The sequence below is a fragment of the Muscardinus avellanarius genome (assembly GCF_963383645.1).
Source record: "Muscardinus avellanarius genome assembly, chromosome: 7".
In the NCBI taxonomy this organism is placed as follows: domain Eukaryota; kingdom Metazoa; phylum Chordata; class Mammalia; order Rodentia; family Gliridae; genus Muscardinus; species Muscardinus avellanarius.
The window spans coordinates 9,923,546-10,185,819 of record NC_137793.1 but is presented as its reverse complement, the minus strand read 5'-3'; the positions used below and the strand labels follow the sequence as shown (position 1 = coordinate 10,185,819).

The 262,274-nt window shown below is 45.4% G+C and overlaps 4 protein-coding genes across 7 annotated transcripts; 2 read left to right on the top strand and 2 right to left on the bottom strand.

The window, feature by feature from the left end:
- Positions 1-38,262: 38,262 nt before the first annotated feature.
- Positions 38,263-152,862, bottom strand: CYFIP2 (cytoplasmic FMR1 interacting protein 2; the record flags this gene model as incomplete). 3 transcript variants are annotated; one of them, XM_080698483.1, is made up of 31 exons in its annotated part: positions 38,263-38,430; positions 41,362-41,509; positions 43,019-43,257; positions 48,907-49,001; positions 49,463-49,535; positions 69,017-69,147; positions 70,159-70,249; positions 71,534-71,677; positions 88,833-88,920; positions 90,654-90,853; positions 95,542-95,661; positions 98,203-98,311; positions 101,783-101,859; positions 103,207-103,303; positions 104,178-104,334; positions 105,332-105,485; positions 106,469-106,543; positions 108,611-108,758; positions 109,952-110,118; positions 121,158-121,283; positions 121,986-122,105; positions 126,801-126,918; positions 128,462-128,553; positions 130,239-130,343; positions 133,261-133,389; positions 134,733-134,829; positions 137,006-137,187; positions 141,073-141,174; positions 143,330-143,407; positions 150,824-150,913; positions 152,737-152,853. In XM_080698483.1, 31 exons carry the CDS (start codon positions 152,851-152,853, stop codon positions 38,263-38,265), a joined length of 3,837 nt encoding a protein of 1,278 aa, XP_080554609.1. The 3 variants fall into 3 exon arrangements, with proteins under 3 accessions (XP_080554609.1, XP_080554611.1, XP_080554610.1); XM_080698485.1 differs by lacking the exon at positions 106,469-106,543 and having other exon boundaries at positions 152,737-152,862; XM_080698484.1 differs by lacking the exons at positions 106,469-106,543; positions 143,330-143,407.
- On the top strand, positions 85,685-86,353 carry FNDC9 (fibronectin type III domain containing 9; the record flags this gene model as incomplete). Its single annotated transcript, XM_080699008.1, has 1 exon — positions 85,685-86,353. The coding sequence occupies one exon, from the start codon at positions 85,685-85,687 to the stop codon at positions 86,351-86,353; it is 669 nt and encodes a 222-aa protein (XP_080555134.1).
- Positions 152,863-188,663: 35,801 nt separating the features above from the next.
- On the bottom strand, positions 188,664-243,455 carry ITK (IL2 inducible T cell kinase; the record flags this gene model as incomplete). 2 transcript variants are annotated; one of them, XM_080698889.1, is made up of 17 exons in its annotated part: positions 188,664-188,735; positions 194,017-194,174; positions 199,366-199,484; positions 199,570-199,634; positions 200,790-201,006; positions 201,743-201,914; positions 204,137-204,211; positions 204,555-204,688; positions 206,746-206,828; positions 207,950-208,004; positions 211,769-211,834; positions 216,440-216,591; positions 219,517-219,557; positions 222,610-222,738; positions 224,046-224,127; positions 225,990-226,094; positions 243,318-243,455. In XM_080698889.1, the coding sequence occupies 17 exons, from the start codon at positions 243,453-243,455 to the stop codon at positions 188,664-188,666; spliced, it is 1,863 nt and encodes a 620-aa protein (XP_080555015.1). The 2 variants fall into 2 exon arrangements, with proteins under 2 accessions (XP_080555015.1, XP_080555016.1); XM_080698890.1 differs by having other exon boundaries at positions 225,990-226,091.
- A 15,185-nt stretch (positions 243,456-258,640) lies between these two features.
- GARIN3 (golgi associated RAB2 interactor family member 3) lies at positions 258,641-262,039 on the top strand (the record flags this gene model as incomplete). Its single annotated transcript, XM_080698623.1, has 2 exons — positions 258,641-259,270; positions 260,888-262,039. 2 exons carry the CDS (start codon positions 258,641-258,643, stop codon positions 262,037-262,039), a joined length of 1,782 nt encoding a protein of 593 aa, XP_080554749.1.
- Between the last annotated feature and the right edge of the window lie 235 nt (positions 262,040-262,274).

Sequence of the window (262,274 nt, the reverse complement as noted above, 5' to 3'; positions counted from 1 at the left end):
ATGAACCTGGGTTCAATCCCCAGTACAAACAAAAGCAAAAACCAGAAACCAAAAACCAAAAAAACATAGTGCTCACTATAGACCAGGCAGAGTCCAAAGTGCTGGAAAGCTCCACTTTCTTTGATGGTCTTGAGAGCCATAGAAGGTACAAACCTTTATGTTTCCCAGAAAGAACACCAAGGCAGGGGATGGTCCAGCACCTTGCCCCGGGTCCCATCTGGGACATCGAAGCGCCGGAATCAAGCACATGCTGTCTGTGGCCACACCAATCGGCCTGGCGTCGTCAACTGAATAAACTGTTGCTTCTGGACTGCTAAGAGAGCAGGGGTCGCTCTGGACGGTTTGGTCACTGGCTTCCTAGAAGAGGTAGCTCTTCTTAAATAATAATAAAAAGGGTACTAGGGATTGAACCCAGGGACATTCTCCCTCCAAGCTACCCTTTACTGCCCTGTTTTTGTGCCACTGGGGATTGAACCCAGAGGCATTCTACCTATGAACTACAACTCCAGCCCTATTTTTTATTTTTTAGAAACAGGTTCTCACTAAGTTGCAGAGAGCCTCACTAAGTAGCTGAGGCTGGCCATGAACCTGCGATCCTCCTGTCTCAATCTCCCAAGTACTGAGATTACAAGTCTGCGCTACCACACCTGGTACCCCTTCCTTTTTTTAAATAAACAGGGGTTTGCCAAGTTGCTGAGGTTGGCTAATGAGGTAGCTTCTGAAAACAGGCATCTATCAATTCTTCCATGGGAGAGCTGCAGCCCTCAAGCCCTCGCCCTCAACTGCTGTGGCCCCTAGCTGTGCCACAACTCCAGCAGGTCACATCTTCTAACTTTCTGGATTACTTGCAATAACTTTCCGAAGGATCAATTTCCTTATCTGTCAAACGACACAGTCCCTTTCCATGTGTGTGAACTGTCATGGGTCTGGGGTAGGACGGTAGCTGCAGTCCGGTCCACTAGGCATCAAGTGCACCAGGCCAGCCCCTCGCTTTGGTGGCATCTGGACCAGAGTTCAATCAGAGGTAAACAGTGTGAATCGGAGCACAGAGAAGCCAGGAACTGGACCTAGTGGGAAATGCTCCTTCATTATGGAAAAACACAGAAACACAGGTGTCGTGCTAACTGAAAAGGAGGATTTGAGCAGAGAATGTACCTTTCCTCTTACTTAAGCATTTCAATAGCACAGATCCTCCTTGTGCTTGAAACACCGTCCACTCTGATGCCACGGTTCAGCCCTCAAACTGCCACTGCATTCAAATTTGATTGCTTTTGTTCCAAGGGCTTAGGACAAGGGATGTAGCATGGTCTTCTCTGGCTCAGTCATTTTATTTTTTTCCAGCTTCATGAGGTATTGAAAAAGAATTTTAAGTATACATTAGTGCACTGTAATCTCACGTCATCATGAAGTTCAGAGTGATTGGGATGTACATGCACACAGCACTTGGTGAGATATGACTGATGAATGAAAATTATGCAGTGAATTTAGATGTTTTGACATATGCATACATCCTGAAATGACCATCATAATCATACTAACTAATATGTCCACCAGCTCACGTCGTTACTTGTGTATGTGTGTGGAGGAGGGGGTGTTTGCATGGTGAGAATACAGGCTTTAGTGGCCTGTTTAAAAAAAACATTTAAAATTACGTTAGAGCTGCGCCTAGATCCTAAGAGACAGATGAGCATATGTGTTCTTTAATACATTTATTTTTCTATGTGTTTATGATATAAGATGCCACCCAGCCAGGAGTCCTCTTGTCTAGGGTCAAGGGCCAGTCCCAAGTTCATCCTGTGTTTTGAGACCGGGCTTTTCAGACTCAGGTGAATTTGGGGTTGTAGGACAGTGGTGTGGTATGGAGGGGGGCTGGGACTCAGTGCAGGGCTGTCCACACCCTCTCTGGTCCTTGGGCTCCCCATCTGCTCCAGGAGGGGGCTGGGCCTCCCTGGGCTGGCATTGGGGCCACTAACCAGCCGACACAAGGGCCCCATTGACCCACATACTGCTCGGCTGCTGTCTGGACAAAGCCCTTTTCTCTCCAGCCACAATGACCCTGTCAGGCAGGTATTAGGGCTCTCAGCATTGTCTCCCCAGAAAAGAACAATAGAGATCTCTGTCTGTCCCAGGCCCAGGCCCCCTGAGGAGGGTGGAGGGCTTTGGAAGGATCTGACCAGCCAGGGACAGATGGGCTCTGTCCTTAGCACACCAAGGATTGGTGAACGAGCCATAAGTCTTTTGGCCAGCTACTTAGGAACAAGCATTTACCAAAACCCAAGTTAAAAAAAAAAAAAAAAAAAAAAAAACTTGACTTTCCTAAGCACACATCTAAATGTATGTCAAAGAGCTGCTCTGTCCAATAAGGTAGCTGCTGATCACTTCACAAAGGCTAAAGCCAAAGGCGATGCACCGTAAGTATAAAACATCAGGCCCTGATGACACCGTGGACCACCTTTTCCTTCGGTGCCAGGGTGTGTCCTGCGCATTATAGAACGTTCAGCAGCATCTCTGGTCTCCATCCTCTAGATGCCTGGATCATACCCACATCCTCACTGCTACAGTGGGACAGCAAGCCTGTACCGGTGTGAGATGTAGCTGCGGGTTCTTGTTCTTAGCTATTTTAGAATAGAATAGCCTGAACTCTTCTGCTGTAAGCTTCAGCAATTTCATTATTACAAAGGCAGAAAGATAGGACAGATATTAAAGCACTGCATTAAAGGAATAAATGCAGTAGAATAACTTGAAAATAAGTTACTAAAGTTTCTGGATATAGAACAGTTTTTATGAAGAATTTTATCTTGAATCTTTGATTAACCAATCATCTTCCTGACTCTACTAGATCCGCTCCTTGTCTGGGGGGCAAGCCTTTTGATGTGGGGATTCCTTCCTGTGGGCCTGCCCTGTCTCAGGTACAGAACCCAAGCCTTTTGTTATGCCCCCAAATGTGTTAATTATCAGAGTCAAGGATCTCATGGTATCTAACATCTTTGAGGAAGACCTCTCATCCTCCCTCATCCTTGGGGAATTTTGGCTTGTGTGCTAGAAGTTATGTATTATGTAAAACTTGTCTTTAGAATGCAAAGGTCCTGGGCTACCTCTACTGGGTTCTCTTTCCTAATCACCCTTGGTGCTGGGAACTCTGCAGGGTTCCTTCTCTGCCTGAGTGCCTGTGCGACACCCAAGCTCTGAATGCTTTCTGTATTTTAAAACTAATGCCAAAGCATTTGAAACCAATACATTTTGAAATTAGTACCAAAGATGTTTCCCAACGCCTGCACACTCACCCTCTGCCTCCTGTTTCCACAAACGGAAATACCCCCTGAAATAATTGCCCAAATCACCCTGGGTGGAGAACCACCCAGATTTCTCTTTTTTAAAAACTGTTATTCATGCATTAAAGTCTCACATCATCATGTAGTTCTCAGTGATAGTTGTTAGGTGGAAAATAGAGTTAGGGGGTTTAGGAGGGAGGTAAAAACACCAACCGGGGTATCAGAGACTGCTGTTGTATTAGGCCCCAACCCCAGTACCCTCCGGAGAGTCAGCCAGCCGGGGGAAAGGGACCGACAGGCCACGTGTCTGGAGAGTTGTGCATAGTCCTGACCGGCCGGCTGAGTCACGTGGTGGATCAGAGGCACTGATGTTTTATAGGCATGCCGATTCTAGCGACATCTGTAGTCTCCGGATGTTTGGAGTCTCAAGGCACCTGGAGTCTCGCGATATCTCTGCTTCTGGCTTCTGGGGTTCCTCTGCGAGATCACGTGGGGGAGGGACCCAACTTGTCAATAGTGAGATGCAGGCACTTGGCGGGTTCTCCCTCAGCTCAGCCCCTGCTCTTCCTTCCCCATGCGGGATACTGATATCGCACTGATATATTCATATATATATATATATATATATATATATATATATATAATGTTGATGGAATTGTTTCCTTCCTCACTCCTCCCTGGCCCCACCCCTTCCCCTAGACCACCTCCACTGGGGTCTCTCCTCCATCACCTCAAGTCCCTCTGTATTCCCATGAATACAGAGTATTCATGTATTTCCAGTATGGTAGAGTCAGAGAACACTGGAGAAGGTATAAAAAACACAAAGAAAATTCATGTCATTTATAGAGGACTTGCTGTATGTCATATTTATGCTCAGGTAATCTTTGCACCAACTGTGGGAAGCAGATTCTGTTTTTCCCTCCCTTTTCCACATCAGGAAATAAAATTTCAGTGAGGACCCTCAGCCTCTCAGTTAAGCAAAAGCCAAGAATCAAACCCAGATATTCCTCAGGCCTCTACATAGAGCCGTAGAATCCCAGGTCTTGATGAAACTTGTGAAGGTCACTTATTCTGCCTGCATTCTGCCCTGGGTAAGAGGACCAGGCAAGAAATAGTTTGCAGTCCTTTCCTGCTCTGTAGAACTGGTCTTCTGGGCAGGGCGGGGCAGGACAGATGGTGTCACTTCCTTCAGGCAGACGGAAAATCATGGGAAAGAATCTAGGCCATTGGTATGCTGAGGCTTCCCACACTTTATCCAGGTGTGCCCCAGAATGGCTGCTCATAAAGAGCTTTATTGTCATGAGAAACGATGCTTGGTACGAATACCCGTGTGCTAGGTCTAGCTCTCCAAAGAGCACCCTGTCCAGCGATGGGGCCTATGTGCAACCAGTGTTAATAATGATCAGTGAACAGTGCTCTCTGACTAAGTTCTTCCTCTGTGAGCTTTCCAGACTTTAGCTCATGGGGCCATTACAGACTGGGTACCATCTGAAGTACCACTTTACAGAAGAAAGAACCAAGGAGGCTCAGAGGGTTTGTGAAGCGACTTTCCCAATGCCCTGCAAGGTGGTAGGAACAGATCTTCAAGCTGGGATTGTGCATGTATAGAAAAGTTCTCAACCAAGGCCCTGGTGTGCTGAGGCCAGATCTATTTCCCAGACCCTTTCTGGTCCTCCTTTCTAGAGAACAGCTGGGAAGACTTCAGGGAGTTCCTGTATGGCCTTCTTAGCAGCCCTCCTTGAGCGTTCTGTAAGGACTCACCTATCCCAACACCTCTGTTTGCAAAGTGGAAAAGTGAAGTGCACGGCAAAATCTTGCCCAACGTCACTTGGCTGCTTTGTGACACAATCAACACTTAACTCAAAGTCACCCCACCCAGTACTCTGACCTCCCTTCGCTGGATAAAAAGGGACTGAACCGAGGCCAAATCAAAAGCACTAATAAGGGAGGGAATGGGGTGGTGATTGGGTAAGGGCAAATTGGGTGATGTGTGCATGTATGTCTCCACCATCTTTTATCCCATCAAGATGTATGACTAAAATGCACCAATAAACATTTTTTTAAAAAAAAGCATTAATAGCCGGGCGTGGTGGCGCACGCTTGTAATCCCCGCGCTTGGGAGGCGGAGACAGGAGGATCACGCAGGTTCGAAGCCAGCCGTGCGCTGGCTTAGGAGACCCTGTTTCCAAAATGAAAATGTAAAAATAGGTCTGGGAGTGTAGCCCCGAGGTAGAAGGGCTTCCAGGAACCCCAGTACCACCACCAAAAAAAAAAAAAAGCATTAATAATTTTTTTGACAACATTTTTATTTTGCAGTACTGGGGATGGAACCCAGGGGCATTCTACTTCCAAGCTATACTCTCAGCCACATATATATGTGTGTGTGTGCCAGTATTGGGAAGAGGGGTCAAAACGTATTAATGTACCAGTATTGGGAAATATTTTCAATTTTCAAAATATATCTGAAAATAACTTCAGTAGAAAAAAGCCAGCAACTTCAAGGAAAGGGCTGCAGATTTCCAGGCACCAAGGGTAATTAGCGAGAGAATAGAAGAAGCCCAAAAACCCAGGGTCTTTTTACATTTCTAAAAGAAGCAAACATCCTCAAGGATGTGGGGGAATGTCCTAAGCCTCCAAGAGATCCCAGACTCCTGATAAGCAACTAACACATTTTGGAGTGTAACAAAAGGCGTGGGGTCTGTGCTGGAGACAGGGCAGGTCTACAGGGAGGAATCTCCACATCAAAAGACCTGTGGGGGGGGGGATCTGGTCTAGTTAGAAGATTATTGATATAAAATACTCTGTATCCATACATCTTCAGTGACTTCCTTTCAAGTCATCTCACTATGTCACTCTGTGACTTGGTGCTTTAAATCTATATTCTATCTTTCCATCTCTGTAATAATAAAGTGGCTTAAGCTTGCAGAGTTCAGACTAGAGTTTTCTATACCTAGTTCAGAACAAGAACCCGCAGCTACATCTCTCTCTCACTGTAACTGGAACAGTTTCAGGAGCCCAATAGGGTCTCGAGAAAAGTTCCAGCACCACCTTAACAGTTGAACTGTAACATATATATATATATATATATCTTTTTTTTTTTTTTTTTTAGGTACCAGGGATGAAACCCAGGGGCATTCTACCTCTGAGCTATACCCCAGCCCTATTTTTTGTCTTTATTTATTTATTTATTTATTTACTTACTTACTTACTTACTTATTTAGTGGTACTGGGGTTCCTGGAAACCCTTCTACCTTCGGGCTACACTCCCAGACCTATTTTTTATAATTATTTAAAATTTGGAAACAGGGTCTCTTAAGCCAGCGAGGCTGCTTCCAACCTGCGCGATCCTCCTATCTCTGCCTCCCAAGTGCAGGGATTACAGGACTATCTGCCTATGGGAGGGAGAGTTTCAAATGACTTCAGAGGGCAAAGCTCACTCTGAGGCATGTCCAAGGATGTGTAGCACTGGTTGGCCTTGACGTGATATGCAGAAAGTCAAATGCATTTGATGACAGATAAGCACTTCAGATCTTATCAAAAACCATCTACAGCAAAAATAACAAGACTGATAGAAACCATTGTTGCCTGACTACTGGGTTGCAGGTTTTTAAAATGCGCATTTCCTCTAATCTTTACAGCAAAGTCACATTAGGATACCCTCATGGTGTGTGAATGTCATGATATTACCAGGATTTTATAGCTGGTGACGAAGGCTGATGTCAAATGGCTTGGTCTAAATCACACGGATCTTAAGTAGCTAAACTGGGGCTTGAGCAGGTTCTCAAAGCACCTGCCGTGTTTTCTCTGAGTCATGGGAAAGCTCTGGGCAGGGGATCCAGAGAGATCGCCATGAAGATCTTTCCCTGGGCCTGTGTGGACCTGTAACACTTGGCCTGTGAGAACATAGTGCAGGAATAGAGTGGACTCCTAGTGTGGCCAGAGGGAAGACTAACTCCAAAGTGAGAGGTCAGCCTGAAAAGAGCAACCCTCTGACCTCAGGAAGACAATTTCCTGCAAATAAGTTTATATTATTATTGTTGTTGTTGTTGTTGTTAGGTGTTGGAGATTGAACCCAGGGGCATTCTACCTCCTGAGTTACACCCCAGTCCCATTTTATTTTATTATTTTTAAATTTTGAAACAGGATCTCCCTAGGTTGCTGAAGCTGGCCTTGAACCTGTGATCCTCCTGTCTCAGCCTCCCAAGCACTGGGATTACAAATGTGCGCCACCACGCCCAGCACAAATAAGCTTTCTGAATGAGTGTTTCCCAATCTGTGTTCCAGGCGACACCACTCCACATTATCCTGCGTTCAGTAAAGCTGGACAGGAAATGCTACCTTCTCAGTGTTGATCTTTGCCATGCTCAAAATGTACATTCACATACTAAAGGCACCGAGACATCCTACTGTCAAGAATTCTGCCTTCATTTTGCTTAACCCAGATTGTTCCAAACCTGACTGGTCATGGAATCTACCCCTAAGGTGCACACACACACACACACACACACACACACACACACCAGCACCACATAACATCTTCAAACAGTCTGATCTCCAGAGCACACGAGGGAGGGAAGCTGATTACTGTCCACCTGTCCAAGTCGGGCCGATGGCCTACAGGGGTCGTCCTGCGCCACCCCGTGACCCAGTGGTGGACCCTTTTGTAAATGAAGTCTTCTTCTCAAGTTCACTGCTGAGATGCAAGGGAGAGTAGTGGTTAAAAGCAGGAGTCAGCCAGGTGTGGTGGCAGAGACAGGAGGATCGCGCAGGTTCGAAGCCAGCCGCACGCGCTGGCTTAGGAGACCCTGTTTCCAAATAAAAATATAAAAATAGATCTGGGAGTGTAGCCCGGAGGTAGAAGTGTTTCCAGGAACCCCAGTACCACCAAACAAATAAACAAACCAAACAAACAAAAAGCAGGAGTCAGGCAGCCTGAGCTTATACTCTGCCTTTACCGTTCTCCAGCCTTCTCTGTCCTGGAGCCGTTTTTCTAGCCTCCCCCGGGCTCTATTTCCTCATCAGGTCCATGGGGATAAAAAGGTACAGATCTGAGAAGGCTAATTTGAGGATTCAGAGAGTTAATAGTGAGTTAATAAGGGAAGTGTTTAGAATAGCACCTGGGGTGAGGTTAAGAAGTTATATAATTACCACTGTGTCTGTGTCTGGTGGGGCTTAACATAAAATGGAGTTAGTTCACTTGCGTGTCCTTGGCTCCAGAGGTTCTGCGGCTTTCTTTTCTTTCTTGTTTTTTCCCCTCAGAGACCAAGGCTGAGATTTATTAAGGAAAAGTGAGGATACATCAAGGCTACACCCTCAGCCCTATTTTTTATTCTTTATTTTGAAACAGGGTCTCACTGAGTTGCAGAGGGCCTCAGTAAATGAGTCTGGCCACAAACTGCGATCCTCCTGTCCCAGCCTCCCAAATGCTGGGATTACAGGCATGTGCCACCACGCTTTGCTTCTGAGGCCTGATTCTGAGAGAGCCTGCAGACAGTCAGGGCCTTGCTGGAGGGAGGCTGAGGCTCTGGGAAGACCTGTCCTCCAGCCACAGCCTCCGGGGAGGCTTTCTGGATCCTGGTGTCTACACTTCCCTCGTTTTCATGTCACTTGTCTAAGCTCAGAGGAATACTGGCTGGAATTGTCAATCTGGGAGGTGAGACAGGTCTGGGAGGAGAATCTGGGGTTGCACAGCATTGGATGAGATGCACTGGCTTTAAGCCCCACGGTCTCGGCATTGAACCTAGGTGGGGACACCTGCTACTTCAATGATTTTGTCTGTAAAAATTTTCCTTTGTCTGTAACAGGGGAATAATAAGTACTCACCAAGCTTGCTGTACTGTGCAAAGTTATAATAACCAATGTTTCATATAAGCATTTGCTCACCAAATGCCAGGCCCTGCTCTGGCAACTGGGATGGCTAATGTCAGTCATTAGGGCTGGCTGATGTCAGAACAGAAGGTCTCCACACTCACAGAACCGCCATTCTAGAAAGGGTAGATATATCACAAATAAGCAAAGAAATTTTTTAAAAATCACAGTGTAATAGTGGACAAAAATTAAAGTACCTGGGCACAGTGGTGCATGCCTATTATCCCAGTACTTGGGAAGCTGAGGCAGGAGGATCACAGGTTAGAAGGCAGCCTCAGCAATTTAGTGAGACCCTCAGAGAGTCCAGTAACTCAAGAAGAACCTGTTTCCAAAAAAAAAAAATCTTAAAAAGGGCTGGGGGTGAGTCAGGCAGCCTGGCTCACCTCTATAGCCCCAGAGGTTGAGACAGGAGGATGGCAGGTTCCAGGCCAGCCTCAGCAACTTAGACCCTCAAACACCTAGACCCTGTTTCAAAAAAAAAAAAAAATAGGGGAGGGGATGTAGATCAGAGGTAAAATTCTCTGGGTTTAATCTACAGTGTCAAAAATAAAATAAATAAAAAGGAACAGAGTAAGTGATGGATGCTGTGGAAAGGTCTCACTGAGGGAGCATGTTTGAAACCTGAGAACAGGTAGGAGGGGGTTGGATTTCAGTTTCCCAATTCCAGGGCCCTGAAGCGCCCACGGCCTGAGATGCACCTTCCCCGTGTCGGAGGTCCAGGCATCTGGTCCTTCCTCCGTGGGCAGGTCCACAGTGGCAAAGGGCGCCAGCCTCCTGGCCTGGCTGCTCATTAACTCTGCCAAGACCGGCACACTAGAAATTCCGGTTTGCAAGCCGGGGAGCTGAATGAGAAGATCCCAAAGGAATCCAGAGTGTGGGTTAAGGTTTCTCCCCGGTTTACCAGATGAGCGGTCGATCGAGTAAGTGTCCCCCTTACCACTAGGGACTTGGGCCAACAAGGTGAGTGGCAGCGCCCTACTAAACCAGGGATGGAAGAGGGACAAAGCCCCACAAGGACGTAGGCACGGCCTCCCGCCTCGGGATTGGCTGCTGATCAAGGCGCTGGGCCAATAAAATGCCATGCCTTTTATAGGGGGTGGGGTGAGCTAAAGAACAAGGAGATAATTACCAGAATTTGCTCCCCCCCAAAGAATGTAGTTGTTTGTTTTGTGACCGGCCCAGTAGATGTTTGTGTCTTATCTTTTGTAATCCATTCCCAGAAAGCCTGCTCTGTACCATTACTCAAACCTCGGGGAACCAGAAGCTAGAAGTCCTCATTTTAGGGAAGGGCTTCACAGGTAATTTTTTTTTTTTTTTTGTACTGGGGTTCCTGGAAGCCCTTCTACCTCTGGGCTACACTCCCGGACCTATTTTTACATTTTTATTTGGAAACAGGGTCTCCTAAGCCAGTGCGTGCACGGCTGGCTTCGAACCTGCACCATCCTCCTGTCTCAGCCTCCCAAGCGCAGGGATTACAAGCGTGCGCCACCACGCCCGGCTTTTTTTTTTTTTTTTAACATTTTGGGTGTGTTAGGTTCTGGACCCTCCCCATATTGGACAGGGGCGGGGCTGACCCGCCTATCCTGCGAGACCCAGGATGTTCCCACGGAAAGCCACTCCCCTTTGATAAAAAGGGGAACACGGCGAGCTCGAGACACAGAAGCCTGTGGGACGGAGAGATTTCTACATCCGTGGAAGGCTCTCTTCCACGCCCCTCCCACCCCCACCCCGCACCCGCGACACGGGGGTGGGGGAGGGAGCTGCCCGGGACTAATGGGCCGATCTAATAAAGACTTATGCCGCCTGCATGGCCGATCTCGCGTGTCTGTGGAACTCACGCAACCATACACCTGGTGCCGAACGAAACCCGACGTACCTATTTTGGCCTTTGGATCTATGCGCTCCAAACTTCTGCGCTAAATCGCCTCCACTGGCACTCCCCAACCCCACTAAGACCTTCTTGTTATTTACTGACGAAAGGCAAGGGATAGCTACAGGAGTGCTCATGCAACCTCTGGGACCAATTCAGGTGCCAGTGGCCTATCTGTCCAAACAACTGGACCCCACCACCCGGGGCTGGCCACCCTGCCTCAGGGCTCTGGCAGCAGCAGCCGCACTCACAAAAGAGGCTCTTAAAATCTGCCTTCAGATGCCCCTGCAGGTCTTTTCCCCACATAGGCTCCAGGATTTGCTCTCTCCACGAGCACTCCCTCTTTTGTCACCATCCCGTATTCAGGAATTTTATTTGCTGTTTATGGAAAACCCAAGTGTTAAACTATCTCATTCCCCAGCCCTTAACCCGGCCACTCTGTTACCAGTGAGCCAGGGTCAGGGCCCTGATTCGGGTTCATTCAGCGATGTTCACTCATGTGTTGATGTAATTGAAGCTCTAGCCAAACCTCGGGCGGACCTTCAGGACACCCCCCTTCTTAATCCAGATGTCACTTATTTCGTTGATGGCAGCTCTGTTCCTGACGCCAGAGGTAAGAGGAGAGCAGCCTATGCAGTGGTCACTCTAACTCAAACAGTTGAAGCTGCCAGATTACCAGACGGTACTACCTCACAAAAGGCTGAGCTGATTGCCCTAACTCGAGCCTTACAGCTGGCAAAAAACAAGCGGGCAAACATTTACACCGATTCTAAATATGCCTCTCTAATAGCACATTGTCATGCCTCAATCTGGAGAGAGAGAGGGTTTCTCTCCACCAAGGGATCACCCATTATCAATGCTACCCTAATTAAAAAGCTTCTAGACTCCCTTTCTTTACCATCCGAGCTGGCCATCATTCACTGTAGGGGCCATCGGACGGAGTCTTCCTTAGTGGCAAAAGGAAACAATAAAGCTGATTATACAGCGCGACAGCTGACACAGCAGGCTCAGCCAAGCCCACCAGCACCTATACTGTTTCTAACACTCCCTACAATGGTGCCTAATTACAGCCCGGCTGAACGGGAACACCTGACAAAACTTGGGGCATCCAGCACAAAAGATGGCTGGCTCATGGTACAGGATAAAATTGCTCTGCCTAAGGCCCAGGCTGAAGAGATCATCAGCTTAATACATAACTCTCTTCACGTGGGACCCATGGCACTAAAGCATTTTCTGAGCCCCTTGTTCTATTCTCCTCTCCTACTACAGCTAATTGGTAAAGTCAGTGCCTCCTGCTCCACTTGCGCTGCTGTATCCACTCAGGGAGGCCTTCGCCCCTCCTTCCCCACCCACCAAATGAGGGGACACCTGCCAGGACAGGACTGGCAAATTGACTTCACACATATGCCTCCCCATAAAAAACTTAAATATCTTCTGACCATGGTTGACACCCTAACAGGTTGGGTGGAGGCTTTTCCTTCAAAGGATGAGACAGCCAGCACGGTGGCCAATGTTCTTTGCTCAGATATCATTCCTCGTTTTGGCCTCCCTAACTCCTTACAATCTGATAACGGTCCAGCTTTTGTTTCTAAAGTCATTCAGCAGGTGACACAAGCTCTGGGCATTGCGTGGAATCTCCATATTCCATACCGACCACAGTCTTCAGGAAAGGTAGAAAGGATGAATGGAATTCTTAAAAATCATTTAACGAAACTCTCTCTGGAACTACGGGTTTCATGGCCGGAGCTCCTGCCACTAGCTCTGGCCCGGGTGAGGGCCACCCCCCGAGGCCCCACCTTTATGAGCCCATTTGAATTGCTATACGGCCGCCCTTTCTTGCTTAATCACACTCTTCCTGCGGACCCCCCTCCTTTGTCTTCCTATCTCCCTTATTTGTCTCTCCTCAGGTACCTTCTTAGGGAACATGCTGACCGATACCTTCCCCAACCGGGGACTGACGAAACAGCTCCACATCATATAGCTAAGGCCCTCAAGCTGGGGGATCAGGTCCTTCTCAAGTCACTCCAGCCAAAACAACTTCAACCACGGTGGACGGGGCCCTTCACAGTAATCCTCACCACACCCACCGCAGCCAAACTGCTGGGGGACCCCAACTGGCACCATCTTACTCGGCTAAAAAGGGCCCCACTGCAACAGTCCCAGGACGAATTTTCTTGCACAGTATTAGGACCTACTAAGCTTCGTTTTTCTCGACATAACTCACTTTGAAGTTTATATTTTAGCAGGTCCACTCGTTTACATGTTATGGTGCTCTCCCTCTTCGAATGCTAAACTGCCATAAGTATTAAACTTTGAAAGTCGGGTACTGATGCTCCTGACGCAGTAGCAGATGTTCGTTTGACCAGACAGACCTATACCCACTCAGGGAGTTGCTGCTATTTGTAACTCTGGTCAAATAGAAACTGCTGGAGGGGCGGAAGATATTCTCCTCAGGGAAATGCTGCTATTTAATTTAATAGATCTAGCGACAATCTACCTCATATTTAAAGGGCTCCTAGGATCTGCTCTCACAATTTTTCTTTCTTTCCTTAATAGCACCTTGCCTGTTAAGTCTCCTCAAAGTAAACCAGTCACCGAGCTCTCCAGGGTAACCTCCAGCTCTCGCTGTGGCCACGCCCGCCTACCCCTGCCCTTCCAGGGGATTGGATCCTGACTCCCGGCCTGGGGCCCCTGACTCCGCCCCCTCTGTCAGCAGGAAGTAGCTCGATAGAGTCGTCACCCCTATGACCAAAAAGGCCGGGATGTTAGGTTCTGGACCCTCCCCATATTGGACAGGGGCGGGGCTGACCCGCCTATCCTGCGAGACCCAGGATGTTCCCACGGAAAGCCACTCCCCTTTGATAAAAAGGGGAACACGGCGAGCTCGAGACACAGAAGCCTGTGGGACGGAGAGATTTCTACATCCGTGGAAGGCTCTCTTCCACGCCCCTCCCACCCCCACCCCGCACCCGCGACACACGCAACCATACAGGGTGGTCTCAAATTCCTTTAAGCACTTGGGAGGCTGAGACAGGAGGATCGCGCAGGTTCGAAGCCAGCCTCAGCAATTTAGTGAGTCTCTCAGCAACTTAGTGAGACCCTGTTTCCAAATAAAGTATAAAATAGGTCTGGGAGTATAACCCAGAGGTAGAAAAGCCCTTGGGTTCCATCCCCAGTACCACATAAAATAAAAAAATTAAAAAAAATTAAATGCAGAGACTCAAATTCCTTTAAGAATCTGGCAAGAAGGTCCAACACTTGCACCAGAAGGATATACACACCACTTGGTCCCGAATCTGGGGAAATGCAGGCGATGAGTCTTGCTTTTTTGGCCAAAGAGAAAATATTATATTTATATAAGATATTATATTTTGGACCGGGAATATCTCAAAATTGTGAGTGTGTGTGCATGAGAGAAAGAGAGGAGAGAGAGAGAGAGAGAGAGAGAGAGAGAGAGGAGAGAGGAGAGAGGAGAGAGAGAGAGAGAGAGAGAAGAGAGAGAGGGAGAGAGAGAGAGAGGGGAGAGGGGAGAGGGGAGAGGGGAGAGGAGAGAGGAGAGAGGAGAGAAGAGAGAAGAGAGAAGAGAGAAGAGAGAAGAGAGAAGAGAGGGAAAGAGGCTGGGGATTGAACCCAGGACATTCTACCTCTGATTTATACACCCAGCCCTATTTTATTTTTTATTTGGAAATAGGGCCTCACTTAAGTTGCTTGCTTTGGCCTCGTTAAGTTGCTGAGGCTGGCTGCAAACCTGCAATCTTCCTGTCTCAACCTCGGGAGTACTGAGATTGCAGGTGCCTGCCACCACACTCAGCTCCTATATTTTTTACTGTACATTCTTATGGAGGAAGAATTCATATACAATAGTAAACATGTTAGGTATGAAGATTAATGGATTTTTAAAATAGATATATACACTCTTGTAACTACCATTTCCAGTCATTAGAATGGCCCAAAGAAATTTTTTTTTGGGGGGGTGGTACTGCGATTCCTGGAAACCCTTCTACCTCCATGCTACACTCCCAGACTTTTTTTTTTTTAATATTTTTTATTTGTAAACAGGATCTCTTAAGGCAGTGAGGCTGGCTCTGAACCAGCGCAATCCTCCTGTCTCGCCTCTGAAGAGTGGGGATTACAGGCATGCGCCACCATGCCTGGCGGCCCAAAGAAATTTTGACAAGATTTTTTGGGGGGCCTTCACAACACTTGCTTCTGACAGAGACATATAAATATTCTCAACATTTCAGGGCATGATAGCCCACACTTGTAAACCTGTGCTTGGAAGGCTGAGACAGGAGGATCGCACAGGTTCGAAGTCAGCCTCAGCTACTTAGTGACGCTCTCAGAAACTTAGTGAGATCCTGTTTTCAAGTAAAGTATAAAATAGGTCTGGGAGTATAGCCCGGAGGTAGAAAGCCCCTGGGTTCCACCCCCAGTACCACAAAACAAAACTCTCAACATTACCACCATCTCATATCCACAAGGTTTTTATAACTTATTCTCTATAGTAGCTATTTACTGATATAACTGTCTCTCAGACCACCCTAGGCCTCCGTGGAAACTCAGCCTTGTATTTTTAATCCTGGTCCCCGTCTTCCCCATTCTGATAACACAAGACGTTCAAGATGTGCTCGTTAGTGGGGCACAGAGACAGTGGTTACAGTACTGTAATCCCAGTACTTGGGAGGCTGAGACAGGAGAATCTCAGGTTCAAGGTCAGCCACAGCAAATTGACAAGACCTTGTTCAGGAATTCTGGAAAACATGCTGTGTGGGAAAGATGTTCGGGAGAGAACCGAGATGGCAGTGGCAGCAGCGGCTGCAGTGGTGACAAGTATTTATTTGGAGGAGCAGACAGATCCAGTCCAATCTACCTTGAACTTTTGAGGAAATCTCCCCAAAAGCGGTCTGCTCCTGCCACACATGTTTGGGAATTCTGGACAACATGCTAAGTGGCAAAAGGGTTTGGGGTGTATCAGAGGGAGCCCCATATAGCTGGGATGGGCTGCCATGCTGCGTTTTTTGGCAGACATCAGCTCTCATGGCCACCGCGCTCCTCTGTGCAGAGCGGGAGGCCAGGGTGCATGCGGAACAGCAGAGCCTGCTCTCCAAAGTGAAGCTGTGGACCTCTGCCTTTGGAGGGGAGACAAAATTCATTGCCACTAGGTATTTGGGGTCCCACTTTTTGCAAAAGACATCTATGCATTTCTCATATAAAAAAAAATGGAAGAATACTGGGTATGGTGGCGCATACTTTTAATACCCATGCTTGGGATATGGAGACAGGAGGATCGCGCAGGTTCGAAGCCAGCCTTGCTGGCTTAAGAGACCCTGTTTCCAAATAAAAATATAAAAAATAGGTTTCTGGTAGTGTAGCCCAGAGGTAGAAGGGTTTTCAGGAACCCCAGTACCACCAAAAAAAAATAAAAGGAAGAAAAAAGGGAACATCTGTAGACGACCTGTTCACAGTGACAGAGACCAGAGCCTGCTGCACAACAAGGCTGGTGCTGGGGCCTCTGAGGCCAGAATAGGAGCCTGCCAGGAGGTGAGGCTGGTGCTGGGGCCAGTGAGGCCGGTTCCAGTGCTGGGGCCAGAAAGGCTGGGATAGGAACATGCCTTAAGGCAAGGCCTATGCTAGGGCCAGCAAGGTCAGGATCAGAGCCTGTCTTGAGGCAAGGCCAGTTCTAGGGCTAGCAAGGCCGAGATAGGAGCCTGCCTTAAGGCCAGTGGTGGGGCCAGCGAGGCAGGGATCAGAACCTGCCATGAGGCAAGGTCGATGCTGGGGCCAGCGAGGCCAGGATCAGAGCCTGCTGTGAGGCAAGGCCAGTGCTGGGGCCTCCGAGGCCAGGATCTGAGCCTGCCGAGGGGTGAGGCTGGTGCTGGGGTCAGAGAGGCTGGGATCGGAGCATGCTGTGAGGCAAGGCCTCCCAAATGCTGGGATTACAAGCATGTGCCACCATGCTCCCCTCAATGTATGGATATTTCTAACTTGTGTTTCTGCAGCTTTTTAGCAGAAGAGGTTGTTTTCAGGCATAAGGATTGAAAATGTTGCTGTAATGGATATCCCTGAACATAGCTTTTTGTATGCATCTATAGTCACACTTGTAGGACAAATGCTAGAAATGGAATCACTAGGTGAAAGGCTATTTATTTATTTATTTTGGTGGTACTGGGGTTCCTGGAAACCCTTCTACCTCCGGGCTACATTCCCAGACCTATTTTTTATTTTTATTTGGAAACAGGGTCTCTTAAGCCAGCGAGGCTGGCTTCGAACCTGCGCGATCCTCCTGTTTCCACCTCCTAAGCGCAGGGTTTACAAGGGTGCACCACCATGCCCGGCTGAAAGGCTATGTATTTAAAATATAGACCCCAGCCAGGCGTGGTGGCAAACATTTGTAGTCCCAGCACTTGGGAGTCTGAGACAGGAGGATTGTAGGTTCAAGGCCAGCCTCAGCTACTTAGTAAGGCCCTCTGCAACTTAGCGAGATCCTGTTTTCATATAAAATATAAAATAGGTCTAGGAATGTAGCCTAGAGGTAGAAAGGCCCTGGGTTCCATTCCTAGTAGCACACACACACACACACACGAAATGTAGACCCCAGCTGGGCATGGTGGCACATGCCTATAATCCTAGTACTTGAGAGGCTGAGAAAGGAGAATTGAGGGTTCAAGTCCAACCTCAGAAACTTAGAGAAACTTTGAAACTTTACCTGTTTCAAAATAAAAAATAAAAAGGGTGGGGGCATAGTGGGGAGGTAGAATGCCTTTGGGTTTTATCCCTACTACCCGAACAAAACAGCTAAATAAATAAATAAAAAGGGATGGAGGTACAGCCTAGTGGTTCAATCCTCAGTAGCATAAAAAAGAACAAATGAATGAATAAGTAAAATGTGGGTCTCTGTGTTAGAGTGGATATTAGCCTTCCCTCACCCCATGCCTGTATCTTAATTTCTAGAATCTGGGAAAGCCGGACATGGTGGCGCACGCTTGTAACCCCAGCATTCGGGAGGCCGAGACCAGAGGATCGCGGTTCGCGGACAGCCTCAGCTACTTGGTGAGGCCCTCTGCAAATCAGTGAGGCCTGGTTTCAAAATAAAGAATAAAAAATAGGGCTGGGCTGTAACTCGGAGATCAAATACCCCTGGGTTCCAACCCGAGACCCGCAAAAAAAAAAAAAAAAAAAAAAAGAATCTGGGAAAATGTTATTCAACATAGTTAAAAAAACAACTTTGTAGGTGTGATTGAGTTAAGTATCTTGAAATTGGGAGAGTAAGTTAAATTTTCCAAGTAGCCCCAATGTAATCACACTGGTCTGTATAAGAGGAAGGCAGGAGAGTTTGTTGCAGGATCTGGCCATGCAAAGACAGAAGTGGAGACAGCAATGAAATGGCGGCAGGCTGGTAGCTCTAGAAGCAAGAAAGAAGAAGGAATTGCTCTGGAGCCTCTACAGGAAGCCAGCCTTGCTGACACCTTGACTTCTGCCCAGTGACCACACCAAGACACTTGGATCTTTTGATGTCCACAAGAGTAAGGTAATACGCTGGTGCTGCTGTAAGCTACTATTTGTTAAAGCGGCATCAGGAGACTGGTACAAAGCTTCACCCTCTCATTTTCAAGAGAGTGGGAGAGTTCCTGCTCTCCAGCCTTCCTATACACCAAATAATAGACTCTTTAAACATTCCCAGTTTAGAAGGAAGCTTTTAATCTGCTTAAATCCTTTCGAGACTTTGAGACTGTCTCTGAACCACTCTCTAACGAAGAAGTGTGCTTACTATTTTGGAATTCACAGACGTCGGGGGCTTGTCCTTGGACCCCCAAAGGCAAGATCTTTCCTTTGAGGACCTGGTTCCCCTTCCCTGGCTGTCTCTCCCAGAGCAGGCTGAGGTCACATACATCACTCAGCTCTGGAGCCCTGGACTGTCAGGGCAGGAAGACCTTATCAAGAATTTGGGGTACTGGGCCCATTTGAGAGATGGAGCTGGGTGTGGTGGCCCATGCTTGGAATCCCAGTACTTGGGAGGCTGAGGCAGGAGGATCACATCTCATGGCCAGCCTCAACTACTTAGTGAGGCCCTCCACACATAGACCTGTTTCAAAATAAAGAATAAAAACTAGGGCTGGGATTGTTGTTCAAAGGTAGAATGCCCCTGGATTCAATACCCTTGCCCCCCCCCACACACACAAAATATAGAGAAAAAGAGGCTCAAAGTAGAAAATCAAGGACCAGACTCAAGTGTCACAGCTCCCAACACTGTGGACTTCTTTTTCCCATGCATCTTCTGCAAGAGGGGTCTGGAAAAGCTTTTGGGCAGGGCTGAGCTGGTTCCAGAGACACTTATTCACATGTGAGTTCAGTTTTTTATATCACTTTATTTTAGGCAATACAGCCCTCCGGTGGGCTCATCTCCTTTTTTGGGGAAGGGTCCACATAGGAGGCCCATCCAGGGACTCCTGGCCTCAGGCTTTGGGTCCCAAGAATGAATTTCTAGGTTCTAGGGAGCTAAGGAGCCTGTCAAAGCCAGGAGCTACAGAGTACACCTGTAATCCCAGTACTTGGGATGCTGAGACCAGAGGATTACAGGTTCTAGGCGAGCCTCAGAAATTTAGTGAGACCCTTAGCAACTCCGTGAGCCCCTGTTCCAAAATAGAAAATAAAGCCGGATGTTGTGGCGCACGCTTGTAATCCCAGCATTCGGGAAGCGGAGACTGGAGGATCACGGTGCATGTACAGCCTCAGCTACTTAGTGAGGCCCTTCGCAACTCAGTGAGACTCTGTTTCAAAAAAAAAAAAAAAATCCAAATACTAAACAATAGGGCTGAGGGGTGTAGCTCGGAGGTACAACGCCGCCCCTGTGTTCCATCCCCTGTACCACAAAAAAGAAAAGAAAACTGGGCATGGTGGTGCACCGAGACAGGAGGATGGCAGGTTTGAGGACAGCCTCATTAAGTAGTGAGATTCTCCTTAACTTAGTAAGACCCTATTTCATAAGAATAAAAATAAAACAGGGCCAAGGGTGTAGCTTGGACATAGAGTACACCTGAGTTCAATCCCTCGTACCACAATAAATAAATAAATAAATAAACAAACAAACAAATAAATAAATACGTCTGGCAGTGTATCTGGAAGTTGGAATGCCCCTGGGTTCCATTCCCAGTACCAGAAATTAATAGAAATGTCGCAGGTGGGGAGAAATGTGCGTGGTGTGTGTGTGGGGAGAAGTAATCCCCCCCACCCCCCCCACCACCACACAAACAGACAAACAGAAAAACCGTGGATTCTTGTCCTAAGCTAAGAATAAGTATTCATTGCTTGGACTGTTGCTGAAGATTTAAAGGAGTTTATTAGAAAGATAGAAATACAGAAAATAGAAATACAGCCCCATGCCAAGATGGCATGAGGGGATGACTCGAATGAGTACACCAAAGGGCTTACACGTGGACCGGACTTTTTATACCCATGACCTCCATCTTGTTTGCGTGGCTCTGACGTGAACGCCCTGTAAGGTACCTCCCCTAGCAAGGTGTGGTGAGGTGTCTCCTTTCTTGGAGCACAAGGTCAAACCCTGCCCCCTCCTCCCCAGATCCTGTAGATCTGTCTTTAGAAAGAGGAAGCCCTAGCTCCCCTCTATTGACTTGTTAAGTACTTTGAGCTAGGTTGATTTACACTGGAATAGCTGCCTGATGTTAGGCCGAAACCAAGTCCTTTCTTTCTCCATGTCTGCCTACATTTTAACACACCTATTTTGAAATATACCAATTATTTTCTTTTGAAATATATTAATAATCAGAGCTTTCCCAAAACTTCCTAGGCCATTCCTCATACTGGCACAAGAAATAAAGAGCCTGTCAAGGAGGGGCTGGGAAAGGGCCTCTTTCCTCTGTTTTCAGATACGCCCCTTGAAGAACTGAAAGGGACCTGGGGTGCCGTTGCTTAACCCCTGCTGGGTTTGGAGCTCAGGTCCTCACGTATAAAATGTGCCTGGCATTCGCACCACGGGGACAGGTAAATGAGAACGTGTGTAGCCAGCAATAGGTGAATGCCGGGCTTACTCATGGGCTTGGCTTCTTGCCAGGAACTCTTTTCAGAAAAGCTCCAGCGGGGGGGGGGGGGGGGGGGGGGGGGGGGGCTCTGTGACTTCCCCCTCCCATCATCCTGAAACTCCAGAAGGCAGAAATCCCTGGGTTTTGTTCTGGCTAATGAAGATGGAGTTGTGGGGGTGGGCTGCATATTTCTTGCTCAGATAGCGCCTGGCAGCATACTTTCCCAGGGACCTCTCCCCCTCCCCTTTTCCTGTTCTGCAGAAATGGTGGGCTAACCAGACTGGAAGCATCTGGGAGCCAGCAGGGAAGCAGCCCAGAAGGGGGCCCTGGCCAGAAAATCAGAGTAAATCAAACCATATGGGGAGTGGGGACTGGCTCTGGGAGCTGGTAACCCTCCTCCTTACACGGAGGAAAGTAACTATGTCTTTGTCTCTTTCCCACCCAGGGCTTTATTCGCTTTAGTGGCAATGACTCAGACACGCAGAGCCCACACCGCCCCCTCCCAACGTTAGCAGGGCCTGGGGCAAAAGTACCAGACGCCTTTACATCTAAGTATTTAAACCCTGTATCACTCTTAGGAACTGTGATAAAACATGCTCCCTCTCTCTAACCTGACAAAAGATGCCTTGATCACAGCAAATGAAGACTGTAAAATCTTGGGTTTCATATGATTGGAATCTAGCAAAAATCCAAAGGTAATTGAATTTAATTATGATTCCTCCAATCCATATCCCAGCCCTATTTTATTTTATTTTTTAGAAACAGAGTGTCATTAAGTTGCAAAGGGCCTCACTAAGTTGCTGAGGTTGACCATCAACCTGTGATCCTCTTGTCTCAGCCCTCCAAATCCTGGGATTATAGGCATGTGCCACCATGCCTGGCTAAATTAGATTTTTATTGAATTTTAGCTCTCTATATATTCTGGATATTAATCTCTTATCAGATATATGATTTGCAAATATTTTACTTTCTTTCATCCATTAACAAATCCAACATCATTAAGACTTGCCCTTATGTTATGTTATTTATTTATTTATTTATTTATTTATTTATTTATTTATTTATTGTGATACTGGGGATGGAACCCTTCTACCTCCAGGCTACACTCCCGGACCTATTTTATATTTTCTTTGGAAACAGGGTCTCTTAAGCCAGTGAGGCTGGCTTCGAACCTGCGCGATCCTCCTGTCTCTGCCTCCCAAGCACAGGGATTACAAGTGTGCGCCACCACGCCCGGCTACCCTTATGTTTTATTAAAATTTTAATAATTTTACCCTTATGTTTTATTAAAATTTTAATAATTTTAGCTCTTAAATTTTGATATTTGATCAGGAAGGGTTTGTTGTTGTTTTATTATTATTGGTTGATATATGGTATTAGGTAAGGTTCCAGCCTTGTTCTATTGCATGTGGCTATCCAATTTCCCCAGCATAATTTTTTGAGGTATATTCCCAGTACTTTTTTTTTTTTTTAATTTTGTGACAGGGTCTCACTAAGTTGACAAGGCTCAAATTTGTGATCCTCCTGCCTCAAGCTCCCAAGTTGCTGGATATACAGGGATGCATCACTGTGCCTGGATCTCTAGTCTATTTTATTTTATTTTATTTTATTTTACTTTGGGTGGTACTGGGGTTCCTAGAAACCCTTCTGCCTCTGGGCTACACTCCCAGACCTATTATATATATATATTTTAAATTTGGAAACAGGGTCTCTTAAGCCAGCGGGACTAGCTTTGAACTTGTGCAATCCTCCTGTCTCCGCCTCCCAAGCGCGGGGATTACAAGCGTGTGCTGCCACGCTTGGCTTTAGTCTATTTTATTGATTTGTGTGTTCAGTTTCTTATGAGTACCATCTGTATTGATTACTGTAGCTTTGTAGTAAGTTTTGCAATTGGGAAACATGAATCCTCCAATTTTTTTTTTCTCTTTTAAGATGGTTTTGATCAGGAGGAGCCTTTTGAAAATCCACATGAGTTTGAGTTGTGGATCTATTTAGATATACTTTTCTATTTCTTTAGAAAACAATATGACACATTAATTGATTTGTATATATTGAACCAGCCTAATATGCCAGGAATAAATCACACTTAATCATAATGTATAATCTTTTATGTGGTATTGAATTTGATTTGGCAATATTTTATTGAAAAATTTTGTATCACTGCCTACAGAGATATATTGGTTCATATTTTTTTCTTATGGTTTCTTGATATGGCTTGGGTATCAAAGTAATGCTGGCTTTATAAAATATGTTAAGGAGTCTTCTTTCCAGATCTGCTCTTTTTTGTGTGTATATGGTACTGAGGATTAAACTCAGGGGCATTCTACCTCCTAGGTATACCCTCAGCCCTGTTTTATTTCTTATTTTGAAACAGGCTCTCACTAAGTTGCGAGGACTTCACTAAGTAGCTGAAGCTAGCATCCAGCCTGCGATCCTCCTGTCTCAGCCTCCCAAATACTAGGATTATAAGTGTGCAACACCACATCTGGCCTTTTTAAAGGAGTTTAAGAAGTAATAGTATTAATTATTCTTTGAAAATTTGATAGAATTTATTGGTAGGGCCATATGGTTCTGGATGTCATTTTGGAAGTTTTGAGTTACTATTTCAATCCTGTTATTGGTCTGTTTGTTCAGGCTTTCAAGTTCTTCTTGATAAAATCTTGATATGTTGTATCTTTCTAGAAATTTATCCATTTCCTCTAAATTATTCCATGTGATAACATATAATTGTTGGAAATAGTCCGTTATTCGGTTTTCAGGTATCTGCTATGATGTCTCTTTGTTGTGATTTTATGTTCACATAGTCTCCTTAATCAAACTAAGAGTACATGAGTGGTTTTTTTTTTATTAATTTTTGCCTGGTGTGGTGGCGCACGCTTATACATGCTTGGGAGGCGGAGACAGGAGGATCGCGCTGGTTCAAAGCCAGCCTCGCTAGCATAAGAGACCCTGTTTCCAAAAATATATATAAAATAGGTCTGCGAGTGTAGCCCGGAGGTAGAAGGGTTTCCAGGAACCCCAGTACCACCACCAAAAAAAAAAAAAAAAAAAAAAAAATTAATTAATTCTTAGTTTTTTTTCTTCCTTCATATATTTCTACTCTTTATTTGATTTATTCAATTCTGGTTTATTATTTCCTTCTGCTAACTTTGGGTCTAGTCTATTCTTTTGTTTCTAATTAAGGCATAATTTTATGCTATTTGAGACCTTTCTCTTTAAATTTGATTATTTATTGTTATGAACTTTCCTTTTGGAACTGCATTCTGCTGCCTCCCGTAGGTTTTAGTATATTCTTTCCATTTTCATTTTCCCCAGTGTATTTCTTAATTTCCCTTTTGATTTCTTCTTTGACATATTGGTTGTATAGAGGCATGTTGAGTTTCTACATATTTGTGAAGTTTTTATTTTATTTTATTTTTACTTTAAAAATAAGTTTATTAAAACTAACGAATATAAAATCTGACATGTTTTCAAACATTTTTTCAAAAAGAAGTAAAACCCTCCCCTCTTCCCTTCCCCAAGTTTTTCTAATTGTTCCTAATAATTTCTAGTCTTATAAAAATTCTGGTTGAAATACTTAGCATAATTTAAATTTTTCTTAAAATTGGTAAGACTTGTTTTTGTGGCCTATTATATGTTCTATCCTGGAGAATATTTCACACTGGAAAAGAAGTTTGTTTTAGGAAAAACAGTACTGCTGTTGGATTAAAAGTATATATAACTATATAACTATAACTATATATATATATATATATATATATATATAGTTATATAGTTATATAGTTATATATCCAAAAGTAAGTATATACACACATGCACACACACACACACACACACACACACACACACACACACACAGGACTATATATCTATATATCTTAGGTCTGCTTTGTCTAAAGTGCAGTTCAATCCCATATTTCCCTTTTTTTTTTTTTTGGTGGTACTGGGGGTGGAACCCAGAGGCTTTCTCCCTCCGGGCTATCCTCCCAGACCTTTTTTATATTTTATTTGGAAACAGGGTCTCACTAAGTTGCTGAGAGCCTCACTAAGTAGCTGAAGCTGGCTTCGAACCTACGCGATCCTCCTGTCTCAGCCTCCCAAGCGCAGGGATTACAATCGTGCGCCACCACGCCCGGCCCATATTTCCTTATTAATTTTTTGTTGGATTGATCTGTTGCTGACAGTTGGGTATTGAAGTCTCTTATACTATTGTTTGTTATCTAGATATTCTTTTATGACCCTTAATATTTTCTCTGTTTATATAAAATATGAAATATTTTCATTTATGTCCTTTTGCAGAATCAAGCCTTTAATCAATTAGAAAATGACCTTTTTTGACTAATTGCATTTTTTTTACTTGAAATCTATTTTATCTGATGTAAGTGGAGCTACCCCTGTTTCCTTTGATCACCATTTGGAATAACTTCTTCTATCTCTTCACTCTTAGCCCATCCTGAAGGTTAAAGTGGGTGTCTGGAAGGCAGCATGCAGTTAGATTTTATTTTTAATCTATTCAGCTATTCTTTAGATTGTAGGCTTTAATCCACTTATTTATATTCAAAGTAATTGTTGATAGGTAAGGCCTTATTATTGGCATTTGCCAAATTATTTTCTGATTGTTTGACTCATTTTTCTTCCTCTTTATTATTTATTTTTGTGATTTTTTGATTTTTTTCCCATGGTGCTAACTTTTGATTTCTTTCTCTTTACCACTGTGTATCTACTATCATTTTTCATCAAAAATAGGGAATGCTTCACAAATTTGCATGTCGTTCTTACATAGGGGCCATGCTAATCTTCTTTGCTCTGTGTGTGTGTGTGTTTTTTTTAGTGTATGTGTTACTGAAGCAAGCACCATTTAAAATTTTTTTGCTTTATGGTTACAATGAGGCTTACATAAACATAGTTATAATAGCCTATTTTGCAATGATAACAACTTAACTTCAGTCGCATACAAAAAAAAAAAATGCCAGAGACTTTTACCCTCTCCCTACAATTAATGTTTTCTGATGTTGAAGTTTACATTTTTTTTATTTTATACTTCTTATCAACTTACTATAGCTATTATTGTTGGATATTTTGACTTCTAACCTTTATATTAGACATATATGTGTTCCAGTTAGCATTCTTGCAGCTGTACCCTAAAAGACTGACCACATAACTTAAAGGAAAGAAGATTAATTTTCATATGGTTTTGGGCTCAGTCCATGTGAGGCTGGGGACCACAAATCTCAGGGTATGGTGGCAGAGAGTGGAGAGAGGGAGAGAATATGGGCTGCGTTCCTCACATCGTGGGGAGTGGAAGAGAGAGAGAGAGAGAGAGAGAGAGAGAGACCTACCACAGTGGGAGGAAGAACCATTTATATAATCCCCAAGATGGCACACCCGGGGACTTGCCTCTAGCCACACCCTATTAGCCCAGGAGGACCACCCACATAAATTCATACAGTGGATTTATCCACTTCTGAGATTACAACCCTCCTGACTCAATTACATCAGCTCCAAACATTAATAAGTTAGCTTTTTAGGGGACATTTTATATCTTAACTATAACAATATGTGATTTACAGAGCACTATAACAGTATTAGAAGAGTCTGGATATGACTTTATGCTTGCCTTTACTAGTGAATTTTATACTTTTTTATGTTCGTAATAAACTTCCTTTATTTCTACTTGAACAACTCCCTTAAGAATCTATTATGAGATAGATCCAGTAGTGATGAGTTACTTGTCTGGGAGAGACTTTATTTCTTTGAGAAAGCTACTGGTAATCAGATGGGAATTCCTTTATGTGTGATTTGATTCTTGTCTCTTGCTGCTTTTCAAATTCTCTTTGACTTTGCTATTTGACAGTTTAATTATACTGTGCCTTGGAGAGGACTTCCATGGGTTGTGTCTGTTTGGGGAGTCTGTGAGCTTTATGCAGGCAGATGTCCATGCCTCCTTTAAGACTTGGGAAGTCTGCAGCAAGTACTTTGCTAAATAATTTTTCTGTCCTTGTGCTTGTCTCTTTTCCTGATGGAACTACCAAAATGTGTGTCTACTCACTTAATGATGTCCCATAACTACTATAGGCTGTCCTTATTCTTCTTTATTATTTTTCTCCCTCTTACAAGAGCATTTCAAAGACGTTCTTCAACATTAAGAATCTTTTCAAGTTTAGAGATTTTTTTTCTGCTTGTTCTAGTCTGCCGATGAAAGTATATTTTTATTTCCATTTTAAACCCCAAGATTTGTTTATTTAAGGTGTATTTATTTGATTTTTAATTCGATTTAAAAATTTTTATTAACACATGAATAATTTCAAACATCCTGCCTTTAAGCCATGACTCTTTCTTTAGCTTGATAGAGTCTGCTAATGAATCTTTCAGTGGTATTTTCATTTTAGTCATTGTATTCTTCATCTCTGTGTCTTATTTCTTCTGAAAAATTATTTCTATTTATCTATTCAACTTCTCATTTCTCATTCTTATTTTCTCAATTTAATATATTTAATTTTATGTTTGATTTAAAATTTAATTCAACTTTTTTTTTTGGTAGTACTGGGGGTGGAACCCAGGGGCTTTATACTTCTGGGCTATACTCCTAGACCTATTTTATATTTTATTTGGAAACAGGGTCTCACTGAGTTGCTGAGAGCCTCACTAGGTAGCTGAGGCTGGCTTCGAACCTGTGCGATCCTCCTGTCTCAGTCTCCTAAGCGTGGGGATTACAGGCGTGTGCTACCATGCCTGATCTAAATTTAATTCAACTTTTAATTTTGCATATTCTTATAGTTTATTTCCTTCCTTCCTTTCCTTCCTTCCTTCTTTTGTGTGGTATTGTCAATTGAACTCAGGTACATTCTACCTCTGAGCTATACCTCCAACCCATTTATTTATTTATTATTTAATTTTTTTTTGACAGTACTGGGGACTGAGCCCAGGGGCATTCTACCTCTCCGCTACACCCCAGCCCTATATTTTATTATTTTATTTTGAAACAGGGTTTCACTAAGTTGTGGAGGGCCTCCATAAGTAGCTGAGGCTGGCTGCGAACCTGCGATCCTCCTGTCTCAGCCTTTCAAGTACTGGGATTACAAGCATGCGCCGCCACACCTGGCTTTCTTATTTTAACAGGGTTTCACCAAGTTGCTGAGGCTGGCCTCAAACCAGCAGTCTTCCTGTCTTGGCCTCCTAGTTACTGAGATGACAGGTGAATGCCATCATGCACAGCTTTCATTGATTTTCTTTAAAAGTTTTTCTGAATTCTCTGTCATTTCATAGGTCTTCTTTTCTTTAGACTGATTACTTGGAGTTTTGCGAGCTTCTTTTGAGAGTGTTGAGCCTTCTGTGTGTAACCCTGTGTTCTTGTGTTTGTGCCTGCATATCTGAGGGGGCAGCTCTGTTTCCTAGCTTTTGCAAGTATTATAGATGTTGACTCTTTAGCCTCTGTTTTGGGAACATCCAACTGGTATTGGCAGTGGGTAGGCCACCCTTGATTTCAAGATCTTCATCTCACTGGGCTACGCTCTGAGTTCGATTGTGACAGCTGGTTGGCCTCTGCTATCCATTGACAGCGCTGTCTGTGCCCTTCCGTCAGGCAGAGCTTCTTTTTGGGTATTGAAATCTATTCGGGTAAGTCTGGTTCACGGAGTCTATCCTTTGGCCACGTGCTGCTGTTGAATCCAGTAGTTAGACAGGGTTACAGAAGGGGCTCCAAGGTTCAGTGGAATGGCAAATCAGGATGGACAGACCAGATTCTATGCCCAGTAGAAATGCACACTTGAGGTTTGTCTCCTTGGATACTTGGGATAGGCTTTGAAACTGGGCTGAATTCTTTTTAAACTCCCAGATGTGGCAGATCTAGCCCCTGTTCTTGGCTTAAATGTACTGCAGTGGCAATCTCCCTCTGTGATGGGATTTGAGGCCATATAGAATGCTGTTAAATTCCTATGATGCGACTGGGCTGGTCTTAGCGTGTGACTATCTAGGGATTAACACCAGGTGGAACTTCTCTCCACCTCTGGGAGTGACGGGCTCAGCTCTGTGGGTGCACTTTGTGGTTAGCCTGTTGAGGTTGGGTGCCACTGTTGATAGGTGCACAGATCCACACCTTTCCATTTCTGTGATGAAATACCTGGGAAAATCAATGTGAGAAAGGAAGTATTATTTTGGTTCATGGTTTCAGTTTATGGTCAGATGACTCTATTGCTTTGGGCGTATGGTGAGGCAGGACATCATGGCAGAAAATGTGTGGGTGGGGCAAAGCTGTACCATCATGGTGGCTAGGAAGCAGAGAGAGAGGAGGAACTGATTGCAGTGTCTTCTCCAAAAGAACACCCAATGACCTTTTTTCCACTAGCACACCTCTAAAGGTTCTACCCTGTCCTAATAGCCTGTCCTAAAGGTTTGGTGACCAAACCTTTAGCATATGGTCCTTGGGGTACATTTAAGATTCAAACCATCACAGTCCACTCCTGGCCCCCAAAGGATTATCTCCATTTCCCACGTTACTCGAGAGTTTTAATTGTTCCAGCTTTGTTCCAAAATTCAAGTCCAAAGTCTTTCCTGACACTTTGGGCAAAATAATCTGTAAGACTATTTATTTATTTATTTACTTATGTATTTATTTGGTGGTACTGGGGTTCCTGGAAACCCTTCTACCTCCGGGCTACAGTCCTAGACCTATTTTATATTTTAATTTGGAAACAGGGTCTCTTAAGCCAGCAAGGCTGGCTTCGAACCAGCGCGATCCTCCTGTCTCTGCCTCCCAAGAGTGGGGATTACAAGCATGCGCCACCACGCCCAGCTGTAAGACTCTATTTAAAAAAATTAAAAATTAAATGTTTTGGCATCACTAACTTCCCGTGGTCTCTATTTAGCTTTGTTCCACCATGCGATCACCAGCATGGCACTCTGCCTCATCATGGGTCCCAAATCAGTGGACACAGCTGACCGTGGACTAAAAACTCTGAAATCATGAGATAAACACAAACATTTTATGTTTATAAATCTTTTATCTTGGCTATTTTGTAATAGCAACGGAAAGCTAACTAGCATATAAAACCGTCAAGATACATAGTCCGGTGTCTCTGGGCTTCACCTCTTTGTTTTGCTTACGCGTGACTCTAGGGTGGGCTAGCTGTGTCTTCCCCTCACATTTTTTTCTCTTGAGGTGAGACCAAAGTGGGTTTCCTGGGTTGTATCATGAAATGTGAGGGAAGCTGGAGGTTTGTCTCTGGTTCTTTTTCCCCCACTATAGAGACCATGGTTCCTCTCTGTGAGACATGTGCCAAATAGGAAGAGTGGGAGGCGTGACAAGTCAAAGTAAGACAATTTCTTTTACCCTTTTGTGGAGATTTTATTCTACCCATGTGGGCCACACAGGTGGTTTGGGATTATTCCCAGTTTGGGGGTTTTTAACTAACACATTCTTAGCTATAAAGAGTTTTTTCTTTCACACACACACACACACACACACACACATCATTTGAATTTTCTGTGGTGAATAGTAAAAGCTGGGACATCATCTTTATCTGCCATCTGAGAACATCTTCCAGGCCTTTTTTCATTTTTCTTCTGGTCTCTAGACCTGATACTTTCAATTGTTCTGTCTTTAAGTTCACTTCTGCCTGCTCAAATCTTCCTGTGAGTGTCCACTATGGGTTGTGTGTGGTTTGATCCTGAAGGTTCCTGTGTTAGAGGCTGGGTCCTCAGTGTGGCAGTGGGGCCCAGAGGGGGGTCCTTAGGTCACTGGAGGACCTGTCCTTGGAAGAGATTTATGTAGGTCCCATGGGACCCTTGGGTTCTCCGAAGGGTGAGTTGTTATAAAAGCCTGAGACAATTCCTGAATTATTCTCTGAATCCTCATTTAGCGGTGTGATCTCCCTCTCTCATGGCTTCTTGTTTGGTGGTGTGATCTACATCTCCTACACACAAGCTTCTGCCACCGTGGTGACATCCCTCCATGAGGTCCTCACCTCATTCTTGCTGAGCTTATGCCAGTGCTGTGCCCTTGAAACTCCAGAACTGTGAGCTAAGTAAAACTCTTTTCTTTATAATGTTAGCCTGCCTCTGGCCTTTAATTATAGTTGATGAAAAATGGATTAATATCATTCCTCTAGTGAATTTATCATTTGTCATCATATTTTTCAGCTGTAGAATTTTTTAGCTTTTTAATCTTTGTAGATATTTCCATTTTATTCACATGTCATTTCTTTTTACTTCATCCCTGTCTTCTTTTAGTCCTTTAAATATCTTTTTTTTTTTTAAGCCGGGCATGGTGGAACACACTTGTAATCCCCGTGCTTGGGAGGCAGAGACAGGAGGATCGTGCAGCTTCGAAGCCAGCCTCACTGGCTTTAAGAGACCCTGTTTCCAAATAAAATATAAAAAAATAGGCCTGGGAGTGTAGCCCGGAGGTAGAAGGGTTCCATCCCCAGTACCACCAAATATATATATATATTCTTTTAAAATTTTTCTTAATATTTTTCTGGTACTGGGGATTCAACCCAGAGACATTCTATCTCCAAATTGTGCCTCCAGTCCAACTTTATTTCTTATTTGGAAACAGGGTCCCACTAGGTTGCTGAGATCCTCCCTAAGGTGTCAAGGCTGGCTTTGAAGCCATGATCCTCCTGTTTCAGCCTCCCAAATACCGGGATTATAAGCATACTCCACCATGCCCAGCTTTTTAAGTATCTTTAAAATACATGTAATCAGAGGGTATGGGGTGGGGGAGGATGGAACCTCTTTAAAACTCAGGAGGTACATAAACAAATGTATCAGAGATAATCACCAATCAAGCATGGGATCGAGAGAGGGAATGGGACGGGTATTGAATGAGGGCTAATTGGATGATGTGTGCTTGTATATCCTCTCAAGTCTTGTATTCCAATGTGATGTATGATTACAATGCACCAATAAAAATATTTAAAAACCCCTAAAATACATGTTTAAAAATCTTTGTCTAAGTCAGGCATGGTGGCACATGTCTGTAATCCTAGTACTTGGGAGGCTGAGACAGGAAGATTGCAGGTTCAATGGCAGCCTCAGCAGTGTAGCAAGCCTCTCAGCAACCTAGTGAGACCCTATCTCAAACAAAAGATAAAATGGGCTGGGGATGTAACTCAGAGGTACAACAACCCTAGGTTCAATCCCCAGGACCACCATATACGCACACACACACACACACACACACACACACACACACACACACAATAGCAAATAGTATTTGAGATGTTCTCTTAAATTAGGGAATCAACATTGCCTATTATAATTGCACATGTCAACAGTATGTTGTACAAGGCAAAAAATAAAAAATAAAAAGAGAGCATGTAGGGCTAAGTAGGCTGGTTGTTAGAGAAGCCCAGAGTTCCATAAAAGCATGAAATTAATTTCAATTTACTGTATAATCTTTCTGATGGGAATTATAAGCCTTCAAGAGGCTTCAGAGTTCCAAAACAATGAACTTAGACAGATTCTGATGGTGCGATTGTTGTCTAGAGGGAGAGATGGATTCCTGGTATTACCGACCCTGCCTTCTTCTTGCAGTCCTCTTTCTTCCTAATCTTATAGTCTTGAGGTATAAAACCTCACAAGTAGTGAGGTTCAAGACGTCATTCACAGAGAAATGGCATCTAGTCTTCAAACAGTCCAGGCCCCCCAGAGAGACCACCTTTCCTAATCTATCCCTCTTTCCCAGTATTATGGACTGAATAATGTCCCTCTCCCAACAAATCCATATGCTAAAGTCATAATCCTGAGTGCCTAAGATTGTGACTGTATTTGGATATTGAGTAATTAGGGTAAAATAAGGTCCTTGTGTTGGGCTTGATCCCAGATGGATGGTGTCCTTTGAAGAGAAGATGATTAAGTTCCATGGAGTGACCGTGAGAATGCTCTGGATGCTGAATCCTGTAAAGGATATTAGAAGACACAAGTAGAAGATGACCATCTACTAGCCAAGAAGAGAGGCTTTTTGAAACCATTTCTGCTGACACTTTGATCTTGCACATTTAGCCTTCAAAAATATAAATTTTGGTTGTTTAAGCCGTATAGAATGTGGCCTATTATGACATTCCGAACCAACAAATGTACTCAGATATTCTCTTTTCCCCCATCATCAAAATGAGAGAAGATTTCCCATCTCAAATTCAATACTTTGCTAAATCTGTTTCCTTTTCCTCTTCCTTTTTTTTTTTTTTTTTTTTTTTTTTTGCAGGTCTGGGGATGGAATGCAGGGGCATTTGACCTCCGAGCTACACCCCCTGCTCTATTTATTCTTTATTTTGAGACAGGGTCTCACTAAGTTGCCGAGGACCTCACTAAGTAGCTGAGGCTGTCTGCGAACCGCGATCCTCCAGTCTCAGCCTCTCAAATGCTGGGATTACAAGCGTGCCCACCACGCCCGGCTTAAATCTCTGCCTCTTTCCTAATTATTGCCTAGTATCATGATTCCCTATGTGTTAATGGTCCTTCTTCTGTAGGAGTTTTTTTAAAGTGAATTTTAACATGATTTTTAAAAGAGTATACCAGAAATAGGTGATTGGTATTACAAAGAATGATGTTTCCATGTTGTGGCCATTATTGTGGTTTGGATCTTAAATGGTACCCAAAGCCTATATACTACAGGCCTGGTAGCCAGCCTGTGGCATCATGGAGAAGCAGAACATATAGTAGTGGGGTCTAGCAGAAGGAAGTTAGGCCACTGGAAGTGTGCCCTCGAGGGATATACACGTGTCCCTGAGAAGAAGTCTGCGTGGTAATAAAGGCTCGCGACCCAGCTTGGTGATAATGACAGGTGGTAAAAGCTGTTAAGAGATGTGGCCTAGTGGGAGGTATTTAGGTCACTAAATTCCTTAAAAGGAATTCCTTAAAAGGAATTGTAGGACTTCAGCCTCCTTTTCATTCTTTTGCTTTGAATCATGAGATGAGCCGGTTTCTTTATTTTTTTTCTTTTTTCTTTTTTCTTTTTTCTTTTTTATCTTACCAGATATTCTGCCATGGTCCAAAACAATCATAGACTGAAAACTCTAAAACTGTGAGCCAGAGTAAACCTTGTCTCTTTACAGGATGATTATCTTAGGTATTTGTTCTAGTGACTGGAAATGAAAATAATATAGAATTCCCTTTTCACAAAGCATGTCTCCAGATTAGTAATGTTCCAATATACTAGCCCAAATATATGACAATATTACATATCATTAATATAAAACAATGACAATGTTTGGAACTGAGAAAGATCTTGGATGTGTGAAATAAGCCACTTAAAGTATACCAGTGGGAAATCATCCCGAATCAGAGTATCAGAGATGGAAAAGACCTGAGGTTATCTTGTCCAACTTAACAGATGAGGAAACCAAGTGTTCTGAGAGCTTGAGAGCTGGTCTGGGTCATAGCAGGGAGGGGACCACCAACGGCCGTAGTGGTCATCTCAGTGTGTGGCCTTGGGGAAGGCTAGTGTCGTGTGACATGTGAGGCTTCAGCCAAACCTACCAGCCTAGGTTACCACTCAGAAAAATCCATTATGATTTATCTACTGATAAGATTACCACCCCCATGACTCAGTTATATTAACTCTGAACACCAATAAATGAGCTCTTCAGGGACATTCTATATCTGTAACACATGGTGTTCATGTACATTAGGTTCCATCAAATATTAGTTTCCCCCTTATTTCTCTTAAAAGTAGGAGTGTACAGCATATAGTTAACCTTCAGGAAAAGAAATTATTTCCTGTATCTCACCCAGTGCAATTTTTTTTTTTTTTTTGTGTGTGTGTGGTCCTGAAGATTGAACCCAGAGGCATTCTACCTCTAAGCTACACTACCAGCCCTATTTTTTTTTTTTTTTTGGTGGTACTGGGGTTCCTGGAAGCCCTTCTACCTCCGGGCTACACTCCCAGACCTATTTTTACATTTTTTATATTTGGAAACAGGGTCTCCTAAGCCAGCGCGCGCGGCTGGCTTCGAACCTGCGCGATCCTCCTGTCTCTGCCTCCCAAGTGCGGGAATTACAAGCGTGCGCCACCACATCTGGCTACCAGCCCTATTTTTTAATTCTTTATTTTGAAACAGGTCTCACTAAATTGTAGAGGCTTGGGCATCCTTTCTGCTATCCTTCCTGTTTCTACCTCCCATGCACTGGGACTGTAAGCGTGGGTCATCACGCCTGGCCCCCTTGCAATTTTTAAAGATCTAATTCCCCACTGAGAAAGCAAAATAAGCCATCAGTTTAGGGTGTAATGAACTGCTATATTTTAATTTTACCCCCGTCTCTTGTAGGCTGTTTCTTTAGTTGTTAGTTTTAATATTGTGTCCACAGATCAATAGAGATTGGAATGTGATCAGTAATCAAAACCAAGATGCTGGTTTTACTAGGATGGAAGCAGTTTTAATGGAGATGAAAACGCTTATCAACTCAACACAGGTAACCCCAAAATACAAAGCAAAATATCATCTTCAGCTGCATAGCAAATATGACTTAAGAATTCAACATCATTATTTGTTCACACGCGTAAATATAAGTCACCATAAATAAATGTAAATTCATTGTACAAAAATCCCCAACAACTCTTAATACAAATATGGTACATCTGACAATTTCTGAAACAGAATTTTTTAAAACTTTTTAAAATCTAAGATTTTTTTCCTTTGATTTTTAAACACATAAAAAATCAAAAGGGGGACCAGTAAGAGTATTAGGGAGGAAGGGGTGTTAAATTTGTCCAGTGCTCATAAATAAGTACTGCTGGCGAGCTGAGAAATGACATCTCTCTTGAAAGTGAAGACCTCAATTTACTGGGATAAAAAGACCTCAGTTTACTGGGATGAGGATAATGTGACACTTCTCAGAGAGGAAAGGTCATGAATTCATAACCAGGGTTATGAATGCAGGGTAGGAGGGATGAGTTGTTGAAATAACACTCCCATTAAACAGGTGGTCCAGATCTCTACAAAGCCATGGTCAAGGTTTTAGAACTCTAGAACTTAAAAGCTAGTCGTCTCTCTGAGCGATCCAACTCCTGTTACCACACAGGACTGATGGTGTAGACGTTTTATGTGGGCTTTAAATGTGTGCCCTAGTAAGTAGTTCTACCATGTGGTAGACCCCTCTTTACTGCCTCTGGTATTAATCCATAGTCATCAAGAAGAAACAGCAAGACATTGGAATGGAACAGTCACCAGCTTCCACTTCAAACCTTCTTCCTAAACTACAAATATATTGTTTCATTGCTCAGAGGTAGCTTGGAGCCCAAGGTCAACAGAATGATTCTTCTACAGCAAAACTTTCCAAACAGAATAATTCAGATAGTCTATGAAGAATGCCAATAGTCTAGGGAATTTCTTAGCCCTACTCCCAGAGATTCAGAATTAGTAGGTTTGAGACAGGGTCCAGGAATTTATACTAAAAAAATGTTCATCTCGCCAGGTGACCTTCAACCAAACTGGGCTCATTCCTACTCGAGGGCCTGAGTGTAGCACATGGAGCTCTTTGTCCTTTCCCAGTGGTTAAAAATGGGCCCGCGGGTTAATCTCTCTCCCTCCCTTTCTTCCTTCCTTTTTCTTAGGCTTGAGCCCAGGGGCATTCTACCACCTCTGAGCTAAATGTAACACAGCCCTATTTTTTTATTTTAAGACAAGGTCTAAGTTGCTGAGGCTGGCCTTGAACCTATGATCCTCCTGTCTCAGCCTCCTAGGTACTGGGATTATGGGCATGCATCACTAAACCTAGCTGACCATCTGGCTAACATTAACCATTTCCATTAATCCTCCACAGAGGACAGTATCATTACAGTTTTCTTCAATTTCTCCCTTATTTTCCTTCCTGGGTTGGGGGAGAGGTATCAAATGTCCTACTTCATACATATGTTCTCTGGAGTTCAGGGTAACAGGCCTCCTTTGAAGATGATACACGCTGTAATGAGACATTTGTATACCAAGGATCTGCTCTTTAAAGACCTCTCCACACTTGTGGAGAGATTCTGCAGGGAAATTTTGGTTCCACGTGTCATATGGAAGAATCTAGACTCTGATATCTAACTTTGAGAGTATTATAACAACAAGAAGTTGAAAGCAAAAAAAAAAAAAAAAAAAAAATGTTCCAAGAATCTTTCAGCGGGAGGATGATGGAAGTTCTGACTCTAAAATAAGACTTCTCTCTGGGGGTATATCTTGGGATTTAAAACTTATTGACAAGTCCTATTTTTATTCCTTATCTCCCTGTCGTTAGGATGGTTTTGGCCTCTGCTGCAATAACCCCTTAATATTTTCTCTCTTTTGGGTGTTTCCTTGATGAGAGAGGTTCTGTGGTGAGAAATGGTCACTGGCTAATGCTGTGGGTAGGACCCTGGCTGACCTGTTCGGTGTTGTAGCCCCAGTGTCCAGCACCGGGTGTGGCCCAGTGCTAAGCACTCGCTGAAGGAGTAAAGAAGCCACCTGGAGATGAGGAGAAGGCTCACAGCTTTCTGTTTGGGGTTGTAGAATTCCTGGCTGTGTTCACAGAGACTGTGTCAACGCAGCAGACCTGACCATCTTCCTAACCCAGTTCTACCCAGTAGGATACAACTTTGAAAGCCTTTTTGACTTCTGTGCAGATTGGCTTGGAGAGGGAAAGATAGATGGGACTTGGGCAGCCTATGAAAGGCCAGAACCATCATCTTCCATTGCTATCCCATTCCAGGATCATCTTCCGGGTCAACAGGCTTAGGCACCTAGTTGGAACTCAAGGCTGGGGGAATCCAGGAGGAGATGCCACCAGGGCGGCTGGAGGGAGACAGCCAGGGAGACAAAGATGCTGGGAAGCTGAGGCGCAACCATCAGGCCAGACTAACACCTCCAGTATGGCCACGTTCTCTTCTTATTTCTAAACTTCAGTCCTGAGGGCACTAAAGGGCACCATCTTGGGAAGCAACCACAGATGAGGTGGGTGGTAAGATGAGAAAATTAGGATCTCTAGAAAACAGTTGAAGGGGCGGAAAAAAGCACACACTGCCCTGTTTGTTTGTTTGTTTGTTTGTTTTTTCATTTACACTATGGGAAAACCACCATGGAGATGTCATGAGAGAGCATGCAGAGCCCCGTCCTGGAGAGTGGTACAGGCAGGGTGGGGAGGTTCTGATTTGCTTCCGGCCCCTCCCTCATACTGTCCAGGTGGTCCCTGTTGTTGGCTGACTGTGGCTTTCTCTCCTGCTTCTCCTCCTGGTCCCAGTGAGGATCTGCAGGACTTCTGCCTAGCAGGTGGTGGCCAGGGACTGGTGGATCGGAGGCTGGAAGCAGCGCACGTGTTCCACGGTGGAACTGTCTGTCTCCACGGACTTCATGTACTTGTTCAGAATGGCAAAAACCTCGTTGTTCAAGATCTGGTACTTCCGGATCCGGTCAGCCATTTTCTTCAGCGGCTGCGGACAAGGACGTTCAGGTTAGGGTGAGAGAAAAGGGGATGGAAATAAAGGGGAAGAAAGAGAAGAATTTAGTAGGCTGGGTTCTAGGTTCTCAAATCTTCAATAATCATGTTTCAAAGCCTTCTATGGGTTCCCAAATAAGGCTTATTAAATGCCTTTGCAAGTTTCAAGACTTCCTGCAAAGCTGTCATAGTCAAAACAGTATGGTACAGACATAAAGATAGCCACACAGACCAATGGATAGTAGAAAGTCTGGAAATACACTCTTGCATGTATGATCAAATGACTTTCTACAAGGGTGCCAAGAGTCTATTCAATGAGAGGGAAGGACAGTGTTTTCAATAAACGGTACTGGAAAAACTGGATGTCTACATACAGAGTAACGCTGAAACCTTATTTTATACCATATACAAAAATTACCTCGAAACAGATGAAGAACTTAAAACTAAGACTTAAGATTATTATATAGTTCTGACAAGAAACACACAGGGGTAAGTCTTCATGACTTTAGATTTGACAATGATTTTCTTGGACATGACACTAAAAGTACTAAAAGTACAGGCAATGAAAGAAAAAAAAATGAATACTGGAAAGTTCTATGCATCAAATGACACTACCAACAGAGTGAAAGAAAATGAAAGCTCATGGAATAGGAAAAATATTTGAAAATTGTCTTATAAGAGGTTAATATTTAGAATATATAAAGAATTACAACCCAACAAAAATAACCCAATTCAAAAAGGGACAAAGGGATTACAAGCGGAGACAGGAGGATCACGCAGATTTGAAGCCAGCCTCGCTGGCTTAAGAGACCCTGTTTCCAAATAAAAATATAAAATACGTCTGGGAGTGTAGCCCGGAGGTAGAAGGGTTTCCAGGAACCCCCAGTACCACCAAAAAAAGGGACAAAGGACTTGAATAGACATTTCTCAAAATGGATACTTGAATGAACGTCTGTTAAAATGGAAAGATGCTCAACATTACAATCATTAAGGAAATGCAAATATAAACTACAATGATAAAGTACTTCATGCTTATTAGGGTAGCTATTCTCCCCCCCAAAAAAAAAATTCACATAATTTAGTGCTGATGAGGATGTGGAGAAACTGAAACTCTTGTGTGCTGCTGGCAGAAATATAAAATGGAAGAGCCATTCGGAAAGAGTATGGTACTTCCTTAAGCAATTAAATGTAATTACTGTATGAGGCAGAAATGTTGCTTCTTGGTATTGTACTCAAGATAACTGAACGGAGGGATCTGAGCAGGTCTTTGTAACCCATGTTCATAGACACGTTACTCACAGCAGCCAAAAGGTGATGCAACCCGAATGTCCATCAACGCAGTTTGGTTTTGGAAAAACAACGTGGTATCAAATATGCTACAACATGGATGAATCTTGAGGGATTATACTAAGTGAAAAAAGCCAGTCACAAAAAGACTGAATCTGTATGTATGACTCCACTTATATAAATAAGGTACTTGGAGTAGTCAGATTCACAGAGAAAAAAAGCAGAAAGGTGGTTTCCAGGGCCTGGGGACTTACTTTATTTTATTTTTTTGTGTGTGAAGCTGGGGATTGAACCCAGGGGCATCTTACCTCTGAGCTACACTTCCAGTCCAATTTTTTTTTTTTAATTCTTCATTTTGAAACAGGGTCTCACCAAGTTTCAGAGGGCCTTACTAAGTAGCTGAGGCTGGCCACAAACCCTGGTCCTCCTGTCTCAGCCTCCCAAGTACTGGGATTACAAATGTGTGCCACCACACCCGGCTCTGGGATTTACTTTTTAAAAAAATTTTAATTTTTTTTGGTGGTACTGGGGTTCCTGGAAACCCTTCTACCTCCAGGCTACACTCCCTGACATCTATATTTTATATATTTATTTGGAAACAGGATCTTGAACTTGAATGATCCTCCTGTCTCTGCCTCCCAAGCGCGGGGATTACAAACGTGCGCCACCACGCCCGGCGCTGGGATTTATTTTTTAATGAATAGCTTCATTTGGGGCAACTGAAAGGTTATGAGGATGGTGCTGATAGCTGTGCAACATTGTGGGGTCACTTATACCATTGAATTGTACCCTTAAAATGGTTATGAAGGTTTATGTTTATTTTACCACAGTTTGGGAGGGGGAGATCTGGGAACTGAACCTAGGGGCATTCTCCCTCTCAGTTACACTCCAGTTCTTTTCTTTTTCTTTTTCCAATACTAGGGATTGAACTCAGGGGCACTCTACCTCTGAGCTATACCCCCAGACCTTTAAAAAGGTTTTCATTTTGAAACAGGGTCTCACTAAGTTGCTGAGGCTGGCCTTGAGCCTCCAATCCCTCTGTCTCGGCTCCCAGCGTGGCCCACCACTCGTAGTTTACCATGACTTTTACAACGCCCTTCCCACAGTGGCTCTGGCCCCCTTCTCATCTGGTTCCTGGTCCCCACCTTTTGTTCCAGATATCCACCTGTGTGCCCCTTTGCCTCTCCTCTGTCTAGTCATCCTTCTGTCTAGAACATTCTCCCAGGCTTTACACTCCACTCTGCCTGCCATTCTGGGCTTGGCCCATGTGTCACCTCTTAAGAAGCCTTCGCACTCTCGCCCCATCCCCTCAGCCCAGTGTAGCGGGCTGTCCCCTCAGCAGACCCACTTACCCCTCTCCATCCAGTGCCAGTGCAACCCTATCACCTGTGCGGATGGGGAGCTGGCACCCGCACAGCCCCCCTTGGGCAGGGGAGAGGCAGTTCAGGTCAGGAGCCCAGCCCTGCCCTTTCGGGAGACCTGATTCATCCCAGTAGGTTGAAGCAGGGGCCTCACAACCTCCTCCATGCAGTGCCTGTGTGTACCTGCGGTGTGGGGCGTGGGTCCCCATGCACAGCCCTCCTTTTCTCCGACAGAGCCCACAGTCCGGCGGCCCCACCGCCCAGCCCGAGCCCCTTACCACGTTCTTAATGATCTCGTCTTTCCCATCCTGCCTTTGCACTTTGAGCAGGTGGTAACAGAAGTCAAACAGGTCAAAGCGCCGCTGCTGGCCCAGCAGGACGATGATGGAGCAGCCAGCCCAGCTCAAGCCGTCCCCGAAGCACTGCCTGGACAGGGAGAGGAAGAGGCCGAGTGAGAGGCGTGTGGGGACCTTCACCATGAGCACCCGGCTTTGGGCCAAAGTTTTTCTTTTTGGTTATTTTGTTTGGGTACTGGGGATTGAACCCAGGGGGCATTCTAACTCTGAACTACAGCCTCAATCCTTTTGTTAATTTTTTTCCCTTTTTAAACAGGGTTTCTCCAGAGTCTTGCTAATTGCTGAGGCTGGCCTTGAACCTATGCGTCTCCTGTCTTGGCCTCCCAACTACTGGGATTAAAAGCATGCACTGCTGTGTCCAGCTGAGCCAAGATTCTTGATCTATAAAATGTGTGTGGTGGAAACCACGAGGATTAATTTATTTCTCCAGGGACTGTGGTTATGGGATCAACACTTTTAATCATGAAGAGGTGCTGTTCCTTTTGAGATAACAGAAATTAGCTTTGAAGATGAGATGAATTTGAGAGAGGAAACCCAACTGGCCCTCCAGATTTAAGAGATTTAAGTGTCTGGTTATTGGAGACAAGTAAAGGGAGACTATCTTGGTACCAAGAGGTACAGGGCCATTTCAAATGAAGAGACCCACTGGCCAAAGTGTGTGAAGTGGGCAGGCACGATGCGTGGTAGGCAGGAGCCGGAATCCCATTGGCTCTGATGAAGCCCTGGCCGCATGGCCCAGCTCTCGAGAGCCCTGGACAATGTCGGGGGCTGTGGGCTCAGCTCTTTGCTGGTTTTCTCTCCCCAAGCAGCAGCTCAGTCCCCTGGGGGAGGCCCTCACAGGTCCCCATGCACACTGTCTTCATCGCTCCTGGATCCAGAAAAGCAGACCCGGTCACCTTCTCCACCTCTCCATCCTCAATGTGTAGCTAAGAACAGGAAGAACTGGGCTGGGTTTTGTCTTCTCAGAAGACAAGAGTGTTACCAGGAAAGGGCTGAGGAGAGACTTGTGGGGGTGAGGTGGGCAGTGACGGTCTGATTTAATTCGGGCTGCATTGTTGGGGATGGAACCCAGGGCCTCCCACGTGCTGGGTAAGTGCTTTACCACTGAACCACACCCCCGGCCCAACAGTGAGGTTCTTCATGCCAACCCCCACCGCTGGGCTCCCTCCTGCCTATTTACAGTCACACTCCATTTCTGCTTCTAGACAGTCGTCGCCTTTCCTGGGACGTCCCCTTCTTCCATCCATAGAGCTGAATCCCAGGCGCCATGGGCTCAGTTCTAGCCTTGTGAATGAAAGTCTAAGGACCCATCACCTGGCCTCTGTCACCCAACCTGCTCGTGCTGCAAAGCACCTCGTGTGATACACCTTATGTCTTGTTTCTTATCTCCTCCTTGGCCCAACTCCACAAGGCCACAGCTGTATCCACAGCCGGCACCTCGCACAGTGACCCCCACGCTCCGTGTGGCGGTGGTTGGCCAATTTGGCTTTCCACCTCACCCTGGCTGCACTGCAGCAGCCCGGTGCCTCCGGGGGAGGCGAGGTTGGTGGGTGGCCCGGCCGTCGCTGCAAGCACTCACTCAGCCGTGAACTCATTGGTCCCCACGGGGATGCAGTAGACGAACTGCATGGCACTCCAGAGCCGGTGGAACTCCACGCACTCATCCACGTGCATGACGCCGTTGGTGGGCGGCGGGCCCCGCCAGATGGGGTCCTGCAGGTAGCTCCGGATGCGGGTCAGGATGACCTCGAACATGGACAGGCCGCAGCACAGCCGCTCCTTGGTCAGCAGGTCGCCCTCCCGGGCGATGGCGATTTGCTGGAAAGGGAAGGTTAGGTGAACCTTCTGCCTGCATGAAACATCCTTTCTGTTATCTCCCACCAGAGATTCCCAAACGCTGGAGCTAGTAGCACCTGGAATTCATGGACCGGGACTGATGTTTTGCAGAGCAGAGCACCAGCTGTATACACCCGAGCGTAACCACAGAAAAGTCTCTGGCGATTTTTGCCGGTGGTCAGAACAACCCAGGCATCATCTTGAATGGAACAATTTAAAAAAATGATCATCGATCCATCCACATAATGAAATGCTAGGCGTGTGCCGGACAGTCTGAGGTGATTGTGTCCGTGCTACCAGGTCATGTTCTAAGCACTCCGTCTGCACTGACTCCTATTCAATTCCCTGAGGTTGATACATTTTTATCCCCATTTTGCACATGAAGGCTGAGAGAGGAAACAGAGGCTCAGGCAAGCGGCCAGCAAGGGGCGAAGCTGGTGTCTGGTTCCTAGCAGTCCAGATGTATAGGTTAAATTGTAAAGTGAATAGAACGGGTTGTAGAAAGTGACGTACAGTATGCACCTATTTTAAGAAGTCAGCACGCAATCCCACAGAGAGGCAAAAGTTTATGTGGGGGGGTGTTTGTACGCAGCGACGTTTTAGAAAAGATTAAAATCAGTTGAGGAAGCAGATGGGCTCGGAGAAACGGGCGAGATTTGTACTTTTTCCTGTAAATACTTCTGTACGGTGGGATATAAAAAAGCAGCAATATGTTAAATTAAAAAAATTGCCACTGACTTCACGGAATTATTTCTTCTACTTAGAAGTTCTTCCTTGACAATCGCAAATGATGTGTGTTAATAATTAAAGCTGGCTTCTCTGAGTCTGTTACTGCTACAGCCATCTGGCGGCTGGACAGACTGGGCAAGACACGCCGATGTATGCATTATGAGTAAAAATATCTAGGGCAAAGGTGCTGGAAGCCATGTGCAAAGCACACTATTAACAGCTAAGGTCGAAGCGAGGTCTTCTATTCTGGGAACCAAGCTGAAGGGAGTTGGTTTTGGAGACCGAGGGACCCCCAGGGATTCAGGGGCTCAGCTCCTGTTGGGAGATTTCCCACACAGCCCATTCTGCAAATGGCTGGGACATATTTTTCTCACCTTTCCTTGAAAAGCACCCTCCCTGGAGGCTCCAAAAGAGGTCAGGCTCCCCAGGAATCCATGGAAGGAAATAAATCAGGAAGCACAATGCGCGAGCTTACCGCCAACGTGGGCCACCAGTGTGGTTGTCATGACAACCACTGACAGATGGATCTTTTTTCTTTTTCTGGTACTAGAGATTGAACCCAGGGGCATTCTACCTCCCAAACTATATACCAAGCCTTTTTATTTTTATTTTTTATATTTTACTTGAAACAGGGTCTTTCTAAGTTGCTGAGAGTCTTCCTAAGATGCTGAGGCGGGCTTCAAACCTGTGGTCCTCCTGTCTCAGCCTCCTGAGTAGCTGGAATTATAGGTTGGCACCACTACGCCCAGCCATATCTGTAAAGTGCAAAGTGCAATAAGCCTGGGGAGAAGACGAGTTGGAGAAGGTTCTGCCAATGTGCATCTTAAACACAAAAGGCAAGGGGCCCTGATGTGGGGTGACTTGATTCGATTTCATAGGCAGAGGGGAGACCTCTCAAGGTGACACAGTTAGCTAGAAGAATCTCCCTCTTAAGAAACAATAACAACCTTGAACCCTGTGCTTTATTCTGTTCTTATTTTCTTTATTGGTTCTTACTCTGCTCTTGTGGTTCCCCCAAAAGGTTCCCCACATAAGAGAGGGGGGTGAGGGGGAACAAGATGGGGGAGGCAAGTACAGGAGAGATGTCAGTAAATAAAGGACCCAAACTTGTTCTCAAGCCATGCATATTCTCTCTAGTAAATTAATACACAGCTTGGGCTCACTAACTAATCTACCGTGTGTTGGGTTAGTCTGAATCAGTTCTCAGGGCTGACAAACCCGGCAGGGGGGTTAGAAAACAAAACTGGCAACTGAATTTGTCAAGCTCCAGCCAGACTTTTGTTTCTTCCAAAGGAATGGTTCCCTCACCATTCATTCTGTGGACTTCAAACATAATACATAGTCACAGGGTAAAATCTGGGACAAAAATTAAAAGGCATAAGAAAGAAAATAAAAGTTCCCTAGCAACCCCATTGCCCAGAGATGAGCTCCTTAAAATTTTTGGTGTATGGTTTGTGTCTACACAGGTATATGGATGTGTGTATTGACAAAATTTGCATCGTATTAGTATTGCTGGCTAGTGGCAGATGAGTCCCAAGAAGAGCTGGACATCTGCCTGTGTCTAGCCTGCTCCTCGTATCCTCATCAAAGCTCTACTATCCTTCAGAAGAGTTCTTCAAATTGAGAGTAAAAATGTATACCACATTTTTTGAATTTGCATTTCACTGATTATTGGTAATTTCTGATACTTTTTCTGTATATATATATATATATATATATATATATATATATATATGCTATATTACTATTGGTGATAATTGCTATTGGTATTTCTGATACCTTTTCTGTGTTAGTACACACACACACACACACACACACACACACACACACACACACACTATTGTGCTGGGGCAGAACACAGGGTGCTCTGCCACTAACCTACATCCCTAGTTCTTTTTATTCTTTAAGACATGTCTCCCTAAGTTGCTCAGGCTGGTCTTGAACTTGTAATCCTCCTGTCTCAGCCTCCTAAGTAGCTGAGATTTCAGGCATGCACCACCATGATATAATATACACAAAATACGTATAATAAGCCGGGCGTGGTGGTGCACGCTTGTAATCCTAGCATTTGGGAGGCTGAGACCATGTCCATGTGCCACCATGTCCAGCTGGTATATTGTTTTCTTTTTGCATTGAAAAAGTGTTTTATAAATTGTTTGCTACAAATATCCCAATTTATGGCTTGGTGCTATAACCAAGGAAGAATATTTAACATTGTTTCTATCCATTTCTTTTCTTTTCTACATAGTGTGTGTGTGGGGCTCTCTCTCTGAAATAAACTTCTGCATGAAGTACTCTGATTATATTTAATACCCTTGATTAAGGGTATCTCAACATTCTGCTTTATATTTTGGGGGGATTCCTATATTATTTGTTTATTATAAATAATCAAGAAAGGCAACTCAATGAAGAAGGTAAAATAGTGATTATCCCATTTCATGAATGGGCATATTGAGACTGAGAAATTAAGTGGTTTCTACCAGATCATGCCAAGACTCTAGGGTAGAGCTTGGCCAACACCCACTGTCTTTTGCTTCCTGAGTGTTCTTCCTACAAACGGAGCTGGCCAGCAAACTGGGTCACCTCGCCGTGTCTCAGAATCCAATGAGAAAGATGCAACGCAGCTCAAACTTCTCTGCTTTAATAATGCCCCACGTTCCCCTCCGGCACTGACCCAGATGCTATTTGAGACTGAGCAGAGGAGAAACCCCAGCTAGCTTGCAAGTTAATATTTTATTAACATTTCTTTGTTCTATGGGATTGTTGAGGGTTTTGTCTGTTTTTGCTTAGGTTTTTAGCAACACATATCCCTTGGCCTATTAGTGGGATTCTCTGAGGTATTTGCACACAGCAGGCACTGGTCATATCTGTCGACCCTTCCTGTACCCTAACGGCTCCCCCTCCTCGTCTCTGGTAATTCCTATTCTACTTTCAGGACAACTTCTTCTTAGTTTTAGAACATTCCTTGAGAAACGAGAGACATAAAGCTGACATTTCCTCTCTCACAGAACGTCCAGACTTTTGTTTGCTAAATATGCAAGCATTTGACAAATTGCGAGTTCCTATCAGTCTTGAGAAAATGGTGCTCACCAGAACAGGGAAGGAATTTTCAGTCCCCTAAGTGGAAACACATGCCAAGCCTTGGGCTCCAGGAAGCTGGATTCTTGTCGGATGATGATACCAGTAGTTGGGCAGACATATTTACATGTGGCTGGCTTGGGGGATTTCTCCCTAAAAGGAAATCATTCTGAGGATCCCCTCTGTCCAACTTCTGGAAGCCAAAAAAGAGAACGTGCGGGCTCCAGAGCATCTGCGCTCTCCCTGCAGTGTGTCAGAGACCCGACACTGCTTAGCCTTGTAGCCACTGCTTCAGTAGAAGCTCAGCGGCTTCCCTGGTGTGACATTCGTGCAGACGAGGATCTGCAAGGTGCTCCAAATACCTGCTACATTCACAGAGAGGCCACCTTCTGCCTCCTCGAGGACAGGGGTCACATGGGTCTTCTGACCCTGGTGTCAACCCCAGAGAAGAATGTGAGCTCCGGTGTGGACTTAACTCCGAAATCCTCTCGGCAAAACAAACCAGCCTGGTCGTGCTGCGCCCTGGTGTCCCGTTCCTCCTCACCCTAACTTCTTCCCCTGGCTGGCTCCCCAAGGGCAAAGCTTGCTTAAGTCAATTTGAAGAGAAAGAGCGCATGCCTCTGTTGCCCCCTACCTCCCTCCTCCGGCCCTGCAGAGTCTGCGAACGCTATGAAGGCAAGAGGTTTGTCTCATTCACCTCCCTGTTCACAACTGGTGTGGGTTTTTAAAAATGTATTTCAATCACAGAATTAACAAAGAAGCCCATTCAGCTTTTGAAAATATCAGCTCGTTAGAGATGGAGCTGAAGTCACCTTTGGGTCCTCTCCTCAGCGCGCCCACCCAATCTGTCTCCTTATCTCCCTCAGAGGGTTGCCATGACGAAGAACTAAGTACGTATCCTGCAGGATATTTTTTGGAAAAGTTTTACTTAAATGGCTTTGAGGAGTGCCTTTTGTTTGTTTTGGTATTGGGGATTAAATCCAGAGTCTTTCAATCTCTCAGCTCTACCCCTTGCCTTTTTTTATTTATTTAACTTCTAAACTGGTCTCATTATGTGGCTGATGATTCTTGCTAAGTTGCTGAGGCTGGGAGTATCAGCCTCCTGTCTCAGCCTCTCAAGTCCAGGGATTATAAGGATGTGCCACCAGGCCTGGCTGGTGTGTGCCTTGTTTTTAAAAAAAAACAAAGCATCACACTGTGTGAACTCTAGCACAACTTGCTTTATGCACCCAACGATGTGTTCTTTGTGATCTATTCGTATAGATAGACACATTTAGATCCAATTTTTCCTCTTCATTATCTATTAACTAAAAGTGGAATATACAAATATGTGGCATGTAGACGACTCTAGCATCTTTTATGTAATCACTGCTTTATGGATGGACATTTTAGATGGTTTCTAGTTTTCAGTTTAGCAAGCAAAGTTACCATAAGCATCTCCTGTTCCTGGGGGCGTTTCTCTAGCAAAAAAAAAAAAAAAAAAAAACAGAAATAAACTGTGGGCACCCAGAGTGTGCGAAGTGGTCATTTGTCATTTTGACAGATGGCGTGGAGTGATTCTTGCTGCCTACCAGGGTGTCACGAGTCCTTGTTTAAAGTAGCTGGCTACATTCCTTCTTGACGGGACACATGATCTGGGGTATAGATGAAAGAACACAGAGCTAAGTGTCGGGTAAATCTCACTCCAGACCGAGTGGTCAGGAGAGTACTGGACACTCTCCTCCCTTCCCTGGGCCTCAGTTTCCCTATCTGTAAAATGAGGAGGTTGGGCCAAATGCGCTAATGTTCCTCTTGGTCCTTGGGGGCTGTGACACCAGGTCATACCTGAGGGGTCCCCAGCCGCTCTATCAGGGGGACCAGGTGCAGCGGGGCGTACTTGGCTTCCAGGCGCTTCATCCGGACTTCCAGGCGTTCCCCCTCTGCAGAAAGAGCAGGAGGGCAAAAAAGGAGACTCAGCGTACCCTAGGCAGCCAGGGCAGGGGAAACTCTCAGAGACTGGGATGATTTATCTATCTGTGTTCCCAGACTTTAAACAAACTAGTGGAACTTTCTTCTTGGCTCTGGAAACTGTGATCAGGACTCACTACAAGGAAACAATTTCGGTGAGCTCTGTCTGATCATGGAACCATCTACCTTGTGAAGTGGTGAGTTTCCTGTCACTTGAGGAATTTTAAGCCAGGCTAGATAGCAGCAACATACCAGGGATAATAGAAGGATCGAGGAACAATCCCTGGGGTGGCTAATTCCACGATTCTGCCACTATTCCATAGGTGCCGAAACTTTAGGCTTTTCCCTTGCTGACATCAGACCTGGGTTCACTGGGGTCGAGAAGCAACACACAGTTCTAATACAAGCCTGTTACACGGCTACTGCGTCTTACCTTTGATGTACACTCTGGGCAAGATGTTTTGGAAGGGTGCCGCGTGCAGCAAATCACAGACTTCCTCCTGAGACTGCAGACGTGGAGGGAAAAAAACAGAAAACAATTTTCATTTTAAACCAGGAACATTTTTCATTCCTAAAAACTCAAGCACCAGAGCCAGCCAGAAGCGGGTTTGAATCCCGACTCTTCTATTTGCAAGCGGTAGGACCTTGCAAAATCACCCAGTTCCTCTGAGTCTATTTATCTGCAAAGTGAGGCTGAAGACAGTAATAATTTCAAAGGGTCGCTGTGAGGATCAAATGAGAAAATGCATAGGCTTGGAGCACGCTACCAGGCACAAAATGAGAGCGTGGTACATTTTCCTCTATCGCCTTATGTGGAATTAGTTGAAGAGTTAGGACGAATGATAGGGGGATCAGAGATGATGAACCCCGGACTTTGTGTTTGGTTGTAAGGCCTGTAGGATCGAGAAAAGTGGCCCAGCTGATCCTCCAGTATTAATCCAGGGAGACTCTGTAAGGGGCTCTGTCTGACTTGGTTATTTTTCTACATACCAGATATAGCAAGGGAGAAAAAACTAGAACCCAAGACAGACAGTTTTTTTCTAGGGACTCGTGCATAAAAGTAAGCTTACAAGTCAACATACACCACAGTGGTTGAAGGAAGAAGTATGATTAGGGCAAAAGAGAAGATATAACAGGCTTATAGTTCTGGGACTGGCTCGTGGTGACTGGACTTTAGAAAAAAAGGGAGGGAAGGATTGTGAAGAGGCCCCTCTCCACTGGGGTGCCCTTCCTCTTCTTTCAGTGGTGGGCATGTGGATTAGGTGAGGTCCAGGTTCCGTTTCAAGTCTGATGTTCTGGGATTCTAAGTAGTTGAAATAGTCAGGACTCTAAGTACCCTTGGCTTCTACCCCGGGCATGGATGGAACCCTCATATCCTGGGACCCTGCAGGACCAGCTGTTCAAGAGGGGACCCCAACCCCTAAACTCCTTTTTGAAAATTGCAGATCAGTCTTTGAAGATAGGAGAGAGAGAGAGAGAGAGAGAGAGAGAGAGAGAGAGAGAGAGAAGACCCTTTAAATTCACTGACCTAATTGTTTGCAGTTTTTAGTCTCTTCATCAGAGGGGAAACTTAACCTCTTTTCTTTATTAGGCTGTTTCTCTCTTGACCAGTAAGGACCACACAACCCGAAAACTTGGCTTGTTGATGACACATACTGTTCTCCCATATTCATATGTTGAATTGAAATGGTTGACTTTGGAATGATGAAACAGACTTGCACTGCTGGACTGAACTCCATTTAGTTGTGGTGTATTATCCTTTATATTTTATTTTATTTTTGGGGCACTGGGGATTGAACCTAGAAGCATTCTACCTCCAAGTTATACCTGCAGCCCTATTTTATTTTTATTTTGAAACAAGGATTTGTTAAGTTGATGAGAGTCTCACTATTTGCTGAGGCTGTCCTCGAACCTGTGATCCTCCTGTCTCAACCTCCAAAGTACTGGGGTTACAGTCATGTGCCACCACACCTGGCTAGTATTATCCTTTTTTTGTCAAATGCTTACTTTTATTTCCTAATATTTTGTTATGAATAATTCCTCCATATTCATGGAGATTCTGATTTGTAGTTTTCTTTTAAAATATCTTTGGTTTGGGTATTAAGGTAATACCCAAGTTAGGAAGAGTTTATCTTCTGTTTTTCTGGGGAAGATTGTGTGGAATTTGTTTCTTAAATGTTTGATGGAATTCATAAGTGAAACTATATGCATCCAGAGTTTTCCTTAGATTTTTTTAATAATTAAGAATAATATTTAATAGATACAGGGCAATTCAGATTGATTTGTTTTTCTTGAGTAAATTTTGAGGATTTGGGTCCCTGAGGGACTTGGCTCCATGAATTTATGGGCATAGAGTTGTTTGTTGTACATCTTTATTGTCTTTCTGATGTCTGTTGTGTCTGTAGCAATGCCTCGCTCAAAGTATGGCATCTTCATCTGCTCATCTTCCCACGCCTAAACCCACGCTCTTCTTCTTCTTCACCTCTTAGTTAGCCTATGACCTATTGGTCCTCAGATCTCTTGATTCTTTCCTCACTAATCACCACAACATCATGAGCTCCTTGAAGCTAGAGATGACATCTCTAGTTTTGTTTCATTCCCAGTAATAACTTATTATTACATGCATAGCACATACTAGTTTCTCAATAATTACTAAATGAATATTTCTTGCCCTGTAGATATTTCTTGGGTGAACAACTAATTTATTTTTCCACATGACAACCTTCCAAGTATGAGAACGCTATCACATCTACCCATACATTCATCTAACAACTACTTATTAAGCACCAGGTACTATTCTAGGCTTTGCAGATATGATGTTCAACAAGTTAGACCAGATCTCTGCCCTCACGGAATTTAAATATTAGTTGATGAAGATATACATAAGCAAACAAATGAGGAGATTTCAAGTAGTGATGTAAAAAAATAGGGTAATAGGCTATAGAGAAACTGGGAGTGAGGAGTAGGTTAGGAAAAATCTTTAGGAGGGAGTGACATCTGAATAAAAAATGGCAGTAAGGGCCCTCCTGTTCAAAGGCCCCGGGGCAGGGAATAAGCTGAAATAGAGCGATGATGTGAATCATAGGTAGTACACAGTATGAGGCCCTAATAGGGAGCAACCAAATCATGTGGAGCCTTGTAGGCCTAGAATCAAGTTTGGATTTTATTTTAAATATAATGGGGAGCTACTAAAATTTAAGTTGTGGTAAGAAAAGGTCTAGTACACCTAGCCCCACTGCCAAGTTTTCCTATCTCTCTCCCTTCCAAAATTTTTGGCTGCTCCTAGAAATGTCTTCTGACGAGAGGGTCGCCAGCTGCATGAACTACCGACTTTCTTTCTGTTCATGGGGCCATGTGATCTCTGGAGCACTCTGGAAGATAGCTAGGAGAGTGTGACTCCTCGACAACAAGAGCAAGGCTTTTGCATTTTACTGACGAGCTGCTGCTTCACATTTCTTCTTGGGAGGCAAGAGAGGTGCATTTACCTGCTTTGAGCGCCCTAAGCTTTTAAACTATCTGCCCAGAGGCTCTTGGGGGGTGTCCCTCTGGCATGCTTCCTCTAGGTTCTACACTTTGCGATACTATTAGTTCATGAAGGTGAGGAAGGAGAGAAGGCTATGGTTTCCTAGGAGAGCATCTGTCTGGAAGGTCCCAGAGAGCTCTGTGGTCATTTGCATAACGAGGTGGCCACGCACTCTGCTACACTTTGTTCAGCATTCATGAGCTGAGACTAAAAACCCAGAGGCCTGGGTGAAGGATATAAAATGCTTCCACGGTGGGAACCTTGATAAAGGCTGGTCTCTAACCTTATGCTACAGGATCCCCATGGAAGCATCCACTCTGCCCGAGAACCCCCCAGGCCACCGACGGGTGCCTTACCTCTTGTGTTCTCCCTACCCCCACTGAGCTGTGGTCCGGCCAACACAGCTTCTTGTTATTTGAACCTGAACAGGCATCTGTGCACCCATCACAGAAGCTTTGCTTTCTTTCTTGAATGTCCTGATTCCTCTCTCCCCCCAACTCCTTTGCTTAGTAAATTGCCTTCTTTCATATCTCAATTAAAATACTTTTTCAAGAACAGTTCTCTGACCTCCTCAATACCTCCCTGCCTATGTGGGTTCCTTTGTTAAATGTCCTTAGAGAATCAAATTAGTTTTTGCTTTAGCATTTGAGCCCAGTCTATATTATACACTTGTACAAGTGACTATCTGACTGATGTCTACCTTCCTCCACTGGCATTTAACCTCTGTAATAGTAGGAACCACGCCCACTCTTTACCATATTTTATTCCCCAAGGTGAACACTATGACTCGAAGACAGTAAATGCCCAATGATCACGTGGGCAAAAAGTTGTCTCAGCATGAAGTTTGAGAATTCAAACTTTGAACAGAATCGTTCATATCCTTGATCTTCCCATAGAGGCCTGGCTGTTTCTCCTTATTACAGTGGAAATTATTCTATCTTCAACTTTACTGACCACTTTGTAGGAGGTTTATTTACTTACTCATCTACTTACTTATTGGTCCTGGGAATTGAACCCAGGGGGATTCAATTCTGAGATATACCCTCAGCTATTTTTATTTTATTTTATTTAAATTTTGAAACAGGGTCTTACTAAGTTATTATGGCTTGGCCTCAAACCTGTAATCCTCCTATCTCAGCCTCCCGAGTATTGCAATCACAGTTGTGCGCCACCATGCCACGCTTGAGATAGTTTTAGCAAATGCTCCACATCATGGGATTTTCACGGGCTTTAAACTCTCTGTCCTACTCCCCTCCCCTTCCTGTTTCTCTGCTCGTATGTATTTACTACACTTTCTATAGTTTTGAAGCTATATTACTTCAAAAACTTAGTTTGAGCGAAGGAAAGCCCCCAAAGCAATGTATTCTTCCTAATTTTAAAATAAGATGCTTATTTGGAGTCCTGCTGCTGAAATCAGAGAAGGAAATGAAATCCTCACATGCCACCTGGTCCACCAGGACCGATATTTGCATAGGCTTAAGGCAAGTACCTGTTTGTATTTGGTGTTTTTGGCTACACGTAAGTACACATCATAGATGCCAAATAAAATATAAATGTTATTTAAAAACACAGCTATGATATGAAAGTGTAGCTGACGGGAGGTGGAAGCTTCAGCCATGTTAATTTCTTCAGTCTTTTGGTCTTTCATGGAAAGGAGCCAGATACTAAATAGCATTAATAGAAGAAGTAGTTGAGGTGTAATTTCATTATCTAGGATTAGGGGAAATAAGAGAAGCAATAAGTACTATAATCAAATACTGAGAGGAAGAGAGAGGAGAGAGATAAATGAGCTGAACATCTCATCTTTCCAACTAGGGAGTCAATAAGTATCACCTTTAGTTTCTAATCAGGAAATAGAGGTTGTCCTGTATTGTGTGTTGTGGAGATAATGAGAAGAATCGGGAAGAGATAGAACACGACAGGCTTCCCTGGGGATGGCGGTGTGGGTGGGGAGAGGTGCAGGGAAGCCAGGAAGCTCATCTGTATTCTCCGATGGGTTAACATGTGCAATTGAGAACAATTTAAAAGGAACAAAAATGAAGAGGTTGGATGAGATGGTCTCCAACTGTCCTCCCACAGAGAGTCTGTAACTATATAATTGCTTTGTTCTTCAGGGAAGCAGAAGCAATGAGTACTTTAACTATGTTCCAGGTGCTTGATACCCACCACCTGCTTTTCCTTTTAGAACATTCCTGGGAGGTAGTGCTTACTGTTCCATCCAGCAGACAGGGAACTGGGGTGCTGGGCGATGTGATGTCTCCTGACCACATTCACATGGGTATTACATAACAGCAAAGCTGACAGACCTGGGGCCATCTGGCTTCAACCCGGTGTCTTCCCATGGCAGTCCACGCTGCCAAACTTTGGGAAGTGCTGTGGTCTTAATGTCATCAAGTGAAACTCATGTTGAAACTCAATCCCCAAAGTTGTGGGCTCGGGGCGTAGCTCAGCAGTGCAGCACTTTTCTAGCATGTATGAAGCCCTGGGTTCAATCCCCAATGTTACCAAACACCAAAACAAAAGCCAAAGGTCATATGTTCATGGTATTTGGAGGTAGGACCTTGGGGAGTTGACTGGTTCTTGATGTGCTGGTGAAGAGATTCATCCACTCATGGTTTAGTGGAATAATGGATTATCTGCAGAATGAGTCTGTTATAAAAGCCAGTTTGGCTGTCTCCTTCCTTCTCTTAGGTGCTGGGATTGAACCCAGGGTTTGGCACATCCTAGACAGGTGCTCTGCCACTTAGCTACACCCCTAGTCTGGCTTTGTCTCTTAATCAAGTCCCTTGCTATGTGATGCCCTGTGCCACATCAATACTCTGCAGAATCCCCACCAACAAGAAGACCCTCACTGTAAGTGGCCCTCTGTCCTCAGACGTCACAGCCTCCAGAACTGTAAGAAATGAATTATTTTTTTAATAATCTGCCTAGGTTCAAGGATTCAGTTATAGCAACAGAAAGCACAGTAAGGAAGTTTGAAATAGTTCTCCTCTCATACATACACTTTATGGAAAAAATGCAAAATGATCAGAAATAGAAATGGGAGAAAATCACTTAAACTTTTACCACCTGAGACAGTTTTTAAATGTGCTCATATCTGATATTATTGTATCATTTGTTGGTTTATTGTTTTTTGGTCACAGCAACTAACATTCTTTAAACTTAGAAAACAATAACAAAAACAGTGACCTAGCTGGGCATGGTGGCAACAGGCCTATAATCCCAGTATCTGGGAGACTGAGACAGGAGGATTGCAGGTTCAAGACCAGCCTCAGCAACTTAGTGAGGTTCTCAACAACCTAGTGAAACCTTGTTTCAAAACAAAAAATAAAAGGGGTTGGGGTGTAGCTCAGCGGTAGAATATACCTGGGTTCCATGAGATGTGGATTGCTACCTTGGTTCTCTAGCCAAAGCACAGACTGTCCAATCTGCAGACAGAACAGTGACCCATACCTCCTGCAAACACTAACTGAGAGAATATTCCTGGGGAGACCACTCTGTCTGTGACCTGCATGCATTCTATCTGCTAGGAGAGGCCAGCGAGAAGAATGTGGACAACCCAGTGATTTGGTCTGGAGATCAAAGAGGTAGCAACATCTGAATGCTTTCATTCTAACCAGGAGAGAGCCTGAGCAGAAACTACGTCACTCATTCACACAACAACTAGCAGGTCCCCACTAATCTCAAGGTTCTCTGCAAAGTGGCAGATACAGGATGGGATGCGAGGCCGACGTGATCCTTGGTCTGCAAAGCTGAGGATTCCGAGGAGAACAAATACACGGATAAGAGTTAAAGCTGGGTGGGCCTGAGCATTATGGACACTAGTTCAGGCTCTGGGGAGGGTGACAGGGAAAGCTTCCTGGAGAAGGGACTGCTGAGCAGAGGCACTCATCAGAGGTGTTAGACAGGTGGGTGGGAACAGCACCTGCAAAGGCAGGAAGCAAAGAGAGCAGGGCGGGCCGGGGCTGAGGGCTACGGCCATCTGCTGCTTGCACTGTCTGGGAAGGGAAGTGAGACCAGAGAAGAGAAGCAGGCAGGAGGCGGAGCAGAAAGGATCTTGCAAGCCCCAGTAGGCATTGGACATTTCCCTGGTCCAACGTTGGGCAATCAGAAAAGCAGTGTGATCAGATCCTCCCCTTCTGGCTAGAAGGGAGATAAAGGAGTAGGAAAGGGAAAGGGATTGGAACAGTCTAAGCAAGGGAGTTGGGATTGGTAGTAGGGGCCAAGAAAAGAGAAAGGAACAGGTGCGGTAGACCAGATGTCTGGACATGAATGTGCCAGGTGGGATGATGCCCACAATGATGAATTCTGTTCACAGTCAGAAGATGTGGTGCATTTTTAGGAAGCAGGGAGCAGATATCAGATTCAGGCAAGGTGAACTTGCAATGTCTGTGGACACCCCAGGAAACATAGCCAAAAGGCAACTGGCTATGGGGTCTGAGGCCCCTGTGGAGTTGGGGGGTGTAAATCTGGACTTGGGAATCGTGAGTACAAGGGAGGAAACTGACCCCAGAGGCAAGGAAATCCACATAAGCACGTGGGTGTGTGCAGGGAGTGCTTCTCAGGGAGAACAGCTCCTTCCAGGAATTCACCTCCCTTGACTCTATGAGAGCAGAGAAAGAGAGGTGCAAGTGGCTGAGAGATGGAAGGGAGACAGACATGCTCTGGGTCCCTGTGTCTATTAGCACACAACCTGAACAGTGGAGAGAGGCCACCTCTGGAGCCAGACGAAGGGAGGAATGTCACTCATGTCAGACTATTTTCAGGTCATCAGATAGCTATCAATCTTGCTCTGCGATCTGCCAGCCCAAATCACAGACACAAGCAGGACAAGGTCCCCAGAACCCCAGAAGCCTGGGTGCTGCAGGAAACACCAGGTAGGACTCCGCGGTGACTGGATATTAATGAAGCATACATCCTAGGGAGAAAGAGAGTCCGGGACAGCTGTGTCTGGAAGATAAAATGGAGTCGATTTGGTGCAGCAGCAGATGTCGTCAACCCAAGGGCTCTGGGGATGGGGAGGAGGAGAACAAACTCTAAGTTCCTTCCAGAGGTGGACATCTGACCAAGTGTGTGCAGAATAAAAGAAGTTGGGGTGGGGAGGGAGGATGAAGAAATGATGGCCGGGAGATCGACCTCAGTACTTGGGAAGCTGAAATTGAAGCTTTGCAGGTTTGAGGGCAGCCTCCAAAGTTGAATGAGATTCTCAGCAGCCTAGCAAGACCCTGTTTCAAAAGAAGAAATAAAAAAGGACTGGAGGTGTAGCTCAGAGGCAGAATTTCCCTGGGTCCAATCCCTAGTAACATACACACACACACAAACACACCACCACCACCACCACCACCACCCCACTCCACCCCCCAAGTTAGGCACTTAGCCCCAGCAGTTTTTAGGCACAGAAACTAAAACTCAGGGGACATGGTAACTTTCCTAGAGTCTCCTAGCTACCAAGTATGGAGCCAAGACTCAAATCAGCATTTCTGATTTGAGTCTTAGCTCCATAGGTAGACTCCAAACATAGGCTCTTTCTCTCTCTCTCTCTCTCTCTCTCTCTCTCTCTCTCTCTCTCTCTCTCTCTCTCTCTCTCTCTTCCTTCCTTCCTTTCCTTTCCCTTTCTTTTCTTTTCTTTCTTTTCTTTCTGAGTCTGGGGATGGAACCCAGGGGCATTCTACCTCCAAGCTACATCCCAGCCCTATTTTTATTCTTTATTTTGAAATAGGTTCTCACTGAGTTGCAAAGGGCCTTGCTAAGTAGCTGAGGTTGTCTGCAAACTGCGATCCTCCTGCCTCAGCCTCCTGACTGCTGGGATACCAGTGTGCACTACCACACCTGGCTCCAAAAGTGGGCTCTTTATAGCAGAGGATGTGAAGGGACTGAAATCATGCTGCGATAGACTCCTGGAGCATACCCTCTCCTTTGGCCTCTTGAGGCAGTCTTGGTTTTATTCTGTGTAACGGTCTCAACTTTAATGATGCCAGTTCTTTAGTTGTAAGGTACTACATGCATATTTCTTTGGATATAAGCAGAGCATAAGTAAATACATAATACCTCTTATGAAATAAAGAAATGGGTGATAAGCTGGGGGTTTGGCCTCCCAGCATTCTCCTGTTGACCAAGGCCTGATCTCCTCTGCAAGTGTCCTTTTGGGCCTACAGGAAAATCCTATCTTTTTTTTCTTTTTTGTTTCTTCTTTTTGGTAGTGGGGATTGAACCTAAAGGCTTTCTACCTACAAGCTACATTCCAGCCCTTTTCATGTTTTTATTTTAAATCAAGGTCTTGCTAAGTTCCTAAGGGTCTCACTAAACTGCTAAGGCTGGTCTTGAACCTGTGATCCTTCCCATCTCAACCTCCCAGGGTTTCAGGTATGCATCGCTATGTCCAGCTTTGTCTTTTCTAGACCAATCTTATCCTGTTGGGTTTTAGAGCCCTGGATGGGACAGAAGTCTTTATCAAAGGAACGAAGGTATGAGGATTCTGTGTCTCTACCAAATCAAAGTTGGAAATGTTAATTTAAAAACTCCAAATGAGCCGGGTGTGGTGGCGCATGCTTGTCATCCCCGCGCTTGGGAAGCAGAGACAGGAGGATCGCGCAGGTTCGAAGCCAGCCGCGCGCGCTGGCTTAGGAGACCCTGTTTCCAAATAAAAATGTAAAAATAGGTCTGGGAGTGTAGCCCGGAGGTAGAAGGGCTTCCAGGAACCCCAGTACCACCAAAAAAAAAAAAAAAAAAAAAAAAAAAACTTCAATTGAGCCAGGTACAGTGGCGCATGCTTGCGATCCCAGCATTTGGGAGCTGAGACAGGAGGATCGCGGTTCGTGGACAGCCTCAGCTACTTAGGCCCTTTAGCAACTCAGCGAGACCCTGTTTCAAAATAAAGAATAAAAAACTGGGCTGGGGGTGTAGCTCAGAGGTAGAATGCCCCTGGGTTCCACCCCCAGTACAGCAAAAAATTAAAAAAAGAAATAAAACCCTTCAAGTGGCCTGTTGGAACCTGCTCAGTGGGCAGCGTCTGCAGCACCTGATTCTCTCTGTCATTAATACAGAAGAGCCAACCTGCAGGTGCTGGGAGTGGAGGCTGAATAGGAAACGTACGCAGGGGACAGCCAAAGGCCCAGAGAGTGAGCTGTGTTTATCTACATCACTGGGATATGATATTGGCATACTTGTGCACTGGAAATAAAACCTGGCTCTGACACTTAATTGGAACAAAGACCTACAATTCTTCCACCATGTTGCCGTGATAAAGAACTGGCTGGCACGTGTGCTGTGGCAGTGTGCTGTGCTTAACCATATTGGCCTGTGTGTCCGGCCAAGTGAAGGCAAGTCATCTCGGATACCAACTCCAGTGCCTAAAATGTTCGGACAACAGGGCAGTTTTCAGGGGTCTCAGATCACTGCTGCTCTCACCGAGAGATGAGGATACCATCATTATTTATTTGTTTCTGGTGCTGGGGATGGAGCCCGGGTCTTCTTGCGTGGTAGGCTCTACCACTGAGCTACACCCCAGCCCGTCGTGAAGCCCCCTCCTCAGGGTCTGTGCTTGGTTTTGTGGGGAGGGGAGAGTTCATTTTCAGCCAACAGAGATAACAAAAGAGCATCGCGCAGGGCTGCAGTGTGTGGCTACTCAACGGCGTATTTCCTCAGGCATCATACCCTCGTGGGTGCCAAACACACTGTAGGCATCAGAGTCACTGCTTAGAATGGTGGCTTTTTCTTTCTCGTTTCCCTTTTTCTTCAGAGGATCTAGTTTGTTCTTTGAAAACAACTTATTAGGATGCCGCTTCCAAAGAAAGCAATGGATCTAGAGACAGGATTCTTTTCATGATTTTCCTGGCGGCGCCATATTCAGTGACAGTAGTCCTGAGGTCAGCTCAGGCGTCACCCCCCGCGAGAGGTGGCGGTTGCTGTGGGAGGAGAGGATTCTCACGCCGCGTCAGGCTCTGCGCATCGGCCACCCATGGCCGTCCCGAGTCAGGTAAGGGCGGTGGTGATAGGTGCAGGTTTGCTTCATTTCCAGGAACCATCACCACCAACCATAAGATTATGGTTACTTTATTTGTGTTACCTGACAGGCCAAATTCTTTTGGAATTGCGTATTCAGTTCTTAATTCTGTCTCTAGGCAAAGGTGGCTCTCCAAAAAACTAAGTTAGCAGATATATCTTAAAAAAATAGCTACTCTAGCTCCTTTCGTTTTTGTTGTTTGAGTCTTTTTGGTCACCTTGGGAAAATGAGAAAATACAGGTGGTGGCACACACCTGTCATCGCAGTACTTGGGAGGCTGAGACACGAGGATGGCAGGTTCAAGGCCAACTTTAGCAACTTAGTGAAAAAAATGATTAGCCGGGCATGGTAGTAATCCCAGCATTGGAGAGGCTGAGACAGGAGGACCGTGGTTTAAGGACAGCCTCAGATACTTAGTGAAGCCATTGACAACTAAGTGAGACCCTGTTTCAAAATAAAGAATAAAAATTAGGGCTGGGGATGTAGCTTGGAGGTAGAATGAACCTGAGTTCTATTTCTGGTACTGAAAAAAAAAAAAAGACTAAAATAAAGAGCTGAGGGTATAGCATGGAGGTAAAACTGCCCCTAGCTTCAATTCCCCAAACAAAACAACAACAACAAAACAGGTACACTTTTTTGTTGTGGTGGTGGGTACTGAACCCAGGGGTGCTCTACCTCCAGGTTATATACCTTTTTTGTTTTGAGACAGGGTCTCGCTAAGTTGTTGAGAATCTCACTACATTGCTGAAGCTGTCTTCAAACCTGTGATCCTCCTGTCTCAGCCTCCCAAGTACTGGGATTACAGGCCTGCACCGCCATACCTGGCTGGCAAATTATTTTAAAAGGAAAAAAAAAAATCTGTAATTTTGTCACGCAGGCATCAATACTGATAACCTTTTAGAAGTCATACTGCCAGTTTCTTCTATATACATAATATTAAAGTACATATTTTAAAGTAAGAATCTATAATCTCTTTTTATTATGTAACACATACTATCGACATCTGACCATATGCAATATGCAGCTTCTATTTTAAGTCCAGGGCAGTAGAGTCTGACTTGCCCTGACACGGACCTACAGCACACCTCAGTTTCTTTACGTGTGTGTGTGTGTGTGTGTGTGTGTGTGTGTGTGTGTGTGTCTTCGTTAGGTACTGGGGATCGAACCCACAGGTATTCTACCTCTGAGTCATACCGCCAGCACTTCTTTATTTTTTGTCTTATGAAACGGGGTCCTGCTAGTTTGTTGAGAGTCTTGCTGTACTGTTGAGACTATCCTTGAACTTGAGATCCTCCTGTCTCAGCTTCCCAAGTACGGGAATTACAGGTGTGTGCCAACATGCCCAGCTCTATCATTGGCTTCTATTTGTCTTTTGCTTTCCTCTAAAAGCCCCTGAAGCAGGAGGCGAGCCTTCCTGCCAAGGCCGATGGGGAGAGGGTGGCTGGCCTGGTGTTGTCTTAGGGCCATGAACAAAGTTCCTGTGGCCTCTTTCTAATTGGGACCAGCCAGCTTCCCTGGCTTCCTTTATCTTTTCCCGGGATCCTAAGCTGATATTTCCTGGTGGTAAATCAAACAAATGGTCCGTGCAAAAGTTAGGGCTGAGCTCAGTGCTAGCAGACACCTTTGGAGATTTTAAAAAGGAGGTCAGAAGCTGCTTTGGGGCATACGTGACCAAGAATAAATCTTACCAACCAGCAGAAGCAGCGGGAAGAAACGAGAACCCTCGTCACTTTTCTTCCTCCTTATTCTCGTGACTGCTAGCTCAGTGACCCCTTTTCTCCTTAACTCCTTGAACTCCTGATGTTTTCTTCCCTCCCCCTTCCACTTTGCATTCTGAAAACTTCTCAGTCCATAGAATACTTGAGAGGACAAGGAATATTCTCATACGCTCCACTTACCGGTACCATAACATGGCTGTAACTCTAATTTCCGGAATCATTTCAAAGTACATGGAAGACACAGTCACTTAAGCCCTAAATACAGATCCTACAAACAAGGACATCTGTCTGCACGGCCTCAGTACTGAAATCACCTAAGTAAAAACAAAAACCTCTTGATATCATATAGTATGTAAACAACACCAAAATATCTTCAGTTTTTCCTAGATGTTTCTTTTATTTTTTTTGAACCAGGATTCAACCATAATAAAATTTTTAAAGTGTGATATAATATGCGGGCGCTACAAAAACTCCAAACCTCAAATCACATCCTCATTCGTAACCTTCCCTCTGCAGAAGTTGCTCTTGGTGAGCTCAGGAGGGAAAGTGCAACTCAGCACCATTGAGTCACCGAGAGTCACGCTAATCCTTATTTTTCTCATGATATGACAAGCACAGAAACAGGAAGAGAGGAAAATGAAGAAAACTGGAAAACCAGAGGCCGAGGCCCCCGCAGGATCCTGCTCTGCTTCTCTGGTGAGAGGGGGCTGGGGCCGGGCGAGCAGGGGCCTCTGCTCCGAACATTCCCTTATATGGATGCACGTACGAGCAGAGCCGTTTCCTGCACAGAGATGTCAAACCCCAAGGAGCCAGGGCACGGCACGCGCAACAGGCAAGAAATCAGGCTCCCCACTCCCACACGACCCTCCTTGGTCTGGGAGGCGCCAGGGGCGCTTCCAGCGATTCCTTTAAGGCTCAAGTTGCAGGGGAAAGCTCCTCTGAGATGTGCCCCATCCTTTCCTGCTCCAGGAGGCCTCCATGTATTTCTCTGCAGCCTCCGCTAAGTAATTCCATAATGGAATCTTACCCTGGGCTGTGTGGGCTGTGTGTATTCTTTTCTTAACAACCTGGGCCTCTTGAGAATAATGCTATACTACTGTGCCTCACTACCACCCGCTCCCTTCTGCACTGAACTGTCAAGGAGATAATAGTGTTATTCTTATTTTCTTTGGTACTGAGGATTGAACCCAGGGGTATTGTACCTCTGAGCTACACCCCCCAGCCTTCTTTTTCTTTTTTTGTTTTTTTTAAATAGGGCCTAAGTTGCAGAAAGCCTCACTGAGTTGCTGGGGCTGGACAAGAACCTGCGATCCTCCTGTCTCAGCCTTTCAAGTACTGGTATTAAAAGTGTGTGCTACCATGCCTGGCTGATGATGGTGTTATTAGTTCTGGATCAGAATCATTTCTGATTAACTGGGAAAGATCTACAACCACGAAACTGTCATCCAGAAAGCGACTTTCCTTTTGCCCCAAGTGTATGCCAATGCCTTCCAAAGTCAGTATTTCCCAACGTGAGATTTAGGGGCACAAATGAACAGCACTTAATAATAATGATCTGTTCTTTCCTTTTGAGTTGCCTAAGAATCCTCCTGACAACCTTAAAGAGAAAATCTTTATTCCGAACAAGTCATATGTTAATGCCTTTTTTTTTTTTTTTGCAGGTCTGGGGATGGGACCCAGGGGCAGTCAACCTCTGAGCTACACCCCGTGCCCTATTTTTTAGTCTTTATTTTGAAACACTGTCTCACTGAGTTGCAGAGGGCCTCACTAAGTAGCTGAGGCTGTCCGCGAACCGCTATCCTCCAGTCTCAGCCTCCTGAATGCTGGGATGACAAGCGTGTGCCACCATGCCAGGCTCACTAAAGTCAATTTAAATAATAATCTAGAATGTAAAGTTAAAAGTGACAGTCCCTATCTTCTACCCTACTCCTGTTTTATCTTACAGAAGTAATCACTCTTCTAAGCTGGGTGAATATAATTTTTATGACTAACTTAACTACTAATTTTATGTCAGATAAGCTAATATTTATATTAGAACATGAAAACATCTGAAAAAAATCCACTGGAAAGCAAACAGTGATGTTAGTGCAACCATGTGTTTTTTTTTTTTGTTTTGTTTTCTTTTTTTCTGCTTCTCTGGGTTTCCTGTCAAGGGATTTATTTCAGTTGTATAATAAGGAAAGAAAAATGAGAGAAAAGAGACTATAAAGTAGAAGCAGGAGCCAGAGGGGCCAGATGTGGGGCTGGCCCTCTTCCACCACAAGACTGTCCCAGCAAAGCTCAGCGCCACATCCTTTTGTACCCGAGTAAGTCACTGATCGTTGGACTCAGTGTGAATTGCTTGTCCTAACTCCTGCACTAGCCATGCCCTGGGTAAAGTCAGCACCTTCCTGGGGCCTCGGGTTTTCCATCTGCCAAGTGTACAGCTGCATTAAGTAAGTGGTTCTCAACACAGGGAAATTTGTCTTCCAAAGGAACATCAGGCCCTGTCTGGAGCCATGGTTGTCATATCTCAGGGGATACTACTGCCATCTAGTGGTACACTTTAAAAATGGCACTCAACCTACAAAATATACCACCATCCTGTTCAACAAAAGATTGACCCTCTGGCTTCAGGGTCCACAGTGCCAAGGATGAGAAACCTGCCCTCCTGCATCTAGAACCTTCCTTAGTTCTGACCAGCATCTGAATAAGTAAGTTTGGGATTAGATTCTCTTCACCTTCCAAAATGACTGACAGGTGTCCTGGGTCCATTTCACTACAAGGAGAGAAGAAATGACAGACAGGCAGAGAACTCTACAAGTCCTGGGGGACAGCAGCCTCCTTCCCAGGGATCCAGGTCGGCTATCCCTCATGGGTCTGAACAGGGCCCTCTCCTGGGACGGGTGGGTGTAACAGTGAGCTGATGTCTACAAGACCACGCAGAAATCTGAACAAAAACTTGCTGATTCCTATTTCTCTAAAGCCACCTTGGGATTTCCTAGAGGAAGTACTGGATGTTTATACAATTCCTTTTAAAAACAAGAGTCAAGCCAGGCATAGTGGTGCACACTTGTAATCCCAGCATTCAGGAGGCTGAGACAGGAGGATTACTGGTTTGCAGACAGCCTCAGATACTTAGTGAGGCCCTTTGAAACTCAGTGAGACCATGTTTTAAAATAAAGAATAAAAAATAGGGTTCGGGGTGTAGCTCAGAGGTAGAATGCCCCTGGGTTCCATCCCCAGTACCGCAAAACAAAACAAAACCACCATGAGTCATATAAACACATACTTAACAAATACTGATTTGTTTCAGATTAGACCCAGCAACCATGAAGAGCCCACAATGACCAGACCATTTATGGGTACTTGATAAACACTCAGCATAGCACTAACCCTACCAGGGAGGGAGGAGGGCTTTTCAATATGAAGATAAGTGAAATTGAACTTCTGCCTTCCATGAAGCTTATATAAACATCAATTCCAGGTGAAAAAGACTTAAAGGTCTGTTCAATTTTAAAAGGCTAGCCTAAAGCTTTTAGAAGATAACATGTTTTCATTATTTTAGGGAAGATTTTTTTTTTAAGCAAGTCACAGGAGTACTAACTATAAAAAGAAGGAAAGATAAATATCCTAACCCCTGAAAACTACAGTTCACCAAAAGATAAATATAGTGGCAATATATGTCCATAATATATAATACCAATAAAACAACAAAAACAATTAAAAAGTAGGCATAAATGTCAAATAGCACTTGACAAAAGAGGGCATTCAAATGGCCAACAACACAGAGAAAAGGACTCAGCATCTTTGGAAAGTCAAAACCATAACTGAGCTATCAAGACACATCCATTAGAAGGGCAATGATTAAGAAGACAGACGAATTCAATTGTTCATGAGGATGTAAAGGAATTAAAACTCTCACACACTGCAGAATGGGAAGGTAAACTGATAAAATTCACTTTTAAATTAGCTTGGCAGCACCCAGTACGGCTACATTAAGTTTGCCCAATAAAAATGAGAAAATATAGCCATCAGACGATGGAGAGAACTCTGTGAATCTATTACAAAAAAAGCAGACAACACAGTAGAAAAAAACGAGCAAAAGATTTTTTCACTTAATTTTTGGCATTTTCCCATATCCTTTTAAATTTTCTAACCAATACACACTACTAATGTTTTTTAAGTTAATTTTTAAGATCTACGTGAATCCGTATGTCCTAAGAGATGTTTCCTTGTAAGATGGCATTTCAGATAAGGCTACAGTCCTTGTTGACATCTTTTCTGACGATTAGAGAAAATGATGGACTATTTGGTGTACTTTATTTCCAACATTTTTCTCAGCGTGTGTTATGTTGTGGGTGTTAATTTTATGGCCATGACGTTGCAGTGTCTTCTCTAGAAACTTGCTCTTAACATTCTGTGGCTCACCATCTCTCATATCGACCTGTAAAAACCTCCTCTCACACCTTATTCTTTTTAGCTGTTTCAGAATCTTCAAGAAGAATTGATGTTTCATGGTTTGTATAGCTTTTCCTTCATGGACTATCATTAGGCATTTTTTTAAACTATGAGTTCTCCTCTTTACTTGGAACCTTGCTAAATTTACAAATATCTCACTTCCATGTTTATTTAATTCCGGCTTTCTAAATTAAAATGTTCCAAAGTTCATGCCCGATTTTAACCTCATAAAGCAGTCTTAGCTTGAAGATTTTCTCGGCTTCAAAGTAGAAAAAGGAGTGCACAACTCTGGTCAGCCCTGATTGCTGCTCTGGGTGTCCCCACCCCACCCAGCCATCAAGGACAATGGAAACCAGTGCCTGAAACCTGTGCTTTGGTTCTTTATTTCTGCATTGGGGCATCAAGTGGATTGCTTCTCTCTCTGGTCTCCACTTCCGTGCTTAGGAAAAGAGGGGTCTTACAGTTCAGGAAGTCTTTGACCCTGTGCATCTTGTTACCCTCGATGATATACGTAAATGACCACCCAGAGGAGACACGGGTTTCGTTTCTGTGTCCAAACTGATGCTGTGACCCGGCCCCTCAGAAAAGGAGGCAATAGCAGGAGGCCAGCCCTCCCCACCTCCACCGCCTGGTACCCAGAGGCCTTGAGCGCTTTTTCCTTCTTATCCCTATGACATCTGAAGGCTATGTTGCTATGGCAACCCAGGCCCACTGAACTGTGTTAACCTGTTATCCTAAAAGAGGAGCCATTAGTCCTCTCCAGAGTCTATTTAAAAGGACAATAGAGGAGCCATTATTCGTCACAGAAGAAGAGCGACAGTCCTCATTTTAGAGTCTCTGAGGGTCAGAGAGAGCAGCTGGTCCAAGACCCTTGATTTGTCATGAGGATGCTGAGAGGGAGTGGGCTGTGTTGCCCATCCTCTTGGGCTCTTGTTGCGAGTTGTGAAGCTCTATGATGGCTTCCTTCTCATCTCTCTACATTTGTAGACCCAGACAAACCCTTCTCTTTCCTCCTGTCTCCGCTCCATGTTCCCTGGGCTGTGAATAGCCTGTCCCCTCGGGCTGTCCAGGCTGGTTTTTCCCCAGCAGCCAGCAGAGCCTTTGGAAAAGTCGGATGCCCTTTCTGGCTCTCCTGCTCCCTGCGGTGGAACCACAAGACCTGGCCCCAGGGACCGGCCGCTGCCACCTCTCTGGCCTTTGTCCTCTCTGCCGGCTCACTTGGGTCCTTTCTGTTCCTTCTAGACACAAGCTCTGCGCTGTCAAGAAACAGCACCTACCTGTGCCATGCAGTGACCCCACTGCCCTGTCTGTCCCTGGTGTCTGCAGTCTTTGCTGCTCTCCGGAACAGCATTGAGGACGCTCTGATTCTTATTCATGGCCCTTCTCCACATCCTAGGACTGCACCTGGCAGCGGGCTGGCTCTGGGGACCTTCTGCTGAATGAGCAGAGGGAGGAGGGATGCCGAGAGCTTCCTGGGCGTCCCGGCGTGGTGTATTCCTGGCACCCTCCTTCCCCATTCCCTCCCGTGCTCAAGGCTGAGGGCTGGGCCCAGCACACATGGAGAACAGAGAGCATCCAGGTCAGGAAGAATGTAGAGAACAGAACCTCTGAACAAATCCCATTCACAGAATGGGCCAGCAAAGGCGGACCCATGGCCCCGTGGGAAGAAAGGGGGTTGTGAGGTCCCCAGGCCCTTTCTGTACAAAGGACCACTACCAGTGATTTAGCTTTTACTGCACACACTTTACAAACATCCTTTCTTTAGCCTTTGAGCCCCCTTGCAGGGTAAAACTATTATGTCTTATAAAAACAAACAAGCACAAAACCCTTCCCTCTGCCTGGAAAAGCTTCCCAGGCCAACCCCTGCTTGTTCTCCAGGCTGTTGCTTCAGGGAAGTTCCCCTCAGCCCCCTAACTACTTCACGTTCCATTTTCTGTTTGCATGGACCCTGTATTGTTGTCACAACACTCTGTAAATGTGAAATATTATTTCTATGTCAATGCGCACAGGACGCGAGGCAGGAACCGGCCGGGCCGCTACCTCCCTTAGCACAGCCCTGGCCTGTGGTAGCCGAGGAATAATTATCTGTTGACTGAGTGCGTGGATAATTAAGGTGTGGCAGACTGCACTGAGCTCCAGGTACAGCTGGTGAGTGACAGCCCTCACCCCCCGGAAGCCGAGTCTGTGACTCCGCTCCACACTGTCAAGGCTGTCTGGTGCAAAATGGACAGGCACACAGCCGTGCCGCGCCCCAGTGTCTGGCTGCGGTAGAGCCGCAGCAATTGCTGTGCGCTCAGGACTTACCAGCGCCTGCTCTATGAGGAGGCAGAAGAGGATGGCGTTGCCCACCTCCCGCAGGCTCTGGAACACATCTGTCTTGAGTTCTGCGTACTCAATGATGTCCTTCAGCTGGTGGTGGAAGAACTCCAGGATCCCTGGAAACAGAGGAGGTGTCACTGGGAAGTGGAGACCCTTTGGTCAGGCTTGCAGGAAACATCAACCGAGCAGTAACCCCAGGTGTCACTCTCTGTTAGCAAAGGGCCAACACGCCTGTCCCAGGGGGGAATTCTTACCGGGCTCAATGTTAGAAAAAGTTTGAGACACTAGTGCAAATTATTTGGAACCAACATAGACACATAGACAAATGGAGCATCATCCCTAGTCCATCTATCCTTCCAAAAAAAAAAAAAAAAAAGATGCCTGAATTCTTAATAAGTATAGGGATATAGGGATCAACATTTGTTTTTAGAGGTTAAAATACTGTGCTAGGGCTGTGCTCTGCATTATCTAATTTCTTAGTCATAACACTGCCATAAGCCAAGCACTATTACTCACTTTCCAATGGGGTCAGAGGATAACTGACATGCCTGTAGTCATACGGCCAATCAGTAGGGCCCCTGGGACTGGACACCAGAGCTCTGGGCCTCATTCCCTTTCTACTGTGAATTGCATTCAAGGACCTAGCAAATGGTATGTTGACTTTGGGGAAACACACACACACACACACACACACACACACACACACACACCAAAAGACATCAGGCACCAAACTCATAGTCTCCATCTTTTCCCAGGCCCCATATTGAGAGGCAAAAATTCCTCTCTCCTGACCCACCTTAGCAGGTCACTGGCACCACTGGCCGGGGCACTGGCCTCCTTTGAATGCTCTCCCAGGAACGCTGGGCTCCCGAAGCCCTGCACAAGTAGACCCAGCTGCTCATGGTTCGGACGCGCATGCACACGTGTATCCTTCCCTTCCACTGATGGAAGGAAATGGCCGTTGCTCGTGGGGACTTAAAGGGTTTGAGGCTGCCTAGCTGATGGCAGGGCCGGGGCCCAGAGCCAGTGCTCTGCAAGCTCACTGGCAGGTTGAAGACGTGAACAGCCCAAGATCAGGGTCCCCCATTCCTCCACGTGGGGGTCTGCGTTGTTTTCTTGCTACCAACCTGGGGAGCCGTACTCGTGCCGGGGCAGGCGACATATCTTGGGCATCACCTCTATCAGCGTCTTCACGTACTGGAGAATGGTCCCTTGGAGCTATAAAGAAGAACACAGGTGAGCGAGAGAGGCCACCGCGCTGCCTGTGCCCTTCTGGCCCCAATGCCAGGCTTCTGGGGAGAGGGTGTGGCATCTGTAAGACCCTTTAAGGTGAGGGGGCCCCATTGTCTTTCCTAAGACAGAAAGGGGAGCTCTCTCTTTACTCTCACGGATTTGCAGACGTCAAGGAAGGCACTTATCTAGGTATGGGGTCCTTTCTGGGATTGAAGAAGCTTATGAGATCCAGACCAAGAGCAGGAATGAAGTGTGGGCAGGGGATTGTGGCTATTAAGACCCTTTATCTAATTTAAGCATGGAAAATCCACGGCACGTTCTTCCCTCCTGCGTCCAAGGCAGACAGCTTCAATCAATTACCTCATTTTCCTGTTTGACTCTATTTAGTTTCACAATCCTTAAAAAGCCCTGGTTTCAGATAGCTCTTGCCAAGGAATTGGAAGTTAGCAGGTGGATCCAGCTTGCTTTTCCTGACATGATTTTACATTACTTATTTTTATCTCGTAAATTTGTATTCTTAGGACTATCTTCATTATACATTTTGGCCTGTTGTTAGGTCATTAAATGGAGGGTCAGATACAGAATGGTGGTAAAGGACTATGGAATTTCCTGGAAGTCAGTGCAGTAAAAGTGCTCAACTTGATGAAAAAAAAAACAGCCCAAATACTGCTAAGACCATACACAAAATTATCAATACCAATCTCAATAACAAATACAGGAGGGGGAGGGGTGGGGTGGGATCATGAGGGGGGGACACCAAGTGCTTTGTGCATGTATGTTTCTATCACTCTAAACCATCTATCACTGTGATGTATGATGACAGTGCACCAATAAAAGTATATATATATATAAAATCCCAAAGGACAAAGTGCAGTAATCGATTAGTGATGTCTGTCACAGACATGGGCATGGACAGTGGTAGTCTGTGTGCCATGGATTTGCCGTGCTTAAAGTAGATAGTACAGCCCAGCTGGGCAGGATGAGCAGTCATTAGCTAAAGGTCTGAATTAGCATAGGAGAGTTGAATCATCACAAACAAGGTGCAAATTCAGGGTTAAAAATAGGAAGGCAAGGCCACAGGGACACAAATATGATGGAACTACAGATGGGATCCAACAAGGAATACGTGTTGGGGATGCCCTGGTGACTCCTACGGGTAGAGATGAAGTGCCAGGACATGCTTTTACAGGACAGGTAAAAAGAGAAAGCAAATCTGGTTAATGCCTGTCCCACCCGGGCACACCCCAGGCTGCAGCGAGGTCTCCTTACCAAGCTCTTGACGATTTTCAGCAGTTCCTCCATGACCACCGCGATGCCCTGGTAACCCAGGAGTCTGCAGATGGTCTTGAAGTGAGGGGGGCCCACGAAGTTCCTGTAGGAGCTGTAGATGTGGCTGTAGGCGATGTTGAGGGGCTGGAAGACAAGGGTGGAGCAGAGTGAACAACTCAGGACTGGGCAGGTCTGGCTGATGGGAACCTGACGTCCTCGGGCTCTCTCTGAAGATCCCATGGACATGTTTGCAAGATGTTGGCCATGGAGACTGACCCCAGTCTCCACTGGTCTGTGACCAGTGGGTAAAGCGAAGGTTGCTAGACAGAGTGGCTGTTGCCTCGAAGGAGAAAGAGCTTCCAGGGAAATGTCCCTTTTATAGAGACTTCAGCCACCTACGACTGTCCACACACAAACCAGACCTTCCCCAACTGTGTTGCAGGGCAGGGATGCAATGGCTGCATTTCTTTCTCTAGAGGAGTTTTTGGTACCAGAAATGGGCTGGAAGAATCATATGAAAACCAAGTAGCAATTCAACATCATCTCCTACTGTGGGTGGTTTTGATCCGTAATGTCTCGAGGTCCTGGGAATGAGCATGTCCACGACTTCTGGGTGCCTGGGAAACTCACTCAGGCCTCCTGAGTCTCAAGTTTCTTATGCTCTGAAATGTCAGCACTTGTATTAAATTAGTGGCTTCACAACTTTTAGAGTAGCAGTCCAATGGTAGGATTCCATGGAAGCTCACTGTGAAACAGGCCAAGGGGAAGGCTCTGGATGTGGGCCTAGAGCTTTGGCCACTGCCTGGCTATCACCACCATCCCGCAGACCCCACGAGACACCCCTAACTTAATTAGAGGGATCTCTTTAAGATCTTCTCCGTCTAAAGATGTCTATCCAAAAGATGGGGCCCCTCATTGGGCTCATTTGATTGGTAAGGCTCTAAAAATTATTGTTTACTCTAGTAATGTTTTTAAATACTAAATAGGGAGCATGGCCTCACACCAGGCTTTGGGAGGCCTTCTGTGTGCATTTTTACTTAATCTACACACACACACACACACACAAATGTGAACACACACAAAAAAGTATAATACACATTGGTGAAACACTCTTAGCCCCATTTCACAGATAGAGAAACTGAGACTCATGGCCAGTCACTTGTTTTAAAGTCATACAGTTCAGAGATAACTAAGCCTTGACCTGCACCAGATATGGCTGATTCCAAAGTCTGTGCTCTTCTCTCTATAATGGTATACTTTGCAAGCTGAATTCTTCTATAAACCATACTGTTTTTTTTAGATAAAGTTTCATCTTGAAACTCAGTTTTGAGTATTGTTTTCCTACCTGGAATTATAAAAACCATTTGCATGGCCATGCAAATATGGGAAGACTACATCTGATATTCTATTGGCTAAAATTCTATTGACTGCCCCTTTAGAAACTCTGTATGAATGAATCAGAAGATATGATGATGCTTTTGGAGGACTGCAAGGTTCTCAACTCCCTTTGGAACCACTGAGGGAAGATATTTTTCCCCTCTGAGGAAATATTTAATTGTGTTCAGTCTGTGTTGAGTTTGGAATGTTTTGCTATATGTGAATTATTCTAAACTCTACAAAAAAAGGTCACTGCCATTCTAGTCCCCTTTAATAATAAAGATGCTCAAAGGACACAATTTGAGTTCCCACTAATAATTATGATTCGTAATGAATCAGAGCATCAACACCCTCACCACACTGAGTAATGGTGCGTGTGGAAAGCGCATGCCTCCCAACTACACACTTGGAATGGGAGAAGAAGCCGTGTCCTTTACTCAGCGATGTGGGGCTGTCAAGGTAAACTCTTCCTGAACGTATCTTATGCAGTTTCTAAATCTCTTGGCCAGCAGTGGCTTATGTAGAGAAGGGCATATAACTGATTATAAGTCTGATAATGTTCACTGAAATTGATGTTCAGAAAATTCTGGAACGGAAGTGTCTGAATTGTCTCATATGTCTGAGACAGCCCTAGGCCAGGCCAGGTAATTTTCCATGTGTGTAACGGGTCTATTTTAGTGTTTTTGTAACAGGGCACCCTATCAAACAGAGCTGGGGCTAGGGTGAGGTATGTAGGGCTAATATCAAATACACCTTGTGAGTGGAGACCAACTAGAAGGCACATGGAAGAACCTTCTAGAATGATGGAAAAGCTGTATATCTCGTTGCTGGGTTGTTGACTCCAAAGAGGTACGTATTTGTTGGACTTGTAAAACTCTTATGTTCACTTATGATCTATGCATGGACGGACCTTATGTTAGTGCCCCTCCCAAATTCACACTCTGAAATTCTAACCTTCAGTGGGATGGCATTACAAGGCGGGGTCTTTGGGAAATGCGTTGATTTCCCAAATCTGAGGCCACAAATGGGATTTGTGGCCTCAGAAGGACAGGAGAGCTCATTCCCCCTCTCTGCCACATGCGGATGTAATAACAAGATGGCCAGATCTGAGGCAGCTTGGTCTTCTCAATCTCTACAACTGTGAGAAATAAATGTTTGCTGTTTATGTAACTCCATCTATGGTGTTCTTGTTCTAGCAGCCTGGACGGATACAGTTCACTATATATGGTCACACCCCAGTATAAAAGTAAGTTGAAAAGTCCCATCTGCTCTGTCGTAGCCTAACGTGCTTCCTAGCATTTGTTTCCAAAGACTGAAATTCGGAGCCATGCTTTGAATTCCCTCCTGAGGAGGGCAGTCGGCCAAGCCCCATAGCGCCAGGTTTGTTTGTGGCCATGGGGACATCTGATGGAGGGCTCGTGGACCGCCCTAACGGCCTACTCAGTTCCAGGCACCCCTCTGGGCTTCTCATGTGAACCCAGAAAGCACATTCTCCTTCTTTCCCTTTTCTAATGGCCTATGAAAGGAATTTCTGAGTAGCAGGGAGCTTTCAAATGAATATATCGGGTGGGAATAAAAGATAATTGGTGCCGGGCATGGTGGCACACGCTTGTAATCCCCGCGCTTGGGAGGCAGAGACAGGAGGATCGTGCTGGTTCGGAGCCAGCCTCGCTGGCTTAAGAGACCCTGTTTCCACATAATAAAGTAAAAAATAGAAATAGGTCTGGGAGTGTAGCTCGTGGGAGTGTATCCCGGAGGTAGAAGGGCTTCCAGGAACCCCAGTACCACCAAAAAAAAAAAAAAAAAAGATAACTGGCTAATATATATATATATATATATATATATATATATATATTTTTTTTTTTTTTTTTTTTTTTTTTTTTTTTTGTCTGATTCTCCAACTTCTTGCTTTACTTTCTGGTCCAGAGGATGGACCCTAGGGTAGGCACCACCATAGCTGAGCTCAAATCTGAGGTCCCTAACTTACGAGTTGGATGCTCTTGGGCCAATTACTGAAACTCTTGAAGGCTCAGTTTCCCCCAAGAAGATGATAATACCAAACCCATGAGGGCTGTTTGGTACATAAAGCAGTAATCTTGGTGCTCAGCACAGTGGAAGCACTCATGGATATAACAGTCCTTGATATTATTTTACTTGGTACCTGGGTAAGCAAAAGACTGAGAAAATATAGCTTCCTGCTCAAACTCCCCCCACCAGCAGCCTTGGCTACAGTTATGAGTCTCTGAACATGGAGAGAGGTGTAGTTTTAAATGTCTTGGCCAGCAGTGGTTTATGTAGAGAAGGGCATATAACTGATTATAAGTTTGATAATGTTCACTAAAACTGATGTCCAGCAAATTCTGGAAGTGTCTGAATTGAGAGGAGGGCATGTCTAGAGTGTGATTTTAAACGATATGGTGTGCATCCCACAAGGGGATAAGACTGTAGTCAGAGCTCAATATTTCTTATTATTCAGAATTTTATAAAAGTGAGAGTCATCCAACAGCCAGCTGTGCAAGGCAGAGTCCCCACCCTGGGGTGGGGTTTGGAGATTACTCTGTCTGCCACTCCCTTCTGAAGCCCGAGCTCCACTGTGCTCCTCCTGGACCCCCATTTTTTTTTTTTCCTCTAGCAGTCTCCTACTCTCTCGCTCACCTGAGGACTTCTAGAACCAAGTTTCCTTAGAACTTCCTGAAAAGTACAAACCAATGTGTGTTCAGATATATAGAAACTTCTCAACAGGCCTTCCCAGGTGTAAGCAGAGGAATAAAAAAAATTGGAATTGTTTTATCAGGCAAGGGTTTAAATAAATACCCTCCCCATCCCATCCCCACTTGGTACACTTGGTAGGCCTCTGGCGGAAGTTGCTACATCGGTGTTGTATGCTGGTGTAGACAGGACGCTTAGGCCTTGGTTGATGGCCCAAGCTGTATCTCATGTAGGCCAAACCAGCATGAAACTGTGTGGAATTCAAATCCTCCTTTCAAGTGAACAAGCCTTTCCACCCTCCTCTCCCCCAGACACACCGGGTGCATGCAGGAGAAAGCACACACGCATGCTGGAAGGCCATGCTCACACACCCCCGGAGGGCACCCGTCTGACCTGCTGGCTCAACAGGAGGCTGGGCCCTATTGAGAAAATGTGGGAATAGGGGAGCCTGGGCGTTTTCTGCTGAGGTTTTGCAAAGAAAAACAGGAATGCAACGTGACTAGAGGCACTGGATGCTGGCTACTCAGCTCACACAGTAAGCCAATTCTGTTACTGACTCAGGTCACAACTGTTCAGCACAATGGGAACCCAATTCTCTATCCTAACTATTGAGGATAGCTTGCTTAAAATCAAGCGGATTCAATGAGCCGGGCATGGGGGCACATGCTTGTAATCCCAGTATTTGGGAGGCTGAGACAGGAGGATCGTGGTTCGAGGACAGCCTCAGCTACGTAGTGAGGCCCTTTGCAACTCAGTGAGACCCTGTTTCGAATAAAGAATAAAAAATAGGGCTGGGGGTGCAGCTCAGAGGTAGAATGCCCCTGGGTTCCATCTCCAGTACCATAAATAAATAAATAAATAAATAAATAAATAAAATTCAAATCCATACCATACGAAACAGGTAACTTTATGAGGTTTCTATGAAATAAGTGATCCTGATACAGGAATTAGAACCATGTTACTACTGTGTGATACAGGGTTATATTTTCTAAAAGAGCAGAGGAAAAAGGAATAGTGAGTTTATCTGGTGGATCATAGGCACTGTAACATTATCTATAGAAAGATTTAAAATTCCGGTAAAAATATACATAACATTCCGACCGTTCCCATGGGTGATATCTGGACTTTGCATCATACAGCTTCCATCTCTCACCAGATGGTAAACGTGGCCAGCCATTCCAAACAATGAGGCCCATTTATTTGGCAAGCTGAATTTATAAGCAATTTGCATCTCTGCTCTCTGGAATCACTATTGCTGTTTTCAGTGATCCCAAGAGGAATTAAAACTGTTCCTAATTTCCTGTTTTTGCTACAATTTCGCTAATGAATGTTTTCGGCCCACAAAACAAACACAGCCCTCTTCTCTAATTCAGGTTGGAGAGCAGCGGCTTGGTGCTCTAAATTGCTGCAGGTATGTGTGGGGGTAAAGAAGAGCGTAGGAACTCCATCCACGCCTGGAGGACGGTCCAAAGAACTGGTCCATCCTGTTCCGGGTTCCAGTCCATTGCTAGAGCTTGGGGAAAACTTCTCAAGCATCCCCCTGTCCCTTCTCCACATTTGGGGAGCTGTAGGTCTGGATTTCCAACATCTGGGTTCCTTTATGGGATTCTTGGCTCACAGGCTAAAAGACCCAAGGGAGTGGTGGTAGCAATCTCAGGAAATAATGTTCCTTTCTTTCTTGAGCCATGAGCAAAGTTGCTTTGGAAAAGGAAAGAGGAAGCTAGGTACTGCGCCTTCCAGGTCCGAGCAGTCAGCTCCACTCTGGAATGTTCAGATGCTAAAATTTTTGGAGGAAATTGATGTCCTTGCTTCACTTCATAATCTGCATCCACACGGTCGCACACAGGCACATGATGTTTCTTTGGGAGTGTTTCACACGTTCTTTCAAGACGCCCCCCACCCTCTGCCGGGTAGATTCATGTGGCTGCTGTAACCAATTACTACACGCCTGGTAGCTCGAAGTAACAGGAACGTGTTATATCACATTTCTGGAAGATGTAAATCGCAAATCAGTATCCCTGGGTCCACATCAAGGGTTAACGGGTCAAATTCCTTCCAGAGCCTGCAGGGGAGAATCTATTATTTGTCTTATCCAGCTCCTGGTGGCCACCGACATTCAGCCATTCCCAGTTTCTCCTGCCTCACTCCCATCTTCAGATCTCTCTGCAGAAAGTTCATGCGACTGTCCCCTCTTACCTGCCCTTCTCTCTCAAATGACACTCTGATGGTGTTTAGAGATCACACTCCAAGTCCCAGGCTCCTTCCCGTCCCAAGATCCTTCACTTCATCACATCTGAAAAGACCTTTTCCCAAAGAATGTTGTACTTAAAGCTTTTCACAATTAGCATCTGTTCAGTGTGGGGACCTATACCTGGTCTCTACAGCTGGTCAGGCAGTGTCATCTTCCCGGTTAGCGAAGGAGGAATCCAAAGTCTAAGGGCAATGAGCTGGACACAAAAGCTTTCTGGAGTTGCCAGAAAACCAAAGCTTTCTGGACCGAAGGGGAAGCAACGTCAGCATCCGGAAAAGTGCCCCGTGCGCTGCGCCTTGCTCACTGCAGCAAAGCAGAGTCCGGGCTCCCAGGGACTTGACTTACAAGCCACACGTCGCAAGAACAGGACGAATTTCTCTGAGGTCAAATGATGGCTCAGACAGGAGCACTGTTCAGCTAGTGACAGCCATGCTAAACTCAAGATCACAACAAACGTCACCATCAGTGTCTAAAAACCAAACATTTATTGGGAAAGGATTAAAATGATTGAAACCTCAGCAAAGCTAGAATGGAAGGATAGGAGGGGAAGAAGGCTGAGGTCGATTAATAAAGGGCTACATCCGAATTTGTGTAAAAATATAAATATAGCATGGTTAACCTGGACACTCATTGTTGGGAGTGGGGAAGGGGAAGAGGGGGAGGGCAGCAAGCATAGTTTGAATGTATGCCATTTTCTATATGTTCCATATAAAAATAAAAAAAATTAAAAAATTAAAATATATTTAATAAAATAATTTGGATTACAAAAAAAAACCGAACAAATAATTTATGCCACAATTTCTGTCATTTGGAAGGTAGCTTTGTGAAGGTGTGTCCTTAATTCTTTCTTTACTTAAAAAATTTTTACTTAAATTTTATGAGGTTTTTGAGGTTGAATCCTTGTTTTATGTATTTGTTTTGAGATACCAGGGATAGAATCCAGGGGCATTCTACCTCCAAGCTATACCCCAAGCCCTGTATTTTTATCCTATATTTTGAAACAGGGTCTCACTAAGTTGCAGAGGGGCTAAGTAGCGGAGGCTGGCTGTGAACCTGTGATTCTCCTGTCTCAGCCTCCCAAGTACTAGGATTACAAGCGTGCGCCACCACACCTGGCTTCCTTGTTTTAGTAAAAAAAAAAAAAAAAAATTCACATCATCCCTACATGACAGAGCTCCTGGGCAGGTAGGTGAACTTGGACTTCAGAGCACAGGGTGTCCAGAGCTACTTCTCTAAATGAGCTGATGATGTTTCTCTGCCTTTTATAGCCACATGAAGGCGGCTGGATTTCCCCCTCTGGATCTCTGAGTTCTTCGTCTGTTCCTATCATCCTGGGATCACTTTGCTGCAAAGCCCAGGCTCTGCCTCTCAAGAGACAATAACCCTAAGGCAGAGGGCGGGCTCTGGACTTTAGCCAGCCTGGCCCAGAGAGGCAGCCAGGAGCTCAGGCTTAAAATGACTGGCCCGGGAGGCAATCGGCGCTCTGCCTCAGCCTGGCTCTGTGACCCTGGCCAAGTCAGCTGCTCTGGCGTCGGGTTCTCCTTTGCATGGTGGTGATAAGCGCCTACGTCGAAGAGCCGTCATGTGAGTACAAGAGAATCCATGGAAAGCGCATCAAAATGTTCCCAGTGGATATTTCCGAGTTGTCTGATAAAGAGATTTACTGCCGTCTTTGAACTCTTCTCCGTATTTATTTGTGTAAAATGAGCATATTTATTTATTTATTTATTTATTTGTGTGTGTGTGTGTGTGTGTGTGTGTGTGTGTGTGTGTGTGTGTGGTACTGGGGTTCCTGGAAGCCCTTCTACCTCCGGGCTACACTCCCAGACCTATTTTTACATTTTTATTTGGAAACAGGGTCTCCTAAGCCAGCGTGCGCGGCTGGCTTCGAACCTGCGCGATCCTCCTGTTTCTGCCTCCCAAGCGCGGGGATGACAAGCATGCGCCACGACGCCCGGCTGAGCACATATATTTAAAAACAGAACAAATAAAGGTGATGCAAGGGAAGTAAGGAGGCACAATGTTGAGCGCCAACCTGGATGCGGCTCTGCCCAGCCACTCGGGAAATGGCCTGTCTCACTAGCACGGTCCTAACAACAGCAGCTACCGCAGTCCCCAGGCCCAGCACTTTACAGTTTCGTCTCACTGTTACGGTAACAGTGGTTTCCATTTTACAGGCGAGCAGACGGAGGCACAAGAAAGCCAGGGTCTTGGTCCACGGATTTGCATCTGGCCCCGGGGTTTCCAGGGCCGCTGTCCTAGCCTCTCTTTTTCCCCCGTGTGCCAGTTCATCGTCATGTCACCCTCTCACTGCCACCTGCAGGAAGGGGGCAGGGACCCTGCTCCATGTTGGCTTCCTCTGGGAATCATTTGCTACTGATATGGCCCAGCCAGGGACCACCTGGCCCGGCAGTGGAAGCACCTCAGCATGGGTGTAACGGGGAAGCGTTGGCCCCAGGGCAAAGAAAGACTGGGGAACCTGTCTCAGCGCTGACGGCTCAGGGGAGCAGGCGGAGGCCTGGACCTGAAGTCAGGCACCCTGCTTCCAGCTCTGCCACCATCATCCGTGTGGCCCGAAGAATTCCTTGCTTCTCTTGATGTTGTGAATCTAGAGGACTGCTGGGCCCTGCAGTCTCTGAGCCTCTTAGTTCCTCTCATCAGAAGCTTGTGGTTAAAAAATATCATCCAGGTGCATTTAAAAATAAATTCCCACTTTCTGTGGGAGAAGGGCGGAGTTCCACCTCGTCGCTCCTCAGGCCCTTGAACTCTGGTATTTTTATTTGCTGCAAAATAACCTTTTCTAAAGGCACCTGCAGACGGCCGCCCTGGCCCTTCTGCGGAGCGGATGCTTTTGTGCTCAGCAGGGCCTCACCATCAGCCTTTGGGAAGAGACACGCTGGATGTGTTGAGCGGATTTAAAGCCATCCCCTGGGAAGACTGAATGCCACCAAATGCCACCAAAAGGCCACAGAGCGACAGTGGCGTCAAGAGCACTGGACATCCTGAGACCCCATGTCTCCCAGGGTCCCAGCACCAGGACACCCGGGCAGCCCTTCCTGTGACGGTCATGGACGCCACACACTAGGGGATCTCCATGGGTCGACTTGGATACTTTGACTGAAAACTGAGCAGGCTATTTTAAAGTATACTTTTTAATTGACATCTATCTATAATTTCATTTTTAGTTGACACATACTAATTGTACATCTTTAGATGGTAAACAGTGTGTCATTTCAAGATATTCATATAATGTGTAAAGACTAGATCAGGGTAATGGGAGTATGTCTCCTCGGATACATATCACCTCTTTGTGTTGGGGACATTCCAAATCCTCTCTACTAGCTACTTTGAAATACTCAACTGGTGTCAACCTCATGTATACTCTTATGCTGCAGAGCTTTAGAAGTTACTCATCTTGTCCAACTGCACCCCTGTACCTGTGACCCATCCCCTCTCCATCCTCCCTCCCCATACCCTTTCAGCCTCTAGCAACACTATTCTAGTCTCTTCTTCATTGAGATAAACCTACCTACCTTTCTTTCTTTCTTTCTTTCTTTCTTTCTTTCTTTCTTTCTTTCTTTCTTTCTTTCTTTCTTTCTTTCTTGTGGTACTGGGGATAGAACGCAGGGGCATTCTACCTCCAAGCTACACTCCTAGCCTATTTTTTTATTCTTTATTTTGAAACAGAGTCTTGCTGAGTTGCAAAGGACCTCACTAAGTAGTAGCTGAGGCTGTCTGTGACTAGTGATCCTCCTGTCTCAGCCCCTCGAATGCTGGGATTACAAATGTGTGCCACCACGCCCGGCTTGAGATCAACTTTTTAACTTCTACATATATGGAAATGGGTATTCTCTCTCTCTCTCTCTCTCTCTCTCTCTCTCTCTCTCTCTCTCTCTCTCTCTTTCTCTCTCTTCTCTCTCTCTGTCTCTCTTCTCTCTCTCTCTTTCTCTCTCTCTCTCTCTCTCTCTCTCTCTCTCTCTCTCTCTCTCTCTCTCTCTCTCGTGTGCCTCTCCGCTGCATATTATAATCAGGTACAGAAATAAAATATTGACTTAAACATATTTTTGTACTGGGTGCGGTGGTGCACATTTGTAATCCCAGCATTCGAGAGGCTGAGAAAAGAGGTCTGTGGGTTTGAGGCCAGCTTCAGCAACTTAACAAGACAACTTCGTGAGACACTGTCTCATAATAAAAAGGACTGCAGATGTAGCTTGGAGGTAGAAAGTCTCTGGTTTCAATCCCCCGAACCAAACCAAACCAAAACACAACAAACATGTTTTGTGCAAAACTGCTCAGGTCTAAATCTGTCTGAGCTCCTCTCCGACCTGTTTCAGACATGCTCTGTGGCCTCCTGCACGGAATGTTGACATTATCCTCCAGTGAAGTTGAGGGGAACAGGAAGGGGTGGACTCCCAGAGGCAGATACACCTTTGTTGGGGGGAGGAGCCTTGGGGCGAGCGCAGTTCAGGAACGGTCGTGGGTCCACTTGACCGATGGGTAGCAATTGCTCAGGGTGTCAGGCTTGAGAACTAGGAGGCCATTTCTGAGCTAATTAGAAGTGCAGGATTAGATTCTTAGGGTTGCTGTAACCAATTAGCACAGGCGTGGTAGACAAAAATCACAGAACTTTTGTCTCTCACCGTTCCGGGGACTGGAAGGCAGACATCAAGGGAGAGCAGGGCCGCGCTCCCCAAGGTCTCTGGTGGATTCCATCACTACCTCTCCCAGCTTCTGGTGCTTCGACGCTCTGACAGCACCGCTCCAACCTCTGTGCCAGTCTTCTCGTGGATTTCTCCCTTTGTTTTCTCTTTGTAAATCTTCTTTGGTCATTCCAGGCTGATTTCATCTTGAGATCCTTAACTGACTCCATTTACAAGGACTCTACTTATAAGTAAGATCATGGGGCGAGTTTCCAGGTGAATATGCTCTTTTGAGGGGAGACCGTTCACTCAGGACAAGTGCCACACTGGCTGGGCGAGCCTGCCACGGGTTCAGGTCTGGGCAGGGCCAGTTCTCACATCTTCTCTCCGCCATCCTACTCTGGCCTAAGACCATAGCCTCAAAGATGGCGGAACTGGGATTCAGACAACGAAAGGGTCTTGACCCAAACTCTAACCTGAGGACCATGTAACTAGGGGCCATGTCACAGGAGACGGGAATAAAGGATGGACGGAATATCAGTACTGTGTCTGGGGAAGGGGGAAAGATGGGTGGGCACCACGTGCTGTGTGCGTGTACACCACTGTCAACATCATTTATGTTAAGATGTGAGGCTATAATACATTAATAGAAGCAGATTAAAAAGGGATGGACAAAATATCAAAGTCAGGTAGGAGTGGAGTTGGGGGTGATGGTGCGGGAAAGGATGGGGATAAATAGACTGTGAGCTGTAGAATAACAAAAAAGGGTAGTTTTTATTGTTTTATTGTGTTTTTTTTTTTTTTTGCATTTGCAACTATTGTCCAAAGAAAGTCTAAGTGGTGTAAGAAAATGATCACTAGCCAATTAGAGAGAAAATGGAGGAGCACTGGGAAAATTAGTGCCGTTCTGGGGATCCGTCTGCTGGGGTTTTGTTTCCCTTTTTTTTTTTTTTTGGCCACAGGAATGAGAGCTCATCTCACTGGGCAAAAGCCTTTTCAGACTGGTCCCTGAAAGCATCGTGCGTAGAAGCCTGCTGGTTACCATGGTGAAAGATGCTGCTCTGAAGAAATGAATAATGTGAGCGCTGGGGGCGACAGTGGGATTACTCAGTGGCCAGAGAGACATCAAGGAGAGCCCAGCGCGGAGGAGGGAGAAGCACTATTCTATCAGCTCTGGTCCATTCTGCTCCGGAGAGTAGCTCTCTAACCAGACACACTGCCAAGGATCAGGTAAGAGACAGAGCTGGCTTGTCTGGGAAATAGAAATGGCTTTCCCTTTTACAACACTGTTTGGAGGAGGGCCCAGGTGATGGTAGTCCAATAGATAAAAACAGGGAGAATTCAGAGAGAGAGAGAGCAGAGGAAGGAAAATAAATAAGCAAGACAGATTTGATTCTAAAAGCTGAAGAGGCTGGTAGCATCCTGACAGAAGGTGTTTAAAAATGTCTGCTGGAAGCCGGGCTGTAAAACCAGCCAGCGGCAGAGGCCAGGGGAAGGGAAGAGAAGATGTGTGCGTGACAGCAACAGGATTCCTGATTACTATGGATGGAAGGGTTTTAGAGTCGCTGCCTATGTAACCCGGGGGATGAATGCAGCTCTATTCATTGTGATTGAAGTGTGTCTGTAGGATGTGTAGGGTGCTGGGGTGGGCAGGGTGCGTATGTCCGAGGAGATTAGGGAGGGTGTACAGAGATACTCTCTGCTGGAAGGATCTGAGCACAACTATCTCCTCATATTCACTTCTCATTTACAGGGAAGAAATTCCCAAGCCAAATCAAAAGATCCTATCTCCCTTCCTGAGCGCCGCAGTTCACTGCTATCTTTAGAGAAGGATAACACAGGTTGAGAAATTACTCAGGGTTGTTTATCTTTCTGCTGCTCCACTCCACTCCGTAGGATCAGAGGCACAAAGACAGGAGGTGGGGGTGGGGGAGGCAGAGCAGAGAGAAAGGCAGGTTGCCATAGGAAATGGTTTGCCTTAGTATCTGAATTGGTTGAAAGTCTGATTGATGGATTTTGACCCTGGCATTACAATCTCGACCGAAACCTGTTTCCTGTGGGAGAGGAGGGATAGAGGACAGCGGTGTTTACTGCAGCGGACACAGGTGCACCACAGCTGTGTTGAGATTCTTCACCAGAGGAAATTGAGTGGAGGGGAATGGCATCTCTCCAGTAGAATTAAAGAGAAACCCCAAACCGTGAAGACAGATCCCGCTTACCAAAGTGGAAAGGCTGGCAATCTGAAAAGGGTCCATTTGATGTGTTTGAAACAACAACGATTAGGTCTTAGTACAGATACCTCATTTTGCAAAAAAAAAAAACAAAAACAAAAACAAAAACAAAAAACAAAAACAAAAAAACCATTCTGTTACTGAACCCAGCAGCCCTGCATTTGTAAAAACAGCAGGGAAGCAGCTTTGAGCCCTCTTTATATTAGCTGAGTGACCTTGGGTTGCTCTGACGATGTGATGAAATTGAAAGCAATTTCCTATTGCATGGGAAGTATCTAACGTGACCTGGACGTAGCAATGGTCCATTTGTTGGCCCTGCTTGACCATCAGTGCCATCCACGGCCCCACAAATACACATTATCTTGAATAATCTTGACGGAGGAAATAAATTTCCTGGCACTTTTTGTTTTGAATGAAAAAAAAAAAAAACCACAGGCAGAAACTTTAAGGTGAAATCAGCCGTCAGCAGATGACAATTCTCCACTTGTCATGTAATAACTAGGAGTCTGAGAAAGCACGGGGCAGAGAGGTCTAGACCACTGAGCTCGCAGCGCTGGCACGGAGCAGTCAGAAAGGGAACTATTAGGTGGAACAGTCGTCTGCGAGGAGGTCAGAGAGCCGGATGCCTAAGGCAGGTCCCCAAAGTGCTACTGGTATCTCTGCTTATTGCTTCTTCTTTTCTCTCTTTTCGCCATGAGAGCAGTGCTGTGCCTGCAGGAGGCTGGCCAGGGTGGGGTGTGGCTGGTTTTCTTTTTTTCAGGCCAGAGGCCGCCAGCTTTGGCCCAGGATGGGCCTGGTTTACACTTTGGCCTTCCCACTCCATCACTGGCTTCGCTAAGTCACGTAACCTCTGGGCCTCCATTTTCTTGTCCGTGCTTATGAAAATCACCTATCTAAGGAGGGGGATGTCACTGTCCGCTTTGATTCCGGTTCCAGAATCGAGATGAACATCGAGGTTGGGAACGTTTCCTATACGGGCGCCATCATCTCCTGGTCGTCCTCGGAGCCCTGCCTGGAGGACTATTACCATGTTATGTACAGGCCCAACTGGAACAGCATCTTTTCTGGCTATCTTCGCTACAGCTTCCACCACGAGGAGAAGGTGCCTCGGACCATCAGCTCCCTGGTGCTGGAGCACCTCGCCCCGTCCACCCTCTACTTCCTCTGCATCAGCTGTAAGAAGACTGTCTTCCCCTACAGGCACTACTGCACCATGTTCCACACCTTGGATAAGAGTCCGCTGGCTGCCGGGAGCTCCCTGGTGGACCCGCAGCTCTCCCTCTGGGTGCTGATGGCCATCCTGCTGGCCTGCTTCACGGCTGTCTTGGCCTTCATCTGTCTCCAGTTCTGGTGCATCCGTTGCCACGAGCCTCGGTGGTCATACAGAGCCGGGCACATGGAGGAAGCCAACGGGCTGGTGAGATGGCCAGACGAGGCCCCCGCCCTCGGGCAGAGGGAGGAAGACCTGCAGGGGCTCCCCCTGGTAGAACTGCCACGCAAGAACTCCGGAGCTGACCTGGATGGTCCCGGGGGGGCCCGGGTCGCCCACGCTGCAGCCTTACCCGGGGAGGGAGGGGACCAACCCGCCATATTGCCTCCCTTCAGGGAGTGAGAGCGGCGAGGAGATGGCACCCATCATGTAGCCTAGAGCCCTCTTCACAGTAGATTGTTTGTAAAAATGTATCTATAAACTCCCCATTTCTCCCCCTCCAAGGTCAGTGGGTTGGACGAATGGTCAATGAGGAAGCTTCCCAAGCGGGAAAACATACATTCCCTGGTGTGTGAGGAGCCAGCACAGTATTTCCTAAACAGGTTCCATCCCCAGTTAGGAACCAAACGCATTATACTGATAGTAAATGAAACATCTAGGAAGTAAACATTTGCATCATATTATTATATTAATATTAAATGAAACATTTAGAGAGTAGACATTTGCATGGCTTCAATAAAACACAATACTTAAAGGAAGTGTCTTGGTTGCGCACGGGCTCCTTGAGCTACGCCTTCGGTCACACGCCATTCGGCCAAGAGTGAGAAGCCTACCCGGGGGTGTCTTCTAGCTCTGAGCAAGCGCACACCGCTTCACACCCTATCCGTTTTCATTTATGTTTTAAACCATGAACTGTCATCATTATCATCATCATCTGCAGTACTGAGGATTGAATCCAGGGGTGTTATATCACTGAGCTGTATCTCTAGATCTTAGTTATCTATTTGTTTATTTATTTTTGTTTAAATTATTTAATTATTTATTATTATTTAATTAATTAATTATTTATTTATTATTATTTGTTTGTTTAAATTTTTTTTTTTGCAGTACTGGGGATGGAACCCAGGGGCATTCTGCCTCTGAGAAATACCCCCAACCTTATTTTTTTTATTCTTTTTTTTTTTTTTTGAAACAGGGTCTCACTGAGTTGCAAAGGGCCTCACTAAGTAGCTGAGGCTGTCCATGAACCGCGATCTTCCTGTCTCACCCTCCCAATGCTGGGATTACAAGCATGTGCCACCATGCCAAGCCCTTTTTTATTTTTCTTATTTTGAGACAAAGTCTTGCTAAGTTGCCCAGGCTAACCTCCAACTTGTGATCCTTCTGCTTCAACCTCCTGTGTAGCTGAGATTATAAGCATGGACCACTGTGCCCAGCGTGTGTGTGTGTGTGTGTGTGTGTGTGTTTGAGGAATGAACCCAGGGGCATCTATCGCCAAGCTACACCCCCAGCCCTATTTTATTTTTTTATTTTGAAACAGGATCCCACTAAGTTGCTGAAGGCCTTGCTAAGTCGCTGAGGCTGACTTTGAACCTGCGATCCTCCTGTCCCAACCTCCCAAGTACTAGAATGACAGGAGTGTACCACCACAGTCAGCTTCAGCTGTTTACGATTACTAAAACGTTTGTTCTTTACACTGACTCATTTTATATTAAACTCCTTTGAGAAGGTAGCCTTAGATCACTCCATAAATGAGAAACCAGCACTCCCTTGAGAAGGGAAGAGATACAAATAAAGACGATGAGAACAGAATAATAGTAAATTTGACTTCGCTACCGCTGCCTGCTCATGACCCTGAACTTAAGACCTGGTCTCTTGTGTTTGATAAAAAAGTGGCTCAGCCGGTGTTGGAGAGCTATGACAGACACCTTAGCAGTGACACAAGTCTTTCCCCTTGATGTATCTAAGGATTGAGAGAGAACTGAAAGGGGAGGATTTTACTGTGTGAGTCAGTGTTGGCCAAAGTCACAGTGGTGAGCCACCCCAAATGCCGTGTATTAGCTTCCCTCGGTTTGAGAAAATTGCCTTGAATAGATCTAGGGAGAAAAACTGCTCCATTCCCACACAGTCCTACGAGCTCCCCTGCACCACGAGAGGCAAGGCCCAAGGAGGGGGGACGCGCCCTGGCCCCCACGCTCCCGGAGCCCATGCCCCCACCTACTCCAGAACCCTCTCTCCCACTGTTGGATTCAGCATGCCAGTTTTTTGTCTAGGTCCAGCTGCGTTTACTTTTTAAATAGGGCATCCCTGGTGGTCATTTTTACTCCACAAGACAGAAAAACATTGGCCTCTTTTTTTGGCGGGTGACACATTTTTTTCCCTCTGGGTGGCTTTCTTTAAGGGAAGACAGGACTGACAACTAGAACAGGACACCATGTAAAAGGGGGTGGTGCATCAGGATGTGCAACGTGTGGACAGACGGGGCAGTGAGATGGGCGAAGACCTGCCTCTCGGCTCTAGCTCCGGCCAGCCGCTGTTGTCCCCCACACTCCATCTGCCCACTTCTTCCCATCTGCAAAGCCCCGGAGCACAAAATCCCAGAATCACCCGACAGTATTACAGTGAATGAGCTGAGAGGCATGGGGCGCCAAGGAGAGAAGCCCGGAGCTGCCCTCCCTGCCACCCCTCACAGAACCGGCCCAGCCCCAAGCTCTGCGTCCTCCCCAGCCCTGCTCGCCGTGCATGAATAAAGATGAACATAAACACTCGCAGTGGTTTCTGCCTGATCTCGCTGTGGCCCCTTGACCTGTAGGCCCCTGGATTTTCTATCTGCTTTTTCTAACTCACCTATTCATGGGTAGGGCAGGGCAGGACCACTTACCTTGGACCCATAGAGGTAGTAAGGCTGGACATTGGCGGGTTTATCGCGCTGAGGCTCTTGGGTGAAAGGAATGGCGGTTCGGACAAAACTAGAATGAAAGAGACAGGGAAGGGGTCAACAGGGTCCTGGCCATGGCCTTCATGAGATACAAGACAGCGGGAGCCTCCTTGATCCCGTGAAGGTTCACACTGGCACGACCGCACAGGTTCTGGGTGGCTGTTTACAAAGGTACAAACTCCCTGGGCAGCCTCTCATTCAACATTTACTCCCTTCTTCTCTATCCTTTCTGTAAAAGGGAGAACTTGCAGGCCTGAATCCCAGGCTCCATTCAGGCTTGTTGCTGCTTGGGGGGTAGTGAGTAAGAAGTCAGAGTGGGCTGGGCCTGCAATGGCCTTCTCTGGGCTCCCTCCAACTCCATTTTGGTGTCAAGAGGTGGGATCAGCAAACTCTTTCTACAGAGTAGAATTTGAAGTCATGCAAGCCAGATGGCCTAAGCTGCCAGTTCACAGCTCTGCTGCCGAGCAAGCACCTGCAGACAACAGCAGACGAGTGAGCTCCGTGGGGTCCCATCCCACCCATGGACACCCAGCAATTCTCATGTGCCACTGAGTATTATTATTCTTCGGATTTTTCCTCCTGAGCATCCTCAGATGTCAATACCATTCTCAGCTTATGGGCTGTACAACAGCAAGTAGAAACTAGATGCATCTGTGTCCTGGGCCGACATTTGCTGCTCAAGTGCACCCCAAATCCTAAACCTTCATAGAACTGGAAGTCTGTCTCAGTCAGTATAGTAAACTCAGGCGTGTTTGTGGATTCTTGCCACATTTCCATTCATTCAACACAAATTCATCTAACACAACCCTGAGCCAGGCCCCAGGGTACCGAGAGGACCTGCAGGTGTGCATCTTTGCACATCTTTTGGTACTTGTTTTGTGCGTGGACACGGGGTTAACTGTTCCACCTGCTCTGTGGGGATGCCGGTGCCAGGTGTTGTCTGTCCCAGTGCCCGGTCTAGGGCTGTGTGTGACTTGTGAAAAGCAAGGACCACGGTCATGAATGTACGTGCTCTGCATGTGAATGTATCTTGCACGCACACGTCCAGACATGCGGCTGGCCTTACGAATGCCCAGTGTGATCACAGCAGAACCCTTCCTCAAACTCTTCCAGGTACACAAATGCAGGACCTTAATCTGGCCTACGGAGTCATCAAGGTATATTCCTTCTTGCTCCCTCCTACATCCTCCTGCATCGGGCTTTATTTATTTTATTTTATTTTTTTGGTGGTATGGGTGAATGGATCAGGGCATTCTACCTCTGAGGTATATCCCCACCCCTATTTAACTTTATATTCGGAAACAGTCTTAGTTCCTAAGGGCCTAAGTTGCCGAGGCTGGCCGTGAACCTCTGATCCTCCTGTCTCAACTTCGCAAGGACTGGGATGATTGTTTTATCTTTCAGAGCACCATCTTCTACTCCACTTGGGGAACCAGGCCACCTTCTCAACTCCTCGGTTACTTTGCCTGGAATCCTCCTCCACTGCTCCATGCTAGCCCATACATCCTCTGCATCATGACTACAGCATTACTTCCCCAGGGTACACACTGCCGCTGCCCTGGGCCGTGTTGCTCCAAGGCCCTTAGTCCCTGCCGCAGGACATCTACAGTGATTGGATAACGTGCGCATGCTCATCCGGGACATCTTCTCCCCCAGCATGCAACCCAAGAGGGGCTGTGAGAGACACATTTCTGGGCCCAACTAGCACAGGTTAGTGGGCGAGCACCGGGACCCCCGCCCCGCTTGGCACAGGGCCTCCCTTACCGGTTGGTGGACCCATTGTAGCAGTAGTTGGGGAGGAAGTCAAAGTTCAGCTCCCAGAAGACGTGCAGGGTGATGCGGCCGTAGGGGGCCGACACGTTGTGATTGGCTTCCCGGAACATGGCGTCGAAGCTGTCCAGCGTCATGTGCTTACAGAGCAGCCGGTGCGTGAGCCGATTGATTTCCAGCAGCCACTCCAGTTCCTGCCAGGGAGACAACCGGGTGAGTGCCACATCACGGACCCAGCTCCCGCGTGAGGTCCAGGGACCCTGGGGCTGCAGGAGAGGACGGTCCCTTCTGAGGAGGGGGCAGAATTGCCAAACCACACTGCGACAAGTGTTTTTAGTCAGCTTTTTCAACACCATGATAAAAAAAAAAAAAAATCAACCAACAAGAATAGCTTAAAAGAAGGAAAGGTTGTTCAGGCTGAAGGTGACCTTGGGCAGGTAGGAAATACTGGGCTTGGGAGCTCAGGTACAGCTCGGCCTGGGAGGTCACACCCAGGGCTCCAGCATGCCACCAGTGCTCTGCTTCTGGCCCAGCTAAGGGCACGAGTGGTCATGTCCGCCACTTGGCGCCCTCTGAGCCAGCCTGAGGTGCCGGCGCTGGCGTTTTAATCTGGATTCTTCTGGATGTGAGACATTGGCTCCACATTTCAAATACACCACGCGGCCCATGCAAAACTCAGCCAGCAGGTGCCCATTTTCAACTTCAGCATCAGACCTTGCCAGTGTGCTCAGCTGTATAAAACCAGAGCGACCAGCCCCCCAAGTCTATGCAACTTCTCTTGGCTGAGAACCCAGCCGCTTCTCCAACTCGGGCTGGAGTTTGGACGGTGGAGGGAAGGGCACATTCCTCCATTCGTTACTGGTCCTGACCCAGGAGAGTGCCCCTGAGGACCCTGTTCCAGCCATTCCCAGGCCACCAGCGGTGTTCTGGGGGAGCTGCAGCCTCACCTGATAAACAAGGGTTTTGACTGCTTGTTCCGACTTCGTTCCCAGTGAAGAGAACATTCAGTGCCTCTTGACGGGTCGGAACAGGTCATGGACACACACACACACACACACACACACACACACACACACCCAAACTCCCACTCGAGAGGGTCAGAAGAGGTTATGGATGGACACGGGGACACACACACACACACACACACACACACACACACACACACACTCCCACCACTTGGAAAAAGTCACTGCCAAAAACTTGGTATAAACAAAGAAAAACTATTTTCCAAAATACAGGTGGCCCAACAAATGATTTTCTAGTAAAACATGCTGTGGCATCTTGGCATAAACAAAGAAAAACTACTTCTCAAAATACAGGTGACCAAATAAATGACTTTCTTGCAAAACATGTCCTATTATATAGTTTCTTGACGTGACTCAAGTAGAGGACTGGGGTGAGTCCTGCTACAGAGTCCTGCTGAAAACTCCCTGTTCAAGGATCGGATTATAGTGATGCTTTTCTTCCTCTTTTCCTCTCTCTTTTTAATTTTTATGTGGATCATATTGGAAATGGCATACATTCAGACAGTGCTTGATGCCCGCCCCACTTTCCCCTTTCCCTCCCTCTCAACAATGAGTTTTCAGGTTGACCATGCCTTATTTATTTATTTATTTATTTATTTATTTATTTTGACAGTAGTGGGATGGAACTCAGGGCCCTCCTACATTGGGCTATACCTCCAGACCTATTTTATTTTAAATTTAGAAACAGGGTCTCACTAAGTCACTGCAGTTGTCTTCAAACCTGTGATCCTCTTGTCTCAGTGTCTCAGCCTCTTAAGGACTAGGGTTAAAAGCGTGCACCGCCGGGCGTGGTGGCGCACGCTTGTAATCCCCGCGCTTGGGAGGCTGAGACAGGAGGATCGCCAGGTTCAAAGCCAGCCGCGCGCGCTGGCTTAGGAGACCCTGTTTCTAAAATAAAAATATAAAAATAGGTCTGGGAGTGTAGCCCAGAGGTAGAAGGGCTTCCAGGAACCCCAGTACCACCAAAAAAAAAAAAAAAAGAAAAAAAAGCGTGCACCCCATGCCCAGCTTTTACTTTTCTTTATTTCTCTTTATTTCTCTCTCTCTCTTTCTTTCTTTCTTTCTTTCTTTCTTTCTTTCTTTCTTTCTTCCTTTCTTTTTCTATTTTTGCAGTACTTGAGAGTGAACCCAGGGCCATTCTACCTCCAAGCTACACCCCCAGCCCTATTTTTTATTCTTTATTTTGAAACAGGGTCTCACTAAGTTGTGTAGGGCCTCACTAAGTAGCTGAGGCTGCTATGAGCCTGTGATCCTCCTTGTCTCAGCCTCCCAGGTACTGGGATTACAAGCGTGTGCCACTTCTCTTTTTAATAAGCTACTACTTATTGTTTACTAAACACTAGAAAATATGCCAAATTCTTTCCAGATCTCCTTAATAACCCGAGGTGAATTCTAATATTTTCTCCACTTTTGAGATGAGGAAATGGGTTTGGAGAAGATAGAAAACTTGCCCAATATCACTGGCTAGTAGGTGGCCAGGCCAGGCCTGGCACACTTGGCCTGTCTGCCTCAGGGGTTCTAGTTCTTAGTTTGTTTTTACCACTATGTTCCCTTAAACAAACAAACAAACAAACAAACAAACAAACCAACCCTATAAACTCGTTTAGACTTTGAAATTGTAAAATATCATAACCTGTATATCCTCAACATTCCTATCTTGCCAAACTATCATACCATTATCCAACACAGGAAACTAACTTTGATAGAATATTACTAAGGGAATGACTGGCTTTACTCAGGTATCACCTGTTTTTCCACTAAGACCCTTTTGCCATTCTGGGACTCAATCCCAGATTCCACGTGGCATGTAGTTGTCATTCATATCTAATTTCTACATTTCCCAGACTTTTTCTTTGCCTTTCATGATCTGTCATTTTTGAAAAAAAATGTCATTCACTTGATTTTTTTTTTTAAAGAACACGATGCTTGATTTAGGTTTATCTGATATTTTCCTAATGAGACAGACATCATACACTGTGCCAAGGGCACATGACATCAACAATGACCCTACCTCAGGACTGGCGATGTTGACCTTGATGCATGCATGGTTAGGTGGTGCCTATCAGATTTCTCCACTGCAGAGTTACTCTGCTCCCCTTTGTGGTTCATAAATATCTTGGGGGAGATAGTTTTGAGAGTATGTAATATCTTACTTTTCCTCAAAGTTCTTTTTTGGTTTCTGAGTTGAGTAATTTTTCAACTACAAAGAGATATGTGGCCGGGCGTGGTGGTGCACGATTGTAATCCCCGCGCTTGGGAGGCAGAGACAGGAGGATTGCGCAGGTTCGAAGCCAGCCGTTCTGGCTTAAGAGACCCTGTTTCCAAATAAAAACAATATAAAATAGGTCTGGGAGTGTAGCCCTAAGGTAAAAGGGCTTCCAGGAACCCCAGTACCATAAAAAAAGAGATATGTGTATGTGCGTGTGTATAAAATGTACCATTTTTATAGTACAGCCTGTGGCATTAAGACCATTCACAATACTGTGCAGTCACCATCACTGTCCACCTCTGAAAAGATATCTTGCCCTAATAAAACTCTCTATCTGCTAGACACTAACCCCCCCTTTTCCTGGCAACCACCCCGCTACCTTTCTCTATAGATTTTTCTCCTCTAGGAATATCACTAAGAGGAATTACACAATATTCTTCTCAGTTTCTTCCTGCTGATCTTAGCATCGGTGGGTCTTACCACAACAGTTATGACTCTGGTATTTTAATAGTGACAAATTTAATTTCCTGCATTCCTTCGACTCACCTGCTTTTGCCTTATTAGGGTCTTCCTTTGGTTCGCCTAAAAAGTAGTTGTGGGAAACTGTTCCAAGTCTAAAATATATGGGCTCAAGGATTTAGAGCTTTTTGCTTGCTTTGGCAGAAGATTGCCTTTCTTCAGAGAATTGAAGAGAGTGACCTCCACGCCCCGTTCATTATCTAAGCTGTTTCCTTCTGTGTCACTACATCTTTTGATTGCTGTGATTAAGAGCTAAAGTCCGCCCCAAGGAGGGAGCCGAAGACCTCTGTGCTGCCCTTGCAAAACTGCCAGATAATAATGTATCTTCTAAAGCATTTCTAACACAATGCTCCACGCTCCCCTAACAAGAGACAGTCCATGACCCAGTCTTAACTCTGAGCCTGCAATAAAAGGAAGAGCTGAGTTTCACTTGGGGAGTTGGCTCTCTTGCCTCGTGCCCTCTCACCTCTTCAAGACCAGGAATAAAGTCGCCAGGGCATTTTTTCAACACGTCCTCCAGCGCTCTGTTGGTGCAGAGCCCGGCAAATAGTGGATCAAGACAGAGAATTCCTGGAGAGACTGAACAGGGAGCAGTTCAAAGACCCCTTAGGAGAAGGGGTCAGGCCTGGTCCATGCTTGGGCATCAAGAATGACCTCAGAGTCTACAGGGCACAGTGGAAAATGAATACTTGGGAGCTCACATTAAAGAATTGTGAAGAATTTCAAGATGGTGACAGAGAGCCATAAACCTACCACAGAGCCATGCTGGTGTTAACTGCTCACCCATGAAGCTGACCTCATGGTGCCGACTCCTCCAGCCTCTTAGATTGCTAAGCACATGCTCAGCTCTGCCTCTCCCAAGGACAGCTAGCTGTGCCTGAGGGTTGGCCATCTCTAGCAAGCTTGCGGAGCTCCCTCTCCACTCCCCATCCCTCTTCCCTAGTCAAACAGGAGGGTGAGAATATTTTCACTCTGTTAAGTCCGTCTCTCCCTCCCCTGCTCTGTTCAGATGGGAAGAGACCCACCACTTCTCCTGAACTTGCCCAGAATCAGGAACAACAATCCCCAGCAAGCAAGAATTCTAGTCTGAAGCATCCAAGAGTAGAAAGCTTCCCGGCCCAGCTCTTACCACGATGGAGGTCAGATCCTCGCTCTCAAAGCGGCTGATGGCTTGGTCCAAGGATTTATACATGGCAGCAGAAATGCGCTGCGTGATCAGTCTGTTCAAGTCGATGGATCTACCCAAGAGCTGGTGGCGGGGAGAAAGAGAGAGCTTCTTTAGATGGAGCAGAAGATGGTGGGACTAGAGAATGGGATGCTGAGTGAGATCAGCCAGTCTTAGGAAGTCATGGGTCATATGTTTTCTTTCATGTGTGGAAGCGAGAGAGAAAAGAGGAAACAAGAGGAACTTCAGGTGAGTAAGGAGGGAGACCAGTAGGAGAGAGGGAGGGGAGCGGGGAGGGAAAGAGGGGAACCACTGAAGGAAACAATTCAATCAATGCTATGTACATGTCTGAAGGTCGGGCAGCGGGAAACACAGCCAGCGCCGTGTGCGTGTGCTTTACAGCGCCGCGAACCTCTCCACGATGAATAACCACAATGGACCAAAAAAGTGTATTCAAGAGCACACAGACACCTGACAACTAAACGCAAAGCGTGAGGGGCAGATGGGATTAAAATTATAAAAACCATTACTGGGACAAATGGGGGCTGCTGTTTGTAGAAAACAGCATTGTTAAATTTCCTGAGCCAGGTATGGTGGCTTATGCCTATAATTCTTGTGTGTGGGAGGCTGAGGCAGGAGGATCACAGGTTCGAGGACAGCCTTAGCAAGGTGGCAAGACTCTTACTAGGTAGCAGCCTCGTGAGACCCTGTTTCCAAAAGCAAAAATAAAAAGGTCTGGGGGTGTAGCTTGGAGGTAGAATACCCCTGGGCTCAAGGCCTCGTACTCCCCCACGTGCACACACAAATGAATTTCCTAAGCATGGGACTTTAATTTTCATTTTCTAACAGAGCATCCTTGTTCTTAGGAAATACAGGCTGAGCCATGCAGGGGTGAAAGTTGTACCTGTGACTTACTCTCAAATGGTTAGGAAAAAAGTATATATGTTAACACACATATGTATTCACACTCACTATATATGTGCGAAATATATGTATGAGATGGGGAAAGAGGTCCAAATATGGTCAAATATTAGTCATCATAAATGTTATTATATTATTTTTTGGCTTTCCCTGTACTCTCGATTATATATATATATATTGTATTATGTCTCCCCCCCCCTCTATATTTTTTCAGTTGAGGCAAAACAGGATCCATGCAGCCTGTAGAAAGAGCTCTGAGCAGGCCCCAGCTGCCTGGTAATACCTCTTCTGACATCCTAAATTTAGCCCCGAGGTTCTCCCCGCATCTTCCCTGTGCTCAGTTCACGTCACCAGGGAACAGCGGCCGCCTCAGCAAGGGTCTGTTTTGCTCCTCCATGCGAGTGAACTTAAAAGCCAGAGGATGCGGGGCTGATTAAAGGGTGGAAAATATAACTTAAGATAATTTCCACTGGGATGCACATGGACATTATTAAGATGCCGTGGAGATAACGATAAACATTTACTAAGTACCTGCTGTGTGCTCTGTACTTTGCTAGGTGCCAAGTGATTATTCTTAACTATTATTTCTTTCTCTTTCCCTCTTAGGATACATTTTCTGCCTACTGACTAGGGCCCCATAGAACATCTGATGTGCACGTAAAACCCCAGTATTTAACATCGTGTGGCTGCATTGTTTGTGATGGCAATGATCTTCTGAGTGGCTGAAGCAGAGGTCTCCGCGAGCCCTTGAGTCAACCATGGTGAAAAGGGCTTTTTTCTGTTAGGATTTTTCATTTCCTTTGGATTTCTCCAAAGACGAGGATGTCAGGGCTTCCCAGGTAAACATTATTTTTTTAATATTTTCTTGGTCCCCGCTTTGTCCTTTTTGAAGGACCAGAGACCATAAAACAAATATACAGAGATAGAGCATCAAGGCCATTTCGCCAGCAGTTTGGCCAACAGCGAGGGAAGGGAGAGGTCAAATGCAACTGGGGTGTGCGTATGGCGTCTGTCTGGCTCTATTAACAGTCTTTTTCTTTTCCTTTTTTCTTTTGTAGTAGGGATTAAACCCAGGGGCCTCGATCTCTGAGCTATATCTCCAACCCTTTTTATTTTTTATTGTGAAACAGGGTCTTGCTAAGTTGCTAAGAACCTCACTAAGTTGCTAAGGCTGACTTTGAACCTGAGACCCTCCTGATTAAGATGCTATGATTACGGGCCATCACCACCATGCCGGGTTTATGTTGAAAGTTTTAAAGGAGGATATTATGTCTTAGCTCCTGTGCTATTTCGCCTACATCTGAGGCCAAATGTTAACAGAACCACTCCATATAAACAAACCATAAATTCTACCCTGGTTTAACATGAGATCCTTCACTTACCCAGTATCAGGCCCTGTTCAGGGATGGAGCCATCTCTGCACAGCCTTGCTAAGGAAAGAGGGAGGCTGAGCCTATCATGGCAGGACAAAGGCTGTGGTGGCCGCTACGTGCCAGAAATGAGCTAGAGGCGATTGAAGATGCTTCCAGCTTGCATCAAAGGAGTTCTTGTTTTTAAGATGCCGAGGCTGTGTTCCATCTCTGCTCAGAACTCCACACCAGGCTACTCCCAGGGCAGGCAGCACCGAGTCCTGATTTCTGACCTCCACACTCCATGACTCTCTCTTCTGCCCACTCCCGCCTCCCCCAGCTTTCATTCACCTACCTGGACATGTCTCTGCTTCAACAGCGTCTCATAGCGGTTGGACGGCGGGTACGGAATGATGACTCCATAGTTCTTGCACTCAGCTCTAAAACGTTTATCTAGCAGGACACTGGAAAGGACGGGAGTTAAACAGGGCTGGTAAGCATGGCGGTGAGGGGTTCCCCATAGCTCGGCTACACCCACTTCAGATCTACCACGGAATGCCATCTTACGTATCTGAATATAGTGTTTACTTTTCACCAGACAATACACACACGTACACACACACACACACACACACACACACTCACTTTTATTCTCACAATAACCGTATGACTTAGGTGTACAATTGTCATCTTCAACATTAAGGTACAGATTACAGAATAATGAGTGCCTTGAAAACCATAAAGTGGGATTCTCTGGGGCTAGGAGGTCAGGGGAAGTCTCTACAGAGGTTTTGTGGGACAGAGACGTGAATGATGAAAATGGTAGGCTTTGGAGAAGATGATCAGGGACACAAAAAGCTTGGTTTGTTTGATAAAAGGGAAGATGGCGAGTATGGACAGAGGGTAGAGTATGCTGTAAAGTCTAGTACAAAAATAACTATCATGTTAGCCTGGGGGCTGGATCCCATGGGGCCATATGAGGCCCAGGGGAGGGGTGAGATGTACTCTAGACATAACTGGAAGCCATTTAGAGGTTTTAAGTAGAAAGAGACATAATCTAAATTGGCATCCAACATCGTAGCCACCAGCCACGCATGCTTATTGAATATTTGAAGGAAGCTGGTCCAAATACAATGTGCTATAAAATACACAGGATATTTTGAAGGCAAAGGAACAAATGAAGAAGGAAATCTGCTGGGTGTGGCACACGCTTGTAATCCCCGCTCTTGGGAGGCGGAGACAGGAGGATAGTGCAGGTTCGAAGCCAGCCGCACTGGTTTAAGGGACCCTGTTTCCAAATTAAAAAAAAAAAAAGGAAATCTTTCTCTTTAATAATTTTTATACTGATTGCACTGTTATAGTATTTCGGAGTTAGATCAAATATATGATCTAAGTTAATTTTACCTGTTTCTTTTTCCTTTCTAAAACATGGCTACTGGACAACTGGAAATGACATAATATGGACTCCATTTGTAGCTCTCTTTTTTTGTTTGTTTAGGATGTCTTTCCATCCTGTGCTTTCTCTGAATTTCCCATTACTATTATTTATTTATTTATTTATTTATTTATTTATTTATTTATTTATTTATTGCAGTACTGGGGATGGGACCCAGGGGCATTGTACCTCCAAGCTATACCTCCAGCCCTTTTTTTAGTCTTTTTTTTTTTTTTTTTTTTTTTTTGAAACAGAGCCTCACTGAGTTGTGAATAGCCTCAAAGAGTAGCTGAGGCTATCCACCATCCTCCGGTCTCAGCCTCCAAATGTCAGGATTACAAGTGTGTGCCACCCGCCCTTTTAAAAAGTCCAATTGCCAATTTGATAGGGAAGGATGTTTACTAAGGGTCTTATTTCAGACGAGAATATTTTATAAATGAAATGTACAAAGGTCCAGGGTTTAAAAGCTCAAGTTTATTTCTGTAGACATTGGGTCAACATGTTCAGATCTGCAGACATTGGGTCAAAATGTTCAGAATTAGGTCTGTCCCGGCAGCCCAGGTCAGGGTCAGACCCGCAATGTTTCCAATCTGTTCACACTTCAGGGAAGACTTGGTGACAGGGAGTGTCTATGCTTTCTTGAATCCTAAGGATACACTTCCTACGCTCGCCTTAGGCTCAGAGTTGCCCACTTTCTATACAGCACACGGCAGCTTGCATGGGCCGTACATCTGCTCCCGTTTGAAATATATCAGAGCAATTCTGGCTTTCAGAGGCACAAGTGGAGCTAATACTTTTCACAGAAAGAAAAATAAGCGTGGAAAGGGGCTCTCCTTGGAATTACTGCCCTTATGTTTGCATTTCTAATAAGACTAGAAATACATAGGAAATGTGAGTTTGGAGGATATTTTTGGACGATTACAGGGTTTCTTTTCTTTTTTGTTTCTTTTGTTTTCTCTTTCTTTTTTTGTGTTTGTGGTACTGGAGCATAAACTCAGGTCCCTGAGCTATACCCCTGGCCCTATTTTATTTTGAAACAGGGTCTCACTAAGTTGCTGAGGCTGGCCACAAACCTGAGATCCTCCTGTCTCAGTCTCCCAAGTACTAGGACTACAAGCCTGAGCCGCCATGCCCAATTACGCCACAGGTTCTTAAAACCCAGGAATTCATAGGACTTTAAGCCAGAATAAGCTGGCGATATCAGTGAACCTGTAAAGCTTGGTGCGTCTCTGGCTTGGGCTTCTTCCCAGGCTTCCTCTCTGCTTTATTCACACCCAATCTTGCTACACCTATACTGTTTAATTATTATTATGATTTTTTGGTTTTAGAGATTGAACCCAGGGACATTCTACCTCTGAGCTCCACCCCCCCAGCCCGATTTTTTCTTCTTTATTTTGAAACAGGATCTCACTAAGCTGCGGAGGGCCTCACTAAGTAGCTAAGGCCAACCACTGACCCGAAATCTTCCTGTCTCAGCCTCCCAAGTACTGATATTACAAGGGTACGCCACCACCACGCCCAGCTTTTATACTTTTAAAAAAGTCAACTTTTAAAACTAAAAAGCAAATTGAGTTACTTGTTCTGTGGAGGGGGGGTATTAAGGATTGGACTCTTGGTCATTCTACTTCCAAGTACACTCCCAGCCACATATATATATATATATATATATATATATATATATATATATATATATATTTGTGTGTGTGTGTGTGTATTTGTTGTTTTGTTTTTGTTTTGAAACAGGGTCTCTCTAAGTTGCTGAGAGTCTTATTATGTTGCTGATGCTGGCTTTGAACCTGTGACCCTCCTGTCTCTGCCTCCCAAGTACTAGAATTATAGGCATGCACCACAATGTCAGGCTTCACTTGTTCTTTTGAAACCATTCTGTGGCTTTCCAAAAGTCTTCCCAAGATAAATGCCTACGAAGCCAGCAGGACCTGGCGCTACCAGTTGTCCAGCATCTCCAGGCAGCCTGCCCTCTCTCCTGGCTGTGACTACGACTAACTTGAAGAACTCACAGTGAACCTCTCACCACCCCATCCAGGCAGATGTTATGTTTATACTCCAGCTACAGGAGGCTCTGCACCATAAGTTCCTCTTGCCTGCTGGTTCCTGTCCCATTCTTCACCTGGTTTTACTAACTCCTCAGTGTTGCTTCCCTACGATGGCTTTCGAGTTCCTCTCCCGAGGGACTCGATCAGGCTCAACCACCATAAATCAATTCTCGGGTCCTGTGAGGTCTCCCTTCACAGACTGCACGCACCTCCCCGGTCACCGTGCGTTCGTCAGCGTTTATCCACATCTGCACTCCTGCTGGACTGCAGGTTCCAGGCGGTTATCTCATATCTGCCTGTTTTCCAATGTATTCTAGCACCCGGCCCAGGCCCATAATTCCCTAGGAGCTAAAGTAGGCAGGAGCTTTTGCACCAGAAAACCCTGCCTTCCGGGTGCTGGTCTTAGTGAAGACGGCTGCTCCTCAGTCACTCTGGGGCCTTCCTACCTGCCAGCCATTGCTTTGTAGTAGGCAAAGATCTGGTCTGCTAGCTTGTAGACGAACTGGTCAAAACACAGGTTCACCTGGAGAAGAGGAAGCAGATGTCAGTGCTGTCTGTCTAGCTTTATCGCAAAAACCGATGTAACTAAAGGGGCAGCTGGGGGGATTGCACAAACTGTGTCCTAGAACAAGATACTACGAGGGGAACGGAGAGCATGGGATCAAGAAGTGGGGGGACTTAGGTCTTTGTTGTCCAGGTTTCAGTGAGTCCACGGATAAGAAAGGTAAAGCTCAAAAGGGCTGCAGAGGAACCGACCTTCGCATTGTGCTTGTCCCCGGCCATTACCCTGCAGCTGCTCCTGAGCACGCAGTGCAAAGGCCTGCGGTGTGTCCCGTCTTACTCGGAGCAGTGGGTTAACCTGCAAACCCCACCCCTGCCATCTCTTCGGATAGGCTTCCTGGACTGTCTATCTAATTTTTATCTGGCCTTGCAAAATTGATTATGGAGACATCATTAGAAATGTAACAGCCCCTTTCTTCAGACTTTAACTGTCTGGTTTTTCATGCACAAAGTCTTGGCAGCCCAGAGTTACATCACTTCTGTGTTGGACTGTGTGGCTCAGGGAGGGGAGATAGGTTCACACCAGACACAGAGAACCACAACCTCGACCACCTCCTCCTCCTCCTCCTCCTTCTCCTCCTCCTCCTCCTCCTCCTCCTCCTCCTCCTCCTCCTCCTCCAGCAAAGGCCAGAGGAGGAAATGGCCCAAGGCGCAACCAGAGACGGAGCCCAGGCAGTCAGGGTATGAGGGTATCAAAGGAGCCAGATTGTATTTAGTAGGTTAATCTTTGATTCTTCCTAAGTTCTTAGCTCTGTAAGGTGAACTCTTTATCCAAATACTTTCAAATCTTTTATGTCCAACCCTCATATAATGCAGAACTTGTGTTCTACATGCACGGTGCTGTGTACAGCACTATTTTCTCTGCCCTGGACTCTGGGCTTCACAATTCACACTAGACCCTCGTGCAGGGAAGAGATCTAAGGTGTGGGTGTTCACTCGGATCCCATGCTCCCCTTCAAGAACCAGCTCAGAGCAGCCTGGCCCAGATGGCCCGAGCACCTGCCAGGGCCACACAGCCCTTGCCCTGGGTCCATCCCCTGGGAGTGCACCCCATCCCAGGGTTGGCCAAGGGCCACTGTTTGCAGGCAGACGAGGTGGGTAGCTCGTACCCATCACACAGCCCCTCATGGGCAGAGCAGTTTGGGGATGAGGAGAAAGGGGACAGGCTGAGAGCTGGGGTCTGGATCTGTACAGTCGCACTTGATTAAGAAGATCCCCTGAGTTCCCCTGCTTGGTGCCAACAGCTAAAGCTCTGAAAAGTCCCGTATCTCCGGGCAGGACCACAGAAGAAAAGAAGCGTCACACTTGCCTCGGCCTCGATTTCGTCGTACAGAAACTGCTTCTTAAACTTGGTCAACGCGTAGTAGGCGCTGTCGTTGTACAAGTCCAGAGGGTAGAGGACGTACCTGCAGAGGGGCACAAAGGCCTGTGGCTCACTCTCTCAGCTCTCAGTTAAGGAAGGGAGATTTTACTCACCGGGGAAACACCCGGGCTGGGTGCAAAGATGAGCGGTTCAGAGTTAGGAAGGCCACCTCTCCACCCTCCATGCCTCCGTGAGGGAAGAACTTACTCTACTGTCTGCCCGCAGACTTGAAAAATTCAGATGCTGATTAAACCACAGCCAGAAACGAACCTAGCCCAGGGTCAATAGAAATGGGGTAGCAGGCTGGGCAAGTACTTGGGAGCCTGAGACGGGAGGATTGAAGGTTCAAGAGCAGACGCAGCCACTTAGGGAGACTCTCGGCAACACAGAGAGACCCTATCTCCTGAGTTTAATCCACAATACTACAGAGGAAGAGGAGACGGAGGAGGAAGAGGAGGAACAGGAGGAAAAAGAGAAGAAGGAGAGGAGGGGGAGAAGGGGGAAGAGGAGGGGGGAGGAGGAAGGTGAGGAAGAAGAAGTGGAGGAGGAGAAGAAGAGGAGAAAGAGAAGAAGAAGAAAGAGGGGAGAAGGATGAGGACAAAAAGGAGGATAAAGATGAGGAAGAAGAGGAGGAAGGGGAAGAGGAGGGGGAAAAAGAAACAGGTGGCAGTTAAGAATATTGATTTCCTGATCTCCAGAAATTATCATTTTCCAAGCACAGCCACTGTGAGACCGACAAGCGTGGGGAGAGCTGCCGGGCTGGGCAAACGACGTCGTGTGGCCTGTCCTTAGCCGGAGCTGCCCCAGGGAGGCACCCTGCTTCATCACCGGTCCACGTGGCCCTTTCTTCTATAAAGGATGGCGCTACCTGGCAAGCCTCCCTCACCCCAGGAACCTTGTCAGCCCGGGGGTCTTACTCCATCATGGAAGGCTCTTTAGTTTCCAGGATATGGTCTGTTAGAATCCAGGGCATGGACATCTCGATGGGGAACTGGATTCGCCGGCCCATGGTTAACTCCAGGAAGAATTCTCGGAACCAGAGCTGGGAGAGGTCACAGCACTGCTGCAAAGCTTCTGGAAGTGAAGGAAGAGAGTCGGGTTACGCCAGTGCATCCACGCACCTCCGCGCTGGCTTTTAGTAGCTTCTGCTGCTCTTCTGGTCCTGGGGCTAGATGAACAGGTGTGTCATCAATAGCCCTTTGGAGAGCCTGCCAGCTTGGGCTGTGAGGTGACCTCAGCATCTACTGGGAAATGGCATTTTCAATGCTTCATGGATAGGGCTGGTTCCAGAGGGTTCCATCAACCTCCTACAGAGCCGTCCTGAAAGCACATGCTCAAAATGTAAAAAGTGTTCTTGTTACAGAAGCGCAGTTCTAAGAGCAGTCCCCAGGTGCCCACCTCCACTGCGGTCCCTTGACCTTCAGCTCTGGACCACTTACTCTTCAGAGGCCTTGAGAGCCCAGCCTGGGCCACTGCTAGTGGAGAGGCTGGGCTGTTTGTTAGGACCACTCTGCCACAGCAACAGACACATCCAGGTTCTCCTGTGGCTCGAAGGCTGCTCTTCTGCCTGCCTGCCCTGTTTTTCCATGCAGCCTAATACAAGTCCCACTAAGAGCAGAGGAAGAGTGGAGAGTCCCACTAACAGGGCCAAGATGCAGCCTGGGAACCTCCTCTCTTTGGAGAAGGGCATTAGCAGTGAGGTTCTGGTGCTGCTCAGCAGCCTGGTTTAGAGAGGTGGGGTTGGAGGGCCCAGCACGCACGCGCACGCGCACTTGACTAGGTACCCGCTGTCATATTTTTATGCAGCTGCTTTTGAGCAAAGCACTCTCTTTCAGGAACTTTATGACAAATTACCCACAAATATCTACCAGACAAATTTCACTAAGTCAGAACAGCTGCCCCGAGTCTGGCCTCTCTTCTCTCCCCAAGTCAATCCAAGAAAGCGCACACACGGCCCCTCCACTCTCTTGTAGCAAAATAGGCCCGCTGGATCCACGGTCTTTGCAAATTCTCACGAGTCGCCCTGGGAGGTGGGAGCCCCCAGCCCGCGGGCGCAGGCCCGGTGGCTCACCGCTGATGTTAAGCAGGTGCGTGAAGAAGAAGGACTGTTTGTGGAAGTCCTCGATGGCGAGGACGATGGGCCCATCCAGGCTGCTTCGCAGGGTCTTCTTGGAGCCGCTCTTGTCTGCGATGAGCGATTCAAGCATGGTACGCACCATGTACAGCTTGAAAATGAAAGGACAAGCAAAGGTCAGGGGCTGGCCCTCGCCCGGGGCCAGCGTGCTTTTTTGTGTGCAGGTAGGTATGTATTTTCTACTCTGAAGAATTGTTTTAGGAAGCACCCGTTTGGGTGGAGAAGTGAATTTGTAACTAACTTTATCTTTTCGTGGTCCTGAGATGGAACCCCGGGTCTCATACATGCCAGGCCTGAGCTGTTCCCCCAGCCCTTGTGGAAACATCCGGAAGGGAGACTGGTCAGCCTGGGAGGGAACTTCTTCCCAGGTTCCCACACCATCAGGGTGTCCTGACATCCCCAGGAGTTCAAGGCCCAGGGAGAGAGAGGGTCCTGCTGGCCCTGCACAGCCAAGGGCTAGGGCATCAGAGGAGAACCTCATTCCACATCCCTCTAGAGTCACTCCTGCATTCCCAGATGGCACCGTGGGCGGAGCACTGGACTGGGAGTCAAAACACCCAGGTTCAAGGCCAAGGTATTGCTGCTGACTTGCTGTGTGACCTTCAGCAACACAATCTCCACTCTGGGCTTCAGTTGTGTTACTGAACAGAGGGGGCACAGCCAGTGCCTTTCAGCTCTAACATTCAGAGGCATAGAGGAATCAGGCTAAGATCAGAAGGCATCTCCCCCCAAACCACCTTTAATTTCTGATCCTCTGTGTTCTAAAGTCGTGAGCAGGTGATGGTGCCCCCTGGTGGCCTGGGCTGCAATGGCACCGCCGGCCAAAAATCCTGGGTGGACCGCGGTTGACATTGGTACTTACACAGGAGGCTACTAGACAGTTAACTCCTGCTTACAGAGGGCCCTACGTGCAAAGGGCGCAAGGCAGTAGGGTTGTTCTCTCTGCTAATCTAGATCTTCCCACATGTGCCTTTGAATCTGAGGGCTGGAGGGGGCCTGGAGGAGCCAGGCTAGTCCGTTCCCGCTGCCTCCTGGAGAAGGGTACCCAACCAACCCAGCCAGGCGCTGGAGTACCAGGGATCGGCAGCCTCTTCGGCCCTGTGTACCACCAGTGGGGTGAAACAATGCCCTCGGGGACCACTGGCAGGCCTATGATATAGATAGGAGAGAAGGAAGAGGGAACGGGAGGGTAGGAGAGACAGGGAGGAGGGAGAGAGAGAAAGAGAAAGAGAGAGAAAAGCGAGAGGTATTGTATACGGTGGGAAAGCCGCCCGACTGCTGGGGCCTCCTCGGAGCCGGTCCAACCTCCCAACAACCACTATCTTCTCGACCTGCCCCATGGATCTTTCCCGCCAGGCACCTGGCACTGACAGTTTCTAACGTCACAGAAACGCATGGCAAGCTACCTGCCACAGGATGCTCAACCCCGGCCGCCGGCTCTGCAGCCGGCCCACCGCTGCCACCTGGTCCCTACGATTTCGGAAGCGCTGTCCTAAGGATGGTCTTTGGAGTCTCAAACACAGGATTCATCTAGCCCCAGCCGCTGCGGAGGCCACGATGCGTCTAACTATGAGAGTGCTGCTTTGATCCTTAAGAGGGTCGACTCCGTCCCCACCAGCATTAATAAGAGACCACTTAGCACAGAAGATGGTCTACAGCCCAGCTAGTGAGATGCCCATGGCCACTGTGTCCCAAAAGCCCTGGCCAGGCCCTGTGGTGGCCGTCAGGAGACCTGGGTTCTTGTCCCGCTCCACCTGAGACTCACTCGGCGACTTGGACAAGTCACTGCCCCTTTCTGGACCTCAGTGTCCCTCTCTGTGATGCAGAAAAATGCTCGCCTGAAGCTAGCATTTCTCCCACGACTCCTCAGCACTCTCTGGCTGTCCAGGGGCCTATGTCCAGTATGTGGTGGTCACCTGTGGGTGACCTGCCCGTCTCATATCATGCCTACAATACATCCCCTCTTTTCTCTTTCTCTACCTGCAGCTTCTCTCTCCTGTTTATCTGATGTCCTACTAATCTCTTTTCTTCCCCACCCAGGTTGGAGGACTCAGAAGCACCTGAAAAGTCTGCTCAGAAAAGCCAAGGTGCTGTCTGGAAAGGTCTCTGATCCTTGATTTACAGGAGCTGTCTGTAGAAGATGTCTGGGGACATCGCACAACCCGCAGGTAAGAACAGTGTTCACTGCCCCCAGGGCTCTGAAGCCAAGGGACTACAGGGGCCGCAGAGAATCCTCATCCCCCCTCGCCCCCCCAGCCCCAGTCCCACCGGACATGGACACACACACAGGGAGCGGGGGCAGGAGGGGCCTCGGGCGCCCGGCTCAGAGCAGAGCCAGGCTCAGAGGTCAGGGGAAGTGGAGCCCAGCTGGGGATGCTGTGTGTCAGACTCTCAGAACCGCACTGAGACCCATCTGGCTTTTCTTGGAACTGCAAAACCCAGACCAGGAACTGCTTCTTCTAACGTAGGTAAGAATTGAACCCTGAGGCCCATATTATTGATGTTATGTTTCTCTCCTTGATTTTCTGACAGCTCTGGAAAAGCCACGGGCAATGTCCTCTCGTGCAGGAGCTCCAGCTGGTTACTCTGAGTATTTCTGATATTTCTGAGTATCTCCCTAGGAATCAACAGGGCTTTCCATAGTTGTGTTGGGGATGGGGATAAGAAAAAGTGGTGTCCTTTCAGCAACACAATCTCATCCCTAGTTTTCAGGTTACAGAGCTCAGAGAAGTCAAGGTGCTCGCCCAAGGTCACACAGCATGTTGGAGCAGGACCTGTGCCTTTCCACGTGGGATGCTACTGCAGGGAAAGGTGCTAGGTGCATTCAAAAAGGACAGACAGAGGCACACAGAACCCACTTTGAACTCCTCCTGCCCTTCGGAATCTGAACTTCATAGGGCCAGGAGACAGCCAGACTAGGAAGATATGCTGCCACCCCTACTGGTCAGGTTAGACAACTGAGGCACAGAGAGATTGCGTAACACACCCAAGGTCACACAGGTATCTGGGACTAGACTCCAGGTCTCCTGAATTTTAGACTAGTGGTCCTCCTTCCGAGAGCAAACGAAGATGTCAGAATATGACCAGAGCAGCTGCCCCACCCTTCCCTCCTGACCGAGGAGCCCCAGTCCCACTGCCCCGTGGCCCAGCCATGAGGGCTCTCCAAGGCCCAGCCGGCCAGAGCGAAGGGAGCTGGCCCATGCTGTGGCCGCTTACCTGTGTGCTGGAGGGCCCCACGGCACGCCGGGGCACCTTGATGTCAAATCCGCCCTTGGGGTCCTTCTCCCCCCTCAGGCAGGGGTCGTTGGGGGGCTCCCGGCCTCCCTCCCAGTCACAGATGGTCTTCCGAATTGCCTGCAGGACGCTGGGGAGAAGAGCCAAGACTCAGGCTGACTCACGCCACCAGAAGGAAGTACCAGGTGCCTGTAGTTTTAGGGCATGTGGGGTCCTACAACTTCCTGGGTTAGAGTTACCGGGGTGCTACGGAGTACTCTTTCCTGAGCCCCACTTACAAGATGTGAGTTGAAGAGATTTTCGGTACAGTCAGAGCCAGGTGTGGTGGCACATGCCTGTAATCCTAGTACTTGGGAGGCTGAGCCAAGAGGATACAGGTTGTGGGCCAGCCTCAGCCAACTTAACAAGACTCTGTTACAAAATAATAAGTAAAATAGGGTTAAGGGTGTAGCTCACAGGTAAAATGCCCCTGGATTCAATCCCTAGAACCTAAAAAAAAAAGGTCAAAAATCTGCTTTTTTCTGGTACTGGAGATTGGACCCAGGAGCATTCTACTTCCAAGCTAGACCCCTGAGCCCTATTTTTTATTCTTCATTTTGAAACAGGGTCTCACTGATTGTGAAGGGCCTAAGTAGCTGAGGCTATCTGTGAACAGATATTCTTCTGTCTCAGGAACCCGAATTCTGGGATTAAAAGCATGTATCGCTATGCCTGTTATTATTTTTCATTTTGAAAAAAGAGTCTTGCCAAGTTGCCGAGGCTGGCCTTGAATGTGTGATCCGATCCTCCTGTCTCAGCCTCCCAAGTGAGGCTTCAGGTGTGTGCCACCATGCCCAACAGGAACCTGTATTTTGGTAAGTATCCCATGTGCTTCTGAGACCCCCTGGAGGCCAGAGTGTGCCGTTGTAGGCACGTGCAGTGGACAGGACTCAGGGGAGGCTGGATGCTTATTTTTCTCACTGGAGTTTTTGAGAAGTCCCACCAGTCCAATTAAGCCTGTGTCCACTTCGCGCTTTTATAACAACCGGCACCTGTGGCCCGCTTACTCCCTGCTGCGGTGTGCGTATGTCTACATCATCTCACTTTCCGGCCACAGGCAATAGCCGTGGAGCAGGTACCATTATCCCCATCTTACAAACGTGGGACACTGAGGCTTGGAGAGGTCATTTGACTTGGTTCACACAGCTGGACAGCGGTGGGTCTGGCTCAGAGAGAGAGGCTTAATTCACCTTAGAACTTGCTGGAAGGGTCTGCAGGTCCAGAGCTGGCCTGGAACTCCCCCCACCCGTGCCTAGGAGCCCACGCAGGGTGGCGCGGACCCACCTGATGAGGACATTCTTCTTCTTGCGTACCGCCTGCCGCAGGGGCTCACGCAGCGTCACCTGGGCGAAGTCCTGCAGGGCCGCGTAGATGGTGTTCCGGATGGCTTGGTTGAAGACGCTCTCCATCCTGCCCATGAGCACCTGAAGGCCCTTGATCATGGCGATCACCTGGCCAGGCACAGGGGAAGGGTCAGGCCTACCACCCTCAGCACAGGGCAGGAAGGGAGGGTGAGGCACCCAGAGGCCAAGGCCGTGGCCGCCCAGAGCACCACTTCACCACTACGTAGGAAATGTGTGCTACCATGCACACAGGAAAACACCCTGCTTCCTCAGGCAAGACCTGCTCTCACCGGCTGGTGGGAATGTCAATTAGTTCGGCTGGTATGGAAAACAGTATGGTAGGGAGGTTCCTCAGAAAGCTAGAAAAGGAACTATCACAGGATCCAGCTATCCCACTTCCAGGTACGTGTCCAAAGGACGGGAAATCAGTAAGTTGAAGAAACGTCTGCATTCTCGTTTACTGCAACCTCAGCCACAAAAGCCAGGATGGGGACTCAAGTGTGGTGTCTGTTGAGGGATGAGTGGATCAAAGCAATGTGGGACATGTACAAAATGGAACATTATTCAGTGGTGAAACATGAAAGAAACACTGTCATTTGCAACAATATAGGTGAAACTGGGGAACATTAGGTAAAGTAAATCAAGTCAGGCACAGAAAGACAAGTAGTGCTTGTTCTCCCTTGTATGAGAAAGCAAAAAGGTTGATCTCAAGGAAGTAGAGGAGACAGCAGTGGTTATCGGAGCAGGAGAATGGGTGAGGTAGAGGGTAACGGAGAGAGGATAGTTAATGGGTACAGGGTGTCATTCAGCAGGAGGAACAATTTCTAATGTTCTATGACACAGTAGGATATCTGATATTGTGGTTAGGTATAGAACATCCCCTGAAGAGCTCATGTATTAAAGTTCAGAGCTGATATAACTAAGTTATGAGGGCTGTAATCTCATCAATGGATGAATCCATTGTAATGGACTTGCTAGGTGGTAACCTGGACAGGTAAGGTATGGCTGGAGAAGGTGGCTCCCTAGCAGTGTGGCCTCGGGGATTATATATAGTTTCTTTTTCCTTTGCTTGTTCTCTAGCTTCCACCCTTCATCATGTGAGAGCAGCGCCCCCTCTCTCTCTCTCTCTCTCTCTCTCTCTCTCTCTCTCTCTCTCTCTCCCTCCCTCCCTCCCTCTGCTTCCTGCCTTCATGCCTGAGATCCACAGATCCCAAACCTCACATGGACTTAACCTGAAATCTCCAAAACCTGTGAGCAAATAAATCTCCCTTCCTCTGAGTTGTGTGGTCAGTTGTTTTGGACTACAGCAGGGAGAATGTTGACCAAGACTACTGTGGTTGACATAAACTAACTACATATTTCAAAGTAGCTATTGGAGCTGGGCAGAGTGGCACATACTTATAATCCCAGTACTTGGGAGGCTGAAATCAAGAGAACCACATGTTCATGGCAAGCCTCAGCAACTTAAGGCGTTCTGAAATTCAGTGAGATCCTATTTCAAAAGACAAAATAAGGAGCTGGGCATGGTGGTATCCACTGGTAATCCCAGGATATGGGAGGCTAAGATAGAAGGATTGCAATTTCAAAGCCAACCTCAGGAACCTAGTGACTCTCTTTTAAACTAAAAATAAAATAGGGCAAGAGATGTAGCTTCAGAGTCAGAAAACCCCTAGGTTCAATCCCCAGTACCACAAACAAAAGTAAGTAAGTAAATGAATAATAAATAAATAAATAAATAAATAAATAAAAAAAAACAGGGCTGTAGTTGTAGTTTGGAGGTAGAATGCCCCTGAGTTCCATCCTCAGTGTCTGTTTGTCTTTCTGTCTGTCTGTCTCTCTCTCTCACACACACACATACACACACACACACACACACACACACACACACACGAGAGGATTTTGAATGTTCCCATCACAAAGAAACATGGGAGGTGACAGATATGCCAATTACCCAGATCTGACTTTACACACTGTATACTTGCATTAAAATGCCATGCCGTACCCCACAAATATGTACAATAACTATGCATCATCACTGATTAAAAATTTAAAAAATAGATTCTAAGCAAGAAGGAGGGAGACTTGCTACAAAACAAAGCTCATATCGGCTGTGAGCGTCGTGATGCAGTCCGCTCTCATTCTGATGTGAGATCCTCATTGTGCTGCTGGCTAGTGAGTGGGGTGGCTGGTGGGAGGACCATGTCTTGAGTAGCATTCTGGCTTTTGGAGACCCCTCCACACCCTCTGCACCCACAGACCAGCCCAAATGGGGCTTTTATCCCTCATGACATATTCTAAAGAAGTTTTACAAACTTTGCTCTGGAAATAAGTTGGTAATTGCTGCTGGAGTTCATGAAACCAGAGTTCCTTCTGGAGCAGCCCTGGGAGTCTCCACCCTCTGCTAACCTCCTTGTGGCCTCTGCTGCCCATATCTGTCTGGCAGGAGGAAGTGAGGCTGGCCTAGTCTTGGTCCTAGCTCTTGGGACTGACTGCCCACAGGTGTGGGCCTTTTCTTCAGTCCTGCTTCTTACTGTAGTGATCAACCCTCCCCACACCCGGGAAGGGTGAGGTGTATAGATGTAGCTGCTCCGTCTGTTACCCAGGGGAGAAGGAGGAAGACTAGTACTCTTGGGTGGGAACCTCATTCCCAAGTTCCCAGCTTTACCAGAACATCCTGATCCTGTGACCCAAGCAGCCTCAATGGGTTCAGAATATAGGAGGGAAACACATGCCAATTCAACCTTCACACAATCACTACACTTAGGTTAGAGTTAGATATAAAAAGTCCCCTGAAGAGCTCATGCATCAATGCTCAGAGCTGATGTACTTAGGCCATGAGGATTATAATCTCATCAGTTGATAAACTCATTGTAATGGATTTACTAGGTGATAGCCTAGGCAGGTGGGATGGGGCTGAAGAAGGTGGGTTCATAGGGATGTGGCCTCAGGAACTATACTTTCCTCTTTGAATCCTCTTGCCTGTTTGTGCTTGCGCTCTCGCTCGCTCTCTCTCTCTCTCTCTCTCTCTCTCTCTCTCTCTCTCCCTGCCCTGCCCCCTCTCTCCCTCCCTTCCTCCTCTCTCTCCCCCCACCTCCACAATGTGAGAGCAGAGTGTATGTTCTGCTATGCTGAAACCTAAATCTCCAAGGACACTGAGCTGATAAATTTTCCTTCCTCTAAGTTGCGTGGTCATTCTTTTTGGATTATAGTTGTGAGAATGTTGGCTGAGACAATTTATCAGGCCCAAAATGACGTGCCTGATCTGTTTGTCAGGCTGAAACACAGCAGGAGCGAAACCTGGCTGTGCATACTCAGGACCAGTACTGAGCCTGGGGTGAGCAGAAAGAATTTTGGTTGAAAAGTAATTTTCAATAATGTGATCCTTCCAATAAGATTGAAATCATATATCCAAACAGAATTATACCCAAGCACTTGAAGCAATTTTATCCCTGTTGGTCAAAAGCTAGACCAATGAGCTTAGACCTCAGACATCCCTCTTTCTTTAAAACTTTAGCGATGATGATAAAGATGAAAAAGAATATTCAAAATAATCTGAACCCTGTGAGAGTGGGGCTTAGGAGGTAAGAGTTTCAAATATGTTTTTTCTGGAAGAGAGGCAATAAGGACTTCTAGATCATAATAGGGTCCTGAGTCCCAGCTAGAGATGTTATTAGAAAACACTGAGACAAAGAAATAATTTAAAAAATGAAGGCATTTCAGGATAACACTAAACTAAGGGTGTGCAGGGCTTGGGGGACCCTAGGGAAAGATCCTTGAAACTTTGGGCTGGGTAAAGGTTTCTCAGTTAGAATGCAAAAATCACAAACTGCAAACTGATAAAATTGATAAATTGGACTCTTAAATCTAAATTAAAAACCATTGCTCTTCAAAAGGCATCCTTTTAAAAACAAAAGGGCAAAGTCACTAATTAGTAAAGAAAATACTTGCAACAAAGTATTATGTCTACAATAAGAAAATTTCATGATTCAGTTAACAGGAAGACAGAAACCCAATTTTTAAAAAAATGGGCAAAAAAATTTTAACACTTTATTAGGGAAAACATATGGCTAATAAGCGTGTGAAAAGATGCTTAACACCAGTTGTTGTCACGGAAACAAAATTGAAAATTGCATGAAATTCATACAATTAGAATTGCTAAATTTAGTAAGTTGAACAAGCAGGGACCATGTGGGTTTAGAGAGCAGCAGGAATCACACAGATAGTTTGTGGAATGAAAACGATACAGCCACACAGAGCCACTATTTGGAAGTTTTATTTTTTGTGTGTAGTGCTAGAGATTGAACCTGGGGGCATACTATATCTGAGCTATATCCCTATCCCTGTCTTATTTTATATTTTAAAACAAGGCCTTGCTAAGTTGCTAAGTTGCGGTACTGGGGATGGAACCCAGGGGCATTCTACCTCCAAGCTACACCCCAGCACTATTTCTTATTCTTTATTTTGAAACCAGGTCTCACTGAGTTGCAAAGGGCCTCACTAAGTAGCTGAGGCTGTCTGCGAACCGCGATCCTCCTGTCTCAGCCTCCTGAATGCTGGGATTAAAGCGCGTGCCACCACACCCGGCTGGCAGTTTCTTAAAACAATAAACACAAGCTGCGTGCAGTAGTGCATGCCTGTGATCCTATCTATTCTGGAGACTGAGACAGGAGGATAGTAGGTTCAAGGCCAGTACATAGTAACTTAACAAGACCCTGTCTCAAAATAAAAAGGGCTGGCCGGGCGTGGTGGCGGATGCTTGTAATCCCCGCGCTTGGGAGGCAGAGACAGGAGGATCGCGCAGGTTCAAAGCCAGCTGCAAGCGCTGGCTTAGGAGACCCTGTTTCTAAATAAAAATATAAAATAGGTCTGGGAGTGTAGCCCGAAGGTAGAAGGGCTTCCAGGAACCCCAGTACCACCAATAAATAAATAAATAAATACAATAAATTTTTAAAAAGGGCTGGAAATATAGCTCAGTGGTAGAGTGTCTTAGGTTCCATCTTAAAAAAAATGCCTACAATGTGACCATTCCAATAAACTTAAAAAATGATACTGAAACAGAATTATAATGAAATATTTGAAGTTATTTTATTCATATTGGTCAGAAGCTAGAAATGGCCCCTACATTTAACAAGAAATGAATAAACATATTGTGGTTTATCCACACAATGAAAAAATACACAGCAAAAAAGGAATAGATAAGGCCACACGTTGTGGTGCACGCTTGTAATCCCCGCGCTTAGGAAGCAGAGACAGGAGGATCGCACGGGTTCGAAGCCAGCCTCGCTGGCTTAAGAGAACCTGTTTCCAAATAAAAATATAAAATAGGTCTGGGAGTGTAGCCCGGAGGTAGAAGGGTTTCCAGGAACCCCAGTATCACAAAAAAAAAAAGGAGGGATAAAATAATGTGGATGAGCCTTGAAGTTACTGTGCAGAGAGAAGAATTCCATACTGTAAAGATTTATACTCACACAGAATTCAAAATAAATATACAAATATATGGTGATAAAAAACAGATAAGTGATTCCTGGGGCCAGGGATAGAAGGAAAGAGGAATTACAAAGTGGCATAAGAAATCTTTAAGGAAAAAATGGGAATGTTCTGTATCTTGATCATCTTTGGAATTTCAAAAATGTACACAGCTTTCAATTTATATGCTTTAAATGGGTGCGCTTTATGGAATATGAATTACATTTCAATACAGCTAATTACAAAAAATATAATATCCTCATGGAAATATCAGATTCGTAACAAACAACCAGAGTACTATAAAAAGGAACATGTAAAGAATAAGATGGAGCGTCCACACATTAAAAAAGATGATGACCTCAACTGAAAATACTAACAGCTGAATCACATAAAGCAGATCCCAAACAAGTATATAATCAGAAAGAAAATTAGAAACTAAACCCTGAGTGCCCTGTATATGACATGTAATGAATGCAGAGTAAGAGAAGCAAAAACTAGGAAGGAGGAAATTGTCAAAATACAACGAAATTTCTCAGTCCCACTCGACATATTTTTTACATTGAAATGGCCTATGATTGTTCAAAAAAAAATGCAAAAGGCTCTCACCAAGATACCTGAGAGTGGAGTTTCAGGAACACAAAGGCAAAGAGATAATCATATGTGATTTTACAGAGGATGAAAGAAAATGAAGCGGAGGACTCACATTTTCTGATTTCAAAATTTCAAAAAATAGCATTGTACTAGCATAGAACAATGGAAGAGAACTGAAAGTCCTGAAATAAAAATAAACTCACTGTTATGGTCAACTGATTTTTTATGAGGGTACCAAGATAATGCAACAGAAAAGGAGATTCTTTTTAACAAATGGTGTTGGGACAACTAGATGCCCATATGCAAAAGAATGAAGTAGGAGCCCTACCTCACTCCATACAACAGATTAACTTAAAATGAATCAAAGAGCTGAATGTAAATATAAAAGTATAAAACAATTCTTAGAAAGAAACTCAGGAATAAATCTTTGTGACCCTGGATTAGGCAATGATGTCTTTGTTAAAATACCAAGCACTCAAGTGCAAAAGAAAAAACAAATAGGACCTCTGGACTTCATCAAAATTCAAAACCTTTGTGCCTCTAGGGATAGCGTTTATATAGCAAAAAGACAACCTATGGGACGGGAGAAAATTTAGCAAATGATTTATCTTATAGCCAGAACATATAGAAACTCTTACAACTCAACTATTAAAAGATGACCCCATGAAAACTTGGGCAAAAGGATTTGAATAGATATGTCTCCAAGGAAGATATGTAGAAGACCATGAAAAAGTCTCCATTCTACTTATTAGGAATCCATCGATCAAAATCACAGTGAGATACCACGCTACACCCACTAGGATGGCTAAAATAGAACCATTTAACAAGTGATGGCAACACTTTGAAGAGAGTGCAGCCCACGGGCATGGCTAATAGAACTGCAAAACAATGCGGCTTCTTTGGAAAGCTATTCGGCAGTCCGTCCCTCGAAATTTTATACATGGCGCCACTATAGGGCCCATCAACTCCACCCCTAGGTGGAGACCCAGAGGAAATGAATATATATGTTCACACAAAAACTTGCAGATGCATGTTCATATCATTATTACTCATAATAATCCAAAGGCTGAAACAACCCAAATGTTTACTAATTAATGAACATAAAAACAAATGTGGTATCACAAATTGCAATGGAATATTATTCATCTGTAATGAAGTGGGATGCTGAGACATCCTATAGCATAAAGAAACTTTGAAAACAGTAGGCAAGGTCAAAGAAGGAAGTCACAAAGGATCAAAGTTTATGATCTCATTTATACAGAATCTCTAAGAATAGGAAAATCCACAGAGACAGAAAGCAGATTAGTATTTGTCAGGGGAGGAGAGAATGGGAATTAACTGCTAATGGGTATATGTTTCTTTTGGGGGTGACAAATGTTTTAAAATTGGATGGTGGTAAGAATTGTACAACTCTGAGAACAGACTGAAAATTATTAAATCCTGTACATTAAGAGAATGAATTTTATGATATGTGAATTATATCTCAATATCACTATTACTTAAAAATTCAATGGAGGAGATAAAACAGGGAATCAAGGAGAATAGAATTCAAGTTTTTTTTAATAGTAACCCCTAGTAAGCTTAGATGACAATAAGGTAGTACTTTTGAAAATTTAGAAAAAATATTTATAATTTAGAATCTCTATCTAGTCAAGTATATGTGAGACTAGAAAACAAACATTTTCAGACATTCGTGTTCTCAAAAATTCATTCTCCCATAACCCTTTTTATAAAATCTACTGGTGGGTACACTTCAGCAATATGAAGACAGAGACAGACATGAGATACACCAGAGGAGAGAGAGAGAAAGAGAACGCCCAAGATAATGAGGAATTATCTCAGGTCAGTGGCCAGACAGAAGGTCTAGTTACAAACCTCTACAAACTGGCAAAGAGAGGGCTTCTGTAGGAATGGTTTCAAGGGAAAAAAAGCTGGTAAAATTCATAAGTTAATGACTGATTCACTTATTTGTATAAGGACTTTTGCATTGTGTTGGTAATGTTTCGGGTTGCCTGTCGAGGAGGTTCATTGAAAACAAAACATGCAACACTATTAACTCAGGGAAAAACAAAAGTCATAATGAAAAAATGTGTTCCTGTTAGACAATGTGACTCGTCAATAAACAATTGTTACATGGTCATAATAGTATAAAGTAGCTACTGATTTGACTAAATCGTATGAAATCACTACAATGGGAAGGTGGGCAAGTGGGTGTCCAGAGGGGCGAGCAGTGGAGTTGACAGGTCTAAATGCACATGGCCCAAAGAGGAAGTCAACAGAAAACATTATAAATTGAAAAATCAAGAGTCTCATAGGCCAATTATCTAGATGTGTGGAGAGAAATATCCCCCCCCCCCAAAAAAATTAGCTTAAGTTGCAAATTGGGTCCTTTTTGGAATTTTATGGTGGAGTGGGATTCTGTAGCTACTTTTGTTGTTGTTACTGTTGTTGATGTTAAATGCCATACAGGACCATTTTTCTTTAGAAAAGTTTTAACGCAATCTACTAAAATGATAAATGAAAATGATAAGTCACCTGAATGCACAGCAAGTCAAGGACTAGAAGAAAATACAGCAAAATGTCTATGGTGGTTGTGTTTGAGGCTGTGGGCAGATGAGGGAAGGTCCGGGGTTGAAGGGGCACTCCTAAATCACTTGCAACATACACACGTTCCTTTTACTACAGAAAGGGATGCGTGAGCCCTTTACACAGTTGCAGTCCGCTCAGACTCTAAGTCCCACTTTACGGAGGCTCGAGGATGTCTTGTCTCCACTAGCGACAACTGAGAAACTTTCTTCTACGTTGACTATTAGTGATGGAAAAGGCATGAGGTCAAGGGGCCTCTCTGGACACTGTCAGGTGTGATCCCAATATTTCTGCTGAGTGAAATTACGCCGCTGAGCCTCAATCCTTTCAAACACAGTGTGGGGAACATGCTAAAAATGTCTAAGCCCTTCCATGTGCATGACCCTGCAAACTTTCAGAGTGCGTCTGCAAGCATCAGCTTACTCGGCAATGACTGTCTGACTCTCAAAAGTGAGCCTGGGAAAGGAGAGGGTCGAGATTATTAGCTTCATTTCACAAACAGGGAAGCTGCGCCCCAGAGAGACGAAGGGGCCGGAGCCGAGGATCCTGAGCTCTGACTGGTAGGTCAGACTCTTGTCGGCTTCAAATGCTCGTGACAAGGGAGCTGGAGCGGTCACTCACCACCCAGTGTGAATGAGTTTTCCTCCCTACAGAAATATCACTGTGTAATTAAACACAGGAAAAAGGCTTCCAAAGGACGGGAGGATCTGGGTTTGCGGCCAGCCTCAGCTACTTCGTGAGGCCCTTTGCAATTCAGCGAGACCCTGTTTCAAAACAAGGAATGGAAAACAGGGCTGGGGGTGTAGCTCTGAGGACCCCCTGAGTTCCATCCCCAGTACCCCCCCCCCCACACACACACAATAGCAGATATAAATATATTCTTCAGTTTTGAGCAAATATACAAAAGTATGTTAACTCTGGTACAAATGCTATTCTTGACCTATCATTTTAGTTTTTTTGCACTGCTAGGGAGTGAATCCAGGGCTTTGCACATGCTATGTAAGCACTCTACCACTGAGCTACATACTCCTCACAGCCCGGTGTTTTTTGTTTTTTTTTTTTTTCTTTTGGTTTTTTGGGAGTCAGGGAACACTTGGGTTTGAACCCAGGGGTTTTCTACCACTGAGCTACAATCCCAGCCCTTTAATTTTTTTTTTTTTAAACAGGCTCTAGCCAGGTGTGGTGGCGCACGCTTGTAATCCCTGCGCTTGGGAGGCTGAGACAGGAGGATCACATGGGTTCGAAGCCAGCCTCAGCTACTTAGTGAGGCTCTCAGCAACTTAGTGAGACCCTGTTTCAAAATAAAAAAAAATATAAAAAAGGTCTGGGAGTATAGCCCGGAGGTAGAAAGCATCTGGGTTCCACCCCCGGTACCACCAAAAAAACAACAACAACAATAAACCCCCCCCCAAAAAAAAAACAACTAAAAACAGGCTCTAAGTGGTCGCACACTGTCCTAACCTGTAACCCTGAAATTCTCCTGTCTCAGTTTCCCAAGTACTAGGATTACAGGTGTACACTACCATTCCCAGCTATTTTTTCTTTTCTTTTCTTTTCTTTTAACTTAACAATATATTGTACATAGATTTCTCGGTAGGAAAGCTAGTTGCTGTATAGTATTCAACAATCTAACGATATTTTAATTTATTTAACTGGCCCCAGAGTAAGAGGCATTGAAGTTGTTTCACATCATTTAATATTTTAAAAAACATAATTATAAGTATCTGTGTACATATGTCTTTGTGTAATTGGCTTATTCCCCTGGGATAGATTCCCAGAAGAACAACTTCTAAGGCCAAAGGTACAAGCATTAAAAATGTGAATGCAAGCCGGGCATGGTGGGCACGCTTGTAATCCCCGCACTTGGGAGGCAGAGACAGGGGGATCGTGCTAGTTCGAAGCCAGCTGCGCTGGCTTAAGAGACCCTGTTTCCAAATAAAAAAAAATATTTAAAAAATAGGTCTGGGAGTGTATACTGGAGGTAGCAGGGCTTCCAGGAACCCCAGTACCACCAAAAAAAAAATGTGATCAAGCTGCCCTTGCAGAAAGCCGTTAAATGTACATGGCTGCCCCAAATATCAGCGCACATCTGATTTCCACACTTTAACCTGCACCAGGCATTGGCAGCCTTCTACGTCTCTGCCCTCCAGGTGGGTAAACAGTTCCCATTTCTGCTGCACACTGCAGTTGTCTGGCCGCTTGGACTTCTGGGCATTTTCCTATCTCCTTTAGCCACTGGTTTCCCTCTCTCGTTTCTTTCTCTGGTTTCTTTTTTCCCATTTTTCCCATTTTTAAGGGAACCTGTTCCCTTAGCCTTTTGAGAACTGAATGACTTTCTAATAATTTCTGAATAAGAACTTTGAAAAAATGAATTTGGATGGGATAAAGGAACAGGGACAGGCATATAAACAAAGAAGACTGACACTATTATCGCAGCCAGAGTCACGCCTGGAACCACAGTGAGCAGCGACCTGGGGGCCGGAGACCAGGGCACCGGCACGTACCTCCACGAAGGCAAACTTCTCCTCGCTGGTGTAGTTGTAGCGGGTGGCCCTCTCGTACTCCTCCGCCGTGCCCGGGCAGTCCTTATTGCAGAACTTGTCTGTGGGGTGAACCAGCTTCCAAGAGTACTGTGGAGAGGAGGAATAATCCAAACATCCATCAGCTAATGAATGGGGAAACAAAATGTGGCATATCCATTCAAGGGAATATTACCTAGCCATGAAAAAGTAAAAGTACTAATTCATGTTACCATATGAATGAATTTTGAAATCATGGAAAATTAAGCCAGATTGAAAAGGCCACCTATCCTACAATTCTATTTATAGGGGCAATCAGAATAGGGAGAGTAGATTGTTGAGTACAGAAAGTAGATTGTTCAATGCTGGAGGGATAGGTGTGATAATATGCTTTTTTGTGGTAGAGGGTATTAGAGATTGAACCCAAGAGCACTATAACTCTGAGCTAAACCCCAACCCTATGTAATTTTATTTTTTGGTTTGAAACAGAGTCTCACTAGGTTGCTGAAGCCTGTCCTTGAATCTGCAACCCTCTTGTCTTAGCCTCCCAAATACTAGGATCACAGGTATTCACCACCACACCTGGCCACTTTTTTTTCTTAAGTGATAAAAATGTCCTAAATCTGACTATGGTTATACAACTCTATACTTGTACTAAAACCCCACAAATTCACACTTTCAGTGGGTAAATGGTATAGTATGTGAATTTCAGCCCCATAAAGCCATTAAACAAGAGTCCTGGGATGAGGCAGAGACAGACAGACTCCCGGGGGGCAGAGGTCAGTGTGAGGCCTGGCGCCGGCGGACACCTACCACCTCCATGACGTGGGCACTCCATTTGGACAGGAGCTGCAGGCCCCGCAAGGCCAGGTCGAACAGCTCCCGGTACTCCTCATCCGACTTCTGGCTGTCCAGTCCCGAGCCGGTCACCACCTGGGGACATGGGCCACCACGTCACTGTCAGTGCGCCCGGACCTTCTATACACAGCTTCCCCCAAAACCTCTACAGAAAAGTGCAATTATTGCATCCCCTGGTCAGGTGGGCAGGGCTCCAGCTAGTGTCTTGCTAAAGGCCATATGGCCTTGGCCAAGGGCTCCCATTCAGGATACGCAATTCCAGAGCCCCCACACAGCCGCCCTGAGTGTGGCAGGGCAGGCTGCTGGCCCTTGGCTGCAGTCACTGTAGGAAGACCAGACTATGCAGTAACCCAGGAGCTCATCCCTGTGGGCTCATGAAAACGAGGAGAGAGAACGGCAGAATAGTGCATTGGGGCCATGAAAGGGACAGTGCAGGGAAAGGAACAGACCAAATAATATTATGCACACATATGATGGTATCACTCTGACTCTCACTATCACTCATGGGAGGGGAAAAGGGAATATAGGAAAGGAAGTGGACCAAGTAATGGTATGGGCATAGACGAATATGTCTCTAAGAATCTCACTATCATGTACAATTACAATGCCAATAAAAAGTATTTAAAAAGAACGCCGGGCGTGGTGGTGCACACTTGTAATCCCCGCGCTTGGGAAGCAGAGACAGGAGGATGGCGCAGGTTCAAAGCCAGCTGCGCTGGCTTAAGAGACCCTGTTTCCAAATAAAAATATATAATAAGTCTGGGAGTGTAGCCCAGAGGTAGAAACCCCAGAACCACCAAAAAAAAAAAAAAACAAAAACAAAAAAAAACAAAAGCAAAACACACCCTTGGAGGGTGATATTAAATGTGCATAATGGAGACCAATGTGGAGATTCCTCAGCAAACTGGGAATGGATCCACCATATGATCCATTTATACCACTCCTGGGTATTTTTCCAAAGGGGTCCAAATCAGAGAACAGGAGTAATGTAGGCACACCCATGTTCATAGCAGCACCCTGCACACTAGCCAAGTGCTGTGTGCATGGACGTCACAGTCAACATGATTTACAGTTGATGTGAGACTACAATGCACCAATAAAAGCCTATTAAAATATGTACACGTATGCAAGCAACAGTCCCTTCAACACAGCAATCTTACTCTGAATACTAGGGATTCTAACTTTCTATTCTAGTTCATATACAATGCTAACTCAAGTCTCTGCACTAGAATCTATTTGCAACACCCAGTAAAAACCTGTCGGGATTTCTCAGTCAGTTGCAGACATGGGCATAGTCTCAGCTGAGGCTGGACAAGAGGTCTCTTGGCCCCTTTGTTTTAGCTCTGATGCTGTAAACAAGGGCCCTTTTTGCAACTGACTTAGTGTCATGTTATGCACATTTTTTTTTAATGCTTCTTATCGGTGATTTCACAAAATGATCCCTGAGTGTTCCCACCTGCGCAACAGCTGTGAGATGCCTTATGGAAAAAAAAAAAAAGAAAGAAAACACATGGCTTAGATAAGCTTTGTTCAGGCCTAAGTTACAGCACTGCTGGCCCCCAGGTAATGTCAATGAATCAACAATATATCTCATATAATTTTAAAAGAGGAGCATGCACAAAACGAGACTGTGTGCTCATCGGTTGATGAAAATATTGTGATAGGAACCCCACTCTATTTCTCCTTGGGTCAGTGGTTCAGTATTTGCTAATTATGAGTTCAATTTATAGAATACAAGTACTGTGAATAGTGAGGAATGACTGACAGGATCCCCACAGGTGCGAATCCTGCGCAGTTGACTCTCAGTAGCCCAGGGTTCAGTGTCCAGTGGGTTTACACAATAGCACATGGAAAATATTTTTAAAATGCATCTATACTGAACATGGACAGGGACTTTCTGGTCATTATTACCTAGATTGATAATACAGTAATTACTTCCATAGCACTTATCCTGATTTAGGTATTGTAAGTAATACACAGATGATTTTTTTTTTTTTTTGCGGGTCTGGGGATGGAACCCAGGGGCATTATACCTCTGAGCTACACCCCCTGCCCTATTATTTTATTCTTTATTTTGAAACCGAGTCTCACTGAGTTGCAGAGGGCCTAAGTAGCTGAGGCTGTCCGCGAACTGCGATCCTCCAGGTCTCAGCCTCCCGAATGCTGGGATTACAAGCGTGGGCCACCACGCCCAGCCAGGTGATTTAAAATATATGGGAGGGTGTGTGTTGGTTACATCATTTTACATAGGGACTTGAGTGGCTGTGGAGTTTGGTACCAGTGAGGGGCCCTGAAACCAATTTCCTATGGATGCTACAGGAGAATTGTAATCGAAAACTACATTTGGGCTGGATGTGGTGGTGTACGCTTGCAATCCCAGCACTCAGAAGGCTGAGACAGGAGGATTGCAGGTTCGTGGCCAGCCTCAGCTATTTAGTGAGGCCCTTTGCACCTCTTTGAGATCCTGTTTCAAAATAAAAAGTAGAAAATAGGGTTGGGGGTATAGCTTGGAGGTAGAATGCCTCTGGGTTTCATCCCCAGTACTGAAAAAAAAAAATAAAAAAAAGAAAAAACTACATTTCTTCACACACGTGCTTATATCACACTAAAACTTGACTATATATTAAAGGGCCCCAGTATATGAGATAAATGATTCTTATTCATTCATTATTCAGTTCAGCTTATTGGTGTGTCTGATGAGAAAGTTTAACCCTGCTCATCTATTTTAATGACCACCCTTTCGACATTTAACAGACTGTCCTCTTTTTTTTTTTTTTTTCTTTTTGGTATACTGGGGATTGAACCCAGGGCATTCTACCTCTGAGCTACACCATGGCCCTTTTTGTTTTGTTTTGATATGGGGTTTCACTAAGTTGCTGACAGTCTTGCTGAGACTGGTCTCGAACCTGTGATCCTCTTGTCTCAACCTCCTAAGTACTGAAATTACAGGCATGAGCCACCGAGCCCGGCCCTATTTTAAATACATCCCTTTATGATCAAAGACATTTGCTGAGTTTGCATTAGGAAAAATGATCTCTATGCCACTGACCATATGGTGGAGCTGGTGAGCAAGTACCGCGTGGCATGCTCCAAGAGAAAAGAGCTCAGATCAGGATCCCAGGATGATCAAAGTAGAGTGCACATTTACTCCAATAAATATGACCTCAGAGGATATACACACCCAAAGGTTAACCATAGTCAGGGTTTACACGATCATTCTCTCCCCCTTTGCATATTTGTACTGTGGTGTGTGTGTGTGTGTGGTGTGTGTTTATTGATCATGTCTCGATAGTCAAAAAGAGAGAAAAGAAAAATTCATTCTTTTTTTGGTATTATTGACCATCTTCCATATTCAAAGAAAAGAAGGCCACTGAAATGCAATTATTGGGATTACAGGAGATATTTATGGCCTTCTTCTGTCCCTAATTACGTATGCAATTTTTTTTTTTTACAATGACTATTCATTATTATGTAGCTTTACATAATACAGGTGTGGTGGCACATGCCTGTAATCCTGGTACTTGGAAAGTGAAGACAAGAAGATCGCAGGTTTGGGACCAGCCTCAGAAATTTAGTAAGACTCTCAGACACTCAGAGAGACCTTGTTAGACCTGAGGGTGTAATTTGGTGGTGGAATGTCCCTGAGTTCACTCCCTAGTCCACGTGCTTGCATGCGTGTGTGCGTGTGCGTGTGTGTGTGTGTGTGTGTGTGTGTTTAGGTAGCATTAGGAGGATGAGTGTTCAAAACTGTTTCTCCTGTTCTGTCTGCCAGGTGCAATGCATGTCCCAGGCATCATATCATTTTGTCATAGTTGAATATAAAATGTCCCCTACAGAGCTCATTTATTGATATTCAGGGTAGCCATAGCTGAGTCATGAAGACTGTAATCCCAGCAGTGGATAACCCAGGCTGGAGGGGGTGGGTCTCTGGAGTACAGCCTTGGGGTTATAAATGGTTCTTCCTCTCCCTGCTCACTCTCTTGCTTCTGGGCTCTGTGATGTGAGCACAGCACCCCCCCCCCCACTCTCTCTCTCTTTCCACCTCTCACCACCATACCCTGAGATCTGTGGTCCCCAGCCTCACACGGACTGGGCCTGAAACCCTAAGAAAAGAAATCTTCTGTCCTCTAAGTTACATGGTCAGTCTTTTAGATTACAGTTGCAAGAATGCTAAGTGGAACACATTTCATTCTCTCAATGTACCCTTCAGAATATATGTTATTATTGTCACTAAAAAAAATCTTTACTTTTAATTGATCCATAGTTAATTCTACCTACTGATGGGGCCCGGTGTGTGATTTTTGAACACATGTAAACGTCTAAGGATCAGATCAGGGTCACTGGCATATCTGTCTCCTCAGATACTGATCATTGCTTTGCACTGGGGTGACTTGAAATCCTCTGTACTAGCTACCCTAAAACAGTAGATTGCCGTCAATCATAGTTACCCTACTGGACTACAGAATGTTAGACATTATTCCCCCATCCACCTACTTCCCGTACCTATTAACCATCCTCTCTCTGTTCCTTCTTCCCCGGGACCCCTCCCAGGCTTTGGGGCTACCCCCACTTTGCAGATGCAGACACTGAGGCATAGACAAGTTGAATAACCTGCAGAGAAGACAAAATAAACCCCAGTTCTCTCTTCCTCTAGGCTCCATGCTCTCGGTCACCCTGCCCTCCTGCTCAGGGCTCTCCATCCCCACGTGTGATCGCTATCCCAGCCCCTCCTGGCCCTGGCCCCCACACCTGCACCTGGCCCGGGCTCACCTCGCTGTTGCTGTAGCGCGCGAGCTCGGAGATGAAGCGGATGTGGTCGTCCCGGATCTGGACCATCTGCTCGCAGATGTTGTACTGGGGGCTGATGCTGCTCTGTGTGCAGGTCCACCTGGGTAGAAAACCACAGGGTCGGGCGGGCCCAGCCCCAGCACCTAGGTGGGACACTTTCCTTCCATCAGCTGTTCCGGGTCCTCAGCCACGGTGGCCGGCTACCCCGGGAGGAACCAAGAGGTATCTCGGGCATCTCAGCCCCGGAGCCTGCTAAGGATGGCATCGTGGGGACCACTGCTGAGTGGACGGTCCTTCTTCTTCCTCCTCCTCTCAGGCCAGCATCCATTCAGAGCCAACCACAGATCTTTCTGGATACCCAGTCCACGATACTTACCGGCAAAACAAAGGGGCTTGGGGAACAGTCTCTCTGGGGATACAAAGGTTTGGAATCCCAACAGAGAAAAAGCAAGATGGGGGCACGCTGAAGATGCTGTCTCTGTAGGGGCCTTGGGGCCGGAACTGGGTAAACTAAATGGGCTTTTGCCCTTTTTTCCAATAGTGACCCGACCACAGAGTTGCACCCCACAACGAGAGAAGCCAGGACTACTGAGAGTGCGGTTGGCACGCCTCCTTCTGCCCGGCCTTCCCCTTCTCTTTTTCTCTTTTTGCCCATTCTCTCAGCCCCTTTCTGAAAGCCATCACTATGGAAAACAGCCTGAATTGGAAAGGAAGGAACTAAATGAAGACCCTCACTCTCCTCCCGACGTCCTTCGCTGTCCGGTCTGCTGACACAGCAGCTGGACGGCCCACAGGTGCCCAAGGCGGCAGAGGCAGGTTTTGGAGGAACTGAGTACGTCAAACAGAGCTTGCAAGCATCTCATAAAGACCCTTGGGATGGGCCGGCCTCCCCCACGTTCACACCTTGGCATCCCAGCCAACATGGAGATGACACCAGCTCTCCTCATGGAGCCGGCTTCAGAGCCTCTGGCGGGGGCATTTCAAGCCCACTCCCCTAGTATCTCATTGAGACACTGAACTTTCATCCTTAACTAAAGGAGAGTTGCCAAGAGTACTCAGATCTGGGAGAAATGAATCCAGAGGAATCTGTGTAACAGCTTCAGAGACCAAAGCTGGGTGGGCTGAGGCTGGTGCCAGAAGCCACCCCTCCCTCAGTCCCTGTGAGCCACAGGCAGCTGGACCTTAGCACAGCGCGCCCCAAACCACAGTTCTTAAAGTGACCTGAGGGCCGGCTGTCTATGCGTGTCTCGGTGGGAACCAGCCAGGGCACACACTCGACCAGGTACTTACTGCACATCACGAAACCCGTCGGGCTGATGAAGGACGCCACCGTCTCCCTCCACCTGACCACCGAGAGCAGGCGTCCTCCCCGCTCCTTGGGGAAGGAGGACCCCTACTGTCCCGCTGAGGGACCAGGGGCGCAGCTGTGCTCTGAGCTCTTTTGAACCTGGCAGCCAAGGGCCACTACAAAAGGGCCCGGAGCATGGGCCGCTGCCCCGCTCGGGCGGGAGGCCGGTGTTCTCAGGGGTCCGCCTGCCTGCCCAGGGCTCTGGGGAGGGAGGAGGGGCTGAAGTGGCCCCTCAGCCCCCTGCCCAGGCTGGGCATCCTCGCGGGAGCCTAGAGACATTATGGCAGGCACTCACTTGGACTTGTTCTCTTCATAGTGAGCACTGGTCTTAATGTATCTGGCCAGCTCTATCTGCATGTCGCCGAACAGCGGCACCACCTGCAGCTGCTGTAAAGGAAGCAAACGCAGGGCATGAGATGCCTGGAGTGATGGAGAGTTGGGTGCTGGCCGTCATGGCCTGCGGGCTGGCCCCTCACTTCTGCTCCTGACGAATCTACCTGAAACCAAAAGGAGATCCAGCCGGAACACGGGTCTTTCCCCTGCTTTCACCAACTCTATGTTCTAAGCAAGTGGGCCCAGAGAGGCAGACGACTTGTCAAAGGTCATACAGTCAGTAAAATGGATGAAGGTCAAGGATGAGATGGCTGGCCTTCCAGTGCAGGGTCCCTGATGCTCTAAGATTTCCCAACTCGGGAGGCTTTGTTGCTCCAGACTCTGGATTAGGGGCCTGTGTCTGAATGCCACTGGGTGGGTCCACACCCAAACCCAATACCTAATGCCCAGACAGCAGGCAACTCCCAACCAAAGGCCGGGGCAAATGGTACCCACTGTCTGCCTCTCTTGCACTGGATACTGTGCCCAAATACTTTAATATATTAAAGTATTAGCATGATCTGGATCCACATGCTAATATGTGAAGTCAGTACCATTATCAGACGAGCCACTGAGATGCAAGCTAAGCTTAGTGGTTTCGTACCAATCCTGGGGAGCCGGGATGATGGGGATTATGACCCAAGCCTCTAACTCGTCTATGCAACCCCACTAAATCCTCAGGGCTACCCTGAGTGGATACCTCCCAAACCAAGGAACTCAGTTCCGGGGAGGTCTAGTAACTTCCCAGGACCATCAGCTTCCAAGTGGTGGAGCTAGGCTTAAACCCAGGCCTGTCTGGGGAGAGGCTGTATTCTTCCGCCCCAACCCCATCCCATTCTTGCCGACTTAAGGCAGATTTGGCAAGGGTCTCCTAAGGTGAACCCTGTTTTCATTTGGGGCAGGTCTAAAGAAAAAAAAACGTTTCAAGCCTGAAAAGAAGACAAGTCCTCCTGGTGACTTAGGACCCCTTTAACCTAGAAGAAGACATGGGACCCAGGTCCAGCCTGGTGCCCTCCATGCTACTGCTCCAAGGGTCTCAGCGGTAACCTTCAACAGGGCATCCTGCGGCTGAGCTCTCAGGCCCAGCTTCAAGCCCTCAGGATCTGATGTCAGAATACATCAATAATGTGAGTTCAGTTCCAGTACATGAAATCCCCTTGCACAAAACCTTGGTTTTACTGCAGGTTATTTGTAAAGACTTGGGACCAAAAGCTCAATCATCAGAGGAATGGATTGGACGTGAAGGATGCTGAAGAGGCTTCTGCCCAGAGAGAGAAGGTCAAGCCAAGGCGGCCTGCAGTGGCCAGGGCAGAGCTGGGATTTTGCAAATGTGAATCTATTTAAAACCAACCTCTGTCACCCTCCTACTTCTGCAAGCTATGGGTTATACTAAACATTAAAGGTTGTGTCCTAGCACAAGCCTCCTTCTTGAGATAACAAGGGATTTCCAGGAAGGGGGAGGAGAATTAAAAGAGAAACACGGTTTCCCCAGCTGAAATCTGGCTCGGAACCACACACGGTTTTCCTGGGATGGCCTTCTGTAGCAGGTATTTCTCTATCTCTATCTCCACCACCACCTCCTCCTCCTCCTCCTCCTCTCCTCTCAGGGTCTTTTCCTGGCTACTGTCACTTCTTTCCCCAGAAGGATCTTGGTTCCAGTGACACTGGCTCCCAGCCCAGCCCCAGCTCCAGTTGCTGACCTTAAAGAACTTATCGATTTTGCTAAGGTTGATTCTCTTCTTGGCATCCAGTTTGTAAATGTTACTGACATTTCCATCCATCAGGTAGAGGCCAAAGCCCATTACCTAGAAGGAGAAAGGGCAGAGCACAGAAACTCGTGACACCCACTGCAACAGTTAAAAAAGAAACGTAGATCCACGAGGTGTGTGCGTCCCTACAGAGATACGCAGTCATCACAAAACCCGATATGTTTTCTAACACAGACAGAGCACACAGATATAATATCAACCAGAATTCAGTGTATTATGATAATGGCCACTTCTTCAGCCCTTATTATATAGGCCAGAGTCTGTGTTTAGGGCTCTAGCAAATACTGATAATAACTCTTAGTTATTGCAACACTCTTCTGAGTCAAGTTCTATGCAATAGCCTTATTCTATAGATGAGGAAATCAGAGAGAAAGGTTAGACAGCTTTCCACAGCCAGAGACAGGATCTAAGAACCAGGATCTGTGGATGAAATGTGTACATTTGGAGGTTCTTCTTGACAAAAAAGACCCTGTTGTACCCTTGGCATGCAGCACTGATGGCGTGGGCACTGACTACTGTCAACTGTATCTACCTGTTTCCTTAAGGAAACAACCATGTAAAGGTTCCCGAAGAGCTATGGTGACTTTATTTATTTATTTTTTTCTTATTTCTTTTGGTGGTACTTGGGGTGGAACCCAGGGGCTTTCTCCCTCCAGGCTATACTCCCAGACCTATTTTTATATTTTTTTTAAATTTGGAAACAGGGTCTCACTAAGTTGCTAAGAGCCTCACTAAGTAGTTGAGGCTGGCTTTGAACCTGTGCGATCCTCCCGTCTCAGCCTCCCAAGAGTGGGGATTACAAGCCTGAGCCACCATGCCCGGCTGTGACTTTATTTTTAAAAGCAATGGCCTGCCTGAAAATAAGAGTGGGTCACCATTGTTAATACTACAGACCATTTAAGAGTCCCCTCAAAGCTGGCCTTTTTCGCTCCCTTGGTCATAAGCGCAGCTGAAGGGGTGTGAGCAGCCGTGGCGGTGTGGGATAGTCACTTTTTGCTGTGCCTGTTTCTTGTCCAACCCCTCTGGGAGCCAACCAGAGGACTGTCAAGGTCACCATAACTTTGATACAACAGGTGAGGGCCAGGCTTTGCTGATAAGGGTGCATGGCGCCCCCTGGTGGCATTGAGTTCATTAACACCAACTGCAGAGAGCCCCGGAACAGCACAACTGTGCAGACTCACTGAAGGTGGTGGAGAGTTCAAAGGGAGGCAGGTTGGGAAACTAGAGTGCAGAGGGATTCTAAGCAGGTGCGAGGGCTGGAGGCTTTGAAGGCAGCATTCAAGACTGCTTGGTGGGCTGCAGTAACTAGGCTGGGGAAGGCATCAAGCCGGGCACGGCTACAGCAACCCCAGGGTGGAAGACATCTGAGCTCTGGGTCACCTCTCTGGGTGTCTGATGGTTTGGAGGAAGCCACGTGAACAAGTCACGAAGCTACTGCTCTTTGCTGTCGTTTGGAGGTGGTGTGCCCCCTCGTGTCTCATGCAAGACTTTAATGCCTGAAGTCATTTGATAATGGTATTAAAAGGGTGAGAACTTAACCCCATGAGGGTGTTTAGAAGAGGTGGGGCCTTTGGGAAGTGATTAAATTAGACTAAGTCATTATGATGGAAGCCCTTCATAAGGAGAAGGAGAGAGGACACAGAGATATACAAATGTTTCCTCCATGATGCGATGTAGCCAAGAGGACCCTCACAAGAGCCTGGGACCTACTGCTGGGACTTCCAGCTTCTAAAACCATTGGTAAGTAAATCTAAACAAATCTCTTGTCTTCAGTTTGCCTCGGGTATTTAATTATAGCAATGAAATATGAACAAATAAACCCTATGAACTTAACCAAGGTGCTGGAAATGTAAAGGCAGGAATGCCAACCTAGGACAGGGATTCTGAAAAAGACAAGAGTGACCAGAGGAGGAGCCAGGAAGGGAAAACTTTCAGAGATGAGATATGAGAGAAGACAGATCAAAGTGGGGAGGGTCCTCTGCAGGGTGTGTAAAGAATGAAGAGGGTTGCTCATGTGGCTTCAAGAAAGCAGCCTGTGATGGAATAGCGGCTAAAGTCAAGAAGGCTCACCCAGGCGATATCGATAACGGTTCTGAAATATTCCAAATACATTTAATGACACAGGACAAAAATTCTACATATTTATATTACATATTTTGAAAACACATAAAAACAAAACAAATTAGGACATCCATCAAAGTGCTAAAACCGTTATCTCTGAGGAGAAAGATTGTAAGAGGCTTAAAGGTTTTTTATGCTTTTTTTATATTTCAGATTTTTCCCATTAATAGATATTACTTTGTAATTTTAGAACGAAATGTGACACTTTTGACCAAACAGAGCAAAACCTGAGGATTCCCTTTCAGTTGGCATCCAATTTCTCTTCCAGGCAGTTAAGCCTCGCCAAAAGATGTGCACAGAAGCTAGGCTACAGGAGTTTGTTGAATAACAAACAACATCCCTGTTTAATGGAACATTGGCAGCCATTAAGAATTATACAGCAGAAATATCCTCCTGACATCTTAGTGGTGAATAGAGCACGGCAAAGAAAGGCGACTATAGGTCATTTTATTCAGTTAAATCTGTATCATTGTTTAAGTAAAAATAAACATATATAAAAATAAACATATATAAAAATAAACATATATAAAAATAAACACATATATATATCTTAAGATAATTTTTTTACAGTACTGACGATGGAACCCAGGGGCATTCTACCCCTGAGTTACACCCCCAGCCCTATTTTTTATTCTTTATTTTAGAACAGGGTCTCACTGAGTTGCAAAGGGCCTCACTAAGTAGCTGAGGCTGGCCACGAACCGCGATCCTCCTGTCTCAGCCTCCCGAATGCTGGGATTACAAGCGTGCACTACCACGCCTGGCTTAAAATAATTTTTTAAAGAAGAGGAAGGGCAGGCCAGGCTCCAGGGCGTGCAGTGAGGCGTGTTACCTTAAGGAGCAAGTGCTTCTCGCTGGGGGTCAGGTACATCTTGTTCTCATAGTAATCCACGCAGATGTTGACGATGTCGGCCAGCAGCTCCTCGTAGCCCGGGATCACCTCCAGTTGCTGGTGGAGACACTGAACGGCAGCACCGCCTTCCAGTTAGATAGCGAAGGCGCCCTCCTGCTCCTCACCCGCGCCCCCAGATGGCCCAGGGCCTGGGCTGAGCTCTGAGCACAGGGCCCCGTGGCTGGCCCAGGGGTCGCAGGTGGCCCCAGGTGGTGGGAGCCCGCGTGCTGGCAGTGCCTGAACCTGAATCTCTCCTCCATGTCGCCACCGTGGTGAGCTAGCCCGAGCTCTTGCACACCTCCCAGGGCTGGGGGCTCACTCTCCCCGGAGCCCTCCATTTGAATCCCCGGCAATTTGGTTGGTGGAGCACACTTTTCATCCCAGCATTTGGGAGGCTGAGACAGGAGGGTCATGGTTCGCGGCCAGCCTCAGCTACTTAGTGAGGCCCTTTGCAACTGAGTGAGACCCTGTTTCAAAATAAAGAATAAAAAATAGGGCTGGGGGAAGAATGCCCCTGGGTTCCACCTCCAGTACTGAAAAAAAAAAAAAAAATTAAAGTAAAAATAAAGAAAGTGCTTTCTTGGGCTGAGCTGGAAAGCAGCCCAGCTTTATGTTTTTACAGCCATGGGCCTGTAGCGACATCAACCTCCTTTTGAGACTGTTGGACGTAGATCACCGTGCCAACAGCAGAGAAGACCCACACAGGGGAGAGAGCTGGGGTGGCAGGTGTCTCCCCCTTGCGAGGCATAGCAGTATAGGACTGTCTTCTGCAGAGAAAGATCTGAGGTCCCCACCCCAGCTCCTTCTCTACCAGGGTCCTGAGAGACATGGGCGGGAGGCGCTGCTGGACCTCCGTCCTGGGGCTTGGACACTGGGCAGCCTGAGGCGGAGAAGAGAGCACGAGGGCCCTACCAACTCTGCCTCCTTGGCAGCCCTGTGAAAGCGCTGGGGAGCTGCCGGCCCCTCCGCGTTGGCCGGGGTCCCGCCAGCATCCTTGCTGGTTAAGGCCGAAGTGGCAGAGAGTGAAGCCAATCAGCTACAGCAACTGCACGCCAAGGGCTTTGCACACAGCGTTGCACTGATGCTCACGACAGCCCTACAGGACCGATTCTCTTAATACGCTCAAAACCACAAACCCATTGCACAGGAGGGGCCAGGTGAAGCCTGGACTTGGCCAAGGCGTTGCAGGTCTTGACCTCTACACTGGCTGAAGGCTTTCAGGGGACACAGCCTGGGGAGGGTGCAGAGCCCCCTGTGGGCGGGAGGGGAGGCCGAAGGCTGCAGCTTTACTGTGTCCTCGTGAAGATGTGGCCTGGCTCCGCTCCTCGCTCTGGGGTCCACCCAGCCTCAGGCCCGCGCCTGCTTCCCCGAGATGAGATGCCCAGCTGGACCGGCGAGAAGCCCGCCCTCACCTGGGTGATCCTGTTATGGTTGGCCAGGAACATGGAGAGGTTCTGCGACTCCTGGATAGACTGGGGGTCCGCCATCTTCCTCAGGAACTGGGCTGCCCTGAAAGGCACCGGGTGTGAAATGGAGGTGGGGGGGCATCCAGGCTTGACCTGCCTGTGCCTGGGCTCCCGCTTCCAGCCACGTTACAGTGACAATGGTCCCCGAGATTACTGAGCTCTTAAACATACAGGCGACTTTCAGGCCAAGGGAGAGTGTGCGCCAGACAGAGCCCTTTCTTTGGGGCTGTTTACAGCCATGATGGGGGACCTAAAATTAAAAGGCAGAGATGCAATAAAAAGCTCAGAAACTCAGCAAGTTTACAGGGAATCAGCACCCATCAATCCAAGACGAAATGGAAGGAGGAGTGGCCAGGGCTCCCTGTGCCCGCTGTGACCTCCAGGAAGCTGCACCGTGACTGTGGAGAATTCTGTTCTTTTGTGTATATGTGGGAAGGGTATTGGGGATTGAATCCAGGGGCATTCTACCTCTGAGCTGTACCCCCAGATTTATTTTATTTTATTTTATTTTGAATCAGGGTCTCACTAAGTTGCTGATGGCCTCGCTAAGTTGCAGAGGTGGGTCTCAGACCTGCGCTCCTCCTGTCTCAGCCTCCCAAGTACTGGGATTACTGTATTCTGTTCTCTACAGGGAAACCTCAGCGTTTCTCAAGCGAGGCATCACATGGAACGCTGAAGTTCAATGAATTAAAATGCTGGGCGCCGGGGACGAAGCTGCAGCCACCTATTCATCTAGAACTACCGTGGCAACCAGGTGGCCTGTTTCACGGGCATCCATGAAAAATGGGGTCCTGCCTGGCTCAGGACGCCAGCGAGTGCCCACAGCTCATTGGTGGTGGCTGCGATGGAGGTGGTGGCTGCAGCTGGGGAGGAGTTCAAGGAGGATGTTATACAGTCAACCATCAGGGCAACTTTGTAAAACTGATCTTTCTGGGTCAGCTCTGGGATGGGCTCTGCCTGCTGGGCACCCCCAGATTTCATGGTTTACATAGGAAAATAAGACTGTGAGGATCCGTCTGTTCTTTCCACATACTCTGGGGCCCCAGGAAGGTGGGGTTCATGGAGGAGGAGCCCTTTTTATCTGTGACACCAAAAATCCTTCCTAGGAGCTGTGTCTGGACACCAGGCAGCTCATCTGATCCTCAACTAATATACAGGGAGTTCTGTGGCTCTTAACTGCTCTTCCTTACTTCGGGGTGGCTGTGTTCTGGTTTCTGGAGAGAAAGGACCCCTCCCCAATCACAGTCCTTCCTTTCTAAACAGACATGACCCGTACTTCAAGAATGAGTGGTGTCCAATCAGAGCGTCCCGCCCCCATAGTTACTGATGCAGGGGCGAGCGCAGGTCTCCCCGCTGACGCATGCCAGTTTTTCCAGCGATTGTCCAGGAGCACTTGTAAGGAGGAGTCTCTAAGCTAGGCGTGGTGGCGCTTGCTTGTAATCCCAGTACTTGGGAGACTGAGGCAGGAGGATGGCTGGGCAGTCTCAAGCAAGTAGTGAGACTCTTATCAACCAAGTGAGACCCTGCTTTAAAATAAAAATAAAATAGCGCTGGGGGTATAACTCAGAGGTAGAATGTCTCTGGTTCAATACCCAGTACCACAATAAGAAAAAAAGAAAAAGCTGGGCTGGTTGGTTGGAAATATTGCAAAGCTGCTAATGGCCACCAGAGGGCAGGGTCCATTCCCTGGAAGGGGATATCTTGTCCTTGGCCAGTTCGTCTGTCTGTCTGTCTGTCTGTCTGTCTGTCTGTCTGTCTGTCTGTCTGTCTGGACACCAGTACAGAAACATCTTGGCCCTACTGCACCCTTCTGCTATGAAATTCTATCTCACCTAAGGCTCAGAAACGGGAGCCTGCTGAACAGAGACTGCAACCATGAGCCCATAGACATTTTTCCTCTTTTAAGTTGTTTCTATCAACCATTTTGTCACAGCAATGAACAGGTGACTTACACCGTGCCCATTTTATGATCATCTTACTGGTCCACGGAGTGACAGAAAACTCTCCCGCTCTCCCGAGGGCGGAAATGAGGACTTGATTCCATTTTAGGATATACAGCCCTGCAGGTCCTCCAAAGACCCAGCTCTGTAACTCATCCCTTAAGCACAGGATACAGGCCGGGGCCTGCCGTGTGTGGGGAGCGGCTAGTTGGTGGTCAGGCAGCAGAAGGGCTGCGACCTCTGCCTCCGGTGTGCAGAGGCCGGGATGGAGGGGCTGACCTCTTGTAGGCGGAGTGGTCGTTCTTGACGCTACACTTCATGTTCTTGAGCTCGTCCAGGACGGCGAACATGTTGATGAACTTGCCCAGGGTCAGCAGGTAGGCCTCGGACACGAAGTCCTTCCTGCGCTCCGCGTGGCACAGCCGCTTCACCTCGCTGCAGAACCGCTCGATGGCCTTGCGCTGGGACAGAGGGCGGGCGTGAGCGCGGGGCGGCCGGACGGCTCCCTGTGCTGTGTTGGGGGGGGCCGCCCAGGCTCCCCAGGCTCATGATAGAGCTGCCATTTTTGTCAGCTGGTCTGTCTCAGAGAAGTGTTTGAATTCCAAGCTGCTTTAGGGAATGCTAGCGAGTCAAACCAACAAATTCATCCCATATACTTTTTTGTTGTTGTTTGTGTGTGTGTGTGGTACTGGGGATGGTGCCCAGGGGCATTCTACCTCCAAGAGACACCTCCAGCCTTATTATTTTTAAATCTTTTTTTTTTTTTTTTTTTGGTGGTACTGGGGATGGAACCCTTCTACTTCCGGGCTACACTCCCAGGCCTGTTTTTTTTTATATTTTTATTTGGAAACAGGGTCTCTTAAGCCAGCACGGCTGGCTTCGAAACTGCGCGATCCTCCTGTCTCTGCCTCCCAAGCATGGGGATTACAAGTGTGCGCCACCATGCCCGGCTTATTCTTTATTTTGAAACAGCATCTCACCGAGTTGCAGAGGTCCTCACTAAGTAGCGGAGACTATCCTCGAACCACTATCCTCCTGCCTCCGCCTCCCAAATGCTCAGATTACAAGCGTGCACCACCATGCCGGGCTTGCAATATATTTTGCTAAGAAGTATCATGTCTTAGTCACCCTCATATCCACAACATGCCGAGCAGCATCAGGCAGCAGACAAGAAGGCAGTGGAGGCCAGGAGGGTGAGAGACAGACGGAGAGGGGGAGAGGCTCGGCTCCTGCGTCAAGAGTACACACGGAGCTCTCGTATGCATGAGGACCCAGCCTCTGCGCTGGGCACAGCGGGACGGAAACAGAGAAGAACGCACAAGCAGTTGCACAGTGGAGCTTATGTTCTCATGAGAAGACAGAACACAGCCATTCTCATGTGCTAAGGAGAAAACCAGCAAAGGCTTGGGAAGGCTCCGAGGAGCTGATCCTCTAAGGACAGAGATCAGCGAATCAAGAGGTGACTTTTAGGAACAGATATGGGAAGAGAAAGAGGAGAAAGACACAGGGATGACCAAGGGACCATCAGCTATGTGTCCATATGTGGAAGTATAAATGTCGATCTCAGTACCTTGTGTGGGGAAAGGAGGTGGGGAGGGAGCGGGGGCGCCAAGTGCTGTGTGCATGTATGTCACTGTCAATATCATTGACAATATGTCAATATGATTGACAGTATGAGGTGAGACTACAACACACCAATAAAAGTATATTTACAAAAAGAAATTTTAAAAAATGTCCAAAACATGTCAATTCATAGAGATATAATGTGAATGAGTGGTTGCCTGTAGTTGCCGGGGGCTGGCAGAGAAAGGGGTGTCAGAGGTATTGTAGGGTGATTGCTATGGGATTCCTTTTTGGGGGTGATGGAGGTGACCTGAAATTAATTGTAGTGCTGGAGGTACAACTCTGAGAATACCACGAGGACCTCTGAAATGCTGGCTTTGTGTGGGTGAATTATATGACATATAAATTATATCACAATGAAGCCAGTACCAGATTTTTTAAAAGTAACATTAAAGAAAAAAGACAGTAATCCAGGGAGAACAAGCAAGAGAGGGAGAAGAAGAGGGGAAGGAGTAAATAATAGAAGTAGGGCCAGGCATGGCGGCACACGCTTGTAATCCCGGCATTTGGGAGGCTGATACAGGAGAACTGCAATTTGCAGACAGCCTCAGCTACTTAGTGAGGCCCTTTGAAACTCAGTGAGACTCTGTTTCAAAATAAAGAATGAAAAATAGGGCCGTGGGTGTAACTTAGAGGTAGAATGCCCCTGGGTTTTGTCCCCAATACTGCAAAAAAAAAAAAGTCCATACGTTCCATCCCCAGAGTTGATGGAAGCCCCATTAAGCTTTCAACTATGACCCATTGTCTACTGAGCAGGTCAAGCGTGCTGTGCGCTAACGAGGAACTGAATTTGTATTTTTACCTAATTCTTTTTTTTTTTTTTTTGTGGTACTGGGGTTCCTGGAAGCCCTTCTACCTCCGGGCTACACTCCCAGACCTATTTTATTTTTTGGAAACAGGGTCTCCTAAGCCAGCGCACATGGCTGGCTTCGAACCTACGTGTGATCCTCCTGTCTCCGCCTCCCAAGTGCGGGTATTACAAGCGTGCGCCACCACGCCCGGCTTATTTTTACCTAATTCTGATGAGTGCCAATAGTGAGATATGGCTAATGGCCACAGTACTGGACAGCACTGTTCTAAATTATGCTAGATCCTTCCTTCTATAAATAACCTCTGGTCAGGGGGCCCTAGGCTTAGCACCTGGTTTTTAGATAGTTCTTCTCTTTTGAATGTGCTTTCTGAGAGAGACTCTGGGCCCTGGGAGGGCAGGGCTGGGATGCGCTGAATGCACTCAGCACTGGGGATCTATCTCCCTGGCTCTTGGCAAACACACCTCGGTTATTCTCACCACAAACCTGCACAGCAGGTAGCATTCCCGGGTGAGATCTCAGCGGAACCCAGAGGTGAAAGAGCTGGGTCAGAATGCAGACAGAGGAGCTGGGTCTGCCTGGGCAGCACTCCTTGTGGAGGGCCGTATGTGTGGCCCCTCACACCTGCCCCAGACAGCGCCAGCCCCACCCTGCAGCTGCCAGTGGGTGCTGGGCCTTGGGGCGCCGGTCAGGACCCTGGAGTCTGCACACGGCGCTGAGCTCCATGGTCGACCTTGAGGGAGGGGGGCGCGGTGCGTGTGGCATCCGTGGCGCTGCCCTGGGCTCCAGGCTGGCCTCAGCAGCCTCCACGTGACCACACGCTCTGCCCACCACATCTCCCAGTCACTGTGTTTTCTTTATCACAAACTCCTTGCCTCTGTACCGGGCTCTCTGCTCGGATCCCCTCCACAACCACTCCCTGCCCCCACACATATGCAGCCAGAGGAATACTATAAAACCTCAAGTCCGATCATGTCACCAAAAGCCTCCAGCAGCTTCCTACAGCGCTTGAGTAAAATCTCAGGGTCCACAGAGGCCTCCCTCATTCTCACCAGTCTGCCATCCTCACCTCTTCCTATTCCTTCCTTCTTTCCTTCCATACGGGGGATTAAACCCAGGGGCATCCTATCTCTAAGCTAAACCCTGAGGCTAACTTTTTAGTTTTCATTTTTTTGTATGTGTTTGTGGGTCTAGAGATGGAGCCCAGGGGCATTTGACCTCCAAGCTGCACCTTTCCTGCCCTATTTTGTATTTTTATTTTGAAACAGGGTCTCAGTAAGTTGCAGAGGGCCTCACTAAGTAGCTGAGGTTGCCTGCAAACCGTGATCCTCTGGTCTCAGTCTCCCGAATGCTGGGATTACAAGTGTGTGCCACCACGCCCGGCTCCTTTTTAGTTTTTTGTTTGAAACGGGGTTTTGCTAAATTGCCGAGGGCCTTGCTAAGTTGCTGAGGCTGGCCTAGAACCTGGGATCCTTCTGTCTCAGCCTCCCGAGTACTGGGATGATAGGCGTGTGCCACGACATCTGGCTGCTGCCTCCTATTTCTCAAACAGCCAGCCACCCCCTCACTGCCCAGATCTTAGATCACAACACCCCATCCCTGAACAGCATCCGTCAGCACACCCTCTGCCGCCAGAGCTGTTTCACCTATCAGTTTACTACCAGCACTTATTATGGCCTGAAAACTTTGTACCGATTTTTACAGTCAGCCTCTCCCCAGACCCCACACACGCACACATACTCATAGGATGCACCTTACAGGGTACGTGTCTGTCTTAGGTGGATAGGTGACTTTCTGGAAATAACTGCTAGATGAATAAATCACATGGTACAAAAGCCCACCCACTGGTGTCTGCAATAGAGGGGCGGGGGTCCTTTCCAGCCCCCTGCGGCAGATCCCCCTGGGCCGGCTCACCTGGAAGTACATGAACTTCATGAGCTTGGTGACCTCCGGCTCCAGCACCTCCACCGTCTTCTCGTAGATCTCCACTCGGTTGGGCTGCTCGTTGCACTTCACCTGGGGGTGGGCAGAGGTGGGGGTTCAATCCTGGCTCGCCCATGCACACCAGGACACACCTGGTGTCTCATAAACAAGACCCCTCCTAGCCGGGCGTTGGTGGCGCACACTTGTAATCCCCGCGCTTGGGAGGCAGAGACAGGAGGATCGCGCAGGTTCGAAGCCAGCCTCGCTAGCTTAAGAGACCCTGTTTCCAAATAAAAGTATAAAAAAAACCAGGTCTGGGAGTATAGCCCGGAGGTAGAAGGGTTTCCAGGAACCCCAGTACCACCAAAAAAAAAAAAAAAAGACCCCTCTTCCTCTCACCACTACCCCATTTTTGGATGATAACTATACGGTCACCCTCTTGAGAGGCCGGGGCAGCTCCTGACTTGAGTCTGGAGAAGGCAGAAGGGCCCCCAGACACTGGCTACAGGAAGAAATCAGCTGCCCCAAGACCAGAGCCCTCCTCCCTTTCTCTCGGTTCTGTGCCCCGACCATGTCTACGTGGACCCGTAAATTCTCCTCCTTCAGCTGTTCCTTTATCCCTGTTCCAGAGGGACCTAGCAGGATTTTAAGCAAAGAGGAATGTTTCTGTCCATGGCTCCAATGAACCTTGGACAAAGTTCCCCTAGCCACCCCAGGCTGATGTTGGCTGATGTCACGTGTGCCAGTTAGGAACCCCTCTCCCCCACCCAGTGGTTTCACGAGAACCACACGGGATGTTCTTATAACCGGATCCCCAGGCCTGCAGCAGGTCGAGTGAACCCCAAGAGTGGGCAGAAGCGCAAAGGCTTCACAGCTGCTTAGAAATTCGCAGGGCGGTGGACAGTGCTAAATACCCACCCGTGGATGTTTCAATGAGTACCATGATAAGATCATAGGGTAGGGTTATGAGCTGTCAGAGGGATGAGACTGAGCCGAAAAGACAGCCACCAGAAATGGACAGGTGGAAAAATGTCTCAGAATAGGAAGCATAACTGGATCCTGATTTTTGTCAAGCAAAACAAAACTCTGAGCCGGGCGTGGTGGCGCATGCTTATAATCCCAGTACTCGGGAGGCTGAGTCAGGAGGATCGCAGGTCCGTGGCCAGCCTCAGCAGTTTGTGAGGCCCTCCGTAACTTAGTGAGACCCTGTTTCAAAATAAAGAACAAAATAGGGGTAGGGATGTAGCTTGGAGGTAGAATGTCTCTGGGTTCAATCCCCAGTACTGCAAAAGAAACAAACACAAACAAAACTCTGTGTGTTTATAGGTAATGCGGGCAGAGAAAATCTAGAAGGGTACAAAACAAACTGTTAATAGGAGTTACCCTAAGGACTAGGATTGGAAGGAAGAGGGAAGATTGGGGACTGGTTGTTTAACTTTATATACCTGTGGTTTGTTGATTTTTCTGACAATGGGACCCATTAGTTACAGGAGAATGAAAATGATGTTAATAAATATGTTTGCTCCAATGGGAAAAATATTCCAATAATAAGCCAGGCACAGTGGCCCTAGCCTATAACTCCAGGACTTGGGAGGCTGAGATGGGGAATCACAGATTTGAGGCCAGCTTCAGCAACTTAGTGAGGCCTTGTTTCAAAAAAAAAGGGCTGGGGATGTAGCTTGGAGGTAGCATGCCTCTGGGTTCAATGCCCAGTACCAAAACAAAACACACACACACACACACACACACACACACACACACGCGCGCGCGCGCCAGTAATACAGAAGTAAAAAAAAAAAAAAAGAAGTAGAAGAACAATATAAAAAAGAACTAGTGCCCATTGTTTATAAATGATAATGTTTATAAAATGATATTCATGCTGGGATAAACATCCATAAATATATGTGGCGTAGTGTTCTCTGTGATTATCCCATGGGGAGGTAGTGGATTCGGGCGTAGGGCAAGCAGGTCTCCATTTTTTACTTCGTGCCCTTCTGCAATGGCTCCAGTGTCAGACCCGAGCACAGACAGCTTTTGAAATAAAAAACTGTGTACACTACGTGCTGGGCAAATATTTACTTAAGCCCTCGGGCATGGGTCCTTGTCATCCGCCTTGCAGGAGGCTCTCGGGGCGTCCTCAGCGTTCCTCCTCGGATAAGCGGTCCCTGGCTCACTCCCTGCCACAGAGAAGCTCAGCGCTTTGTTTTGGGCTGGGATGGGACAAGGACACAGGGCAAGGACGTCTCACCTGGGGAATGGCCCGGGAACAGCTGCGCCAGGTGTACAGCATGACCGCGTACTCGTGTCCTTCCTCCAGCATTTCATTCTGCAACACAGAAAAGCCTTGGCAGGGAGGGACCACGCAGGTGCCACGGGCTTCTCAAGCCCCAGCCCCTCACCACCACCACCACCGTGGCGTGGCCCCGGCAGCCTCAGCAGCAGCCCCCGGGGAGGTGTGCCAGAAATACAGACTCCCGGCCCTTCAGAGGAATCAGCATTTCAACAAAAACCCCCAGATAACTCACACGCCCACCCCAATGTTTGAGAAGAACGGAGTCATCCTCAGAAGCCCAGGGGCTGTCCAATCAGGCCACCTTTTTTCAAACAGAGGGACGGCCACCTTAGGGGGAATGAGGCAGATCTGTGTTCCCATGGAAACCCACACCTGGTATCCCAGATACAGGGCCAGCAAGAAAATAAGCAGGTATACAGGACCATGTGTATAGTAGATAGGTTAAAAATAAAGCTCACAGGAATAATTATGAATGTATATGATTGTGTTTGAAAAAATGGTGAGATTTATACCAAGCTAACCGTAACCCTAACCCTAACCCTAAGCTCTCTGGAGGGCTGGACTGTTTTATATTACTTTATGTATATACTATGGTACTATACTATGTAATATATAGTAAGTAATATAATGCACAATAATACGTATATACTACAACAATATAATGCTCACACTCTTTTTAATTTTATTATTATTATTAGTAGTAGTGTAGTAGTAGTGCTGAGGGTTAAACCCAGGGGCATGCTATCTCTGATCTATACCCCAGCCATTTATTTATTTATTTATTTATTTAGCGGTACTGGGGATGGAACCCAGGGGCATTCTACCTCCAAGCAACGCCCCAGGTCTTATTTTTTAGTTTTTATATTTCTTGAAACAGGGTCTCACTGAGCTGCGAAGGGCCTGGCTAAGTAGCTGAGGCTGTCCACGAACCGCGATCCTCCGGTCTCAGCCTTCCACATGCTGGGATGACAAGCATGCGCCACCACGCCCGGGCCCATTTTATTTTGATGCAAGGTCTCACTAGGTTGATGAGAGTCTCAATACTGGGCTAAGGCTATCTTTGAACCTGCTATACTCTTATATCGGCATGTCAAGTTCTGAGATTACAGGCCTGTGCCACCAGGCCTGGCTATTTACACTTTTATGCGAGTACATATTACTGTTTCATAAGTAGGAGAATGATTAATGTCAATTTAAAAAAAATACTAAGTAGAGCAGATGGTAAAACAAACAGCAGAATGAAAATGAACAACACAGCAATGACTCAGTGCCCCAGATTAACATCACTGTGGAAAGAGCCCTGGACCCGAGGTCAGAGACCTGGGCTCCAGTCTCATCTCCATCGTTTCTTAGCCCTCCTCTCTATGGTCAATCACTTATCCTAAAACTCCCCCATTAGTCATCTCCTAAGTGGTGACATGGATAATAATCTCATAGAATCCTACAAAGGTATATCCTACTCCAATATAGACAGACCCAGGAGAACTGAAGACATGTCCACACGGGAACTGCTGTGGTTCTGAGATTTTTGTGCAGCACAAATTCTCACCGCAGCATGATTCATAATTTCCCCCAAATGGAAGTAACTCAAATGTCTCATCAGCTGATGAGTGGACAACAAAAGGTGGTATATCCATACAATGGAATATTATCCAGCCACAAAAAGGAAATGAAGCACTGATATATGCTACGACATGGGTGAACTTTAAAAACATCACTCGAAGTAAAAGGAGCCAGGTGTGAACGGCCGCTCACTGTAAAATCCACTGAAATGAAATCTGCAAATTCATAAATAGCAAGTGAATTAGTGGGTGTTAAAGGATTCAGGGAAAGAAAAAGTGGAAAGGATTTTTGAGAGATAAGAATCAGATGGTGTTTATGGTTGAATTACCTCGTGAATGTGCTAAAATAGCACCAATTTGCACACTTTCAAAGGTTTTATGTTATCGAAATTATACCCAAAAATACAAAAAAAGAAATAATACTAGGCCATCTCTAATTGTAAATATTTGTATCTACACATAAATAAACCTTTACAGCTGGGCGTGGTGGCGCACGCTTGTAATCCCGGCGCTTGGGAGGCTGAGACAGGAGGATCACCCAGGTTCGAAACCAGCCTCAGCTACTTAGTGCGGCTCTCAGCAACTTAGTGAGACCCTGTTTCCAAATAAAATATAAAATAGGTCTAGGTGTATAGCCTGGAAGTAGAAAGCCCCTGGGTTTCACCCCACACACACACAAAAAAAGTGAAAAACAACAAAAAAGTGAACAACAACAACAAAAAAAAAAGCAAGGCTGGGATCGGAGCCTGCCAAGGGGTAAGGCCAGTTCCAGGGCCAGCAAGGCTGCAATCGGAGCCTGCCGTGAGGCAAGGCCGGTGCTGGGGCCTCCGAGGCCAGGATCAGAGCCTGCTGAAGGGTTAGGCCGGTGCCAGGGCCAGCAAGGCCGGGATCAGAGCCTGCCTTGAGGCAAGGCTAGTACTGGGGCCTCCGAGGCTGGGATCAGAGCCAGTCGAGGGGTTAGGCTGGTACGGGGGCCAACGAGGCCGGGATCAGAGTCTGCCGTGAGGCAAGGCCGGTGCTGGGGCCTCCGAGGCTGGGATCAGAGCCTGCCGAGGGGTTAGTTTTGTGCAGGGGCCAGACAGGCCAGGATCAGGGCTTCACATGAGGCAAGGCTGGTGATGGAGCCAGCAAGTTCGGGATCACAGTCCTTTGGGTGGCCAGGTCACTACTGGGGCCGTCAAGAGTGGGATCAGAACTTGCAATGTGGCATGCACTGAGAAAGACCACAAAAAATAAAAACCAGATGTTTCCCCTAATTAGCAAAAACTAGGAGGAAAGGGGTAAAAGGAGGAGGTCGAGTTGTAGAAAGGACACTACAGAGAAGCAATTAAGGTGACCAATCAGAGGGGATGGGATGGGGGAGGATGGAACCTCTTTAAAACTCAGGAGGTACATAAACAAATGTATCAAAGATAGTCACCAATCAAGCATAGGATGGAGGGAGGGGGAGGGAATGGGATGGGGATTGGATAAGGGATAATTGAATGATGCATGCTTGTATATCCTCTCAAGTCATGTATTCCAATGTGATGTATGATTACAATGCACCAATAAAAATATAAAATAATAGTAAAAAATTTTTAAAAAGTACCACAAAAAATGAACTCTTACTGATCAAATTTTATTTATTTATTCAATTATTTTTATGGTACTGAGGATTGAACTCAGGGGCATTCTACCTCTGAGCTACACCCTAGCCCTATTTTTTATGTTTTATTTTGAAACAGAGTCTCATTAAGTTGCAGAAGGCGCCACGAGGTTGCTGAGGTTGGCCTTGAACCTGTGATCCTCCTGTCTCAGCCTCCCAAGTACTGGGATGACAAGCGTGTGCCATCACATCGGCCTAATTTGATTTTTTTTTCTTTTTTTGGTGGTACTAGGGTTCCTGGAAGCCCTTCTACCTCCGGGCTACACTCCCAGACCTTTTTTTTTTTATATACATTTTTATTTGGAAACAGGGTCTCTTATGCCAGCACGGCTGGCTTTGAACCTGCTTAATCCTCCTGTCTCTGCCTTCCAAGCGCGGGGATTACAAGCATGCACCACCATGCCCGGCCTGATTTGATTTTAGATCTGTTCATCTTACATATTCCATAGTAATTTGTAAGAAGAAGATCAACTTTAACCTGGAGTTTATTACTAACTGTGGTTCTATTTCCAACAGCAAATATCACCGATAAGCCACAGTTTCCATTCTTAAATTAGAGAACTTTTAAAAAAGATCAGTAACATGTTGTCCTTGAGATCAGAAAGAACTAAGTGGGTCTCCTTCTGTCGCCTGCCTCAGAAACACATGTCGAAAAGGGGAACTGACAGAAATGTAAAGGACACATGTCTATTCTTAGCCCCAAACTGCCTGTGACAGGTGTGACTGATTTCAACCCAGCCATTCAATGAAAGTTTCAGTGAGCATGCTTGGGCCCCAGGCTGTGTTCTGGGAACGGGGCAGGAGGGGATGTGGACTGTGCCCTGTGGACAGCTCAGCTGACCATCGGTATGTTCCAGAAGTCGCCTGGCACAGGGGGAGTCAGGATGAGTCAGGATAACCTGGTGGGAGGAGCCCTGGTGGGTCCTTGGGTCACTGGAATTCCTGTCCTGCCTCTTCTTGGGCCCATCTTTGAACCTACAGGGATCTCAGTTTCCTTACTAAGAAACAAGCCAAGGAGGGTGGCCAGCTCCTGGAAGCTGAGAAAAATGGCATCCCCCCAGAAAGGAACCCAGCCTGCGGGCACCTTGGATCTCACCCAGGAAGACCCACCTTGGACTCCTGGCCTAAAGACCTTGCTGGCAAATAAATCTGTGTTGTTAGAAGCTGCAAAGATTATGATCCTATGTGACAGCAACTGCAGAATGCCTCTCCCTGGACTTCCCTGATCTGAGATGTCTAGGACCCCTCAGTGGGGCTGGTTCCCTTTCCCTCTGCTCCAGCAGATGCTGAGCAAAGTTCACCCCCACTGTCCCCGTCCGTATCCTCTAAGCCACCCCATGGCATCCCTCTCATTCAGCCCTCCATGACTCCAGGGTGATAGTTTTAATGATCCCCACCCATTTCTTTGCCCCATCCACACCTCCATACAACTCCTTCCACACACAAGTAAGAGATGAAACTTACTGATTCCAGTTCTACTCACCCCTTGTCCATGGATGGACATTTTCCACTATTTTTATTATTTTTAATATGCCCTCATTGGTGCATTGTCTTCTCACATCATAATAATGAAATTCAGAGTCACAAGGACATACATGCACACAGCCCTTGGTGCTTTTGATTTTTTACTGAGTGAATTAAAAAATTAAAGCCCTGTTCTAGGCAAAATCTTGTCCTCCCCAAACCCTAGTTCATCTGTTGAAGACCTAAACCCCAGCGCCTTAGTATGGAACTGGATTTTTGAGACGGGTCCTTTTAAGAGGTGACTAAGGTCAAAGGAGGTCCTTACAGTGGGTCCTAACCCAATGTTGCCGGTATCCTCCTAAGAAGAGATCATTTGGACTCACAAAGAGACATGATACATGTGTGCGTGCCGAGAAAAGAAAAACGAAAAACACATGGGGTAAGAACCAGAAGCAGCGGTTGGCAAGCCAAGAAGAAGCCTCAGGAGAAACCAACCCTGCTGACGTCTTCATCGAGGACTTGCGATCTTCAGAACCCAGAGAAGACAAGTATCTGCTGTGCAAGCCACCCACCTATGGTATGTTTTCAGGACAGCCCCAGGCAACTAATGCACCCTCCAGGTGCTGCCCCGCGTCAAATTTTCCATCAACCCCCACATCTCCCCCATGTGTACCTCACCATCCAAACTCAGGTAATCCCTGAAAATTCTGTGCCTAGGCTCACGGTGTTGCTCCCGCCCGGGGAGCCCTCTTTTCTCATCTGACTGATGAAATTCCAGGGGAAAGACTGGCGTATGGTATAAAGAGATCAGGTCTGGCATCATTCCTGAATTTCGGGTCTAATCCCATGAGTTACTAGTTCAGGATCATGAGCGATTTGCTTATTATAGCTTCTCCAGGCCTCCATTTCCCCATCCCCCAAATGGGCATAATGATCCCTTTGCAGGTCCCAGGGCTATCATGAGGCTCCAGTGGTATCCCATTTAAGAATGTCCTACATACACTTTGAAGTACAATATACAAACAGGGTGTCATTACCCACCTACACGGCCCCACTCCAAAGCCACTTCCTCCATTCAAATTTATCTGTCTGTCTAGAAGCCTCATTCACAAACACAGAACTTTAAACTTGTACCACGGCATTTATCCTTTGTGCATTTTTACTTGTCTTCAAAGAGCAGACCAGAGCCCAGAGTTTATCACCAGACAGCCCTGGGTTTAGGACCATCACTTATCAGCTGTGGGACCCTGAGTTAATTTTTTTTTTGGGGGGGGCTTCAGTTTTCCCCATTTGTATACTGGGCATTATAATAGAATCGTTTCACAGGGTTCATGGGAGGATTATGTGAGACAATGTAGCAAAAATATCTGCACAGAAGAGTGTATTTAGTCAGTGGTAACTTTGTTTATTCCTACTTGATTCACTGAGAATCAGGACTGGTCCTGGTGCTTGGATAACTCCCAGACCTGACACTGTCCTGTGAAGATACAGGTACATGGAACTTACTGAGTGAATGAGCAGGGTTTGCTGAATTGGGTAATTAGAATATATGTAACATAGTAAAAAAAAAAAAAAAAAAAAAGGGTCCTTTGGGCTATAAGCAAAGCTTGTAAACAAGGACTCCAGAATTCTTCAAACTGAGAATAAACTCAGTGAAAGCCAGAGAGGGACTGAAATGTGTTTCCTTCTCTTCTCTTCTCTTCTCTTCTCTTCTCTTCTCTTCTCTCTCTCTCTCTCTCTTCTCTCTCTCTCTCTCTCTCTCTCTCTCTCTCTCTCTCTCTCTCTCTCTCCCTCCCTCTCTCTCTCTCTCTCTTCTCCTAGCCTCTGCTTCCAGCTGCCATGAGCTGAGCAGCTCTCCTCTGCCACCCATAGCATCATGACGTGATGTTTTGCCTTGGAGCCAGTTGACTATGGACTGAATCTCTGAAATGGTGAGCCAAATACACCTTTCCCCTTCTAAGTTGTTTCTTCTAAGAAAGTAGTGAAAGTTGTTTCTTCTAAGAAAGGCCACGGGCTTTCTGGAGTCAATAACTGTCTTATTCCAAAGCCAAAGTCATGGTGTCTTTTTTTGAGGGACATTTTAGTTTGTCAAGAGACAACGTTCCACACACTCAGTGATCCTCAGAATAAAGACGACACAAGGTTTAATCACATGTTAACCTTAACAGCCATAGAAGCTCAGGGGAGTGAGTAGTTAGGAGTAGGATATGTCTGAAAGTGAGTAGGTTTCAGTTTGCACAGCCAGAAGCCTGAGGAGACGAGTGTGCTCGAGGCACTGGGAGGGGATGGAGGGAGCAGAGATCCAGGATGGAGCTGGGTTTGATTGAGTGAAGGAGATCTCTGAGTAACTGAGCACATGTCCCTGGTGTGATACTATGGTTTAGACATGAATGTGCCTCCCAAAAACTCATGTTGACAGCAGGGTCCACAATACAGCAAAGTGCAGGGGTGGGGCTTTTAGGTGATGACTGGCTCATGAGGACTCCAACCTAATCCACGGATTAACCCCCTGATGGCCAAAGGGACTACTGGGAAGTGGGACCGAGAAGTAGAAAGCAGGTCACAGGGCATGTGCCCTGAAACGGTCTATCTTCTCTCTGACTCTTCTCCTAGCCTCTGCTTCCAACTGCCATGAGCTGAGCAGCTCTCCTCTGCCACCCCTAGCATCATGACATGATGTTTTGCCTTGGAGCCAGCCAACCATGAACCGAACCTCTGAAACAGTGAACCAAATACACCTTTCCTCTTCTAAGTTGATAGGTTACAGAGACTTACCATGCTGGAGTGGACCGTTGCCTGCTCAATGTATCTTGCGATGCCCGTGACAAAGGCATTCCTGTCCTCGAAGTTTGTGTCAAAGTTGGCCTGCGGGAGGAAAGGACAGGTACATTTGGTTGTTGGGAAATAGGTCCAAGGTGGGTGTCTGGGAAGCAAGTCAGATCAACAAGCTCTGTGAGCTCCCTCTGGGACCTACTGCCAGGTCACCTTGTGTCTTGTTCCTGCCCCCACAAAGTCACCTCGATCACAAGGGCAGGAGCTGGCTGAGGATGGGACCCACATCTGCATTCCAAGCGATGATGGGGGTCACTCAGCCGAGCCTCAAGAGAAATGCCTAAGCGTCCTAAGCCCAAACAGCTGCTAAAAGTTAAGTGTGCATTGCGTCAGTCCAGCCATTCAAAAATACTTGCCTGAGGTTAAAATAGGTATATACAAGGCCAGTGACTGCAGCATTTTGTGTGTGTGTGTATGTGTGATTAAAAACAAAAGCAAAAACAAATATAAAATCTGCAAACAACCTGAATATCCATCAATAGCAAAAGGCTGAATACATAGTATATCTATAAAATGGACTTAAAAGGACCATGAGATAGTAAACATAGTATTCCTAGTAGGTAGTTAAATTAACTAGTTAGTAGTAGGTAGTTAAAAGTTAAACATGGTATTGCTATACTATGGTCATAGAAAAACATTCACAAGTTTTAAGAAAAAGCCAAATCATAGACCAATATATATATATATATATATATATATATATATATATGTGTGTGTGTGTGTGTGTGTGTGTGTGTGTGTGTGTGTGCGTATTTAAGAATATCTTCCAGTAAAAATAAAAAATATAGTTATCAAATATATGTATTTGAGCCAGGTGTGGGGGTGCACGGTTGTAATCCCAGTATTTGGGAGGCTGAGACCAGAGGATCGGAGTTTGTGGACAGCCTCAGCTACTTAGTGAGGCCCTTTGCAACTCAGTGAGACCTTGTTTCAAAACAGAGAATAAAAAATAGGGCTGGGGGAGTAGCTCGGAGGTAGAATGCCCCTGGCTTCCATCCCTCGTACCACACACACACACACAAAAGATATATATATATATTTGGTAAAAATGTATAGATGTATAGAGAGCAGGGGGCAATAGTTACAGGGAGACTGAATTGTTTATAATAAAAATGTATACAATTACAATTTATACCAAATAGAAGATATAAACAATTCAAGTTTATGAACCGAACCTTCAAACATGTGCTTAATAAAAATCTATTGAATGGAACTAAAAATATATTCTTATATTTAATCCTATTTAGCTATCCAAGAAGTACCAAAGGTTAGGCACAGTTGAAAATTCCCAATGAACGCACTGTTTCTTAGAATGGAATCTGGCCTGGCACACCCGAGGCAAGAGGCCATTGCGAGGCCGACTCTGGCTGGGCAGATGCCCTCCCCACCGTGCCCCGACAGGACTGAGGTTTTGTGCAACCCGAGGGTGGTTTATCACAAGATCTACTCTGAGGCAAAAGCACATGACCATGACCTACTTCCCTGAGCCATCAGCTGCTGTGTGGAGCCTTAGAGCTCTCACATACACGAAGGAAAAGTAATTACCCAGGCAGGCCCCAGGGGTTTCAAAATTGCAATCTTTAATTCATGAGGTCAGAGCTGCCAAAACCTAGTTGGTGCAGCAGCAAGAAGAGCCGGGAAGGTATTAGGGGTCAGAGCAGATCAACAAGCCCTCCCGGGGGGAGAGAAATAGTCTGGGGGAACATTTATCAGCTAATCTCTTCCCTACACTGGGCTCTTCAAGTGCACAGGGGACTCCATCAGCTCTCGACCTTTCACTCCCCACATGTAGGTCCCCTTCCCTCTGCCTGCGGGCAGACCCTCTTCGGGGAGCCCCAGAGTCCCTGGGCTCACACCTGGTACATAATGGAGGAGGGCGGGGGCTCGATGCATGGCTGCTGGTCCGGGAGGGGCAGCTCTTCCAGCAGGTCCACGTTGGACAGGGCATCTTCCAGGGTGACGTGGGTGGTCATGGCTGCAGGTTCTCTGATCTGCACTGAGAGAAAGGAAGAGAGAAGGACAAGGGAGAATGAGCTTCAGGGGTCTCCAAACATTTCTTTTGAGCTCGTCCTGTCCAAGCTCCTTCTGGACAGTGATGTGGAGAGAAGATGCAGAGACCAGTTCCACCTCTGCCCAAGGTGTCCTCGGCCCACGCCTTTGATATTTCAGGATCCCTTTGCAGTTTCCAAAGTACGCTGTGACGATTATCTAGGCCGAGACTCGCCACAACCCTCTTTGACCAACACAGAAGATTATTTTCTGTCCGTGTAACTGATGAGAAAATAATGCTCAGAGTTTATGGGATACCCACACAAACACACCACCAATGGCAAAGGACCTTGCCCAGTGTTAGACACGTGGACACGGGTCACAGCTCTCCACCTACTGTTCTTTAGAGGCTATTTATCCGTTCTACTCTTAAGTTATTATAGAGCACAGATATCCGTGATTGTGGTAGCCAAGATCATTAACTAGAGATCAGAGCCTCAATTTAATAGGCTAAATAAGCTGGGATGGAAGAATTCAACTTGTGCCAATCAATCCTGTTTGCAAAGATGGGAGAGTCCGTCTTCCTTGGCCTGGGTATGTTTTATGGGCCACACCAAACCAATCAGCCCTACATGGATATTTGTGTGTCTTGGACCCCGGCAGAATGTAGCTTATGTGGATGATAATTTCCCAAGCAAGAAAGCTGAAAAGGATCTGAACAAGGAAGTTAATTAACATGACCTAATTGCTATTTTAAGAATTCAGAGTCCAGTGTGGTGGTTGTACCTGTAATCCTAGTACTTGGAAGGCTGAGCCACAACAACTCAGTGAGACCCTCAACAACTCAGTGAGACCCTCAACAACTCAGTGAGACCCTCAACAACTCAGTGAGACCCTCAACAACTCAGTGAGACCCTGTTTTAAAGGAAAAATATTAAAAAAGGGCTGTAGGTATAACTTGAAGGTAAAACATCCCTGGGCTTAAACCTCAGTCCAAACAAAGAAAAGAAAGGAAGAAAAAGGAATTTATGACCCTGAAAATTGAATATTGGAATAATCTGTTATCAATTTTCTCACCATATGTTTGGGGAAAATTATAATACATAACTTAGGCTGCAAATCAGGTTCTCATAGATTTCTTCCAAAAATGACATCCTAGAACTGTTATTTGTTGATTATAATGCAATGAAGTTAGAAATCAGTGATGCAAATTATAGCAAAAAAAAAAAACATATCCTTGAAAATTTATAAAGCACAAGGGCGTAATTCATAGCTACCAAAGAATTCATACGGAAAACATAAAATACTTAAAACTAAAAGACAAAGAGCACTAGTATATGTCTTAAATGTGCTTAGTGGAAAATAAGAAAATAGGACTCGATGAACCTATTTTTCTACTCAGAAATCTAAAGACAGAAAAAAACCAACCCAAAGAAATAAGAATAGAGAGGCTTTCTATTACAAAAACAGAAATAACTGGGTGTGGTGGCACACTCTTGTAATCCCAGTAGTTGAGAGGCTGAGACAGGGGGATCACAATTTCTCGGCCAGCTTCAGGAATTTAGCAAAGTCCTCTGCAACTAGTGAAACCCTGTTTCAAAATTTAAAAAATATATAAAATGGGGGGGGGTATAGCTCAAAGGTAGACTGCCCCTGTGTTCAATCCTCAGTACCAAAAACAAAACAAAACAAAAAAACTTAACAACAACAACAAACAATAAATAAATGAAGCAAAAAAAAAAAAAAGCAAAATACAACAAGCAATAGCGATGAACACAAAACGAAATTGAGTTTTACAGGAACATTAAGAACAGTTATAGAAGATGTCTTAACACAAGAGTAAGAAGATCCCTGTGCCAGCCCTTTTCTCCCCACCCCAGGCCCGGGGAGGTGGGGCTCAGGCTTCAGGGCTGGAATTTCTGCTGTGAATGTCAGTGGCTGTTAGAAAGAGTAGCCCTGCTTCAAAAGGACCATCCACAGGAGGATTTGGTCCAGGGCTTTCAAAGAGCTAAGAGAGCTGCCAAGGTCACGCCGGCACCTTAGCTGGTCTTCCCTGCAGGCCCAAGGCCAGGAGGGCTGAGAGCTGAGCTTCACCTGTGTGAGCAGCTAACTGGACTCACGCTTCAGAAGTTCTCAGGCACACCAACCTAGGCGGGTACCATGGCAACGCAGGAGGCCATTCAGTGAGGGCGCAGGAGCTGGGAAGAGACTTCCCCTCTGCAGAAGCCGGCCTCCCGTGGGTTCAGGTCCTGTCCGCATCCAGGCTTCCTCCTTTTCTCATATTCCTCCACTAAAGTCTAAACGTGGCCTTTACTTCTACAGCAACACTGATACCAACTCATTATAAAAAAGACTGTCTTCTTTCTTAAATCGCTATTAAGTACATTTTAAGGAGGGGAATAGTGATTTTACATGGTATCCTGGTCTTTGGCCTCCAAAGACCCAATAGCTCTCTTTATTAAGTCAAAAAATACTAAACAGTAGCTTTTTTTTTAGCCTTTACTCTGTGAGACACCCCACCAGGCATTCTACTGTCTTAATCTTGTGTCAACCCTACGAAGACAGGTACTATGACCATTCTATTCTGGTTTTACAGATGAGCAAACAGGAACTCGGAGTTCATGTCATTTCGCAAGGTCAAATGCTGGTAAGTGGTGGAGAGGGCAGGGACCCAGGGTTGTCTGGCATCACAGCCCAGTGTCTTCACTGCATAGACTTCCTGCCAAGAGCTCAGATGCCCACCGTGAGACTCTGCTTTATGATAATAGGCTGACCTCATACCCAGCTCCATTGATGTTCGAGAACACTCTCTGGTTGTAGTTCTTAGCCTGGCTTGTGCCGGCGAATGACACCTATAGCTTCTTAATCATAACATGCCTGGGCTCCGGCCATGTTATGAGAAAGACCACCACGTGAGAAAGTGTGCTATTGTATTTGCAATAAAAGAAACCTGGGTTAAAATTACATGCAGACACACTGCTCGTTGACTGGACTGACCAAAAGCAAAAGGTTTGCCCAGACGTTCCCTGGGCAAGGCTTCGAAGGAGCAGGCCCTCTCGTGAGCTGCTGGTGGGGACGTGAAATGGCGCGTCCCCCCCCCCCCCGAAGGAAACTGGGAGATACCTAACAAATGTCCCTAGGCATTAGACCCTCTGGCTGTCGAGCCTGCTTCTAGGATTCTAGTCCAAGCATCCGACAGTGCAAAGGGCAGAGCCACAGGGCATGTGCGTGGCATTCAAGGCCATTCAAGAGCATTTTGTGCATAGTAGCACAAAAACCAGAAGTTACAAATGTCCGGTCACAGAGAACCAGCAGCATGATGCCTTCCATGGGGAAGGGCCGGCAGGGATACGGTGCAGTGAGAAAGGTCTCTCCATGCAGTTCTGGGCCATCTCCAGGATAAGGAATGTACAGCGCGCTCTCACTTATCTAAGGAGGCAGAGTGCAGGCAGAGCCACACGCGCGCCTTCTACTAGCAAGACAGCAACGGAAGGGTAAGCCACATACGGTCCCAAATTGGCTACCTTTTTTGAAACAGGTAGAAAAAGAGGAAATAAGCTTATGGGGTAAGGGGAAAATGGTAGAATGCTATGAATATACCTTGGTTTTGTAGATTTGACTTTGAGACCCTGAAACTGTTTTCCATCCATATAAAATAAAACTTAAATACAACACAGAGGATGGGTGTGGTTGCCTGGGGGAGCCCAGGTTCAAAGCTAGCCAGTTAGTGAGGTATTTCATAACTGATGAGATCCTGGTTTTTTTAAAAAAAATAACGTAAGGCCAGGGGTGTAGCATGGAGGTAGAATGCCCCTGGGTTTAATCCCTAGCACCAAATAAACAAAGAAATAATATCATGCAACACAGAAAAGAAAAATTTAAATGAACTAAAAACAAAGAATATACATGGTTATCAGTTGGTATGACCACACAGGAAGGAACCATTTCAGGTGATATCATAATTCAGTAATCTGAGAGTAGATTCAGATTTTTAGGTTGTGACAAACTTTAAAAGCAAAAAAAAAAAAAAAAAAAAAAAAAAGCCAAAGCCGGGCGTGGTGGCGCACGCTTGTAATCCCAGCATTTGGGAGGCTGAGACTGGAGGATCTCGGTTCAGACAGCCTCGGTTACTTAGTGAGGACCTCGGAAACTTAGTGAGACCCTGTTTCAAAATAAAGAATTAAAAAAAAAAAAAAAAAAGCCAGGCGTGGTGGCGCACGCTTGTAATCCCAGTACTTGGGAGGCTGAGACAGAAGGATCGCAGGTTCTAGTGAGGCCCTCCCCAACTTATTGACCTTGTTTCAAAATAAAGAATAAAAAATAGGGCTGGGGGGTGTAGCTCAGAGTTAGAGTACTCCTGGGTTCAAACTCTACTACCACAATAAAGGCAATAAAAACTGTGGCAAAAATACATTTTTTATGTTGTTTTTAGTAATGTATTGATGCATTATTGTACCGAGAATATGTGGAAACATTTCAGGGTAAAAGAAATGATAAATTATGAAATGCTCTAATTCTATTACTCCTGACATTGCTGAGAACTAGCACTCTTGACGTGGCAAAAAGGAGATGTGTATTTAAGACTGAAGAGTAAAAACCCGACACAGAGACCCTCCAACCTCTGATTCCACTTGCTCTCTCAGCCCTGCGGTGGCACAAAAGCAAGCCGCAGTCTGTGAAACTGTGAGTTTTGAATTTGGGCCTTTTCCTGAGCTAGCGATAAGTGGTGCAGTACTCTTTCACGATGGATTTATTAGTAAGTAACACCAGCCTGTCAGGGAGCATCTCTATTCCTAAATAGGAACTGAAGGTAGAAATTTCAGTTTCAGTAGAAATTTATAATGGGATTATTTTTAATATACATATACACAAATATGTATACACATAAATATGTATGTGTATATGTAGATGTGTCTGTATACAAGCATAAGTGTGTATACACATATATGTCTATGTATAGATTTGTGCGTATATCTGTGCGTTTCTTTTTCTGTGTAATACTGGGGATAGAACCCAGGGGCATTCTACCTCCAAGCTACATCCCCTGCACTATTTTTTATTCTTTATTTTGAAACAGGGTCTCACTACGTTGTAGAAGGCCTCACTAAGTAGCTGAGGCTGGCCTCGAACCATGATCCTCCTATCTCAGCCTCCCAAATGCTGGGATTAAAAGCATGAGTCACCACGCCCAGCAATATCTGTGCATTCCTCTTCACCAAAATAACCTTGAAATAATGACCAAACTATGAGCACTGTAAGCATCCAGATTGTGGTCTGTAAGTATCATTTTTTACTAAAGGAATCAGTGCTCCTTGAATCCAGGACTGGATTTTTTAAAAAATGGATAAGAATAGCTAGACCATCTTGTCATATCAGGAATAAAGGAAGCTATCCATCTCATATATCCCTGGGGTTGTGTCAAAGAAACCCAGGAACCAACTTAAGCAGCTTCTGTGGGCCACAGAGAGGTGAGAATCGATTAGCACAACCGCAGTGAACTAATGCCACAGCCAACATGCTTAAATCCATGAGCTCATAAAAAAAAAAAAAAAAAAAAAACGGGCGTGGTGGTGCACGCTTGTAATCCCCGCGCTTGGGAGGTGGAGACAGGAGGATCATGCAGGTTCGAAGCCAGGCTCGCTGGCTTAAGAGATCCTGTTTCCAAATAAAAACTATAAAATAGGTCTGGGAGTGTAACCCGGAGGTAGAAGGGTTTCCAAGAACCCCGGTACCACCAAAAACAAAACCCAAAACAAAAACAAACCCAAAAAACAAACAAACAAAAACACACTTAGTATGAACTTGGGCTTTATTACTTTGTTACTGCCTGTGAGCCAACTTTTAGGTTGAAAATTAGGAAACAAAGAGAAGCAACTAACCTGACTTTTCTAAAACAAACAAACGAACAATAACAACAAAATAAACAATACCACTAGACAACCAAATTGAAGAAGAAAGAGATGTTTGTTTTTCTTTTTCTCAGAAAAACTGACCACTGCAATATTGCTGTTTTCCAACCCCGAAGGACCAATGGATGGAGGCTCTGGTCTCCTGCAGCTGTGAAATCACCAAGTAAAAGACAAGCAGGCATGTGTGCCCCCTGATAGAAAGACACACCGTCAGGCCTACAAAGGCTGTGGGATCCAAAAAGAGACACCTGCACCTCATCTGGTCTTTGATCCCAATTCACCGGAGGATAGAAGAACGTGTTATACAGCACCACAGGGATGTAACCGGCACAGTGCAATACACAACACGCTGTCCTGCACCCGCCACGCAGTGCCTTTAACTGATTAAATGAAAGGACAAATAAATATATATATATATGGAGAGAAGAGAGAGAAGCTATTGACCACTGGAGATTGAACACAGGACCACAAATGTATGCCTGGATCCTTAATATATTTTATTCCAAATAAACCACCACAAAAATAAAATTATAACATTTATGAGAAAATTGATAATTTTAAGGAAATAATTTTTAAGACATGACAATGATGATCAAAGTTATGTTTTTAAAAAATCCCTTGAGCCAGGTGTGTGGTGGCGCACGCTTGTAATCCCAGCATTTGGCAGGCTGAGACAGGAGGATCATGGTTCGGGGCCAGCCTGAGCTACTTAGTAAGGCCCTTTGTAATTTGGTGAGACCCTGTTTCAAAATAAAGAATAAAACAAGCCGGGTGTGGTGGTTCATGCTTGTAATCCCAGCATTTGGGAGGCTGAGACAGGAGGGTCGCTGTTTGTGGCCAGCTTCAGCTACTTAGTGAGGGCCTTTGCAACTTAGTGAGACCCTGTTTCCAAAATAAAGAATAAACCTGGAGGTAGAATGCCCCTGGGTTCCATCACCGGTACTGCAAATAAACAAACAAACAAATACATAAATAATCCCTTGAGCTGGTGGCGCATGCTTGCAGTCCCAGTCTTTGGGAGACTGAGACAGGAGGATCAAAGGATCACAGCCAGCCTCAGCTACTCAGTGAGGCCCTCCACAACTCGGTGAGACCCTGCTTCAAAACAAAGAATAAAAAATAGGGCTGGGGGTGGAGCCTGGAGGTAGAATGCCCCTGGGTTCAATTCCAGTTCTGCCAAAGAAAAAAAGATCCCTTGTCTTCTAGAAATAAGTAGAATGATAAAACAAATTATTTGGACCCAAATAATTACTAGATGGAAGAAGAGTGACGTGAAACAAATTCAGCTGAGAGTTAATAACAATCCATATGTAGGGATTTATCCTATTTTTTCTATACAATTTTATGTACGTTTGAAGATTCCCACTAAAGTCTTCTGCGCAGTGTAAAAGCTGCCAGTTCTTATCTAAATTCCATTCTTTCTTCCAGGGGCTGACTCACTCCCTGATAGTCCTCCCACCCGCTAAGATCTTTTCTTTTTCTTTCTCCTAAAATCTGAGTTTCTTCTTGGCTTCTCCAACATCAAATTTTCCATTTACCAGAATAACCCTTACAGAAACATAACAGGACCCCTGTACTCTTCCTTTCCCAAGAAAATCAGTAAGTGATCAACCCACAGAGCCAATACATGAAGAGTCTCTGTTTCTATAACACAGTCTTTCTTTTCTCTTCGTGAATACAGCTTCTCTGATGGATTTGTGTGTATAATTGGAGATCATTCGCTGTCTCGGGGAGCAGGAAATCAGACCTTCTTAGCTAGAGTGCTGGAAGTCACTGCCAAACCCACATCAATCAAGAGAGAAAAAACATTGTGGAAATTCGAACAGGGAAATACATGAAACAATATTTCTTTTCTGGCCAGAGTCACTCGCCTGTTATGCAACATTGCAAATGAGAATAATTCTTTATGTTCAATCTATGAACATGAGTCCATTTGGTCTTCCTTTTGGAAAGGAAATTAGTGAAATATTTTAAAAATGAATAGTGCTCTGGGAGCATCATTTACCAAACAAAGCTGTGATCGCTGTGCGGGGCATCCACGGCAGATTTAAATTGAGCATCTTAAGGTCAGTAGCCTGGTTTCACTGAGAGAAGTAATAACTAGTAGGTAACTAGCTGTGACAAAGGCTTTCAGGCTTCAGCCAGAGCAAGAGCAGGTGGGTCCCACAAGGATGGGTGATGGCGCATGCTTATAATCCCAGCATTCGGGAGGTTGAGACCAGAGGATCCCGGTTCGCGGACAGCCTCAGCTACTTAGTGATGAAAGGTAGAATAAAAAATAGGGCAGTAGGTGTATCTCAGAGGTCAAATGCCCCTGGGTTCTATCCCCAGATCTGCTAAAAAAAAAAAAGAAGAAGAAGGATGGGTGGTAGGAGAGGGACTGTAGACGTACAGATTCTGATATCCACAACAAAACCCCTGAGGCTCTGAAAACAGACTCTGTTAACAGATCTCATCATCACTGTCCTTTTGACTTTCTGGAAAGAAAATTGAAACGTAAGGTATTTTTACTGAAGGGAAATACTAGGTTAGTCGAGTGGGTCTGGGGTTTAATCTTCATCTGCCGCGTGCCAGCCATCTAGCCACGAGCACAGTATTTAACCTCTCTGAACCTCAGCCTCCTTCTCTGTAAAAGGCCGATAGTTTATAGCTGAGTTTGTTCTCAGTGATTTATGCTGAGGATTCGATAACCCTAGAGCACAGTGGGCTACTTAGCACAGTACCCAGCACCAGAGAAAGCGTCAGGAAATGCTAGCGTCAAACAACAAAAAAAGATGCATTTAGTTCGAGACCCAGTTGGCTTTTATGCACAATTCAAGAATCAGAGAGGCCTCTATTCTCCAAACTACACCGAGAGCTCCCACTGTACAGGAGAACAGCGGGTTTCGTAAGGTGAGAACAAGACGACACACCGGCCCCAACACCTGATCCGGGTGATTTCAGGTTACTTTTCTGTAAGGGTTGAAATGGAAGGGATTTCCATGCTGACTTGGGTACATTGGAATTCTCTGTTTTCAGGAGAAACTGCCCTGTTTTAGGATCTAATTGCTTTCTTAATGTTTGGGTTTAATTACAGGCACTCAGCACGAGCGAGTCTGTTTTAGCACAGTACACAGCACCAAAGAAGGCATTCAGGAAATGTCAGAATCAAAAGACAAAAACCACAACAAATTTAGTCTGTTCTAACCTGTTGGGGCTCAGTGCCAGAGCTCAGTCCAGAACAGGGGTCCTCATAATTGTGTGTGGGGAGTACTGGGGACTGAGCCCAAAGGCATGCTACCTCCAAGCTACACCTTCAGTCCTATTTTTATTTTGAAACAGGGTCTCGCTAGGTTGATGAGAGTCTCACTGCTTGCTAAGGCTGTCCTTGAACCTGCAATCCTCCTGTCTCAGCCTCCTAAGGACTGGGTTTACGAGCGTGCATCACCCGGCACATAATTTTTTTTTTTTTAAGATTAGCAAGTCTATGGTTTATTTCCATACAGAGGTTGAATTAAACATCATTAACAATTCTCCTACCAAAAAGGGAGGCATCCTTGCTATGAGGCGACTCCGGCCAATCCGCAGCTCTTTCACATCAAGCTCCGCCCTCTCAAAGACCCTGCAGATCTGAGCTGAGCGGGCAGAGGTTATTTCTGTTTTCTAAGGAGGACACTGTGCAGGAGAATGCATGCTTGCATTCAAGGTCACAGAGAAATGCGATACCATCCAGTTCTCTGCTCTTCCTCCTAGGGCATGCCTGCTTCTGCACCTCTTAGAGAGATGCCAGGCGTATTTTTTTCCCCCAGTCTTTTCCTTCCTCACAAAAAACAAAAACAAATAAAAAACAAACTCTGCCAAGCTAGGAAGATTAGGCAACTGTTATCTTTGGGACCCCAAACCATCAAGAGGCCAAGAAATATTCCACTCATCTGTGAGTTTCCCAGCTTGAGGCTATGCATTCACACAATTACACAGGTATGTACACATGTATATACACACCCTGACCCCAGCCCTAACCATTGCAACACATGAACACACACACACACACACACACACACACACACACACACACACACACCAGGTACATATAAAAATAGGTAAAAGGGAGGCTTAGATTGTCTCAATTTAAAGAAATGGGGGCTGGGAGCAGTAGCACACACCTGTAATCCCAGTTCTTGGGAGGCTGAGACAGGAGGATCGCAGGTTGGTGACAACCTCAGCAACTCACTGAGGTTCCCCACAACTTACTGAGACCTTGTTTCAAAATAAAATAGGATTAGGGGTGTAGCTCAGAGGTAGACGGCCCCTGGGTTCCATCCCCAGCACACACACACACACACACACACACACACACACACACACACACACACACATAAATAAATATATAAATAAAGGGCTGAGGGTATAGCTTGGAGGGAGAATACCCCTGGGTTTAATTCCCAGTATCATTAAAAAAAATGGGGGACAATATTCTACTAAGCAAAAAAAAAAAAAAAGAAAAAAGAAAGAAAGAAACAAGAATCTGACGAAGCCAGGCGTGGCGTGGTGGCGTATGCGTAGAACCCCAGCATTTGGGAGACTGAGACAGGAGGATCGAGGTTCTCAGACAGCCTCAGCTACTACTTAGTGAGGCCCTTTGCAACTCAGTGAGACCCTGTTTCAAAATAAAGAATAAAAAACAAAATAGGGTTGGGGGTGTAGCTCGGAGGTAGAGTGCCCCTTGGGTTCCATCCCCAGTACTGCAAAAAAAAAAAAAAAAAAAAAAGACCTGGTGCTCGCACACCCTGCTCCCATGGGCATGGGCTGGTGGGTCTGGACACTGCAGGCACTGACGCTCGTGACAGAGGAGGCTCCGCGGCTCAGTGCTCCGCCACAGCCGGCTTCCTCACAGAAGCCACGCAGGGCAAAATTGCCCCTGCTCATCTTACAAGAACTCCAGAAGGGACCAAGAAGCTTATTCGGAGCAGGATGGGCCAAGTGCAAGTTTTGCAGGAACAATCCACTCATTCCAGGGTCAGACCTTGTGGCTTTACACCACACGGAAGCCACCTGGAGCCATTTTGGGGTATTACCTGTACTAATCTGTAAAATTAAGCCTCGGGCTCAGAGCCTTGCAGACACTGAGAGCCAAGAGCGAAGCAGAGATGGAGAGGAAGAGCCGTGCAAGACAGAGAAAGCGGACCATCCGGTGTAAACAGATCACCCAGTGTAGACGCAAAAACTCCACAAAGCATAAAATCCTGGAGAAGGAAGGATCCCAGAGCAGGAAGAGAGCTACGGAAAACAGGACCTTTTTCTTTTTTTTTTTTTAAATCCTGGGAATTGAACCCAAAGACATTCTCCCTCCAAGCTCTACCCTCAGCCCTTTTATTTATTTCTTTTTATTTTGAAGCAGGGTCCCGCTAAGTTGTGTAGGGTCTTGCTAAACTGTTGAGGCTGGCCTCAAACCTGAGCCTCCTGTTTCAGCCTCCCAAGTACTGGGTTTACAGTTGTGTGCTACCATACTCGGCTTATCCCTGCCCCTTTTAAGAATTTTGTTTCAATATGAGATCTCACTAAGGGCCCCAGGCTGCCCATGAATTTGTGAACCTCCTGCCTCGGCCTCCACAGTTGCAGGGATTACACGTGTGCACCACCATGAGCAGCACCCAATCACCTTACTGCTGTCCCCAAGCCCTACTTGAATCCCTGTTTGGTCCTTCAATATTTCATACATGATTTACCACGTTTTTGCCTCTGTCCTAAACTATAAACTCCTTGAGCGCGCAGGCCTGTGACTAATTCACACTCAGTTTCTACACTGAACTTGCATTTGAAACTCAGTAAAGATGTGCTCAATGGGTGAGGAAAAAAAATCTCATGCTCCATTCATGATAAAACCACCCAAAAACTAGTAATAGAGGGAAACTTCCTCAATCTGATGAAGAACAGCTACAAGAAAATAATAAAAACAAAACAAACAAAATCCTTAGCTAATATCAGTTTCAATGCTGAAAAATAGAACGTTTTCCTTCTAGGATGAGGATCAAGGCAAAGAATTTCCCTCTCACCATTTCTAGTCAACATTTTATTGGAAGTACTAGCTAGGGCATTAGGCAAAAAAATTAAATAAAAGGTAGCCAGATTAGGAAAAAAAAAAAAGACAGGATGCTATCTCTGTTTGCAGATGGCATGATCTGATATGTAAATTATTTTAGATTGCCCCAAATCTATTACAACCAATAAATACGTTCAGTGAGGTTGCAGGATACCACATTAGTGCTAAAACTGATAAAAGCCAGTTGTACCTCTATATACTGGCAATGCACAATCTGAAGATGAAATTAGAAAAACAATTCCATTTATAATAGTATCAAAGTTCTGTACGTGCACGTAACAACAATATGTAACAACAAATACGTTACTACAAATCTCACTATTCTATGTACACATAATGTGTCAGTTAAAAGAAGAAAAAAGAATATTTGATCAAATTGTGGAGAAAACAGTTGTCAGGTGTCAGCAGTCTATTTTTGGACTTGTAATTGTTGTGGAGTCTAATGGAATTTTAAAATTTGTAATTTATTCTGTTTTTTTTCCTAATTCTAAAAAAAAATTACTTTCAACAAAAGAACACAGTACTTAGGGGAAATTTCAAAAAAGAGGTGTAAAACATACTCTGAAAACTATAAAACTGCTAAAAAATTAAAGACAACCTAAATAAATAAAAAGATATCCCATGATTATAGATTAGAAGGCTTAACACTGTTAAGACAGCAGTTCTCCCCAAGTCAAACCACAGATGCAACACTGTCTCTACAAAATTCTCAGCTGGTGCAGGAGTGGTGGTAAACACTTGTAATCCCAGAACTTGGGAGGCAGACACAGGAGGATCGCAGGTTCACAGCCAGCCTCAGCTACTTACTGAGGCCTCTACAACTTACTGAGACCCTGTTTCAAAGTAAAAGAATAAAATAGCGCTGAGGGTATACCTGGGAGGTAGAGTTACCCTGGGTTCCATCCCCAGTGCCACAATAAATAAATAAATAAATAAATAAATAAATAAATAAATAAATAATAAATAAATATCTCAGCTGGCTTCTGTGCAAATGTTGGCAAACTGATCTTAAAATTCATATGGAAATTCAAGGGGCTTAAGGATCTTGAAAAAGAATAACAAAACCGGAGCACTCGTACATCCTGTTTTCAGAGCTTACTGCAAAGCTACAATAATTAAAACAGTGTGGTGCTGTCACAAGCACAGGCATAGAGCGGAGCTGAACTGATAAACAAGAAATAAACCCTCGCATTTATGGTCTATTGATTTTTGGCAAGTGTAGAAAGATAAGTCAATGAAAAAAGAATACTTCCCTTCCTTTAAAAAAAAACGGTGCCAGGACAACGGGATATCCACATGCAAATGGATACAGTTTGACCCCTTCCTCACACCATATAACATGCTAACTCAAAATGGATCGAAAACCTAAACGTAAGAGAACTATAGATCTCAGAAGAAAGCATAGGAATAAACCTCAGTGACCTTGAAATATGTAGTAGGATAAAAACCACACACACAAAAAATAAAATAGAGATAAATTAGACATCAACAACATTAAAAACTTTTGTGCTTCAAAGGACAATCATTAAAAAAATGAAAGACAACACAAGTTTTTTTTTTACCCCATTATGATGTATGAATATAATGCACCAATGAAAAATTTTAAAAAACAATGGAAGACAATCCAAAGAATGTGAGACAATGTTTGCAAATCCTGTGTCTGCCAAGTAGATAAAGAATTCTTAAGACTCAGTCATGAAAAGACAACCCAATTTCAAAAAGAGGTAAATGATCTCAATATACTTTTCTCCTAAGAAGATGTACAGATAGCCAGTAAGTACATGACTAATATTGATAGTCACCAGGGAAATGCAAATCAAAACACGAGGACACCACTTTCTATCCATTAGGAGAGCTATAATAAAAAGGACATGTGGGGCAAACCAGAACCACTGCTTCTAGGTGGAACATAAAATGCTGTAGCAAATTTGAAAAACAGATGGAAAGATCCTCAAAATGTTTAAACATTATCATAGAGCCCAGCAAGTCTGCTCTTAGGTATATTCCCAAAGAAATACAAATATATGTCCACACAAAACTTGAACATTAATGTTCAGAGGAGTATTACCTATAATGGTTAGAAACTGGAAACATACCCCAAGTTTTCAATTGATGAAAGATAAACCAGATGTGGTACAACCATACAACGGAATATTATCTGGTCATCAAAAGGACTTCAGTACAGCTACATTCTACAACCCTGAATAGAGGCCTAAATCTTAAAAGCATTATACTAAGTTAAAAGAAAAAGCCAATCACAAAAGGCTTTACGCTTTATGATACAATTTATACAACAGATCCAGAACAGGCAATTATGTGGAGACATATAGTAGATTAGCTGTGGCCCAGGACTGGGGTAGTATTGGGTGGGAGAAATCAGTGGTTCTGCTTAAGGAACATGAGGCTTCTTTCTGGGGTGCTAAAAATGCCCTACAATTGTGTGATCGTGATTCTATAACTCTGTGAACATACTAACAACCACTGTCCTATATGGTATAAGCAGGTGAATTGTAAAGTATGCCAACTCTGTGTGTGTGATACTGGGGACCGAACCCAGGGGCATCCTACATCCAAGCTACACCCTCAGCGCTATTTTTTATTTTCTGTTTTGAAACAGGGGCTCACTAAGTTGCAGAAGGCCTCATGAAGGAGCTGAGGCTGGCTGAGAACCTGCGAACCTCCTGTCTCAGGCCCCCCCAAGTACTGGGATTACAAGTGTGCACCACCACACCTGATAACTATGTCTTGATAAGGCTCTTTGCAAAATATCTAAATTCTTTATGACCACTTTGGGTACAATATAAGCAGGAGGGGTACAAAGAGAGCTGCAGACAGATCACAGCTTGAGGGCTATGTGGCTATAGCGCTTTGCCCACGAACAGGGACAGCAGTGACCAAAACCAACCTGGGGCCGTGGTGGAGCAGACAGAGCAGCATGCACATTCACTGCCCCCGGCCCATTTTTTTCTTTTTTTTTTGCTTTCTTTTTGCCGGTTCTCCCTGCTCCTCTACCCTACAAGAAACACTTCTGAGATGATAAAAGCCCTGCGGTGAGCTGAGCTAAGTGGAGGGGTGAACTTTGAGGTTCAGAATAAACAAGGAGGGCCTCTAGCTCTCCCCCTGAGCTCTCTTTCTACTGATGAGGAAACGGAGACCCCCAACACCGCAAACTCCCGGGAACACCAGGAAACTCGACAATCCCTGATGTAGCAGAGCTTTAAAAGAAAGAAAGGAATATTTTAAAGGAGAAAAAGAAAGGAAGGCAGGGTGGGTGGATTCTAACTTTGTATATTTTATTTATTTATTTATTTATTTATTTATTTATTTATTTATTTTTGGTGGTACTGGGGTTCCTGGAAGCCCTTCTATCTCTGGGCTACACTCCCAGACCTATTTTTACATTTTTATTTGGAAACAGGGTCTCCTAAGCCAGCGCGCGTGGCTGGCTTCGAACCTGCGCCATCCTCCTGTTTCCGCCTCCCAAGCGCGGGGATTACAAGCGTGCTCCACCACGCCCAGCCTTATTTTATTTTTATACTTTTATTGGTTCAATGTAATTACACATCGTAATGAGATTCAAAGCGGTGCATATGCACGGGCTTGGCTTGGTATATTTCCCTTTGTATACCCGCCCGCCCCATAAAAAGCCATCTAAGAAAAGAAATCCAGTGGTGGATGCTTGCCAAGCATGTGCAAGACACTGGTTTCAATATACAGCATAGAAAATAATAATAATAATAATAATAATAATAATAATAATGATAATACAGTCAAAGAATATTATCAGGCCTTTTAGTTTTTTCCACTACTACAGCTGACTAATATAAATAACTTAAACATGCTTTGAGGTTAAAATGGAGTTTTTACTCTGTTGGGAAATGGGAGTGGGAAGATGGCCTCCAAAAGCGAAACCTTCATCACAGCTGGAAGTGGGTGGACCAGGCGCAGAATAGGTGAGTCGGGACAGGGCAGCGCAAGCCTGTGGTTTAGAGACGCGGAGGCCACTACGGGAAGAGAGGGTGAGGTAGCTCCCAGGGAGAAGCAGCAGGCCCCAGGGAAGGTAGGCTGCCTGGTTATTTTTCATTGTGAGTCGTTCAGTGCTATTTTTGCTTTTTAAGCATGGGTATGTATTGCTTTGCTCAAAACTGTAAATTTGACAGCCCAAGGCTCCTGTGCCAGCTGCTCAGACCTCCGGTCAGTACAGAGCGCTTACTTGAAAGGCAGGCTAAGTGCCTCGCTGCCGCCTGTCTTTGGGGATCAGAGATCATCACCTATAGATTCTGTTCACTCAGGGGTCTAGAGGCCAGGGCCAGAGAAGTCCCGGTCAGCCTGGACTTGGGCCTCTGCAGAAGGCCTCCAGTTATTGTTTTCTTGTTGTCTTTTTTGGTTGTTTGTTTTTTGTTTTGTTTTTGTTTTTTATAAAGCAGCAGAGAAAAAGGCTTTAGTGAGGTGAACGGGCTTGCTATACCATTTTCCTGTGTTGTCAGGGTTGAAGAAGCCTTTCTGTTGATAATCAAAGCAGGCAGACTCCGCAGTGCAGGGGTGTGGCCCCAGAACTCCCAGGAGGGGAGGTGTGGAGCTCATGCCACCCACAGCGGCCTGCAGATTCGCTTCCCCAGGGCCCAAGGCAGCCGCCACGGGCAAAGCACCAATGTTACTGCACCTGGGGACAGGAGCTGCCCCTCAGGGGCACCTGCTAACACCCAGAAAGAGAAGTCACTGCATCTGCTGTGGGAACAGAGTGAAACTGCAGCTTTGACCCCAAATCGGAATGTGCAGAGCTCAGCTTCATCACTGGGAAAGTGCAGCTTGAATGTGGCTCGACGCGGAGACCGACTTGTACGTTTCCACTCACTGTACAAGGGCAAATTTCCCGGTGTGTAAAACATAGAAGTTGGCCTGGTAACAGACAGTGATGAGGTCAGACACCGTGTAAGAACATAGTCGTGCAAAACTGCACTCACAGTCCAAGTACCGATGTTTATCAACAATATCCTGGGTGTACTGGGTGTGGTGGTGCACACTTGTAATCCCAGCATTTGGGAGGTGAAGACAGGAGGATTGCGGTTCATGGATAGTCTCAGCTAGTTAGCGAGGCCTCGGTGAAACTCGGTGTGACCCTGTTTAAAAAAGACAAAGACTAAAAAATAAGGCTGGGAGTGTAGCTTGGAGGTACAATGCCCCTGGGTTCCATTCCCAGTGCCGTAAAAATAAATAGCTGGGCGTGGTGGCGCATGCTTGTAATCCCAGCATTTGGGAGGCTGAGACCTGAGGATCGCAGTTCATGGACAATCTCAGCTATTAGAGAGGCCCTTCCTAACTCAGGGAGACCCTGTTTCAAAAATACAAAGACTAAGAAAATAGGGCCAGGGTGTAGCTCGGAGGTAGAATGTCCCTGGGTTCCATCCCTGGTACCACAAAATTAAAATTAAAAGTAAAAAACAAGGTACTGGGTATTATATGTGAGGAGATGGTGTGACATAGGATAGAAGAAATAAGTAGGTAGAAAGGAGACAGACAGGAAGGAAAAGTAAAATAAATTAATATAAGCACCTGGAGCTGAAGAGCTTCAGCCTCTAGTCCACAAACCAGGTCTCTTTCCCACGCCTGACTCTCCCACATTCCTGGGAAACCTGCAGATCCTAGAGTTAACTAAAAGAAACTATAATTGCCCCGTGCATTGATAACAAGGCAGGTATGATATTTTGAGAAACCTATAATTTAGGACACTCTAACTTAGATCTGTTATCAGCTAATGAGGACTCCAGCCAGCCTGAGGACCCTAAGGTGGACCAGACCACCAGGAAGCACCTCAGGACTACCAGACTGAGATCATCCACCCTGCAGCTGACCAGACCACCAGACCACCACAAACTGCCTGGGGACCACCGGACTGAGAGCATCCTCACACATCCTCCTCTAGACCACCCCTCACGAAAGTCCCCTATAAGAAGAGAGCCCTGAGCTCCCCAAAAGGCCTTCCTCATCTTGATGTGGCCCACATTCTCTCTTGAATATGTATTTCTTCCCTTTGCCCCCAAGACACCCCTGTCCATGTCTCTGACTGGCACGTGCTGAAATTCTTGTCCGTCACGTTAGCCAAGGACCCTGCAAATCCTGAGTTCCTGGGCTGAGGATTCACCCCAACAGGTTCAGAGTGTCCCCATACCTGCATGTTCTTCTCCTGTTGAGTGAGAGAAAATAGTGTAGCCTTGGGGGACTAGATGTACGATCGGAGGTATTAAGCCTGTTAATATTGTCAATTTTTGTTTTGTTTATATTTAAAACACACAAAAATAAGCTGAGCATAGTGGAACACACCTGTAATCCTAGTACTCTGGAGGCGGAGACAGGAGGATCAAAGCTTCAAGGCCAGCATGGAGTAATTTAATGAGACCCTGTTTCAAAATAAAAAGAATAAGAGCTGGGTAGAGCTCAGAGGTAGAGCAACCCTGGGTTCAACCTCTAGTATCACAGCGGGGGAAAAAAAGGAAAAACAATGAACTGCTGAATCTGAGCCAGATTCAGTATGCAATCCCAGCCTGTAATCCCAGCTCATGGGAAGCTGAGAACAGGAGGATCGGATTGTAGGTTCAAAGCCAGCCTCAGCAATTTAGTGAGATCCTATTTCCAAATAAAAAATAAAATAGGGTTGTGGGTGTAGCCTGGAGGTAGAAGATCCCTGGGTTCCATCCCTGGTCCCGCTTAAAAAGAAAATTACTGGATTTGAGCCAGACATGGTAGTGTGTACCTGCAATTCCAGAATTTGGGAGGCAGAAAGAGGATCGCAGGTTCAAGGACAGCCTCAGCATTTAGTGAAACCGACCCTGTTTCTAAATAATGAATAAAAATGGCTAGGGCTATAGCTCAGAGATAGAATGTCCTGAATTCAATCCTCAGTATCACAAAAAATAAAAATGAATGAATAAATAAATAAATAAATAGAATTACTGGAGTTGAGTCTCTCTCCTGGCACTTTCAACTCAAAAGCATTAAAAGAAGAAGACTAGCCGGGTGTGGTGGCGCACGCCTGTAATCCCCGCGCTTGGGAGGTAGAGACAGGAGGATCCCGCAGGTTTGAAGCCAACCTTGCTGGTTTAAAAGACCCTGTTTCCAAACAAAAATATAAAATAGGTCTGCAAGTGTAGACCAGAGGTAGAAGGGTTCCATCCCCGGTACCACTAAAAAAAAAAAAAAAAAAAGACTAAACCTTCCATCGAAGAGCTTCCTTCAAGGCCATACTTCGCCAACATGCAGCTACTGTAGCCAAGATATACAAGGGACTAAAAGTCTTTCCTAGGACCTCCTTGCTTTGTGCCTGTGCTTTAGCTCTTGCCACTCTGGTGTGGAATGTCCTCTCCCTTTCCTAAATCTTACCCATTGGTCAATGCCCAGGTCAAGGCAAACCTCTTCTGCAGAGGCCTGGCCAGTCAAACCCCATAGTATTTTCATTTCTCTGGATCCCCATAGCACTCATAAACTTCTTTATATTTTGCTATTCAAAGTAGTTCAAACCTCTCTGCATCACCAGGAATGCCAAAGATAGTCCTTTTTTTTTTTTTTTGGATGTGACCCATGGCCACTAACACAGTTGAGATTTGTTGAGCCGAACCCCAAAGTTCCTATCTTCTCTTAGAAAAATAATTAAAAATGTAAAACATCATGGTCCTCCGAGGAACCCTATCTACCCCTCAACCTTATTACTTCAAATATCTGAGAAGACTTCTTTAGAAATGTCTACTGCCATAGTCTCCATCTCCAACCGTAAGAAACGGACCCTCACTTCTCTTTCCCTTGTGCATGTGCAACTGACAGACGTTGCGAGCCGAACCCTCATTTTCAATCCCTGTCTCTCTATTAGCACCTTGCCCTAATTGGTCTGAAAGCATCATATTTTAAGGGACTGAATGAAAACAGTTCTCAGGTATCCCTGCATTCAGCACTGAGCGATCCAGCACCTTCTAGGAGAATCAGCCCTGCAGCCTTCAGTGAAGGTAGACAGTTCTCTTATTCTTCCCCAGCTGATTTCTTATTCTACCCACAGAGGCTGCTGTTCCAAAGTTCGGAAGTGTCCTGAAGTTTCCTAACCAGTCTACCACCTTTCCTTCCTGCAGAGGACCTCGCCTCCTGCCTCACTTGAAAACAAAGACCACACAATATGGACAAGCCACACTTAGAGCTTAACAGTCCCATGATGCAGACACCAGCTGGAAGGCTTGTCTCTCTCCAGAAGGTCCTGTTTGCTCTCCTCTCTCATGGCACAGTTCCTGCCACTCAACCTAAGTGATCCCTGCAAGAGATTCTGCCCAAACTCATGCCCTACCTTCTCAAAGCAATTTATTCCAAGAATTTGCATCCAATCCACTTCCTCCTCTGTTGCATATTGCCATAGTCCTGGGAACATGGCTAAGTGGCTGTCCTTGGAAGCTCCACCCACAGCTCTCAGGATAATGAGCATGGCTAGAAAGCCATTATGGAAACTCCTGGCATCCTGGGAGGTGTTCCACACCCATGGACTGAATTCTGAACTCCCTCTGGACAGACAAGGCCATTCAGCGGCCTTAAAGAATCTGTGAATCACAAAATGTCTTTCAGTTTCCTGTTGGCCAGAGACAGAGAGGCCCAGATTCATCTCCTTAAATTAACATACAATATGTAATTAATAAATGATTCCTGTAGAGATGGAGCCATCCATTCAAACGAGTCACACATTTGGGAGCCTCCTCTTCCCGTTTCCACACGGCCCCTTCTTCTCAGACTGGGCTTCACAGACATTATCTCATCTGACAGCTCCCGGGGCGACGGGCAGGTTAGGCAGACTGCTCTCTGTTGCCCAGTCTGTAAAGTCAGAAAGGCGGTGGCAGGATTGAAGGCGCCCTGCAAGGCAAGGATCAATACGGTGCCCCAGGTCTGCTGGGCTGCCCTGTCTGCCCAAACCAAAAGGCACCGCTTGCTGTTCTGGTTGGTTGCAACACGCTGAATACATGCAGAGGAAGAGCACTTGCCTGAAGTCTGTCTGTTGAAATTTGAGGCTCACCTCGGAACGCCTGATCCCTCCCACCTCTGTGACACCAAGTTTCATGGCTCCATCTTTACCATGCCTTTGGCAGGTACCAAGGCTGATCACAGAGACGCAAACTCCAGGAAAGCTCTGGAGGAGAGGCCTTAGTTAAGAGCTGTGGGTCGCCTCTGCCCAGGAGCCGAATTCTTAACACTGACATTGCAGCCGAATTCTTAACACTTAACATTGCAGCCAAGCAAGTAGAAATAGAATAGTCTGTCTTATGTGCTAAGCACCCTGCTCAGGGCTCTCCTGCACCCACCCCTCATTTAACAAGAGCATCCACAGATGTGCTGGCCCCTCCCTCCACAGCTGGTCCCTGTCCCTGCCCAGTAGGCAGCCTGTGCCCCCCGCCACCCCCAGAGCCATTCTCTGCACCCTAGACGTGGCTGCGCTCATGACAAGACAACCCAAGGCCTTCACAAAGGCTCCGCCGAGGTGACTGATGTGCGCTTTCCTCAGCTACAAGTGAATAATTAATACTTGCCAGGAAAGAAATAGACTCATTGTTATGGTGGCCACATGGAGGATATAAAAGCCCGTTCTGTGAAGCTATTGGTGGAACCCTGGCGCTAACAGTGGTCAAAAGAGAGGCCTCTCTGAGTGTGGAGGCCGATCCTTAACCGTGAGGACCAGAGCCTCTGTTTTCCTGGGGCGCTGCTTCCAATGCTAATTAGCTGCTCGCCTATTCATTAGCTAATTCGGCTTTCTGGCAATGAGAACAGCTGAACGTGCACAGGGCACCATTTATCAGAGGGGACAGGGGGCGCGCAGTGTTCTCCTGGGGGCCTTCACTGGTTTGAAAATTCCCTCCCGGGGCCAGCCTCTGATTAGATCTGAGTGAAACTCCACAACCCAACTAGACCGTGTTGGACCGCACTGTTGGCCTCATGCCTAAAGCAAGACTTTCCTTTTGCATTTTCCAACAGGGGACTGAACAAGGCAGCCTTGGGTGCCTACAGAACCGGTCAGAGCTGGCCAGGAAATATAATAAAGAGGCTTAGCAAGTGCAGAGCTAATGCCCCCAGCCAGAGGCTCAGTGAGCACAAATACCCAGGGGTGTGCACAGGCTCTGTGAGCAACAGCGCACCCCACCCGTGGCCCCATAACTGCCCGGGCAGACCGCAGCTAGTACCAGGAAGGAGCACTCTGTGTGAAAGTTTCCCCATCCCACAAGTCAACACTGGGTGACAGTAATCCATGTCTTCTGGTGACAATAACCCTGGCCCAGTTACACACGCGCACGCGCACACACACACTCACACACACACTTCCATAAGATTCCTGCCCCTAAGGCCAAAGCTGTCTTTGCAGAATACAGAGCTAACAGCTGCTAGGTAACTGTCATTTCAGGGGGCTGTTTTTCCCAACAGCGACCTACCCCCATTTCTAGCTCTGAAATTACCCCATTTGAGATATCCATGGTTTTGACTTACAGCTCTGTCTCCCTTTTGGTCAGATGACTCTAAGAGTGCCTTGCTCTGCAGCCAGCCAGAGAGAAAGAACTCCTTTCCTATTAACTCTTCCAGATAAGTAACCCTCCCAGGCTCCCTCCTTGAAAACAAGTGTTGACACTGGAGAGTAAGGGGCACCCTGTGGAGTGGAGGTTGGAGGCCCCAGGGAGGAGGGGGGAGGGAGAGACAGACAGACAGACAGAAAGAGGGAAAAGAGTGCTGACAGGGAAAACCCCCTTCAGGCCTTTCACACCAGGGCTCTGGACCTAGGATTTTGCCTCCTAAGATCTGAGCGCCCCCCAGGGTTGCTGGTCTAGGTTGCAACAGGGCCTGGGCCTAAGCAAGGTGGAGGACCCATGGCCCCAAAGGGGACACTGACAGGGGGCGGAAGGTGGGCCCTGACACCCTCCTGATTCGAACCTCTTGCTTGCAGGCCTGCCCAGGCACCTGCAGCAAGGGCTGCCAGAAAGTCCTGGCCTCATCATCCTGGCCCAGCAGGAGGAGCAGCCGACAGTCAGTCAGCCCCAGGGGACTGTCTCCACCATGCATGGCAAACCAGGCAAGCAAAGTTCAAAGTCAGATTCCCTGGGTGGGGAGGCACCTGGAGGGTCCTTGTGTCCTTTCTAGCCAGGTTCCCTCTAGAGAACCACAATACTGTGCAACCATGTTATCTGCACACACTTGAGGGGTGCCAGGGCTGTCCTAAAAAGCGCAAGCCGTTCTAGACAGGTGGGCAGCTTCCTGGTTCTACAGAGCTCCGGAAAGCCAACCTTACCCCCGACCTCGGGGAGTCTGCCCATGGACCTCCTCCTCCCTGCCCCCAGCCAGCGGGAGAGCGCTGCCGCCTTAGGCCGAAAGGCTTCAAAGCAGGTCAGCTGTGCCTCCTGGCTCATCCAAGCCCTCCCCCTCAAGCTCGCCGCCGCCCCACGCCCCACCCATCTCCTGCGCGAGGCGGCTGCCAGGCGGCCCCGGCGGCTTTCGCAGGCCCGGGGGAGGTGATGGTGGCCGCCGCGGCAAAGGCAGGGGCCGGCGATCTGCAGTACCTGGGCGCCGGGGTGTCGCCCCCGCCCGGCTCCTGGCCGCTGCAGGTGTCTCGGTTCCCCGAGATTAGCACCGCCTCCTCTCCGGCCGGCGACTCGGGTCCAGGCCGCGCACCTGCCGCTGCAGCCTGGGTCCGCGCCCCGGGGGCTCGCGGCGGCTCCAGAGGACGCGGGATCGTGCGGGGCCTGCAGCGGGGCCTCCGCTCTACCCTGGGCGCGGCGCCCCCCCCCCGCGGGCTGGGGAAGAGGGGCGCGGGCTCCGCAAGCGCCTCACCGCTGCCTCCAGGCCCCCAGCAGCATCCTGACCCCCAGCACGGGCCCCGCGGCCTGCGAGGGCCACTCACCTGCGTCTGCAGCAGGTCCAGGGGAGGGGCGAGGCTACCGCAGGGCCCCGCGCCGGGGCGCAGGATGCTCGGGCGGCTGCGCTCCGCCCCGCCCGGGCCCCGCCCCGCGCCCGCTCGCTCCGCCCCCGCCGGGTGCCCGGCCCCTTCCCCGCCGCGGAGCCGCACAAAGGGCCGGAAATGGCTGCGGCCAGGGGCTCCCGGCGCACCCCAGACCTGCGCCCCGGGCTCGGAGGAGAGCCGCTCTGGACCCAGAACCCCCACCCCAGACACCCTCGGGGGCAGGAGGGAGGACCTGCCCGGCCATCCCGGGCACCCCGGAGCCACACCTGCCGCCCGGGGCACGGAGGTTCTCAATGGTCCCGTTATTTCCAGGCGTTGTTCCCTTATCTACCCAATCTTCATTGGTCACCTCTTCTGTTCCAGGAGCTGGGTATGCACTCGTGTACTAGAGACAGGGTCCCCGCCCTCTTGGGGCCAACCATCTACCCGCAGCAGTTAAGCTTCCAAACATCCGGTACAGCTGGGAGCAGCTGGGTCCAGGGACCCGGGCAGGTGCAGTGATGGCGGACACAGTTGGGTTGGGCGGAGGGGTCCTCCACATTTATTGGGCTCGCTCGCTCCCTCGGTGCGGCTCCTGAGCCCGGGAGGATGCTCCCAGGATGACGTCCTGAGAGCGGAATCCTGAAGCTGCCATCTCTGAGCAGGGGCCTGCCTCGACTTCATTCAGGAAGAATTGCTTTGCGCACCGAAAGGTGACAGGAAGAACTCCCAGAGCCCGGGAGGAGCTGAGAGGGCAGACCCCTTTTCCCCGAGGTTTCTCTGCCACTTGGGGCCCTTCGAAGCCTGAGGGGGCTTCAGACCGGGCTGTCAGGCTCCTCAAAACCCAACCTGAGACACCTCGGTAAGGCTCCGGAGATGCGCCATTCACCAAGGTGGGGAATCATGGTTGGCCTTGGTCCTTCACAGGTAATTTGAACACCTTTGAGACGTTGTAAAATGTGTATAGACGAAGGGATAAAGTCTTGCGATGAAGAAACCCTTCTGAAATGCTTTGCCAGGGCCCACTGATCTCTACCTCACAGCCCAGCTGTTCCTATAAAGGGCTATTTATAGAGAAGCCACTTTATTTGAGTCCCAGGAAAGGACTTGGAAAGCCTTTCCTTCCCGGGTCTCACATCATTTCCCAAGTGCTGAGAATTCACAGCCCTTTGAGGTTTGATGTCACATTACTCATTAAATTGCTATTTCAGAAACGGTGAGGTATGTATATACGTACATTCTTTTTCCCCATGCCATGTAAGAAAACGTGTAGAGGTGTTTGTAGAGGGTCTTGATGGAACACAACTCAAGTCAGTCAGTCTGTCTGTCTGTCTGTCTGTCTGTCTCTCTCTCTCTCTCTGACAGTATTAGGGATGGAATACAGGGGCATTCTACCTCCGAACTACACCCTAGCCCTGCTTTTTATTCTTCATTTTGAAACAAGGTCTAAGTTTCAGAGGGCCTCACTAAGTAGCTGAGGCTGGCTTTGAACCTGTGATCCTCCTGTCCCAGCCTCCCACGTACTGGGATTACAAGCATGCGCCACCACGCCTGGCTCTTTCTTTTTTTAATTTTTAATTTTCCACTGTGATCCTTGGGATTTCTACTGCCTTTGACTACAAATACTTAATAATGACAATCTCTGTAAATCATATTTTCATCCTAAAAGGTATATTATTTTGGATGTTTCTGTTTTCTAGAAGACTTTTCTTTCTTTTTGTTTCTTTGCTATCTTTTCATCTTTCAGGAAGGAGTTGTTTAAAAAGAACAACACACACACACACACACACACACACACATAGAAATTATCACATACATAATTAGTTAGATCTGAGGCAAAAAATATTGCTCTGGCCCCTGAATTCTATTTAATGTAAGAAAGGAAGAAGGTGGTCTTTTCAAGACACTGTATGGAAATACAGAACCTTGCCTTTTGGTCCTCGTTTTGCAAGGGCAGAATGATCTTGGGCAAGTGTTTCACCTCTCGTTTCCCCATCTATAAAACGAAGTCGGTTGGATACACTCCAACATCCCTCCTAATGTGGAAAATTACATGAGCTAAAATAAAGGGCATGCCCCTCTCGGGCTTAAAATACTCCACTATCTCCCCAGTGCGCTCAGGATGAAGCCCGCACACTCCACCATGACCCACCAGGGTCTTCATGATCTCGCCCCTGTCTCTTGGGAGCTCTCCTCATGGGAACACACAGTGCTTCAGCTGAAAGGAACCTCTTCTAGTTCCCCAGACGTGCTTCTGTTTGACCTTTGCACAAGCCAAGCTGCTTGCTTAGAATGCCTTGTTCCCCCTTCCATACTTTGTCCCGGTCTACCTGCCTAACGTCTCTATCCCGCGGCTGTCAAGATCCCTCTGTGCCTAGGTTAGGTTAGGATTTCTTGCCTAAGCTCCCATGGCTCCTTGGGCTGCCTCTCTTACCATGCTACTCATCATGCTATGTTGAAATGGTGATGTCACCATTTCACCAGGCCATCCAAGAAAGCGGGGGCATACGTCTTGCGCCCTAGTGCATCCTTCGGGTCTGGCACGGAGCCTGGAATACCATAGGTGGCCAGTAAAAATGGGTCCAATGAACAGTCTAGATGGATGGCAGTTACGTCTCCATGATAATCGTAGCTGCCTACTACCCTCAGATTTCTCTTGCATCCCACTGTAGACGGTACCATCAGCAAGGAGAGGAGAGGATTGTGTCTATCAAGGGAGAATTGCCTTACCACGTGGAGAGCCGTGGCCCACACATTGCAGGTGTGGCCATGTTGCCTTTATTTTTAGAAAAGTATTAAATCACTTAGGATATTTAGGTTTTCATTTAAAAGCCATCAGCAGGCTCTGTTTCGCAGAAAGGACTAGAGCCTGAGAATGGATTCATGGGAGAAAAAACAAAGACTATATTGATGATGGCTAACATTTACCAAGTGCACTATCTCATTTAATTTTCATAATTATCCTATAAGGAAAATGTAACCATCTGTCCCATTTTATAATTCAGGAAACTAAGGTAGGTTGGATAGCCAGAGTATGTGAAACCAAGTCCATGCTGTTTGCAAAAATGGCATACCTCATTTTCCCCCTTCCCAACTAAATCCATGTGTCAATGAGTATTTTATTTCAAAAATATACTTAATATAAGTTGTATGGATACATTATATTAAAATTTAAAATCAAGCCAGGCATGGTGGCGCACGCTTGTAATCCCCACGCTTGGGAGGCTGAGACAGGAGGATCGCACAGGTTCGAAGCCAGCCTCAGCTACTCAGTGAGGCTCTTAGCAACTTAGGGAGACCCTATTTCCAAATAAAATATTTAAAAAATAGGTCTTGGAGTATAGCCCGGAGGTAAAAAAAAAAAAAAAAAAAAAAAAAAAAGGAAGGATATAAATACGAGATAGAGCCAGGCATGGTAGTGAACACTTGTAATCCCCGCATTCAGTAAGTGGAGACAGGAGGATTGCAGTTCCAGGACAGCCTCAGCTACTTAGCGAGGGCCTTCCCAACTCAGAGAGACCCTGTTTCAAAAAATAAATAAATAAAAAGACTAAAAAATAGGGCTGAGGGTGTAGCTTGGAAGTACAATGCCTCTGGGTTCCATCCCCAGTACTGCAAAACAAACAAACAAAATCAAAATGGAGAGAAAAACGGAAAAATGTGCATAAGACAGAAAACAAAGAAACAAAAAAACCCTCTCTGGGCTGTAAGCTTGCTAACATAGCTCTACACATTTGGATCTAAGCATATTTGTGGTTAGTAAGAAACAAGAAACTTGATGGTCAGTTACACAATTCATATTTGCTGTGAGATAACACCTGATCATTTGCTCCAAATTGCCTCATTTTATAGGCGGAAGAACACAGGACCAGAAAGAGGAAGAATTATCTGAGACCAGATTTTTTCAAAGTTAATTTCATTTTCTAACTCTCTCGTCTCTCTTTGAATTGAAAGCAATTTGTTAACCTGATATTCACTGAGTGTGTATTTAGAGCCAGCTTCTATGCTGAGAACTATGAGTGGATTCATTTCACCCCCACAAAATTCTAAGAAGTCCCACAGCTATGTTCTAGGTGGAAACTTAAGAACTTCTGTGGTTCAAGCCTTACAGCTTCATCCTGGGCTGTTTGGAAATGCATACATACCTATTTCCTGCTGTATTTCTCTCAAATGTAGTCTTAGGTGGGAAAGCGGGCATTTCCCCCATGTCTCTGGAGAGTTGGCCTCCCTTGAAAGTCACGTCTTTTACACATAGCTTGGTGACAAAGACCATGTCATCTTTATTTCAACAAATGCTATTTATAATAAAGAACTGATAAAGAGGGTCTGAGCATAGTTTCCACTGGATATAACATGTAATAATGTAGCTGAGGTGGTTTTAGAAAGCTGCAGTGTAGCTCAGGTAGAAATGGGCAGTGTAGCAGGTCAGCATAGATGGCTCTATGTCAATTCTACAGAGTGGCTGGAGGCAGTGAAACTTAGGGACAGAACCTTTGACAGATTTCAAACCCCCATTCTTCCACTTACTTATCACTAGATAGTGGATGATTTCCTTAATTTATTGAGCCCTATACCCTTCCTCTGAAAGATTGAGATGACACTAATTATTATACCCAACTCTTTGGTCATTGTGAAGAATAAAAGAAATAACAAATGTTACATGCTAAAGCAGAGTCTGGTTCATAATACATGCTCAACCATAAAATATATTATCATTGTTAATATTCAGAATGGTTTAAATTTCGGTGTGATCCCTAGGGCTAAGGCAGGACTAGAATTAAGCATGGAGCTTTGATCCTCTTTATGTCACATAGCTCTGCACCCCCAGGCATCAGTTAACCTCTCAGTGTATCACTCTTTTCCTCTGCTTACCGAGACCCCCACTCTGAAAGCCATCCCCAAATTTACACTTTTAGGTGGAAAGGTGCTTTAAGAAAAAGAAAACAGGAAAACAGGTGAATATTTATGTTGCTAGTCTCAGCTGTTACTCTTCTGCCCCAAATCAGTTGTTGAGAAGAGGCAAAGGGACTGGACATGTCATAGCAGGTCTGGACAGGGTAGAGCGTGGGAAACGGGGGTCTCAACGAGAGAGCACAGAGGCAGAATCAACGCGGCTCAAACCCTCTGCGACTGCGGCCAGCGCTTGCTGGTTTGGGCCTCAGGGCTTATATCTGCCAGCGTTCTTGCAGCTATAATCTAAAAGACTGGCCACGGAACTTAGAGGAAGGCTTTCTTTTCTTAGTTTGGGCTCAATTTATGTGAGGCTGGGGACCACAGATCTCAGAGTGTGGTGGTGGGAGGGGAGGGAAAGCACACGGGCTATGCTCTGAACATCACAGAGGCTGGGAGTGAGCAAGACAGACAGACAGACAGACAGACAGACAGACAGAAGGTAAATCCATTACAGCCCTCATGACTCAATTACATCAGCTCCAAGCATTCATCAATGAGCTTTTTAGGGGACATTTTATACGTAACTATAACAGGGCTCTTAGTCCTAACACACACATAATACAGGGAAAGAAGTTGGAATGAGATGTGCTTAATGCATGCAGGTTTCTCTGCATGAAATGTCCTTCCAGCTCCTCCTTGTGAGCTCTCAGCCACCCTTCAACACTCAGCTCAGACTCCGCTGTCTGTGAAGCCCTCCTGGGTCCCTTATATGCTTTTACTTTTTTCTCACTGAACTATGACCATGCATCCGTCAGAGAACCTACAGAGGCCCTTTATCATTACAATACATTCTTGTTATTCAACAGTTACCTTCCACCAAGTTACCACAAACAGCGAATTAGCAAATACCAAACCATTGCTCCTAGGAGGAGGAGATGCAAGATACGATACGTTTGCTGCAAGCCTCTGGTCACAACATTTTGTCAAATGGTCAGTATGTAATGTTTTTATTTGTGATTCTGTTAAAAAGGACTTATTAAATATCTAGTGCTGACTAGTCAACATTGTACTAATAGTTAAAGCACAATAACCCATGGTTGAACAAATCTTATCTAATCCATTTTTTTTTGTTGTTGTTGTTGTTCTGTATGACTTTTTTTTTTCAGTACTAGAGATGGAAACCCAGGGGCATTCTATTTCTGAGCTACACCCCCAGCTCTATTTTTTATTCCTTATTTTGAAACAGGGTCTCACTGAGTTGCAAAGAGCCTCACTAAGTAGCTGAGGCTGTCTGTGAACCTAGATCCTCTGTCTCAGCCTCCCAAATGCTGGGATTACAAGTGTGCCCACCACGCCCAGCTTGTAAGACATCTCAGTGTTTTGTATTTAGGAACAATGAGCAACACCTCAGCACTACATATTGGGGTCATGCTAACCACTAAAGTCACCAATTAAAGGCACAAAACTGTGGCACCAAATAGACTATTGAAAAGCTTCTAGTTGATGTCGCAAGAGCTGAGACCGGGAGGCAAAACATCCCTCTCTCTCTCTCTGCCGTCCTCTGGGAATGTGCGTGTAGAGTCAAGCAAAACGTCACCGATCTACACCTGGGCATGGCTTGAATGGCTGCAAAAGCAAAACAAAAGCCGCCAGCATTGGACTTTAGGACTTTAAATAAGTGTCAGCAGATGGGCAAATGAGATTCACAAATTAACAAGGATCAACGCTATTTCTTCACCCGTTGGACTTTTCCACTAACCTGCGAACATTTGAGGGAAAGGGCTGGTGGCTCTAGACATCTTCTCTTTAGGGATCTTCTCTTTATTCCCCCACATCCAGTCCAGTCTTCACAAACTGATTACACCCCTGGAGGCGGCCTCTGGACTGCTGCTAAAACTCTCGTCCTCTGGCTTCCAGTTGGGTTGGACCAACAGGAAGTCTCAGCAGTTGGTGGGAAAATGGAAGTAGAGAGGGGCTGGCCCTGTCCTGTGATGCTGCCTTGGGCCCCCTCTGTTCCCTACGAAGCTTCCTCCTCTCAAGTTCACATTCTGTGGTGACTCCTTCCTCCTTCAAGTGACCACTCCCCCCCCCTTGATCCTTTGGACCTAGAGGTGATGACTACTTGACTCTGTTTGGGTGGCTATAGCAAAAGGTAATTTATAAGAATGTTAATCTATTTCTCACAGGGTTAAAGGCTGAGAAGTTTAAGATCATGGCTGTTGCACATTAGATATCTTGTGAAGAGGGCTCTCTGTGCCTTAGGGGGATGGTCAGAAAGAAACCGAGTCCTTCCAGGCTTTTATAAGGGCACTAAATCCCACTGATGAGGACGAAGTCCCCATGATCTGATTACCTATTCTGGAAAGCCCACCCTTAAGACCATGTGCTGGGGGTTAAGTTCCAACATTTAAACTGTAGCTCCACTCCTTGGCTGTGATTTTCCTCTGTGCCACTTCCTATGTTGCTCCTACGCGTTAAGCGTACACTTCAACTAGTCTTTTTGTAAATAACCTATCGTTGAACATGGTATGTCTGGTCCCTCACTGATATGATATCTTACTCATTATTTTAGACCTTGCACCTCACATACATCCATAGTAAAAGAATAGGAATTGTTTACGAAATGAATAAATGATCTCTAAAAGGCCTTCTGATAGCATCTGTATGATCCTGTTATCCTACAAACCAATAATATGGTATGTCTTGGGGAGAATCTTGGAGTCATTGTGAAAAATGTGCGTTTGTGTACACATGCACACACACACACCGCATAGTTTTGGCATCAAAAAGTGACTCTTGAGAGTGGGCTTTGGTGTACCACATTTCCAGCACCTTCCTTAAAGCCACAAGAAAGTAATAACACACTAACATGTGCTTGCCATGCAAATATAGCTTTTATCCTCAACCCTCTTTTTCTGAGGATGTCACCTTACACACACACACACACACACACACACACACACACACACACACACACCTCTTCCTCACAATGGTGGGCTTGTGTGTTAGGAGAGTCAGGGAGAATAATTCCCTGGGAAGCAGATCTGTTCATCCAACTTACATTAGAGCTGCCCCATGTGGATCATCCACCACTGGAACCAATCCCAAAGGTGAGTCCTGGCAAGGGCTGAGGTTCCCCCCTGTCTAATGATCCACTGGGACACAGACTGACTCCTACAGAAGACATGGGAATTTGGTGAGCTAAAGTGCACAGAGTGTTCAATGCACCCAAACCACAGCAACCTAGCTTTTATTGCACTGAAATTTTAAGAGGAAGGAGAGCAGCTATTTATTGCTGTCCAGAAGTGACTGAAGAACTCTGAATTATAATTTCCACATTTCACCCACACAGCAGATGACAGTGAATGAGTGTGAACCAGGGGAAAAAAATCATCTCCCGATTCGTTTCTCTTCCACCAGCCTTGCCTCTGTCAAGGCTAAGCACCACACACACTGCTGCCAAATACCTTCTTAGATGCAAATTTGACCTTCCCCTCCTGCTAAATGACATTTCTAGCTACAGAGTGTAAGTCTACCTTTTAGGCTTTTAAAATATACCTAGACTTATAGCATCAGTTTCAATTTACCCATTATTTCTTTGTTAGTCTCGCCCTGGCAGAGGGCACACCACACACCACACACACACACACACACACACACACACACACACACACACTCTTTATGCTTCAGTAACACTGAACTAATAACAACTTTCCAAAATATTCTATTCCCTCTACCTGGTATTTTTATGCTTTCTGCTTAAACATCATGATTAACCTCTAATCCTAAATTAGGCATTATATTCTCCATGGCAATGCACTCAAACCATGTGGGCATAGTTCTTAAAATATTGCACTGTTCAGTATGTGAGGATGAAACCTGAGAAACTGCATTCCTCATATAGTGGTTTATTGTTGCTGCAGGTCTAGGGACCATCTTAAGTGTAAGGCTTTAAGAAATTTTTCCTGTTGTCATAGATTCCTCTCCCAATAGATTCCATCTCTCCCCTATTTTTTCTGGGCTTTTCTCTTCTTTGACCATAGGTTTTGCTGCTCTAATAACTGGACTATAATTTTACCCATTTATATGTCTGCCTTCCCAACCAGGCTAGGAGTTTCTTAAAAGTAAAGACTACTTGCCAGGTGTGGTGGTGCACACTTGTAATCCCCGCGCTTGGGAGGTGGAGACAGGAGGATCGCGCAGGTTTGAAGCTAGTCTTGCTGGCTTAAGAGACCCTGTTTCCAAATAAAAAAAAGTTATAAAAATGGGTCTGGGAGTGTAGCCTGGAGATAGAAGGGTTTCCAGGAACCCCAGTACCACCAAAAAAAAAAAAAAAAAAAAAAAAAAAAAGTAAAGACTACTTGTTCCAACTTTGTTTCTGCAAAGATACACACTATGCTGAGTGCATGGAAGCATTTGATATTTCTGTGTTGCATGAATGTTGCCCAATGATCTGTCGACTTTACCTGTTTGTGAAAGATGAAACCATGTAAATATTTTTACTTAAAGAAAAACTGGGCAGTTCCCATTTGGATAAATATGGAACCCAAGCCATTCATACTATATTTATTAAAACATACAACTTTATTGGCCATATGGAACTTTTGACTTTGTGTACTCTACAAAGGGTAAGAAATATTTGTGATATTTTTATTTTGAACACCAGAAGTTGACTGTACATTATAAATAGTTATCCGATCCATGTATAAATACACAGCCCGAGAAGGCGCAAAATGCAAAATCAATGAAATGCAACTAGAACCAAAACCTCGCAGAAGGGAATTCTCTGTGAACACAGAGCACCATTTCAATATGGGATTAGGAAGAGCAATGGGCAAGGAGAATATTTTGCAATACAGGTCACTGGGGGTGGGCAATGGCTCAAGTGTTCAGTGAATCTGAACTTAAATAAAAAAGATAATACCATACAGAAGGAGACTTTAGAAACCAGACCGCCAAGATCAGGCAACTCTGATGTTTTTCTTTTATGCTGAATGTCCCAGAAATCATCTCTAATTAAGGGTTCCAAAAGAGAATACACAGAATGCTAAGAAGTAAACAGGGATGACGGTGGACACGTTGAATACGCTGGTTTTCGGAATGACAGAGGTTTATCTTGAGGCTCTCTGTTTCACAGTAATTACAGCTAAAAGGAACACATCTGAATCTCGAGCCAGTCAAAACATCGCGATTTTGAGAGGGCACATCGCAACACTCTGATAACTTCTCTGAGAGCTTTATGTGAACATGTGAACGTGGCAGGGAAATCAAGTCCTTCTTCTATCAGGGAACACCTCTCCCCATAATGAGTGGGAGATAACTACAGCTCAGAGGTGGAGTGATAATTAAAGGCAGCATATATACGTCTGCAGCAGAGCCTGTTTGGAGAACTAAGGGTTCACTAACAGAGTAACTCTAAAGTCACCAACTTTTATCAAAGTGAGGATGAAGACGAGGAATTTTAAGACAATCATTGACATGGGAGGTCCATGTTGTCCACCACAGTGGTCTACACAGAAGCAACATCGTTCACTAGGGCTGCCATATTGGTTTCTTTATTGGCTGTCTTCCTTTCCCCAGGATTGAATTTCTGGCCTCTGTAACCCTTGGTAGGAGGCCGTGTTGAACGGGAGTAAGGCATCAGAGCTGGTGTCAGACAGGTTTGGGCAGGGGGGCAATCTCAGTTCTGTCCCTTCCAGCAGGTGTCCTGGCTTCTTAAAAACTCAGTTCTACCACCTGTAAACAGACTTAATGTGAACTCAGGGTGAACTGGGTTTCTGCAGGACCAGCCTGAAGCTCAGTGTATATTCACTTTGCTGTACAAGTGCTCCATCAACAATCAGACATCCCTGTGTATCTTGGAAGCACCCCAGTCAGCCACTCAGCACCTGACTCAGCCTGAGTGAGAACCAAGTCCTTATTCTTCTCTTAGGCTACCCAGAGCCTTGACGTCTCAACCTTAAAATTGCTAAGCCCTATGACCTAGTGAGCTTTGGTTTCTCGAAGAGGCTGTGCTGACCAACACAATACTGCCCCCTGGTGATACCGGCAGGACGGTGCAGAGAGGGGGCTGGCTGAAAAGGTGAGTATTCAGAAGTAAGAATTTTCTCAGCATTTTGCATAGAAAAGGAGGCCAAGGGCCAAGTCACTTGCATGGCTTGGTACAAGTAGAAGCACTGGAATGGTAACAGTATAAAAGCTTTTGGGGGCCACCTGGCTCCCCTCCGGTAGACGTCTCTTCGTCCTGATGGACATCAGCTACCCAGTGGTCCAGCCATGGGCTCTGTCTGAATGGTTCACTGCAGTGCCCTGTGGAGCTCACCAGGCCTCTTCAGGTAGCGAGGTGGCGGTGTGCTCTGGGAAACCTCATGGAGCTCCTGCTCAGGACATCCGGCCTCTGTGTGGGCAACGGCCTCAGCCCGTCTATGGCAGGAAGCTGCGGTCCACAGCGTCGGAGCGACAGAGCACGCTTCCTGGCCTTAAACAACTCACTGGTGGTTTTCTTAGAAAAAGAAATGTGCTTCTGATTCCCTTTTCTGCCCCCGTATACTGAGATATTGTGTTGCTGGGTCAAATAAAGCCATAAACTTTGCTGGGTCTCTTAAGCCATTAAATCCATGTTTAAAATAACAATAAAAATAAGGATCTGAGGTCCCACATCTGTCTCTCTGTATTGCTAAAAAGTGCAAGAAACGTTTCCTGAAAGCTTCCAGGCTGAGGTTTGTGCACCCCCTGTGACAAGAGGCTAGAGGGGTGTGGCGACATCGCTGCTGTGCTGGCCTGGCTCCCAGCTCCCTGGGGCCCCCAGCCTCTGTCGGGATGCAGTCGTGGCAGCTCAGGGGCCAGTGTTGTGGGCCAGGCTGCCGCGGGGAAGTCCTGGGCTGGTGGCAGCTCTTAATGCTCTATGAGAAGAGGGCAATCTTCCTCTGGGCGCGATATACTGATATATTCCTGTGGCCTGGCAGCGAGGCCCTACTAAAGTCCCGCTTCTGCGATTTCAGCCAGTTGGCCAAACAGTCTGGAGAAGGGTGGCCGGTCTTCTGGTCTCTAGAGAGGAAGAAAAAGACCTTTGTGAGTTCCTTGTACTTTTATGTCACAGCTAAATCCAAAGCAAGCCAGCAGAATTCAATAGCAGTGAGTGGCCTCTGCTGATTTTACAATATACTTCCGTATAGACTGTGTTGAAGGCATGCTGACCTCATTGTTAATAGCAGGTATTCTGAAACCAGATGCCCTGGTTTCAAATCTCAACTTTACCAGTCACATTAGCTGTGGGACATCACATTGGGCAGGCTACAAAAGCTCTTTGAATGTTAGTTTTGTTGTCTTTCAAAAGGAGGTAACGATAAAATCTACCTTATAAAATCATTTTGAGAGTCAAATCATGAAGAATAAAATTTGTACTAAATAACCTTCAAAAAGGAATATTTAGGTATACGATCTCATATAATATGTACAGGATTCATATGAGGAGAACAAAATCCCAATAAAGGGCTGGGCGTGGTGGCACATGCTTGTAATCCCGGTGCTTGGGAAGCAGAGACAGGAGGATTGCGTTGGCTTAAGAGACCCTGTTTCAAAAAAAAAAAAAAAAAAAAAAAAAAATATATATATATATATATATATATATATATATATAAAATAGGTGTCTGGGAGTGTAGCCCGGAGGTAAAAGGGTTTCCAGGAACCCCAGTACCACCAAAAAAAAAAAAAAAAAAAAAAAAGTCAAAGAAGATCTAAGTAAATGGAGAGGTATTTCATGTTCATGGATAGGAAGACTAGAGTGTTAAGATATTGATTCTTACCAACTTGATCTAATGGTTCAATACAATTCCAAAAAAAATTCTAGCAAGTTATTTTGTGGATATTGACAAAAAAAAAACTTTATAGTTTATATGCAGAGGCAAAGGACCCAGATAGCTAATATGACCATGATGAAGAAGAAGGACATTGGAAGACTGACACTGTCTGGCTCAAAGATTTACTATAAAGCCAGGCATGGGGGCACACACTTGTAATCCCAGTATTTAGGAGGCTGAGACAGAAGGATCGCAGGTTTGTGGTCAGCCTCAGATACTCAGTGAGGCCCTCCACAACTTAGTGAGAATGAGACCTCGTTTCAAATTAAAGAATAAAAAAAATAGGCCTAGGGGTATAGCTTGGGGGTAGAATGCCCCAGGTTCAATCCCCAGTACTGCAAAACAAAACAAAACAAAACAAAACAACAAAAACGTGATAATCATGATATTGTGGTACTGGTGAAAGGACAAACAAATAGATCAATGGAACAAACGAGAAAGTCCATAAATAGCTCCATATAAATACAGTAAACTGGTCTTTGACAAAGGAACAAGCCAGTGGTGGAGTAACTGTATGACCCCATACAAAACAATGATTGGAAATAACTAATGCAAGACTTCCATGGGCATTATGTGCATACATACGTGAGAATACCAGTGCCAATCTCAACACCATGTATCATATATGGGGAGGGTGGGGAGTGGGGAGGAAGCTGGGAAACTCACCAGCCACCGTGTGTATGCAGGTCACTATCAGTACTTACTACACTAGGATGCAAGGCCGTAAGTGTAAAACTCTAATGCACCAGTAAAAGTATAAAAAACCAAATCAGTTATTCTACTGTCAGACCTCACGCCTTCCACAAAAATTAAATTTGAGTAGATAACTGACCCAAACATAAAATGCACAGCTTATATAAAACTTTCATGAGATAACATAGAAGAAAATCTAAATGACTCTGGGTTTTGCAGTGAGTTTTTAGATACAATATCCAAAGCACAACTCACGGGGGAAAAAAATGATGTTGAAACTTGTTAAAATTAAGGACCTCTCTGTAAAAGACAGTATTAAAGTGTAAATAAGAAAAACAAGAGCAAATACTTGCAAAATAGCTGATAAAGAACTTATATACAAAATGCACACACAATTCTTAAAATCAACAATAAAAAAACAGCCTAGGTTAAAAAAAAAATGGGCAAAAGATCTGAACAGACATTCCACCAAGAAGATAACCAGATGGCAAATAAGCATACAAGAAGAACAGCATCAAATGTCACCAGAGAAATAAAATTAAAACAACAATGAAATACCACAACACATCTATAAGAATATCTGAAATCCAACACAGCAAATACTAACATGGCTAAGAATTCCATCGCTAAGACACGGTGAGAATACAAAACAGTGCAGCTCCTTCAAAAGACAGTCAGCACTTGCTTTCAAGGCTAATCATAGTCTTACCATACGTGGGCATTTGCTCAGGTTGAAACTTGATGTCCATAAATAGATCCACGTAAGCGGATCCATCTGCACATAAATGCTTATGGCAGCTTTACTCATAACTGCTGAAAAATGAAAGCGACCAAGATTTCTTTCAGTTAGGTGAGTGGCTACACAAACCATGGTATATCCATACAATGGAATATTATTCTGCCATAAAAAGAATGAGCTCTCAAAAGAAAAATGGCACCACCTTAGATGCATATTGCTAGGTAAAGGAAGCCAGCCTGAAAATGCTACATATTGTATTACTTTACTCATCTGATCTTCTGTAAAAGGCTAAACTCTGGAGACTGTAAAAAGATCAGTAGTTGCCAGTGGCTTGGGGATGGGGGAAGATGAACAGGAGCACCCAGGATGTTCAGGGCAGTGAAACTGTTCTGTATGATACTACAATGGTTGGATACAAGGCATTATGTATTTTTTCAAAATCCTTGAATTCCATAGCACCAAGAGTGACTTTAATGTAAGTTATGGACTATTATTAACAATAGGGTGTTGCTAGAGGATTATTCATTGCTACAAACGTACCACAGTCCTGCAAAATGTTAGCAACCAGCAGGGGAGGAGAGTGTATTGGAACTCTCTGTACTCCTCAGGTTTTATATTTTTTTTGTGGTACTGGGGGTGGAACCCAGAGGCTTCCTACCTGTGGGCTATACCCCCAGACCTATATTTTATATTTTATTTGGAAACAGGGTCTCGCTAAGTTGCTGAGAGCCTCACTCAGTAGCTGAGGCTGGCTTCGAACCTGCGCGATCCTCCTGTCTCAGCCTCCCAAGCGCGGGGATTACAAGCGTGCGCCACCACGCCCGGCTTGTAGGTCTTTAAAAAGCTGGGCATGGTGTCACACGCTATAAATAAATAAATAAATAAATAAATAAATAAATAAATAAATATATATATATATATACACACACATACATACATACATGGGCTTGGGGTTTAGCTTGGAAGTAGAAGGACCCTGGGTTCAAGTCCCAGCACACACACACACACACGCACACACGCACACACAAACACACATACACACACACACGTTAAAAGAAAAAATAAGTAAGAACCAAATGTATATCAGGTATCATTATTATGAGAGTATTTAATCCTTAGGAAGTGAACAAGATTTGTTTTGTGCCTTTGTTTAGGTCATTATTATATGTCTTTTTGTTTCTGGTTATAAAAGCTGTGTCAACTTACAGATCAAGCATTGTTTAATTCTCTTCCAAATAAGTAAAAGGAAGTTCAGAGAATTGTACAAGGTTAATAGTAAAGAAATGGTAAAGGTGAGACAATATCTAAAAATCCAAATAATATATACACATATACATATATATAATATATCTGCATATATGTGTGTGTGTGTGTGTGTGTGTGTGTGTGTGTGTGTGTGTATTTCCACCCTATTGTCCTTCAATAATCTGAATTTTTGTTGCCTTTCTACTTCAGGTACTTTTTTACTTTGGCTGAAATTTACAATTTTCTAACTCACCAAAAGAACACCTAAGCTGCACGCTGATGTGGCTTAAGTCGGAGCTTATGAGCCAAGGATGGAGTGATGGAACCACCTGGTAGGGGGTGGAGCGCTCTAGACTTTGAATTGCTGAACAAATGGATAAAACCTTCATTAAGCCATCTTAGTATTTTCATGGCACAAAGTGGACTCCTGTCCCCATAGTTACAGAGCTAAAGACAGTGTTTAGTGGTTTCATGATGATAGAGAGGAGAGTGCCCGCCTCGCTCCACCCTCCTCCTCTCTGAAACTATGCTTACGGCAGTATGATACTGCATAGCAAATTCAACAATATTTAAGGTTGCTATTAGCTCTGTTATAAATGAGGGATCTACCCAGTTCCTAGAGAAATAACAAATACTGGTGAGGATGTAGAAAGAAAGAAAGTAGAAAGAAGGAAACTTATATGCTGTTGGTAGAAATGAAAATTAATACAGGAATTTTGGAGAGCCGTTTGAGCATTCCTCCAAAAACTAAAAGTAGATTTACCATGTCTCTTCTACCTCTGGGTATATATTCAAAGGAAATGACATCAACAAATCAGAGAGAGATACATGTACGCTCACATTCATGCCAGCACTATTCACAATAGCTAAGATATGGAATCAAACACAAATGCTCATCAGCGGTTGAATAAATAAAGAACACACACACAAACACACACACACCCACACACACTGGAATACTATTCAGCCCCAAAGAAGAATGAAATCCTGTCATCTGCGGCAACATGGATGGAGCTGGAGGACATTATGTTAAGCGAAACATCAGACACCAAGACAAATACTGCAGGTCCTCTCTTGTGTGTGGAAGCTAAAGAAATAAAAAAAATATCAATCTGAATGTAAGAATGTAGAAGAGGGATGACTGGAGGATGGAAGGGCAGGAGGAAGCAGGACTGGGAGGTTGGTAACGAGTGCCAAGACATAGTTGGGTGAAAGGAACCTTTTCCTGTGTTTCACAGCACAGTGGGTGACGATGGTCACTCTAGTCTAGTCTACACCAAGTATAGTTTAAATGTATACCATTTATGTTCAATAATAAAAAAGAATACAAACAATAAAAATAAAATAAAATGAATGCCTTAAAAAATAAATAAAAATTAAAAAAAAAAGTAGAGGAAAGGCTGCAAGGCTCCAGGCATGGGGCAGGGACAAGGAGACGGAACTGCTATCACCCTGATTTGATCAGGACACGCTGTATCCATGCACTGAAATATCACACCACCCCCCATAGGTATGTTCCGTTAGTATGTGTTAATCCAAATTATTTTAAAAAGTTACTGGTAAAAAAATGTTAACTTGATTTGGTCATTACACATTGCATCAAGTCATCACGCTGTACCTCAGAATATGTATTATTAAGGTAACAGTTAAAAATTCAAAGACTCTCAGAGTCACTTTCCTGCCCATCTGTCTTGGCCATCCCTGCTGCCCCATCCTTCGGGGAACGCTCCTTCCTCTGGGGAAGGAGGCGGGCGCTGGCCTGGCGCGTTACCATCCCTCGCGGTCCACTGACCTCTTTCCAGCAGTGGTTCATGACCTGGTAGACGGGCGAGGAGGCCAGCCGGGGCTTATATAAGCGGAATCCGGTGCTGATGTCTTCCACCACCTCCGAGTTGCTTCGGTTCTCGTACGGGATTTTGCCTTCGCTGAAGACTTCCCACATCAGCACCCCTAGGAGCAGAAACGAGCACAGCACAGCTGAGGACAACGCCTACGAGGAGCAGGCAAATGCCCTCCTCCAGGATCAGGCTCCTTGGCATACCACTCACGTCTCTCCCTTCAGGCTTCCAGAAGTACAGCGCCGAGCCCACATCCGGTTTGCTAAGCCTATCCTATTTCATTTTACATTTTGTTTATTAGTTGACTATCATTTTGTCTACTTTTAAAAACCTGACATTTCTCCACCTTCCTAGCGGCAATAGGTTTTGTTCTATCGAACTTGAAGGCTATAGCTAAAAGTTGCAGGGGATGAAAACTCGAAGGTCCACTCTTGATATAATGAACAGGGTGGGTGTTCATGATAACGTGCTGGGTGTTTATTATTATCACATCAAATGTGAGACTCCAGCGGCTGATGAAGACTGAAAGGCCAGAGACCAAAGTTCTGTCAGAGGGGGACGGCTAGAATGTGGCTCCCGCCGTGGAGTGGCAGATGGAAACGAGGGCTTAGGATTGTCGTATTTTCTGATTTTTAACAACAAATCAGAAGTTGAGAGTTAAAAATGCGGATTCGGTTTGATTTTTAAAAATGCAAGGCTAAACAAAAAAATAAAAAGTATTCAGACATAAACTTTCATGAAAATAAAAATATAATTGCACATCAAAAATGTGGTTTTCTTCTGAAATAATTTTATTTTTTGTAGTACTGGGGATGGAGCCCAGGGGCATTCTACCTCCGAGCTACACCCCCAGCCCTGTATTTTATTATTTTTATTTATTTTTGCGGTACTGGGGATGGAACCCAGGGACATTCTACCTCAGAGCTACACCTCCAGCCCTATTTTCTTAGTCAATATATATTTAGTGGTACTGGGGATGGAACACTTCTACCTCTGGGCTATACTCCCAGACCTATTTTATATTTTATTTGGAAACAGGGTCTCTTAAGCCAGCGAGGCTGGCTTCAAACCTGCGAATATATAAATACTAGTGCCACCAAGCCGGTGCTAGTCTTCATATTTTTTGAAACAGGGTCTCACTAAGGTGCAAAGGGCCTCACTAAGTAGCTGATCACAAACCGTGATCCTCCTGTCTCAGCCTCCCAAATGCTGGGATTACAAGTGTGCGCCGCCACACCTGGCTTTGCTTGTATTTATTTTAAATGCATAGAGCTGTTCATTTTGGTTGAGATGATGCAACTTGTTTATTGAGTTTCAGAGTGCATGCATGTGTGAGCATTATACAGATAATCTTTAATTGTACTGTTCATTTTGTATATATGTTTGTGAACAAAAGAAAGCTTTTCAAGATTATTATATGTATATTTTATACTTATTAAATAGGCAATTCCTGTTTAAAAAAAAAGTAGGCTTGATACCTTTAAAGCAAAGATCACAAAAGCATCCAAACCCAACTTTGAGTACTTACAATACACTAGAAGTAGAAAATTCCACAACATGAAACCTCATTTCAGGAATAAATCATTGATTGATTGATTGACAGACAGACTGATTGTGGTACTGGGGATTGAATGCAGGGACATTCTATCTCTGAGCTATATCCCCCACCCTTTATTTTTGAAACAGGGTCTCACTACGTTGTGAAGGGCCTTCCTAAGTAGCTGAAGCTAGCCACAAACCTGTGATCCTCTTATCTCAGCCTCCCAAGTACTGGGATTATAAGCATCCGCCACCATGACCGGATTGAACAAATCATTTAAAAATGTCATATAAGCCAGGCATGGTGGCACATGCTTGTAATCCCAGCATTTGGGAGGCTGAGACTGGAGGATCATGGTTCACGGACAGCCTCAGCTACTTAGTGAGGCCCTCTGCAACTCAGTGAGACCTGGTTTCAAAATAAAGAATAAAAAATAGGGCAGGAGGTATAGCACGGAGGTCGAATGCCTCTGGGTTCCATTCCTAGACTCACACACACACACACACAAAATCATGAAATTACCTTCAAGGCTAGGTATATAAAATGTTTACAAAACAAGTGAATTTGGCTAGATGTGGGTCTCATCTTCAAGATATCTTATTATGTATGTGCAAATATTCCAGCATCTGAAATCTGAAATACTTTGGATGCCAAGGATTTTGTATAAGCATACTCAGCCTGCATGGAATAAGCCGAGCAAAGCGCAGCTTCAGGTCAGTTGGACCTCTGATAGGATCCCTTTAGCCCTCTGTCCTCCACAGAAAGGTCACACCCACTTCATCTTTATCTTGGACTAGTACATTCATATATCACCTAGCCAAGAGGGAGCTTGCAGATCGCCTGACCGAGTATAGGCCGGGAACATTAAACAGAACTTCCTAAAGTGTGGTCCCCAAAACACCTAAACAAAGATCACCTCAGAAACTTATTCTCATTGCAGATTGCTGGGTTCCGGCCCAGCTCATCTGGGTCAAGCTTCCTGGGGGCACCTCGGGGGTGCTTGAGGAGTTGAAAATTCAGAGCCTGACTGTAAAAAAGACTATTTAGCCAAGATACCTGGGGAGGTTTTTTTCGAAAGTGGAGCGATGCTGCTGAGACACGGTTCTAACGTTATTGCTTTACTACGGACCTTCTAAAGAGTAAAGAAGAAATCGAGGGAGGCTCAGAGTGGGTTCCTAACTTGCTCAAAATAGCACAGCTAATCAGGGCAGAAAGCACAACACACATGTCTTTTTGACAAAGTCACATGGGCCGAGGCAGGCAGGAAGCGCTCACCCCGCCAGGTCTCCGGCGCTCTGTGGCTACGCCGGTTTTCTCACACTTTTTTCTCTCCTCCTGAACCCTTGCTCTGCTTCCATCTGTCTGCCTCATTTCTAAACTCTCTTCAGGCAATACATGGGAGAAAGGGAAGAATTTCAGCCTCTCTAATTGGAAAATGCACCAGAAAATTCCCGGGCTGACACTCTGTGGCGGAATAAACCCCATTCAGGATGAGAAGGCGAAGGGGCTGGGGTGGCCAGCTCTGAGCATGCCCTCGTGGGGCCCGGCCTGGTGAGGTGTGACCCGCTCTGTCATCTACGGGAGATGACACGGGTCAGCCTCAACTTTCCTAGTTGCCCACACTGGGAGGAGGAGGAGGATTGTGTAAGCATGACATCACACAACTTCCCCCAAGTTCCCTCTATAACTTAAACCTGGCTAACAAAGTAGCAGCTAAGCCTGGTGAGAATCGATCAGAAGAGCTCATAATTAAAAGAGCACTTGGCTCTTGGGAATGGACATTCCAAAATACTGAAGATTTTAAAACGAGTTCTTTTTTTTTTTTTTTTTTTTTTTTGTGGTGCTGGGGATGGAACCCAGGGACATGCTATCTCCAGACTACACCCCCAGCCTGATTTTTTTATACTTTATTTCATCCTGATAAAGGGCATTACACATTCATCTTTGCAGTTAACTTCCAGCAGGTGGGCGGGCATTAGTGACCCGTAATTAACATTTTTTTATACTTTATTCACTAAGTTGCATAAGGCTAAGTGCTAAGGCTGGCCACAAACCTGGATCTTCCTGTCTCAGCCTCTCAAGTACTGGGATTACAAGCGTGTGCCACCGCACCCAATTTAAAACCAGTTTTTTTTTCTAAGACATGTAGCTAGCTTTCCCCTCAATGTCTATGATTAGTAAGTCCTCAGTGAAATCTTCATATAGAAGGGCAAGAGCAATCTACAAGCAGCTCCTATCCAAAGTTTAATCCGAATCAAGAAAAATATCTGGCATATTTTTGCACACTTTTAGTTTGCACAAACTACAACTTACGTTGACATAACAAATTCGCCAAGAACATTTAGTACTTCCTGACACCCTGAGAACATTCACTGTTTCATCCCCCTTATGCTGTTTAGAAAATTTTTTTTGTGTGTGTGGTGTTGGGGATTGAACCCAGGGGCATTCTACCTCTGAGCTACACCCCCAGCCTGATTTTTTATTTTTTTATTTATTTATTTATTTTTATTATTATTATTATTATTATTATTATTATTATTATTATTATTTTGGTGGTACTGGGGTTCCTGGAAGCCCTTCTACCTCCGGTATACACTCCCACGGGCTACACTCCCAGACCTATTTTTTAACATTTTTATGTGGAAACAGAGTCTCTTAAGCCAGCGAGGCTGGCTCCGAACCAGCGCGATCCTCCTGTCTCCGCCTCCCAAGCACGGGGATTACAAGCGTGCGCCACCACGCCCGGCTGATTTTTTATTTTTTTAAATTGAAACAGGGTCCCACTAAGTTGTTGAGGGCCTCGCTAACTAGCTGAGGCTGGCCACGAACCAGGATCCTCCTGTCTCAGCCTCTCAAGCGCTGGGATGCCAAGCATGCGCCACCACGCCTGGCTTCCTTTAGAAATTCTAATGCCTCTCCGTCTGCGTATGTCACTGTCAACATGGTTTACATTATGACGTGAGACTCTAATGCACCAATAAAAGCATATTTAAAAAAAAAGTAATTCTAATGCTTCCCTAGCCTTTCAACTTTATTGCCTGGTGTTTTCCCACCAAGGCAGGACCCCAGTTCTTTGGGCAGATGAAACTCCTGCACTTGCTGGTCCCTCTGTCAGGGACACTGCTCCAGAGCTCCTGGACTGGTGACAGTTCCCTCTCCTCATGCAAGTGTCTGCTCAAGATTCCCCTTCCAAGACCACACTAGTTAGAGCCAACCTCTCCTTCATCCCAGCTACTCTCAGTCCCATTACTGTTTTATTTTATTCATAGTACTTATTAGCCCCTGCTTGGCTAAATCTTCTATCTGCTGGGTACGACTGCTAGATATGATGGCTATCTGTCTCCCGTCTTCGCTAAAAATTGAACTCCAAGAGTAAGATTCTCTTCTATGCACTGCCGCCGCCTCCACACCTACATGAGCTCCTGGCACATAGTAGGCGCTCCATAAATTGTTGGTGAATGCATGTAATACCTATGAAAGGTTAAGTGTGGGAATATAAGGTTGAACGAAACGCGAGCCCTGCCTTCAAGGAGTACGTATTTACTCTCCTGACATAGTAGATGCCATCGGAATCGGTTTCCACTTCTCTTTTTAAGTCTCTCCCATTTCAAAGATCTCTAGGAACAAATACAGTCACAAGGGCCCTTTTATACCCTCTGGGCTGTTCTCAGCCCCTTACTGGAATGCCCTCCACACACAGGGACCAGAGGAGGGAGACTGTCAGATGCTGCAGTCGCAGACCACGTGGCAGGATGATACTCACCGAAGGACCACACATCCGACTTGCTGCTGTAGCGGCTGAAAGAGAACACTTCTGGGGACGCCCACTTCACTGGGAATTTGGTGCCCGTGGAACTGGTGTATTGGTCATCAAGGACGAATCTGGGAAGAGCGCAGAAAGAAAAAGGATGTTCAGGGGCCTGCGCCACTCACGGAGACTCTGCTGACCCCGCGTTCCCGGGGTTACCTCGTCATCCCAAAGTCGGACACCTTGATGACTTGGTTTTCTCCCACCAAACAATTTCGGGCAGCCTGGAGGGGAGACCGGCAAACAGAAGAGAAAAGAGGACTGTTGGTGGGGAATCAGTAATCCAGGAGTCTCCCTTACCAGTCTTTGCTCTGTGTGTGTGGTGGGGTAGGACCTTGAGGAGTTTTACAAATGTTAATGACGGGTCACTCATGCCCGCCCACCTGCTGGAAGTTAACCACAAAGTTGAATGTGTAATGCCCTTTATCAGGATGAATAAGTTTGTCTTCATTCCTGGACCCTAATTAGAAGAGGCATTCATGGTGTTCCCTGACGAGTGATTTGCTGCAAAGAAACCAGATGACAGACGTGGGCTCTGGGATTATATGAAGAGCGTCTCCCATTTTATTTTATGTATTTATCTATTTTTTGCAGTACTGGGTACTGGGGATGGAACCCAAGGGCATTCTACCTCTGAACTCCACCCCCAGCCCTATGTTTTATTCTTTATTTTGAAAGAGCATCTCACTGCGCTTCAAAGGGCCTCACAAAGTAGCTGAGGCTGACTGCAAACCTTGATCCTCCCGTCTCAGCCTCCCAAATGCTGGGATTACAAGCGTGCGCCACCACGTCCGGCTCCCATTTTATTAATCGAAGGCTATTTTGAGGATGACGATCATCTTAGCATTCTAAGAGGGAGAGAGGACCTGACTTCTAATTAGCATCACAAGAGGCTACATTGGAGGAATCCTTGGAGATAAACTGCCAGCTGGTCTCATATCTGAAAGTGCCTACAAGTCACTTGGAACATCACAGGAATATTCCTGAGTCCCACCAGCAGCGTTTCAGAGGGCGGTTTTGGGGGTCATCAGAGGGTGGTTTTGGGGGTCATCCCACTGCTATTCTGGAAGATCCTCGGATAGGAACACTTTAGGAAAAGCCGTGCTTGTCTACTTCATTTTAGCAGGACTGGACTGAGGCACAAAGAGTCTACGGAGGAAAAGCTGCTAGCACCTTTGGGGAGGAATGCAAATGGAGATGTCCAGAGTGTAAGCTGGAAGTAGAGCCCAGACCTGAGCCCTCGAAAAACACTTTCAGGCCAGGACCACCAGGAGTGGGTGGAGGTGGGACGAGCTGAGAGGAGATGGGAGGTGGCTGCCCATATCACTGGGATGCGACCCTGAAACCTGCACCTGGGGGCGTGGCCCGCACCCTCCTACCAGGTCTCTGTGGATGAAGCACTCCTTCTCCAGGTAGGCCATGCCCTCACACACGTCCAGGCACATGCCGAGTAGCGTTCCCGCGGTGAAGAGCCCCCGCTGGCTGCGCAAGTAATCCGACAGGCAGCCGTGCTCCATGAACTCAAACACCAGGCAGATGGGGGCCTGCTCCAGACACACGCCATACAGCTGGACCAGCTTGGGGTGTGAGAGTTTCCTGCAGGAAAAAAAAAATGCCAGGGGTGGGTGAGATGGCCCAAACTCAGCTTTCCAAAAACTGTTGGGCTTTTTATCAGACCAAAAACAATACCCAAAACAAAAACAAAAACAAAAAAAAAACAAGAAACAAAAAAAAAAAACAACCGAACTGTCTTCTTTGTCCAGCTCATGGTGGCTTTGCAAACAGAACCCATCCTTTGCCCCAAACCAAAACCATGTCATTAAAGCCAACACAGAAGGGAGTCAGGGTGGAGAGGAACAGAGGACAGTGTGGCTGGCATGTCACAGACCAGAAAGGAGATAAGAGGACACCAGACTGGGAGGTGGGTGGCGATGGGGCCAGATCATGGCGGCCTTGGGGACCATGGTGAGAAGCTTCATTTTATTCTCTGCGCCAAGAGCAAAGCCACTTCTGGGATCTGAGCAGGGAGGTGGCAGGTGGCACCATATGGATTATAGAGGTTTTATTTGTTTGTTTTTGGTACTGGAGATGGAGCCCAGGGGCATTCTACCTCTGAGCTAAACCCCCAGCCCTATTTTATTTTTTATTTGGAAACAGGGTCTTGCTAAGCTTCTGAGAGCCTTGCTAAGTTGCTGAGACTGGCCTTGAACCTGTGATCCTCCTGTCTCAGCCTCCCAAGTTCATGGATTACAGGGGTGTGCCACCATGCATGCTGTTTGGAGCCATGGGCATCCTCCTGAGGTGTTGGCATGACCTTGTTTCAGCCACTTACATCATGACTTCGGCTTCCTCTATGAAGTCCTCTTCGGACATCGCCCCCTCCTGAATGGTTTTGATAGCCACTTTGTCCTTCTTGAGCCAGTAGCCAAGATGCACCAACCCAAACTGCCCACTGCCGATCTCCTGCACGAACGTGAGCTCGGAGGGATGGATCACCCACTTGCCTGGAAGAGAGTGAACGGGGAGTTGGTTTTGTGGAGCAGGCATTTAATAAGGACCAGAGCTACAAAAAGACCTAGAATTGAACCATAACGTACCCTAACTCAAAGGTTGCAAATGGTGTAAGTCCTAGACTTAGAACTCTCGTGGCTAGTTATCAACCTTCCCCCCAAGAGTAACATAGGATAAGCACTTAAAACCATTAAAGCCGGGGGTGGTGGAGCAGGCTTGTAATCTCAATACTTGGGAGGCTGAAGCAGGGGGATCACAGGTTGGAAGACAGCCTCAGCAAGCAGTGAGACTCTCATGAACTTAGACTGTTTCAAAATCAAAATAAAAAGTAGGGTGTGGGTATAGCTTGAACGCAGAATGCCCCTTAGTTCAATCCCTAGCATGACAAAATAAATAAATAAATAAATAAACCATTAAAAGGGGGTGGGGAAAATAAATGAAAGGATTATTGCAAGGCTTCAGAAGTGTGTGTGTGTGTGTGTGTGTGTGTGTGTGTGTGTGCGCGTGCGTGCTTGTGTATGTGCGTAACTGGGGATTGAACTCAGGGGCATTCTATCTCTGTGCTATACCCCTAGCCCTATTTTTTTTTTGAAGTACTGGGATGGAACCCAGGAGCATTCTACCTCTGAGCTACACCCCCAGACTTTTTTTTATTCTTTATTTTAAAACAGGGTCTCACTGTGTTGCAAAGGGCCTCACTAGCTGAGGCTGTCTGCGGACTGCGATCCTCCTGTCTCAGCCTCCTGAATGCTGGGATTACAAGCACGCGCCACCCCACCGGGCTCCCTAGCCCTATTTTATTATTCTTATTTTTTTAATTTTGAAAGAGGGTCTTGCCAAGTTGCGGAGGGTCTTGCTATGTTGCTGAGTCTGACCTCAAACCTTCGATCCTCCAGTCTCAGCCTGTACTAGGATGACAGATGTGCACCACCATACCCGGCCCTCAGAAACTTTTAGCACTCTGCCTGTTGTACTACAAGCTTACAGCCTTTGCAAAAGACCCAGAAAACTAGATAATACAATACTTCTAGAAGACAGGCCGAGACACAGTGCCAAGGTGCTGTCTAATATTGCTCTAGTAGCATTTAGTGGAGTGCTGTGCACAAGGCAGGTGTTCATAAACATGTCCTCGACGAGCTCCTCACTAGAGCCAAAGCACACTGATGAAGCGCCCTTGAAAGAGACCATTGGTCTCACACACACACTTCTCCCAAACACACTGTCAAGGCTGGTGAGTGCTGCTAACTCCACAGGTGCACGGCACCTGCCGTGACGGTCATCTGAAGTCTGGGGACAGTTAGGCTCATAGCAAGTCCCCTTACAATTTGCCCTGGACCTTTAGGAACATGACTTTTAGCTCAAATATCTAAAAGTGCTTTTTTTTTTAAAAAAAAAACCAATATGTCATTCATTCATTCATTCATTCATTCATAGTACTAAGGAGTTGAACCCAGAAGCATTTATTTATTTATTTATTTATTTATTTATTTATTTATTTTTATGTGGGTCATACTGAAAATGGCATACATTCAGACTGTGCTTGGTGCCCTTTCCCCTGGACTGCCCCTCCCCCCTCCCAACAATGACTGTCCAGATTGACCATGCTCTACACATATTCGGATGTAGCTCCTCCATTCATCAACCTCAGCCTTCTTCCTCTCCTATCCTTCCATTCTAGCTTTGCTGAGGTTTCCCCTCCATTATCTGGAGCCCCTCTGGTATTCCTAATGCTCCCTAGTTTGGGCATATTAGAGGAAACATAAGTCCCTTCTCTTTCTGTGCTTGGCTGATATCACTTAACGTAATGCTCTCCAGGTCTTTCCATCTTCTTGCGAATGACCTGATTTTGTTCTTCTTTATAGCTGAGTAAAATTTCATTGTGTGTATTTGTGTGTACTGAAATCTGTTGTATGGATTGTGTGTATTGTAACTGTAACATTATGTATATTACAATCCCTTGTATAAGTTGCAAAATGATGCAATTATTTTGCAATCCATACATCTGTTGATGGAGACCTAGGTTGGTTCCATATTTTGGCTATTACGAATTGTGCTGCTATGAACATGGGTATGCATATAAAAATATGAAACGCTTCACAAATTTGCACGTCATCCTTGCGCAGGGGCCGGGCTAATCTTCTCTATATTGTTCCAATTTTAGTGTATGTGCTGCCAAAGCGAGCACCAAATACCTAACATTTCTGATTGTACTCACCGTATCTCAGCCCAGCTGTGACTGGGGCTTTCTGTCTCCAGGAACAAACGGGATACCGGAGCCGAGTGACCAGGCCTGGGGCAATAGAAAAGCCAAAGGCAATGTTAAAGATGTGCGGTGACATCTCTAAATTAAATCACCAGGAAAAAAAGATCAGACGCAAGAGCTACTGTGAATGCTGGGGCGGGGGGGGCGGACCCAGAGCCCCGCTGATGCCATCACACTTTGCTGAGGAGATAGAAGCATAAGCACCGAGGTGGAATTGCTCTTGGCAACGCAAGATGAGGGAGATAATCAAATAACCAGCTTCCTTTTCCAAATGCATAGTTAATTATTATTTAGGGCCAGCTCATCTGGCATGAAGAAATCAGGTGGGGCTTTTGTCCCGTCTCCTTGGGCTCTGTCTCCCAGAACTCACCTCCTCCGTTGTGCTGGTGGTAATTGATGAGGAGAGGGATGGAGTCAAATACATACTTCTCAGCCACGTAGTAGCGCTTGGGGTTGTCGTTTGTTTCTTTGATGTGATAATGCTTTATACACGGGTTGTTCTCGCTTTGAACAAATAAAGCACAGATGCGGTGATTACTGAGAAGCCAAGGCTGAGATGCAACAGTGTCTACCGGTATTGGCGCCGTCTTCTTTTTGTTTTGTAACCTCACAGGAAAATGGCAGATACACAGTATTGCAACCTGTACTGACGGGTTACTCAAAGCAGCTGACTAGACAACTAGTCTTGACAGGCCAGCCCTGGGTCCATCAGTGTTGTGTTAAGAAGTACCCTGGGGCGGCATCTGGGACCAGCGGGTGACGGCGCTGTGGTGGGTTGGCGATGTTTCTCCCATAGCTATGAAATGGGAGGCTGGCTCACAGGTGCTACAGTTTCACCAGCCTTGCTCTGTGGCTTTACCTTCTCGTCCACAGTGTTTGTTGAGGAAGCTCTTCTCTAGCCCCTTCCCATTAATTTGACATTAAGCAGAAGATTTAAGAGAGCAGGCCTGATGACTGTCCTCACAAAGTCCTGTTTCCACGGAGAGGCTCTGGCTGGTGTTTTGGAACGGTGATCTCAGGTGGGCTCTCCCCACCCCCTAAGTGCTCAGGCGGCTGGCTGTGACCAAACTGCGTGGCCGCAATGTGGTTTAGGCAGAACCTGAGCGTTCCTTCTGGGAGACTGGGATTGGGGTATGTGCTAGGCGGAGGGTGCACTTCAATCTGCCTTCAAAAGCCTGGGTGCTGCGTCTCTAATGAGCTCTGGTGGACAGTATTTTACAAGTATAGCCGCAGCTCCTGGCTGCAGGAATTAAGCATTTTTTGTGACTCCACAAAAAGAATGCTCTTAGATGGATGTTTGCTCTGGGTTTCCTTAGGACTTCGCCCCCTGGGTCCCCTCCCTTTGCTGATTTGGCATGAACCCAGGTGCATTCAACCTCTGAGCTACGCCCTCAGCCCTATTTTACTTTTTTTTTTTTTAATTTAAAACAGTCTCACTAAATTGCTGAGGGCCTTGCTAAGCTGCTGAAGATGGCCTCAAACCTACAATCCTCCTGTCTCAGTCTCCTGAGTACTGAGATTATAGGCATGGGCTACCATGCCTGGTGGTAATAAGTCTTAATAAGTGTTCTTCGAGCCAGAGGGGTCTCCCTAGTGAATCACCAAACTGAAAGTGGCCTTGGGGACCCCCAACACAGACTTTCTCTCTCATTCCTTCTCTGCGATCCCTTACGTGGTTTCAGGCCCCTTTCCTCACTGCCCCCTGGCAAGAGCAGAGACATGTCCTCTCTGTGATTGGTCCTGGTGTTCTTCCCCATCACAGGAATGCCCTCCCACGTTACCACCTGCCTAAACCCTGTCCTTGCTCCAAATCTTGATAACAGCCCCCGTTTTTCAATAAATATTCTTTGAGGACACCCTGAACATTCATTTTCTCTTCTGCTAATTCTTCCTGAAGTTTGGTCCTTGCCAAACTGATTAGTTCTTACTAATTTTCTAAGCAGAAGAGGATTCGAAACCTACATAGGCTCTTCGACATCATTTTACAGAGAAGGAAATAGGTCACAGCAGGAGAGGAGGGAAGGTCTCGCTCTCAGCATAGCTGGAGCCTCCAGGGGCTTGACCCCTTGTACCCCACTGGCTTAGGGAGGCGCCACCAGCTCTCTGCACCTTGGTTTCTCCTAGGGAAATTGGGCCTGGTAGTTCCTGCCTCAAGGGCTTGTCAGGATTGGAAATGGTCTACAAAGTTCCCAGCACATAATAAGGACTCAATACATGGCAGATAGTTTTATTAGCAGAGCCAGAACTGGATTTTTTTTTGGAAATATATTTTCTGTTACTTTATGTGTTACAGAATGTAGTATCAAATGCATGTGTTTTATTTCTTCAGGGTTCTTCTATCAGGCATGCTAACCGGGGAGAGGATGTGGCATCCAGCCCCAGCTCTCTTTCTAAGTCTCTTGAGTTCTGACCCCGATTCTCTCGGAGGGAAGAAGACAGACCACTCCCTTGCTGGTGAGGGCCCTGCCTCCTGTCCTGTCTGACTTTGTTGTGTGTTACTCGGCCCACATCCACCTCTGGCGCCTCTCTCCATACTTTGCTAAGCTGACTTAGCACCGTACCTTACAACAGCCTTGGTGAACACAGATACCGTGTACGTTCCTGGAGTCCTGGAATCTCGGACCATGAAGGCTCCTTCTTTGCCCTGCAATAGTTAGAAAGGGTAGAAGGCTAGTGATCTCAGGAAGCCAGGCTTACCTGGGTGGCTCGACATTTCTTGCTTGTGGAAGGAGGAAGAATTAGCATAGAGCAGAATTTCAGTAATAACGGCTACCATTTCATTGATTTATCCTGGATAATTTGTTTTTTTTTTTTTTTGCAATACTGGGAATGGAACCCAAAAGCATTCTACCTCTGAGCTACACCCCAAACCTATTTTTTATTCTTTAGTTTGCAATAGGGTCTCACTGAGTTGCAAAGGACCTAACTAAGCAGCTGAGGCTGGCCGCAAACCAAGATCATCCTGTCTCAGCCTCCCAAATGCTGGGATTACAAGCATGTGCCACCACACCCAGCTATGTTTATTTGCTTTTTAGTACAAATATGGGTCAGAGACTTTTCTTTTTGTGTGTATGTGTGGTACTGGGGATTAAACCCAGGGACATTCAATCTGCAAGGTACATCCCCAATCCTATTTTATTTTTTAGTTTAAAATAAGGTCTCACTAAATTGCTGAGGCTGACTTTGAACTCGCGAGCCTCCTATCTCAGTCTTTCAAGTACTGGGATGCGCCACTACACCTGGCCGGTCAGGGACTATTCTAATGCTGATATTAGCCATGAATAGTCAGACAGACAGACACAAGCTTTGCCCTGGTAGAGCTCCTGGGGTATCATGCTCTGCGATATTTCCCATCCCTGGACCAGACCAGTCCCACTGCTTAGACTAAATGGCTTTAGAGAAAACACTGTTGGAGGGAAGTAAAATGAAACAAGTGCTATCCTTCCTCTGGACACACAGCCCAACCAGGGAGAACTGAGCCCTGACCTAGGCAGAGTGTTAAGCCTGGCGGAGTAGCCAGGAGGCTCCCCAGGTTGACACCACTGCAGCTCTGATGTGAATGCCTAGGCCTGGGGAGTTCCCCGGGGTTTTTTCCCCCCTGTGGTTGCTAGTCCCAGAAATCCCCAGGATGTTAGGTTGTCACCAGGTATGAAAACCACTGTAAGTCTGATCCATCAGCCCACTTCGTCGGCATAAACCACAGCATGCCTGGAAGGCTCCGTGCAATTTATTTTGCAAATCAACAGACAGAATAAGGAGACTCACCATGTCCAAGAGAAGTTTCTCGGCTTTGTCTCGGCTGATGCTCTTATTGTACCACCTGAACGAAGGAAAAAGTCCTGTGTTGGTGCCAGTGGAGGCTTTTTCATTATTCCTTTATAAAAGATGCTACTAAAGAGGCATGTGTTTGTATTTTGTTTCTACCGGTGTTTTCGATCTCAAAAGCAAAGGGATGGTTCATTGCCAGGGGACACAACATTTACTTGGAGAGGAAAAGATGAAAGAGAATTGGCAAAATATTGATAACTGTCGAAGCTGGGTTTGGGGACACTCAATATATTATTTTATCTACTTTGGTGAATGTTGAAAATTTTTCATAAGAGTTTTAGAACATTTGTCTTCCTCTCCGTGTCATAAGTCAGTGGGTGGTTAGAAGTAGGAGGGTGTCAGGGCAGCTATAAAAAGTCAATACCAATTTGAAATTTTTTAAAAAGATATTTGCCATATTTTGCCCTTTAAGCTAGGTCTTCCAGACTTTTTGCAGAATAATTGCATTATCTTGTAAATTTCGTATTTGATAAAAACAACAACAACAACAACAACAACCAGACAGCTATAAAGAAGAAAAGAAATAATTTTTAGGGAAAAAAGTTCTTGAACTCTATTATAATATTTGAGCCACATCCTGACATTTTCAACTACTTATTTATTAGGTAAGAGGAGTTATACTAATCTTTAGTGGACAACTACTTTTGGATATTATTATTAATTTAATTCTAAATCCAGAAGAAGAGAGGTTCTAGGTGGGGAAGGAATACCACTTAGCAAACTTGTTTGGCAACCTGAGAATAACCGTAGAGAAGGGAATTAGTGGATTCATTTGAGTTTTTTGAACATGATCTGATGGAACAGATTTTCTACCTCTGTGAGCTCCTAGAGATTATCAAAACAATTTTACCTTATTTTAACACATCTAATCTGTGCTTCATTTCAGCTGGAGTATTCTTGGAACTGATGAATCTTTCGGTTGTTAGCTAAAGAAAGGTCTACTCGCACTGTATTTGATAAAAACGAGTCTCAGGTCAAGAGACTCTTAAGAAAAGGACAGTTCTTTATTGCAGGATGTATTAGAATTTCAACATTAGAATTGCAAATTAGAATTGCAACAAATAACCTGATCACATGTTAGCTAATAGGGATCCTAACGCATTAACAGAAGTCTTCATTAGCCCACATTCCTCATCTATGGTATCGTATATTTAAGCATACATTTTTTATTTTTAATAATTACAAACTCACAGAAAAAGTCATAAAATAGTACAATAAAACTCCCATATACACTTTGCTCAGATGGAGGGGTGGCTGAAATTTCATACATTTGTTTTGCCATTCTGTTTAGACAGACATCTGGGTAGGCACACCTTTTTTACGGAACCATTGAGAATAGACTGGTGCTCCTAAGTGCTTCAGTGTTTATTTGCTACAACAGAATATCCATTTCTACAACCACAGTGTAACTACCAAAATGATGAAATTTAACATCTGTACATCCTATTTCCTAATTGTAGACCTTATCAAAATTTCATCAATTGTCCCAAAAACATGTTTCATAACAAAATATTTTTATGGCTGAAGATCCAGTCCAGGAACATTTTTAGGGAACTTTTTTTCCCTAAAAATTATTTCTTTTCTTCTTTATAGCTGTCTGGTTATTGTTGTTGTTGTTTTTTAATTTAATGCATTTAATTACCATGTCTCTTTTATTTCCTTGAACATGGAACAGCTTTCTCAGGCTTTTGTAGCTTTCATGATACTACCATTTTTTTAAGAGCACAAAGCAGTTTATTTATAGCATACTCCTTACTTTGAATTAGTCTAATATGTCCTCATGACCAAATGCAAGGTGTACCTGTTGGGGACAGAAATGTCACCGAAGTGACATTGCACCACTCTCAGTGTATTACAAAAAACACATGACGTGTGTTTTTTTTTTTTTTTTTTTTGTTTTTGGTGGTACTAGGGGTGGAATCCAGAGGCTTTCTACCTCCAGGCTATACTCCCAGACCTATTTTATATTTTATTTGGAAACAGGGTCTTACTAAGTAGCCGAGGCTGGCTTCGAACCTGTGCAATCCTCCTCCCGTCTCAGCCTCCCAAGCGCAAGGATTATAAGCGTGCGCCACCACGCCCGGCTACACATGACGTCTTTTATCCCATATTGACTTGAGCTTTGAGTCCTTGGTTAAGGTGAGGCCTCCCTGTTCTCTCCACTTCACAGTTAGTCTGACTGATGAGGAGATACTTTGGGACCGTGTAAATGTACTGTTTCATCACATTTTTGCCTCCTACTTGTGACAGTCATTAACTTTTGCCTGAATAGGTTGATATTTTGAGTTGCACCTGGTGATTTTTAAACTTTATCATCCCTTCTACATTCATTCGTTGGCATTGTACTATAAAAAAAAAGCATTCTCTTAGGTGTTTATTTACATATCTATCAATCTATTTATTATAGATTCTTATTCAATGAATTATAGTCCATTGCTGCCAGAATTTATTTTGATACTCTTAATTCTATCAATTTGGGGCAGAGGGAACATTTTAAAAAAGCGATGTCTGTGTCCATTTGACATGTCTACATTTTTAAAAGAAAAAAAAAATGAGCCGGGCGTGGTGGCGCACGCTTGTAATCCCCGCGCTTGGGAGGGGGAGACAGGAGGATCACACAGGTTCAAAGCCATCTGTGCTGGCTTAAGAGACCCTGTTTCCATATTAAAAAAATATAAAAAAAGTAGGTCTGGGAGGGTAGTCCGGAGGTAGAAGGGCTTCCAGGAACCCCAGTACCACCACCAAAAAAACCCAAACCAAACCAAAACAAAACAAAACAAAAAACCCCAGCACTTTTCTATGTTCTGGCTCAAGAAAATGTTCCATGTGTATCCTGTTCTTGTGTTAGCCCTAGAACCTCGAGCCATTTCTCCAAGCAGTCCTGGTTCTTTTCAGTGGGAACCAACATCTGGGTGGCAGGTGCACACCTTGCCACTGTAGCGCGGCTGACTTTGGAACCTTCAGCCCCGGAGATACAGGTCACACATACGGCTCTGGTGAGGACTTTGTACACTACAATCAAATGTTATTAAACATCAGGCATTTCCTTTAAAACAACCACGTGAATTCTTCTTCTAAATGATACCTTAGAAATATATAGTTTGCACAGTCTGAAAAGATAGTTAATATATTTTATCTGTTTTCTTGGTATTGGAAGTATGGCATTCAATCATGTTTTATATCAGTTTGTATCTGACCTAGAGTTCACAATGTTTTTTAAATTCTTTTTTTCTCAAATCAGACCGATATTCCTGGGATTCTCAGTAGAACCCTTTCTTTTATTACCATGATCTTCCCAGGTGCCTGAGAATCATCCCTTTGATAAGAGGGAAGGATAATACATATGGATTAACCTATTCTTCTACTTGGGGTACATCTTTACTCTTCAGTGGATCAGAGAACGGGAGAGATGAAAGTAGACCAAGAAAAGAAACCATCAGATATTTTTTTTATCATCAGTCAATAATTTACTCTTAAGAGAGGAAGGATAGCCGGGCGTGGTGGCGCACGCTTGTAATCCCCGCGTTTGGGAGGCAGAGACAGGAGGATCGCGCAGGTTCGAAGCCAGCCGCGCACGCGCTGGCTTAGGAGACCCTGTTTCCAAATAAAAATGTAAAAATAGGTCTGGAAGTGTAGTCCGGAGATAGAAGGGCTTCCAGGAACCCCAGTACCACCAAAAAAAAAAAAAAAAAAAAAAAAAAAAAAGAGGAAGGATACCTTAGTATCATACTTTTAAAAAATAATTAAATGACTTACTCATAGGTTTCCAGATTATTTGGAGATTTTTCCACCAGATAACTGCTTGGTACATATCCTTCATGCCTGTTAAAAAGGAAATTAATATTTAAACTAATATACAATAATAAACAACTATCTTACATCTTTATTTTTTAAGATTTAACCCATTAAAAGATATTTAAAGTGGAAAAAGTCTTATGTCAGTTGGAATTTGTAATAAGATATTTTAAAGTTTCAGAAAAAATGGTAGAAGTAAAAACAGCTCATTATCGGTTAAAAGCAATAGGTTTCACCACTAAGATATAATAAATAACAAGTAGCTATTTTTGTTAAAAAGCTTTGTTTGCTGCCCTCTGCATTGCATAATTTCCCCCACTGGAAAAAAGATTAGTGATTAGCCTCTGTTTTGTATAATGAGATACTTTTTGTGTGTATGATAATAGTTTTTTCCACTTTAGTCCCATAATTTTATAGTCAGGAAACCAAAATAATTAAAATATTTAAAAATGACTTTCCAGCCACAGTCCCTAAACAATACTCCCAGTTGCTATTACAAGTTTTTAAATTTAAGTCCTTCCTAATTGAGTTTCTTCAGATACATAAAGATGAGAAAAAATAATTAAGATCAGGCTGGACTTGGAGGTGGGGAGTTATTTTTGAATAGGAATTAATAATTGTGCATAAATTAAAAATTAATATCATGAAAGTTTTTTCCTTTACATTTGTGTATAGCTGTGCAGTTTTCAAAGCACTTCCTATTCATTATCTCCTGTAATGCCAGAAGGTCAGAACAGGGTCCCTTGTCACTCTCTGGGCCTCTGGCTCTTACCTGTAAAATGAGGGACCTGAATTAGACTACACATAAAATGCTTCCATCTTCTGCCAGTATATAAAAAATATCTGATATCTTCTTTCTTCTTGCTTTATTAAGTCTTTTGATTTTAATGAATAAGGGTGATTTCTCAAGTTATTGATTCTGTTTAATGGGAAATGTGTACTCTTGTCACAGAATTGTTTTGAAGAGTGAAGAAATCAGAAACAGAGTCACAAAATATAGGATGATCATCTCTATTATATCCTGTATCTTACTCCTTATATCTTATATCTAAACCCCATAGCAGATATGGCTAATTTATCATGGTATATTTTCTCTGGAGAATTGGACGTATGGGCTCAGAATCACCTGCAACACAATGCTTATAGTATCTTGCTCTGAACTTTGGCATTCCTCTTGTATCCCTCTTTTGAAATTTTCCTTCATTTTCTCTGATTTTTGCCACCCCATATGTTTGCAATTACAGTCATAAAATAAGTACTATTTTTGTTATTGAGTAGAAAAAGTATGTTTTAATATGGCAGCCAAAGCTGGGTTACCTATATGAAAGGTATGAGTTCCCATCACTTATAGGTGGGTATATAGAGTTTACAGAGCTTATTGGCTTTTCTCAACACTGTGAGACAAACAGAGCTGATGTTTCCATCTACATTTCATAGATGAGAAAATAAATTCATGGGCATTAAGGGACTTGACCACAGTCACATATGACAAGAGTAGCTGATACTAAAGTCCAAATTCTCTCTCTCCCACCACCTCTACTTTCCACCATGCCATGTATTATAAAGCAAACCTAGGAAATTCCCATAATACTGACTGGCCTCAGGAGTGTTCTCTCTGATGCCCTTTGAGGTGCCAAGTTGAGCCTTTCCACAGGCCCCTAGACAAAGGGCGAACTGTCATTCGGGGAAGGCAGACCTAGAAGCAAACATTTCCTGGCACATTGGGTGTGCTAAATAAGGTCGGGTGCTTGAAATGACAAATTTCTGAGTAACTCCATCTGTTCTTTGTAGACCCAGGCAGTCTCACATCTGTTTCTGATGTGGGCCTCCCTATCACAGGCAAAGGGAAAATGATGTGGCCAGCTTGTTTGCCCCCATGAGTCCGCTAGCAAGGCAAGTTCCAGCTGCAGGGCTCTGGGGTTTGTCTTAGCTCGTAGGCTACCCTGCCTTTGCAACCACAGTTCTTGATTCAATCACATTTTGCCCACCTCACCTCTGCCTCCCCTTCCCCTGTTTGGTAATGCTGCCAAATAAAAGACACCTTGAGAATGTACATCTTAGTGCATGTAAAAAGTCAAGACTTAATGTTAAATATATCATGTTCCTCTTTTTGTTAGCCTATCATGTTGGCTTGCCCACTTATCTGTCTACCTTCCTTCCTTCCTTGTTCAATGATACTACCATTGGCGATTCCATAATCTTGCCAGGGGAGATGTAAATTTGGCAAGTCTTCTGAGTAGATTATCTATCAATATTATGATATAACATATTCTGACTCAATAGTCCCATAGTGAGAAATGTGAGGTATGTGTGTGTGTGTGTGTGTGTGTGTGTGTGTGTGTGAGTGTGTGTGTGTGTTCAAAACATTGCTGAGATTCGTGAACAATGAAAGGTCTTCACTGAGGCCTTGTTTGAATTAACAACAACAAAACCTAAAAACCAAATGTCTCACCATAACATTTAATTATTTATAACCACATCATACATTATACCACTATATGATTATGTTAAAAAGAAGTAGATTTGTATGTGTTGATATAAAAAAATGCCCAAGATGTATCATTAAACGTTAAAAGAAAGGCAAAGAACAGAATCATTGTAAAGCAGATAAGAAAGGGATATAATCATATCTGCATAACTTTTTTGTCTAGGACACACAAGAAAATATTAATACCAATTACTTTTGGAATTGATGTGGAGAAAAATAGAGTGCTTATTTTCCTATTTTTCTTGTACATTTCTCTGTACAGTTAGTTTATTCATCTTCCTTTCTTCCTTCCTTCCTTCCTTCCTTTCTTTCTTTCTTCCTTTCTTTCTATCTTTCTATTTTTCTTTGATTTTTGGTGGTGCTGGGTGTCAAGTCCAAGGCCTCATATAGGCTAGGCAAGTGTTCTGTGACTGAGATACATTCCCAGACTCTAGTGGGTTTGTTTGTTTTAATACAATATTGACATAGACTATACAAATGTTACAATGTTTTCTTTCTTTTTTTCTTTTTTGGTGGTACTGGGGTTCCTGGAAACCCTTCTACCTCCGGGCTACACTCCCAGACCTATTTTTTATATTTTTATTTGGAAACAGGTCCTCTTAAACCAGCGAGTCTGGCTTCGAACCTGCACAATCCTCCTATCTCTGCCTCTCAAACCCGGGGATTCCAAAGCATGCGACACCACGCCCGGCCAAGGAATGTTTTCTTTTTAAATTACAAATAATCCCATGAATATATCACTATAAATCTCACTATTATATATGAGGAAGGAGGAGGGATGGAAAGAGGAGACAGAGGGTAAGAAAACAGATCAAGCCGGGCATGGTGGCGTACACTTGTAATCCTTGCGCTTGAGAGGCTGAGACAGAAGGATCGCACAGGTTCGAAGCCAGCCTCGGCTACTTAGTGAGACCCTGTTTCCAAATAAAATATAAAATAGGTCTGGGAGTATAGCCCGGAGGTAGAAAGCCTCTGGGTTCCACCCCTAGTACCACACACACACACAAAAGGAGGAAGGTGGATCTTGATTAATGAGGGTCTACATCTAAATATGTGTAAAATTATGAATATCACATGGTTAACCTGGACAACCACTGATGGGAGGGGGGAAGGGAAAAATGGGGGCTGGGGGGAGAGGACATCAAATATAGTTTAAATGTATACCATTTATGTTCAATAAAAAATTTGTTTAAAAAAAAGAAAACAGATCAAATGATGTTATATACGTGTATGAATGTATCACTACGACTCTGTCATGTGCAATTACAATGTGCCAATAAAATAAATAAAAAATAAAAAATCTTATACTTTTAAAACATTCAAACCCCTAATATCAATATACAAGTATATCACAGTGTTAATATTTGCAAAATATTGAAAAATAACCTAAGTACCTAATAAGGTAATTTTGAATTCAGATACATTTATGCATTGAACTTATGTAATCATTGAAATAGTCTGGAGAATATTCCAGGCCATGACTAAATACCTCTGATGTATTAAAAAGAAAAAATAAAGCCTTATAAAGTAGTGTGAATCTCATGCATTTTAATTAAGCATGAATATCTAGGTCATAAACATCCCAGAGCATTCTGAAGGCTAATAACAGCAATTTTGTAGTTCAGATTAGAGAAAGGCTCATAAGAATTTTTCATTAAAAAACCTCATGGTGAGCGATCACTTTTTGCCCACCCTTATTTTCCCCACGAATCACTTGAACAGTCCAATGACTGCAGTCATAACTCAATATTCAGGTTCTTCTTTCGTATGCTTCCTAATAGAACCACAAATCGACGCCATCTTTCCATACCTTTTCTCTCCACCCCAAATAAGCACTCCCTAATGGCAGGTGCCTTCAGCCCCAGTTCAACGCCTGAGGATAACAGTGCTTTGCAGGACAAGTTGCCAGTCTCCAAACTGTGGAGGCCAGCAGAAAAACTAGGAAGGACTAGGAGTGCTTAAGAGAGGGGACCTCCCTGCTACTTTTGAGGAGAGCAAAGACTCTCGTGTCCTCCCCTCTTCCTCCCGCGGGTCTCCTCCGCTGACCCAGCGAGGTGGGCATGCTGGGACAGGAAGGACAAGCCATCCCCGCGTTGTGCTCCCACTGCATCTCACACGCTGGTGCGGCCACAGAGACGTCTCACCCGTTCCTGTCTTGGACCCTCCACCAGTGGATCTCAGAACTGTCCAGCAGGTAGTACTCTTCGTTGCGCTGCAGGGTGAGCTCCTGAGGATCGTTTGTCTGGTAGTCGTACAGGGCAATGACCAGGGTTTCTTCAGGTTCCTGAAGTGATCTCTGGGGAAGACACCACGAAACCAAAGACATGAGAAGAAGGTAACGTACAAAGCAAGACCAGCAGGCCCCATGCTGTGACTGGCTCCTGAATCTGTGCAGAGCAGCATGCCAGCACCCATCATTAGGGCACTGGCAGGGACAATCTGCTTTCCTCCCCTGGCTTTCTTATGAGTTAGAATCATGGTGCCGAACAGGACTCAAAATACATCAGTGCCTGACCCTTTCATCCTACAGTCAGTTTTGACTACAGTGAATTCTGCGAAGCCACATGCTTGCCATGAAAGCCTGCTGATTTCTCTGCCTGCACTGCGTCTTACGTCTTGACCTCTCTGCCAGACATCACGTTCTGGCGAAGGAGCTGCAGGTGACACTAAGTCACTCGGCCCAGGCTCTGCTGATCTGATGTTTGGGTTCATCCAGATCCATAGAATCAGAGTTTAAAGGAGCTGTAATTCCTCTGAGAGAACACTTAACCCCTTCTTTCATTTCTGAGGAGGAAACAGACCCAGAGAAATAGACCTGGTCAATTTAGGGAGGATTAGACTTCGTGCACCCTCCACTATTAACACATAGAATCCTTTCTTTCTCTTGTAGACTCTCTGACCTGCTGTTCCTTTCTTAGAATGAGATATTGAGGACATGAAGAGATTTTAAAGAACAGAATCACCACAGTTCAGGGTCAGATTTGGGATGGAGGGAAGATGAAAACAACTGGGCTGCTGGCTGGACTGGGATCTTTGTGTCAGGGAGTCACTAGTGCTCTGAGTACATTGAAGCTTTTGGTGACATAAAGATACTGGAGCTAAAAATAAAGTGGCTTGTCTTATTGATGCAGCATGCCATCCCAGCGTAGCCCAGGTTAGAACTGAAGTCCACATATTTGTGGACTTTGTAAGGTCATGGTGCGTCAGTATCTCGAGTACTGCAGATTAGAGGCGAGGGACAAGAAGTTTTTTCTTAGGAACTAACGGAGAGAGGAATTGTGTCCAAGAGCATCTGACAAAATACAGGACATTTGTCTGCCACAGATCCAACTCACTGATTAATCCCTATGAAGAGAAAGGTGGGATGAGAGTTCTCACTTTGTGGTGGTATCTTCCCATTAGGGGAGCAAAGGACACTGAGGAGGGTGTTAGGAATGTTACAAAGTTGGAAGGATGCTACATGCACTTAGTGGGCCAGGGCCCGGGACACAAAACACTCCACAGTGTCCAGCAACCCATACAGATTTTGTGTGTGTGTGTGGTACTGGAGATGGAATCCAGGGGGCATTCTACCTCGTAGCTCCACCCCCAACCCTATTTATTTTATTATTTATTTTGAAACAGGGTCTCACTAAGTTGTGAAAGGGCGTGGTATTTTTCAGGTCTGGATTGAAGCCTGAGGCATTGTTAGATTGGCTGTGTCAGTTAGGAAAAGAACATGTCTTGGTAAGTTTGGTTTGTAAATGTTAGTTGCAGACTTAAGTGTTCTGGTTAATGGTGAGTTTCTTAGAAGGGTCTTGTGTGTTTGGGTTTGGGGGCTCTGTGTAAAACCTTGTGTTATTGTATCTTTATACAAGTAAAGTATGCTAAGTAGCTGAGGCCGGCCATGAAACTGTGATCCTCCTGTCTCAGTCTCCCCAGTACTGGGATTACAGGCATGTATTACCACATCCAGCTTCCTGTACAGCTTTCAAACATCCTGTTAGATATTCATGTAGTGAGAAATCTGCTTATAATTATGACATGTAAGAAGACCATAAGTCTAGATCCTACCTCTACCTGATATAAAATACTGGGTCCCTCAGGTCTGCCACTACCTTGGGATCTGAAGGGAGCTTATGCTTTAATTCAGAACTTTAACAAAAATTGGTCACCATTTGAAAATCACAGGTGCTGTCTTTGAGTTGCCGATGAACCATTCCTGTATCAGTTGCATTTGAGTTGCCAAATTCAGTGGGATTCCACCTACATTCCTAAGCAACTGGTTATTTCATGATGTTTTTTATTATAGCTACGTCCCCATATTTGTATCTAGAAACACATACTATATAATTTTTTCTGCATTTAATACTAAAGCATTTGTTGATTCTTTTAAAAATGTATGTTTACATTGTATGTAAACAAATATGTGTTTATAAAAGTTGTAGTATTTATGGATTTTATTTCAGGATAACCAAAGGATTTTTATAAAATACTTGTCATAAAAAAGGGAACGTTAAGCCGGGCGTGGTGGCCCACGCTTGTAATCCCCACGCTTGGGAGGTGGAGACAGAAGGATTGCACAGGTTCAAAGCCAGCCTCGCTGGCTTAAGAGACCCTGTTTCCAAAGAAAAAATAAAAAATAGGTCTAGGAGTGTAGCCCGGAGGTAGAAGGGTTTCCAGAAACCCCAGTACCACCAAAAAAAAAAAAAAAAAAAAAAAAAGAAAAAAAGAAAAAATCTGCATTTCTCACAAGCTCCCAGGTGATGCTGCTACTGCTGGTCTATGGAGCATCTTCTGAGACCACCAGCCTAGATACTGGCATCCTGCTGATATGCTGAGTGCCCTTGGGAAAGCCATGCCATATTTCTTGGGACTCGATTTCCCAAGCTTTAAAATGAGCATAAAACTAAAACCTGCTGAAGCAGATAGAAGAGATCCTTAGCTTCCACACACCTAATAAAAGCGTGGAGTGCTTTATGACACACAAAATATTACCAAATGTGGGTCTCCAAAGTGCTTGTATATCAAAGTGTAAACACACAGTTTGATACCAGTAAGTGTTTGTGGAAGGGAAACAGTGCACCAGGGATTTAGCAGCCGAGCGGTCCTTTCAGTGGACACAGCCATGAAACAGCCCAGGAAGAGGGCAGCGGGAATCACCAGGCTGCAGTGTCTACACGGTGTCTGCAAACCCCATAGCACTGGGGTCACCCGCGCCCGGAGCCGGGCTCTCACTCACCCTGTTATCTTCAGGAGTGGGAGGAAGAGGTTTCTTTGAAGCTGAAACAAGAAAACAGAAAACCAAGGTGAGTGTGAAACCCAGTGGGCCCAGCCAGAGGTTGGGGGGCCTTTCAGAGAAAAGGGGCCCAAGGAGAACAACCCAAGAAAAGGAGGAACTGACGAGACACAGAGAAAACAGACGTAGCCTTGGTAGATCCTGTTTATTATTATCTCTTTTAATTGCTGGTTTCCAATTCTCTTTTCTAGAAAACACCAGAAAGTTCCAGAATCAATATTCTGGATTTCCTCTTTCTGTATTCCTAGGGAAAACTTGAGTGGGGAGAGACTGAGACTTGGGTCCTTTTCTGCAGGTACAGAGACTTCCATGAGTGTATGTCCCACCTGCTCAGCCCAGGAGTGGGAATCGGTGAATCACTGTGCTGTTGTGGGCCCGAGGAGGGGGTGGGTGAGGTGCGGGGGTCATTGTGCTGCTTTCTGAGTGGGCTGGAATCCACTTTTAGCTCCCTTAAGCATCTGAATATGTGCTGCCTCCCCCAACCTACACTCCCCCGACATTTCTTTCTCTCCCACTCTCTGCTTATCTTTCTGTCTCATCTCTCTCTCTCTCTCTCTCTCTCTCTCTCTCTCTCTCTCTCTCTCTCTCTCTCTCTTTAGCTCTCCTTTCTCTCTTCCCTTTCTTATCTGTCTCCTTTTCCTCCCTTCTGTCCTTTCCTCTCTGCATCTCTACCTCTATTTCTCCCACTTGGCACTGCAAAGGGCAGGCCTGCAATCAATGGACCACAGTTGCATGTCTGACCAGGGGCATGTGTGAGGGGCCAAGGAGATACTGCATAGGCTTCGGCTCAAAACAATGATCTCTTTAATTATTAGAAAGATGGGTAGACAGGGAGGCCTCCTCTCTGCATGAAGTAGATTTGAAGTTTGACAACCCACATCAGGGGTGCGGTAGAGGAGATTCACACATGGACTCTGGAGCCTAGCCCTGCGCTGACTCCTTAAGCAAGGGCAGGTTGGGGGTATTAACGTGGGCACATAATTAACAGAGAAGAAGGGTAACATACATAATCAGAGCTAAGAAAATTAGTTAAGTGCTACTGAGCACTCAATTTGGAGCCAGAGGCTGGTGTTCTAGCCCCAGCTCCAGCCATGAGCTGTACGGCCATAGGTCCCTTCCAGCTCTGAGCCCTGCAGAAATGGGTGTTGCTGTGGGTTGGTGTAGTAGGATCTATTTCAATGCATCCACTCTTGCTGCTTCCCAGATACATATGTGTACTGTCAGATCTCAGCCTGAACTTCTTCCCTCCACAAGTGAAAAAGGCTAGTGGACGCAATTATCAGGACTCCTTAAATGGCATAGGCTGTGTTGAGTTTTCTCACACAATGACTGATTGTCCCAGCAACCCAAGTGTGGTCATTGTATCTGTGATGGGTGACGTTGTTTAGCCAAGTTAGTAGAGGGCTGTGAGAGGTGCTCAGTAGAGGAGATGGCTGTGGGTTGAAATGCAAAAGCAAAACCATCGGCGAGGTGGCCGCACAGCCGTACAGCACACCCATGGAGGTGGCCAGGAGCTGCCAGGCCCAGGGAGCAGCTTTCGGTGGCCACCCTCCCAAGCACAGTCATGGTGCATCACTCAGGCTTCCTAACACCTCAGTCCCCTGTCTAGCACTTGATGGAGGGAAAGTCTGTGCAAGGAAATAGTCGAAACATGTGTGGTATAATCTGTAAAATGGAAATGTAGATTCCAAGAATGGTAGACGTAGAAGAGGGTGTAGAGACCATTATATCTTAGGTCCACCTCCAATTTGCAGATGAAGATATTAGGGTTTTTGATGCCCAAGTGACTCATTTGAGGGTTCACAGCAAGGTGCCAGCAGAAATGTAGAGTCCAAGCCAGGCGTGGTGGTGCACGCTTGTAATCCCAGCATTTGGGAGGCCAAGATAGGAGGATACGACTTCATGGACAGCTTCGGCTACTACTTAGTGAAGCCCTTTGCAGCTCAGTGAGACCATTCAAAATAAAGAACAAAAAATAGGGCTGAGGGTAGAGCTTGGAGGTAAATGCCCCTGGGTTCCATTTCCAATATTGCAAAAATAAAAAAATAAAGAAATGTAGAGTCCAGATCTCTGGTCCCAGAAAGGGCTTTTTGGCCATAAAGCAAGCCATGCCTTCTTGCTATTGTAGAAGAGTCCACCCACAACGAACTTCCTGTTTCTTTCCCATTACACACTGGCTCTTGTGAGTAGGGCCAACAGGGCTACGTGCAGGATCATCAGCTTCTAAAACCTAGTAAGTCTCATTCTTCTGGGCCAATGAACTAGTAGACTTGAAAGAATTTCTTTCCCAAAGTGTGAACTGAGAAGCGGTGGTTTCTAAAATGAGATTGAGAGGGACCGTGACTCAGGAAGTCACGGAAAGTCCAGCCATGTGTTACATCCGCCTTGGGTTGTCAATCTGAAGGACTAAGTTTAGTGCAAAAAAGAAAATGACAGATGAGAAAAGATAACTATGGTAGGAGAGGTTGAGGAGAGAGAGAAGAGGGAGCAAAAGCTCTGCACGGGCATCATTCCTACTCAACAGTGGACTTGGGAGAAAATGCACATTCTGACCCAGTAGACCTGGAATCAACACTTGTAATCAGCTCCCAGGTAATGCTCATCTGTGGATCTGAGAACCATGCTGTGAGTAGCCAGGAGAGGTATATAGACATCAACTTTATTTTATTTTTATTTTTGGTGGTACTTGGTTTCCTGGAAGCCCTTCTATATCCAGGCTACACTCCCAGACCTATATTTTTTTATTTTTGGAAACAGGGTCTCTTAAGCCAGCGCAGCTGGCTTCAAACCTGCGCGATCCTCCTGTCTCCGCCTCCCAAGCATGGGGATTATAAGCGTGCGCCACCACGCCCGGCCAGACATCAACTTTAAAATGAAAAAGGGTGTGTGGGGTGGTGGTAAAGACAGATGATTCCCCTCTGAAAGTTCTGAAAAATGAACAATTTTCCTTCAGTCTCCAACATCTGTGATGATGGGGAACTGAGATCTTTTCTTTACTGTTCCTCTACAAAGAAGAAAAGTAATTCCCAGTCTTACCGTTCTTGGTTGGGTCATACTGGGCACAGCCTAAGGCAAGCTTCTCCAGCTGGGAGCAGCATCTCCACCTCCCATCCATCCAGAAATTAGGGTGATACTTGGACACCAGACTGTTATTACACCTCGTTTCTGAAAAGAATCAGCATGGGCAGAGGAGTTATTCCCTGGTCAGTCAATCAAGGGCCATCAATGGTGTAACTCGCTGAGACCGGAGGCTGCTGTGTGATCTAAGTCTGTGTTACCCAGACCAGCCAGGCAGATGGCAATCAATTCACTGTGTTATCTACTGAGGGGCATGGGTTGGACCTGGGACCTGCCTTTCTGTGTTCTTCGCTAGCTTGGCCCGCAGTTGGTTCTGCGTCCCCAGGTTGGGTGAACCCTCCTCCAAGCCTCAGTTTCCTCTGTGGTGCCATGAGGTTATCTGACTGGATTGGGTGGGTTCCACAAAGGTGCCAGAAGAGTCTGGGGAGGCTGAGAGCGTGTGATTTTCACTCCTCACCAGTCTCACCTTCAACCACGGCAACTTTGCTTTTACACCTTCTACATGTGTGACTCTGAAGTTAAATTCTGGTAAGGACAAAAAACTCAGCTACTGAAAAAGAAAAGTGTAAGTCCCACTGCTTCAGTTCCCCCATCTATGAAACAGAGTCAAGGGAGGTGGCATGACATTCTTGGAACTAGCCGAGCACATGGTTAGAATCCCAAAACACTAGCAAGCGTGAAAGTCGTTCAGACCACCAGTAAGGGTCGTTCTGAAGCCGCCCCTTCCTGAAACCGTAATTAGAACCAGCACAGTGTCTAAGTCTGTGGGATGTGGACCGGGCTGCTAAGATGAAAATCAACACTGCCGATTATTAGCGTGTGACCTTGGCTAAGTTCCTTGACCTTTGAGCATCTCCGTTTCTTCAGCTATAAATCGGGACTAATAATAGTCACAAGGTTGTAGTGAGAATAAAATGAGGACATGTGAGGCACAGGTAGATCAATACTTGTCCCCCCAGAAAAGCACTCCATCAGTATGCCTATTATTATTCTTTGGCCTGAAGCACCCAGCGTATCAGGAATCTGGGTGCTGGTGTTTTTTGGGTGATGACCACGTGCCAGGCTAGTTCCAAGAGCTTCGCGCTAGTTCCTTTTACTCTCTGAAGCCCAGATTGTTTAAGAACTTGCCCAAGATAAAAAAAAGTAAGTGGGAGAGTCTGGCATTAAACCCAGGCCATCTGACTCCTGGCCCACACCCGTATTTCTCAGTATACTGGGAGTCGGCAACTTTTTCATAAAGGGCTGGACAGTGCATATTTTAAGTTGCCTGGTGGCTGCCTCTTGGGCCCTGCACAACACCAAAAGAAATAAAAGTTTAGCACTCTATTCTTTTGTGGGACGCATGGACCAAAGGACCAAAGGGCCAAAGGGCCATGGCACAGGAGTTTCCTTACCTTCTTTAAGGGCAAGCACCCAGCGCTGCCGGCTCTCGCGGTCTGGAGCAAACACATACAGGAGGTAGTTGTCATGCACAACCTGGAGACACAGAGTCCGAGGTGAGCATGTGCTGGGAGATGGGTGATTGGCAGCAGACCCTCTGATTAATGGCCTAGGGCAGGGATCTCCCCTGCTTGTTGTCACTGATAAGAATAAATCTGGGTGGTTAGGGAACCAGCCTCATTTTTCTATCCAGGTGTTCAGGTCATGTGCAATTAAAGGACAGACCTCCATGGCCCAAGGTGCTCAGGTGAGATTCCACGCTACCAGTGAGCAGCTGTTAAATTAAAACAGCAGAGGGAAACTGTCCTCACGACTAGCTCTCATCTTAGTATTTCAGTGATTTCAAAACATCTTTCCGGCATACGGAAGAATAAGTTATTAAATGACAAATGTGGAACCAGGACTTAAGAAAATTCTTATTTAAAATATCTGAAGACTCATAAGACGATCCCAAAATAGAAGCGAGTTCCTGTACGCTTCTCGCCCACCTTTACCCACCGATAACATCTTACGTAACCGCGGCACACTTTTGAAGCAGGAAATTGACACAGGCATGATGTTATTAACTAAACTACGTATCTCTAAAAGTCACCAGTTTTTTATTTATTCGTTTGTTATTGGGATTTTTAATAAATGGAAAATTCATGTTATTCCTTTTACTTCCAGTCTTGAAAATTCCTACTCATGGGAGCCACTTTTCTAGTAGGAGAAAAAGAAAGTTCTTTTCTATGACATTAAGAATGAAATAGCTGGGCATGGTGGGCACGCTTGTAATCCCAGCATTTGGGAGGCTGAGACAGGAGGATCGCGGTTCACTGCCAGCCTCAGCTACTTAGTGAGGCCCTCTGCAACTCAGTGAGACCCTGGTTCAAAATAAAGAATAAAAAATAGGACTGGGGGGTGTAGCTCAGAGATAGAATGTTCCTGGGTCCCATCCCCAGTACTGCAAAAAATAAAAAAATGAAATAGCCCTCAAGTTGGCCAGCAAGAATAATACTCTGGGTTGTGCATGGAGGTATTTGTTCCTTCGAAGCCATAAATGGCAGGGGAGATAAGCCAGGTAAAGACTCTACAGGTACACTCCACCTGTCTTTTTGCAGTAATAAATACCTATACTCTGTGGTGCCCAGCTCAGTATGCAGTGGGTATATGTGTTGGAGCCAGTGTGACTGGGGAGTTGAATTTCTAACATCATTTAATTAATTCATACTTAAATTTAAACATGTGGCTAAGAGCTACTGTTTTCGACAGCACAACTATCTCTAGATAGGTCTTAGATCCTAAAACCTGAGGTATTTTTTCCCTTAAAAACCAAGGATTGCAATCTGTTGTCCCAAATCATGAAATTATGAGTAAACTATATTTAAAGAACAGTGTGTGTGTGTGTGTGTGTGTGTGTGTGTGTGTGTGTGCGCGCGCATACTGGGCATTGAGCCTAGAGGCTATGCCTCTGAGCTATACTACCCCCAGCCCTTTTTTATTTTTCATTTTGAAGCGGTTCTTACTAAATGGCAGAAGGCTTTGCTGAACTGCTGAGGCTGACCTCAAACTTGTGATCCTCTGGTCTCAGCGTCCCCAAGCATTAGGATTACAGGCATGCACTAATACTCTTGGCTAAGCACAGGATAGCTTTTGCACCTTTCTCCAGGAACAGAGTATTGAGGACTTTCTTGGAGGTAGAAAAGACATGGAAGAAAAGAGAATAAAGACTAACAACCCTTTCTAGATTTTTATGCTATGCCTTTATTGAATAAGTGGAGGGATGAATCAATGGATGTGACTGGGCATCTTCTAGACCTGACAAAACAGCCTCTTCCCACCTGTTCTTGTGATTGCTGAGGCTTTTAAGCACAGTCCAGGGAATGGGAAACGGCCCCTCTTGGGCCCGACGAACATACCTGAAATGGGTACTTGTAGTGGCACGGGATGCTGATGTCACTCTTCACGATCTCAACGCATTTGATGCGGGAGAGCTCAATGGAGCCCTTCAAGGTGCGCTTTTTCTGCCAGAAGACAAGCACAAGCCATTGAAATCAGAGCGCAGAGGAGACGGTATGCTAGTTCAGATTGCTTCTGGAAATTCACAACTAGATGAGTTCCATTCGCTTTGTAAACCAGCCCCAACGTTCCCCACTGCACACCCAGAGGCTGCCTCCAGACCTTCAGCCTGAGAAAGAGCCTCTGCACAGACTCGTGGGAGAATGGCTGTCCTCTGTTCGTGACGCGACAGTAGCACACCCCCCCGCTGCCTCCTGACAAATGTCAGTATTTGCACAACTCCTGGCTGGCTTGAGTGGGGTGATCTCTGGGAAATGGACCACACATTTGCCAGTATTCTCTGCTGTGTGCTTATTTATGACTTCTTTATTTGCACAGTAATTTAGGCCTGACCTGGATGGTGATGTATACTGTTAGTGATGTTTTTCTTTTCTTTTCTTACCCTTAGTTACTCAAATTCCCACAATGACAACCCTGCAGGGCAGTCCTGTCTGCGCTCTTTAATTATCTTTTTTTCCCCTCCCCATCAAATCTTCCTGCCCCCATGCCTCATTCCTTTGGAAGCTTGCTAGATGTGTTTCCCTGATAACTAATTCCCATGATAGTGGTTGCAATGTTTACTGGCGTTACCTGGTGCCCATTTGATGGGATGCCTGACCCTGTGGGACAGATTCTATTGGTAGCTGCTATTGGGCTCCAGGGAAAGTTAGAGAAATGCTTTTGGACAGCACAGGCCTTTCACAGGCACCTAAAATTAGGCTTCCATCAAACATGGAGTCTAATTCAGCTATCTAGAACCAGTAGCAAAACATGTCATTATACCTTGTCCTTCCTAAAGGGTAGCAAGTGGTGGTTAAATGAACACAACCTTGGAAAGATGGGGTTCAAAGTTGGGCTCTTCCTCTTACCAGCTTTGTGACCTTGGGCAATTCATCTTACTTCCCAGAACCTTGGTTTCTATATCTCATAAGAATAATAATGAGCCGGGAGTGGTCGTTCAAGCCTTGTAATCCCAGTACTTGGGAGCCTGAGACAGGAGGGTCACAGGTTCAAATTCAGCCTCAGCAACTGAGTGAGGTGAAACCTTGTTTCTAAATAAAAAATAAAATAGAGCTGTGGGGGTAGCATGGAGGTAGAATGCCCTGGGTTCAATCCCTAGCAACACACACACCTAAATAATAGTAGTAACAACAACAACAGTAGTAGTAATAATAATAATAATAATAATAATAATAATAATAATAATACCAACCTTTTAAGGGTTGATTGGAGAATAAAATAGGATGATATAAACAACTTGTCTGGTTATAACAGGTGCCTTGAACAAAGGCTACTTTTCCAAATACAAACGTTAAGGTAATCCTAACTGTAGAGGTAGAGAGATGGAGAGAGGCAGGGTACACGAGTGTACTTGGTTACCACTGAAAGCCACGACCTCATCATTGTCCAGGGTGACCTCCATCTTTACTTCCTGTGTTTTGACCTCCAGGCTGGAAGCTCATCTTTGCCCCAGTAGCTGAGGCACAGAACTGAGATCAGCAAATTTGAGACAGGAGAGGTAGATCCCACCAAATATAGATAGGGATGCTTCTTGGTAACAATTGTAAAGTTTTTCTTCATTAAATCACTTTATTCATTTTTGAAAGTATAAAATCTAGCCATACTTATACAAATCAAGCAATATAGAGACAAGTGAAAAAATATTTACAGTGCCTTATGGTCCCACTGTTTTGCAACCTCAGGGTGGCCGGGGTCAGCCATTTGGGATGGGTTTGTCTTTCCCCTGAATTTTCATAGGTAGGTGTAAGCAAAAACGAGCATCTAGATATTTTTTCTAGCAGTTGCTTTTGTAATTTAATGCTGTATGAAAAGATCTGTCTTCCAACCTCTGAAAACGTGTGTTTTTTGGATTCCAACTATCTTCTCATTTGGAATCTTCCACAGCTACAAATACACGCCCTGGCTCTGCCCATAATCACAGTTCATGGGAAGGGCGGACCTGTTTTTCAGGAACACAAGATGACAGAGGACAGAGCAGCTGCCTTTTCAACAACCTTCTGCAGCTACTGGTGAGAAGGGAGCCTGAGCCTTGAGGCTACCTTGTTTCTATCACCACGGACTTAATTTCTTAGTGTAGCTAGTGAAATGAACCAAAGGCTCTTGGCAAATATATGAAAACTGTTTGCTGACACATTTGTCTAAAAACTACTCTTTTTTTGGTGGTGGTACTGGGGATGGAACCCAGGGGCTTTTCTACCTGCGGGCTATACTCCCAGACCTATTTTATACTTTATTTGGAAACAGGGTCTCACTAAGTTGCTGAGAGCCTAAGTAGCTGAGGCTGGCTTCAAACCTGTGCGATCCTCCTGTCTCAGCCTCCCAAGCGCAGGGATTACAAGTGTGCGCCACCACGCCCGGCTCTAAAAACTACTTTGTTCAGAGATTCCTAAGAGCAGAGATCAAGACAAGTGTGACTTTATCCCAGGGTCGAGCACAGTGGCTAGCCCACAGCAGTGCTCAGGTAGGAAGAGACTAACAAGGGACACCATGCTGGATCAGTTTAGATGATCTTAATCAGACTTAGGGCTGCCACATTTAGCCATTTGGGAAATATTTATTGAGTGCTAAATCTGAGCACGATGCTGTTCTGAGTTCAGGAAATGGAGCAGTGAACCAGGTAGTCTCATGGGTCTCAGAGTATATGCGCTGTCCCCAACTTAACGATGGTTCGATTTAAAATTTTTTGACTTTACACTGTTGTAAAAGCATTGGTAGAAATTGAAACTATATTTCAAATTCTGCATTTTCATCTTTCTCCTGGCTAGCAATATCTGGTACTGTCCTGATACTCTCTCTTGATGCTGGGCAGTGGCAGTGAGCCACAGCTACTGGTCAGCCACGTGGTCACCAGGCAGAAAGAATCAGTTCTTTACCATGTGCGGTGCTGCAAAGCCATGATGCTGGGGTAGGTGAGGTGGACTGAACGAGTTTCTGACTTAGAGCACTTTCGGTTTAGGATGTATATATCGGGATGAAATCCCATCGTCGGTTTGGGGAGGCAGAAAGGACAAGCAGGTCCTATAAAGAGCATAGAACAGGTGGATGGTGGCATGTCGTTAAGCGGGCTTCTGCAGGCAGATGGGGCACCTGAGATCACAAAGTAAAACAGGAGCCATCTGGGAGCAGGTCTAAGGGTGAGAACATTCTTGGCAGAGTGAATAGCCCAAGCAAATTTCCTGTGTAGAAAAGTGCTGGGTAAGTATCTCTTTGCCATGGGAGCATGGAGTGGAGGTAAACGTCAATGGGAGCTGAGACTTGGGATTATAAATCTCTGCACAGTTCTCCAGCAGCATTGTCCAACAGAAAGAGAATGTGGGTCAGCTGTTCAGTTCAAGATTTCCCAGCAGGCATATTCAAAAAAAGCAACAGTAACGAGTAAAATTAATTTCGACGATTATGTTATTTAACCCAAAAGCCTGCAATGTTATCATTTCCAACTGTCATCAACACACAGGTTAATGAGCAATATTCCTCCACAGTGCTACGTCTCTCAATTTGAACGTGGCCCGTGTTGAGTGCTTGGTAGCCATACAATTTCCAAGGGAGATGTTTACTCTGTGCTCAGACAATCTATTTTGATTTCTGAATACACATTGGTTCCACACAGGGATCTTAAGAGATGTCTGTGCCTTCATCTGCCAGGTGAGACTGCTCTCAGGTTTGCTCTTCTGGTGGAATGGATTCCACATCCTGGGTTCTACCTGACTCTCCCTACCAACCAGCATCCCAGTGCGTCCTGCCTGCTCAGCCTCTCTTGAAGCCCGAGGCCAGTTTTTCTTGGTTCTCACAAGCTCTGACCCGCGGTAAGCAGCGTAGCCAGCTGTGTGCTCCCTGTCAGTCACCCGGGAGCAGCTGGTCAACGCGCTAAACATAGTCCAGTCTCTGGGAAAGAGTGATTGCCTATAATCATCCCCAACAACTGCACTATTTCTGAAAAATGCCAGGGCAAAAGCTTCCAAAGAAACCACACAAAAGCTGCTGAGAAAAAGAAAGAGGGAGGGAGGGAAGGGGAGAAAGAGAGGGAGAGGAGAGGAGAGGAGAGGAGAGGAGAGGAGAGGAGAGGAGAGGGAGAGAGAGTGTGTGTCACATCTGCCCTCATCTGATTGTTACTCTGTCGGCAGCACTTGGGGAGACAGACTTGGCTTAGCCTTGCTTCTTTTCTTGGCCATGTTCAAAGCTGCACTGTCTTCATCTTCCAAAGTCTCGCCCAGACATCTGCACGTGTCAAAAGCGAGCCAGGATGCGGACGCGCACAAATAGGCATAAAGGCAAGTTTGTGCAGTGACTTTTTTTTGTATCTCCTCTTGCCTTTAATGTTAATGCTTTGTAAAAATAGAATTTGGAATGTGAGTTTCAAAGAGAAAGAGAGACAGGAAAAAATAATCAAAGTGTTCAATAGTGAACACATTTTTTGAGCATTTCTTATACGTCAGGCACCTGACGCTCTAGTTCATTTAATCGTGATCCAACAAAGTCTTTTTCTCCCTATTTGTAGGTGAGAGAATTGGGGTTCAGAGAGGCCAGCTCCCGGTGAAAGAGCAGCACGCACACTCGATTCAGTGACTCCAGAGGCTGAGCACGTAGCTGCTGTGCTTCCTGGCTTTGTGCCGGCTCTGGCTTTCACAGAAAACATTCATTATCCAAACCCAGGGCCGAGCCATCCATTGTGTGACCGATTTCTCCAAACTAGGGCCGGGCAAAACTTTTCTCTGCCCTGTTGGGTGGTGCAATGCTTATGCTGGGTTTCAAGGGTGGAACACATCCCCCGACTCCTCAGAAAGACAACGCCAACAGCACTGGTTTCTGCATCGCGTGGCTAGCCAGCAGAAACACGGGCGAGGAGCTGCATCAAACACCCAGGAAAAGAGGGTATTTGCACCCTTCAGAGAGCAGCAGGAGGCCAGCTTTCTCTTCTGTAACTGGGGGAGAGCTGGAGCTTCCAGGCCGGGCACACGCTCAGGTTTGAAGCCCAGCCTCAGGCCTTCCCGGCAAGTGCCTCAACCTCAACGCGGCCTCATTTTTTTTTCTTTTAATTTTTTTTTTTCGGGTCTGGGGATGGAACCCAGGGACATTTTACATCTGAGCTACAGCCCCTGCCCTATTTTTTATTCTTTATTTTGAAACCGGGTCTCACTGAGTTGCAGAGGGCCTCACTAAGTAGCTGAGGCTGTCCATGAGCTGCGATCCTCCTGTCTCAGCCTCCCGAATGCTGGGATTACAAGCGTGCGCCACCACGCCCGGCTCATTTTTCTTTTTTTTTTTAAGTGGCTCAGTAATATTCCCTGAATCATTAGGTAAATTTAGAGAATTTGAAACGGCTACATAAACTTACTCTCAAAATAAAATCATCAAAATAATAAACAGATCACCTAGATATTACTACTTCCTTTTCCAAATGTGACCCATAAAATAAGACCTTGCATTTATTTATTTAGTTAGTTAGCTGATTTATGGTACTGGGGATTGAATCCAGAGACATCCTTCCTCTGAACTACACCTCCCCACACACTAAGTCTTGCTAAGTTGCTGAGGCTGGCCTCGAACTTAGGTCTTATTTTATGGGTCACATTTGGGAAAGGAAGTAGTAATATCTAGGTGATCCGTTTATTATTTTGATGATTTTGTTTTGAGAGTAAGCTTATGTGGCCGTTTCAAATTCTCTGTGATCCTCCTGACTCCGTTTTCCAAGTTCGTTTATGCATTCACGTTTTCTTTGGGTTTTTTTTTTAGGGGTAGGGGACAAATAAGTAATCAATAACTGCCACCAGGGAGGACAATGCTAACTCTTACCTGATTATAATGGTGATTTCTGACAATTGGAGTCACTCGTACATTCTGTCAATTATTTGTAAAATCGGGGTGAAACCCATGAACAAGCCCGGCTTCCTGGTCTTCCCAACTGGGTCATCTTTGCTTCATGAGACTTTAGCTTTCTACACCCATTCTCACTCACCTAGCAAAACCTCCCCCAAATCTCACTTACCTAAACTAGAATTCACCCGACAACCTCAAGCGAAGCGTAGCTCAGAGGATCTTATATTAGGACAGATAGCAGAGATTTTAAGATGACAAGGAGCTTTGGTAATAAATTTTTTTTGGTATTGTCTGAGAGTACTTTCAAATGAGTCAACTAAGGGAGGTAGACCATTTAAGACTTTCCTGAACTCACACTGCAAAAGTGACTACGTTTAGCAGCATGGGGGTTTGCCTAAGACCAGAAAATCTTTCTGATGATGATTGAACAGGGCACTTCAAGTGTGTTTTCATACTGTGGTTCACTAAGAGGTTGGTTATGGGGAAAATATTTAGTTTTCCTTAAAGTCTGCTGTCTTTTCAGGAGGAACATCCGGACTTCTCAAAAGCCAAAGGTGAGAATTTTACAAATAGAAAAAAAAAAAAGAGGAAAAAGAAGAGGAAGGAAAATAAAAGAACCATAATCTCATACAGTTTTCAGAGGGCAATTTAGAATCTTCTATTAGAATTATAAATGCATTTTCTAAAAAAAAAATAACCCCAAACAAAAGCTAGTAAAATAGAAAACTATGGGAATAGTTCTAGAATTTAAGAGAAGGAGATGGACATAGTTTTTTTCCCACCTCATGTACTCTATAACCTGAATATTTCACCATGAACACATACATGTATTAAAAACAATTATATTAAACAACAATTTATTAATATTAAAAACAATTACCTAGCCAGGCATGGTGGTGCACACTTGTAATCCCTGTGCTTGGGAGGTGGAGACAGGAGGATTGTGCAGGTTCAAAGCTAGACTTGCTGGCTTAAGAGACCCTGTTTCCAAATAAAAAATACAAAAATAGGTCTGGGAGTGTATCCCGGAGGTAGAAGGGTTCCATCCCCAGTACCAGCAAAAAAAAAAAAAAAAAAAGAAAAAGCAATTACCTAAAGTAAATAAATACACTTCCCTTTTAGGACTTATTCTATGAAAAAAAAATACCAAATTTGCCAAAAGATACAGGGGAAAAGATATTCATAGCAGTATTATTTATTACACTAATAAAATCTAGAGAAACATAAATATTAATTCATAAATAAAATGTTAAATTAGTTATGTTCCCCCTATCCTGTGACTACTCTGTAGCCATTAACCAAAAAGAAGTTGATCTATGAGGGGGAACAAAAATATCTTTGAAAGGTACAACAAAATTTTTGAAGTAAGCTGAGCTTTAAATCCCAGCATTTGTTTGGGGGGCTGAGACAGGAGGATCGCGGTTCACGGCCAGCCTCAGCTACTTAGTGAGGCCCTCTGCAACTCAGTGAGACCCTGTTTCAAAATAAATTAAAGCCGGGCGTGGTGGCGCACGCTTGTAATCCCCGCACTTGGGAGGCGGAGACAGGAGGATCGCGCAGGTTCAAAGCCAGCCGCGCTGGCTTAAGAGACCCTGTTTCCAAATTTAAAAAAGTATAAAAAATAGGTCTGGGAGTGTAGCCCGGAAGTAGAAGGGTTTCCAGGAACCCCAGTACCACCAAAACAAAAAGCAAAAGAATAAAAAACAGAGCTGGGGTGTAGATCGAAGGTCAAATGCCCCTGGATTCCATCCTTGGTACAAGAAGGAAGGAAGGAAGGAAGGAAGGAAGGAAGGAAGGAAGGAAGGAAGGAAGGAAGGGAGGGAGAGAGAGAGAGGAAGAGGGGAAGGGCGGGAGGAAGGAAGGAGAGCTAAAGCATCATCTAATTTTTGAAAAAAGAAGTAAAATATATTTGTATATGCAATATCCTCAAATATAGTACAAGAGGGAAACTATTCCAAGTTGCTAATTGGATTCTCCCTTGTCGATGTCATTATGGCCGAAATTTCATGGTGAAAATAAAATATTTCTTTAGCATCTGAAGTTTTTTACAGTGAGCACAAAGAAAGATGAAAGGCAGAAAGAGGAAAATAAGATTTTAAGACAGCCAGAATTTTTTTTTTAAAACACTATTGTAAAGCAATGTTGTCAGGTGGCGATGGGGAAGGCCAAGGGGTGTGCAAGGCATGCTGGGTGTGTGAACTACTGTGACCTGGTACATGTGACCTCATACCCTCATTAGCAGTGAGCGGCAGCCAGGCAGCACCTGCCACCAGCGACTCTGTGTCCCCAAAAGCTCAAGTTCATGACAGTCCTCACATTCTTATTAAGCGCTAGCCATTTTCCCCAGAGATTCTAAAAATGCAAACCTGTGCACTTTTATGTGGGTCAAATTTATCTTAGAAGTGAAGCACTAATTCAGGCATGAATTCTAAGCTCAATTTCATGTTAGGTAAAGATAAAAGAATCCTAGGATGCAAAGAATAAAAAGTTTGTTTAGATTTGCTTATGAAAGTGGGAAGATAAAAAAAAAGAACTTAGGTAAAATGTAAGATCAGAATTAAGTGTTGCATGCCGGGCGTGAAGAAGACCCTCCAGATGTTGTGTGTATTGTGTGTCTTGGCAGCTCTGGTCTGTGAACTCTTGTTCAAGGCCCCCAGAGTATGGAGTATATGAAGAGAAAAGAAAGACTGTGTCCATCTTTTCTAACAGATGCTTAGTGAGTTTGGAAGAATATATTTTTAATCTTCCCTTTAGGACCAAAGAGTCAATTGCTCAACTATACAGTTAATAATAACTTCACTGTATTTCAAGAAATAGCTCCTTACTCAGGGCACTGTTTAACTAATATTGGTTAATTGAGGGAACATCAAATAAGACCAAATGCACAGGAGAAAGTGATGTCTTTGGACCCTATGACATAGCTCTTTATGATAATAACTGGCAATTGGAGTTCCAAAATAATTGGCTAGTGGGTGAAAATCTCTTGACAGCAAAAAGGTAGGTTTAAAATTAGTCTGCACAAAGGGTTTGGCTAATAAACCAAGAGCTTCTATTATTTCTATTGTATGCAAGAGCTCCTATTCCTAGCTGATTCCAACTGATTAAGGAAGATAGATACTAACAACTTTACAGAAAAATGGGCAAAAAGAATGCAAATGTTTCTTAAGCATATGTAAAGATGCTCGAGGTTACTATGAAAACAGAAATGCAAATAAATTATACTTAGATACCGTTTTTTCAAGTGTACCAGACTAGCAAAGATCAGAACACAAGATAATGGTGTTATTGAGATTTTTGAGGAAGCAAGCACTTCACACGTGACCCTGGAGAAAGTTCATTGGTGCATCTTCTTGGAGAGTGCTTTGTTCATAGTCAACAGAATAACAGACACATATATCCTCTGACTCAGCAATTCCACGTTGTATTCTCGTTTCTGTACACCAGGGTATTTCAACATCAGCACTATTGATATGTGAGGCTGGACAATGCCTTGTTGTGGGCCTGCTGTGCGCATCGTGGGATATTTAGCAGTATCTCTATCCTCTAAGCGCTGGATGTCTGTCAGGAGCACCTACTGTTGCCCAGTTATGACAACCCAAAACTTCTCCAGACATTGGCAAATGTCCCCTGGTAGGCAAGCAGGCCTTGGCTAAGAACCACCTTTATGCTCATGAAAAGTAACACCCCTGTGCAGTGATCAATTCCTCAGTGCTTATAGTAACAAACAACAAGAAACAGACTAAATGTAAAGTGAAGGTAAAGTGAAGAGGTTTTGTATCGACACAATGAAATAGTATGCAACCGTAAAAAGAATAAAGAAGCTCCTTGTGTATTGGTGTGGATTGATACCCAAGATACACTGTGAACCAACCAACCCAAAGAAAGGTTGAAAAGTGTGTGTCTGTCATGTAAAAAGAAGGGGAGGAACAATGTTTATTTGTATTTACAAGAATATAGATAAAGCATCAATGGGAAAATTTATAAGAAATTGATTATACTTCTTGCTTTCAGGCAGAAAAGAAGTATGGCTTGGGGAAAGGATGGGGGGTGTTACATAGTATCTTATGGCAAATTAAAAAATCGCTGTATTAGCGATTCAAGAATTTTTTAAAAATACAATTGGGCAGCACTTTGTAGAAGATTGACAAATGAAAATGGCAGATGTGAAGTCCAGCTGGCTCAGAAGCAGGGGCCCAGGGCTCAACAGTTTAATTCTTGGTGAATCAATTATGTCCACTTAAAACAGATGGAAAGAAAGTAAAAAGGACCAATAGAACGCCAGAGATTTACGGTAGACTTCTTTTGGAACGAGAACTGCCTTTTCCTGAACGTGGAGAACTTTGGGGTCGGTCTGTGGCAGCGGGTTCATTGGTTCTTTATTTCTCTGGGTTAGACATATAGGTAGAGCTGGAGGCCTGAGAAGACCTCTTCTGCCGAGCCTCCCTGCTCCTCTGTGCCTACCTGCCCAGGGTCTGACCCTGTTGAGGCACCTCTGTGTCTCCACCAGAGGACTTCCCCTTTTTATGTACACAGATTTATTCTAAAAGGAAAGAATTTCAATAAAAATTGAGATACACTATTTTTTTTTTTTTTGTAATGGGGATGGAATTGAATCCAGGGATGTTCTGCCTCTGAGTTACGTCCTTGGCCTTATTTTAAAACAGGGTCTCGCTGAGTTGCTGAGGGTGTTCCTGCTAAGTTGCTGAGGCTGGCCGTGGAGCTCTGATCCTCCTGTCTCAGCCTTCTAAGTACTGGGATTATCAGCATGTGCCATTATGCCTGGCTAAAAACATTAATTCTTGTGTGTGTGTGTGTGTGTGTGTGTGTGTGTGTGTGTGTGTGTGTGTTACTAGGAACTGAACCCAGAGACACTATCCCTTTGAACTACATCACCAGCCTTTTCCATTTTATTTATTTATTTATTTATTTGTTTGTTTGTTTGTTTTGGTACTGAAGGTCGAACCCAGAGGCATTCTACCTCCAAGTTACACCCTCAGCCTGGTTTCTTATTTCTTTTTTTTTTTTTTTTTTTTGTGTGTGTGTGTGTGTGTGTGTGTGTGTGTGTGTGGTACTGGGGGTGGAACCCAGAGGCTTTCTACCTCCAAGCTATACTCCCAGACCTTTTTTATATTTTATCTGGAAACAGGATCACTAAGTTGCTGAGAGCCTCACTAAGTAGCTGAGACTGGCTTCGAACCCGTGCGATCCTCCTGTCTCAGCCTCCCAAGGGCGGGGATTAAAAGTGTGCACCACCAGGCCTGGCTCAGTTTTTAACTTTGACACTTTTTATTTCTGCGGGTCTGGGGATGGAACCCAGAGGCATTTGACCCCCGAGCTACACCCCCTGCCCAGTTTTATTTTTTTATTCTTTATTTTGAAACAGGGTCTCACTGAGTTGCAGAGGGCCTCACTAAGTAGCTGAGGCTGTCTGCGAACCACGATCCTCAGGTCTCAGCCTCCCGAACGCTGGGATTTACAAGGGTGCGCCACCACGCCCGGCTTCATGTTTTAATTTTGAAACAGGGTCTTGCTAAGTAACTGTGTTCTGGCCTTCAGCTATTGATCCTCCTGTCTCAGCTTCCCAAATGCTGAGATGACAAGGTGTGCCACTGCAATAAAAAAAACATATGCAAGCTGGAAGTGGTGGCACACGTTACTAATCCCAGCATTCGGGAGGCTGAGACAGGAGATCGCGGTTCGCGGACAGCCTCGGCTACTTAGTGAGGCCCTCTGCAACTCAGTGAGACCCTGTTTCAAAATAAAGAATAAAAAATAGGACAGGGTGTGTAGCTCAGAGGGAGAATGCCCCAGTACCGCACACACACACACACACACACACACACACACACACACACACACACAATAATATGCAAGATGATCTCACCCCAGGCAGAAAGGCTAATGTCAAAAAGATAAAAAAGAAAAAGAAACGAAAGAAAGAAAGAAAGAAAGAAAGAAAGAAAGAAAGAAAGAAAGGAAGAAAGGAAGGAAGAAAGAAGAAATAGAAAGAAAGAAAGAAAGAGAGAAAGAAAGAAAGAAAGAAAGAGAGAAAGAAAGAAAGAAGAGAGAGAGAGAAAGAAAGAAAGAAAGAAAGAAAGAAAGAAAGAAAGAAAGAAAGAAAGAAAGAAAGAGAGAGGCAGGCAGACAGGCAATACATTCTGGTGGAGGAGTGGAAAGTTGGAGGTGGATCATATGGTGGGTCCATTCCTAGTTTCTTTAGGAACCGCTATGCTTCTACACTGGTCTCCACTGTGGCGTACTAACTCACCTTCCACCAGTGTGTCTGAGAGTTCCCTTTCCCCACCTCTCTCCTAGCATTTGTTATTTTTTGCCTTTTTGGTAATGTCCTTTCTAACTGGAGTTAAATCACATCAGATTTTGGTTTTTATTTGCAGTTGCTTAATGGCTAATAAAACTGAGCACTTCTTTATAAATTTTTGGCTATTTGAATTTCTTCTTTTAAGAACTGTGTATGCATGTCCTTTGCCCCTCCCCAACCCATTCTGCAGCACCAGGGATTGAACACAAAGATACTCTACCGCTTTGCTATACCCTCAGCCTTTTTTATTTTACATTTTGAGACAGGGTCTAGTTATAGCCCAGGCTAGCCTTGAAATTATCTCCCACCTTCTAAGTAGCTGGGATTACAGGCATGCACCACCACATTGGGCTCCTCTGTCCATTTTTAATTGGATTATTTGTTTTGCTACTGAAGTCTTTTAAGTTTCTTATATATTTTGGGTTATTATCCCTTTATCCAATGAATAACACAGCAAGAAGCCTCCTTTTAAATAACTTCAGATTCCTGAGGATCATATGGCCACATAAGACGTTGTATTAAGTTTCTATTCTATTAAAATACTAACATCATTTACTGAATTCCAAGGAAGAGACATTTGATCTAAACAGAGAATTTCGAATGCTATGTGGGTACCAGATTGTTAGCGCCTCAATTGAACTCAGGGGTGTTCGACATCTGAACTATACCCCCAGTTCCATTTTAGTTTTTACTTTGAAACAGGGTCTCACTAAGTTGTTGAGGGCCTCACTGTTTCTGACTCTGGCTTCAAACTTGTAATCTTGTCTCAGCCTCCCAAGTACTGGGATTATAGGCATGTGCCACCATACCCAGCTTACTTTTTCTTTTTGAGACAGCTCTCCATAAATTCCCCAGACTGACCCCAAACTTCTTGGTCTCAGCCTCCAAAGATGTTGGGTTGATAGGGGTGTGCTTCCATATCAGCTTTTTATTTGATTTTATCAGTGTATACTGCATGCTAGGCAAGAACTTTACCACTGAACTACATCACCAGTACCCATGTCTACTTCCTCCTCCCAGATGTGAACTATAAGGTAGGCACCAATTTCATTTTTTTGGGGGGGGGATTAAACCCAAGAAGCATTCTACCTCTGAGCTACACCCCTAACTAACTTTAAGCAGGGCATGGTGACCCACACTTGTAATACCAGTAGTTGGGAGGCTGAGACACAAGGATTATAGGGTCACAGCCAACCTTAGCTACTTAGTGAGGCCCTCCACAATTCAGTGAGACCCTGTTTCAAAATAAAGAATAAAACTAGGTTGAGATTGTTTTGGGTGTCTAGAGTCCATATTCCATATCAGGATAGATTTTTTCTGAAAAATAAATAAATAAATGTATGATAGCTTCACTCCCCCAAAAAAAAGAAAAGAAAAAAATATTCTCTGGTAAGAAAGAAAGCAAAAAGAAATATTGAACTGTTATCTTTTAGTCCTCAAAAGCTTGGTATCAGACAAATGAAACTATTTTGTGAGATTATCATCATTAATATTGGATAAATTGCTATAAAACTAGAGGTCAACCACTAAGCCAAGCATGGGAAGGAGGGATGGGGAGGGAACAGGGTGGGGATCGGGTAGGGGCTAACTGGGCGATGTGTGCATGTATGTCTACAAAAGTATTTTCTTTATACCATTATGATGTATGAATACATTGCACCAATAAAAAAAAAAACTAGGGCTGGGGGTGTAGCTCGAAAGCAGAATGCCCCTGAGTCCAGTCTCCGGTACTGCAAAAAATTAAAAAATAAGCAAATATATATATATATATATATGTAATAATGCAAAAAGAGAAGCTGAGATCCTAAGTGGGGCTGACCCAGGATCATAAAGCTCATGATACATGTATGTCTCTCCCCACAAACTTACATATAGCCACAGAATAGAAGTCTGGGACTATCTGATCACGTGGACCCTGGGAGAAAGTAGTTTGCAACTGATGGCACTTGGCTCGGGTGACACTCGGGTAGTGACCTAAAGGCAGCTACTGGATACCAGGGCTCCGACAGCCCCTCTGGGGTGTTCGACCACTTTTCCCTATTCCCTTCTGGCAGATCGCATGGACTCTGGAAGAAAGCAGCCTGCAACTGAAGGCAATTCGGCTTGAGCTACTCTCAAGTATTGTCCTGAATGCAGCTGCTGGACCCCAAGAGTTCCAACCGCCCCTTTGGGCTGTTCAGCTATCTTTCCTCATTCCCTGCTGCTTCCAATAAACCTTTTATTCCCCTTAAAAAAAAAAAAAGAAGTCTGGGACCCTGATTTTACCTTGGCTTTGAAGAATACTTTAATATCTTCTATCATTTTTAGGATAAATATGTTCTGCCACCTTGATAGCTCCTTAAATATATATATATATAAATGATATATAAAAATGATACAAATCATAACTAGTTTTACTAGCTACTGACTAGGTGATTGGACCTATGCTAGACACTTTATATATTTATTTGAACTATATAAAATTGCCAATGTCTGAATAACTTTGTCAAATAATAATTTCAAATAGTTCTGCCTAAATACATTAGCTGTCTGACATCTTAAGAAATGGATATTATCATCATGCTCATTTTACAGATGGTAAGACCAAGGCCTTAGTTAAAATATAAAAGGTTCTTCCCCAAAGTACAGTGCTTCTTATTTATTTATGTATTTGTGATGTGCAGTATATTTTTATGTGCAAATTGATGTCCCTAAACAATGTAATAGGGACAGAGAAGACACAATAAAAACTCACATACCTTTCTTGGTGCCCTTGAATAACTTTCTAATTAATAAATTTCTATAATATTTAGAGAAAAATTAAAAAATGTTCACTGTGAACAGTAACCAGTGGGCTTAGGAAACAAGAGATCTGATGTTTGTGTGCAGGTCCTGTGTCTGCCACAAGGTAACCTTAGATGCTAGGTGGCCAAGGGCTGCTGGGAATGTATTCATTGCCCTGGAATTTTTCCATGATGCTCAAACAAACAGAGTGACTCTACAAGGCTGTCTACTTATAAATGATAACCAGCAAGGTTCTGAATCAAGTCACACATTCATCGTGTGATTATTTGTAAACAACAAACTGAATCCACAATCAAACAGTTCACAAACAGCGCTTCTGCTCAGGAATGACCAGTCCTAACCAAATGAGAGGATACTATATATTGAGTCAGAAAAACAAACTGGTAAGAACTGTAAAATGGGCTTTGAAAAAAATTTCTAAAGGCACATGACTGCCTTTTCAATATGAAACATGAATTTTAAATGCTCTGTTCACAAAAAAATTGACTAGCATCATATGATCGATTAGCCTTCTATTATTTGCTCCTGGCCACATACCAGTGGGGCCTTGCACAATTAATTGCCTATGAATTTCCATGTGCTTTCTGGTTGACTGATAACCAGTATGAGTCTGCTGCAGAAAGGTGGTTCTTCTCCCTTCTAATGAGGAGGCAGGACTAATTTACCTGAAGTTTAAAAGGGCCAGCTCCCTCCTCCAGGACCCTGCTGCACTGATGCTTCGAAGCCTGGGTCTCTAAAGACTCCAAAGGCCTGCCTGCACCTCCGGGTCAGATTCCAACAGAGAATCGGGGCACCTGTGTCTCTAAGTGACCACTGCGCCCTTGACACATTTCCTCCTCAGAAAAAAATATATACTAATCTCTGACCTACCTCTCTAGTGATGTAAAAATAATATAATGATATAGGAAAAAATCAAACATGCTTCAAAACATGGCTGAGAAGGGTTAAACCAGAGTCACTGCTTAGGAACAAAGGATTTTTAAAGAAGGAAAGGATTGGGCATGGTGGTGCATGCTTGTAATCCCAGTACTTGAAAGGCTAAGACAGGAGGATCACAGATTTGAGGCCAGCCTCAGTAAATTTAGTGAGACTCTCAGCAATTTAGGAAGACCCCTCTTTTTAATTAAATAGAGCTAGGGGGTAGTTTGGTGGTAGAATGCCTCTGGATTCAACTTCTAGTACCAAAAATAAATAATGGAGGAGGAGAAGGGGAGGAGGAGGAGGAGGAGGAGGAGGAGGAGGAGGAGGAGGAGGGGGAGGAGGAGGAGGAGAGGGAGGGAGCGAACGAGAGAAGAAGGAAGGAAGGAAGGAAGGAAGGAAGGAAGGAAGGAAGGAAGAGAGTCTCAAAGTTTATTTTCAGTCTTCTCATTTTAGAAGAAAAATTCTGCTACAAGAGGCAGACATTTTCCTGGACTCAGTCATTTAAGAGAGAAGCAGAGTTTGACCTCCTGACCTCTCTTCCAGTGCTTTTTCTACCAAAGAACATTATTACGTTCATTTCATTTTCTTTTGTTATTACCAGTGCTATATAGTATAAGAACGTCTTTAGATGTCTGGCACACTGGCCTCACTAAACGGCCAGCCTTTGTCCTGCAGGTGGGAACACTGGTCTGCAAGGTGGACGCTGGAGCTGGCTCACCCTGGCCGCCTGCAAAGCCTTCCGCAGGATGAAAAAGTTGTCTTTGTGGCTTGCAAATTGTAGACTATTAAACGCCTGGAAATAACAGGCAAGTGATGGCTATTGAGACAAGTAGAGTTAACTTCATGAACATGTGACAACTGGCTCCATCACTTAACCATTCTAAGTACCATTTGCTTTACTGTAAAATAAGGAAACAGAGATGGATTATCTCCAAAGTCCCATTAGGGCTTAATATTTTATTAATCTACATTCCCTAGAATGTAGTATATTTCATATAAAGTTGAAGTTCTGTCCAGTCATACCATTCGCCACGTAAAATGTTACTATAATTTAAAAATTACACTTAACGTTGTAGGAAAAAAAAAGCTGAGGAAAAACTTAAAGGCTTTGAAAGGGAAATTACCAATGCATAAAATCATCTCTTGACTTCTCCGCACACTGTCCTCTGAGTGCTCTTACTGAGTTTTTTGGTCTTTATGCCCTGCATATCTGTGCTCCACACAATCTATTTCACTCCACATATATCTTTTATGTATCAGTCTAGTCCAAATATAACATGCTATACAAAGCCAAATTAAAAAACGACAACAAAACAAAGTGCTCACGTACCCCATGCCGATCCTCGAAGTAGGCCAGGCTGGCTTTAGTTAAAACAAAGAAGCGGACTTTGAAATTCGAGGGAGAAGTCCTCCTCTTCTGTTGGGATTTCTTGATCAGCTGTTCTTCCAGGAGGACGAAGTTGTTCATGATCCAGTTCCTGAAAGGCGATGCTTCTTGGGCATCACCCCTCGGCGCGACCAGAGGAAACAGCTTCGGGGCAGGGGATGGACGGGAGAGGCAGCCGGGCTTCAGAGCGGCTCAGAAGAGCTCACTTCCGATGTTATCTCTCTATCGATGTTCAGTCAACATGGCGGAGCTTCTACTTTGATGTCAAATGCCACAACCACATCCTTTCAAAATTCCCCAAACGAAGAGGCACAAGTAAAAAATGAACACCCTTTGCTAAGGGGTTTAGAAATGATGTTTGAAGAAATTTAGACTCAAAATTATATTAAGGATGGGATTTAAATTTTTATAGTTCCTGCTTCAGCCCACCCGATAGTTAAGGCATCTAAGCACAAGGGCCGAGAGCGCGGGTTCTGCAGTTTGCCTCTAAGCTTCCTGTTGCTACTGTAATGAATCGCCACAAACTCAGTGGCTCACATATTGCAAATCCATTTCTCACAATTCTGTAATTCTGAAGTCTAAAACGGGGTTTACTGGGCTAACGTAAAAATGTCTGTAATCCTTTCTGAAGGCTCTTTGGAGAAAATTTGTCTTCTTGACTTTTCTAGCTTCTTGATACCCACTTCGCTTCATCTTCAAAGCCAACAGCTGCGGGTCAAGCTCTGCTCAAATCACATCCCTGCAAATTCTTCTTCTGACTCCTGCTCCGCTTCACTCTTAAAGACCCTCATGGTTGTATTGGGCCCATCCAATATGAGATCGTCTAGGATAGTCCTCTTTATTTATTTATTAGTACTAGAGGTGAATCCAGGTGCACTCTACCTCCATGCTACAAACACTCTCAGCACTTTCTCTTTTTAGTTTTTTTTTTTTTTTTAAACACAGTCTCAGAGTCCGGTATGGTGCTGCACTCTCATAATCAAGTACTTGGTAGGCTGAGACGGGAGGATTACAGGTTTGCCACCAGCCTCAGCTACTTGGTGAGGCCCTCTACAACTTAGTGAGACCTTGTTTCAAAATGAAGAATAAAAAACAGGGCTGGGGATATAGCTTGAAGGTAGAATGCCTCTAGGTCCAATCCCTAGTACTGCTAAAATAAAATAAAAAAATAAAACGGAGAAGCCAGGTGTGATGGCGCATGTTTGTAATCCTAGCATTTGGGCAGCTGAGGCAGAAGGCTCTGGGTTGGTGGACAGCCTCAGCTACTTCGTGAGGCCCTATGCAACTCAGTGAGACCTTGTTCCAAAATAAAGAATCAAAAAGTAGGGGCGGGGGTGTAGCTTGCCCCTGAGTTCCATCCCCAGTACCGCAAAATAAATGAGTAAATAAATAAATAATAAATGAAATGAAATGAAATAAAATAAAATGGAAAAACACAATCCAGTCTTGGTAAGTTCCTGAGGATCTTACTAAGTGAGGCTGGCTTCAAACATGAGATCCTTCTGTCTCAGCACCACCACACTGAGCCACAACCGTCCCATTTTAGGTCAGCAGATTAGCAACCTAATTCCATTTGCTACCTTTATTGCCCTTTGACATGCATCTCGACATATTCATAGGTCCTGGGGATGAGGATGTGTACCTTGTTAGGCAGGGTCCTCCCTCTCCTGCTGCGGTTTGAATTTCAGTTCCAGCTAACTAGCTGCCACACTGCGGGCCCATTTCTCAGTGGCTCTAGCCTCAATTGTTCCTCTATGAAGGAGGATAACGGCAGCCCTGCTCCAGCCACTCCGGCTCCTCTTGGCATCTTCTGTCAGCCTCGTCTGACACCTCCCTGAAAGCTTCTCAAATGGGAAAGCAAAATTTCCTCAGGAGCTGGTGGAATAGTTAAGGAGCTGCTCATTTGCCCGGCCTCAATGGAGTACAATTATAAATAACTTTCAATCTCACAGAGCCTTCAAAGCCACTTACTGTTGAGGAGTCTCTGTCCACTCTTAAAGGTAACTTAAGAAGGTTCAATACTTTCTCCATCACTTTAAGAAAAAAAAAATAGTTTCTTTTATTTTGGTTTTAAAAGTTCAGTTCAAGTTGGGCCTGGTGGCGCAGGCTTGTAATCCTAGTACTTGGGAGGCTGAGACAGGAGGATCCCAGGCCTGCTGTCAGCCTCAGCTACTTAGTGAGGCTCTCTGTAACTTAGTGAGACTTTGTTTCAAAATTAAAAATAAAAACAAGATTTGGGTTGTAGCTTGGAGGTAGAATGCCTCTGAGTTCCATTCCTAATTTCACACACAAAAAATTTCAGTTCACAGGAGATATACTCAGGGAGCTTCTGCTGGCCAAAAACAGTACAATCTGGGCACCAAAAGGACTCATATCTGCAGTGAATAGAAAAATAGTGAAAAAATGTTTAAACGGTGAAATTTTTAGGTAAGTGAAAAAAAATTACAGCTCAATGATCGCTTTTGGAGGATGGGAAAGAACCAACTCATTATTCTGAAAACCAGAAAGGAAACGGAACATATTTCCTGCTTTTTTTGTGAGGAACTATATCTCAGCTTAGTAGTCAAATATTTAAGGAGGTCAAGTTTTTCTTTAGAGCAGCAAATTAATGAAGAAGGAATGATGGGACATCACTGTTTTACAATCCGAGGAAGCCAATGGCTCCAGACAATAACTATCAGTGGTGGTTCAGAGTCAGTGTGTGACAAGACAGTAGGAAAATGCTTAAGCTGACAATACTGACAACATGCTGAACGATCATGACATCACCAAAGACAGCCAGACGCTGCCTGTCTCCTGAGGTGATGCTACGGGAAATATACAAAACCACCCATAAAGAAGTTGTCATAAATCTAATCAGACCTCCAGATCTAATTCTGAGTTTTTAGGAAATACAAGAGATAAAGGACCAAGGCACAGGACACACTAGATACAGATGTAAGAATAATCAAAAGACTAAGGACCAGTGACCCAGTATCTGAAACAAACAAATTGGAAGGGAACCTCTAGGTTAACAGATTTTAATACATTTTTTTTGGGGGAAACATGGTCTCTTAACCCAGTGTGGCTGGCTTCGAACCTGCGTGATCCTCCTGTCTCTGCCTCCCAAGCACGGGGATTACAAGTGTGTGCCACCACGCCCAGCTAGGTTAACAGATTTTAAGAGACATGAAGTCACCGGACGTGGTGGCGCACGCTTGTAATCCCCGCGTTTGGGAGGCAGAGACAGGAGGATCGCGCAGGTTCAAAGCCAGCCGCGCGCGCTGGTTTAAGAGACCCTGTTTCCAAATAAAAATTTTAAAATAGGTCTGGGAGTGTAGCCCGGAAGTAGAAGGGCTTCCAGGAACCCCAGTACCACCAAAAAAAAAAAAAAAAAAAAAAAAAAAAAAAAGAGACATGAAGTCAGGTGTGGTGGCCCACATCTATTATCCTAGTACTTGGGAAGCTCAGACAGGAGGATCACAGGTTTGAGGCCAGCCTCAGCAGCTTAGCGAGGCCCCAAGCAACTTAGTGGGACCCAGTTTCAAAGTAAAATAGTAATAATAATCAAATAGGCCTGGGGGTGTAGTTTTGAAGTAGAATAGCACTGGTCTCAATCACCAGTATTAAAATAAACCAACTAAACAGACTTGAAAGACTTTGGATTCAAAGTCAAGCAAATCAACTCCATAAAGACATTTTGAGATAACTGGGGATACTGAATACTGATTAGATATGTTATGATACTGAGAAATAATTATTAATTTATGTGATGACACTACTATCATGCTAACCGAGAATCCTTGTTTTGTACAGAAACATACTAAGTAATTAATATGACCGAATACCTGAGATTTGCTTCATAATAATCCGGTGGAGTTGGAGGAATAGAGGGAGAGATGAAAAGTGTTTCTGAAGCTGGGAAACAGGTATGTGGGAATTTATTACCCTCTCCTCCTTACAGTGAGAAGCATTTGAAAGTTTCCATAAGAAAACATTAAGACAAGCCGGTGTGGTTCAGTGAGTCCAAGCACATCCTCGGTGGGTACCTCCCCTCAACATCAGCATGGGTCTACTTTGGGATCTGAGGCCTGGTGGCTTTCCAATTGCACCCTCCCTCCTCCTTAACCACCGGCAAGCCTGGCTTCCGAGCCACCCATTCAGGCTCAGGCTGGAGGGAAGAAAGACATGAAGGAAGCTGAGGGCGGGCTTTTCCTGGGAAATGTTTGCTGTGTGTTTGGTTGGTTTTCAGAGACTTCCCAGCTGAGGATGGAGACAGCTGCTCCTCTGATTCTTCTAGCTTGGCCCGGGAACCCAACCTTCCACATGTGGGCTTCCCCCGGTCTAGCTCCTCGCCTCCTTGCAGTGAAAGCCACGGTCCTGTGAACAGCAGCTAAGCATGTCCTTGAAAGCTCCATTTTTGTCTTCTGAAACTCTGTGCCCCGCCACTTTTGTCTTGATTTGGTGTATAAACTGGATGGAGACAGTCCCGTGTGGGGACACGAGGACATGCAGCTGTGCAGACACACAGGCAAATACAGAGAAGCAGATGTGCTATGGGGAAGTCTCCATGCGGCGTGCCCATGTACCCAGGCGGCCGCCACTGGGTGCTGGAGACCACAGCCTCCTTTTTCAGCCTCTGTAGCTGGAATAAAGCCCTGTCCTGCCCCCTCTCAACCCCTCGATTCTTTTACAAATGGATGAGATCGAACCTGCAACTTCCCAGCCTTAGTCGGTTGCACAATGCAGCTCCTTCTCCCTCTGACACCAGTAAGCAGTTTTTCTGTGAGCTCACACCATTTTCTTTCTCCAAGTGACACTTAGATACTGTTCTTTAGTTCCAAGACTCTCCGGGACTCATGCCAGGCTCCCTGAGTCATCCCTTGAAGTCCCTGTCCCTTAGCTTCTGGTGGATGTAGGCATCTACTCCTTTCAACCATACTTAGTGGTGAGAGGAAATGCAGGACACACCAGAAGCCCTCTCAGTTGATTTCTCAAGTCTGGTTTTCTAAAGGCTAGAGGTGGGTAAACACTGTCACCAGAGGAAACAGAAGTATTTGATTCATTATATTTCTGTATGTCATCGGAGCCCCCAGTGAAGACGAGTTGAAAGAGCCCCATTTAACACCTTAAAACAACGAAGGAGCTAATTTAACTTAGTACTGCTGGACCCAAGTACTCACTTAAGCAATGGAATCAGGACTTGAGCCTTGTCACCACTAGCGCTGTGCCTGCTTGGTGTCTAGGCAGGGCTTCCTCCAGGGCAGCAATATAGCTGCCAGTAGTTACTAGCAGACATTTGACCAGAGGGATTGGATTTTCTTTCCTCATAGCTCCAGCATAAACCCCAGTATTGAGAATCATCGGCTCAGCTTGGGCGACATGCTCACATGCACCGCAATCAGGATGGCCAGGGCCATGGACGATTTGGTTGTCCAGTTCTAGGTCTTTACTCGCTCCTGGATTTGGGATGGGGTATGGTCAGCCCTACCCAACTTCCCGACTGAGATTGGGGAGGGTCGCTTCCCCCCAAAACACGAGTGTGTTGCCACTCGAGGAATGAGGATGGATGGATACTCAGTCCTAAAAGAGCCGTCTCATCCTTACCTTGACCTTACCATTGAGGCTTTATGGCTCCTGTTCTCTTTTCTGGAAAAGAGAGAGCCCCTTTGGATAAATAACCCCACAGCCCTCCTGTGTCTACACCAAAAGATCCTCTTAGAATGTGGTTTGAAGTCCTTTATTTTCCTTCGTGTTCACATCCAACCCAAATCAGATCTATTAACATCAATTTTTTTTTTTTTTGCGGGTTTGGGGATGGAATCCAGAGGCATTTGACCTCTGAGCTACTCCCCCTGCCCAATTTTTTATTCTTTATTTTGAAACAGGGTCTCACTGAGTTGCAGAGGACCTCACTAAGTAGCTGAGGCTGGCCACGAACCGTGATCCTCCTGTCTCAGCCTCCCAAATGCTGGGATTACAAGCGTGAGCCACCACGCCCGGCTCTATTAACATCTATTTTAAAGATAAGACCTACCTAGGCATGGAGGCACACGTCTGTAATCTCAGTACCTGGGAATCTGCGACAGTAGAATCAAAGGTTTGAGGACACTATGTTGAGGTTAGCAACATAGTGAAAGACTCGGCAACTTAGTGAGACCCTGCTTCAAGATAAAAAATAAAAAAAGCTGGGGGTGTAGCTTGGAGGTACAATGCTCTTGCGTGCAATCCCCAGTACAAGCACACACAAAAAGAATAACACCTGAATATTTTCGTCACTGCACAACATCTTCTGAAAATAACAATGATGAAATTTTATTCCTTCTTGACATACAATCCTAATAAAAATAGCAAGACTGCAAAGATATTAACGGTACAAAATATTCACTACAGTGCTATTTCTTGGCAGGAACTACCTATCCATGCATCAGTAAAAGATTGGTTAAACAGTCTATGATTTATCCATTTTACAGAATACAGATCCTGAGGATGAATAAAATATCTCCATAATGTATCATTCTAAAAAAGTACAATAGATATCTTTGTTAGAAAAGTAGTATGTATGGCATAATTTTATTCTTACAATATAGATGTTCTATTAACACCTGCATACATACATGCACAGGACATTTTCAGGAAACTTACATATCAAAATTCCAGCAAATTGAACTGAAAAGTTAGACAAAATTTGTGGAACTTTTTCAGTACTAGAGATTGAACCCAGGGGCATTCTATCTCTGGGCTATACCCACAGCCCTATTTTGATTCTTTATTTTGAACCAGGGTCCCACAGAGTTGAAGAGGGCCTCACTAAGTAACCGAGGCTGGCTGTGAACCCGTGATCCTCCTGTCTTAGCCTCCCAAGTACTGGGTTTACAAACCTGTGCCACCATGCTCGGCTAATTTTTATAATTTAAAAAATGATACTGTTGGGAAATATTTTAATTTCTAATTTAAAAGAAAAAGATGTTCTTTTTTCAGAAATCATTTTTCTAATTAGAAGACAATGAGAAACAAGGTGGCCAGGAAGCTTACAGCTATTTTTTTTTGAAATATATAAATGTCTGGTTACAAAAGTGACATATAGTCTTAGTGGAAAAAAGCAAATAAATTTTAAAAATCACTTCTAATCTCACCTCTCAGATATAATCAATGTCAGTGTTTATTTTACTCTTTTCTGTTATCTTTTCAGAACTAAATTTAATATGCACTTCCAATAATCATTTTTCTCAGCTTCTGGATCAGTTACCTCCCCCTTTCATAGGTTTCAAAAATGAGCTGAAGTAAAATACAGACACATAAAGGTATGACGCTGGCTTTGCTGGCTGTTGGCGCCCCTCTTAGACAGAAAGGAGGGGTCGAGGAGGGAGAAGGCTGAAGTTAATAAACAAAAAGAGCTACATTCGAATCTATGTATAAATGTGAACATAGTTACCCTGGACACTCAGTATTGGGAGGGAGGGAAAAGGGGAAGGAGGGCACCAAGTACTGTGTGAATTTCTGCCGTTGTCAACATCATCCACATTATGATGTGAGACTATAGTGCACCAATAAAATAAAATAAAAAACGCATGAATAAATAAATAAATAAATACATAAATGTATGCAGCTGGCTGTAGTGGTGCATGCCTTTGTAATACCAGTACTTGGGAAGCTGAGAAAGGAGGATCCCAGGTTTAAAAACAGCTTCAGCAATTTAGATCCATTTTCAAACTAAAACCTTAGCCGGGCGTGGTGGCACACGCTTGAAATCCCAGCATTCGGGAGGCTGAGACAGGAGGATCGCGGTTCGTGGACAGCCTCAGCTACTCAGACCCTCTGCAACTTAGTGACACCCTGTTTCAAAATAAGGAATATAAAGTAGGGCAGGGGGTGTAGCTTGGAAGTCAAATGCCCCTGCGTTCCATCCCCAGACCCACAACAAACAAACAAATAAACAAACAATAAATAAATAAACATTAACAAAAGCTGAGGCCGAGGCTCAGAGGCAGACTGCCTGTTTGTTCAATCCCTAGTTTAAAAAAAAAAAAAACAGAAAGAAAAAACACAAATGTGTCACTACTGTACCTTTTTGTTAATTCACTTTAAGGGGTCGATTTCAGGGGGTGCTGAGTGATTGCTTTAATCGTTTTGTCAGTTTTCAAAAAAGGAGAGGTAAACTGGGCGTGGTGGCGCACGCTTGTAATCCCCGCGCTTGGGAGGCTGGGACAGGAGGATCGCGCAGGTTCGAAGCCAGCCTCAGCTACTTAGTGAGGCTCTCAGCAACTTAGTGAGACCCTGTTTCCAAATAAAATATAAAATGGGTCTGGGAGTATAGCCTGGAGGTAGAAAGCCTCTGGGTTCCACCCCTAGTACAACCAAAAAAAAAAAAGGAGCGGTAAGCCAAACAAGTTTGGGAATCTTCACTATCTTTATATAGTTTCTCATCTTTATTGTTACTTTTAACGTCATTTTGTGTGTGTGTGTGTGTGTGTGTGTGTGTGTGTGTGTAGATGTTGTCTTCAGTTGTAACCTTAGATTAGATACATAAACCCAGGTGGTACATCTCACAACTCATGAACCACCGAGCCAACCAGAAAGTGGAAAGAGGAGAATCTTGCCCTGTGATGAGCAGGGCAAGGATTTTGGTTCAGAATGGAGCCAGCTAGAGCTGAGCAGAGCAGAAGAAGAGGACAGGAGGAGGAGGGAAAGGAGAGGGGAGACGGTTGTGAGTAGAAAGAAAATTATTCTGAAGCCCGTCTGGCTTCTTTTATGTAGACCAGCTGCTTTTCTTTTTAATCAGAGGCAGAAGCTGATCTGCATACTGGTCCTAGGAGAGACAGTCAAGGCACCTCTGGTCTTTTTTGACAGCTAGTAGGTCAGATGGAAATCAGGTGGCTTCCTGAAGATCTAGGTGCCCAAGGTAGACTGCGGCTCATCCTACACCACCTCAGCTGGCAGCAATCGACAGTTCTGTGGATTATATTTTAGGCAGGGGATTTACCCCGCAGGTACATCTTGTGTACAGTATGGAAATCTCCCCACCCCCACATCCTGCCTGGCTCAAAACATCCCGCCTCCTCCAGGCTGCATGCTCATCGAAAAAGCTATATATAGCTGTCCCTCTGGCCTGCTTCTCAAAGTAATACGTGGACCACTAAAGCTATTGGCTTGAATCTTCTTCCTACCGTAAACGTGTCCTCTTTAGCTCTCCGTAGTTTTGTGTGTCTACATATACTTAGTGTTTTACATAGAGTCTTCTATCTTCATTCTTCAGCCTCAGGCCACTTGAAATGTACAGAAAACTATCCTTAGACTTGTGGTTTGGACAGTTTTCCTGTTGGCTAAATGGAGTGCGAAATATTATTCGGTTCACCCTTCAGCGCACGCATTTGCTATTATGCTACCGTGGGCTTATCTGTTCTCCTGCTCTCCGCTGGCTTCTTGGAGGCTTCAGCATAGGTTCTCTTATTGGTTGTAAACTCTCAGAAGTCAGGATCATGGCCCATCTGCGCTCCACCTTATTTCTTGGTTTTTTTTTTTTTTTAAGTACCCCATATTTATATCTCAAGAAACATGGAAGCCAGATGTGGTGGCACACACCTGTAATCCCAGTACTTGGGAGGCTGAGATGGGACGATTGCAGGTTTGAAGCTAGCAACTGAGCAAAACCCTGTTTGCAAATAAGAAGTGAAACAGGGCTGGAGGTGTAGATCTGAGGCAGAATGTTCCTGGGTTCAATCCCTGCACCAAAACAGCATGGAACAAGAGAAACAAACAAAGAAACAAACGAAATCATGTAAGCAGGCACATGTGCTTTCAACGTCACACTGAGGCTTTTTTACTTTTGCTTTTTAACATGTCTGCCTACAGATGATTTAATCATCATAGAGAATGAAGAAAACTGAATTAGGTCAATAAGTCCAAATTGAATTTTGCTATCTATTATTTTTAACAGCTTCAGTGAGATATATTTCACATACTGGAAAATTCATCCATGAAAAATATTTAGTTCCGTGTGTTTTTCATATATTCATTGAACTGTATAACCATCACCATTTAATTTTAGAACATTTTAAAGACCTCAAGAAGGCTATAATTACTGATTAAAGCCTTATCTCTGGTTTCCATAGTAACTCATAGATATTTTTTATTCAGAAGAGATGCAAATAGTTTCTGTTTAGTTAAAAAAAAAAATGTAGCCCCAAAGGTTATGATTCCATTGCACTGGGGAGATATAACCCGTTCTACATTTAACCTGCCAGTGGTACCCCAACATTCTTTCTCTAATGCCTTCTGTTCCTCTAATTCTTCTTTGAATCAGCGTCACCACCCTGCTGGGTCATTTTTCACTAATAAATAAATTAAACCTGTGGCATGTTCATTCTATATCATGAAAGTCATATTTTAAAATTTCTGAAACATATTTTGACAGCCTGAATATCCAACATAATGATTTACCTACAGTGAATGATCAATAAATAGGTCTTGACTGACTGATTCTCCAAAGATCAGTCAGATTTTAAAAATTAGAAATTGGGAGGCTGAGACTGGAGGATCACAGTTGGTGGACAGCCTCAGCTACTTAGTGAGGCCCTCCGTACTCAGTGAGACCCAGTTTCAAAATAAAGAATAAAAAAAATAGGGCTGAGGGTATAGCTTGGAGGTAGAATGCCCCTGGGTTCCATCTCCAGTACTGCAAAAAAAAAAGAATTTGAATATTATTTTGTATTTCCATTCTCAAATTATGAAATTTGGTGCCAGAGTTAATTTTTTTTTTTTTTTGGTGGTACTGGGGGTGGAACCCAGAGGCTTTCTACCTCTGGGCTATACTCCCAGACCTTTTTTATATTTTTATTTTTATTTGGAAACAGGGTCTCACTAAGTTGCTGAAAGCCTCACTACGTAGCTGAGGTTGGCTTTGAACCTGTGCAATCCTCCTGTCTCAGCCTCCCAAGCGCAGGGATTACAAGCGTGTGCCACCATGCCCGGCCAGAGTTAAATTCATATGAAGCTATTTATTGAATTCCATATCAAGTCTTCAATCAACGAGTATTCTAAGAATATAGTTTTCCTGGTAGATTTTTACAAACCTGTGAACTTGAAATGTTTCTTTAAAATTTTTTGTGCAGGTAGTATATTCAATGGAACAAAATCTAAAAAGCATAAAAGGGAATATTCTAGAAAACAAGGTCTCCATCCTGCTATTTCCCTTACCTGACGAGCTGCCCCAAGGTAGCACCTGTTACCAGGTTCTTGTTCAACCTTTCACACACACACACACTGCTTAAGTTTCTACTCAGAAATATATGACCAGCCACATGTGCTATTTTACAACTTGCTTTTCACATACTAAAATTAATTGGAAATTATTTACTACCAGTATACGTAATAGTTACTTCAACTGAAAAGTGTCTAGGGGCCAGTCTCTTTATTTTTACTGCTACCATGTCTTCCCCACCTTCTAAACCATCAAATCCTGTAGGAGTTTCTCACCCTCCATTCCTGTCCCCCGACACTTATATTGACTCTTTTCAATATGGCGGCCAGAACAATCCTTTCTAAGTAGAGTCAGATCGACTGCTGCTCAGAGCAAAGCCATAGACTTTACAGTGGCCCACAAGGTCCACGTGACATGCTCCTCTCAGTTGCCTCTAAGCCTCATCTCCAACCACTCTTCCCCTGGTCTACCCCATGCTTGTCCTTCCAACCCCTTGGGGCTCCTCAGACACGCCAGGCATTCTCCAGCCACAGGCCCGTGGCCTCTTGCTACCCTTCATGCCTTTGCTCAAACATCACCTCCCGTGACTCTTCCTTAACTCTTCCCACTCCTGTACGCACACCATTCTACACGTCTGCCCATCTTTCTCCATAGCTTTTATCACACTGCACATATATTTGCTTGTTTACTATTGTGTATATATAAGCTCCATGAAACCAAGGATATTTCCTTATTTTGTCCACTGCTATATTCTCAGTATCTAGAATAGGGTCTGTCACTAAGTAAGCACTTCATAATACTAATGGGATGAATGTGTGCTACACGATACTTGTATATCGAGCAGTTTAGTGTTGTTTAATCATTGCCATTTTTTTTGTGTGTGTGGTGGTACTGGGGGTGGAACCCAGAGGCTTTCTACCTCCAGGCTATACTCCCTGACCCATTTTATATTTTTATATTTTATTTGGAAACAGGGTCTCACTAAGTTGCTGAGAGCCTCACTAAGTAGCTGAGGATGACTTCGAATCTGCGTGATCCTCCTGTCTCAGCCTTCCAAGCACAGGGATTATAAGCATGCGCCACCACGCCTGGCTCTAATCATTGCCATATTTTGGGACTTCTACATCCTATGGTTTCTTGTGACATTGGTCAAGTTTATTTTTTCTAAATCTTGATTTCCCCTGTATAAAATAGGGCTAATATCCAGGCATGGTGGTACATGCTTGTAATCCCAGTACTTAGGAGACTTGAGACAGGAGGATCGCACAGGTTCAAAGTCAGCTTCAACTACTTAGTGAGGCTCTCAGCAATTTAGGAAGATCCTGTTTCCAAACAAAATATAAAATAAGTCTGGGAGTGTAGTCCGGAGGTAGAAGGCCCCTGGGTTCCATCATTAGTAACACACACACACACACACACACACACACACACACACACACACACACATAATGAATAGGGCTAATAGTCATACTTACATTTTACAGAGTAGTTGGGAATATTAATAATAAAGCAGTTATCCAGGCATGGTGGCGCACGCTTGTAATCCCAGCATTTGAGAGGCTGAGACAGGAGGACTGCAGGTTCACAGACAGCCTCTGCCTCTGCTACTTAGTGAGGCCCTTTGCAACTCAGTGAGACCCTGTTTCAAAATAAAGAATAAAAAATAGGGCTGGGGGTGTAGCTCGGAGGTCTAATGCCCCTGGGTTCCATCCCCATTATCCCCCCCCCAAAAGTAAAATAGCTCTATGCCTGGCTAATTATATTCTAAATGATAAGAATATGTTGTCCCTCATCTGTATGGTTCATCTGAAACAGACTTATGAGAGGAATAGATGATTGAGTCTTATTTACTTATTTATTTAGGTGGTACTGGGGTTCCTGGAAGCCCTTCTACCCCTGGGCTATACTCCCAGACCTATTTAATATATATATTTTTTAATTTGGAAACAGAGTCTCTTAAGCCAGCAAGGCTGGCTCCGAACCAGCGCAATCCTCCTGTCTCTGCTTCCCAAGCGCGGGGATTACAAGCGTGCGCCACCACGCCCAGCTGATTGAGTCTTTTATACTTGATAATATGCTATACATGGAAAGCGAGAGAGAAAACCAACATTTTTAAATCCAACAGTGTTGAGTTTTAGTAATTAGCCCCTTATATTACAATGTAAGCCACTTTGTTCTTTTTATGGAGAAGCAGCTCAGCTATCTTTACCAAAAGTATTTTAGCTTGTCAGGGGTAAAGAAATTTACTTTTGCACTTCTCCTTTCTAGCTGGCCCCAAACAAAATACTTCTTCTTTAAACTTTGTTGAGTAAGTGAATAAAAGAACAAATCTCAATGAATGTGAATAAGTCCATATGTATTGAAAAGCGGCAATGTGCGAAGCACAAGGGATATAAAAAAGAACATTGTGTGGTTAAAAGTTTATTTCTAGACCTTGGCATAGTAGCCACCAGTTTGGGGGGACGTGTTTATCTCAAAAGTAGTTTTACAACTGGAGGAGGGGAAATTCGGAGGCCTCATCTTGTGTAAAGTGAAAAAAAAAAAGATGTCTTTGCCACAGTTTCTCTGAAGAGCTTTTCAAAGAAACAAAAATGTCAATGGTTTATCAAGTAGACATCAAGAGTGAAACAGCAGGTGCACCTGTGGGAATCCTATGGTGAGTCAAGGCCTCTCTGGATCCTTGTGGCTCCCAGTTAAGACCCATGTAAGCCGCTAACCCCCACGATTGCGTGGCATGAGAGTCTAACTCTGAGCCACGCCGCTTGCGGTAGAGAAAAATCTCTGACCCGGTTATAAGACCTAGGTTAGAACCCGGCTCTCCACTCTGACCTTGAGCAGGACAACCCAGTATCTCAGTTTCCTCGCCACAAACTTGTGACTTTGAAAACTTAACCTTCTACAAATGAGAAAATTATTTTCTTGGAAACGACCATCAGAACAAGACTGGCTCTAATAGGTAGCAGAAGTCCCCTTGGGGCCAGGAGGAGCTGGGTTGCAGACACACCAACTGCTGTGTGCATCTATGTTACTAATACCAGATAGGATACCTGGCCAGGCGTGGTGGTGCACACTTGTAATTCGAGCATTCAGGAGGCTTAGACAGGTGGATTGCAGTTCAGAGACAGCCTCCGCTGCTTAGTGAAGCACTCTGCAACTTGCTGAGACTGTTTCAAAATAAAGAATAAAAAATGGGGTTGGTAGTGTAGCTCAGAGGTAGAATGTCCCTGGGTTCCATCCCCAGTACTGAAAAAAGAAAAAAAGAAAAGATCCCTGTCCTTAGCAAGCACATAGTTTACTTTCAGGATTTTATCTCCAGGAAAGAATTTAGCTGAAGCAAAAATACATTTATAGGAAGATGGTCCTTAGAGAAATACTTGTAACAATTATAAAACTAAATATATATTAATATATAAAACATATAGTAATATTAGTCAATATATAAAACATATAATCTGGGTATGGTGGCTCATGCTTGTAATCCCAGTACTTGGGAGGTTGAGACAGGAGGATCACGCAGGTTCGAAGCCAGCCTCAGCTACTTGGCGAGGCTCTCAGCAACTCAGTGAGACCCTGTTTCCAAATAAGACATAAATAGAATAGGTCTGTGAGTATAGCCCGGAGGTAGAAGATGCCTGTGTTCCATCCCTAGTACAACTAGTACCACAAAAAGGTAAAATATATATAATACGTAAAAAAAAAAAAATATATATATATATATATATATATATATATATATATATATATATGTATCCCAGATATTCACACTCATAGAAAATGGTTTCATAAATTAAGAATCCTAAAATTGTGGTTAAAAAGTACCTCCGGCCTGTCCACTCCTACGCCCTGGCAGGATGCGCCCTCCCCTGTGGAGTTGGTGGTGTGCTTGAGGGGCAGTCTGACCCAGCCTTGAAGGGAGTGTGCCCAGAGGCCAGGACAAAGGGTGGTTGATGGCGACAGGTCACAAAGGGCAGCAGAGGCTAAAGGCGGGGTGCTAGGAGAGTCAGGCCACGCCTGGCAGGGAGATGGGCATTTGCCATCACTCCCTCTCTCTTGGGGACTTGACCTGTGGCCGGTGGGAATGTCTACAATGAAGAAGGCCAGGAGCAGTGAATGTGTGCTCCCCTACTACACAGCCCACAGCTGCCGCTCCATGGGGGTGTTCAACACCTCCATGGGGAACCTGCAACGGCAGCTTTACAAGGGGGGAGAGTATGACATTTTCAAGTACGCACCCATGTTTGAGAGTGACTTTATCCAGATCAGCAAGAAAGGAGAGGTGATTGACGTGCACAACCGTGTCCGAATGGTGACTGTGTGCATCGCGTCCACCAGCCCCATCCTCCCACTACCTGACGTCATGCTGCTGGCCCGGCCTGCTAAGGTCTGCGAGGAGCACGCCCGGCGCAGCCGGCTCATCAAGGGGAGAGGCCGCCGACCTGCCAAGAGTCTAGAGCTCACGAGGCTCCTTCCCTTGAAGTTCGTCAAGATCTCCATTCACGATCGCGAGAAACAGCAGCTGCGCCTGAAGCTGGCCACGGGCCGAACGTTTTACCTGCAGCTGTGTCCCTCTTCAGATGCACGGGAAGACCTGTTTTGCTACTGGGAAAAGCTTGTCTACCTCCTGAGGCCGCCAGCAGGGAGCAGCAGCAGTACCCCCACAGTTCAGACAGGAGACACAAACACAACGTCAAGTATGGAGGGCAGCAAAAACGGAATAGTAAGTGCCTAGACCCAAGAAAACTTGAGGAGAGTGCTTTGTGAGAGTCCCCCAAAGCGGGTCCCCTACGAGAGCATCTTCCCTTGCTAGCCTGGGAAACGCATCCCATCTGAAAGGGCTCAGAGCTAGAAGAGCCGCCACCGGGTGGTGATCCTGTCTCAGCCTCCAAGTACTGGGATTACAAGCATGAGCCACCATGTATGCTCAGCTCATGTATTTTATATATGGACTCCCAGGTTAAGTCCTTCTCGAAATGTCCCACGAGGTGCCAACTACGTTGATTCACACTCAGGGCTTGCGATATCCTGATTGTTAAGTTTCTGCTTGAACACTTCATACCCAAACCCAGGTGGCCTTTGTTGTTTTGGGGAGCATTTTTTTTTAGTGGTACTGGGGTTCCTGGAAGCCCTGCTACCTCTGGGCTACACTCCCAGACCTATTTTATATATTTTTTAAATTTGGAAACAGGGTCTCTTAAGCCAGCATGGCTGGCTTCGAACCTGCGCGATCCTCCTGTCTCTGCCTCCTAAGTGCGGGGATTATAAGCGTGCGCCACCACGCCCGGCTGTTGGGGGACATTTTTTAAAAATATGCTTTTTATTTTTCATGGGCGCTTGGTACCTGCACCTATTTAGGTCATGTCATCCGACATCTCAATGCTTGTACTCAATGTGTAACGAGCAGATCAGGGTACCTTATATCTATCACCTTGGACATTGTTTCTTTTTGCTAGGAACACCCCAAATCCTCTCCACTCATTATTTTGAAACAGAAAGCCAGTTGCTGTCAGCCACAGTCATCCCACATTGTATCGAACATTATCCAACTTCCTTACGTAACTGCACCCCTGCACAAGCTAACGGTCCCCTCCCTACCCTCCTCTCCCTACCCCTTTCCCTTCTCATAATCACTCGTCTATTCTCTACTTCAGTGTAGAAAATGTTAGCAACAGTTAGGAAGAGGTTCCTGTATCTGGGCCTTGTCTGTCTCCCCGTGACTACCATGTGTTGAGTTTTGTGCAAATCAGCACAACCCACATCGTGAACACACGCACAGTTTCATAGTGCAATGTTCTGTTTCAGTAGACACCAAACTGTGAGAGGCTTCCCCTGACCCAACCATCCCATTCCTAGAAATGTGTGTACAAAGATAAAAGTCACAAGTGTGCGAACAAAATTGTATGAGGATGGGAAATTGTATGTGTGCTTTCTTTAGCACTAGGATCGTTCAAGTACAGCCGGGCGTGGTGGCGCACGTTTGTAATCTCAGGACTTGGGACGTTGAGCCGGGAGGGTTGCGCAGGTTCGAAGCCAGCCTCGGCTACTTAGCGAGGCTCTCAGCAGTTTAGTGAGACCCTGTTTCCAAATAAAATATAAAATAGGTCTGGGTGTGTAGCCCAGAGATAGAAAAACCCTGGGTTCCATTCCACACAGAAAAATAGAATTGTTCAAGTGAAACAGTGACCACTTGACAGAAGCACTGTAACAGAAGGGAACTTAGGGCAGAGGGTTTCCGGGCTTCTTCTGATGATAAGCTCTTGAGCTGCTCGGCCTCGGGATGCGGGAGGAGCGCCTCTTCTCGCCTCTACCTCATCTGTTTCTCCTCCTCTTGGAACAGGCCTCAGAGGTCCATGGAGACGGGCATCAGGATTCTGGGTCTCAAAAGCTTCCTGCGGTGTCTGCAACCACCTCTTCTGCTTATGCGGGAGGGGAGGGAATCCAGAATACTACTGCGGAGCCTTCTGGAGCCCTCCGCCCTCCAGGACCTGCCGCCGCAGCAGCAGCCACGGGGGCAGCAGGCGGCCTGGCGGTGGCGGGGGTGGTGGCGGGTTCCGCAGCGAGTGCAGCGATGGCAGGGACGGCCAAGGGCACGACCTCGGGTGCCCTCAGCATAGCAGCCACCAAGTCGGCAGACTCGGGCCAGTTCGCCGCAGCCCTGGCGGGCACTGCCAGCAAAGAACAGGGAGAAGGTGGACCCAGCAAAGCCATGGCGGTTGCTGCCAACCTAGACGGTGTGAACATGGCGCTGGCGGGCGCTGCAAGCACCTCTTCAGCGGGCACCGCCTCTTCCGGGGCTGCCAGCCTCTCTCCTGGCAGCAGCGTGAGCGTGGTGTTTGCTGGTACCATGACAACCATCCCGCCTGTCCCAGCAGGAGCTGAGCCTTCCGCAGTGATACCACCCCTGGTATCCACCCTGCAGAGCGAAGGCTACATGTGTGAACGGGACGGCAGCCAGAAGGTTTCCCCGACCAAAGAGGAAGGCCGGAAGGAAAAAAGGGAAAGAAGAGAAAAGAGGGAGCGGCATTCCAGCAGGAAAAGTTCCCGCCACCGACGGTCAGGGAAAGACAAAAGCAGAAAATCGTCCTCCCGCCAGTCCACATCCGACCAAGGCAGAGCAAACGAGGACAAGAAGGACAAAGGCCACCGGCGACACGGCTCGTCCCACAAAAGCTCCAGCCGCATCTCCACCACCAAGGAGTCCAGGACCGCTCACAACCTGGGGAAGAGCCGGTCCGCAGCTAGTTCCAGTACTGTGAGTAAGAAGTCCAGTAAAATCGGCTCCCTCCTGAGGAGCTTCATGGCCATGCCCAGCTCAAAAGCACCAGTCACGACCCACGATAGGGAAGTCGGCATCGTGGCGAAGATGGTGGAAAAGCACAACATCGAGACTAAGGTGGAGAAAGGCCAAGCCGGCAAGGAGCTGGAAATCACTGGGACCGTGACCTCGGAGACAACGGAGAGGATCATCTTTGAAGCCAAATCCATTTAAATCGGAGCCAGGGCAGGGAGCTGCTGCCACAGACCACAGACCAGGGCTCAGGGAAGTACCCCCAGTGAGCCAATACCAGCCTTCTTGGCTGTAGTTTAAATAATAAAGGTCATACGACTCTGAAAGAACTCAGCTGTTTTCTGTTTGACTTTATCTGTCCCACAGCTTGGCAGTGACCTCACAGTGGCTTCTGTGATGTTAATTCTGCTCCAGACAGGTGAAGTCTGCCAGCCCC